A 222,500-nucleotide genomic window follows, 5' to 3' on the forward strand; every position below is an offset into this window, starting at 1 on the left:
CAACTAAATTAAAATCGGGCATGACAGGGGGTGTTACGGGGATTTCATTTTCTCCACCCATTTGCTCAATGATGGGGATGCTGCGTGGTGTGAAATCCCCCAACTCACTCAATAAACCCTCCGAGCGTATCAGGACTGAGACGATCAGCCCATTCGAGGGTAGCTGGTTGAGCCATACCCCCTGTAGATGTACTTGGTACATTAATAAAACTATCCCCTATATTCGGAGGAAGTATACTACAATTAAAATCGTACATGATAGGGGGTGGTACGGGGATTTCATGTCCTGCACTATATTTCTCAATGGTGGGGATGTTGTCTGGTGTGGAATCCCCAAACTCACTCAACAAACCCTCGCGTGTATCAGGACTGAGAAGCATACTACTACTACTACTACTACAATTATCACAAAACCAATCACATAACAAATTTGTAATCCATTCCTTTTATTCATCATGGAGATTATCTTCGAATTGTGTTGGTGGTGGGTGTTCTTTTACATTTATCTAAAAAATTAATTTGAAGTTATTTTTTCATTTACCAGAAAATGAACATTTATATTGTCTGTGTATATGTGTGTGTGTGTGTGTGTGTGTGTGTGCGAGTGTGTGTGTGTGTGTGTGTGTGTGCGTGCGTGTGTGTGTGTGTGCGTGTGTGTGTGTGTGTGTGTGTGTGTGTGTGTGTGTGTGTGTGTGTGTGTGTGTGTGTGTGTGTGTGTGTGTGTGTGTGTGTGTGTGTGTGTGTGTGTGTGTGTGTGTGTGTGTGTGTGTGTGTGTGTGTGTGTGTGTGTGTGTGTGTGTGTGTGTGTGTGTGTGTGTGTGTGTGTGTGTGTGTGTGTGTGTGTGTGTGTGTGTGTGTGTGTGTGTGTGTGTGTGTGTGTGTGTGTGTGTGTGTGTGTGTGTGTGTGTGTGTGTGTGTGTGTGTGTGTGTGTGTGTGTGTGTGTGTGTGTGTGTGTGTGTGTGTGTGTGTGTGTGTGTGTGTGTGTGTGTGTGTGTGTGTGTGTGTGTGTGTGTGTGTGTGTGTGCGTGTGTGTGTGTGTGTCCTGGTGCTCAAAAATTTCTGCTTTCAGTGTACAATCAGGCGACAAATATACCCTATGGCTACATTCTATTGGATCTTAATCAAAATAAACCCGAGGATTTGCGTGTAGTCACAGAAATTTTTGACAATGAAATTACAGCATATATTCCCGTGAACAGTAAAAAAGGTTATTAGTTGCCATCATGGCATTGAAGAAACTACATGAAAATAGAAATTTATTTTCCCTTCTAAGCACTTCAAAACCACCGCTTAGGAAAGCCATACTTAAACACTGTATTGACAGACATTTCATTCATCTAATACCTGAATTTTGTTTAAATGAGGGTAATGTTCAACTCTCAGAAGTAGTTAAGCAACTGGCAAAGTAACATCGTTCTATTGTACGTGCATTGGCTTGCAAAAAGAAAGGAAAAGATTTTAAAAGGAAACGTCTTCTCGAAGCGGGTGGTAGGTTACTTACACTTTTACTGCCAATAATTGCAGGACTTGTAAACAGTTTTCTCTATATGGCTAAACCCTACAAATCAACCCCAATAGAACTTACTCTTTCACCGATAAAATATTTTAAGGACAATCTAAGTAAATTCATTAATAATGAGAATATTGGTGACGATAAAAACTACTTTTACTTCAAGATGCGCTTCGACGAGTGGACAAACATAAACTGTATCGTGTAAGACCAGTCATTGTTAGCGTCATTGATGACAAAAAGGAAACATCTCTTCAAGATTCTAATGCTTCTGGAACAATAACACAAATCAAAGGTGGAATTGAATTCAATAGCGTCAAGTATTGGAAATCTACTGCCATACTCGTATCGTGAACAAAGTAAAAGAGTATTAATATATCTCATGGATCGTGGTCAGGATCATATTCAAATTGGTAGCAATGGGAAACGAATTGCAATCCAAGTGAAAAGTTACAATCTACTTGATTTAATTTATGATATTGTTACAAATCGTAAAGGACTTTTATCATTTGACAGTCATATATATAACCTTTTACATACATTAAACTTTCCGAAAAGCCTTATTAGCAATAAGCAAATTCTAAGGAAATTAAATGAACATAGTTCATCAACAACATTAAAACAACAAGAAGAAACAGCTGAAGATTTTAAATGAATTTTGGAAAATACTAGCACACCTAGTTGAAGCAGTGATTTGATGACGACATCGGTGGTAGTTGGACAAAAGCGAAGACGTATTGATATCAACTCAACATCATCATCATCATCCACTAGTATGCAAAAGGGTAGCGGACATTATATTACGTGTCTGCGTTCAAAATGGTTGAAGTTTTGAAATATTTTTAGGAAAATATTGGTGAAGCGGGAAGTTTAAGTTCCCCAGCCATACTTTCCAAAGTCACGGCTGTTGACAATAAAATTGCACAAGAGTATCTACAAAATGAATCAAGCTGCACTCTACATCGAAATCATAGGGTTCGTGCGAATTGTTATGATAAGAACTATTCGACTTTTAATTTCAAGATATCGTACTTTCAAAAATACGGCTGCTTTTATTTATGATTTAGATAAAATCATGCAAATTTGTAATCGACAACCTCATTAATCATTGTCCAATATTGGCCCTGAGGAAGTTCATAGAGGTAATCATAATATACTTGATAATTTTCTTAAACAATATTCCAATGAAAAGGTTGTGAAGAAAAAAATCCAGTGTTGGCAATACTGGTCGAATTAATCGAACAACTAAAACTTTTGAAAAGGGAAATTACTTATACTCCACTGAAATTTTTAAAGTGTCAAAAATCCTAAACACTAAACCCATAACTTATCGTCTACGAGACACCACAGATAAAGAGATTCCTGGTGGCTTTTACGACTATGAATTACAAAAAGTTAAAAATAGTAGTGAAATCTATCAAACTGAAAAGATATTAAAGAGTACACACAAGGGCAAGAAACATTTGCTAGTTTGTTGGCTAGGATATAACTCTGATTTTGATTCCTGTACTGGTGTTGAAGACGTACCCAATTCCCAATGATTTCTATGTAACATTCATGCCCAATGTCCATTCATGACTTCGGTGATGAAGGTGGGGTGGCAACTTTGGACTCTGATGGTTACCCTATTTCTACCGTACCCTACAGGGAACACAACAATATGCTTGAGCTGTGTCATGTTATCAAAAACAAAATTTCAAGTCGAAAAAAAGATGGTTTCACTTTCAACTATTCGACAGAACAAAGGAGAATTTATATTGCCAATCCATTAGAGAATGAAAGAATTTTCCTCAATGAGGATTTACGTGAGGCTCTGGGTTTTAAAGATCACGTTATTAAAGCAGAATATTTGAGAGGCAAGAAACATATTGTCCATGCAGACTATGCACCTAGTTTATCCACGGACAATTGTGTAGTTGATGCCTTCATCACTCCCTTTATAGGGGAGATAACTATGGCCCTAAAATAATACCCAGCGTGCCTTAGGGTATGACCTGACTAATTGGACGTACTGGCTGGGAATATTCGAGAGACTAAATTAAGATTGTAGAAAGGTTAGTTATAACACAATACTTTTATTCAGCTAACATACCACTTTACAGGTCTGATAATGTATAAGCCGCTGGGACTGGTTGTCCCAGGGATTCAACCAGTATAAGAAATGTACAATAAAGAACAATACAATAAGATAATTGAACACTTACTATAATCCAACAATATTCCAAGGTATTTCTAAATCAACGGACCAGAGGTCAGTCCGGCATAAAATTAGTATAGAACTCTCCGTTCCCATAAAATGTATCTTTTATATATTTCATCAACCACATCTTATTGGGGCCCAATGACACACATAGTTAGGAAGTGGTGATCTCTCAATTTCCTATTAAGTATACACATACCAGGATGTGTTCTTTATCTTAATAAAAAGTTGTATGTCGAAACTTTGTATTTGAGTCTTAATGTTTTTACTAAATCCCATATTTGACTTAATTAGAAAGCGTCAACACAATAATTCCCACTTTGAGAAGAGTTGCCCCAGCTCTAAATATTTTATTTTTAAAACGACCATTTTCTTTAATTTTGTACATGGTTTACTGCCATTTTTGGGTCATTCTGTGCATATACCCTCAATGGGTTCCCTTAGGGTCATGTTCTTGGCCAAATATATGCCATGTCATTTCTTCCAAGGATATCAATTTTTGGAATTTATCCTTGTTTTTCTTTTCTCTCTTTTTCTTTTTGTCTTTAAGACTATAAAATTCTTTTTTCATCCTAATTCTTATATACATCTTCTGTTTTAGTTTGACCCAAAGTGGCTTAAGCATTATATTAGTGTTTTTGCTTAAATTATATTTTAAGTTATATAAGAAACTATTTAATTATTTTGAGTTTAAATTTAATTCCCATTAATAATTTAATTTATCTGGGTGATGTGGTTGATTTACCATTTATATTCTGGGGTTAGAAGTGCCTTGGATAAATTATACATAACAACTTTGTTTTTTAAATTATCACATATTTTTCCAACCCAAAGCATTTTCACACATTCTTCCAATAATATAAAGCCATTTAGGCTACGTAGAACTTTCTTTTATATTTTCTAGGCCTAATTTAAGCTCTTATTTTATCTTACTTGATTATGAATTGGTAGAAAAGTTCTTTAATACTGCATACAGTTTCCAAAATATTAGTTGACCAGTTATGGTTTGGTTTCTGATGGTGTGCGCTGTTGGTATCTAGGTAAAATTGAACTGACTTTGAAATTTGCTACTTTCCAAAAATGCGTCAAAAAAAATATAGAAATAGATCCAAAAAGATGTTACGAAAAATTTGGTTTCCAAGAAAAACTAAGGCTGTATCTAAAATAAATATTCACATTAGAATACAAATAAAGCATAAAGGGTTACATATATAGTAAAAAAACTCAATTTTGTAAATTTAACTTCATTCTTTTTTTTTAAGCGAGAGGCTAATTACTTTTAATTACTTTGCTCTCTTTTTACTTTACACATAATATGCCGCTTAAATGGAAACATTATGCTTCTTGCCGACAATTTTTCAAATAATCCTTTAAAACTTAATTTGGAATTTTTAATCGTAAACAGATTATTACACAATAAAAATATGTATACGTTGGCGAGAAGTCACAGACCTTAGATAAAACATTAAACACTAGTTAAAACTTAAAGTTATTTCTAAAAATAAAATCACAGTATATATACGAGTATTGTGTAATACACTTCCACAAGCATTGTGAAGTCACAAAACTTAGATAGAACATTTGCCAAAAAAGTATTTGGTTAAAGTTTTAAAAGTTATTTTAAGACAGTATATAGTAACATAGCAATACACGAAGCCATTTTTTTTTTAAATAAAACACTCAAAATACCAATTCAATAGATTTTTATGGATATTTTAGGTTATATATATATATATATATATATATATATATATATATATATATATATATATATATATATATATATATATATATATATATATATATATATATATATATATATATATATATATATATATATATATGTATATATATATAAAAACATAACTTAATTGTTTAAAAACAAACAATAATTTTGTACCCTAACAATTTATGTAATCACTGCAATTTTTGTTCTTTGTACAGCTTTTAAATAAGTCCATCAAGACTTTTATCTGATAAGTTTTAAACTGCAATTAAAACATTTACAAAATAATTCAACTCTAACAAATAGATTTATACACTAAAACGGAGAACTATGATTAGCCTCTATATAAGGGCTTGGCAATAGTTCATATAACATGACTTTGCTATTAAAACATATGCATTTACAATTTTATACGATAACAATTCCACATTTATTAAAGGTTTTCAAAATACCCTTATAACTATATATTTTCTCAATAACATTTGTTACTACTATATACATTTTCCATATACGACTATATACATTTATTTTTTGCGTTTTTTGAATCTTTGTTTTACAAATTTTCTTTGGTTCTATTTTGAACAAACTTGTGTCAGTAACTGTTTTTAGCTTACTCTATGACTGTTTGTTTATTCAAACTTATGAGCTTTTTAATTCTTTTCGAATTTCAGGTAATTGAGACAGTTAAATAACGTCTTTCTCTGTAATGTCTTTTTTTCATCTTTAATGTCCTTTTTGGGGCAAGGCTCCACTTAGAGTTTAGATTTCATAGGCTCAAAATTTAGCTATTCACCTTTTTACCTGCTATGACATTATCAACGTACTTGTGCCTGCATCTACAGTTTGCTTACCACAAGTTTCTTCAGGTTGTTCAATATACATTTCCAGGTTCTCTTGTCTGACTGCTTATTCTGAAATAACTGTTATGAGCCTGCACACAACAATTAATTAGTTATAGACACACTTTTTATTTGTGGCCACAGTTTTCTTTTGGGCTATTTTCTTATCAAACAAAGTGGCCCTTCTGCAGGGAATATACCTTTCCTTCATGGCTTACGGTAATTTATTTTAAGACATATAGGCTAACATGACTATTTGCTCTTTAACTTTCCAACTTTTATTGGTCTTGCCTTAAGTTTCAACTTCAACTTAGGTCCTTTAGGCTATTAATGTGCCTTTTAGAATTGTTTATGACAGGCTAGTCATTTTTCTGAAAGCGACTCCCATCTGAAAGAACATAATTTTCCATCTTACCTGAAGCATAACTTCAGTATTTTTGTTTGATCACTGACAGGATTACACCTGTGGCTAATAAGTGTAACCTAGCAGGCGATTTCCCCCGTCAGTACAATATTTTGTTTCTAATTCAAATTTGCATGTATCCAGTTTTATTTACTAGATTTTCGAATTTATCAAATTCTCCCATTCAAAAGTGTTTCTTAGCTTTCTTGGTTCTTAAATCTCTGATGTATTTTTTTATCAAATTTGCTTTGAATACACACGAACTACTATCTTTAAAATTCAAAAGTTTTGGCAGTTCCCAGCATAATTACTACTTTCAATGGAAATCTCACGTATTTGGCAGAGGCCATGCAAGCGCTTATCTTCTTACAACGGAAATACTCCTGATAACTAACTTTGAAACCGAGGGAAGTAGGTTTCTATTCATTACTGCGTGTTTTTTGTCGTATAATTTTCTAGAGATTTTTTTAATAAAAAGTGAATGTGTTTAGTTTGTCTTAGGGTGTCAACTGTTTCAGGTTTGAGTGTTTGGGTTGGCACAGGTGACAACTAATTATTTAAACAAGGGATTGCTTGTGCCAGTTTGTTTGATCAGATCTAGTACATCGCTAGTGGTCAAATTATTACTTTTAACTACTGTGGTTTGCTTGGGACGCAAACCACATGTTTATTGTTGGCTTATTTTTAATGGATTTTGTCGTTGGCTTTTATCTGCTGGAAAGTTTTAGGTTATAATTTATTTTTATATTGCTTTTCATTTCTTTTACCTAGCACCTTTTTTGCTTTCTAAGCTTATTCTAAGTTTCGGTTTAATCTTTATAGGGCTTAATTATTGTCTTTATTTTTTTCCTTTTTATCTTTTGTAACTAATAAAAAAAATTATTTTTATAAAAAATTATTATTTTTAATTCCCGTCAAAAACCAATTTCAAATTTGACTGGATGTGCTACCTCCGAAGGTCAAAGGTCAGTAGATTCATTGCATATACTTTATAACGAGAGACCAGCAGTGATTTAGCTCCTCCAAATTTGATAGCTTCGAATGACCCTATTTCAGTAGTCTACCCTCCTTCGTTTTTTTTCCAACAACCCCCAAATTTTTTTTTAATATTCTTATCAAAAGAATTGCCTTTTAATGCTGATTCTAAATATATATTGTTTATTAAGTTTACCTTAACCCGTATGAAGTTAGTAATTTGAACATTAATTATTGTAATATAAACTGTAACGTACTGTGTTATTGTTTTCGTAATATTGTTTCTATTTAGTTCCTGGATACAATCTAATTGTAGGCTAATTGGAATGTAAGGGACTTTTGGCTTCACTGTATTTGATTTCTACTATCAGAACGTGTTTTATCTTATATACAGTCTATCTGATATTCGACTAAACTCTACTGATTTTTGTAATTAGACTAGACTTGAGGGTGGTTCGTCATTGAGTAACAGTAAGAGCGGACCAGACTTATCAATTTTAGCTATCCCAAAAGGATGCATTGCCTTATCCGTTTGTCCTAATTTGGGCTTATATTATATGTAAAAAACCATAACAGTTTTCATACACTGGTAGCTTTACATCTACATTCCTCGAAAGCAGCCATGGTTTAAAATTCAAATTTGAACTTTCTTCTGACGCATTTTGTACGGCTAATTCAGAATTTGAACTTTTTCTAACACCATTATTCAGATGAAGGTCCTCTATGAAGGGAAAGGAGGCCCTTTTAAGACCCATTTCCATTCCTTCCTTTTCTGTGATTATCGGTTTCTCACACCGAATTTCTTGCCTTATGCAGATTTCCCATCACAACTGGGTAACAATTCTTTTTTAGTCGCTTCCTTCAGCGACTTTTGCTGAGCTTCCACATTTGTTTTCTTACTTATAAGTTTTCTTTTCTCTTTTTTTATCCCTTTCCTCAAGTACTTTAATTACATATTTATATATCTTTATCTTCTCTTTGCTTGTTATGTTACACAACTAACCTAGTATTCGGGTTAGCTTTAACAAAGGTAATTCTAATGTTTGCTACATCGTAAAATGCCATATTTTCGAAGCATCTCTACTCCTAAGACACTCGGAAATGGCAGCTTCTAATCTATAACAGTTCGGACCACCATTTATGAGTTTCCTTTGCTAAATTGTAGCAGTGTTATTCTTGAACAATAAGTCTATAGCCTCTACCTGTAGTAAGGTTGAACTAGGGCCCTATTTACTACTATGATGCCTCAAATTATTCTGTTTCTACCAGCGTTTCATCGGTCCAGTTAGATTTTATTTGCGTGTTATCTTTTATTTTATTCTTTTAATTAGCGGTACAAATACTTTATTATTTAGTGATACACGGCACTACTGCATTGCATGCATTACTAACACCAATAAAACTACTAATAATACACTTACTTCTACTTGCTAAATACTGAATACTGTTTTTTTTTTCATTCTACAATTCTTGATTGAGTCTTTTTTCCATTTTTTCTACTGTATACAAATTTTTGTGGGGCACAAATCTATTTCTAATAGCCAAAGTTCGAGCAAAGCTGCTCGAAGTTTCGCTAATTCGAGCACCGCTAAAAGCGAAGTACATTTACTTTCCCCTTTTGACAAAGCCATCTCAGTTTCAATATACAACTTTTATTTTATTCCTCTCTACCCGGTTTTTCAGAAATTCTACCACCTGTGGTAAAGTGGTTTTATGGTTAATGGGAGAATTTCTGGTTGTTGCCTAGTCTCTACCTTAATAGGGGAGATAACTGTGGTCTAAAGGTAAATAAATTTTGGTAGCGTGCTTTAGGCTATGACCTGACTAATGGGCGTACCAGCTCGGATTATTTGAGGGGACTAAAATAAGATTGTAGAGAGGTTGTCTATAAAACAATACTTTAATTCAGCTAACACACAACGGCTCAGGTCTGATAACATATAAAACGCTGGGACTGATTGTCCCAGGGAGTAAAAAAAATATCAGAAATCTACAATAAAGTAAAATACAATAAGGTACTTGAACACTTACAATAATCCAACAATATTCCAATGTATTTCTAAAATCGGCAAGCCAGAGGTCAGTCCAACAATGAAATTAGTATAAGGCTCCCCGTTCCCATAAAATGTATGTTGCTATGTGCCTAACTGTGTGCCCACTGTCACACACAACTAGGAAGTCGTTATTTCTCAATTTCGTATTAAGCATACACATACCAGGATATGTTCCTTATCTTAATAAAAAGTGGTATTTCTAAACTTTGTATTTGCATATCAATATTTCTACTAAATTCCAATTTTGTCTTAATTAAAAAGGGTCACCACTGTAATTCAAATGTACCCCTTCTACGTGTTCTAGAGAGAAAAGGTATTGAAAACAATCCTCACTACTACAATGTAAGACATCTCCAGTATGTTCACCGATTGCACTTTATATTTGGAATTCTGTCTATTAACACTAAGAAGCGAACTCCGAGATCTTTTAGCTATAACAAATGGTTTGTTTGTCATTACATGTAATTTTTGAGTGGTTGCTTAAGATGAACAATAGAAGAATTCCATTTGTCTTTCCTGAAATTGATTGTTATGTTGATGCTGTGAGTCCTCGTCAAATAGGTCATGGATTAGAGCATTACAAGGGGCGTACTACAACGTCTGGCTATGGTTTTGGTAGTTGGTTTGCTAGGCTATTTAGTTCTGCACTACCCCTAGCCCAAAAATATATTGTACCTGCCGCATCAAGTTTTGCTGCATTAACATTACAGGACCAGGGCTTTGGTAAAAAATTCAACGAGAGTCTTCAAGAAAATATTAGATCTTCAGCAAGAGCCGTCAGCGAACCATTAAAATCTCAACAAAACGGGAAGAGGTTAAAAAGGGTGCGTGGTTATCATTCACTTATCAGTCTCTACCAAGGTTGGAAGTGAAAGACTTCAACAACAACTTTGAAGAAAAAAAGAACAACAACAAGCAGAAAAAAAAAGATTGTTAGATCAAAGAAGGATTTTTTCTCTAAAGATGACCTATCTCCCACACAGGGAGTCGCATCCGTAAATCACCTCGTCATTGAATCTATTCAAAACTAAAAATATTGTTGTCAGTGTCAAGTATGGCTACTATGAACAATTTCATCTTCAACAACCCCGGTCAGAAAATATACACTTTCAGATATTTTGCAATGACGATTATTACATCGTTTTATCATCCACATTTATTGATTGAAATGTTGTGGTGAATAAAAAGTCTGACAATCAAACTCCTATTGCTACCGACGGTCTATTTTACGAAAACTGTATCCTATACAACTTGTTCAAACAAATTAATGTATTCATTAATGGAGCGTTTGTGAGCACTAGTAATAATTTATCAAATCATGAAAGCTCCATATAATTTATGATGATGACTACAAAGTCATACAAGGAGTTGAGAGGACAGGCACTGAGCTATGAATATAGATCGAATGTTGATGCTGACGGTGAGTTAACTGCTGCAGTAACCCAAGTGTACCATTTAGTTGGAAAATTAAATCATGAAATATTTAATATTTCTAAATGATTGCCTCCCAATGTTAAGATTGATATTAAGTTACAACTATATCCATCGAGTATCATTTTGAGAAAAAGAATCGCCGGAGCACCTGATGCAAATTTCAATATCACTTCAGCCATTCTTCATGTTCGAAAACAACATATTATGAGCTCTTTTGCTTAGGCAGTGGAAAAAGTGAGAGCCAGTGGTAACATTATCAAACTTCTTGTCCCCCATAAAGTCACCAATCAATGTCACGTTGCCACTGGTTCTCGTAGTTACACCGATTTGTCATTTATCAATGAATAAATCTCTTCAAAATCACTTTGGCCTTTGTGAAGAGTGCTATTGCCGTTGGATCCTGTAGCGTATCCCCCCATGATTTCAATTTTTTGACTTATCTAGCCTTGTGTGCAAAGTGACTGGAATTCCTTTGTACGCTTTATCACTTGTTAAAAAATCCTGCTGAACTCGGTATCAATTGACTATGCAATCCCTAGATTATGATTCAAAACTATTTGAAAATGGAATAACCAATCGAATGCTTTCAAAAAATCATGGTGTAATTGTCTTGGACTTGTCTGGAGCTCAAGATATGAGTATCGTACGAATGGGGAATGTACTTTTAGAGTGCACATTTGACAATGCTTTTACTGAAAGTATTACGTTAATATCACAGGGTCAGTTTGAAACTTATTGGTAAATCACTTCCGATGGCAGTGTTATAATAGACCTCGCACCATGAACACAAATCAAATAATCAGCGTATATAATATGGATTCATACATGCCCATATACAAATCCTATTGTATACCATCGGACTTCCTTGACAAAGTTTCCAGTGCTAACAATACCCTAATCATTGTTAATAGCAGCCCATCGAGTGTAAAGACAGGTCATTGGCTATGTATCTTTCAAACGGCAAAGAATATAGAACTTTTCGATCCTCTTGGCCTTTCATATAAATTCTACATTCCACAAATCAGCAACTTTATTGGAAGCAGTGGTAAAACTATTATTCAAAACCAGAAGAGAGTACAGGATTTAACGACTAAGAGCTGTGGCTTTCGTGCACTACTGTATTTATTTCCACATGTCGTGGCTATACTTACAACCAGTTTCTCAACATAAACGTTGACAATTTTCGTCTGAATGACTTCTTATCGGAAAAATTCTTAGTGTACTTTCAAACATGTATAATATTGATGTTAGTACCCTACGGATAAAATGTTCTAAAAATGTATGTAAAATTCTTTATTAATAAAAATATTTTGTATACATAAAAATGACTTTTTTCTCCTCTTTAGATTTCTTCTTCTCCGGATATGTATTTGTTGAGAACAACCAATGCTTGTTGATCATCTGAATTCACTGTGTATTGATCATGGTGTGCTGCAATGTCAGGGTAACATTTTCTACAGTACAATTTAACTTTACTCTTATTATATCTCTTTGTATAGTCAATGATACAATTTTCATTCATATTGTAAAATTCTCTTGTTTCAATTTGCTTATTTGAAGCAATGCCACGTAGAAACCAAATTCTTTTGTAATTCCTGCAGTTGAATCGTTCCTCCCAAAATAATATAAAGCCACGACGATACCAGTCTCTTAGAAATAAACTAAAATCTTGTTTAGGATTCTTTTCAATCATATCAGGATATGTATTTTCCCACTGATTACACTTATCATAATGGCAATTGCATCATAGTTGTCCTCTAGGGTGAGAGTCAAAAATCCCTTTAAGACATGTATTACAACCTTTACTTTGTACTGCATAAACTCTATGCAATTTACATGGGTTGCAAATTCTACACTTTTCATTATACTCCTCAATCATAGTACAATTTTCACATGATGACAAGCTGCCCAGGGTATACATGCATAGTGGACATATATAGAACATTTTCCATGTGTTGAAACTCTCACCGCCAAAATGGAATTGGCATACGATCGGCAAATTGAGAGAGAGAGAGAGAGAGGAGGAATCGAATGATATCATAAAACCTGTTTGAACAGAATCTTCTAAATTCTTGATTTATTATTCTTTTGAAAAAAGCATGGTCTTAAATTTCTAATGCATTGTGTTCAAAATCAAGTCCCCAATACCATTTTGTTTTGCTTCGATTAATGTGTCAATAAATTGTGTAAATGTGTTTGGACCACGACGTAAAAGTTTCATACAATAGTCTAATGATGGAGAATCATTCTTCAACATGTCGTCAAGTAATATTCGAGAAAATATTTTCCTTTGAAGAGATAACTCCAGAAAATCATCATCTAGAATCAAACATTTTCCATAATCACAAGATTCTGTATAATTTTCTCTTTCTCAAATCCAGTCATTTGTTCAATCCTAACGTTCTCACAAGCAACTTCAAACTAGATAGGATTCTTTCTACTTCAAGAATATTCGGTAACCTACTATAAAATATCTAACATTTTCGATTTAGAAACATTTTTATGGTATATAGTTACAACAATGATAATCACTGATACAAATTATTCTCCTCAATATAATTCACTATTGTATTTAAAGGAGCTTGAAGTCTATTTATATGCACTGTATCAAGTTCGCTGTAAAGCATAACTGCTCCTCCAATTTAAATTTGCTCAATGATATCACATATCTTGCATACATATCATCGTATTCAAGGTTTAGTCGAGATCCTCTTGTAATTTCTACTGCTACGTATGGTACTTAGTCTTTGTATCATTGCTGCTGCCTGCTCCACCATCAACTTCTAATAGCTTAAACATAGCACTCATTTTTGCTAATAACTTGTCAAATACTAGTGTACAAAAAAACTGTTCTCTCTCTGAATTCAATTCTCTTACTAATATGAATTACAATGATAATCACTCCTTATATTGATTCTGGCTGCTATGGATTGGTTGCTCTGACCTCATAGCTATGGTATCCTACAAGTACTAATGATGAATAAATTATATGACATCATTATCTATTGAGGTGGTTTTGACCTTTAGGCTGTTTGCGCATATTGTATATCATTATATGACTAGTATAACCGGTTCTATAGGTTTCTACGATCTCCTTCAGTATTCCATATAAGTATTGGTCCTGAAACCTGTCTGGTAGGTTTTGTATAGTTGAAATCTACTGATGCCTTACTAATGACGAATACATAAAACCATCACATATTCGGATTAGCCTAGCTATGTTATTTTCTAGCTGAATTATAAATATATGCATATAATTACCCTATATTGTACCCAAATAAACATTTCTTAGCTGTCCTTGCCATCAAAATTCAGGCTATGCTAATACCCCGGTAAGGTTTCCGTCAGGGGCGTGGGAGAAGGGTTAAAGTTGGTGGCAATTTTCGAAAGCAAGTGAATATAACGTTGAAAACTAAAAAATAAGCCGTTTGGTATCATATAGGCACTATTTAGTAATTTAAGAGTACTATAAAGGATAGTACTATGTAAAGATAACTTATAGCACAATAAGGTAAATATGTACTAGAAAACTGATCTGTTTCTGTTGATGCTTGAATTATGCAGGTTCATCTTACTTTTGACAAGATAATGGAAGTAACTAAATTTCAGCTGGGGGGGCAAACTGGGTCTTGGGGAAGCAGAACAAGGACTGGGAGGATTTGTTGCCCCCCTGCCTCGTAGCAAACTGCGCCCCTGGTTTCCTTACCATCCATTTGACATTTTTTGCATATTCATGGTGTCCCAGCTAATCCCCCATTCTATTTTTCAAACATAATTATAAATCTTAGAACGATTGTCACCGTTAAACCCAGAGAAAAAACATGGTATTCAATTTGGCTTTCAACGACAATCTCTAAGTTGTTTATTTATTTATAGTGTCCAAATAGTTACCCGCTCCACCACCCAAAAAAAAAACACTTCGAATTCAACTTTCAATGATTTTTCGTAGTTCCTTATGCATTAATAGTTTTCTGACTAAAGCCCCTCCCGGATGATTCCCTCCCTAGACGGTTACCCCTCGAAAAATTATCCCTGCGTACAAAAATTTGCTAATTTGATAAAAATACCAGTTCAATGAAAATTCCTTCTATTGTACTTTTTTTTTTCTTCCGTCGATATGTGCTGCATTCGTAAAAATTAGCGTGCTTTCACTCATTCATTAGCAAATGTCAACTTTTGTCACTTGTCAACCCCCAAATTCTTGATTGATCTTGATAACTAAGCCCCCTGGAGAGGTCCTTTGATCTTTGGCCAATTTACCGACAAGAGAACATGAAAATGTAGCAACAGACAACCACATCCCCTTAAGGAAAAGCCGCATGTTTTGAAATTATCTTTTTTGTCTGGACTTTTCTTTGGAGAAAAGTCTTCTAAGGACTTACTTTTTTGAAAGTCTTGAGAAGTTTGCAAACAGGGTGTTTAATCGATGGCAAAAACAATCAAAGTGTTGCTCCTGCCGCACTTGAGTCGATAAAAACTTACAGCAAAGCTTTAGGTTTTTCAAGCAAAATGTAGTTTCTGTTCGTTTTAGGGTTTATTTCTTCATTCGTATAGTTCCTACTGCTCTAAGGTTCAACAACTTATAGGGGCTAATTTCAGCTCGTTACCCTTAACTGTTCAATGCGCTAGCCTAGACATAGTAAAGAGCAACGTGTTTCCGGTGCATTTACTTTCCAGCCACTTTGGATGGAAGTCAAGTTTTCATTCTTTTGATCGGAAACTGAAATTTTTAGTACCCAAATTTGAAAAATTTTGATCGTATCAGTTCCTGACGAAAAAAAATCCTTAGCATTTATCCTCCGATTAGCTAAAAACATAAAGAACACGTAAAAAGAGGTAAATCCACGATCATGGGTTCTGGTTAGGCTTCAAGATGGCAAAATCCGTATGAAAGACCTCAAATTGTTCACATTTTTTATCCCTGCGATTGAAATGCCCTTCTGTAAGCACCCTTGATTTTATATTAACTATAACGTTAAAACTTTTGGCCCAAAACTACGGCTGATTGAATATTTGACTAAATACAAAAATATCATAGAATCAAATTGCCAATTACAATCCAACATTTTATTTTTTAAGCAGAAGTGCTGCACAATTTTACCAATGCTCCTACAGTTTACACGTTTTTAACAGCCATATTGTTGAAAATGGTTGAAAGGTCCGAATATTTATGCATCTGGGATGACAAAATCCTTTTCAGCCCTTGGGGAGCGGGCTCTAAGTTGTGCAAGTCAGTGACCGTTCTAAGCCAGGACAGGAGAGGCAGTTGCCTCCCCCCAATTTGTGTGACATCTGAAATTAAAATCTTTTATTACATACTATCATACTGTTATGGTAAACCTTGACCCCCCGGGGGGGTCGTTTGGGGGGGTTGGGGCAGGGGAGGGGGCAGACACCCCACCCCAATAATGGGGAGAAAAAATTATTATGTATCCCATAATCCTTGACTATCTGCAAATGGACCCTTTCTGTCCCCCTTCCCGCCAACAAAATGCTTGAGAATCCCCCCTGCCCCCCTAAATTATGAGGTATAAAATTGCTACTAATCCAAGTTGTCCATTCTTTACATATAGCATAGAATTTGTTAATGGGAAAGGAGGGTTTGTTTGAACCTGCGTTTCTTTTTTTAAATTTAACTATGACCTAGTTTTTTTTATGTATTTTCATTGAATCTTTCAAATTTTACAATCTTTCAAATTTTGTATGAAGCTAAAAAAAATCCTTTCCGGCCCGTTTCTTTAAAACCTATCTCTGAGTGCATTGTTGTCGAAGTGAATAGAATATTTTAGTGAAATCTCCTTTATCGTAATGTCTACTGGGAAATTTAACCTGTTTCAGTTACATATACCATTGAAACACGGATTAATTAGAAATCAAAATTTTAAAGGGTAGCATGTTGCTGCTATTTATAAATTTCCTGCCTTTGGAATGAACATATTTGGATTTCCTGTAAAAAAGTTGTTGAAATCTCTTTTTTTCTAAGTTTGCCATCGCAGGGTTAAGAATATTCCAGAAGGGTTATTGTACAAAATACCTAGGCACAAATAATAACAGAAAACATAATCTAGTCTTTGCTCCAACTTAGACAAGAGCTAGAGCAAAAACTGGACTGTGTTTTGTAACAACCTTATGCATTATTCCCAGCACCATGATGATAAACAGAGAAAAAAAAACAGGCCTTGCAGACGTTTTTCAGGATGTCCATATATGTATTTACCTAAAAAAGAGGCGAATATAGACGTTTGAAAAATTCCACTAGCGACTAGTGTCTTCCACTGGAAACTAATATCTTGAAAAACACTAATTTCAACAAGAATTAAGAAAAAAAATTTTCTTTCTAAAATGTATACTCATAAGGATGGATAATCAAAGAATAAAACTTGACCCTGATAAAGTTTTTAGAGCTCTATCCTTCGGAAATTATTCTGCATATCTATAGTTTTGATGTTAGACCCAACAGGTGAATATGGTTACAGGTTTTTATCCTTACGACTAATGTAACAATCTTGATCGAGAAGACGAGGTAAAATTACCATAACATTTGGACATCTTTATTTCTGGATAAAATCAGTAGCGGATCCAGGATTTTTTTAGGAGGGGGCGCAAAATAGGTTGATCCGACAAACTTGCGTTAGGACGCAGATAAACCTAACTTTAAAAAAGAAACAGAGAAATAATTGCTTACTGCTAGTAGGGCGCGAAATGCGCACCCCCCTCGCCCCTCCCCTGGATCCGTCACTGGATAAAATAAGGGAAATTTTCTGTAAAAGAAAAATGTCTCCCAGGAAAAAAATATACACAAATTGATAGCAATAGACATTGAACAAGGACATCGATTGTAGAAAAAGTATTTAAATTGCATATACCTCCTAAAGGATAGTCTTCTTGCCCCTCTGGACGTCACAGCCAGATAAGCATTTTCTTTTCTTTTTAGGCTGACTAGAGCTTGATACAGCTTAGACGATAAAACACAAAACTATAGTAAATCGATTCATTCAGAAAAAAATAAGAGAGAAATATTACATCCCAATTACAAATTTTAGATATATTGGGTCCCTTGGATACTGATTTTATTTATTTAATTACGAATAGGTTTCGCGCCCTACTAGCAGTAAGCAATTATTTCTCTGTTTCTTTTTTAAAGTTAGTTTTTTTTTTTAATTGTCCACCTGATGGAAAAGATATTTGGACCCACAACGCAGACACCAATATAAATTCGTGTTAGATAATTAAGTTTTCAAAATTTTGTGATATTTGTGATCACAAAATTGTGATCAAGTTTTCAAAATTTTGTGAATGAAAATTATTCACCTACATTCAGAAAGTTATAAGCACACAAATTTCAAAGGAAATGACTAATTTGAACTATTATATCCCCTTTAATATAGCCCTTTTATATTGATCAATAAACTGGCATTGAACCCAGTAGCACAAAGTATATTAGCTATCCTTGTCTAGATATTTTTGCACACCCCCTTTATGCGTGAATGACATCCATTGTTAAGGTCCTTCCATATGCTCAAGAAAAGGGGTTAAAATTAACAAGTCGGCACGTCTCTTGGTGGAACACGCGCTAGAGGGTGACACGTTGCTGCTAATTATGGACTTCCGCCCGTCGAAATAGCTATTTTCTATTCGCAAGACAATTACCGTCTCTTTTATGCATTTGCCGATGTTGATGTAAAAACATACAGCACTTGGGAAAATCTTATTACAAAAGCAATAACTTTGGACATCATGCACCAACTTGACGTTGACGTTTTTCTTTTCTGGCTCATCACGCACCAGAGAGAAAAAAAAGCATTTACCACCTGATTTTGTCCTTTTCTGGGGTACTAATACTAAGTATGTAACAAACATATAAGCAATCTATTTGTATAAACTTTAAAACATTTGAAATGTCTCGGCACTAATATGTTGCCATGACTCACCCAGTACCACCTTGCCCAAAATCAAAGAGAACAATTCTCCTTTTTCGTAGTCCAACGGCTCGTAGTAGCGAACTGTAGGCAAATTGTAACCTGTGTTAGTAGTAACCAAAACTCTACAATCATTAAGTATCAATCAGAAATCATTAGCGCAAAAATGTTTGCGTATTATTAGAAAAAAAGAGGGGAAAGAAACCATAAAAAGGGAAAATCTTGATAAAAATTACACCCTAAATTCAGAGATTCTCCATCTCTTCATCTCTTTTTAGTTTCATTTATAAACACTTCTTACACTACCACTTGTTTTTTAACTATTTTTGTTTATATTTGCTCCTTTGTGACGGAAATTTGGTGTTTTTTTTCTTTTGAATTTGTTTTCATTATTTTTTATTCTTATGCTTAAACACGTAAATTCGGCAAGACAATGCTTCTAAGAGATTCATTTTGCTTAATATTTTCTTCATCGGTGATCGAATCAAACCAGGGGTTGTAAAATATCAGGAGAGGACTCATTCGAAAAGAAATTCATAGACGAAATCCCCCTTTTTAGTAATTAAAGTGATAGTTACACTGAGAAGTGCCAACTCTTCTGTTTTGTGTCAAAAAACAAATTTTTGGCCCGACTTGAGCCTCGGGAAAACCATTCTTAGGACTAAATTTTTGAGTTTACCGTGAGAGGCTCTTCATATCAATATAGATGGATTCAACCCCCTAAATTTTTCCCCTATTTGGAAGTACATAATCGGATTGAGACTGCAATGTTGATCCTAAGAGAATTAAATAAAAAAAACAAGTTTTTTAAACTGAAAGTAAGGAGCGACATTAAAACTTAAAACGAACAGAAATTATTCCGTATATGACAGGAGCTGTCCCCTCCTCAATGTCTCAATCTTTACTCTGAATTTGTTTATTTTTTTAAAAAATAGATTTTTGTTACAGATTCAAAATTTTTCATAAATATCGTGGCGTTGATGTAGACCCCACTTGTTTCGAAAGAGGACTAATTTAATTTCTGTTTTTTTTTTTATGTTTCTCCTTACTTTCAGTTAAAAAAACTTATTTTTTTTATTTAATTTCTGATCGTTTTTTAGTTAATGCAGCTTTTATTTGAATAAAAATTTTACTTTTCTTTTGCTAAATGGATGTCTTTACAAATTAACTTACGTAACTAACTTCTATATTCGTATATTTTTCTTCTGGCAAAAAATACAAAGTTGCAGATTTTTGCAGATATGTGCTTGAAACCTATGTAATAGGGTTTTCTCATACGCTTATTCTGACGGTGTGATTTTCATTAAAATTATTTGACTTGTAGGGGATGTTTCCTCCCTCTTTACAAAATCGAGTGAATTTTCTCAGGTTCGTAGCCTTTGATGAGTAATACTAAACTTAATAAAATTTATATATTTAGAATCAGCATTATAAACACATTCTTTTGATACATTTATTGACATCAAAATTCCGTTTTTAAAAGTTTCGATTACTAGTGAGCCGTATCGCTTGTTTTTTTATTGTTTTTTTTTTATTACGTATATGTTATTACGTAAATGAGGGGGTTCTCCCCTTAGTCAATACCACACTCTTTTCGTTAAAAGTTATAAAAAACTTTGATTCACAAACCCCTGCATCACAAAGGACGTTTAATTATAATAGATAGCTCTTTGAAAGCACTAAAAAAACTGTAGCGTAAAGAGCGAGGTATTGACTTGGGGGAGAACCTTCTCACATAAGTTATAATTTCTGTTCGTTTTAAGTTCTAATATTCCTTCTTACATTTCAGTTCAAAAAACTTGGTTTTTTTTTATTTAATTTCTGATCGTTTTTTAAATAATGCTTGGAAATCCATGCCCCCTTCATAGAAATGTCCCTTACCCCAAAGAAACATCCCCCAAGGAAATATTCTCCAGAGTAACCCTCTCCTCTAGCCCCCCCCCCCTCCAGAAAAAATTCTTCCTGAAAATGGTTGTATACTTCCCAATAACCAATAAATAATGCTGGCAAGTCCGGCGCCCCCTTCATGGCAATTTCCCTTCCCCCAAGAAAACTTCCTTCATGAACAGATCCTCCATCATAACCCCCGACCCATCCTTCCCTCCCACTACCAGAAAAAAAACCCTCATGAAAACTTCTGTATACTTCCCAATAACCAATACTATATGTTAACATTGGGTAAAGTTCATAACTTTTAGTCCTCCCTCTGGATACTTCGGGGGATTAAATCATCCTAAAAGACATATTTATCATATTTTTGACCATGCTGAACAAAATGGTTATCTCAAAATTTTGATCGGGTGACTTTGGGAAAAAAATAAGCGTGGGAGGGCCTAGTTGCCCTCCATTTTTTTTGGTCACTTAAAAATGGCACTAGAACTTTTAATTTCCGTTCAAATGAGCCCTCTCACGATATTCTAGGACCAATGGATCGATACGATCAACCCTGGGAAAAAAAAACAAAAAAAAACAAACAAATAAAAACGCATCCGTTACCATTCTTCTGGCAAAAAATGGAAAATTCCACATTTTTATAGGTAGGAGTTTGAAACCTTTACTAGACGGTTTTCTGATACGTTGAATAAGATGGTGTGTTTTTTATTAAGGTTTTATAGTTTTTGGGGGGTCTTTCTCCCTTTTTTTGAAAATCAGCCATATTTTCTAATGCGCGTTACCTGTGATGGGTAGCTCTAAAGTTGATGAAAATTATAGATTTAAAATCAGCATTGCAATCTGATTCTTTTGATATATCTATTGGTATCAAAAACCTGTTTTCTAAAGTTTCGGTTACCATTGAGCCGGGTCGCTCCTTACTTACAGTTCGTTACCACGAACTGTTTGATTAAATAAAAAAAAACAAGTTTTTTTTAACTGAAAGTAAGGAGCGACATTAAAAAGAACAGGAATTATTCCGTATATGAAAGGGGCTGTCCCCTCCTAAAATGCCTTGCTGTTTACGCTAGTTTGACTCTTTCTCACAACTCAATTTTTTAAAACAACAAAAATCTTTAGCATAAAGAGCAAGGCGTTGAGGAGGGGATGCCCCCTTTCATATACGGAATAATTTCTCTTCGTTTTAAGTTTTAATTTTGCTCCTTACTTTCAGTTAAAAACTTGTTTTTTTTATTTCATTTCTGAACGTTTTTGAATTAATGTTTTCTGAACGTTTTTGAACTTTTTTTTGGTTAAATGGCTTTCTCGAAAGTCGTTTAATTTAATTTACGAACGTTTTTATTAGTAATAAATATAGGTAACTTATGAATTACCTTACGTAACGAATTTCTATATTTGTATATTTTTATTACGTATTTTAGAGGGTTCACCCCCTAGTCTATACCTCGCTCTTTACGCTAAAGTTCGAATTTTTCTTCCAATTCCTTAAGAATGACACCTTAATCTCAAAGGCCGTTAATTAGAATAAATAGCTCTTATGAAACGACTAAAAAAACTTTAGCATAAAGAGCGAGGTATAGACTTGGGGGCTAGCCCAATCAAATACGTGATAATTTCTGTTCGTTTTAAGTTTTGATCTTGCTCCTTACTTTCAGTTGAAAAATTTGTTGTTTTTTTTTCTCATCGTTTGTTTAAATAATGCTGGGAAATCCGGTGCCCCATTCACAGCAATTTCCCTACCCCCATGAAAACTTCTTCCATGGAAAGATCCTCCCACGTAACCCCCCCCCCCCCACTACCATAAAAAATTCCCCCTGAAAACGTGTGTATGCTTCCCAATAACCAATATTATATGTAAACATTGGGCAAAATTCATAAATTGCAGCCCTTCCCCGGGGGACTGTGGGGGAATAAATCATCCTCAAAGACATTTTTATTGTATTTTCGACCAAGCTGAATATAAAGTCGATCGCAAATTTTGATCGGTTGACTTTGGGAAAAAATTGAGCGTAGGAGGGGGCCTAGTTGCTCTCCGTTTTTTGGTCACTTAAAAAAGAGCACTAGAACTTTCGTTCCAATCAGCCCTCCTGAGATATTCTAGGACCACTGGGTCGATTTGATCACCCCTGAGGAAAATAAATAAATAAATAAAAAAATAAAATAAACACGCATCCGTAATTCTTTCTTCTGGCAAAAAATACAAAATTCCACTTTTTGCAGATAGGAGCATGAAACCTCTACAGAAGGGTTTTCTGATACGCTGAATCTGATGATGGAATTTTCATTAAGGTTCTATGACTTTTAGGGGGTGTTTCCTACCTTCTTTCGAAAATAAGGCAAATTTTCTCAGGCGCGTTACTTTTAATGGGTGAGACTGAATTTGATTAAACTTATATATTTGAAATCAGCATAAAAATCGGATTGTTTTGATGTATCTATCGGTATCAAAATTGCATTTTTTAGAGTTTCGGTTACTATTGAGGACAGCTTCACCTTAAATTTCACAAACAGATTTACTGTGAAATCAAAGATCACATTTACATGCTTACCTGCGCAATAGCGGAAGGAATAGAGGGCGCTCCGCCAGGTGTGATGCTGGAAAATATACCCATGTAATAAATAAATACCAGAAACATTTCTAACATTTGAGTTCCCCCTCCCTTCCCACACAAAATTAAGAATCAGAAGAAATTTTTTATGGGTGATTTATATTTTCAAAGAGTTTTTACGTGAAAGTTAAAATTTATCATAAACACTGGAGGTTGGGGGGGGGGAGCAACTCCTATTTACTTGGGATGGTCTCAATATAATAATAAAACCAGGCAAAAAAAGGCTTATCACATTATGGAAGTGAAGAGCTACCTTAAACTAAAGAACGAAGATTACCTTGTAAATGAGGGGCTTTCACCCCTCAAAACACCCTACCCCTTGCAGGAATTTTAAGGCTCGTGATGGAAGTTTAATTGGTAATTTTGACAGAAGCTATCTGAGACCCCTAATATCAGAGTCTATGTACTAGTATTAACTGAGTAAATAGCGATTTGTCTCCCATGTATTTTTCTCCTTGGTTACTTGGTTTAGCAGGGTTTATCTTAGATATATAAAAAGTGCTTCTTCCATCAAAAATTTGAAAGTCTTATCGTCTTTTTAAGGTCCGAAAATTAATGACAGACAGACACACACACCCCTTCTGCGCCCTTTTACCCTTGACCAATCCTATAGCCACCATAGAATCATGTCACAATTTTTATACAGCCATTTTACTCAGAGTGATCAAAAAGTCCAAAAATACTGCTCCAGGACATAAGTCATCCATTTCGCCCCAAAATATCAAAACCCCAGATTATGCAATTTGCTTATTCGTGTCAGTTGCACTTAATTGAATAGGTGGGCTTGTCAAATCATCTTAAATCCTGAATTTTCGCAAAGAATTGAATTATATATGATATGAAGAACAAATTGGACCCATGACTTCCCAGGCTTCTACCGTCCTATGTGCATTTGGACGCCACTAAATACCCTCAATCATGGGCGTAGGCAGCATATTGTCTAGGGGGGCAGTCGATAGTGTGATGGAGGGCCTTTTATCAATTGCTTTTCCAACCATCTGCTTTTTCAGCCATATCTAATGTAAATTTGAAGGTCTAAGGGGGGGGGCAGCATGGAATGAAAATTTTTGAGATAGACCTTCTGCCAGAAATAGTTGAAAGATCTAGTAAATGTACTTCCTAGGGTAACAATACTCCAATGAAACCCCAAGGGGAAGGGTCATAAATAATGGAAGCTGTCCATTTTTCTCAGAAGAGTTTTAGTAGAATATTTGAGCTTAATATACCTTATTTGAAGGAAATTCACACAAGTATTTTTGATGTGGAGACGTAAACATCTCCCCTTGGCTTCCCATCTTATATGGCGACCAAAAGGACATAGATCCTTAAAAATGCGGTTTGTCATCCAAAGGCTTGGCTGTGGAGACTTCAGAGCAGTAGACCAATAGCCCAGATTAAAAGGACTTTCAGCACTGGACATACATTCGGTTAGCCCAAATCCGAAAGATACAGCAACCTTGAATTATCACAAACCAAAGCACAGAACAAAAAAAGTTACCGGAACTGGAATGTTTTCTATCGATTTAGACCAAAATGAGCCTCTGCGCTTCGAAAATTGTCAATCAGCCTAGACCAAAAGGAGTTACTGAACTTGGAATATTTCAATCAGAAAAACACAAAAGGAGTAACCGAACTTGTCACATTTGGATCAACCCAAACCATAATGAAATAGTGAAGTTTTAATATTTTCGATCAAACGTGCTCTAGTATTTTTGGTCAACCACAAGACTTATAGGAAGACACTCAAATTTCATAACATTTTTTTTTAGTTTTCGTGAAATTTCTTTAACAATGCTCTGGAATTAGCACCCCCCCCTCCACTTATTATATGCTGTTGCTTCATGGAGTGTTATCTCAGAGAATTTGGATTTGTCCAGACAAAAAGAGGTTACAGGAATTGGAGAATATCATGCAGCAAAGACCAAAAGGAGATATCAGACACTGAAGAGTTCATCTGACCACTCCAAAATGAGTTAGCAAACTTGGAATATTTTTGATCAAATATGCTGTATGCTGTAATATTTTCGGAGTATTTTCAAATAGCCCAGAGCAATAAGAGCAACCGGATTTGGAATGTTTTAGACTAAAATGGGTTACTAAAATGACACCCAGACTAAAATGGGTTAGCAGACTTAAAGTATTTTCAATAATTTAAAAGTATTTTCAATAATTTATAACTTAATGATATTATAACTTAAATAATTTATAACTTATTCATAACATAAAGTATATTATTTATAACTTATAATTATAGGCCTAATTGTAATTATTTATAACTTAAAGTTATAGTAATTTATAACTTAAAGTATAACTTATAATAACTTAAAGTATTTTCAATAATTTTTAAACACATCATGAGCTTCATGATAAAAGCCAATAGACAATCCAGGACTAAGAAAATTTTCGATGGTTTCATTTTTCCGGTTGGCTCAAAGCTTACAGGGCATATATCTTGCGTCGACAGGACCTCAAAGCACAAGGAATGTTCTTCAAAAGGGCGTAAGTACGCGATATAAGTTTTGGTATCCAATCGGCTTTAAAATCACTCAGGATCTGCAATAAGCAAATGGGACTTCTACTCATGACAAATGTTTCTCAAAAGGGTTTAATTTCATAGAAAAATACTTTGTTTCTTTAGGTTGAAACTTAAAGAATGTACTCTTGCTAAGGGGATTTAAAAACACCATACTGCTAATTTTTTTTTTTTTTTATTTATTTATTTTTTTATTTTATTTTTAATTTGGCCGTCTTTCTTAAAACCAAAGCAGATTTTAGTGCTATGAGTGAGATGTTTAGGGGGTAGCAGCCTCGTCATACATAGGATAACTGCTGTTTGTTTTAATTTCACCCATTACTTCAGTTTGAAAAAAAAAACTGTTGTTTCAATCATGTTAAGAAGAGTTCATTTTGAATTTCAGTGCATCTTTTCTGGTTAGTGTTAGCTCTGCCTTCCGAGACATCAACGGCAATCATTGGATTAAGTAAACTGCTCTATTCCTTTCTTTTCAGAAAAAAAAGAACTTCAAACAGAATATGGTTGTTCCATGTAAACAAAACAAACTTATAGAAGATAGAATAGAAGTACAATTTGAAAGACGGAGCACTGTGAACAGCGTCAAATATTCCTCCGGAGCAAAGCGCAAACGATACATGTCTCGCTCGCTGCGCTGGACAGATTTCAGAATTTCCAAATTTGCTCCTGGATTAAATAGTTGCAAATTAGCTTTAGTTGAGGAACTATAGTTGAAAGAATATTATCTCTTTACTGTGTTGAGAAACTAAATTTTTGACTTGAGCGCAGATTGTTGAAATATTGAAAAGGATTAGATGTGATATATTTCCGGACTATGGATTGTATTAAGCTTTTACTGGCTCTGGTTCTTTTCTTCCAGGGAATATTAGGTTAGTCCACTCAATTTTAACACAGGTTATATACATTTTAAAATAAAATGTTCCTAATAGGGTCCATCCGGTAAAATTCTACTTCAAAGGTCAGGACCCTCTAGAGGGAGAAGGAGTGGAGGTAGGTACTTCAAAATACCTTCCCAGGACATACTGTAGCCTGTAGATATATCCCTGAAAGTGTCATTTTCCTAACCAAACTCCTTTCCAAGATAGCCAAAAGTAGCTAAAGTAGAATTTTACCGTCCATCCTTAGGAGAGGAGGGGGAAAGGTGCACTTTGCGGTAAATTTTTCGTTATTCATATTATTGACTTGCAAATAAAGTAAACATACCATTCGATGCCTTATTGTATGCTCTTTCCAAATATAATAATCATTTTTGTCGAAAATGAATTTTACTCCCCACCCCTATATATACCAATTCAGGGTATATATTTGCACAATAGGGGGGTGGGGGAAAGTTTAAACTTACCTCTCATTTACATCAGGAATAAAATTTAACCCCCACCCCCCTAATTTGCAAATATAACCTATACCCTGAATTGATATATATAGGGGTGGGGGTAAGATTCATTTCCGACAAAAATGATTATTATATTTGGAAAGAGCATAAAAAAGGCATCGAGTGGTATGTTTACTTTATTTGTAAGGGGATACCACCAGATGGCTAATTTGACAGTGTATAGCCTATATATGCAAATCTTTAAATTAGCCAACCGGCCAACCAGTATTTTAAGCCTAGGGGTCCAGCTGGACAAAAGGAAACATATTAAGAAAACAATTCTTACTCCATAATATGCAGAATAATCCTAGTTAACACATTTTGCAGGGGGAGAGCCTTAATCTTCACTTTTCTTATTTTTCCAGTTTTTCTAAGAAACCCACGATTTTCTTTGAACCTATATATTTACAGAATATATACCCCCACCCCCCTAATGTGTAAATATATACCTAGAATTGCATCCTCAATCTAAATATAACATCCATTTGCATCACAGATGATACTTTACTCCCATATTAGCCATATGGTGGATATCCAGACTGAGATGCATGGCAAAATACATGGTAAATATGTAATTTAGTCTATGTATCTGTACGTTAGGGTGGGGGTGGGATAGGAGTAAAGTATAGTGAAAGTGTGTTAACCTCAATTTTCCCGCATATTATGAAGTAAGAATTGTTTTCTTACCATGTTTCCTTCTCAAGTGCCCCGATTCCAGGAAAAGATATAAGACAACACTCATTTTTATACACAATTAAATTTTTTTTAAACAATTGCACTTACACGAAACTTCAGCTTTCAAACAAGGCCAAAATGGAAAATAGTAGCCAATTACGACAGCACTTTGGTTTCATCCTGGAAAAAAGCCTTCGACAACTTGAGGAAGACAAACCAATGAAAATTACTAGCAAAACTCCATAAACGAACTAATTAACAGATCTAACAATATTGGACCAGTGTGGAGGAGTGGTAGACTTCCCCCTTCAATTGTGTTAGGTGCAAGCATGGTTCCTCGAATGTTCCCAAATGCTTTCCCGCTGCCAGTATTTTATCTAACTTCTGTCAGCATCAGGTTTCAATATTTTATTTGTTCTTGATATTTCTAGATTGCTAAAAAAATGAGTTCTAATAAGTTTAGTGAAGGATAGCAAAGAGCTATTTAGGTTAGAACAATACATATTATACCTAGTGAGTTCAAAAAAGGCTCGCATACGAAGTAACCCACTTGAGTACCATATAATTAAATTGAGTTTAAAGCTTCAAGGCGTTTCCCCAGTCAACTGTCTATGACTTGCAATTGTGTTAATACTTCCTGATTACCTAATCTACTTAAACACACATTTTGACATAAAAATTGTCAGGCCACTAATGGGGGAATGAAACCTCGTCATATCTTGTCAAAACTCAAAGGACTTGATAATTTGAATAAGTTCTAATGAAACTCAATAATTTCATAAAGATAGCCTATAAGGCAATTATAAATAATTACCTAACTTTTTATTTACATTTTTTTTCGGGGGGGGGGTATCTTCAAGCTGATTGACTTGATTGACTCGTAGTTTGCACTATCTTAATTCAATAAAAGGTTTTTAAAACAAATTGCTATTGGACGCTAAAGATTCTTTTTAGAAGCCATTGGCCAAGCCCGTAGTAAATTACGCTTCAAAATATTCTCCATACTCAAGCACAGGAGTAAGTACTCAAAATCACACATTTTTTTTTTCTGCTGCACGATTGCTGTAATAGATTAAAACCGTTAATTAATCTCTTTTTATCCCTGTTCGTTTGATGAATTTGGTTAAAGTGACTTCCGAGTGGTTAATGTACTGCAATTTTGCCTATTCTGCAAACTATCTGCGACACTAAACTTTCTTTGGATATGGTCAGCTGCAGCTTGATTATCACGTCTTATGTTTTCTTCGTCTTTGAGGAAGCTGGTTTTCAAGACTTTGCCCGGAGGGAAGAGGGTTCCTTGATCTGAGCCTCTCCCAGAAGCTTGAAGTCTCATGAAACACTATATTTTTTGGTTACTAAAAAGGGCCTAAAGTCCGAAACAAAATATAGTTACCACGATGCTTTGTTCAACCTCGTCCGTGCTGATCAGAATATCACAATCCTTCTACATCCGCCTAAGAGTGAAGACGCTCAGTCGTCAATTTGTGCTCACAGACCTTTCAATATCGCAGAGCCGTGTATCAACCAGGATTGCCAACCGTCACTTTTTCGTGTTTTTTTGTCGTATTATAAAAATTCACTCGAGTGACAAGGAACATCACTCTTTGCCAATTTTCAGAAAAAATAGACCCTTTTCCACTCTCTCACGAAATAAGGATATAAAAAGTTCTAACAAAATAAAGAAAAACGTAAATAAAAGTACTCAAGTTTAAGGATGCAACTGCTCACTGGTATTTTTCTCTGTAACCTCTCGTTTGTCCAGTCTTTCCAGAGTTTCCATTTAATAAAAAAAATAAAATTATTGGATGTAATAGCAACCAATCTTTTTAAAAATTGTAAGGTGAGTATGTCACATTAATACAGGAAGGTGATGCAGAAGTAGCCACCAAAGCACAACCTTTCCAATGCATGTCTTCTTGCTCTCAAACTGATAAAATTCTGCAAATCTTATGAACCAGCCAGGTTGGTGAAGAATTTGAATGGACCCCATAATATCAAAATAATAGAAAAAGGAAAACTCTGAAAATGTGGTCTTAGCCAGATTTGTATCTGACTAGTAACATACTGACAGCTTAGTATTACCAGAGATATGTATTTGGTCAATCCAAACAAGCCAAATACTTTACAGGGACCTTTGGAGGGCATAAAGGTCCTACTCGGCTTAAGTGCCTCGAACTGGACTATAGCTGAACGTTTCTTTCGTTTATTGATATGCTGTGAATATCTATTAGAGAAGGTTGATTTAAAGGCTAACACCGAAAACCAACCTTCATAATTGCTAGATTTTTAGGTGCTATTCAAACTACTATTGATAGCACAAGTAATGATTACAACACTTATACTTCTGAACTGTAGACCTCTGAAAGGGTCTGAAGGAAAACAAGAAGAAGGAAAATACTGAATAGTGAAAATGTTATGGTGTGCAGTTGAAAAAGCATGCACCCTATCTGTCTATTCTCTCGTTCTACACGTGTAGCTAAAACGTTGCCAGATGGAACTGATATTTTTATTCGAAGTTCCGTTAGCCCCAGCTCATTGCTTTGTGCTCAATTGTATAAGGTTGGGTCCAAATACACTTTTCCACGTGAAAAGCCTGCGAAACACAGCCCTATTGAGCACTCAGCAGGTTCACCATATCCAGGTGATCTGTCCTAATCTAATTGCAAACTTGTGCTCACAAATTTCCAAGCAGATGGACCACAAAGATCCGATGTTGGAAAATCATAAATACTTGAGCCTAAATGTTACCATACAGTTATCTAAATATTGCAAAGTGTTGAATCAAATGAAGATCAGTGGTGTAAGCTTCTAGCAAGGGAACAATATGATGGTTGGAAAGGAGTTTTTAAAGGAAACATCATTTTTTTGGTCATCTGTTAGAACAATTCTGGAAAAACAAAGAAACAGTGTTTAAGAGGTGCCTGAATTTATGCTTAAATTCTTTACCGCACTAAAGCGCAAGTGTCGAACGAAAATTTTCCAAGCTCACAACTAAAAACTAAGTCAAGAGCAGACTACTGACCGAAACAGCAGAGGACTGAATATACTCCAATCATTACATTCGCAGTGCAAACAGCTATCTATTTTTGTGGAATGTGTCCAGAAAGCTACTCCTGACATATAAAAATGGAAAAAATTCCAAGAAAAGAAGGAGGAAATCCTGAAGGGAATATGTAGACATCCTTTTGTGTGACTGATGTTCTGTCCCAGTTCGACCAAAATTTAAATAAAAAGTACTTTTTTTTATCATTTTTCGTTCCATGTTGCCCAAAAGTGACTGCTGCAAGAACCTAAGGAGTTGGTTTGATCTGAGCCACAGTAGTTTGAGTGACTACAGTAAAGTCAATAAAAGTTATAACTGTCGTTCAGTTAAAAGTCTAAAAGTTAACACATGTAAACGTCTTGCAAAAAATTACCTTTTAAGTATATTCAAAACTGTTATTTTTATCTTAACTTATTATTTTGGGAATATTTATTAGAGAGCCCTCTTAACTTTTATTTAAGTAGGCTACATTTAAGAAAATTTAATGGCTACAAGATAATTCAGGGTAATTCCTGAATGACGTCCAAATTTTTGATTTCACTCTTTTCGAGCAAAGATCACTCTTTTTGGGCCTCAGCTTTCACTCGCTCAAAACGACGGCACTTGCCAATCCTGGTATAAACAGATGACATCCAGCCTGCTCTTCACGGCTGAACTTGTTATTAAGTTTTGGCTAGCAAGAGAAATGTCGTTGATAGCCATTGAGAGTATTTTTAATATTCAGCAACAGAAGCGATGTTATCGCCGTTTTTGGAGAGACTATTGACAAATAGCCAGCGAAATTCCAGGCGGATTCTTCATAATGACAATGGTTAAATCATAATGAACCTCAAGTGGTCTGGCATTCCGATCCATAACAAGATTAAGAACGCATACCAAACACGGATCATCAACTATGATAAGCGCATGAATGACATAATCGTAAAAAAGAATGAATTCCTATAATTGCTGTTTGAAACCACAATATTTAAATTTAGTAATTGAAATAGTATAGGAGCCATATACTTTAGGTTGAGAGTAGTTATGGAAAAAGTTCCAAAGCAGCCAGTAGTAGAAGTCTACAGAATTCCAAAAGCTGCAAAATCTGCCAACAAATTTCACTAGGCAATGAAAACTGCCAAGTAGCATTGCTACTGTGGTACCTCACTTTTTCCACGGAGGGTGGAGGGGGGGGTCAAGACTCTGGGTTTTCTTAAAATATCAATTTGTTCTGTTTTACCCATAAATCCTTATGATGCTAATGAATTTTGTGTTTTTTATATGTCCTGCTCAGGTTGAGAAATCCAAATATCGCGTTATTGTATAGCTGCATATGCAAGTCCTCACACCCGCGACTCGTTTACTGTTCACTAATCAAATTTTTGAACAATATTGTTAAAATGTCGTACATATCGCAAGTATCAGACATGTCCCCCAGGAAAATTTTTGACCCCTCCATCTTCCATGAAGGTCTGGACTTTGATTTTCGAACGTTTCATTTGTCGATTGTCGAAAAGTCATAACACCGCTTTGCTGCGTCACGATGGGAAGGCGTCAGGACATCGACACGTCAGGACCACTACCGTCAGAACGTCGACAGTCATAACATCTAAAATTCTTTTAGATGTTATGACTGTCGACGTTCTGACGGGTAGCGATTGTGACTGTTGATGAACTGACGTATCGATGTTATGATTGTCGATGTCCTGACGGTAGTGGTCCTGACGTGTCGATGTCCTGGCGCCTTCCCATCGTGACGCAGAAAGCGGTGTTATGACTGTCGATGTTCTGACGATTAGTGGTTGTGAAGGATTTTCCTTGTCGACGAAGTGACGTTTAGTGCTTGTGACGGTTAGTCGAAATAATAGCACCCCGATTGTTTGCTTTGTTTGTGAACAGAACAAACAAACATTCGACAGAAAACATTCAGCCATGTTCCCCAGGAAAATTTTTGGACCCCTCCACCTTCCATTTGCTAAAGTGCTTTTTTTAATAGATTGAAACCAATTACACAACAAGATTAAAAGATAGATCCTTGCCTTTAGTCCAAGAAAGGTGCTGTACTTTATGAAGAAAACAAATCATTCTGTACAAATAAGTCAAATTAAATAAAGTGTGAAAATAAAGTTAAAGTACTACACATTAGTCTAGTAATTGATGATAATAGATATAAACTTTGGCTTGGATTTTTACCTTATTAGGCAATTTTTTGGAACATTCACTCAAAGATAGAAATTCTGCATGTGCTTCGCGGAAGCTCAGATATAAAAGGACCCGTACCACCAATTTTATGAACGTTTGCATTCTAATATAATCCCAAGAATCAAGTAGATCGTCCACAAGGCTGAAGTTCTTTGTAGCTTGCATAACGAAAGTTGCATGTTCACACTGAAGGAGGACATAGCATGAATTGTAGCACAAATAGACCTCAACTGGATCATAGTTCTATTTCAACAAAGATGACACTGAAACTTCTCAAGTGGACAAACGAATGTTTAGTGTATGGGCGTGTAATGATGATTTGTTAGTTTTGTGCAAATGCGCAAAGATGGGAACAGAATACAAATGTCATGGCATGAGTGGCTATTCTTTTGTCGCTTTGTAAAAGAACAAGCACGCTCTCTTTTTATGTTCTTAACGAATCATCTTGGACGCATGTTTTAGACAAATAACTTCCTTTTTTAGCCTGAAAAGTAAATTCAGGCATTCGTTTCCCGTTTTCATAAGGCATACTAAAGCTGGATAAGATTTCATTTCAAAGTAAATGTTCTCTGTAGTATTTGAGGGACTGCCCACTTTTATATACACCTGGTTGTGCATTCTACACACGGTGGAAGTGTGCTAAGCCTGGCAGAATTGTGCCAAGCATGACGGAACTGCGCCATGCGTGGCGAAACAGCAACATACGTGGGGGAAGTGTGACAAGCATGGTGAAACTCTGCCATCCGTGGTGGAAATGTAGCACGAGTGGCGGCATATGTGCTGCTCCGAGTTATGCACCAGGTGGCAAAAAGTAGACTACCCCTCGGCAGCATTTCAGTGAATATCAGTTTTTATACAAACCTCCTTCTTACTCTTTTGTGATTCCCGGATAATTTTACTACTTTTTCGTTTTCTTTTATTTATCGAATAATAATTATTATTGTTATATATTTGATAAGATGAGAAAAAACTCGGAAAGAAGAAAAAACGACAATATTTACAGCCAGTGAAAATGAAAATGCAATACAAATATGTTGGCCGAGATCTCCGCTCGATGAGCCTAAGTGCAAAAATAAAAAAAAGTGCCTAAAAAACACCACTAAAATAAGTAAAAATAAGGGACTCACCAATAATAGAATTCACCAACAGTTGGGAGAGAGGTTGTTGGAACACAAATCTTCAATCGGTAATTCTATGAAGCTACGCCAAAAGCCAGAGAATTTTGATTCCGCCTTGGCCCAACACGTTTAGGATAACCCATACCACTTTATTTTGTTTGAAAATACCTCCAATATTGCCTCTATTGAAGGTCTATTGCAAGCTTGCATATAGGTAGTCGAAATCAAGAAGCTTAAACACACAAAATTAGCCCTTGATAGATGCGGGGAAAAACTTATTTGAGCACCATTCATAATGAGATAATAAATCCAGATTTTTCTTTCCTACATCATAATATTTCGCAACCTAGCAAAATTTTAAATGACACCAGACCTGGTAAGTGATTTGCTTTTTCAAAAAACATTGGATAAAAAGGAACTCCAATTTATTTTCTTGATCTGCTCTTCATTGTTTGATTTTTTTTAAAATCAGTTTCACCGTTGCTTGGAAAGGGTCTTACTTCTATTTTAGTGGTGTTTCTTACGGCTTGGTCTTATTTATTTTAGTGGGGTATTTTTAGGTTCTTTTTTATTTTTGCACTGTCGAGTGGAGGTCCTGGCCGAAATATTTGCATCGCATTTTCAATGGTTGTAAATATCCTCGTTTTTACTCATCTTGTCATGCTTAGCCAGTGTGGTCTCAGGAACTTGATGCTTTTTCTCACCATTTCATTCTTAATGAACTTAAATTTTAATGTGTTTTCTTTTCTCTTTGTCGTGCAATTTCAGTTTATTTGCAAGTCATACGGACCATCATTTTTATTCCCACCATTGTTTTTTCATTTGTTGTTTTCTCAGTTATAAAAAGCAGCTTATTATTATCACGAAATTGATTCAATTTATTATTATTAATTTAAATTATTTTTGTTTTTATTATGTTTATGAGGAATTATTGAAAGGTCTTTCAGTTGTATTTCTTGCATTAGGTTTGTTTTTGTTTTTTCAATTTTTTCATTCCACTTGCTTGTTGAAATATGTTAGAAACACTAAATTTAGAAAACAAACAAAAGAAGCACTATATTTTAATGTATTTGGATTTGGATAACCTTATTATTGTAATCATGTTTGGGCGGATTTCGATATAAAAAAAAATCACTTGGATCTAGGCTGTTTCGTATCTTCTTTTAGAGAACTACGTTTTACAGTCCTTGGACCAATAGGTGGGCTCAAGGAATCCTAACTTGTTTAAGCTTAGAGGTTAAATTGTTTAAACTGAGACCATTAAACTTCTTGGGCCAAGTAACCGTTTTACGTTTGTAGTGGTTGTTTTTTAGTATTAATAAATGATTGATTAATTGAAATTAAACGCATATATTTCCTTAGAATAATCGATCATTGTTTCTCCATGTTTACGGAGGACTGCATGTTTCACAAATTTCAACTACATTAAAACAAACGGTTTAACATTCTTGGCAACTCGTTGTACGTTGGAAGAGTTGAATGGCACAATCTTTCAGGGTTGGAAATAACTTTCTTTTAAAATACTTAGGTTCTGAGTTATCATGTCTCCAATTAATTTATTTCTTGTGCAACTTAAAAAAATATCTGAATTATATTCAACCAATATTGTTTGAAATCAGTGCGTCGAGCCAGACATTATATGAAAAGATTAGCCCCTACAAACTTTTAACCGTGCCCAGGATATACAAAACTCTAATTCAAAACAGAGACATGGAGTTATCCAGTTTGAAATGTTCCATATGTCCCCCCTACTCAGACTACATCCACACGTCTTTACAAATTCGTGGTTGTAAATTGCCCAATTGACACTGTGAAATATTTCATGTCTACCTTCTAGGGGTATAAAAGTCACCCCACTTAATCCCATTTCTTAGAGAACTTTTCCAGAACTCTTCAAATCTCTCTTGTGTTTTAGCAGCTGTTTAAGGAAACAGCTGCGATGATCCTTCAAATGTGAAACACAGGGTTAAATCATCATTTAGCCAAATAGTAGCTTTTCTTATTTGGAAACTTTTGGTGAATGTCGGATCTTGAAAAAATATTCCCGAGATGATTTTTTACTTATACGTGTAATATGTCTGTGATATGTCTGACAAAATACGGATTTAACCATAAATCCAAACCTTTGTCTTTATCTAAAGATCATTCCAGGGTGAAACCAAGTTAGAATACTTTTTAGCTAAAAAGTAGCAGTTCTTATATCGAAAGTTTTTCAAGAATGGGTTATTAAACAATTAAAACATGTGCTTAATATCTATAATATGGCTGAAGAAACATAATGCAGTTGCTATATCCCTGCAGTTAGGTCCTAGAAGTATAAACACCTCTCTAAAGTATTGTAAATTGCAATGGTAAATTTGACGTAATCTAGCAGGATTTTTTTCTAAAGTGTAATCATGGCCGTATCCAGGGGGGGGGTTACCCGGTTTGAACCCCCCCCCCCCGAAATTTTTTGACCGACTCGAAAATAAGTCGAAAATTAGTAAAACCTAGGTAAAAATCAGTAAAATTAGTCGAAAACTGAGTAAAAAATTAGTAAACCCCCCCCCAAAAAGTCAAAAATTAGTAAAACCCCCCTGAACAAAAATCCTGGATACGGCCCTGAGTGTAATATACACTAGGCCTAATTGAAGCTGCTGAATATTCAGCATTCAATTATTGATTTTTGTATAGAACGATCTCATATAGTGAAGATAGTGTTCAAGTATTGTTCTGAAACGTGAGTGCTTCGGAAGGTCGAGGAGGATTTGATAGATGTTTTCCAGATGAAATGTCCATGTATAGTTTTGATCACTGGTTTGACTAATCTCATTTCAAACAGTAAACTGCACGGAATATGTGGTTCTTTCCCATTTTCTGTGGTTATAATGAGAGAACTGTTGAAATGGCTAGGACATGTTTTGCGTTTAAGGATAATAGATTGTCAAATATCGTCCTTTTCGGCCATCCATCTGTGGGCCGAATGAATAGCAGGTTGTCCCCGAATGGGGTGAGATGAGATCCTAAGAAAGGATTTAAAGAAAATTGGAACTTCTTAAGAGAATGTAAAAGGGGATTTTTTGAATAAATGGAGGAGGAGCCTGCGTAGCTCTGTCGGCCTCAGGCGGCTTGTTGCTGCAATGAAATGCTAGTTGTAGTAGTAGTAATGATAGAACTTTGTAAGAGTTTTTAAAATATCTTTTTGACAAAGGGAGTTCATTTCAGATCATAAAAAAAAAACAAAAAAAAAAACATGAAATTGCTTCTTTTCGTCTCGCTCTTTTTCGAGACTCTTTCTTTTGTATCCCACGGACAACTTAAAATTCTCTGTTAGGAACAGATCGATGTCCCCTAAAAGTGATCTGAAGCTTCCATGCGCGAAAAATATGCTAATGATAATTTGTTTGATATTTAAAAAAATGTTCAATGAGCTTTTGAGAACAATATATTTTCTATGCTCGCCGTGGATCTGATAATTTTTGATGATTTATCATTAGGGGTATTTAAGAAAGGCCCATATCTATAAATAGCCCTTTACACCCGAATTATCAGTAAAGAAAATGGTTCTTTTTCTCATTGCCTTGTAATGATGAATATTTGCATGTTCATGGTTGTAGCTACTATTTTTCTGGTGGTGGGTTTTTTTTAGGGCAGATGAGGGCGAGGACATACATAATTTTCTATCATTTATTAGCTTTAGATTATCATGTTGCGTGTCTCTATAGGGGCAGTAAGTTTTCTAAGAAAAATGTCCCCCTCCCCCTTGGCCAGGTAGCTGCACCCAAATTCAATCTAATGACTTAGCCAATTATATATAGCTTATAGTGGAACAATGAACAATTTCGTAGGAATATGGTCTACAATAGCCTTTTCCATTTCCTTTTATGATGTAGATACATTAAGCATATTTGACTGTTGACAATGAGGAATACATCGTTAACCTCCATACCCAACTCAAGTCGATTCTACCCTGTTTGGGTCGACATCTTGTAGGCGTAACTTACGTGATTTATTGCCATTATTAGCCCGCGCGGTGGCCACCTAGGCTTATCCCATTGTGTAGATTTTAACTAAGATTTTTATCTTCGATCGCATAATTATAACTTGTGAGCTTATACTTCTTTACTCATATAAGTTCATCAGTAATCTGGCGTCTTGCTAAGAAATCTCTCAGCATGATAGGTTATTGTTTCATGGTTCATATGGCGAAGGGAAAGAAGCCGCCGAAATGATGGCATGAGGTGCTTTATCCTTCACCCATGAAGTACTGTGATAAGACTCAACTTTATGACGTGCCGCAATGTAATGCATCGGTCTTTTCTCATGCTGTCAGAAACTTTGTTTTATGTACAAAATAATGACCAATAAACAGTTATGCGTCTAATGATAACTTTTCCTTTTTGGTTTCTTGTTCGTTGAGGCTGAAGACTGTGCCTAGATTGTTTGCAGTTCAAAAGTTAATATTTGAAAAATTAATTAAGTCTTAAAAAGATGATAGGCCTATAGAAGTAAATATCGAGGACGAATCCAAACCAAAAAATTAAATAATTCAGTACTTTTGACTTGTAGCCACTTCACTCAAGATATTGTATCGCGAACATGAGACAATAACCAGTTTTCATGGGCTTTATACTAGACAACATTAGCTTTTGCTCGGTGGGAAACTACATTGTAGCTATTATTTGACTAAATATTTAGTTAGTATTTTGGTTAGGTTACGTATTTAATATAATGCGGTCTTGGTGGCCCCTCTTCCATAATTCTGTGTTGTAGTTTTCATAATTTTGTTGATAAAGTATTATATTTTCATCATATTTTGTTTTATTTCATTAGCATTAACCAAACTTCACTTCTCGATGGAACTTGAGTGTGGTGTCTAGAAGGCACAAGTACCGATAATTTGTATAAGAAAATCATTTAGATATTGCACCTAGGTCACCCTTTTGACTTTACAGAAAAAAAATCATTCTTTATCAATAGGAACAACTGTTGCCAAACTTAAATTCCATCTCTTAGGGGCTCTTCTCTCAAATTTAAGTTTTCGGTCCAGATAGCTAGAACTTGACTCGAACTCGACTAGAACTTTACTAGCCTTATACAGCGTAATTCTACAGAAGATTAAATAAAGCACTTGAGAATTTATGTTTAACTTAATGTATTAAGTTAATTTACTATATTAATTTAAAAAAAAATAAAGAGAAATTTCATACGGATTTTGCTGGGTACCCGGCTGACTGACCGTATGTCAAACAGTAGGCTGTACGAAAAGGGTGGTTCAATTTCACTTTCTAGGGCTATAAGGAGAGAAAGGTTGAGATGGCTAAGGCACGCTCTTCGGATGAACTATGACATATTTCCAAAGATTGTCCTTTTCGGCCAGCCATTTAGGGTTAAACGGAAAGCAACTCGTCCGCGGTTGAGGTGGGAGGATGTCATAAAGAAAGATTTAAGGGAAATGGGAACTAACTGGGAGGGTGTAAAGAGCGATGCTTCGAGTAGATTGGGATAGAGTAGGAAAGTGCGTAGCTTTGTTGACCTCAAATGGCTTGGCGCTGCGGTGGGTTTTTGGCTTTTAAAAAGCCCCATTACCGCGAAACGTACCTCACCAAGGGAGCCTATTCACATGTTAGTGACCCTGTCATGGTTTATTTTGTACTCACGTTGAGGGCCAAGCAGGTTGGATACTATTTTAGTAACCCTATGCCTTGGTTACTAAGCGCAAAACCATAGTCAGAATTAAATTTTCATACTTGAAATCTGTTAGATCTTTTTATCTACGCCTCAAGAACGTAATATCAGCAACACATTGAAAACCAAACAGCTTACAAGAAATCCATTTAAATCCTACCGTTTTCTAATAATCAGCACCTCCCTCCTACCCTAATATATAAGAAAAACGGCCTTTGCGTAGAGATATATTCTGTAAACTCTGATTTGTATGACTTCGGCCAACCATCTAGGGCTAAACGGAAAGCAGGTCGTCCCCGTTTGGGGTGGGAGGACGTCATAAAGAAAGATTTAAAGGAAATGGGAACTTCGTGGGCGGGTGTAAAAAGGGAGGCTTTGAATAGATTGGGGTGGAAGAGGAGCGTGCGTAGCTGTGTTGGCCTCAGGCGGCTTGGTGCTGCGGTGAGTTGTTAGTAGTAGTAGTAGTAGTAAAATTAAGAAAACTTACATTAATCTTGGTTTTGTCAAAGCTCCGAATTTTTAATTATTTTTCTAGAGATATGCTTGAAGGAATTAAAGGATATAATTTACTGTTTTATTTAAGAAGAAAAGGTAGAGAGAATTGCCACAATGGGGCAATTGGTAATTGTTGCATATATATTGTTATCTATCTTTCCACCCTTTTCCTCCCCTTCTTTCTTTCGTCTTTTCTTTCTCTATTCGTGGAACTCACCTAGAACCCTTTTAAGATTGTTTTTATGGATCCTCAGCAGGGTGCAGAATTTGGCGCCGAGCCAGTGCTATCGTCTAACACGAAATGCATTTTGTTCTAAAAGACTCGATTTGCCGCATGCATATTATTCGTTTTACCATATGATTTTCTTTTAAGTTATTTTGCCTTATCTAGGATTACTTTGTTCATAGATTAAAATCAGCAACTGATGTGCTAAACTTCAAACGAGAAAAGCAATAAAAACGCGCTTTCACTTTGTTTGTGTTTTTAAATTCCAACCACAGTAAACATTGGAGCGTATCACATTCCCCAACTGCGGCATTTTACGTGGCTTTGCATTTGAACAGCCAGATTGGTGACATGTTTATTTTGATTTCTCTCTTTCTCGTATGTAAATAATTAATTCTTTCCTCAAAGACTTCTTTCAATAGATGGTGAGCCATTTAGGATCCCTTTCTTAGTGGTGAATGCCGCTGGCAGTAGATACGGACCTACATCACACCCTGCTGGGACTCGTTATCTGAACAACGATGTCATTACATGCCTTTCCAAAATAGAGCTTTCTAGATTTTTGTAGGTTTTGTCCATACTTCTTATATCAGAAAAACACTAAGGCATCTTCCCTTTTTGTTCTGCTTCGGCTATGATAATTAAAACCGCGACACATGCCATTTTTGTAATTTTTCAGGAGAGTGAGAAAACGGAAAAAGTTTGTCGAATGCTGTCGGTCTGATAGATGAGGCTAACGGCCAAATGGGGATAATGGGAACATATTCTAGACTAAATGTTTATGCTCTTTCCAGTGGTATAGATTAAATTCAAGCATTCCAAGCGAATTCAAGATTATTTCATTTTATGGCATATGTCTCCTTTTTACTTTACAAAAAAGGAGACAAATCTTCTCCCATTTGGAATTGCAACAAGACATGATAGAAAGAGATATGCGCCACTTAGAGGCTTATATCTTTTTTTTTATCTCCGTAACGGTACAATAACAATATATGGAGTAATTTCTGTTCATTTTGAGTTTTAGTGTTGCTACTTACCTTCAGTTCAAAAAACTGTAAAGATTCCACCAATGAATAATTTTTTTGATCAATTTTGGCTAAACTTCCATGTGATTTTGCTAAGCCTCCCTCAATTCTTTTTATCAAGTAGGTTTTGATTGTCAGTTTTTTTTTTTTTTTTTTTTTTTTAAATTCATCTTTTATTGTTGTGAGAATGCTTATATTGGTCCTACAACATTCAAAAAGTTTACTTTTTCAAAGTCTTAAACAAACTGATTTGTCGGAACAGTTTTGTTCTTGTATATTGATTAATTTCATTAAAATTTGTTGTCCATATGCTTCACTGTTCTTTATCATCCAAATAGAATATATAAACCACTTCCCAAAGAAGGCTGATTAATGAAACTAAGCTAGCTAAAGATGATAAATTAACAGTTAAATCAACCTTTTGTTTTATTCACCTTCGAAGTTCCATTTAAGAATTTGATAGCACGTCAGAAAATAATTAAGACTAGTAGGGGATTCTAAATTTCATTTAGTGCTCTTTCACCGCTGCGAAAATTGCCAGGAAAAGCCCTTAATTGACTCTTTTTAAGATAACGGTAGGTCTTTAAAATCCTCGTCACCAAATGTTCGTCAATCATGATTTACAATTAAAAAGTGTGATGTGTATGTTGAGGAGCACATACAGGAGGGTTTTTGATTCCTCGTCCCCTCCTTAAAATCCCGAGATCTTCTTGAGTTTCCGACAACCCACCTATAATCGACTCTTTCGGACTTCTGTCTATACTCCTCCATCGATACACAATCTAGTGTACCTATCCCTGTATGTACGTGGCGTCTCAAATGGTTCCGTCAGTTAGCTTATATAGAGTCCGACCTAAAAAAAACGAATATCCATATTTTTCTTTTTGTAAAGGTTCTTCTAAAAGGGTCTTAAGTACGGGAAACAATAATGATCATAATAAAGAAACAATCCCCTATGCATTGTTATTATTCATTTATTTTCAGTCCACGCAGTTCATTTCGTAATATTATTTTTTTTTAAATAACAAAAGCTTAGTCTACAGTGGTGCCAATTCACGAAACTATAGACAGAGGAGGGAGGTATATATTTTAAAGAAGATACAAAAAATGTATTGTGTTAACCGGGGATACACATCCCCCGAATCTGAACCTAACCTAATCTGCGCCCCAAATCGGTATATCGGTTAGTTCTCTTGTTAGCTTCCCTTGTTAATAAATAATTTAGACGTAATGCCAAGAAAGCAGACCGACGAGTAAAATACTTCAGGATTGTAGCTTGAAGAAGCCTAAGCGAGGCTCAAATTCAAAATTCAATAGAAACATACAACTACTACTAACACCTCTTCGCGACCAAGCTACATAAGTTCAACATAGCTACGCACGCTCCTCCACCATCCCAATATATTCAAAGCCTCCCTCCTTACACCCTCCCAGGAAGTTCCCATTTCCCTTAAATCTTCCCCTTAATAGTAGTAGTTTCCATTAATAGAAACTAGTCCTTGTTTTATTCTTTCCAGTGGAAAAGAGCACCAAAATCATACATAACCCATGGTTTTTCATGGTTATAAGGCACCTTGGGGAATATTGAGAAAAATTTTTTTAGTTCTAGAGAAAACTTGACTTCCAATAACACTATGCATTTTAAATGCAAAATATATTGTGATACATTTTGTTTGGGGGGGGGGGATATCAGGCTTAAAATTTAAACGACTGAATCTATCGATTAATTCAAAAAGGACACGGAAAAGAATCTTTTTGGAAACTAAACTATATATATATATTATATATATATATATATATATATATATATATATATATATATATATATATATATATATATATATATAACTAAAGATTATTGGCCAGATAAGGCTTCTACCAGACGTTTATATAAATCGCCCAAAACCCTGCTAAAAAAATATGTTTATGTAATTTTCTTATTTTTAAGTCAGAACCATTAAATTTATTTTTTCAGTTTCATAATATATGATTTAAAAAATAAATTTAATGGTGTCAAGTTTAGAACATAACACCAAATTCCGATGTAATAGTAAGAAAATTAGATCGACATATTTTTTTTGACATTGCATCATAAATCGAAATTTTCAGGGAGCAAAAGTGTCTATTAGTACAATACTTTATTTCTTTTGAAACAAGTTCCAGTTAGCAAATATTTTGGTGTGCGCCTTAACATGCTGCTTTAGCAAAATGAAAATAAAAACTGTCTTTAAGAATGAATGGAAATCATGTTTAATTGGCACTAATCAACAAACCCACAAACCGACCAAAACAGCCTGAGAATATTTTCTTGACTGTTGAAGAGTCTCAAAAATGGCACTTGGTGTCATTTTTAAGAAATGACATTACTAAGCTGGAACAGCTAGGGGTCAGATATCTTCACTTCCGTTTTTCAAATAAAAACAGACGTTAAATTGCTCCTCAAGTTTCTAATGAATAACCTGTCTTGTCAAAATCTTGTTCATTGGTTTTAAACAGCGGCGTCAATTTGGGGGTGGAGTTGGATGGGTCCTCTGTCCCCTAGATTCCTCTCTCCTCCTACATTTTCAAAAATTCCTCTTTGGGAGGTTTTTTTTTATTGGGAAATGCCTTTCTTTGTATTTTCATTAAACAAAAATAAAAACCAACAGTTCCCCCCGCCCATGGGCGCCCATAAGCTGAATTCCAGGGGGGAGGCAAACCTCGTCTAATTGACACTTTAATGCTACATAATAGGAATCTCAGAACAAAAAAACAGGCAGCATCATTCAGCTGCCCCCCCCTTATGGGCGCCCATGCCCCCGCCTAGATATTGCAAAAAGCAAAACATTTTTACTCCTCCCCTAAAAAAGGTGTAAATTGTGCTACTAGTTTGAAAAAGATAACAATCCCAACATCTCCGACCAAGGTGCCCACTTATTTGATTCATGCCTGATCAAGGAATTTCCCAGTACACTAATTGCCAGTAATACCTTAATTATTTGTCGGACTGTTCTTAATTATGAAACTAAATATAACTGGTACTTTGTTTCTTAAAAAGTTGGGTTGACTTGAGTTTCAAGCCTTTTTTTGTCTGATGATCAAATCCTAACAAGATTTTAATTTGAAGCGACGGTGTGAAAAATAGTCAGTACACATGGTGATAAAAGCAGGGGCTTAATTTGCTCTGGGGCAGGGGGACTGCTCTCCATGCCCCAGTTAGCCCCTTCCCCAGCTGGAATTTAGTATCTTCAGAATTCTTGTTAAAACTAAGATAAACCTACATATTTCAAATATCTAGATAAACAGATCATTTTTCTTTAGTATACCTTTGTCTTTATGGTAGACTACTATATGGCTTGTTTTTCAATTTCACGAATGTTTTCACTTGACTTGGCAAATTTGGCTCAAACTTTGCCCATCCCCCCCCCAAGATTTTGATGAAATTGCGCCACTGATTAAAAATAGTATTTGCGTAGAAAACCTGGAAACAATTCTTGAAAATAAAAAAAATTGGCTAAAAATTAGACGCAAATTGAAGCTTTCTTGAAGTGTAGTCGGACCAGAAAGAAAGATGCTATGCCTGCCCTCAAACTCGTTAGAATAAAGGAAAATTGATATTCAGTTGTCGATAAGGTTTTTTTTACCCATAAATATAGATAGAAATTTACAGCTATCGTAATGACATCTGTTCAGTGTTGATCTAAAATGACTTCTTTTTTAAGCTTTTCCTAATTGAACTAGTTTTAATATTCAGAGAATTTTGAATTAAATGTTCATGAATATTCAACCTTTTTAAGGTTTATCAACTCATCTCAAAGCCCTACCTTTAAGTGGATACGGATGCAAATTTTAATAATAACAAAAATGAAATAAAAATATCCGTAATTAAAACTGTATTGATACTGAACTAAAACGTTGTTAATAACAACAAAAACACAAGAATCATTAGATGAATAGATATGTTTTTAATTTATTACGTCACAGTAACTTCAAAATTGCTAAGAAAGTTAAACATTTATTGAGACAAAAAATTAACGGTACTTATGCATTATATGCTACACACGAAAGAAGTCAAAAGATAAAGTGAATAGCTGATAGTTGTTCAGTCTCTTGACACTAGGTCGAAAATTGTTTTTTTTTTGCCGTAGGTGCTCTACCATTAAAGGCACTATGGAAATTTTCCAGATACAAAAAATGGCGGGCGTGGTTTGCGGGGGGGGGGTAGTTTCCCCCAATAATTTAGAGACAGCCCATGCTCCTTCACTATCCGGATATGGAGCCCTCTTGCCCCCCCCCCAATAAAAATACTTGAGCCATGTCCCTGCATAAAATGGTAATATTTTTTTTTCTTGAATAGTTGTATTGTGGAATCTAAAAAAGAAGAAAAAACTGAAATCTTGCTGGTAGGTAAGACTACCTACTAGATAAATATAGAAAAATAGATAAATATAGATTGACTAGTTATTGTCTAAAGTTCGAAATGTAGTAATGTGTTAAATATGAAAACAGTGAGAATTGATGATGAAAATAATCGGTAATATAATTCGTTATTTGCTTTCCCATTTAGCCTGATACTATTAAAAGGTAATTATTTCCTTTCAAATTTTCTTTAATACAAAATGCCTCTTAGAAATCTTTGTTACTTTCTCTGCAGCTTTGCTTGTTTAGCTTCAAATATTGTCACGGAACGCATTGGAACCTATCCTCTTTGCATTGTTTTCAATATGTGGGGCTTTGTCCCACCTATATCTCCACCAAGATTTTGAAAATACCTTCCTGTGGTTGAATTTTTTATTTTTTTTTTATTTTCATTTAAAAAATTATAACAACGGTACATTCCGCCCCCCCCCCCGAGATTTTCAAAAATACATTTTAGCAAAAATACAAATACATTTTGAGCCCCTCTCCTAAATTTTAATGAATTTACACCACTGCCTCATTTTTTTTTTTTTTCAATGAAATGGCCAGTAGGCTCTTCTATCAGATGCAGATCGCAAAAGTAATGTCCCCAGGTGGATCAAGTTCTCTATGTGTTTCTTCTTTGGCTTTTTTTAGGGTCGATTTTTATCTTAGGTTCCTTCTACAGAAATTTTAGGTAGTATGTCTCAATTCCTTCTCTTCCAATTTCCAAGCCATCATAATTGCTTCATTTTGGTCTTTTGCAATACGATATATAAAGGCACTTAAGCTTTCTTTGGACCTACTGATTTAAGATGAGGTCCATGGACTCTCTGCGGAGACTTGCTGTTCGGCGGAAATAAAAATAAATTTTGCGGATTTTTACTTTTGGTTTCTAATATTCACATCCACATAACAAGACGGGGACCGATCAGAATATTGGAAAGGTTGCAAACTTGCAAGAACAATGCACCATTTGATATCTGCAGTTATTTTGGTTCGGTGTCATCCATGCCCACTTGTTAGTAATTAATTTGAATTTCAAAATAGTAAATGCAAATTTGCAATGGACCAGAAAAGTCTCCTGCTGACAGTTGTCATTTGGAACGTTTTTATACTAAAAGCAATTCTTAGAAGTTTGCTCCTAAACTTTTTTTTAATGAATTTGAATATCTAGTCATTATTTATTATACAGAATTCAATTAATCTACTTAATTAATTTAGTTTGCTATTCTATTTTTTCTATAGTTTTCATTTTATCCATATTTTCTTTTCTTCTCCTTTTGCTCTTCTGTCTTTGAGTAAGTGATCATTTTAAGTTTTGTTTTGTTTTTCATCTCTGAGTAAGTAACTCATTTGTCTTCCCCCTTCTTTACAGGCCAATAAGCCTTTGGGGGAATAATAACATGTTTCATCATATGTGTATTTAATGAAGAATAAATCTTATCTATCTTATCTATATATTATCTTATCTATAATCTTATCTAGCCTATATATTACACACTCGAGAAGTGAAGTTAGGTTAATCTTAATGCAATATACCAAAATATGATGAAATACTTTATTAACAAAATTATGGGTAACCGACTACAATGGGGAATTATGGAAAGCAGGCCGCCCAGAACACATTATATTAAATACCTAACCTAACCAAAACACCAACTCTATATATTAAATATTTGATTAAAATATATCTACAACGTAGTTTTTCCACTGAGCCTAAGCTAATTGTCTCCGAATACAGAGGCAAACCGGTTTTGTCAGATCTTACAGAGCAGATTTGTCGAGTGTGTTCTGTATAATACTTAAGTGCCGAACATCCTGCAGAGCAAAAAAAGGAATCTTAGACAGTGGCACGAAATTAGAATAAAAATAAGGATGTCCCTTTTTGGTGTAAAAACATTCGTCCTGAAGTGAAGATGAATCACCGACATACAATGAGCTAGATCCAATTTAGATAAATTTAACGATCGTTAGTCAATTCAGTCTATTAAATTCGACAGATTCTTATCCTTGGTAATCTGAAAATAAATTGAGATCACGCTTAATAGATTTTATAGTAAAGATGTTAGGGAAATTTTGGGTGGAGAGTCGAAACTTAACGAGCGGCCACAATTTCACACCCAAGCTGTTTCGAATTTCGCAAGACCTCCCAAGGAATTTCAAATCATAATATTTTATACCTTTCTAGTTTCGAATTAGATCAAAGCATTCTTTGATACAAAAGCCAGAAACACCTTGAAGTTAGGTATTTCATGAATTTCTTTTGAGAGATTGTCACCATTTTTGGGCTTCAAGCTTCCCAAAAAAAAAAAATCATCAAAAAGTTGAAAATCCTGGGGTAGTCCAAAAGATCTCGAAGTTTGCTTTTTGTGTCAGATGGGGGAAAGGGCAAAGTTCTGAAGGACCCTGCGGACATACCTGATATATATATATATATATATATATATATATATATATATATATATATATATATATATATATATATATATATATATATATATATATATATATATATATATATATATATATATTTTTTTATATATATATATATATATATATATATATATATATATATATATATATATATATATATATATATATATATATATATATATATATATATATATATATATATATATATATATATAGGCCTATATATATATATATACAGTTTCACTTCATACAGTTTCTATGTGGTAAATCTCGTTTTGATTCATTAACACGAGTTAAAATTTTCAGTTTAAACGGGAAAATAATAGCTTAATAATTCGTTAGTTTGGTTCGTTCAATAATATACTTTGGAGAGTGTTGTTTTACCTCAAGTGCTGTTTCTCGTTGAAAATATAATATTTTGGCAATACTCAAGTTTGCGAAACAAAGCCAGGGACGGTCCGGGCCTTTCTTTTGACCTGGACAAAATCTTGATTAGTGCCCCTCCCTGCCTCCCAAAAATTTTGAGGCCGAATTTCAACAGAACTTTTATTTTTTTTAAATCGTTTATAAATAAAATTTGTCATTTATTTAACTCATACTTTTTCTTACTTTATATGGAAAAGAAATTGGAAAAAGGAAAAATTTGGGATTCAATTTGCTTATGCTTACTGCCAAATGCGCCCTTCACTTTGTTTAAAAAAATCAAATTTGAGAAGTTAAAAAATGATTATAAATATTAGATTGTTTATTTGAAATTTTGCCACTCTAAAATTTCTGCGCCCGAGGCAAGGGCCCCTTCTGTCCCCCCTAAAACCGCCTCTAAATGAAGCCCCACTTTTGAAATTTCCAGTGCATCACTCGGCACACTAACTTCTGATGCAGGACAAAAATAATTTCATAAAACCAATTTCTCCAAAAAACATCAATCTCAAGTGGCTTTAAGGATGTATAATTAAATCTGAACAGTACTTTTGTCACTTAGATTAGTCCTGAAACGTCCTTTATTTTCATTATTGTTTCCTTTAGTAACAATTATTATGCCTAAGAGATAAATTGGTAGACAGTTTCGCTGATAAAGAAGATAAAAATGAGGATAGAAATGACTGGCTTATTGTGAAAGATTGTACCCATGTTGCACCTCTGTACCTCTGACCCTGCTTCTTATAATTCTTGTACATCCAACCTCTTCCGATTCTTGCACAAACTCTTCCGATTCCACTCCCCTTTCTACAGATCTGCTTTCCTACCTACAGTTTTCGGTACTAGTGCATTAGATGGTCACTTTTATATACTATGCAAGGAAACCAGTCATGCAATGACAGACAAAACCCGCCAGAGACCGGTTATTTTCAAAGAGACCGCTATTAAGAAATAGAATGCAGAGTAGTTTTCATTGTGTTTACGATATTTAAACTGTTGTATTTTGTGGTTTTGGGGGGGAGGTACCTAGGTTAGGTTTGGTTATATGCTATGCTTTACCCCCCCCCCCTAATGTGCAAATATATAGCCCAAATTTGTTTCTAAACTATTATAGGCTATATTCATCCTATTTTATTTTATTTCATTAGCATTAACCAAACTTGACTTTTAGAAGTGACCATCTATCGCATCAGTACCCAGTTTTCTTATGTATTTACGATATTCAAGTGCATAACCCGGATCTTAGAACCGATCTACGTTTTTAATCCGCTTGTAATTTAATTTTGCTAGGGACATATTATTCGCCTGCCATTGATGGGACACTAAAAGGCTTCTCTGCTTTCGCGGTTCGTTTGATATGAAAATCTGCTGATGGATTACTAAGAGAAGAGCATTTATTTTGTAATGAATCCAACGACTCCATCAAGGGAATGGATCCTAAAATAATAATATATTGTTTGCACAGTCTGCAAGTCCATGCTGTTAGGCTAATGACCTTTTTCTCTCTTACTAGAATAGGAGATTTATTTGGAATTGCCAAGAGACACTTTTAAACTTTTCTGGGCACTGGATAAGGTTTTTAGGCTATGCTATGGACGTGTTGTCATCATGTCAAAACAGTGCAATGCACGAAACTTGAACCATTCTTTTGTTCTAGCTATCAAGTTTATATTACAATGATAAACTCAGTGTTTTTTTTGCCTTAAGAATTAAAATGTCACTAATAGTTTCTGGGGTAATTATTTGAAATGCCGAGAATTAAAAAAAAAACATCAGAAATTATTAAACGACTTTGGGTACTAGGAATAAAAAACCTGATTCTACTTTTAAATATAGCATCAGAAGTTGCACTACACTGAAAAAAATTGGTAGTCCAATAAAATTTTTGGCTGGAATATAAACCGGTCCGAAAAAATATCCATTTATTTTGTTGAAATTTGAAGTCGTGTTTCCAACAAAGTCCAACAAATTATTGAAATTATTAAGATTTATATACTGTTCAGTCGAGAAATTTTAATTCTCATCGTAAATAGGTTTTATTAATCAACATGGTTTCGATTTCAACATTTAAAGCAAAATGTTTATAGAAATTCATATCAAATGTTGAAATTATGACAGAAAACCATTCTATGGAATGGTTTTTTAACCTGGATATTTTATTTTTGAAATGCTACAAAATACAAAAATTTGAAAGTAGATGTGATAAATTATTCCTTAAAACTATGGGGTGGATAAATTATGGTTGCAGTTACAGATCAGAATTCAGCAAATTCTGTTAGAATACATTTTTCAAGCGCTTGACGAAAAAAAAAACTCAATTGTATTCCCTTTGACTTCAAATTTCAGCATATATCCTACTTGGAGCCCTCTCGAAAAATAATTTAAAAACATATGCCAGTAATTTTGAAAAATCTATGACTTAACAGCCTATTCACCCCTTTTATTCCCTTAAAAAATCAATGAGTGGTAGCCGAGCAAGCATGTAAAATAGATTTACCATTCACTGAAAAGCATGAATAAAACTTTAAACCTGATACGTGTTTTGGTGTTTGATTGAAAGTTGAGAAGTTTCATCGATTACAAAAGAAGCATTTATCGGGAGGCAGAGCCGGAACGAAGGGGACTACCCCCGCAGCTGCTACGATTCTATTCAACTGTCGGGGGTGAATCAGAGGGGGGTCTTAACTTATCCTTCTATATTTATATACTTTTAGCCAATTTACGGCCTTAAAGGTTGACATCTGCTCAAACTGCGATTTTGGCCTATTCATGGTGTATATTCTGAAGTCGTTACTGTCGATTCAATTGCCTAGTCAATTGGTTTTTATGAACCATCTTCGAATCATTCGCTCTACCACAAAGAGAATTATTACCGTGTTCCTGTTATTGATTATGACGCTATTTATTCCTGTATATTTCTGTTTGCTACTGGGTTGGTTAAATCCAAATCCATGGTAGGTTTAATGTCAAATATCTATTACATAATGTTCGTTCGTTTATTGCGTTGTCAAAAGACGCTAGATTGAAACAGCGGCGTACCTCCAGCATTTATTGGGGGGTGGGGGCAAGAGGGGTCCACGTCCAGTCGACGGGCATGGGCTATATAATAGTTTTTTTTATCCATTTTTTGAAGGGGGAGAACTGCCCCCTCCAAACGATGCCACTGGGTTGAATGTATACTTTTGTATTGTTTTTTTTTATGTCGAGAAGAAAGGCCTTTTTTGGGTATTTCAGGTTTAGGTCCCTTCATTTCATAGATTAGCTACTTACATATTGCCATTTTATTCAAAATTGCTTTTATATATAAATAGGTACAATCCCATTTTGCGGGCCTCTCTATAGAAGTCAAACAAGAGATGCTACTGTCAAACGGGAGAGATGCGTTGAAAAACCCGTTTTTACAAGATGATTCAAGACACTGCTGTAGAGAAATACATTGTATAGCGTGGTTTTAAGATATTTAAAGTGTTGTTTTTTGGAGTTTAGAGGGAGGAAAAGGTACCTAGGTTAGGTTGCGTATTTAATATATGCAATGCTTTACCCCCCCACCTACCTCCCCCTCCTAATGGGAAAATATATAGCCCAAATTTATTTCTAAACTATTATATAGTCGTCCTATTTTATTTTATTTCATTAGCATCAACCGAACTTGACTTTTTTAGAGAGACCCGCAAAATGGGATAGTATATACCTATAAATATTAGTTGGTGTAACACTGGTTATTGAACGGCTTTGAAGACGAACATATTCCAATTTTTTTATTGGTATTTGAATAAGCCAAGACACTTGAGAAAACGGCCATCAACAGGGTTTACTAGCTACTATTAGTTATCAATAATCGTATTAGTAGGAGAATATTCGTTCCTTTTTACACTCTCAGCAGGCCCCTCTAAATCATGGACGTAATTTGCGATTGGGCAGGGGTAACTGCCCCCAGACCATAGTTTGCCTACCCAATTTAGCGTCTTAAAAATTTTTGTCAAAACTAAAACAAGCCTGTATAATTCAAGCATCAACAGAGACAGATCAGTTTTCGTTAGTATACCTTTGCCTTTATCATACTATGTGGCTCATTTTTCACTTGGTAATTTTCACTTGACTGAAAATTGGCTCCAGCCTTGCCCCTCTCCCCAGGAGTTTAGCGAAATTTCGCCACTGCTCTAAATATTGGCCCCTCAGCAACTGACCGGAGACAAGGACGCACCATGAGGACTCCAGAGTTTGAACCTCGCCCTTTCTACTAAATTAATTTTTTTTTTACAAAATAGACACGAAGAGCTTGAAACACCCCAGAATATGTTGCAACAATAGTTTAGATATACTTAGAATTAGATAAATACATTAATAAAGGAAATCAACAACTGACACAACATAGCTTCTTGTCGCTTTTATATTTTTGTGTTAAAAATAAAATAGCATTTCTCATATTTTTTTTTGAAAATCACTCAACGTAAATAGATTTAAAGTAAAACCTAAACTTCTCAACCTTTTTTCCTCATAAACCTAGGGAGTGGGATTGAACCGTATTGTTGGCAGGCATTCAGTAGCTTAGGCGAATACTTTAAACTGTTCTTACACATTTCCTTTTGAAAATATCTGGCATACTTTCTTAAACCTTGAAATATAAAAGGTATACGTCTTTTTAATTACAGGTGATATTGGCACTCCACCGAGAATCACCGAAAATCCTGTGGATCTGATAGTGCCAAGGAACGACCCAGCAACGCTACAGTGCTCTGCTGATGGTACACCTGAGCCTGAAATAACATGGTATAAAGATGGGGAAGTAGTTTCAGCAGCACCGGGTGACCAGATTAGGTAAACGGTTTTGATTTTGGTCTTTCTGTCTCTTCCTCAAGTTGTGGGAACCTTTGAAAATAACATTAAGTTCAGTTGTTTGCACTTTAAAACATTGTGTCGATGGATATAATTGTACCCATACATGGGTACAATAAAGTGTAAATAAGAAATGGCACTCTTCTAGTCACAGAACCCTTTTAAACACGGCAATGTATATCAGCCAGGAAATAGATGGAAACGCCTTATGAATACAGATTTACAATGCCTTCTGGGATGTAAACAAAGGCAATAACTGTATTTAAATTGTTGTTTTTTGGGGTTTGTGGGGGACCTAGGTTAGGTTTGGTATTTAATATATGTTACGCTTTGCCCCCTACCCCACCCCTAATGTGCAAATATATAGCCCAAATTTGTTTCTAAACTATTATATATTCATCCTATTTTATTTTATTTCATTAACATTAACCACACTAGCACTATATAAAATTGCCCGATTAATAGAACAGTACCGAAGAAGTTAAATAGAAATAACGAAGAATTTGAGAATAATAATCATCACGGTAGTTTATTGGATACGATATAGGATTTTAGATATAGTGTTTCAGCCTTCCTGGAGAATCAAATTTCTAGGTGCTGAAAGTAACATAAAAGGTAATGCATAATCAGATATTACTGTGAACCATTTAGAGACGTTTATTCATGACATTGATTGGGTTATTTTTATTTTTATCTCAAAAGGTTTTCGTTTAAAAATACACCTTTTACTCTCTTAGTTTCACTTAATGTTAATCCTTTCTGGAATATCTTATTATTTACTTTTACTATAAGTAAGTGTGTTTAAGTGGTTTAAACACTTAAACTTAAGTGTTTAATTAAACTTAATTGTTTGAGTGTATTATGCATTTATTCATTATATATCAATACACTTCCAGCCATCGTGTTGCTCTTCCTGGAGGTGCTCTGTTCTTCTTGCGTGTTATTGGTGGAAGACGTGATTCTGATGGTGGTACTTACTGGTGTGTGGCTCGGAACTCTTTCGGTGTTGTAAGATCAAAGAACGCTACTCTTACTGTTGCTTGTAAGTATTTTTTTTTTACAACCGGGTCTCAGCGAAGATAATACCCATATGATTGACCTGTTATTCTTTTTTTTTCGGAAAATTTTACGTCATGCCTCAAACTGGAATTTGTACAGTTTCATCTAAAAGTGTAAAGCAAATTATTTAAAACCTATTACTGATGGTAGGGCCATATCCAGGATTTTTCGGGGGGGGGGCACAAAAGTTTTTTTCTGGGGAGTGGTAAAAAAAACACATAAAAAATTGGTTTATATACATTTTTGTTACGTTTGTACGAGTTGGACCAACAGGGGAGGGGGGGGGGTCAACCCTCTTCCCCCCGAATACGGCCTTGAATGATGGTAGTACTCTTTTTAACTGCAGTGCAGAATACATTGTTTGAAAATGCATACCAGGACTGTGCATCTAGGGTTCGGAGGTGAGCGTCTTGTTCTTTGGCAGAGCTAAAATCAAGATATTCAGGGGCTGATAGAGATAATTTGGAATTGGAGGACCAATCAATAGTCAAATCAAAATAGGGTACATGAAAAATAGTAAGCAATACCGTTAACTGCCGTATAATAATTGCTGTAATCATGGTATGGTAATAAGTACATTGATACGTCTACATTTGAATCGCTAACCTCAGTCCTGGCTTCGATTATTCTGATGGACTTTTGAAGCGCAAGGGATGCAGTTGGTTTTCAATTGTCTGACAAGCAAAGGTTCTTTCAAGTGTCTTAACGCGCTAGAAAAGAAATAAATAATTTCTAGCAGGTCGAAAATGCTGTTAAATAATTAATGTAATCGATTTGATGCTTTCCGTTGCTAAAAGCTTTAATTTCAACTTTATTCATTTTACATTAACTTTATGCCTGATTAATAAAGGTAAATACATCTATTCTAAAGTCGTTTTTTAGTTTATATATTTAATATATAATAAGGATATTAATAATTAGTTATTGTGGTCTCTTGTATTTTTTCATTTTAGCCTCAAACTAATTTTACTTTTTTTTTTCTTTTCTTTCACATCTTTGGCCTTTTAATGCAGGTCTTATATAATATTTTCTTTCTTTAGGACCAAGGCCGTACCCAGGATTTTTTTCGGAGGGGGTTTTACTCACCCTTTTTTTTTGGGGGGGGGGAGGAGGGGGTTTACACAAAAAAAAACTCAAAAAACGCATACCAAAATTGTTTATGTCCATTTGTGTTACTTTTTTGAGTCAGACAAATATTGGGGGGGGTCAAACTCCTTACCCCCTCCCCCTGGATATGGCCTTGTTTGGACCCCTGCTTCTGCACCGTAATTAGCCACTGATATAATTGATATGCTGGATCGATGATAGTTATAAAACATTGTAGGCTACTCATTTCGAAAATTCTCCCGCCTTGTTAAAATCCCATTATCTAAGTTATATCCCTAATGAAAATTATTGCACTTTTTTGTTTTTGGCACCGCCACTGATCAATACTAGTTCTGAAAAGTCAAAAATTAATGGTAACAAATGATTCATACTAATCAAATATTGGTTGAATGGAAATGAATCTGAATCAGTACTAATTAGGCCGATTTTTTCCCATCAATATTTTTGTTTTGACCTGAGGTTAAACATGGTAAGGAATAACCATTTGTGTAAAGGGAAAAAAAATAAAAAATAAAATACGTGATGTAGTAGAGCTTTGGTGGCAGGCTTTAGATAGTGTCGAGGGAATCTTCTCCAAATTTTATTTTAGCATTCTCAGAAATGTTGTAGACAGAGGTGCATCCATAACTTTTGTTGGGGCGGGGGATTTCCTGGGGAGGGGGTCAAGGCCCCTTATGATTCTCCTGCCCCCTGGAAGTTCCCTTGTCTTTAGAAACTTAGTACTTAATTGTGGAGTAGTCTATTGTTATAAAGCACGTTTTTTCTAGATGTAATTAAAATTGGGGGGGGGGGGGTATTTTGCAATTGTTCTGTGGAGCCTCTTTGATTCTTGTTATCGCTGTCACATTTGTAAGTGACTAAGGTATTAAAACTTATAATGTAAATGTCTCGTGCTATAAATTATGTTTTTTTTAAAGATTTATCTATCTTTACAACAGAGTTGAATGAAAGAACATTTTAAAAGCAATTACTGCTCAAACTCCGCATTTGTAATGGCAGAGATTTATGTACTCTTTAATGCCTGGGTAATTGCCGTACCTTCTCTACGTGGTGCTAGTTACATTATGTAGCTGAATTGGCATATATATCTACCTAATGACCTACCATATACTCTATCTTGTTTCCCCTTCTTCTCTTCTATTATACATTATATCACCAGCTATATTTCTTCATGTTCTTGCTAAATTGTGAAACGTAGTAGGCCTATTATTATTCAAGAAAGCAATATACAATATCTTCACAAGTTAAGACTGTGCTTCTAAAATTAGTTACAGTTATTTCGAATCATTCGATATGCACTAAATATAGTTAATTCTAATAAAAACTAATTTTGAAGTATAATTTATATCTAAAAAGTTAAAGAAAAGTAAAACATTAGCGTAGTAGCCCGTACTGTACGAAGAAATAGGCATTTTTCAATAAAAATACCTTAAACAGAATTTTTTAAAATCTAGAGGGCACATGCCCCCCTCCAGTTGACTCCGCTGCTTAGGCTCTTATTAAAATAGCTTCCAATCTTTGGGAAACCTATCAAATTTGTTTACATGTATTTTTATTACGTTTTTATGAGCCGGACATTTTTTGGGGGGGGGGCAAACCCTGAGCCCCTCCTGAATATTGCCTCGGTCCTTCGCTATGTTTGTTCAAATGCTTGACAAATCCATTTTCACTAGGCAGGGCCGTATTCAGGATTTTGTTTTTGGGGGGGGGGTGTTTCACACAGATTTTTTTCGGGGGGGGGGGCTTACGCAAAAAAAAAAACAACTCAAAAACGCATAAGAAATATGTTTATATCCATTTTGTTACGTTTTTACGAATCAGACAAACATTTCGGGTTGGGGGGTTCAAACCCTCCCTGGATACGGCCTTGTCACTAGGTATACCTAGTGAAGGAAATAATGGCAATAAAAGATACATCGTCCTCTAGGTTTCTGCTCCTTTACAAGTTGTCAGTTCGTTATTTTTCAGCAATCCTGCGGTTTTAATGGTTCACCATAAGAGGACAGGTTTTTGGCATGCATCTTCTTTTAGATTAAAAATATGCAGAAAAAGGTTTCAGAAACATTCGAAACAAGGACAGTTTTTATTCTTTAGCAGGGTTTAATAATTCTTTAAGATAAACTCAAAGTAATATCTTAGTTTTGGCCAGATGAGTGTATGGATCTCAAATTCATAGACCCAATGATAGAAGTATCTTGGTCCTTTCGTTGTCAGTTGCAACTGCAGTCTTATTGCAAAATCGCATGGCTTGCAGAGAAAACAAATATCAATAAGCACATTTTAATGCGCGTTGACACCAAAGGTACCTAACCTTAGGCAGTAATTTGAAGCCATAATTGAAAACATAAAGTTTTAAACTGTAATAACACTATTTAGTTTCGTATTCTATGTGAATAGATCTCTCTTTAAAAAGTCTTGTTTTACGCTCCTCTAACTTTGCACCAAGTGCACTTAACAGGGGGATATTTCCGTACTAAAATCTCACGGCCTTAACTCGCTACGGCAAGCTTTGTTCTTTGTCATCGACTCCATGAAATCCTTTCTAAGATGTGTAATACTAGTCCTTGCTGTTCTTTGGAGCGGTAGCATCAAGGGAGTATCCAGGATTTTTGTTCGGGGAGGGGAGGTACAATAAACCCTTAAAAACGTATCCACAATTTGTTAATATGCATTTTTGTTACGTTTTCACGAGTCGAAAAAAATTTCGGGGGAGGGGGCTCATATCCGGTACCCCCTGGATACGGCTTTGGGTAGCATTCTCAGAAGGGCGACCAAATTTTCGAAGAAAAAAAACACGCAAGTTATTTTATGTAAAATAAAAATGTCTCTTTCGGAACACAAAGTTTTAGAAAAAAATTCTTTATACAAATATATTAAATACAATTTAATGTTTTTAACAGTTTTACAAATATAGTGTTTATAATATGTAGTATGATGTAAACACTGTAAGTAGTTTTATTTAATTTTATTGTAGGGAAAATCTTAACTACAATCCTTACATTTTCTAAATTTCTCTTGGGTCACTCAACTGTTAACATATTTACTATTTTAAACGGTGTATTTGATATAGAACATATGCCGTCCCACTTTGCCTAATAACTTCTATTATTCTCCCTTTTCCTCGCCATCATATTGTACGATGATTTTACGATTTTTGTATTTAGTTAATTTAAAAAAAAATTTTAGGCAGAAAATTTAGAAAACAAATATGAAAAACTGAATTTAGAAAATTTTTGAAAACTAGTTTCTTTTAACAAATATGAGTTATGACCTTGTTATTTGCCAGAAACAGTAAAAATTTGCTCTAAATGTTGGCAATGATTAGGGATAATGATGAAATGGGTGTAGTAATGAAATCTAATCCACTAGTATCACTGATCTCATCTAAGGTCAATTTCAAAATACTTACGAGACACCCTCCTAAGACACTACAAAAAAAGATTTCGCATTAAAAAATAGAAAATCACAATTTTTTGAAACTGTATATTTGTAATTTTGAAAGGCTTTTGTGACAGGCTTCGTAGACAGTCTATAGCTCTTCCTATAATGCCTCGTAAATCCCTGTCCAGACTGTTTCCTACTAAACTTAACAATCTAACAGATTTACATGATAAGACATTTTGATAAGCAATTGCTGGTTATATTCCTTGTTTGTGGCTGGAAAGATTTATGCAGTCCTTTATTTCTTAATGGCTGCTGGAATCTCTCTGCAGGGGGCTGCATTTGGCTGCTAAATCGTACGTGTCACTATATCGAGGGGCTTTCTGTATGCGTAAGTTGATACTTTAAGCCAATTCTTCAGAGAGACTTTGTTCCAAAAAAAGGGATGAGACAGTAAATCTCCCCAGGATGTCTCATTAGCAGGGCTTAGTATGTTTGTTTAATAGGGTAAATTCACCCATTGTCAGCTTAGAGGGGGAAATAATTAGCTGAGAATTATATTGACGAGTATTTATTATAAATGTTATACTCGCAAACAACGGATTCCGTGCGTAGCTTGGGTAGCTGTGTTGGCCTCAGGTGGCTTGATACTGAGGCGAGTTGTTAGTAGTATTAGTAGTAAACAACGGATTTAAATGTGTGGAGAAGTTTGTGCAATTTATTACCCAAAATTAGTTGTAATTGTTATGGCATTATAATTGGTTGGAAACTTGGTAGCGAAAATTACTTTTTAATCTACCCTAGCAGGACAGGAGACTAGAATTGATAGAATTAATGGAACTGCGTTTTACTAAAATACAACCAAATTATTTTACGGACTTAAAAGAATCTAGCGATTGAAAAGTAATAAATTGAATTTAGCTAATATCATGGAATTTTGTGTGTTTTAATTCAGACATACTGAATTAAAAAAACAAAGAACTTTAGATACATCGTGTTTGTACACATCTACCAAAAAGAGTATTTTTTTCCCTGAACCCGAACATGTTTATCTGGATTTCTTCTATGCCAAACTTGGATTCAACCACTTAAAATGTATAGCCTAACTGATGTTCATCCAAACAGCGCATTTTTTATTTCAGACATTTTTCTTGAGTCTTTCGGCTAATGTGCCGCTAACCTTGGTAAGCGGCACATTAGGTTGTGTGTCCATACAACAGAAAACAAGACCCTCAATATCAAACAGTTCGTGGTAACGATCTGTAAGTAAGGAGCGACCCGGCTCAATAGTAACCGAAACTCTAAAAAACGGAATTTTGATACCAGTAGATACATCAAAAGAATGGGATTTTTGTTCTGATTTTAGATATATGACTTTATCAACGTTTAGTTCTTCCCATTAAAAGTTACGAGTCTGAGAAAGTTTGCCTTATTTTCGAAAAAAGGGGAAACACTCCCCAAAAGCCCCCTAAAAGTCTTAGTGTAAAGAGCGAGGCATTGAGGAGGGGACAACCCCTTTCATATACGGAATGATTTCTGTTCGTTTTCATGTTTAATGTCGCTCTTTACTTTCAGTTAAAAAAAAATTTAGAATAAGGATCGGCAGCACTTATCCTTGCGCTTAACTTCAGTGGCGACTGTCAAAAAGGTATGTCAGCTACTAAATTTTGGTAAATTCTTCGCTCAAGCTGTGTTGGCAAGGTTACCAACCCGTTTTTAGCTCAATGAAAAAAGCCACAGTAATACCTTGGTTGACATTTAGACTACAAATAACAGTTCAAATAGGGATAAATCCTTTTATTAGACAATGAAAAACAATGGTAAAATTCTGGATATTTCGATCACATACCCAGCTGCCGTCATCAGCATATAAATTTATCCGTATTTGAACGCTTATTTAGTTATATGCACGTCATGGAATGGCAATGGGGTCTTTGAAAGTACCCATATATAGACTAATACTGAAAAACGTTACTAGAATTTATGTTTTGTAAAATTAAAGTAGCTTAACAAACTTGACCGCAAGGAAACTTGGTCATCAGAAATTAAAATGGTGATTTTTTTTTAATTGGCGACCTAATATCTTGGTTCTTCCGCACAAAAAGCCAATTATTATGGGGAAGGAGAAATTTCGGTTTCAAACAGGCCAATCCCGCATCCTGCTTTTTTCGGCTTGAGGTGGGACATTTGGGGAAATGCCTATGTTCAAGTTAATCGCTGAAATAAGTCTTTTATTTCCTATAAGACATGTATCAATCGAAAAAACACTTTATCAGTATTTCAGACGCCTATCCCTAGGGGTACTGAAAAGGGGGCGGTTTTTTAAAGAATTTGACCTGATGAATGTTCACGTTGTATTTATTTTTACCAGGGGCTTAGTAAGGGATTACTAATTTTACCAGGGGATTAGTAAAACAACTAATCTCTTGACGAATTAGGGTACGTTACATAATAAAGAAGGCTCCTCTTAAAGGCTAGTTGTTGTATTGTTTTTCATCAGTTTTTTTTATATACAAACATTAGCATGGCGTTAATATTTACCACTTATGTGTTGGTTTACCTAATGTTTTAGGATTCTTACGTAGGCTCTATGAATGAGTCTGTTTTATACTAAAGATATTTTTTACGTAATAAAGCAATACAAATTTTTTTATCTTTTTTTTCGCCACCTTTTAACGACTCTGGCCTCAGTGTTCAAATCAAAAATATTCAAATTATCATTCATAAATATATGTGGTTCACATGGTTTTTTACTTTTACCGCACAATAATAGAATAAAATGTGTTTATATTTTAAATATTTTAATGGTTATTAAATTATTCATGGTTTTGATAGGTGGTAGGAATTATTGAGATTGCTTTATTTTCTAGAATCCCAATACGAATGTTTTGTCTATTAATCAACATTTTTCCAATGCCAAGTCAATTTTTAGACGATCTTTTATTCATAACAAAAGAATAATACCGTACCTTCCCTCTTTTTCTTTTCCATAGAAAAGAGGAAATTAATGCTCTAATGAAAGAAGAGACAATAAGAAAAATTCTAATCCGGAAAGAAAAGAATTCAATATTGGAAAAATCAAGAAAACAAGATGTCAGAAACAAAACCGTTCTCTCAGTATTGTTCTCCTGGAAAAATCAATATTATCAAGTACCCCTTCTTAAATAGATTTTTTAGGGATTTTGAAAGCACGCAATGTGAAAAGGTCCCCTTCGGTATTATTGACTCTCATTGAATAAGGAGGCATCCTCATCGTAAAATTTTTGTCCCTGACAATAATATAATTCAAAGAATACATTTTGACCATAGACATACATAGTATAAATCATAGGACGATCACTGAATTTTGTAGAGAGGAATCAGTGCTCATATATATATATATATATATATATATATATATATATATATATATATATATATATATATATATATATATATATATAGGCTATATATATATATAAACATAAAATTTATAATACTGTGAATGTCCAAATCAAACAGTTCGTGGTAACAAACTGTAAGTAAGGAGCGACCCGGCTCAATAGTAACCGAAACTCTAAAAAACGGAATTGTCATACCAATAGACATATGAAAAGAATAGAATTTTTATGCTGATGTCAAATATACAAGTTTCATTAAGTTTAGTCCTACCAATCAAAAGTTACTTGCGTGAGAAAATTTCACTGATTTTCAAAAAAAGGGGGAACACCCCCTTAAAATTATAGAATCTTAATGAAAATCACACCATCAGATGCAGCATATCAGAGAACCCCACTGTAGAGGTTTCAATCTCCTATCTACAAAAATGTGGGATTTTGTATTTTTTGCCAGAAGAAAGATCACGGATGCGTGTTTATTTAATTTTTTTCCCAGGGGTGATCGTATCGACCCAGTGTTCCTAGAATATCGCGGGAGTGTTCATTCGAACGGAAATCAAAACTTCAAGTGCCCATTTTAAGTGACAAAAAAATGGAGGGCAACTAGGCCCCCTCCCACGCTCATTTTTTCCCAAAGTCACCCGATCAAAATCTTGAAATTTCCATTTTGTTCAACATGGTCGAAAACATAATAACTATGTCTTTTAGGATGACTTAATCCCCCAAAGTCTCCGGGGGGAGGGCTGAAAGTTATGAACTTTACCCAATGTTTACATATAGCCTAGTTTTGGTCATTTGGAAGTATATAGGCGTTTTCTGGGGAAATTTTTTCTGTTAGTGGTGGTGGGGGGGGGGGTTTATGTGGGAGGATCTTTCCACGGAGGAAGTTTTCAGAGGGGAAGGGACATTGCCTGATTTCACAGCATTATTAAAAAAAAACATCAGAAATTGAATTTAAAAAAAAACAACAAGTTTTCTTACTGAAAGTAAGGAGCAAGATCAAAATTTAAAACCAACAGAAATTATTACGTATATGACTGGGATCGCCCCCTAGTCAATACCTTGCTTTTTACGCTAAAGTTTTTTTTAGTACTTTCATTAGAGCTTTTTATTCTAATTAACGGCCTTTGTGATTAAGTGGTCATTTTTAAAGAATTGGAAAAAAATTTGAACTTTAGCGTAAAGAGCGAGTTATTGACTAGGGAGGCGAACCCCCTAATATACGTATTAAAAATATATGAATATAAAAGTTCGTTACGTAAGTTAATTCGTAAGTTACGTATATTTATTACTAATAAAAACGTTCGTAAATAAAATTAAACAACTTTCGAGAAATCCATTTAGCCAAAAAAAAGAGTAAAATTAATATGCAAATTTCGTTTTAATTATTCATGTACGGTGAGCCAAAATCAAAACCTGCATTAATTCAAAAACGTTCAGAAATTAAGTAAAAAAAGCAAGTTTTTTTTTAAACTGAAAGTAAGGAGCGACATTAAAACTTAAAACGAACAGAAATTATTCCGTATATGAAAGGGGCTGTCCCCTCCTCAACGCATCGCTCTTTACGCTAAAGTTTGACTCTTTCTCACAATTTCATTTTTTTAAATAATAAAAAACTTTAGCGTAAAGAGCGAGGTATTGACTAGGGGGCGAACTCCCTAATGTACGTATTAAAAATATATGTTTATAGAAGTTCGTTATGCAAGTTAATTCGTAAGTTACGTATATTTATTACTAATAAAAACGTTCGTATGTAAAATTAAACAACTTTCGAGAAAGTTTTTTTCTTACTTGATAGTATTATAGAGAGAACTTTCTCAAGTCGACCCCAAAGATTCTGTTCTATACTCTAAATTCCGTGCACCCCTCCATTGAGAGCCCCTGGTCAAGAAGACTTGATCATTTTATCTTTGGGTTCCCAAAAAACAGGTTACACCACAAATCAGGTCTATCAATAATTCTTGACTGGTCTTTCGTTATCGTAAAGTGCCCCCCCAACTCTGAAGGACATATAATGTCTTGATTTCCTTATTTCCTTTGCCAAAAAATTTCCCCATTGAAGAAGAGAGGACCATTACTCAACGAATTATGGCAGATTCAATGTGTCTTCCATATCTAGAAAGGATGTTCACACTTCGTAAAACTTGGGGGAGTTCTAAAGATTGCATTTGGGTCCAATTCGAAGATTGAAAATTTATGGGGCACTTAGGCGTGTCTGATAAATATTTTACATGACGTATCTGGGTGACATTTTAATCAAGAAAGGGTAAGATATTATTTGAAATGAATGTAAATAATGTTGATTTTTTTCTTTTTTTGAATAAGATCATGTATTTTATCCTATAAGGGAAAAGCATGTGTGATCAATTTTAACGACATCTAAAGACTTATCGCTAGTCTCAGGCAATTTGTCTTTATCCTTGGTGATATTTTGACCGTTTTTCTAGTAATTCTTCTGCAAAAATTTGTAGAACTTCGATTTAGCTGAATCTTTTAGGAATAATATTTTTCTTTTTTTTAAATACTGATAGAACGCGCACGTAATTCGTGTTCGATTTTACCTCTCCTTGTGATATACCTAGTTTCGAAAGCGCCCAAATGATAACTTTCCTGTATTTTTTGATTTCTAGTATTTTTTGGTGCATTAATTTAATCCTTTTCACTAAAATAGGAAAGATTGTACTTTTCCTTTTAATTCAAAAAAAAAAATATATATAAGTTTACGTAAGTGTCTGATATTTCCTAGTTTTACAGCTCGTTATAATTCATGAAAATAATTCTTGCGGAAAATGTTTTACAAATTGAATCAATATTGAACTAAATACCATATATAGGCTATTGATATAAAAACTTTTTCTTACAAATTTAACTTAGATTGTGACACGTATTCCTTCTCCTAGTCATTATTCACTACTGTCAACTGATTTTTTTTGTATTCTTTTATTTATTTTTGTAAGTTATTATCTCAAATAATTTTTTGCAAAAAAGTTTAAAAAGGCAATTTGGCCTAAATATAAATGCACTAACTTTTTACTTAGGTGAATTTTGTATTTGTAACCCGCCCTGCTCTTGTTATTCAGCTACCGCTAGCTTAAAGAATTTAAGGATTATATATACTCCATTAATTTTCCATTGGTCAACTCTTTTCTTCAATTTGATTTAACGGCAAACAAGCAACGGGAAATTCACGAAGTAGCCTATATATAATTTCGGCTATATACAGGGCCGTATCCTGGATTTTTTATCAGGGGGGTATTTTTTGTTGGGGTGAGGGGGCTACTCACCCCAACATTTTAGGGCGGGACTCAAACCCCCTACCTCTCCCCCCTGGATACGGCCATAACTATATATTTGCACATTTGGGTGGGGATAGAGCAAAAAAAAAGTAATTCGCTTTTAGGAATGATAAATGGAAGTATTTTTGAATATTTAAAACTAATTTTCAGAATTTTATAGTGTTTCCTTAGAAGGGGCAGACCACTATATCTATACCATTTATTTATGCTCGCTTCTTCTCAAAATATAATTCTAGTGAGCTAAGATATAAGTATTTGCTGGTCAAATTTTTGGGTGGGTATGGACTTCATCCACAGGAGCTGACTGTTTTATGTAACATTTTAAGTATACTGCTAAAAGGTCTGATTGTGATTCACCCTTCTTTGCTTATTTATTATGTCATAGTATGCGTGTTACACAATATATATTTTTTCTTCATAATTATGCTGTCGAAACCTAACACTTCATACATCCCCAAAATAGCAATAAATTGTAAAAAAAAAGATAAGCAGAGAAAAAATAAAAATAAAAGCTTGATAATCTTGCGATACTACGGGACAAATTATTACATAGATTGCAATTCTCTGCTCCAAGTCTAACACATTTAAGGCGTGTATCAGCACTATGTAAAAATTAAAGTGAATTACCATTTTAAATTAAGGCAGCTTAACTAAATTCAGAGACTAGATTCGGTCCCCTTTTTTAGCTTAAGCAACGAAAGCTTAAGGGCTATTTGAACGCCAATTGGGATATTTGAAGTCTCGTATCATCGAAAGATATGGCAGATGTTAAATTATTATGCTGCATTAGGGATTTAATGTTCATGAGTACTTAATTTGCATCTCAAAATCAATATGTAAAATTAAAGAGAATGATTAAATTTTTTGTTGAAAAAAGAATCACTTGTAAAATGGTATGATAAAATATGGTTCACCGTAATTGCTATAGGCTAGTAGTATCAATAATCATATATTAAAGTTTCATCCAAATACAGGAAGTTTGATTACTCTTGTATTTTTCCTCTCGCTTTATAAAATATTTAGGTATTCTAATTATGTTCCAAACACTATGATTTCTAATTATGTTCCAAACACTATGATTTAACAGCAACCTGCTTTAAAGTGGAAACTTTACGCAGTGGCAAAACACAGTTTAATTTCAAAACTAGAACTTTCGATTTCCAATCAAAAGAGCCTCCTCCAAAGTTTATACGACCACCCCTTCCATATAAGCCTTATATCTTAACAATGGGCAACTTACATAACTTACAACCCTTGCCCACGGGGTTTGGGGGTCTTGTCAACCCCGGAGCCATAGTTATTTGAGCTTTGGAATATTTTAAACAAAATGGCTCAAAATCTTGATCGCATACATTTGAGGAAAACAGGGCGTGGGGGAACTAGTATCCCTCCAACCATTTTTTATTCTGAAAAGAGTACTAAGACTTTTGATTTTCAATTGAATGAGCCCCTCCGAAATTTATGCTACCACCCTATCCATAAGAAGCATCAAACCGAAAAACATAAAAAAAAGAATATTGCCCAATTTTAATGTGCCAAGAGAAAATAATGTTTGTTGTTAAAGAATTGGACTACCATTTTGTTTCAAAATTTGGTTCTTTTTCCAAAATGACTAAAAAGCCTAAAAATCAAAAATTATTTTTCATTTTTCGTTATATTCCAAGTCTTTAAGGCTATAAAATATATTCAGTAGCCTAAGGTAGACTATTGTATCTTTGTTGTAGTTGTTTACGGTTATACGCGTTCAACCAATAGGTCATATGCGTTCGTATCACTTGGTTGGTACTTATGCATTATTCGGTACCCACCGCTATAGACTATACAAGCAAATACTAAAGGAAACCAGTCAAACAGGTATTTCCAAGAGATAAATTGATCGTAAAGCGTGGCTTCTCATTGAGTTTACAATATTTAAACTGTTGTTTTCTGGGGTTTAGAGAGGGGGAAGGTACCTAGGCTAGGTTACGTATTCAATATATGCTATGCTTTATCCCCACCCCCCTAATGTAGAAATATATTGCCCAAACTTGATTCTAAACTATTATATATTCAACCTATTTTATTTTATTCATCAGCGTTAACCAAACTTGACTTTTTTCGTGGGTACCGTATAATGCATAAGTAACACTTGGTTTATCTATGCCTTCTGTAGTCACTAGCTTGCTTGGGTGTCACTTCATACAATATTCACTGAACTAGATAATCCCTAAACTTTTTATTGGTAGGGGATTATTCACCTGCAGCAACTGCCTGCATTGGAAAATAGGAGTCAAAATAATGCAACTATGCTTTGTCAGGCAGCAATTAAATTACGTGAACAACAATATTATAATAAAATAATACGTTTTTACATTATAACCTATCACATACTTCCAGATATAGAAAGTTAATGAGATAAAATAAGGATAATAAAACAAATAAAATAATAAATAGGATGAGTTTAAAATAAAATGATATGGGAAGGGGCAACATGACCTGCAAGATTAAAATAATATGGAACCATCTACCACTTATCTTCCTATTTATAGGGGTTATTCACCAGCAGCAACTGCCAGCATTTATAAACAGGACCAAAATGATGCAAATTACTTTATCAAACAACAATTAAAAATGCTTATGCAACTCAATTATAATAAATAATACAAATAACTTGTAACCTGTCACCTAAATCAAAATATAAACAAATAAAACACAAATAAGACAACTCTAAAAAAAAACATGCAGGAAAAATTTAAGAGAATGAACCAAACCAGTATTTTTAACCAAATTACTTAATATTTTTGTGCTAGGTCGTCCAGGCCAAAATCAAGGAAAAACAGTGGGGAGATAACTAGTCATTTGTCCGAGAAGGGGCTAAACCTAGATCTCTGTAACCTAGTTTTAGCACCTTCTGGTCTAGGTATAGACTCCTTTCCTTTACGTTTCCTTTCTGCTGTGCCAGCTCTGCTGGTATCTGCTGACATTGTGGGAAGGCTTGAACCATCTCTCTTTAGTTTTTCAACTGAGTTATTCAGGCTACAGACTGAATTTTGAAAATGTTTTGGTGCTAACTTAAAGAGCAGTTCAGAAATAGATGCTATAGTCTGAGTTAGATCAGAGATCTGCTTTGTAACACCTTCATACATGGTCATGTACTTCATGTTCAGTTCTTCAACTGAAGGTTGATTAGGAGTCAGTGGAGTGAAATATTCTGTGTGTACCATGGGGATGTGTTCTGTATGAGTTGGAAGTCCTTTCTTCAAGACCTCAGCAGCAGTCCTCATGGGGACATTATTGGTGAATGAGTAAGTAGCAATAGCTTTCTCTGCAATCAGTATTGGGCACTCCTTGGAGTTAGCAGCATGGTTTCCATCGCAGGGCACTTGAGTACCTGATCTTGCTTTACTGTTTTGGCTGGGTACATTCATTATGGGTGTGTTGTCCACTACATAGTAGGCATCTTCTGCCTCTGCGGCAATTTGAAGCCATGTGGCCAAAACCTTGGAAATTTAAGCACTGTATTGCCCGGGGGATAAACTGCTTAAATGTATACCTTGCACCTCAAACAAGAGATTTTCAAAAGATTTTTGCACCCAAAGCAGAGGAAGCTGAACATCCTGATAGAAGGTGCAAACTAAAGGGATAACTGATGGGTTTGGGTGGGTTTTTAAAGGCTTATGTAACTTGTTGTATTCTATTGTCAACTGGGACCTCTTCGACAAAAACATCCAGATGGGTGACCTCCTCAGTTGGGATAAATACAATGCCTTTTCTGTTTCGGATTACAGCAGGGTTGGAGCTAGGACCAAGCACAAACTTCACCTTACAGCCATTTACTGCTACATCTGAAATAGAAAGTATAGCAGCAGCTACTGACTAGTTTGCAGCTATTATGATAATAGAGCCATCTGGTCCAAGTCTTTCTAGCATTGAGCCATAATGGCCCCTACACTCATATTTTTGGAGGTGTTCAAACAGTCTTTTTGCAATAACTGTTCCACTCCCAAAAGTCAATGGTTTATTGGTATCATTTGTACCTTCTACGCCTAGGGCCAGAATCCTTACACTAAGATTGGTAACAGGACCACTAACTGTCCTGTCAGTCAGGACAAATAAAACACCACTAAATTAAAAATAAAAAGACAAAATAGCAAAGTCAAACAAATAATACAAATACAAGCAGAGAGGGGTGGCTTCTGTCAATAGTTGGCTACCCTGTATTAAGCATGCGCATATATCAGAAGCAGGCACTGCAATGAATGGCCAAGCAAGGTTGAAATGGGCTGATAAGCACTCTCAAGCAAGCACAGTTAAAACAAATGAAGCCAAAATTGAACTGCACACCAAGTGTACAGGCATCAGAGACCCCAAGGGAAGAGCCCCTTATAATCTAATCAACAAACCATGTCACAGAGCTAACCCAACTAAGGTAATAGCAATATTAAATATATTTGGTGTATTTGAAATTCAGTTCATCTTTTCCCCTTTGGCATTGTATCTTTAGATTTGATTGCCCAATTACTACTTCTTCTTCTTGTAGATTTGCATTCGGAATTCCGCGCACTTCCTCAGCCTGTCAGAGCCATTCAAGGTGAAACTGTTTTACTGGACTGTGAACCACCAAAGGGTCAACCTGAGCCACAGGTTCGTTGGAAGAAGGATGGACACATACTTGATATTGTGAGCATGACACCTCGGTGAGTTCAAAAAGTCGAAAATCCATTGCCCCTAGGACCGTACCCAGGATTTTTTTGGAGCGCGGGAGGGGGGGGTTACAAATAACGCATCAAAAACTTGTTTATATGGATCTTTGTTACGTTTCTACGAGCCAGAAAAAAAATTTCGGGGGCGGGGTGGGTGGGTAATACAGCCTTGATTGCCCTTATCAAGACTATGGATTGCTAATATAATTGCTGTTTAATATAATTGCTAATAGGTGGAATAAGGACTATATCTCCTCCCCCTCTGTGCTAAAAATGATGACAAGTAAAACAAAAATAATAGACAGGTAGTTTCTTAGAAAGGGTCCAAACCCAGACTACGTGTTAAAATGTACAGAAATTTGAAATTTTGGTATCTAAATCTCGGAAGAATTTCTAAAGCCACCTAAAATTATCTGTGTGTTTTTAAATGATTTCTAGGTTTTACTGATTTACGATAAAAGTTTTCTAACTAAACATTAGAATAATAAGATGTTTTTTATCAAAGTTCAAACATTATCAGAGGCAACGCTATAGCGTTCTGAATCCCTCTTTAAAACTGTGGAGGGTTGTGTCATCCCCATAGACATCGTTATTTGAGCTTTTGACTATTTTTAACATGATAGTCAAAATTAGATCTGTTAAAGAGAACAAAAGTCACGCCAATCAAGAATTTGGTTACTGTCCCCTTCCCCCTCTCCTAACTGTAGAAGTCTTAAGCCTACTGCGTCATTTGCGTTTTACTGAAAACGAATTAGATTACAAATATTTTCTTTCGTACTTAAAATACTGAAAATAAAAATCATAGTGAAATAAAATCTTGAATTTCTGAGCTTTAAGCAATTAATATAATTATATATTAAATATTCAGTTTAATTTTATTAGTTCCTTCCAAGGACTGTTCAAGAGACATTTAGTTTTCAATACGGTAAAACGTAAATGCCTCAGTTGGGTTTAGACTTTTACAGTTAGGGAAGGGGACAGTAGCCAAACTCTTGTTTGTAGTGATTTTTATTCGGTTTAAGTTTGATTTGAATGTTTGATTTAGTTTTACTAGTTTTAAGATTTATTTATTTGTTTATATTAGTGCCCATTGTATGTTTGTTTGCTATGATTGTTTATTTGATTTCTGCTCGTTTTGAGTTTCATTTATTCTTTAATAGTGATTTTAGATAGTTTTAAACTTTAATTATCACATGACTCAATTTCAGATGGTCTAGAGTTGAACAATACTCTTTACTTTTCTTTGAAACACTTCTTTTTCGGAAAATATTTTTTTGATTAATCAATCTATAGGGCTACATCCTCTCCTTGACTGATGTTTTAACATTTGAATAGTTTACTAATGACATTAAATCTTGAAATAAATTGACTTTATAATTCAGTGAATCTCGCAAAAAACAGCCCTTTGGGTCCCTACTAACAAGTTTTCTGTATATTCCTAGTTTTCTATGTCCCCCTTGTTTTCAAGCAGAAAATTTTTGGTAAAATGTTCAAGCTAAGTTGACGTATTTCCAATTAATTTCCCCGATATAGCCCTATAAATAGTTGTAACCTTACAATGTTGTATGAAGGTATCTCTACATTTCAAATTAAACTTGGCATGCAATAGAACCAACGGCGTATCCATGATTTTTATTCGAGAGGTATTTATATTTTTTTTGGGGGGGGGGGACAAAAACTAAAAAAAAATGCATCAAAAATTTGTTATATGAATTATTGTTACGTTTTTACGATTCGGGTGAAAATTTCGGGTTGTAGAGGGGGGTCAAACCTTTTAACCCAACCTGTAACCAAACCCCTTCCAATCTGTAGACCAAATCTAAAAATAGTCGTAACGCTACAATACTACATAAAGGTGTCTCCACATCCAAATTAAAATATGCTTGCAATAGAACACATTGTAATTGAAAGGAACATTGTTTAAATTTATTCTATAGTCTCCCACTGTTTATACTGAAAACAAGAAACAACAATAATTAATACCTTTCTTTCCTGAAGTTTTGAAGTTGTTATTCTTACATTTCATTTTCAGACATGCTTCAAAATTTTAATCTCATCTTTATGTCGAGAAACCAATTTCTCCGGCGTTTAATTAATATCTTTTATTACGACTGCTGACGCTAAAAGGAACTAACTATGTAGCATAGCTCAACTGCAATAAAAGTTAATTTTTTGGAGATTAAAATTCTGAACATAAAATGTAGAGATACAGGAATTAAATGTTTTTATTGGTTCAAGCCAGTTTTGTATGAGGTTGCGAATGAAATAAGAGTACCAATCTTGTAGTACAATGTTTTCTAAATTTAAACGAAAAGTCAACTGTTCAAAACCTATAATATTATTCTGTTAATTTGACCAAAATATATTTTTGAACGATTATCTATTTACGGTTATCTATTTTCTGATGATATATCTATTTTTTAATTATATGTTTTTGGATAATAAATCTAGTCTCCCAGTCTGCTAAAATTGGTTTAGTCAATGAAAATCATTACTGTTAACCGTTTTTTTTTTCAAAAGAGAAAAAGAGGCCACCTGATCATTTTCTCCTACCTTTGCCTTCATCTAGGCCATCCTTCTATGACATCCATTGCATTGTATTATTCATAGCATTCTGATTTCAAATAATTCATCAGTGTAGCATGAAAACCATAAGTTTTTTTCGGCCAAAAGTCTTCCCTGAGTACCTGGGTAGACGGTAATGACTGTAGGCTAGATAGGTAATGAAAATTCAGTTTCTTCTTGTGATTTTTAGGTACCTTTTAGAATGACAGGAATAAAATACCGAACATTTCTAATGTAGAAACCAATCTAATTCAAATATTCCATAATTATTGTGTGAAAATACCCCGTTTTCCTTGACAGTTTGACAACCCGTTCTAGCAGCTTGTCTAGATTTACCACTGAAAGCACATAGTTTATCACAGAGACTCTTTTTCCGTTAACTGTTTTAATGTTTAAAAAAAAACTATTCTCAGTTATGCTTGGTTAAATTTATCGGTAACTAGACAAAAAACCTCGTCTTCAAGTCTAAAAAAAGAAGAAGAATTATATCTCCTTCTGCTAGCCCTAATTCTTACTTCTATTTACACACGCATTATAGGAATCAGGAGGATCTAGTCACTAATGAATGAGGCTCACTGTGTGCAGCCAAAGGATCTTGGTTGCAGCAATAGCAGCAACCTAGTAAAGAACGAACCTCGGCCCATAGTTACCAAAAATGAAATGCGCGTTAAATAAAACTGGCTTCTGAGAAAAAATTATCATTTGTAGCTGATTCAGGAATGGTAACTACTATCTTAATTAGTCTGAGTAGTAAAATATTGTTTCAAAATCACAAAAAGGTTCAGCTCATGTTGCTAATACATTCAAGTCCACGTTAAATCAACTGTTTGGCATTTACAGACGTAAATCCAAGAGTTTAGTGAGAGTAGTTTGCTTACTCTAGCTAAATCTGGCCCTGTGTCGTAGGTACATAGAAGAAATATGAATTTTTGAATCAAATAAGCAATGATGTGGTACAAATATAATATTAGGCCCATTCTTTTGCACTAAGATCTTACATCTAAGGTCTCACATCTTTCTACAAAGATTTCTGTTCTTTTAACTCATCTTTGTTCTAAGATCTTACAGCTCACTGATGTTAGCAAAAAGTGTGAAAGACGCCATCTTTCTGCCATATAGAACAATGATGAGAGAACTTTGATGATACACTCATCATTGTTCTTAGACCGCTGACCAGAGCAGAATAATGAAATACGTTTGCAAAAGAACGCTAATAAGATGTAAGATCTTACTGCTAAGATTTCACTTTTAAGCGTTATTTCTCGAAACATGCAAGATCTTAGCACAAAGATTAGTGAAAGAACGGCCCTATTGTTATTCTTGTTTAAAGTTCTCGATTTTAGCATAAAACAAGCAACAATTCGTATTGAGAAAAAACGCATTTTGCGAAAAGTATTTCAGTGACCTGCAGATAACAGCCAACCATTTTCAATTTAGATTTGGTAACGTCAGCATTAACTTCAGCGGAAATTTGAGATGGTTGTTTTCAGGGAACGGAAAAATAAATTTCGCTGTTTTCCTGTTAGAGGAAACATTTTTTTGAATTTGGTATCTGTTTTCTTTAGGGTCCGTTTAGAAACAACGGGAAGCCTATTGATTACAGAAGTTACCTCAGCAGATAACGGAAGATATCAATGTGTTGCAGCCAATGTTGCAGGAAATCGCGAGTCACCTACAGCTCTACTTTCAGTTCATGGTAAGCTCTTTTTTCAGTAAGCTCATGGTAAGCTCTTAACATGGAGATGTAGGGGTGGCATTTGTATAAAATTTTGTGGAAGATCTCAGTAAAACCAAATCTCCTCAGTAAACTCTTCATCCTCAGTAAAACTGCTAAAACATCCTAATATTCTATACATGCAAAAATTCAGATATTTTCGACAACCGCTCCATTTCTGAGCAGATCTCTCCTTAGAATCTTACTTGATTGATCTGATCTTCCTTCACTAGACACCTTGGAGTAATTCTTTGCTGCAAAAGTTTCTTTTCATCCAGATTGATTAAATTTCTATAAAATCCCTGCTTTAGACTATCCACCCCACGGTATACTGGGGCTCCCAAATGGCAGCACTTCAGAGAAGCTAGAATAGAGCTATCATGGCAGGCTTTAATACCGCCAAAGATCTTCTGGCATCTGTAAGGGCAAGGTTTAACGCGCTGTTACTGAACCTCTTTAAAAACATCCTCTAGCCTTCTTCTAAGAAGTTTTCTCTCCATATGCGATGTAGACAGAGCTAGCTTTGGTAATTTTGAGAGTTTCCTAATTAAAGGCATTTAGTTTATATGAGGTTCAACGGATGCATCAAACCTAAAGATTGAAATGATAACCTGAATAGAGGGAGGTCGGTCAGTCCAGTTGTAGGAGGCCCCGTGACTTATACTCCAAGAAATTTAACTGTTGTTATTGATAAAAGTAAATTGGTAAAAAAAACGAAGAACTTTAGAAGAGGCTCTATAAATCTCTCGCAAACAGTTTGTGTTATGTAAGTAAGGAGCAATGTGGCTCAATAATAACCTAACTTTAAGAAACAAGGTTACGATAACAATAGAACAATAGATACATCAAAAGAATCGAATTTTAATGCTTATTCAAAATTTATAAAATTCATCTAAATTCATGTCCGAGAAAATTTACCCAATTTTTGAAAAAAAGGAGGAAACACCCCAAAACATCAAGTGATCTTAATAAATAGCACTCGTCAGATTCAGCATATTAAAGACCTCTACTTTAGAGGTTTCAAGCTCGTATATACAAAAATGTGGAATTTTTCATTTTTTGCAAGAAGAAAGATCACGAATGCGTGTTTATTTATTTTTTTATGTTTTTTCCCAGGGATGATTTTATCCAACCAGTGATCCTAGAAGATCAAGAGAGGGCTCGTTTGATCAGAAGTCAAAAATTCTAGTGCCCTTTTTAAGTAACCAAAAATATTGGCGGGCAGCTAGCCCCCTTGCAATGCCCCTTTTTGCCCCAAAGTCGTCCGATAAAAATTTTGAGATAACCATTTTGCTCAGCATAGTTGAAAGATCTAATAACTATGTTTATGAGGATGACTTGATCCCCCCACAGCCCCCTAGGGAAGGGCTACAAGCTGTGAACTTTACCCATTGTTTATATATAGTATTGGTTATTGGAAGTATACAAACATTTTTCTTCTGGGAGAATTTTTCTGGTAGTGGGGTTTACGGGAGAGGATCTTTCCATGGAGGGATTTCCGTGCGGGAAGGGCATTTTCCATGGAGGGGGAGCCAGATTTCTCTGCACCACTTAAAAAATGATCAGAAATTAAATAAAAAAATAGTTTTTTTTCCACTGAAAGTAACATTAAACCTTAAAACGAACAGAAATTATTAAGTATATGAGGGGGTTGTCCTCTTCTCAATTCAACGCTCTTTACGCCAAAGATATTTTCGAACTTTTAAAAAATCTTTTTATTCTATTCAAACGGCCCATGTGTTTTAGGAGTCGTTCTTAAAGAATTGAGACAAGTAGTCAAACTTTACCGTAAGGTGTGACGTATTGAGGATGGGGCAACCCACCTCACATACTTAATAATTTTCGTTCGTTGTAAGTTTTAATGTTGCTCCTTACTTACAGTTGAAAAAACTCGTTTTTTATTTAATCGTCGTACAAAACAAGAGATGCTAATACATTGCTTGTGGAAAATGGTATCAAACGCTGTTTCAACACGATAAGTATAAAAGAAAAAAGATAATATTTATTTTCGCAGACGTCAGAAATTGAAACACCGTGGAGGATTTTGTAGCAGTTATGTTTAGTTTAATTGATTTAGGAAAGGGCAAATTTTGGGACAAACTGAAAAAATTGAAAAAAAAACAAAATGTGAGCAATTAATATTATATGCATATATATATATATATATATATATATATATATATATATATATATATATATATATATATATATATATATATATATATACATACATGCCATATAATATATATATATATATATATATATATATATATATATATATATATATTATTATATGGCAGATGTTACAGAAATATTCTATTACAGAAGGTTCTGAGGGGCGTGAACCGAAAGTTTATCCCTCCACTGCGAACAAACTTGCCATAGTTAGTTCATTTAATTACACCAGCTTTAGAACCGATTTTATGGGGGGTTTTGGATGAGCTAGTAACTAATGCTCAAATAGCTTCACCAGTTTATATTAATGTTTTGTCAAATTTTGTAGCAGCTGCACCAGAAATATAGCCAACGCACCTGCGAATTTGTGTTTATGCGAAAGTACACGAAAAAGCAATATAAAAGCTAATCAAAAGCTATAGAATGGGGCACTGATATGGCAAACATAAGTGCGAAAGTAAACATGACAAATCTGGTTTCGTCGTGGTAGGCTCTATGTATTTTGCCGCAGATAGGGCACGACACAGCCATGGGCCATGGCAGATATTTTTAATTTCATAGGTCTGGCCAAGACATGATGTGTAGAACACAAGCAAAAAAGTAACAAAAACAAAAATGAAAAAAGGTCAAAATCTGAAAACAAGGGAATGTTGATACTAATATTTTTTTCATTGTTAATATCACCATGTCACCAACTGATGATATATATATATATATATATATATATATATATAGAATAGAATTTATTGACACAAAAGCCCAAAGGGCCGTGGTCACAAAAACAAAGACACTTTCATACAAGCATAAATTCGCACAAACCTATAATCTAAGCTAGTGGAATAAGCTAGTATATATATATATATATATATATATATATATATATATATATATATATATATATATATATATATATATATATATATATATATATATATATATATATATATATATATATATATATATATATATATATTGTGACAATGTTCATCATTACAAAAGACGTAAACAGTCGCAGTACCTTTTATTTTTATGGCCCCCGATTATTGTTGATAGTCTAGGGCTCTTCCAGAGAATGCTACACATGGTGTTGGTGAGATAATGCCACCTGGGCATTATTAATTACAAAAATCAAACAGTTCGTGATAACGAACTGTAAGTAAGGAGCGACCCGGCTCAATGGTAACCGAAACTGTAGAAAACGGAATTATGATACCAATAGATACATCAATAGAATCAGATTTTAATGCTAATTTCAAATATATACGTTTCATGAAGTTTAGTCCTACTTATCAAAAGTTACGCGAGACAATTTGGCTGATTTTCGAAAAAAGGGGGAAAGACCTCCTAAAAGTTATAGAACCTTAATGAAAATCACACAATCATATTCAGCGTATCAGAGAACCCTACTGCGGAGGTTTCAAGCTTCTATCTACAAAAATGGGGAATTTTGCATTTCTTGCCAGAAGAAAGATCACTGATGTGTGTTTATTTGTTTGTTTGTTTGTTTGTTTTTTTCCCCAGGGGTGATCGTATCACCCAGTGGTCCTAGAATATCGTGGGAGGGCTCATTCAAACGGAAATTAAAAGTTTTAGTGTTCTTTTTAAGTGACTAAAAAAATGGAGGGCAACTGGGCCCCCTCCCACGCTCATTGTTTTCCCAAAGTCTCCTGATCAAAATTTTGAGATAGCCATTTTATTCAGCATGGTCCAAAATAAGATAACTATGTCTTTTAGAAGGAATTAATCCTCCAAAGTCCCCGGGGGGAGGGCTGAAATTTATGAACTTTACCCAGTGTTAACATATAGGCTAGTATTGGTTATTGGGAACTATACAGACGTTTTCAGAGGGGATTTTTTCTGGTAGTGGGGGGGGGGTCGGGGTTATGTGGGAGGATCTTACCATGAAGGAAGTTTTCATGGTGGAAGGGACATTGCTATGGAGGGGGCGCCGCATTTCCCAGCATTATTTAAATAAAGATCATAAATTATATATAAAAAAAAACAAGTTTTTTAACTGAAAGTAAGGAGCAACATCAAAACTTAAAACGACAGAAAACATTACGTATATGATCCGGTTAATCCCATAGTCAATACCTCGCTCTTTAAGCCAAAGATCATTTAGTACTTTCATAAGAGCTATTTATTCTAATTAACGGCATTTGTGATTAAGGGGTCATTTTTAAAGAATTTGAACACAATTTGAACTTTAGCTTAAAGAGCAAGGTATTGACTAGGGGGCGAACCCTCTTATATACGTATTAAAAATATAAGAATATAGAGGTTCGTTACGTAAGTTAATTCGTAAGTTACGTATATTTATTACTAATAAAAACGTTCGTAAATAAAATTAAACAGGTTTCGAGAAAGCCATTTAACCAAATAAAAGTAAAATTAATATTCAATTTTTAATTATTATTCATGTACAATGAGCCAAAATCAAAACCTGCATTAATTCAAAAACGTTCAAAAATTAAATAAAAAAAACAAGTCTTTTAACTGAAAGTAAGGAGCGACGTTAAAACTTAAAACGAACCGAAATTATTCCGTATATGAAAGGAGCTGTCCCCTCCTCAACGTCTGGCTCTTTACGCTAAAGTTTGATCTTTCTCACAACTCTATTTCTTTTAAACAATAACAAACTTTAGCGTAAAGAGCGAGGCGTTGAGGAGGGGACAGCCCCTTTCATATACGGAATAATTTCTGTTAGTTTTAAGTTTTAACGTCGTTCCTTACTTTCAGTTAAAAAACTTGTTTTTTTTTATTTAATTTATATTAAAGACGTGGCAGTTGTGTATATTGGATCTTTAGATTTTCTTATCAAAATGCGGTAATTTTTTCCAGTCATTTTCATCCTGTTCCTTTCTAGTAAATCTGAATTACCAGTTTTTTGGAAATACCGCTAATTTTTCTAGCAAAATTTCAAATAATTTGCTAAATCAAATTAGGCTACCACTTTTGTAGAAGTGAAAATGCCTACTAGTTTTGCTTACACAATAACAATCCGTATGGCCACCCCCCCCCCCTCCCAATTCAAATAGTTTCCTGAGTCTGCCTCTTTTTGAAATAACCTTACAGTATGTCACTGAAGGTACAGATGAAAGATGTTCCAACTTTGGCACTATAAGTAATTAGAAAAAGAAAAAAAAATCCACATTTAATTTTTGTTGTTGCCCCGGTGTTTCCTGTCTCAAAGTTTGTCTTTCACCACCTATATCTAGCCAACTGTTTAGAAACATTAGCTAATGACCCAAGACGTCGTGCTAATAATCATCTACTCTCGACCTTAGAAATTGTTTTTGTAGGAGGGTGGGAAATTCGATTTCCGGATTGTCTAATTTTGTACCCTAGTCTCGAGTATCACATTTCCATTGGATTAATAGTAACCATAACATTTGGATTATTTGGGATCAGTCCAAATCCTCTTTACATGAGTGGGGATTTCGTTAATTTCTGGCGAATGAAAACTGTTCAATTGTTTCCCACAAGTTTGCAAGCTTGTGGGACATTACTCAAAGGAAGAAACTGTAGGCATGAATAAAGATAAACAATATTACCGACAAATTTACTGATTATCTATAAAATTTTCATTATGGGGGTTAACTGGGGTCTGGAGGGGGCAGTTGCCCCCTCCGCCCCATAGCAAATTATGTTCCTGGTATCTACCTTATTAAGAAACTTTTGGCGAAATTAAGGGTTAATGTCCTTGACCACATCATGGCAAAAAAAGATATTTTTGAATTCTAGCGAGTACTGGTGGTCCTTTTTATTTTACGCATAATATACAAAATATATAGTTTTGCAAATCACTAATTGGACCACCTTAGAGTTAATGGAACTCTGGAAACGGGTAAAAAAACATCAGATATTTTTTTTTAACCTTCAGGTATAACTTCAATAGTTTTTAAGACTTGTATTCCATTTATCATAGAAAAGGGAATGGGCGTTAACTTTGATCTCTGCTATTTTATAGTTCAATTTTATGTTATAGCTCAATTGATTATGACTATAAAAACTGATCTCTATCTTTTTCTTCAGTTTTACCTACACGGCTTTAGTTGGCTTTCTTTTTTTCCCTTTTTGATAACCGTAGTACTCCGTGTACGAACTGCAGGATGCAATTTTTTAGATTTTATCAGCTATCCCATAAAAGTACTTTTAAATACATACACTGCACAAGTGGTTGGGCCATAAGTTTACACAGCTTTTAGAATTAAACATTTGAATAAGAACTCACCCTCCATTCTAAAATTGTAACTAAAGCTAAGTTCTGACACTGCACAACAAAAACTTGCTTGTGAAAAAGTTAGGTCGTGGGGCGAAACGAAAATCGCTTTGCAATTCGCACTGAAGTTTTTTTTTTTTTTTTTTTTTTTTTTTTTTTTTTTTTTTTGCTTTAATTATTTCAGCTTTAATTGAAGAATCTGTATTACATTGTGAATATTCTATTGGCCAGACGTAGTCCTAAAATATATACTAATGTAAACAGAGGGAACAGGGATTTTCTGCCACCACCTCCTTCCATGCATTTTCCTTTAATAATAATAATAATTTATTATAAGCCAAAAAACAGGCCATACAGAACAGTATTCTTAAATACAATCCACAAGAAAAGTAACATGGATATCAAGTTTCACTCATAGATGACAACGCTTCATTTACATAACTGCCTGATTGACATTTTCGCAGTCGTGTTCAGGCTAACCGGTAACTCCCAATTACAACCCTCAACAATATTTCATCATAATATAAAAAGTTGCTGGCATTCGTTAAGAAAATGGGCGACATCCTCAATATTTTCACGTCCTTGTATTCTTTGCAGCGTATATCACACAATACAGGATATGACCTAATGTTTATTATTAACGTTTCAACATCCATTCCGTGTTTCTTATTGATTTGCTAGCTGAAAGACAACATACTACTCGATTCAGCAGAAAAGCCATTTCCAAGTCTAATAATGTTCCTTTAACAATTGTCTCCCACTTCCCCCTCTAATGGATATAGCCTCAGGCTTTTTACGAAACTTTGCTGTTTTTTTTTGTGTTTTTTTTTTTTTATTTTTTTTTTTTCATTTAGAATCAACTTTTAATAAGAAGTAACACCAAAAATGGTTAAAACCCAGAAAATGTGCAAAATTGTGTATATAGCCTTGGGTATGTCCAGGCATTAGGGGGGAGGGGGCTGGGATGCAATGCGACTGTATGGGTTATGATGTTGGGAAAGAATCAAAGAACATGTAATGGCAAATCAAATCGTATTTTAATTTATCAACTGGTGAATTAATCTAACAATAAAAAAAGTCTACCTTAATTTAGTTTTTTTATTCAATCTTAGATTCTATAATCTTTTTTTTGCCGTTGTGCCGGTGACGCACAATGGGAAGTGGGAACCAAATGTAGTCAATATTAATTTCTAATATAATTTTGCTTGGAATCAAGGGAATTGTGTTTCACAGTTTGGTTGTACTGTAGTGGTTAAATTAAAAAACTAGTTGTCATTTTGTTGTTTGTCAAATAGTTTTTTTTACCACAAACTGTGTGACAAAGTAAAGAACGACCCGTGCCAATTGCAGTTCAAACTCAAAAATAAATTTTGGTTACAATGTTTATATCTGAAGAATCTTGTTTTTATGTTGATTCCAAAAGAGGGAGCATCCCAAAAAGGGGATGGATCTGGAAGAAAATTCACCATCAAAGTCAGCGTCTCCAAGAATTAGTTTTCAAGTTCCCATATGTGAAAAAGCCAAATTTTGGATTTTCTTCATTTTTTTCTAAAACAGTCAATGGATTCTTTTTTTATGGGGGGTGGCTGAAACATCAAAAATTAATGTTTAGGGCAAAATTTTGATTTGATTTTTAAAATTTATCCCATAGCATCACCTCACTGCAAAGAATATTTTTGACTAAGCTTGCATTTTGGATTCTGAGTGGGTGATAGCTTCCCGCTGGTCACCGAAATATTTTTAGTATGACATAAAACATTGAGATGCTAATCAGCACTAGGGCGTAAGGGTTGGGGCACCTCTCAGGAGCAATATTTGTTCAATGAACCTCCCTTCCTCCTTAAGGAATTTAGATAAACCAGCAGAAAAAAAGATCAATCATGGATAATCAGGACCCCCCCCCTTCAAAAAAAATTTCGGTCAAGTTTCAGTTTCGAGATATTTATGTCCAAAAGTAAATATTAGTGTCAAGAACGACGGGTTGAAGGGGGATGAAGCTCTCGTCATATTTAGGATAACCCTGAGAGGGATATTAGAAACAGACCCAAAACCAAATGTATAAACATTTTATTTTTATGAGAGCAATAAGCAACTTTGGACACAAATAGAGCTTTGCAAACAGAGTTTAGCTCTTGCTTTTGGTGCATTATAGTTCAGATTTATTTTTGTTTGGATTTTGAAGCCACTCTTTACTTTCATTTGGTAAAACGATTTTTGTTTGTAACTGATTACTTGAAAACTGGTGACAACTGACAAGCAACATCATAGCAAGTCTTATCTCTATAAGATACTATTACTATTGTAAATCTTATATTGAAATCAGTTATCTGATTTTCAGGAAAGAAAATGAAGACATGGTTTTCTGCCAATTTTACAATGGAGTATGGGTTCCAAGCCCCCCCCCCCCTCGAATTTAGAGAACTAAATTACTTTTCCTAGGATTTTACCTAGCATTTCAAAAATCTTATAGAGTCGATTAGGTTAGGTATTTAATGCGTTCTCGACGGCCTGCTTACCATAATTCTCTGTTGTAGTTTACATAATTTTGGTACTCAAGTATTATATTTTCGTATTTCTTGGATATTTCATTAGGATTAACCTAACTTCATTTTTGGGTGTGGTTGGTATAATGCGTAAGTACCACCATTTATTACGTTCAACTGCTCTATATGTTGCTAAGCGGTCGGTTTCCACTTTTGCAATAAATTCATAAAATGTTGAGGAAAGTCTGAATATATTTTATTTGGCGACAGAATTCGGTCTCCGGGGTTTTAAGTGATAAATTGAACCGTAACTTTGCTAACAGAGAACAAAAGAAGGCTTAGAAATAGGTTTCCAAATTTGTGTCTGGTTAGGCATAAGAAAATTATTAGCGTCAGCTGGTGGCCAGGTCTCGAAAATTAACCATGAAATTAAGTCGTAAAATTGATCTATGGAAAAACAGTCGTAAAAACCCTTCAGAAACCCCATGCAGGTTTTGTGTATATTTGTTTATATTGCTCTAAATGGTCTTAAAACCTGTAGTTTGTGACATGTGTGCAACGCTAAAGGATACGGGGCGAACTACTGGATTTTAATCACTTCCCCGACTCTGTATTAGCTTTGCTCAACTGTCTTATCTTTTTTAAATTATTTTCATTGTATAATTGTTACTTTAAGTCTTGTCATTGAAATAAAACCATATTTTGACACTGAAAGTTTTTCTTCTTCTTTTATGCTCTCGCTAGGGCCTTCCTTCAAGGTCCAAAATGGACAAGGATAGTGGCCAGATAAGTGCCTAGTTCAACGTTCACAATTATAGTACGATGTATTTTTCAAGGAGATCATATATTCCTAGTGCATTTTAGGCCCACCTGCTTCTCCTGGTTCTGCCAATTTTCGATTCTCTGCTCTATCTTATCTCTTCTTTGTCTTTTTCTCTATTTGCGACGAATTATGTATGCCATTAATCAAAAACTATTTTCTATTCCTCATTTTTGCCAGTCTTATCGACAGGTTGCAATATTTTTTGTTTGTGATAAAAATGAAAACAAAATAATACAACGTTGCAAAATTCTATAGTAACCAGGAAATGTTCAGACTGTTTGTGAATTATGGCGCCGGGCAGGCAAGCCTATGCATAAACGCAGGTTTGAGAGACATAAATCATTCCTTTCTTTTATTAAATAAATAAAGAAGTTTTTGTCATTAAAAAAACATTAAAACTTAACCTAACCTGAAATTATTCTGTATATGAGGGGATTTGCCCCCTCCTTGACCCCTCGATCGTTACGCTAGTTGTTTCACAGCCCTTGTGTTTCAGCAGTCATTGATAAAGAATTGGGACACAAAGTCAAACTTTAACGTAAAGAACAAGGAGCTGAGGAAGGGCAATACCCCGTCAAATACGGAATAATATCTGTTTGTTTTAAATTTTAATATTGCTCTTCACTTTCGTTTGAAAAAAACTTTTTTTTCTATTAGTTTCTGATCGTTTTTCTAATCATATCCAGGCCTAACTAAGATATGTCTTGGGTATAAGCCCCTGATTTATTGATGTTAAATTATATATTGCTTGTCAATAATTATAAATTGATTGGTGGCGTCCCGCATTTGAGTTTTTCTGCTTAAAAATTAATATGCTGAATTGCAATTAAAATCTGGACAAAATTTGATGGCGAATTTTCTCAGACTCGTTGCTTTTGGTGTGTATATATTTTGAATCAGCATAAAAAAAACGACTCCTTTGGTGTATTATCCGTTATCAAAATTCCTTTTTTTAAGAGTTCGGTTACTATTGCCTCGAGTCTCTCCTTACTTATAGTTTGTTACCATGAACTGTTTGATATAACTAAAATAACTTATATAGGATGTTGGCCTGTGTTGCCGCAGCCCCAACGGAAAATGACTTTTCAGAAAAACTCACGCAAGGAGGTATCCAGGATTTTTGTTCGGGGGAGAGTTTAAAGTCAGATAAAATTTTTGCCGGGAATGTTCAAACACTGTACCCCCCCCCCCCTGGATACGGCCTTGACGTCGAGGCATATTCTATGGCCTGAATTCGTTCTAGTCTGGTCTTTCCTAATGCAACCCTTTTAAATGATAAAAGCTCTATTTGTTGAATATTTGCCAAGATTCAGTGCCACCCCCTCAGATCATTGACTCGATTATCATATTCGATGATAATTATCTAATTATTAATGTGGACATTGATTAATATGAGTTACTTGGGTACTTTTTTATAATTTTTCTAGCATTCTAAACAGAAACTCATCTTTATGGCTGAGCAGAATAGGTAATTTTAAAAAATGTTAATTTCGATCTACATTTAAAAAAAATCTTGTTTCGACATCTTGATGAAAAGGGGGCCGTTCGTCTTGATAATTGGAAGCAAGGGTCATTTCACAACGTTTAGGTAAATCGAGAAAGAAACAAAGCCTAAGTATTATCGGAGTTTTCTTTTGGTTTCGAATCCCTATTCCTATACCATTTTGTACCTGCATTAAAGAAACATGTATGTTCTTGGGGAGGGACCTTCTGTCTTGCATCCCTCCCCTTTTGCAAAGTTTTGCCATTTCTCCTACAGTCTTCTCCATGTTTCCCGGAATACAGATTTGTATGCATTGTTGTTTTACATTTGTATTTTAAATTTGGCTCTATCTCCTGCGACGTTGCCCCTCCGCTTTCATGAAATAAATTCGTATGCGTTGTTAAGGAAATCTAGAGAAAAACAACCAATAAAAGAAAAGAATCGTAATTTTAGATTTTAAACGAGTCATTTCGTTAATTTTCAACATATTGCTGCATTAGAATAAAACTATCCTATCGTCAAATGTGCTCACACTGAAGTTACTCCGTCATAAGATAAGCTTCAGCTAAAACTGCATTTCGTCAAAAAATGGTAAAAATGACTTTAAAGGATCTGGTGCAAATTTTTAGCTGGAATTTTGCAGTCAAATTTGATACTTTGACGCTAGCTTTATCAGTTTTTTTTCAGATCCTACTTGTTTCCATGATTTATTATTTTTCTTTCCAGACCTCCAATGAGTTTTCTGAAAAAAAATGTAGTTTTAGAAGCAGGATAGTTTTAACCAGAGATCATTTGGAATTAAGATTCTAATTTTACTGAATTGAACTTAAGACCGAATGCAAGACAAACATGTTTTTATCCCTCTTTTATGTACATTTTTCAATTTTTATTTTAATTATACACAAATTTGAATTAAAGATGCATGAAAAAAAGAAATAAAACTGTTGGCCAGATATTAATACATCCATCATTTATGTAGATCTGTCTCCTTATATATTTTCATCATTTCAATAGGATACTTCCGACGCTGGGACTACTGCGGTGTTTAACATTCTGTTAGGTGCTGATTGATTTCAATCTGGGATTATTGCTGACATGGTGGGGTTTTTTGACAGGAAGTCAAAAACGTTCCTCGCCAGTGGCTCCAATGTTTTTCCACTTAAAGAGAACGCCATTTAGCTTTTTTATGGCATATCTTGCCGTCCCATCTTTTTAATTTTCCTCTAGCCGCTTTCTGTGTTGTTGTTTTTTTCCTGTAAGGGTTCTTTTAGAAACGACGATGGCTTGCGTTTAGTAGATTTGAATGACGATAATGATTAGGTTTAGAAGTTCGTATAAACCTAAATACCGTTTCAAAGCCCGTTAATACCGTTAACAAAAGAAAAGTCAAACAATACATTTATCTTATATATATATATATATATATATATATATATATATATATATATATATATAAACATGTTTAAAGTGTAGAAAAGGGAAAAGAATATTGTCATATACTACCAATTCCCTCCTCCTAATTCTGCTTTTGGGTGAGTAACGTGAAAGAGTTTTTTATTTGTAAAGCAAATATTTGGAAGATGAAAACAATGAAAAATATTGACCATGTTCTTTATGTTATAGTAAAGCCTGAGATTGTGAGAACCCCCCAAAATCTGTCTGTATTATCTGGCGAGGATGCCTACTTCGAATGTATAGCAACCGGAGATCCTATGCCCTTAATTGTATGGAAGAAAGGAAATACCCAAGTTGCAGAAGGAAGAAGCTTGCGACTTGAATCAGTTACGCCGTCAGAGCAAGGTCGATATATTTGCCTGGTTGAAAATATTGTTGGGTCTGACATGGCTAGTGCAGTTCTCACTGTTTACGGTAGGTGTGTCTTTTCATATTTATCGAAACTATGTTCAGCTTCCTTTTTTTTTCTGCCCAGTCAACATCGTCAACCTATGGAGCCACTAGAAAGTTTTTAAGGAGTTGATTTTGTGTTCGAGCTACCAATGCTAGAAACATTGTCGCTGAGCTGCCTTATGCCAGAATATTGACATGTATTTCATAAGTTCCTCTTGTATCCCACATCGAATAATTTCAACTTCGGCTACCACTCGAGAAATGCTCAAATATTTGGTTATCTTTTACAATACCGTCCCTCCCTATTCTAGGGTGTGGAGTGCTTCTGCCCCAGAATTCTAAAAATACTGTAGAAGCAGACATCTCAACAGACTCCTTGTTGAAGGCTAAGGTTCGCATGATTCTTGGCCTTTCACCGACCGGTTCATAGAGATTTTCATGGATTAGCAGGTCAATTTTGTCGCAGCAGTTTCAAACATTTCGTGGTAACGAACTGTTAGTAAGGAGCGATGCGGCTCAGTAGTAACCAAAACTCTAAGAAACAGAGCATTGATAACAATCGATATATTAAAGAAATCGAATTTTGAAGCGTATTTAAAATATGTAAAATTCGTAAAATTTAATCTTAATCATCAAAAGGTACGAGCCTGAAAAAAATTACCCCGTTTTTGAAAAGGGGGGTAAAGACCCCCAAAACATCAAGTGTTCTTAATGAAAATCACACCGTCAGATCCAGCATACCAAAAAACCCTACTATTGAGGTTTCAACCTCTTATCTGCAAATATGTGGAATTTTGCATTTCTTGCCAGAAGAAAGATCACGGATGCGTGTGTATTGTTTTTTTTTTTTTTCTCGGGAGTGATCGTATTGAACCAATAATGGTAGAAGATCTCGAGAGGGCTCATTTGATTTGAAATCAAAAGCTCCCCTCCCACGATCAAAATTTCGAGATATCCATTTTGTTCAGCATAGTCGAAAAATCTAATAACTATGTCTTTGAGGATGACTTGTCCCCCCACAGTCCCCGGGGGAAGAGCTGCAAGCTTTGAACTTTGCCTGTTGTTTACATAGGCTATAATGTTGGTTTTTGGGAAGCATACATACGTTTTCAGGGGGGATTTTTTCTGGTGGTGAGGACGGGGGGACAGCGTTTACGTGGGAGGATTTTTCCATGGACGGATTTTTCATGGGGGAAGAGAATTTTCCATGAATGGGGTCCGGATTTCCCAGTATAATTTAAAAACGATCAGAAATTAAATATAAAAAAACTAGTTTTTTTTCACTGAAAGTGAGTAGCAACATTAAACTTAAGACGAACAGAAATTATTACGTATATGAGGCTGGTTTCCCCCTCCTCAATACCTCGCTCTTTACGCTATAAGTTTTTTTTAGAACTCTTAAAAGAGCTTTTTGTCATAATTAAATGGCATTTGTGATTCAGGAGTCATTCTTAAATAATTATAACAAAAAGTCAAACTTTAGCGTAAAAAGCGAGATATTGAGGAGGGGACAACTTCCCTCATGTATGTAATTATTTGTGTTCGTTCCAAGTTTTAATGTTGCTCCTAAACTTTTAGTGGAAAAAACTTATTTTTTTATTTAATAATAACTAAACGATGTTTAAACAATGTAGATGTGTACTTCTTTCCGACCTTATGGTTGACCCGGAAAAATGTTTCTTATTTTCACCAGTTTACAGCTGCAAAAAGAGTAAAGGACGTCGTACTAAATAACTACAGGCCTTAACTCGTCCTTTAGTAGACTTATAGCCATTTTTTTATGCCTATTTAGCTCGAATAAAAGTTAACCAGCCGTTGGCTGAAAAAAACATTTTTTTTTTGTCTCTAACTGGTGTGCAACGGCTTTCAGTTTAAAGGCATGGAAGAGACATTTCTATATGTGATCTCTAGACCGAAAAATCTATATTGTTTACGTAATTGATACTGAAATTGTATAGCAGGTTGACACAGCATGAGAACTCATAGCAGTTGAACGTCCTCAGTTTGCGAGTAATTTAATTCAGTGTTCAATCTTAAATGTTTCTACGAAATCCATTTTTTAATTAATTGTCTTATTAAATTGATTAATTTAATTCTACTTTTTAATTGCCTGATAGTTTTGATCCTCCTGATCTGCTAAAAATATATACAAATAACTGGCCCCTCGTTCAAGGGAAGGGGGATAAAGAGAAACATCCCCAGACTGCGTTCTAAAAATAACTTCCTAAAAAAACATTTTTATGGGTTTCTGCTTTCTTTCCCCGTCGGGAATTATCCCCTTACACAAATCCCAAGCCTGTGTATGTCTGCACCCCACCCATGTATGCAAAAATATAAACAAAAGTTGGAGTACATCAAGGACCAAAGGAGCTTAGTGACTTACTACAAAAATTAAATTGAAAATTGAAAAAAAAATTGAACTAAGGCATATGATTCCTTATCGGACAACACTTTTTTTTAATAGTTTATCAAACTCATGTAGTAAGTCGAAGAAAGAGAAAGTGGAAAGTATTTATATATCCATCAGTACTATAGCCTCGAATATCCACTAAAATGGCCCAATTTTCACCTTTAAAACTTTGAACAAATTGAGTCCCTGTTCAACCTAACAATGCTTAACAAACAATTTAGTGCCTGCTTAATTGTCTTAAATTGCATCTCTGTTGTCGTCTTTTTCACCAGTGCTGTCCTACAACGCAGCCGAATATTGGCACACTCGGGTCTGGAACGCAGTCTCATCTGAGATGTGATTATTTTACCCTAAATAATATTACCCTCTCAAAATCTTCTTAGTTACATTTTTCTTTTTTTTTTGTGGAATTTTTTGTCGAAACTATTTTTAGACAGATAAGATGTCGGAAAGAAGGTTGAGTGGCATTTTTATCTCCATATTTGCTATGTCCAAGAAAGGGTTCTGCCAGAAATTAAAAATATATTTACGGAGATATAGATCGGCAATAAAAGCAATACTAATATAAATTATGAGAAACCAAAATATTTTTGTGTCGTTTTATTTTATTTTATTAAAGGTTTTTATCTTTTAGCTAACAGGAAAATATTCTTGTGGGTGCCAAGGGGTCGCCCATATCCCACCATCTAATATACATATCGAAGTGCCACGCTTGCAGGACAGTTTTGAAGAGTGTGGCACAACCCCCGAAACACTTGGTACAGTTCTGCCAGGCTTGAAACGCGCCAACTGGAGTACGTGATTTCTGAAAATCGATGTCCTTTCGGCGGGTAACATTTCTATCCACTGGGTACAATATTTAATTGATTTTTAAAGTGCAGAGGAGCCCAAGTAAGATCAAGACGAAAAGTGGATTTAGTGCCAGTTGAAAGACTGACAAGAATGAAAAGGATACTATATTAATCTACATTGCAGTGGCAGATCCAGGGGGCGAGGGGGGCTCGCGCCCTACTAGCGTAGTCTAAAGTAGTGTAATTTACTTAATTAACTCAAGTTTGCGTTAATTAAACTGGCTCCTAACGCAAGTTTATTGGATCAACCTATTTTGCGCCCCCCTAAAAATTCATCGGATCACATGATCCGCCTTATGATCCCCTCCAGCCCTTGAAACCTAGTAAAGGCCGCAATGTCGCAATGATCAAGTTTAACATGCTTTAAAAAATCAGTGAGCAAAATTTCCGTTTGAAACTGATTCAGAAATGTACATAACTGGAAAAGCTTATAGGAATTGCAAAGAACTAGCATGAAATCCCTCAAAAATTGCTTTACTTTGAGGGGTCGCGACTGTCTCTTCTTCCTTGTCTTTGGTTCAACGCAATCACAGACTGTTTTCGGGTAAAATTTGGAGTTGATTCAAAAGTACTATAATTAAAATTTTATATCTTCTTTGCTCTTCACTTTCAAGCTCGTGAAAATACCGTTTTTCCACTCATGCAAATATTTTAATAGTTAATTATTTTGAGTTTTATAGAATTTAGCCAAACGAAATTTAAATTCAAAATGTTAGGTTGAACAACTACTGAGAAATGTTCAGAGAGAAATCAATATGATCCTGATGTTTTAGTTGGTCGTTGTTTTTCACCAACTGAAAACCGCAACAATGTGTTCAGTTTGAAATTATAAAGCACTTTATGTTTATATTTTATCTAAGATTTAACCATGCCTCCAGCATACATTCTTAATAAATAAACAGCTTCTTTTTTGTTTTCATAAAAAGCCATTTGTTTAAGAAAAAGAAGGGCCAGAAGTTCGAAAGATAGTTTGAATTAGTAAGTTTGACCGAGTGGAGATAAATTATTGGAACACATAGTTTTTCTTGAAGTACATTGTTTCGCCTGGAATGGAAAAAAAAATGAAAATTCGAGTTAGAGCAGGTCAAAGCAATTACAAGTTAAGAATTTGAAGTTAAAGTATTTTTTACGGTTGAAACACATGAAATGTGTTTGAATACTTTTGAACTACATATTGCAAAAAAGTCATAATGCTTTCAGATGGATACCTTAAACTTCAAAAATGAGTGAGAAATGGCCCTGACTTAGAAAAAAAGATCAGCCACAGCTAAAGCAATTTCAACCTATCCTGATAACCAGCCCCAAGGAGAACAAAATAAAATCGCACAGAAACTAGCAATTTCTAAACAAAATTTTTAAATGTACTAAAGATCTGATGCCTCCGTGCCACTTTAGGAAAAATGTTCAAAATTAGACTCGCAGTAGGAGGATTAGAATTTGACCTTGTGAACGGGGTAAAACTTTGGTTCTCTAGGTTTGATAGACCGCTAGTCCTTTACCTAAGCTTTGTTGGGCCTCCTCTAAAGGGAATGAACTTATGGCTATATACCCTGTATTTTGAGGGTATAATATACTCTGCCACAGGCAGTTGCAAATGGATATACAGTATTAAACAAAGCATTGGCGAATTAAGAGGGATGACCCCCTAACGTAGTCTAAAGTAGTGTAATTTACTTAATTAACCCAAGTTTGCGTTAAATAAACTTCCTCCTGACGCAAGTTTATCGGATCAACCTATTTTTTGCCCCCCCCCCCTAAAAAATATCCTGGACCCACCCCTGAAACAAAGCCATTTTTAAACAATAAGTTCTAGATATTTCCTCATTTATGCATTAACACCAGGTTGGATTGAATCCCATAGTTTCTGCTTGCACATTCCTGATTCGCCGACTAAAACTTTTGTAAAAACTGGCCAAAACTAAACCCACGTCTACATTTGCTTTTTTGAGGTGAATTTTGGAAATGACGTCATGTCATATTCCACATAAACAATCGCTGTTTAAGCGCGCCCTGGTTGGTTTCCTGCTTTGAAGTAAGTGTTTGGCAACTTGACTCGAAAATGTCAAGCAAGTATAAAATAATGCTCGATAATATATTTTAAATAGTTGGATACCAAATTTCAACTTTATAGACAGTTATGGAAAATATCACAGGGTGCCATCAATGCTTGATGTTAATCAGAGTGAAAAGTGTTTGGATTTTGTTAGCAACTCCACTGGACATTTATTTGTAGTTCCGCCGTGTCCCAGGATAACTCTATTATTTGTTTGTGTCTCTCTTATTTCTTTTCTTTTAGACATGCATAGCATGTTACGTGATGGATGGATTTTGTTTTAGCCTTTTTTATGCTTCAAAGACTTAGTTACGAAAAAACATAAAAATTCTTCCATGTCAGAAGATGAAATATCTTGTTTTTTGGGGGAGATGAAGATATCTGTCAATGGCAACCATTTTTGCCAAGAACATTTCCCGGTTTGGTTCCTGATGTGTAATAAATATTCTTGTTGCTTGCTCTGAATTGAAAGACATCTTTATAGTTTAATGTCGAAGTATTCCCACTTGTATTTGCACTCATTTGTATAAAGAGGTAGGTGTATACTTCCAAACTTTTTTTTGGATTTCGTCAAGAACTTTTAGGTGTGGAACTTCACAATAAGTGCTTAACCCCCCAATTGATAGAGAGAACTTCTTCAAGTGGGTATTCGGGCCAATATCATGAGTGTTCCCCCAACCTTTCATTTGTTTCGGTACTATTTATAGAGTATATATTTTATGAAAGACTTTATTGATGTGAAAGGCCGTAATTGATCCTAATTTTGGCCGGAGAAATTGGCCGTAATTTTAGTCCCTCTGTTCTTACCATCATCACTAGTTGCCTTGGAGACGAAAAATTTATTACGGAAGCAAAACTAACTTTTCATTTTATAGACTTATATTTCTAATGTTTTTATTTCAATCTTTTTGTCTGTCATCAAACACGATTATAAAATAAACTATTCAACTAATAACAAGATGGCCATTTATGTTTTGGAATAGTGTTGAGCAACATTCGATATTGATAATGTAGCATGTTTTATGACTGGCTGCATGTTAAACAGTAAGCTCTACGAGAAAGAGGGTTTGATCTGACTTTCTACGGTTATACTGAAAGGAAGGTTAAGATGGCTAGGCCACGTTTTACAGATAACAGGTTGCCAAATTTTGTACTTTTTGGTTATCCATCTTGGTAAACAAAAAATCGCGAAGAAAGGAAACGAGGACAATTGGGCCAATCCATCTTGGGCCAAACAAAAAGTAGTTACTCGAGGATGGGGGGGGATCATAAAGCATTTGAAAGAAATTTTAATTTTATGGGAGGAGCTAAAGAGTGAAGCTTTCAGTATATTGGGGTGTTTAGGAGGAGCGTCGAGAGCTGTGTTGGCCTCAGGTGAGCGGGTGCGTCAGTGACAAGGCCGTATCCAGGGGGTTTAAGGGGTTTGAACCCCCCCCCCCCCGAAATGTTTGTGTCACTCGTAAAAACGTAACAAAAATGGGCATAAACAAATTCTGTATGCTTTTTTTAGTTTTTTTTTTTGTGTAAAATCCCTCAATTTTTTTTTTTAGTAAAACCTCCTCCGAAAAAAAAATCCTGGGTACGGCCTTGGTTAGTGAGTTGTTAGTAGTAGTAATAATCGTAGATAATCGAAAAATTGAGATCAGATGGATTTTTGCCTTTCAGCACAATTGAAAAGCAATATAAGTTGATTAAATTAAGCCAATATATGGCTACTTCGTGTACCTTCATTTAAGGAAATTGGTGCTCCCGTACAATGCAGAACACACTCGAGAAGTAAAGCTAGGTTAATCATAACGAAATATATCAAAACATGATTAAAATAGAATACTTTAGTTTGTATAATAATATAATTTTAGCTATATATTTGCACGTTAGGGGGGGGGCGGGTGGTATGGGTAAAGTAACCTAACGTAACCTTACAACATCCCCCACCCTTAATGTGCAAATATATAGCCCAAATTATACTAGTTCAATGCATTCTGTCACCCGTCATTTGTCCTTGTGGCTATAAAACCAGTTATCTTCGATCTTACAGTTAGCAAATTTCTCGAGTATGTTCTCGATTGCAAGGGAGGACCAAGAAAATTTTCCCCAAGACCCCAAGACCAAGAAAATGAGGTAGTATATTTTCCCCCACAAATAAAAGATAGACTACACGTTTTCCGACTGAGGTTAACTGTTGTGTGCAATTAGTCTAATTTTTCGTGTAATAAAGTGACTTGAGTTGTAGACAGGAGGAAGGCGTATTAACTCCACTCGCACTGAGATCTTTGGCGTTTTTTATTTCTTTCCAATGTTTTGTATAGTTTTTATTTAATTTGCCTTTTTTGCTGTTTTACCTTATCCCCCTATCGAAAACCAATAAAAGAATACGAACGTGCCTGACAGTATTCTTGACGGTGAGAAGGCATGGGAACAACTTTCAGAGGATTAGAAAAAAGACAGCTATAGAATATCAGTTTGGATATAATTTTATTGAGAATCATATAGTTTATTGAGAATCAGACATTGCCAATTAGGCCTACTATCCCGAAAATGTCTATTTTAACATCATAAGGTCCTTTTTCGAACTATTTAGTGAACAATAATAAACAGTAGATTTTGGAAACCGAAATTCACTGAATTTTTTCAATAAAATGACATGTTTCTTTTAGTTTGAAGCTTCAGCCTTTTCAGTTTTTGTTTTTTGTGGCCCCTTTGCTTCCTTCTAATTTAGGCTGTTTTTTGTAATATATTCTTTTCTCTACGTTTTTCTTTTATTTCACATTGTTCATTGTTTTTTTCATTATCAATGTTAGTGTACATAGGGACTGGGGGGGGGGACAGTTTAAATCTCGTTTTAATCAAAAACCCAACGCAATTTGGACTTGTACAGCTATGAAAATAGGGACCCGTATTAAAATATAAGTTTTACTACGTAAAGCTAGAATGGTACGTATCAGAGAGGGGTATAGGGGGGGCAGAGAGAGCGCTTGCCACGGGCGCAAACACTTATGGGCGCAAAATTTCAAATAAATTATTTAATGGTTACAGTCATTTTCTAATTTTGAAAGTTTATTTTTATTAATATAACGTAGAGGGCGCAGTTAATAAATGAGTGATTAACAAATTATTTATTAATTATTTAAATGAAACTAAATTAAAAATGATAATAATATATAAAAAATCATTAGATAGTTAAATAATAATAATTAAAATAATCAGATTAATAATAATTGAATGATTAAATAATAAATTAAAAAATACTTTAAAAATAAATTAAATTATATTTTATAAATTGAAAATAATTTTATTAATAAATAAAATTCTCGTAAAATTTGGTCTGAAAATTTTGTAGTAGACGGGGCAAAATCTTGATTTTACCCCGGGCTCAAGAGAGACCAGAACCGCCATGGGTATTCATCTGAAAATAATTATCTATTCATTGTCGTTTAAATATTAATTAGAATGACATAAATCTTTTTTTTTTTCCTGAGTTGGTTAATGTCGTAATTGACGACATTTTGGCCATTGAAAATCAGGCCCGGTAAAATATTTCCAAACTTGAGATATTGTAGTTGATGTTATTAAGCTTAATGGAAAATAATAGGGCACTGACATGCAAGGCCTTATCAGGGGGGGGTGGGGGGTTTCCCCTCCCCCCCCCCATCAATGTTTGTCTGGCTCGTAAAAACTTAACAAAGATGGATATAAACAATTTTTTATACGTTTTTTGAGGTTTCTTTGTGCAACCCTACCCCCCTAAAAAAAACACAAAAATCTTGTGTAAAACACCCCCCTCCCCTCAAAAAAAAAATCCTGGATACGGCCCTGCTAACATGCCATGCCTTGAAGTAAGTAACTGCTCTGGAACTCGCAGCCAATAAAATTCTGCTGATAACTATATGCATTGTTTATGCAACTCCAAAAATTATGAAAAGTGTACAGATTGTGCTTTCATTTTTTTTTTTGTTGCACTGATCTTAACAAAGTTTTTCTTCCGTGTGCAATAAAATATGGCAAGAGTTAATAATCAATTTGCTGACTACTCACATAATGTTTCTTTTGCAGTGCCACCAACGGTAACATTTATTGAGCGATTCATTCGGGTAGAAACAGGATCAACAGCATCCCTCCCTTGTGCTGCTGAGGGATTACCTTCACCCGATTTATTTTGGACAAAAGAAGGATTAAATAACTGGGAAACTCTCCGTGTCGGCATGTCACTTGACGGCGACAGAGTTTCTGTGACGGACGACGGAACATTGACAATCAAGGTAATTTAGAAAATTGATGCATATTTTTTACAACATCTGTCTTGGAGTATTCCGCGTTTGATTTGTTATTCGCCACCTTCAGCTAAGCATAAACATTCGAACGGGATTATAGCTGTGTTGGGGGGAATTGGCGACACGCTATCGTTCACTCTTTTATCGGGATTGGTTTTATTCAACTTTTCTCTGTGGCATCACTCTGTGGCAATTGCTAGTTTGTATTATAACATACTAAAGACAGAACTTCGACATAGCAAACAGACATCGCACAAGGCCCGTATATAGGAAGTAATTTCTGGGGGGCAACATTTTCAAAGCAGCAATGGGTTGAATTGCATGAAAAAATATGTCACGAGATTCTGGAGTTCTTCAAACCGAAGGCAATCTTTCTTCCTGTGTACATCGTTGCCTTGTGACAATGATGTTGAAATAATATAATATAACAAAAATGTGGATTTTTTTTGGGGGGAAAGGGGTAAGATGCCTAAATTTTCCTTCAGCTTGCGTGTCTCGGTGCATCTTATGTGCTATTCCTCAGAATGGATTTTATAATCAGAAAGATATCTTCAGCGTATTCACCTGAGGCAGAACAGACCTGCCGTGTAGGACAAGACATGTTTCAGTATCTTTAACTTAGATACTACCTATCGTAACTTCATGTATTATAGCTATGCACATACATTTTAATCAGCTATGATGAACTGATTAGATGATTAATCAGCAAATTAATCGGGCAAATTAATCAGCTGTGCACATAGATTTTTACAGATTTACTCACTCTAAAAGACTCAGAAAACTCATTCTGAGTTTTCACTCACACCTACATACGAGTTGTGCGGTTTTTGGTATTAACTTTGAAAAAGAGTTTTTAAGAAAAAGAAACCAGGACATAACTCAGCAAAAAAAAAAAAAAAAAAAAAAAAAAAAAAAAAACTCCAAAAGATCAGAAAGCTCATTCCTATGAAAATATTTCATAGGAGTAAAATTTTTTACTCCTATGAAAATATTTCGCCTACTCGCTCTTTCGATTATTTCGCTCTAAACTTGTGAAAATGTGGTACAACAAGGAAAATCTTTTAGACAGAAAAATGTATTTGGGACAGGAATAAACAAAAAAAAAGATATAAAAAATCTCAGGAACATTCGTTTTTATTCTAATGAGAACATCTAACTTTTTTTCACATTTTAGTTTAGGTAACAAACGTAACATTACATGGCATTTTTGTCATCCTAGAAATAAAGCCATTTGTACAGAATATTCAAGCTTTTTTCGTCAAAAGAAATAAGACGTTGAATTTGTTCAACAATCTATTCAAAGTGATTTATTTTTCGACTCTTAAGGACAAAGCCGCTTACAAATCCCTTCTTTAGTATATAAATGTATAAATATTCTAACGTGACTTTTTTCTTACATCCTCCTTAAGATACCGCCAAAAGGGGACGCGATCTTATCAGGGATTAAGTCAGACAGATTAATGAACTGTGATAGATAAGGGGATACATAATTGGTGCGTGTGTGTATACATCAGGGTAGGCACGGCCGGGGAGCCGTGTAAGACATAATACGTTCGTGAAAGCAGATTAGCATTAATCTATTGAGACCTGGGGGAGCCTTTGGGGCTGGTCCTTACCCTGGAAGCGCGTAATTTTATTATTTTTCCCATGATTTGGTACGTTTTCCGTTTAATTCACTTATGTTTGTTTTGTTTTTGAAACCCCTCCTTTGAAACAAAATCCTGAGTATATATCTGCTGAGGTGGCAGAGGCGGCTCTAGGGGAGGGACAGAGGGATGCAGGATTCATCCTCCCGGATGCAGGAACTTTAGGGGCGTAAAACTTCAAATAAATAATCTCACGGTTATAATCATTTTGTAATTTTTGAAATTTAATTTTTATAAAAATAAAGTAGAGGCGTAATTAATAAATGAAAATAATTAATAAACTATTAATTAATTGATAAAATAAAATAATAACAGTATAATCATAATTAAAATATTTAAATTAATCATTAAAATAATAAATACAAAATAATCAAACAATAAATTATAAATTGATTAATAAATGGAAGAATGTTTTTGTTCACAAATGAAAATTCTGTTAAAATTTCGCCTGAAAATTTTGTGTGAGACAGGGGGAGGGAAATATTTTGCCCCGGGCGCAAGCGAGGCTAGAACCACCACAGTTCAGAGGCTTGGATATAGGGCCAGCGGCCATGTAGAGACAAAAAACTGTACACACCTAATGCATGCAGTATAGAATCCCTTAGTAATCGCCGTGGAAATTTTTTTCTGTCGGAGTCTTTTGTGTTGTCCTTCTTCTGTGATTGTTCGTTTAAATCTTTTTGTCACGCTCATATTAATTGAATTTATGTTTCTGTTCGTTGTCACTTGGTCGAAGCGGACAAAATTAATTCGAATAAATTTAGTTTCATAGAATGATAACTTTCATTAGCCATGGGAAACATTAGTTCCCGTTTAATCAAGTGTTAAATAAAGTCAATATTTCTATAATTTGAACCTCAATGTCCAAATTCATTCATGCCTTCTTTGTCAGAAGTTCAAATTACATCTTTCGAATGCAATTGTGTCACGCAAGAGACATTGTGACATGATGTTGCTGCTTCATATGCCTTGTGATTTAGTATTTAGAAATGATAAATAAAGTTTATCCTCGAAAACAAGAATGATAGGGAGAGGTTATTCTCCAACAGAATGTTACAAGCCTCTTGGAAAAGTTCACTGAGCTTCATTCATAAGTAGTTCCAAATGACATATCTCATCCGTTTTTCTTCTCTTCAGGAATCTAAAAGGTATCACACCCCATCGACCACCACCACACCTTGCGCTAGAGTTTAAGCAGTGCTTTTTAGAAAGTATTTTAGGTCCAAAAAATATAGCCATATGATAATTGGAAGCAGGGACGTACGCAGGGGGGGCCTCCGGGCCCGCCCCCCTCCCGAAATCTCACGATTTTTTTCATTTTCCCATAATTTTCTGATTTTTCTCACAGAATAATGGGTTTGAATGATTTGGCCCCCCCCGAAACAAATTCCTGCGTACGTGCCTGATTGGAAGTGTCATTCATCTGAACTGAAAAGTTTACTGTTAGAAGAAAATGTGAATAAAAAGCCATCTCAGTATTGAGAAACAGTGAACAAACAACAACCTCTTACCTCAATCGTCTTTTGTTAGAGCATTCGCTTTTGAAGCATTAGAGGAAAAGTCTAACTTCAGTGTAAAGTGTGGGGGAGGGTGATTCAGTGATGCGACAACCCTCTCATTTTTGGATAAACTCTTTGGTCTGATATCTAATATTGCCCTTTAGTTTCTATTTTGAATGACGCAATATCCCCCCCCCCCCCAAATTCGGCTAATTCGGCCTACTCTAAAAAAATACCAACAATTAACAATTGTTATACCAACAATTAAAGCACTGAGTGGTTTTTGATTCTTTTACTTAAAAAATCTGCTAAAATAAGAGACGAACTTTTTCTTGTTGAAAATACTTAATTAAAAAAAAAACACTCTGAATCTTAATCTCTGTTTTGGGTCTGTGCCTCACTTTGGAAGTTCGTGATTTTATTTTACCATGATTTGGTACGTTTTCTGTTTAATTCACCCATTTTTGTTTTGTTTTTGCAACCCGTCATTTGAGACAAAATCCTGCTTATATACCTGCTTAGGAGGAAGGTTCTAAGTACTGGTGGTTTCAGGGGAGGGACAGAGGGGGCACTTGCCCTGGGCGCAGGGGCGCAAAATTTCAAATAAATGATCTAAGGGTTGTAATCATTTTCTAATTTGAATCTTCTCGGTACATTTGACCTTAAGATCATCACTTAAGATATGTACAATTCAAATAAAAAAAAATTAATTTAAAAAAAAAACTTACTCTGAATCTTACTCTCTGTTTAAACATAAAAAAGTTTTTGTGAAATTTTTCTGTCTGCGTTTCAGTCTCAAGTACAAGATCTGCATCAGTTGACATGTATATGGAAGGAAGTTAGTCATGTTTCTATTTATCAAATGTCCCTATAATCAAATACGTCCTTCCAGATTTGGCTATCTGTTGACCCCCTCCTAGCAAATTATCATTGAGTGAATGACAACGTTTGAACCGACAAAAGACCTGCTTGCTTGATGTTTACATTTTATCCGCCGAATATTTTGCATTCTAGCAAGAAAACTCAAAAATTTATTTTCCAGCATTAATCTCCCGTAGAAGAATCCGGAGAGCTTCGTTTAGCCTAATTAAGAAGGTGACATATCCAGTTTCTACGCCACATGCTCGACAAGGGAACAAAAAATTGTTGAATAGTTTCTCACGTCAAAACAAGCAGCTTGATTAAGATGAAGCAATCCATTTCATGTCCAAGTTTTATGAACACTGTGAATAATAGCTGCTTTTAAAGAATTGGAGGGAAATTCCTAACCGTAAACAAAGCCACTTTCCCCCAGCACCTAATTAGCGTGTTTCCCTTAAATTTAATTAAAAGGATTAAACAAAAAGTTTATTAAAATTGTTGACAATATTTTGAGTGATTAAATAAACTGGCGATGACTGAGATGATTATTATTGTTAACAATATCTTCTTAGCCCTATATAGTTTTGTCAACATTGGCTATTTGTTTTAAGAATGGCTAATTGGCTAATATGTTTAAGAAACTATATCTTCGTTTATAGTCGTTGTATAGGAGCTTGCCAACAAGCCTGTTGGACGACAGGCAAATAAAAAATAAAAATAAAACCCGCAGCGCACGCTGTAGACTCTTTTCTGAGGACCAAAAGAAATATAATTGCCCCTTTCTCTGATCTCAGAATTACAAGTTCACGTATCCTCCCCTCCTGCAAAAAAAGATAAAAAAAAAACTTTGAGAAAGTTTTGACCCGCCTCCCCCAATCGTTATGCAGCAGAGAGTATATCGACCTAACAACGTATAAGATTCGTCCCCTTTAGTGAAAGCTACTGACCACACAATCTCAATATCGGCGACCGGCTTAAAAAAGTATACTCTCTTGTGAGGATCGAAAATGTTGTTAGTCTACTGATTATATAATAGGGAAATCATACACTTCATACCCTTGCTGTATACACAACGTGATGCTTTTCAGATTAGTGATTGGTTTGGAGTTGCGAGCCTTACCAATTCTATAAAGCAAGGTTATAAAAAAAAGATATTTATGGCCATACGAAGTGGAAACAAATAATTAAGAAAAAATCCAAGTAATGACTGCTTTAAGCGAGTTGGGGTGAAAATTGTATCTAAGCAAAGATATCATAGGCAGCGCGCTAGCGCTGCCTAAGTAAAGAACGATGTGGGCACAATGTGTTATTTTTTTGGTTCTCCATACCCGGGACTTCATATCGAAGGAGTTGTCGTAGAAACTTCGAAAAGGGCTCATTTGATTGGAAATTGGAGTGGCTAGTGCCCTTTTTAATAGTCGAAAGTGATTGGAGGGCAACTAGCCCCCCAACGCCCATCATCCCACCAAACACATCAAATCAAAATTTTGACATAGCCATTTTGTTCAGCGTAGTTGATTTCCACATAGAAAATATGTTTTTGAGGAGGAAACTCCCCCACAAACCTCAGGGCAAGGGTTTTAAGTTATGTCCTGTGGACATATAAGGTTTTTATAGAAGGCGTTGTCGTAGAAACTTCAAAAGAAGCTTATTCGATTGGAAATTCGAAGGGCTAGTACCCCTTTTAATAGTCGAAAGTGACTAGAGGGCAACTAGCCCCCCACGCCTATTATTCCCCCAAACACTTAGAATAAAAATTTTGAGAGAACAATTTCGTTTAGCGTGGTTTACTTTCAGAAATAATGTATGTTTTTGAGGAGCAAACTCCCCAACATCCCTCCGGGCAAGGATTTGAAGTTAGGCCCTTGGGGCATATAAGGTTTTTCATTGAAATCTTTGTCGTAGAAACTTGAAAAAAGGGCTCATTCGATTTGAAATTCATTGGGCTAGTGCCCTTTTTAATTATCAAAAGGGATTGGTCGGAAACTAACCCCCCTCTCACGCCCACCTTTTCCCCAAACATATACAATCAATATTTTAAGATAACCATTTTATTTAACGTAGTTGGAAAATTTGGAAATTATGTCTTTAAGGATGACAAACCCTCCCCCCACAGCCCTCAGGGCAAGGTTTGTAAGTTATGCCCTGGGGGTATATAAAGTTTTTATTGAAAGCGTTGTCATAGAAACTTCAAAAGGGCTCATTCAATTGGAAATTGAAAAGGCTAGTGCCTTTTTTAATAGTTGTTAGTGATTGGACAGCGACTAACGCCCCTCTCACGCCCACCATTTTCCCAAACACATCCAATCAAAATTTTGAGATATCCATTTTGTTCAACATAGTTGAAAGATTCTGGAAATAAGGTCTTTTAGGATGATAACCCCCTCAGAGCCCTCAGTGCAAGGGTTGTAAGTTATGCTCTGGGGCATGTAAAGTTTTTATTGAAAGTGTTGTCGTAGAAACTTCAAAAGAGCTCATTCAATTGGAAACTGAAAAGGCTAGTGCCTTTTTTAATAGTTTAAAGTGATTGGATAGTGACTAACGCCCCTCTCACGGCCACCATTTTCCAAAACACATCCAATCAAAATTTTGAGATATCCATTTTGTTCAGCGTAGTTGAACGTTCTGGAAATTAGGTCTTTTAGGATCATAACACCCCTCAGAGCCCTCAGTGCAAGGGTTGTAAGTTAAGCCCTAGGGGCATATAAGGTTTATATAGAAAGTTGTTGCATAAATCATAGGCAGCGCGATCGCGCTGCCTAAGTAAAGAACGGGGACACTCGAGAACGAGACAAGAAACAGGGACTAAGTAAAGAGGAGGACACAACACTCCCCCACAGTCCTCAGGACAAGGGTTTTAAGTTATTCCCTGGGGGCATATAAGAACGATGTTCGCACAATATATTATTTTTTAATTTTGTTCTTTAGACTTGGGAACGTCGTATGAAAAATGTTGATACAGAAACTTCAGAAGGGACTCAATCAATTGGACATTAGAGTGGCTTGTGGCTTTTTAAATAGTCAATAGTGATTGAAAGTTGACTATTACCCCTTCCACGCCCACCATTGTCCAAAACACATCCAATCAAAATTTTGAGATAGCCATTTTGTTCAGCGTAGTTGATTTCCAGATAGAAATTATGTTTTTGAGGACTATTATGTTAGACCAGGGCACTTCGTATCGAAGGAGTTGTCGCGGGAACTTCGAAAAGGACTCATTCGATTGAAAACAGAAAGGGCTGATGCCCTTTTTAATAGCCGGAAGTGATTGGAGGACAACTAATCCCCCCTCCACTATCACCCTCCCACGCCCACCCATTTGCCCATTATTTTTAAAAACTAAATGTTGCCTTAAGATTAAATCAAAATGGACTGTGTTAATGCTAATTCCCATATAAGGCATCTCAATAGTATCCCAAAAACGACTGAGGGTATTATGTTCAAAGTTTCGGGGCTACTTCTGCTCTTAAGTTTTAACTAAATCAAAATAGCGTAAGTGTATCCAAGCTATCAAAGAAAGTAAACAGATTTTTTTAGCGAATGGTATCAAGTTTTCCATTTCTGGTCAAGTAGAGGAGGTATTAAACTAAATTAAACAGTACTATTTGTTTCCAGATTTATAAAAGGGTGTATGTTGTTAAAAATTGCTGAAAATTTTTCTCTACCAGATAAATAGTAGGCCAAACTATAAAGTCTTAAAAAACGAAATGATTTAAAGTATTATTTTCTTTTTCCCTGAAAAGACTATGTCAATATAAAACGAACAGAAGTTAATTACAAAAAAACTTTTTCCACAAAATAAGTTTTTCTAAGAAAAGTAAAGAACTCCATTAAACAAAAAATGAGCAAAAATAGAATCAAATAATCTACCAAGCGTGAAACTATCATAAATCAGCATCGATAAATAAATGAAACCCAAAACGAACAGAAATTACAATAAATAACCGAGTCAAACTCAAAACGAGCAGAAATTAACATAAGTTGGGCGCAAAACCCCTACGCCTTCCCAAGGCCAGAACAAAATTTACACTTTACTGAAAAAAATATAAGTGTTTTTACTTTTATAACTTTAATAAATAAAATAATATTAACATTTTGATTACTAAATATCAGTATATGTATATTAAACTGACAATGCACATTCATTTGTATTTTTTCAGTAAAGTGCAAATTATGTTTTGGCCTTGGGAAGGCATAGGGGTTTTGAGCCCAACTTATGTTAATTTCTGTTCGTTTTTGGTTTCATTTATTTATCGATGCTGATTTGGGGTAGTTTCGCGCTTGGTAGATTATTTTATTTTAATTTTGCTCATTTTTTGTTTGATGGAGTTCTTTACTTTTCTTTGAAAAACTTATCTTGTGGAACATTTTTTTAAATTAATTTCCTGGAAATATCTATCGTGCATTTAAATGTCTCTCAAACAAGTGTAAGGGTCGATGTAAAATTAAGTAAACCAAAAATATTCCTATTTATGGTTATTATGTAAAATTATTGAAAATGTTCAATGTAAATGATCGCAGTTCAACAAACATAAATAACACTGCGAATAATGGCAGCGATTATGAGAATTGTAGTGAAGTTTTCGACCATGAAAAATAAGTGTCTATAATAACTTAATTAATATGTCTTCGTTAAAAATTAATTAAAATTTTTATAGATAAATCAGCTGATGAGTGGGAATTAGGTTTCTAAATATACTATTCGCTCTTTTTGCATAGGTGTATGGAAAATAAAGGTTTATTTTAAATGATGCTGAAGAAAGTACATCTTCATTTGTATTTGTCATTGAGATTGAGAATTGCCGACAAAACACAACCAAGGTCATTCCAGTTAAAAGAATTCGTCGTTTCTGCGTTAACTTTTTCAGTATTTTCGTATTATATCGGCCTCTAATCAGCATTTTCTGTTCTAATCGCATCCAGTTTATTTATTAAGTAAAACAACATGTGTTTTTTCAGATGAAAGTAAATAGTAACGTTGAATTTTAATGTAAACATAATTTGTTCCGTACATGGATGGGGGGGGGCAGGCTTCTACTCTTCACAATTTTCCGCTCTTTGCGTTAAGATCTTATTGAGCTATAACTGAAAATCTTCATGAATAGATACGCAAATGTAGTTAATGAGTAATCCCATGTTTTTTATTGACCGATTGTCTTTTTAAGCTTTTGAGCTGAAAATAGCTTTGAACTGAAACAGCTTATATATATATATATATATATATATATATATATATATATATATATATATATATATATATATATATATATATATATATATATATATATATATATATATATATATATATATATATATATATATATATATATATATATATATATATATATATATATTTTTATATATATATATATATATATATATGTATATATTTATGCGTGACGGCAGACAATTTTCCAGGGGGGGGGGGGCAGAAGCCAAAATAACAGTAGATGTCGGGTGACAGGGCTTATATTTCAGGATATTTTTTTGTAGCAATAAGTTTATTTTTAAATACTTTTCGGAGAAAAACTCAAATAAAAAGAGCAATTGAATTGCATGCAAAACGAAACAAAATACAAAATTTTGAACGACAAGGATTCCTGGAAAAGGGATCAATTTATTTAATCAATAATACATTTAGTTATTATGTATTTAATCTTAAAAGAAAAGTAAACTGAAACCAAAACTACAAAAAGCTTTATTGATTCCCTAGACTATGACAAGACGGTGTAGACTTGTCTTTATGCAATATCCTACGCCTTAGAATGTTTACAGAAGGAGTAGAGATGCTCAAAAATCATCCTGCCTGCATAGATACCACGTTTTGATTTTATAATGGCCACGTAAACTGTACTTCTTTCATAACAGGACAAAAGTCTCCCCCTCGAACTTAAATCCCTTATATATTGAAACATTAAAAAAAATTATAGAATTGTGAAAGAAAAACAAAAATTTAAACTTACTATCCAGCTGTCAAATTGACCCTTTTTCTTTTTATTAGCCTATTCAACTGAATAAAATGAACAGGTCCAAAATAATTTTCGTCACACGAGAATCTTACCAAATAGTTTGTGCTAACAAACTGAAAGTAAAAACTAAAAATGGGATGCCTGTGACAATTGCTACACCGGCAGTATTGGCTTTTTATTCTGATTCTGAATATATAAAAATCTTTCAGTTTGTTGTTACCCACCCAAAACCAAAAATCTGAGAAAATTTGCCAGATTTTTGAAAAAAAAGCAAATTTGGAGCAAGTTTTTTTTTTCAGAAGAAACATCGTCGATGCATGTTTATTTGTTTTTTTGTTGTTTTTTTTTCAGGGCTGATTGTATCAAACCGAAGCTCCTTGATCTCCTAGATAATTGGGAGAAAGCTCAATCAAACGTAAATTTAAGCTATTTTTTAAGTGACAGATTGGGCCAGGGGAAAGTCTTGTTTTCTGCTACTTTAATGCGCCAAACTACGACTTTACCCCAAAGAGGACGAATTTGCAATCAATTTAAAATTCTGAGAAGCTAATTGATTCAAAAGTATCAATTAACTATATTTTAGGCTTCCCAGTTGCAAAAGAAGTAATGCCACATGGTGGCAGTACTGGATTCAACCAAGTTGATTCACTTTATTCGTAATGAAATTACGTTTGGTGATCTGTAATTGCGTATCAGCTATAATGAGGGGATGAGTCATTGTTTAGGAGGGGTTGGGGTAGATGCTTAAAAGAATATATTTTAATGCCCAAACTGCTTACTCTTCATGATCCTTCATATAAATATTGAAAGAGGTAAGGGGGAGTAGGTATTAATTAGTGTTTCTCTATACAGCTAAAATGTTAGATTTCTATATCTACCAGTACAGAGGTGGAAAAGGCAAGGCAGGCCATCATTAGCCCCGCCGGGAAATTTCTTTGGGGTGACAAATACTGCTAGGAACTTGGTTTTCAGCAATTTTAAATGGTAAAAAAATTTTTCTAATTATATGAAGCACTTCAATGATTTCAAACAAATGTATGCAATGTATTGATCGATAAGAAAATCATATTGTAAAGGTTGTGATGGCTTCAATTATGTAGAAGAACTCTTCTTCATCCAACCAAAATTCTTTATTAGTAATATTAACAAGTACTTTTTACCAAAAACACTATTCATCGCCAATTTCTTAAGTATATCCAAATTATGTCCAAAAGTGAAATTTAAACGTAGGGCGGTAGTAATCAACGTACAATTATTTATATACACATTTTAACAGCAATTAACCAGGTTTTTAAAGGACCGGTACCTCAAATTATATCTTGGTTAGGCCTAAGTATGATTTGGAAAACAATCATAAATAAAAAAAAAGCTTTTCAACTGAAAGCAAGGAACAGATTTGAAACCTATTTGAACAGATTATTCTTTATATGAAGGGGGCTGTCTCCTCCTTAGCTCCTTACTCTTTACTGGGAAGTTTGGGTTTTGTCCAAATTTTTAAAGAAAATTTGCAATTGAAAAAAAACGATTTTTCAAAGCAGCAAAAAACTTCTGTTTAATGAGCAAGGTGTTAAGAAGGGGGCAGTCCCCCTTATATACAGAGTAATTTCAATTTGTTTTAAGTTTTAAACTTGCTCCTTATTTTGGTTGAAAATCTTTTTTTATATTTGTTTAATTATATTTGATGAAACTGTAAAGTTTAATGAATCCAGTACTTTTGGTAACGCAGAAAAAACGATCAATATTTCAATGATCTCTGTTTGATTTTTCGTGGGTAATGAAGCTTAGAGACAAACATTTGCCTAAAGGCAATATAAAAAAGTACGCCAATTAAATTAAAAGTATATAAAAATGAAAACAGTAAGTAATTACAAAAAATACACAAAACTACAGCCTACATACGAAAACTAAGATATAAACTCCCAGCCTTCAGTTCTGTTGAGCAATGCCTAAGGGCTGGACGGATATTTTTTTAATAATATCGGTAGTTACGAACTTGGTTATCAAACACCAAAATATTTAATGCCTTTAGACTCAGTGTTCTTATAAACACTTAAACACAGTGTTTAAGTAACCCATTTTCAAAGTAGTTTGTTAAAAGTAAAACATTCAAACTAAGATTAAAGAAATCAAATAAAAATTATAATTCAATATTTTAATTTTGAATACCAAAAACCAATATATTTGGCACCTTCATATTTCATAAATGTAAAATATTCAATCTTTTTCAAAGTGACAACTAGATCAATACAATCACTCCTGGTAAAAAAAAAAGTAAATGATAATAAAATACAAAAAACGTATCCGTTCAGGGGGAAATACAGAAATTCCCTCCATTCCGTTGAGGGGAAACATTTGTGATTATAGTGGCTTCAAATATCAGTTCATAGGTACTCTTGCAATGCAAGCAAAAGTTGACGGATTATTTTTTTACTGAAATTGCTCCTCATTAACTTGTTTTCCATTCGTTGTGTTTTCTATAATTATACCAACTTTCTTGTCTACTAATAACTGTACTACTTACTAAAAAGCAAATAAATATTTAGGATAACTGTAATTAGCTGATTCTTTGATTTAATGTTGTCAATAGTTAGGCTCATATACTTTCGTTTTTGACAAGTATCGTTATTTACTTACTACTCATTCCCATGAAGATTTTTTTTTTTACTCTAACCAAATCATACAGAAAAAATGTTTGTTGAAAACTGGATAGGAGTCACTCAGTCACAAATTAGAACTTATATTTTCCTTATTAAGGGTCAAAACCTATTGGCAGGTAGCCAACAATGGGGTAACGCACATTTATCCATGGTTTTTCCCTACTCGGTTCTCTTTCCTTTCGTTTCCTCACAGTTACTTTTTAGTCCCAAATTTCCAGGGGACCATGGCCCCCCTGCCGGCACCCACGTATTTATATATATATATATATATATATATATATATATATATATATATATATATATATATATATATATATATGCCAGCTTCATCTCTGAGACTGGAAGGGTATATAAATATCTTTTCAACAGTTCTTCGACTGTGTGCTACATAACATTTCGGCCCGACACGGGCCAGGCTTTTATTTTACGGACCAAAATCGTGGAATTGGACACGTTTATGTATTGCGATCTCTTTTGCGACTTAAAAGTGGCGCTATATCTTTGTATTTTATTCGAACGAACCCTCTTTCAATAATCTAGGACTTGATGTCTTATAGAATCCCCCAAACAAACAAAAATGGGCATAAAAAAACTTATGAATTTTAATATGTTAACACCTTTTGATAAGCTAATACCTTATTTGAAATAAGTAAGTTCTGCATATTAAGAATCGGTATAAATAATAGACTTTGTTTTTGCAAATAACTAAAACTCAGATTGTTAGGATTTTGGTTTCTATTGACAAGGGTTGTTATGTACACTTTTTTTTTTTTTTTTTTTTTTTTTTTTTTTCCTTTTTTTTTTTTTTTTTACTACAAACCCTTTGAACCAAGGACCTCTTAAATGTAACTTATATTTTACGCTATTTAAGGAAGGCTACAATTCCTTCCTTCAACCCCCGTTTTTCACATTCCAGTTTTATACTCTTGTACCAATGCATCCAGGATGGTAGTTGGAATTAAAAAATTCAGTTTTTCAAGTATTTTAAGGGGGGTGATGCCTGAAATATCCAAAATTTATTTTTATGCACGCATTTTCACTGATTTTCAAGGGTGTCGTAGGAACAGATATGTTGTATAGGGATGTCCCCAATGAACACTGACAAGAACCCTTCCGAGAAACAAAAAGACTTTAAAAAATGTATAAGAAACTTTTTGGCTCGGTTTTCACCTGGAAGTGTTCACCATGTCTTTTCCTTTGTCTTAGAACTTTCAGTGAGTCTTTTGCGCTTGCTTCAGACTACCGATCCATTGATTCTAATCTTGGAAGAAAAATTAAAGAAGGCTTAGCTTTAGTCCCTGAGGACTTAACTCGAGACAGTAACCTTATCTTCAGAAAACAGTGTTTTATATAACCAATAAAGGGGGACTTACTTTCTCGATTTCCTTGTATTGGTCGTTAGTGGAAATGAGATTTCTTTCAAAGGGAAATTGCTTCTCTGTCTTCTTAACATAGAAATCCCTATCTTTGAAGACATGTTTTTGCAGAAATTTAATTTTTTTTTAAATCTCCGCGTTTGTTAATAAGTGAATTTAAAATTGAATGAATATTAAATTAAAAAAACAAGATTTTTTAACTGAAAGTAAGGAGCGACATTAAAACTTAAAACGAACAGAAATTATTTCGTATATGAAAGGGGCTGTCCCCTCCTCAACGCCTCGCTAGTTTGACTCCGTCTCACAACTTTGTTTTTTTTAAACAATAAAAAACTTTAGCGTGAAGCCCTTCCCCCGGGAACTGTGGGGGATTAAGTCATCCTCAAAGACATATTTATTAGATTTTCGATTATGCTGAACAAAATGGCTATCTCAAAATTGTTATTGGGTGACTTTGGGGAAAAAATGAGCATTGGAGGGGCCTAGTTGCCCTCCAATTTTTTTGGTCACTTTAAAAGGGCACTAGAACTTTTAATTTCCGTTCAAATGAGCTCTCTTAGGATATTCTAGGACTACTGGATCGATACGACCACCCCAGGGAAAATCACAAAAATAATTAAAATAAACACGCATCCGTGATATTTCTTCTGACAAAAAATACAAAATTCCACATTTTTGCAGATAGGAGCTTGAAATCCGACTGTGGGATTTTCATTAAAGTTCTATGACTTTAAGGGGGTGTTTCTTTCTTTTTTTCAAAATCAGGCAAAATGTTTCAGGCGCGCAACTTTTGATAGGTAAAACTAAACTTAATGAAACTTATATATTTGAAATCAGCATAAAAATCTGATTCTACTGATGTATCTATGGGTATCAAAATTCCGGTTTTTAGAGTTTCGGTTACTTTTGAGCCGGATCGCTCCTTACTTACAGCTTGTTACCACGAACTGTTTGATAAACAAGCTTATATAAGATATCAGCTTGTTAACGGTTAGAGACGGCGAGGAAAGAACCGAAATAAAATAAAAAGTTTCAATAGTAACCGAAGCGTTGTTAACGATATATGCACCAGCAGAATTTACTTTTAACGCTGATCCCAAATGTTTAAAATTCATTAATTAAACGTTATCGATTACAAGGCATTAATACAAATAAATAGGTGGAATTTAGAATACAGAGAAGAACGTATTTAAAAAAAGGTATGTTGTTGATCAAACTGAATCAACAAATTCAACATGTCTAAGAACTCTAGAGTGGAAGTTTAAAGCCCTTTCTTACAAAAATAAGAAATATTCCCATTTTTGCACACGGAGTGTGTTTTTTCTCGGGGGATTAAAAATGAGGGATTTTTAGGTTCATAGCCACTGAGGCCAAAATTCTTAAATAGCCTACATACCTTTGTAACAAATAAAATACGATTTTTAAAATGTGCACGTATTATTTATTTATTTAATTTTTTTTTACTTTGATTTCAATGCATGGTCATATCCAGAGGGCTATGGGGCTTAAACCCCCTTCCCCCGAAATTGCTGCTTGACTCGTAATCAAAAAGGCACATAAAAAGATTTTCGATGCGTTTTTTAAAGTTCTTTACTGTAACCCCCCCACCCCCCACCCCGAACAAAAAGCCTTGATTTCTACATTAATCTCTTTCTTACAGACAAATAGCTCAGAAACTCAGAAAATAGCTACAAAATTTATGAACATCAAACGTTATTTGTGGAATATGTGCCTCTACTGTGGTTTGATTTTTCACTCCCATGCTGCAATTTTAACCAGCAAGTTATAAACAGCAAGCTAAGAAACTCTTGAATACAGTCCTTGGTTGGAACCGGAAGACATTAGTGAAACATGTTAATATTGCATACTGGGCTTTTCAAAACGCTCAAAATACAATTCCAAGTTTAATATTTTCAAAAAATTATTTTGAAAACTCTTAAATATTAGCTTCATAAACACGAGAACCTCTTTGTCAAGTATGTAATTACTGTTTTTAAAGCTTTTGGAGTGCTCATTTCTGAAAAATTGCAAAAAAACTAGTAACTACACTAAACTTTAGGTATTTTACTATAATTACTCCAATTTAGAAGTTCGCACTTGTACCACCAGTTAGTAAAAATAATTGCAAATTTTACTGTTCAGTTTGGAAGCAGTACATAAATAGGAATGTCAACATAGCCTTTTTAACATTTTTCGAGCTGCTATGATGAGCTAAAACTTTATTATTGTTAGAAACCATACTGCCTACTCCACGTTTAATAAGCTGCTTGAAATTGGGTTTTGTAATTTTTGACGTTCATTAGGCAATTGCAATTGCCGAATTGCGTTCAAAATTGTTTATTGGAAACCTTTTAAATTGATTATTTGCTTATTTTGCTAAAGTCTTGTGGCTCTTTAAATTTACTTCTGGTTGAAAATCAACATTCCTTGTATTTGAGTAGTCGAAGAATCAGGACAAAAAAAAAATTCAGCGTAAAGAGCGAGGGTTAAGGAAAGGGCAGCCCCCCTTACATACCGAAAAATTTCTGTTTTTTTTAACTTTTAATGCTGCTCCTTACTTTCAGTTGAAAAAAAACTGTTTTTTATAGTTAATTTCTGGCCATATTTCAGATCATGTCAGGAATTCCCCCCCCCTTGTAAAATTTCCCCAGGAAACTTTCACCAACATGGAAAATTCTCCACGCGGAGAATCTTCCTTTCCCTGCAAAAATAAACTACACAAAAAAAATATATATTTCCAAATAACAAATACTATACGTGAACAATATGGGCAAATTGTGTAACTTACAACCCTTTCCCCAGGGACTATGGAGGGTCATGTCATCACAAAAAGTATAGTTATTGGACCTTTCAACTATGCTGAATGAAATGGCTATCTTAGGATCTTGATTGGATGTCTTTGAGGAAAAATTGGACGTGGGAGGGGGGCTAGTTGCCAACCAATCTTTTTGGTCACTGAAAAAGGACACTAGAACTTTTAATTTCAGCTCGAATACGCTCTCTCCTGATATTTTAGGACCTTTGGTTGGATATGATCAGCTCTGGGAAAAAAAAAACTAAACACACATCCGTGATATTTCTTCTGGCAAAAAATACAAAATTCCACATTTCTGCAGATATGACCTGGAAAATTCTACAGTAGGGTTCTATAATATGCTGAATCTGATGATGTGAGTTTCATCAAGATTGCTTCGATTTTTTTGGGGGGGGGGATGTTCACCCCCCTTTTTCCAAATACGGAAAATATTCTCAGGCGCGTAGCTTTTTATGGTTAACATTAAACGTAAAAAATTTATTATATATTTGGAATCAACAAAAAAAGCCAATCCTTTTGATATGTCCATTGTTATCCAATTTTTTTTTTTAGAATCTTGGTTATTATTTGGCTATGTCGCTCCTTACTTACTTGTTATCACGAGCTGTTTGATTGGTTTTAGGGGTTTTAGCAACCCCCCCCCCCCCGAAAACTACCACCCCAAGGAAAATACTCCATCCGGAAAATACCCCCAGTGGAAAATACATCCCTGCTGAAAGGAAAGTATTAAAAACAATTTTCTCCGCGCTGAAAATTCCCCCAGACAATCCCGCCTGCAGAAAACTCCCCCGCAAAAAATGTCCGTATGTTTTCCAGTAACAAATACTATCTGTAAGCAGTAAAAAAATTACAAAACTTAAAAAGGCGCATAAACTTCTACAATCGGGTTCTCTGATTGTTTTGTATTTAGTAAGGGAGGGAGATACCCCAAAGGGTGCATTTTAATGCTAAAACATCCCAGCTCTCATTGAGCCACCAGATAAATACAGAATTAGTTCTAAGGGAGAGACAAGCGGAGATGGAGGTAGAATTTTTTCTGGGGGTGGGGGTATTTTTTCGGGGGGGGGGGGCAAAAGAAACTTTAAAAATACATCAAAAATGTGAAATTGGCATCCGCTCCCTTATGATTTCTGGGAATATCACTGGTCTACGCTGTTATTACGAAAACAAATAGTAACATTAAACCCCAAAATGAGCAGAATTTATTCCGCATAGGAGGGGGGCTGCCCCCTCCTCATCCACACCTCACCAGTCCTTTTTTTTATAAGACAAAAGTGATTGGAGACCAACCAGCCGAGGGGGAGGGGGGTATTTTCCGATGGGGATTTTCTGCGGGGGTAAACGCCGGCCACCGTTTTATCATATTCCGTAACGAGTTTCTTTTTCCATAAAAGCGAAAAATATTTTGTCATAATCCATGATTAAGAATATTATTTTACATTTATCTCTCAATTCTAGGAGGTAACACCAGAAGATGCTGGTACGTACATATGTGTTGCTGTCAATCCTGGCGGTGCAGATGTTTCACCGACTCGTCTTCTCCTTGTAAGTCGCCGGCTGGCCAAAATTCCTCCAGTTATTTCTATTGGCCCTGCCAACCAAACGTTACCTTTAAGATCCCTTGGAACACTTCAGTGTGAGGCGGAAGCAGCAACTACTACATGGATAAAAGATGGAAGAGTTATTATTCCAGAAGGAAGATTTGGGATTACAGAAAGTGGTGCACTTCGAATTGAAGGTAATTGTATTTTAATATAGCTGCAATACGAATGCATACTTTATTTTTTGTGTCTTTGTTTTGTTTCAACCGCAACATCGACCCAAATGAGGCCCCATCCTTAGCCCTGGACAGGGCTGCTTGGAGAAGACTGACAGCGCTGACAGCGCTGTCAACCAGTTCCCTCTACGCTGGCGACCCTGCTGAGCAAGAGCGTTAAGTCAAGTAAGTCAAGCAACTATAGTTGGCAGCAGGGCCGTATCCAGGATTTTTTTTCGGATAGGGTTTTACTCAATTTTTTTTTGGGGGGAGGGGAGTTTGTACAAAAAAAAACTAAAAAAAATGTATACAAAATTTGTTTATGTCTATTTTTGTTACGTTTTTACGAGTCAGACAAACATTTCGGGTGGGAGGGGGGTTCTAACCCCCCCCCCCTCGCTGGATACGGCCATGGTTGGCAGTTGACCTACTTTATCGGTGATGGGTCTTATATCCTTCTTCCTCTCCGAAATAAAAATCTTCCCAAAGACTTTAAGGGAAAATCTCATTAAATTTTACCCCTTCTATGCTTAAAGTGAATTTCTGCTTAGTCTCTTGTCAAAATATTGTATTTTTATTTGTGTTAAGTTTGAGGTCAGAATGGGTCTACGGGGCTCTTCTGACAAGAATGAGAACAAAAGTCAAGGGAAATTCTCAGGTTGTATCCCCTCCTTCAGAAAAAAGCACTGCTGGTATTCTTGCCGAAGGTGTTCAAAAATTTCTCTATTCCACCCATCAAATAAAAAAAGAGATCGTTTTTCCTGTTTCTTGTTTCGTTTTTCTGTTTCTTTTGATAATTGAAGATATGCCTATTTGTTGTAATTTTCGTTTTTTTTTGTTTTTTTTGTGTTTTTTTTTTTTTAACCGAAGTTGCTATAGACACAATTTAAGTTGGAAAGCCGCCCTTAAGGGCTGGGCACACACAGCTGATTTCGGGAACCAATTTAAGCATCAGTGGACAAACGATAGCAGTAAGAAAAATTGGTAGAAAAAAAATTTTATGGCACGAGATTTTCAAAACAAAAAATCATGGACACAATTAATCAACTGGAGTTTATTAATAGTTGCAAGATTGATCTCAGCTTAGTTCGCAGCTCAGTAGCGGGGTCTTTCACACATATATCTTTGGCTGACTTTTTATTTGTATCCCTATTTTTTTGTGATGATCATGGTGAAAATCGGCGCTGATTTTGTAAATCGGTGCTGAAAACTAGAAAATTTTCAACCTCAAATCGACGCTGATTTCTTTTAAAATCGGCGCTGATTTGGAAATCAGTTCCCGAAATCAGCTACGTGTGCCCAGCCCTTTAGACAGAATAAAGCCGCAAAGTTACAAAGCCCAACTCTTTCAGTCACTATTTACATCACAAAACAGTCGCCCAAAACGCAGAATAGTGTATTGTTTTCCTGAAATGTGGGAAAACCTTGCAAAGAATTCTCTAATAAACGGTGATTATTTATTGTCATTAAATGTTGAGAATGAGACTTTAATATGATAAGGAAATTAAATGAGTCCTCTTGTAAAAGCGAATAACCGACCGGTATACTATTAGCACTTTTATTGAATGGCGTAATTACAGCTATCACAGCATTGTGCGGCATAGGATGCATATATAGATAGGAGAATGTTGTTTCTTTGCTCGGGCATGGCAAAATTATTTGTTTACTTTCGAGTCGCAATGGGCAATTATAGGCTTTTATAATTGCTAGTATTAATGGATTTGTTTTCTATTGAAATCACTGTCATCAGCACTGATATTATCTCTAATAGTTTTATTGTTCTTGTCTTTAGTGTTTTTTTTGTACTTTCCCATTATATGGGCATTTGCAAGGAAATCAGTCACGAAAAACCCGTTTTTTACGGGTAAATTCAAGAAACTGCTTCAGAGTAATGCAATCCATAGCGCGGTTTTCATTGCGTATACGATATTTGAACTATGGTTTTTTGAGGTTTAGGGGGGGGATACCTAGGTTAGGTTAAGTTACGTGTTTAATATATGCAATGCTTTACCCACCACTCCCCCCCACCCTATTGTGCAAATATATAGCCCAAATTTGTTTATAAACTATCATATACTCATCCTATTTTATTTTATTTCATTAGCATTAACCTAACGTGACTTTTTAGAAGTGCCCATATAATGGGAAAGTACCTTTTTTTGTTTATTTTATTGATGTTCTCTTTATTCACTACTTTACCTACGGTTCTTTTACATTTATTGTTTCACATCACTTATATTGTTGATGTATTATCTTTACATTGATTTTTATTTTACTGTTTGTTATTATAGTTGTTTTAGGGGTTTTCCTGTTTGTTATTATAGTATTTTTAGGAGTTTGCAGCTCTTTTAAGTTTCATGGAAAAATCAAGGTAGCGAACATCGTTCACATATATCGCACTCATTTCAGAAATATACACCTCAGTACCGCAATTTTGGACCATTGTGCTTGCATACTGTCAATGCATATGCGTTGTAAGGCAAATATTAAAAACTGCACCATATGTCTCAAATTTAACCCAACAGTAACGTGGAATTAGCTTTGACTGGATGAAATCGGTTGTATGAGATCACTTTCAACTAATCAACGGAAGTGGTATTTTATACCTTTATTCAAGGCATCACTGACAGCCAATGAATGCTACTATTTTATGAGCTAAATCATTGTTCCATGCTACTTTTGGTCCAAATTTGAAACATAGTCTCATATTTGATACAAATGATTCCAGTTCGAAGTAGATTAACAAAACAGTGACACTGGTCGTTAAGCAAATGAGAATGCTGGACCATGTTCGCCATCCTGAACATGTTTTTACTGTTCCCGGATCTTTGCAAATGTATTTTCTCGTCTAATCTCACACCGGGAAAGGAGCTAAATGGATACGGACTGGTCGAAAAAACAGCCGCATTAGTAAAATCTATAAAATCTGGCCTGAAAAGATGTCATATTAATATCTGACCCATCCCTACTCTTCACATAAAACCATATTGATAGATGTATCCAAGGCCGTATCCAGGATTTCTTCGGAGGTGGTTTTACTAAAAAATTTTTTTTTTTTTTTTTTTGGGGGGGGGGTACACAAAAAACTCAAAAAACGCATACCAAATTTGTTACATCCATTTTTGTTACGTTTTTACGAGTCAGACAAACATTTCGGGGGGGGGGGGATCAAACCCCCCACCCCCCCCCCCCCTCTGGGTACGGCCTTGGATGTATCCCCTGAAATGCTTGAAGTAAATATAGGCTGTATGTTTTTCATTGCGTTCCTACTTTAGTTTAATAGAGGATCACTTTTAAAAGGATAATAAAATGACAGTGAACCACTAAAACCTCATTGCTGAATTTTGAGACTTTTCAACTTTATTAACGATATTAGCTAACGGTAAACGGCTTTCCTTTTCTCGAAATCCATTTTTGCAGTTGTTCTCGGAAATTTAAGAACTCAACAAAATTCAGTTCAACCAAGTGAACTTTTTTTTCCTGACAAGTTCTTTTTATAACATACTGAAGTTCTTAAATCCGGACTTGGAATTTTATTTATCCAGGAACAAATTGTCTCATTAAAAAAAAGAAAAAATCTGTTCTGGCAACCATGCCCTATGCTTAACCATTGCCAAACGGACTTTTATTTATGTGTCAAATTGGAAGAAAAAAATTAAGGTTGAATCAGCATTCTGCTTTTTTTTTATTTGAAACATGAAGGTTTATCACAGTAAAGAAATTTGACACAGTTATGACAACGAAACTAAAATATACCCTGGGTAGAAAGGCTAGGGAATAGACCTTGAGGCCAAATGTTGTTTTTGCAACAAAATTAAGCAAATTAAATTCACAGTTCTGGGATAATGACCATACCTTAGACAGGAGAGGCTAATGAAATAAACTTTGACGCATAAGAAATCATTACGATATTCTAGTGTGTATGCTAGGTAAAGTAAGATACCCGTGCATTGTCAATCCATTGACATTTGGGCATTTCCGTTGCCGAGAATTATTAGACGTAGGCTTAGTATTATCAAGCATAGGGAAAAACTCCAAACCAAAAATTACCTGGCTGTTTGCAGTGACGTCAATTCTCGAAAATGTAGGGGAGGGTGAAATTATTTCTCAGTCTAGTGGGTTGGTAATTTTGTAGTTTTTTTTCTTTTTTAGGGAAATACCAAAAAGCTCTTTTTCAAAATCCTGGGTGAGGTTGAGGGCAAAAAAATATTGGTAGCAAATGCCACTGTACCCCCCAACTCATGCCACAGTCTTTAGTTGCAGAGCTTAATTAGAAATAAGTATTTTATTTAAATTCGAAGTGTTCACACCAATCTGCTTCTTGACTATCTTCATGGTCTTGAATATTTTCAATCTTCAGGATATATCTGGCCTTAGGTCCTTTTTATTGATTAGCGTTTTTTTTATCTTTATATCTCTGCTGGATCGAGAGTTCTTTTTTAATGATATTTACTTATTTGATATATGGGTCACAATAAAGGTTCGGATTGTAGAAATATTGTAGCACGTCAGTACGTTGATAAATCTCTTTTCCACACTATCCCATTTGTGTTCTTTTTAATTTACAGTAATGAGATTTACTCAATACTGGTTTAGATATTGGTTTAGTTTTATTCTAAATAAAATAATAATGAACTAGATATTTTTTTCAATCTTTTTATCTATTGTTTGCTTCAAGAATAGATTTGTTTTTCCTTATACAAAACTTATTCTTCCAAAACTGCCCTTGTATCTGAACGTGTAATATTGTTACCGAAGATTGTCTTCATTTACTTTCTTGTTCAGTTTCTCGATGAAGTGATGAAAGTGAATCACAACAAAGACCTAGTCAAAATTTTCAAAGCAATTTTTCCAGTCCCGTTAATAAATATAATTAATTCATTTTTTTTCCCAAAAGGTCGCTACGAATCGTTAAAGCAACACTTCTTATAATTAGGTAGGTGTCGACAAGGGATATAAATTTCTTACCATGAATAATTTTTAATCTAGTAGAAGCATTATAGAGTAAGAAGCCAAGTATGTTCAGTCACATGGCTTCGTTATTTTGTATGCGGGCTTTCTTGTAGCGTTTCACTTATCATGCAATTCGGAGGGAATATGATCTCTCTGGTAACGCATTCTTTGTCTTACAATCGGAGAACAAAAATCCACAATCACTCTGCAACAACTGCGTAAATCTGTGTAGTTGTTACCGTAATGTCCAAAATATGGTTAATGTCGACATTCACCAGTGAATGTCCGAAATTCCCTTTTCTCTGCTTGGATTCAATTAGCTTTGCGAATCAGCCTTTTTAGTCTTATGCAAGCTTTGATGGTAAAAGTTAGGTTGGGTTAGATTGAATTAGATTAGGTTAACATGGGTTATAAATGTCAGAAATTGGTTAAAAACCTTAGGAGCCAAACCCTAGCCTGTCATCATCAGACCTTGCATTAAATGACGCATTGCACAAACTACAAGAAAAGAAAATGTTGACTGGCAAACGCTAACTAAATCCAAGGAGAAAAAAAGCGTATTTCGGATATTCACCAGTGAATGTCGACATTCACCAATTCCGGACATTCACGGTAACATAGGTAGCGTAATCTATGTAAATAAGTGAAGCAATCTCTCAACATAAGACTTTAATAGATATATCTTTTTCTGCTTCAATTGACTTTTCGATGGTTTATCTACAATTTCGTCAAAATAGGCATCATAGACTAATCGAAGAAGTAGCACGTGTCTTCCAATTCCAGGGTTATAAAACGCAATTTACGCAAATCTCTGTAGAGGCCATCAGCGTAGGGTACAGCTGTGTTATAAGCTTAAGGTGCTAATAAATCTAAATAAAGTTAATTTTTAAATTTCAGACTTACGACAAAATGATGCTGGTACATACATGTGTATTGCTCGAAACAGCGGAGGGGAAACATCATGGAGCTCCACTCTTTCCATTGAGTCACCAACAAACCCAAATGTCGTTTTCTTCAGAAGCACAAATGATCCTCTAGCGCTTCCTGGTTCACCTTCCCAGCCTCGTCTTCTTAGTCGAGGTTCGTCGACACTAACTGTCACCTGGAGGAGTGGTTCACGAACCGGTGCTTCACCTCTTCTTGGTTATATGATAGAAGTACTTAGCACTGATGGACCAGTAGAAACGAAAGGTATTTTTTATGCCACATCGTACAAGTCTTCTTTGTGTATTTTTTTAGTAAGGCTGAAGTTGATTGACTAGAGTCTTATATAATATATTGACTTTGTGAAACTTGCTTAGATTTGCTGCCTGTTTTTCCGAAGCCTCCTCCCTCTCCTTCAACCTATAGGCATAAATGTGGATACTTTTGGTCTAACTTAGTCAGAATTAAAATTTTATGTGCTATTTCCTCTTTTTAAAGTCAAAGATCGGTTCAACATCTATGTGAAAGGAGAAAGAGCAGTCCTAATTTTGGAGAGGGAGTCCCTATATTCTTGTCATTATGGCATCGCCTGAACGGATTTTCAGATATAAATATAATAGAATGGGGAGCAAGAGTTAGCGTCCTGCTTGTTTTTTTTTTCGAATTACAGATCTGATCCTATCTCTCTGGCTAATAGAGGAGGGGGAGGAGCACATTCTTATGATCCTGACATCTACCATCTCATTTGCACGTGGGACTTTGGGGTCAGGACATGGTCCGACCCCATTAGGGGGAGGGAATCCAAAAAAAATTTCATCAGGAAATATACCAGAAGAGGTTGTTCGATATCAGTCTAAGCTGATAAGATCGAACCGTTAATGTCCTAGTTTGTCTCTTTCATGGTCCAAGATCCATCTAACCTCTGAGGGGTGGGGGTGATGAAATTGGGCATCTCTGAATTATGGTCCTCAGGATATATACGAAAAAGGGTTGTTGGATGTCAACTATCGATCCAGGATCGATCCAACTTCTGTTGTGAAGGAAAAAGGAGGGTGACTAAATTGTTGTCATAAGAACACTTGTCAGAATGTGGCGTCAGATCTTAATACAGCTTGGTGGGGAATAAGAGCTTGGCTCTTAGGTTGGTCTTTTTACAAAATGCAACTGATCCAGTCTTTGTAGAAGAAGGGGGTATTAAGGTATTCAATTTTTTTTATCAGTATAGTTACTTGACACACTGACGACTGTCATTCAGCAAAACCTTGTTTTGGTACCGGATGACTGGGCTCCAGGGTCGTATCCAAGATTTTTTTTTCGGGAGGGTAACTTTAAAAAACCCATCAAAACATTTTTTATTACGTTTCTACGAGTCGGATAAACATTTCGGGAGGTCCAAATTCCCTTACCCCTCCCCTAAATACGGCCTTGCTGGGCTCGATTTGACCTTCAGGAGCTGCGAATTACGTTGCGCCGTTAGACGGTTCGAATCCAACCATATATATTGTCTCTTGTATCGTCCTGCAACTCTCATCCATGAGTTAGAGGTGCTGCAACACTTCGTGGATTGGCAGGGGCAGTCTAGTTGGGATTGACGGTAGGGTTCAAACGACCGATTAGTTCTTTACCCTATCTTCCAATGTGAAATCCATTTTGGCTATTTGGCTATTCTTGAATTAGTCCTATTTCAGGTTGAGTGCAATTTGGTAATGTTTTTTTAGCACGCAAATTAGCTATTCATTATTTTGTAATTAACTCTAAATTATACACTTGCATTGAACAAAAAACAGATTGAGAGCGTGCCTTCGTTCATTTGAATCCTGGTTTTTCAGGCTAAACGGCTTTAATAGTAATACGTAGTTTTAACTTAATGAAACATCTAAAGAAGACGGGCTACTTGTAAATTATCCTGTTCTAAAATTTATAGGCGACTTGAAATTCATGTCAACAATCGTGAAATTCATTGCTCAAATTGTAATGGTTTAGAAGGCGCCACGTCGCAATTGTGGTTTAATAAATAAGCGAGTCAAAGAGCTATTGCTATGGAAATCTGTTTTTTTCAATTTACAGCAGTATGATTTTACTATATGTCTTAGAATTTATCTGTTCTAGCTCCTCCAAGCACAAAATTTTTAGTGTTAGATTTTTTAGAAGGTTTAGATGGCTCGAAAATTTGTATCTTTTAGCATGAATGTGTAAATTTTTTTTTTTTTTTTTTATTCATATTTTCTTCTTGCGAAACTCTTTTGTAAGATGAGGGGTGCTCTAAAACATATCCTATACGATAGAACTGTTTCAGTGCCCTTCCCACTGTCACTAAACATAGATATATATCTAGGAGAGACTTCATCCATGTAATCCCATTAAAACCTTAATGTAATTGTAATTTTAAAAGCTGAAGACGCATAAATTAAGTCATAGAATAATCAAATAGTTCGTGGTAACAAAAGGTACGAGCCTCAGGAAATTTGTCTGGTTTTCTAAAAAAAAGAGAAACACCCTATAAAAGTAAATAAAAATTCGAATCATTTTTGAAAAAAAGTAAAAAAAACATTAGATTCAGTATATCAGTAGGGTCCTCTCTACTGCAGTAGCCGTTTTAGTCCTCATAATCTGGGTGGTGAAAGTATACCACAGGGTTCCTTTTATATATAATGAAAGGAATTTGATGTCAGATATCAGAAAAACTTGGGAGAGGGAGCTGCCCCCCTGCTCAGGCCTAGAACTGCCACTGTCTTACTGGAGTGGTTTCAAGTTCCTATCTATAAAAATATGCAATTTTGAATTTTTGCCAGAAGAAATATCACGGATGCATTTTTTTTGTCAGGGGTGTTCGTATTGAACCAACTATCCTAGGAGATTGGGAGAGGATTCATTCGAATGGAAATTGAAAATTTTAGTGCCCTTTTTGAGTGACCAAAAAGATTGGATGGCAACTACGTCCCTCCCACGCCCCTTCTTCTCCCAAAGACGCCCGATCAAAATTTTGAATTAGCCATTTAGTTCAGCATAGTTGAAAGGTCAAATAACCATGCCTCTTGGGATGAGATGACCCCCACAGCCACTGAAAAAAGGGCTGTAAGTTATGCAGTTTGCCCATTGCTACATATAGTAATTGTTACTGGGAAATATACGGAAATTTTTCGAGGGGATTTATCTGTAGGAGGTGGGATTTTCCTCAAGGAAAACTTTCTAGAGGGATTTTTCCAGGGAAATTTTACACGGAGGGGATTTTCTGGCATGATTCCAAAAATGGTTAAAAATTCAATAAAAAAACGAAGTTTGACAACTGAAAGTATGGAACAACACTAAAACTTAAAAACGAACGCAAAATATCCCGTATATGAGGCGGTTGACCCTTCCTCGTCCCTTGCTCTTTATGCTAAAGTTTGCTTTTTTGTCCCTACTCTTTAAGAACGACTCCTGAAACAAAAGGACCGAACTTCAAGACTTTAGTATTAAGAGCTAGGGGCTGAGGAAGGGGTAGTCCCCCTCATTTATAGAATAACTTATTTTCGTTTTAATGTTGTTCCTTATTTTCAGTTGAAAAAAAACAGTTTTTTATATATTTAATTCAAGCTTAAAACGAACACAATTCATTAATGAAAGCCAAGGTTATGGAAACTACACAAAAGTAAGTGACAAGCTCTCCTCAATCCAGATTTTAGTTTTCACCCCTTGCCCCCTTACTAAATTTATAGGTACATTCATTGTTCATCTATAACGACTTACTCTACTAGCCTACTTCGAGTAATTGTGTACTGCTATTATATATTTATCTCTAAAAAGAATTAAACAGATTTGCCAAATTTTTACAAGCTCTCTTTTTCACAAGTCAAATCGAACAAGTCCATTTTTTTTACTCATTTTGGCGGGTGTTTCCAGCTCTACTGTTTTGTTGTTGATAGATGGTTTTTAAGTCTTATCAGGGGTAACAAAATTCTTTGGTTTTCATTATTAATTAATACTGTATTGTTTCAGATATCCTCTCCAGACATTTCGCAAGTATTCTATGGCAATCATCTGAAACTAAAAAAAAAACAACTGAATATGATAATTTTAACATCGAATCCAAGGGCGCCAATGGGGGGGGAAGTTGTGAGGAAAAAAATTACCCCATTTCCAGATCCTTGGTATTTCCGTTGACAAATAACTTTTTGTTTTTTTTATTAAAATAAATGAAAAAAGAACAAAAATTGCCGCTCACTAGGTTTTGAAAACATAAGATCCTTCTTAGTTTTGTTTGTTAAATAGGAATTTTGTTTGTTGAAGTCTAAAATGGCAGGAAATGTGCTTTGGCAGATAGTAAGTTTGGTGCAGAGTTTTATCTGATAGCCAAATAGTTAAGTTTGGCAGATGAAATGAGACAAAGCTTGTATACAAAGCTGGCAAAGTTGGAAGAAGGTTTTGACCAAATAAATAGGGAAGTGAACAAAAAGACTGCAGCTAAAAGTCTTGAGGTGCTTTTTGCGTTGGATCAAAGCTAAAATATTCTGAAAAATAGGCAGATTTGCTTTGTCACAAATTAATTCCTGAATGATTAAAGCCGCGTTCACATTTGAGTCCAACAAGACTTCTATGTCTTAACATATATGTATGCCCAGACACTTTCTTTATCATGGTAGTTCGTCCAGACAAACATGTGGACGCCACTGTTAAGCGCAAATGATAAATATAGTGCACAATATGCTTCCTGATTGGTAAAGTTCTAGACAGAGAGTCCGTACTAAATTTTACAATGTAAACATTACAACTGCCTCGTTATTGATGTCTGGACAGATACATGGCTTAACATGCAAGTCTAACTGGTCATGCATCTGAACGCCGTTTAAATTGTTACTGGATGATATTGGCGTCTGGAGAAAAATTAACACAGTACTTGCTGAACCCCCTTGACGCCAGGAGGTCTTTTATCGTCGACCTTGTGCGCAGCAAAACAAAAAATATGGACAAGAAGACTCGATTTGAGGTTTTGTAATTGTAGTTTGGCTGGGTAACGCTCAAGAGTTTGCGCAAGATGGTAGGGGAAGAGGCGTTAGGGTCCTATCCTCCCCATAAACTTTACTATGTTTCTTATACAACTTCTCAAAACTTTTGAAAGAAGTCCCCCTCCCCCGAAGTAAATTCCTCCTTACGTGTCGGGTAATGATTGACGGCATCGTTTGCTTTCCCTCGGAAATGAACGGAGACTAGTTTCCTTTTATTAGACTTTCCCATGCTGTTTCGTCTAGATATCTAGATGCTTCTACTACCATTTTGAATTAAATCTTCTTGCTGTGAGGATGGTCAACTCACAACTTCGAAAATGTGGCGCCAAACTCCTGTGGGGTTCACATTCAATCTGTCAACCATTAAGCAAAACTCTTCAACGATTCTAGCGTATTAACTTCCGGAGTTGAGGTCAGAACAACCCTGCCGCCTTGAATCACTGTTTACCTAGCTCTGTTGCACCCTGCGAAGCATGTACTTATGATTGATTAGGACAGTCAATTGTCTGTTCGGATATGAGGCGTTAAACAAAATCTTATGTTATTTGAGAGACGGGTGTCCGACTGGGAAATGATCGTTTTGTAAATGCTCCTTACTTGGCCAACCTCAACTCCTGCTGTTCTCATTGGTTCACCCACAGAAAGTGTGATAGACGACGAGCCGAAAAAGGGTGCTTGACAAATGTGTCTGTCGGAGTGTTGACAGCCTACTTAGTCTTGATATGTGATTTTTATTCGTTCACCCTGATCAAAATTACTAACCTAATTATTTTTTCGCAACTGACATCTTTGCAACATAAGGCACCAAGACATAGTTTGCGTCAACGAAGAAAAATATCTGATAGTTTGATTTATATTCTCATTGAATAATTTGGGATTTGAAATTATTTATAATTTATAAAGCTTCTTTTTCAAAGGCAGTTATTTTTTTTTGGCTGATTTAACGTGAATTTTAAAAAAAATGATTTGATAATTTAATAAGAAGTGCGATAAACTCGGTATTTTTGGGGGTATTTAGTCCCTGGCCTCGATCCCCTCCCCTCCCTGCCATAATGTTATATTTCGGTCTTCAGCCATTGCCAGCGTATTATTGCAGAAGCATGGTACATTGAAATGTTTTGTTTTTTTTTCAAGGTAAATGTGACAGAATTATCTCAATTAGCCCAGTTTACTCATTATACAATTTAATTGTGGAAATCTTGAATTTGTGGAGCAGTGCCCGACCCTGGATTCGCTATTTCCCCTGATAGCTTAAAATATTGCATTTAAAAATCTCCTGGTGTCTACCCCAAACCAAGGGTTTGTTTTTATATGTCTCCGCCCATGCTGTCATCTAAAAAAGTTTGTTGCTGTTCATACAGTCATCCTTAGTTTGTACTTACGAATCAATGAAAGATCGTGTGATACTGGTGCGTTATATGGTCACTTTTATATATTGTACAAGGAAACCAGTCACGAAAAACCCGCCAGACGGGTTAATTGCAAGAGACCGCTATAGAGAAATGCAATGCAAAGCGTGGTTTTCATTGCGTTTACGATATTTAAACTATTGTTTTTTGGGGTTTAGGGGGGGAAAGGTACCTAGGTTAGGTTAAGTTACATATTTAATATATGCTATGCTTTTCCCCCCAATGTGCAAATATATAGCCCAAATTTGCTTATAAACTATTATATATTCGTCCTATTTTATTTTATTTCATTAGCATTAACCAAACTTGACTTTTTAGAAGTGACCATATAATGCACCAGTACCGATCGTGTTATAATCGGTACGCTCAGCCATGTTCAGGGGCTGCACAAGACAAAACGGTTAGGACTGGCTCTTTTCCTCAACCCTGTCAGAAATTGATTATGCCTTCTCTCAGTCTAACAAACTATTCTCCACATCTGCCTAAGCCGACTGCGTTGGTTGTGATCAGTTTTAACTCTGCTTTTGTATCCGTTATTTACTACAAATTGCATCTTTGTCACGGGAAAGTCCAGATGACTAGGTGTCACGTGAAGCGTAAACTATTTACCACACACCGCATTAAAACGTTAATTTTTCAACACCGCAATTTTCCACTAATTCCGCCTTTTTATGTCATGCGAACGCTACTATGCATCTGTTCAATAGTATTTATATCAAATAAATTTAAATATTTTGCTTTTTCTAACAGCGAATTTTAAAATTGATTTTCAAACAGATTTGAAATATAATCGGAAAAGAACACATGAAAAACAATTGATAACTCCAATTCAGAAGGAATAAAGCAGCATTTTTAGAGTATATATGTCACTATACATTCATACGGTACAATCATTCCCTATCTCAACCATTATGCAAAGCCGGACAAAGATGCAAGTGCTCCGGAGAACGTAGAAACATAAGCGACATTAGATTTTTTCACGGGTAGACAAGTCAGATTTCTCTTGAACGCGAAATTTGGCTTCACCTTTTTTGCACTAAATTTTAAATAATCTAATTTTAAATTAATTTATTCTAATACATGTATAATAGTCGGTAATTAGTAGTGCAATGTTATTAATATATGTTTTTTAAAAATCACAAGTAGGTTTCAAAGTCTCGTGTTGGTTTCAAAGGCATTTTGAGAAAGTTTCTGCCAAGATACGTGTTTCAGGGTAATATACACTGAATTGTTGATGGGTGAGGATATGGGAGGGGCTTTTATACGCGCCAAGACTGTAGTAGGCAAATATTACTGAGTCGTGATTACACTGTATATAATTTATATACAGTGATATATGTATGCCGGCAGATACTAGATAGATCCGTAAAAATATGTCAGTCAGATCCATTCTCGGGTGGCCTTGGCCATCATGAAAAACTTAGAAATGTCACCATAATATGCTTTGTTTTGCATGCAATATAAATTTTTTATACCCTGCTTTAATGAATGAATCTTCAGAAATGAGTGCCCCTTCCTTAAAACAGTTCCTCTATTTTCAATATTTTTCCTCCTGGTTTTGAGTTGTATGCTCAAAAACGTGTGCCTCTTTGCTGTAACGACTCCTCTATAGTGAATGTTATTTATTTGTTTTTACTCTTTGGAGTAAAAGGGCTAATTTTGCTCCTGCTTTAAGCTTTGGTGAAACCTGACAAAGTCACGTCCAAGATTACTGAGAGATAAATTGATGAAAGGAAAAAATGTCAGTTTCAAGTTTTTGCTTATCTCGTGCTGTTATTATGGCATACGAAACTCAAAAGCTTTTTGTAGTTTTTTTTTAATGTTAGATAAAGATTCTCCTTCTTTTTACATTCTTACATTTGTTTTTTTAATTATTTGTGCTTTTTTGCTCAAATAAATAAAAAAAAACAATTCATTTTCTAGGAAAATGGCGGACAGTTGCACAACGGCTTCAAACTGACATGTTTACTCTCACCAACCTTCGGCCTGGCTCGTCTCATTTAGTTATTATACGAGCAGAAAATTCCCATGGCTTAAGTCTTCCTAGTCCCCCATCAGAATGGCTTGAGATTTCTGATTCAGTTGAAGCATCTGATGAAGGGGAGTTGGAACAAGTAAGAGAAGCACTGTCTCCTCGAGTTGTTAAGCTCGAAAAAGTAGTTCCTGTGAACTCAACTGCTGTAAGGATTACATGGGAGGTGCGTAATTACTTGATTTCTTTTAATGCTGTTCTTATATGAAGTTGCCAAGCAACTTACATGAACAAGCAAATGGAACATAAGAAAGCTTTTTTACTATTGATTATTGGGGCAAGTAATGGTAGCCAGTATTTAAGATTAAAAATCGAAGAAGATACTACAAAAACATTCACTCTCGTTCCAAGTCTGAATATTTAGCTTCTGTCAATAATAGATTTATCCTTAAAAAATAAATTGTACAAGATAATGGTTGCACAAAAAGTGGAAATACACCCCAGAAATTAGATTTCGACAAAAATCCATGGAGCCACAGCACCAATTTTTATTTTAAATAAAATATACATTTTTCCGAATTTCAGATTTTTTCTTATGAATATTTTTTCTGATAGTACATTTATTTTTTAATTTTTTTTTAGAGAGTAAAGCAAACGAATTAAACTTCGTATTTATGTGGAAATAGAATTTGTCAATCCATTTTTTTTACATCAAAACCGGGTCCATATCCAGGATTTTTTGGGGGGGGGGGGGCGGGTTCGCGAAAACTAGAAAAATGCACCAAAAATTTGTTTATGTATTTTGTTACGTTATGAGTCGGAAAAACATTTCGGAGGGGAGAGGGTTCAAACCCCCTAATCCCCCTGGATAAGGCTTGATCAAAACATCTTTTTATAGCTTATGTCATATTCTATCATATTTGTGATGCTTGTATGAGAAGATTTATACTAAAGGAGGTTCCTTTATACAAATCCTTCCAGTTCGTACAAATACAGTTGCAAAATTCTTCTTCTCATCTATCTTGTATTTGAAAGTCTAAATCATTTGAGGTATATGCTATATTTTTTTTATGTCATTTGGGAAGAAGGGCTGCTAAATTAAAGAATATCTTGTAGTCTGATTAAAAAAAAGTTTTATATCAAATCCAGCATTTCCATATAAACTCATTTATGTAAGAAAAATGTTAACTCATATGTTTGTTTTATTTGAAGGAGACCCAAATTGAAGTTGTTTTATATTTACTGAATGAAAACTTGGGGTAAAAAATATACAAACCGGGGCAGGGAAAATTCGAGGATAGAAAGCAAGGTCGATACTATGTATCGAAGAGAAGAAACAGATTATTATTGAAAATTATATATATATATATATATATATATATATATATATATATATATATATATATATATATATATATATATATATATATATATATATATATATATATATATTTATATATTTCTGTTGGGGCGACGTATATTTATTATCTTATATATTTTATCCTATCTATTTCTGTTGGGGCAACGGATCTTCTTTTTTTATTTGAAGGCACGAGTCCCAATGGTTGAATTCCTTTTATACACCAGTTAAATAAATTTAAACGTAAATTGAACGGAAATAAAGCCGTCATAGCAAAGTCGTCATTTTTTTTTCTTCGTAGATGCCGTAAGGTTATATAAATCACCTGACAAATTCTATCATGGAGTTATAAACATGGCCTCATAAAACCATCAAACTCCTGTCAAAGTAACTTAAAGACCTTGACAAGCAGTCGTCACTCCAACTGGCAACTTTATTTGTCTGTCAGTGTTTGTAAGCTTGTCTTATATTAGTGCTCGCCTTCGGGTCAAAGGCTCTTAGACCTTTAAACAAGAGCTTGTTAATTTTATGCTGCTTTGTTTTTGTCTTTTTCATTGCACTTTTTATCGGATATGAAAAACTAATCTCCTTCGACAGAACCTAAAAATAGACATATTTTTAACACAGAGATACTATTTATTACAAAACTGTGTTTTAAAGAGCTTTTACTTTAAACGATGTTATTTCAAGAATTCAGTTTGGGACCCTTCAGAGAAAATCTGGAGTAACTATGTCTCAGGGAATGTTTTTTCCCAAGCAGTGTTATAGCTGAGTGTTCAAAATTATAGTTAAAACAAGGGCTTGTGAACTGTATGTGCTGCCCCATAAAATAAAGATTTTTTATGGTTCTTAGGAGCAAAAGTTCTGCTATAAGGGCTTAAGGATTTTCAAAGTTCAAGGTCTTCTTTTGTCAATGGTAATATGTTTTAGCGTTAACAGTAATGAAGCCAGTGACGAAGGTAGGGGAAAACGGCAATGATAGGAATAAATCTGCTGACACTACTGACCTGGAATGTGGTCAATGAACTGTGGCTGGTACATAGAGCCGTTTCTGCGGTTTTTGGTGCCCAGAGAAAAATTAATTATAGTGCTTCCTCCCAAGTCAAATATAAACAAAAAAATGCCGAATTAAAGTCAAAAATCTGGTACCTGTATGATATAACCGCTAACCCCTACCTAATATGTTTCTCTGACGCTCAATCCTAATGAAATATACCTAAGTGTGATAAAAATATAACACTTTCGAAACAAATTTGGGCTATATATTTGCACGTCAGGGGGGGGGGGGGTAAAGTATAGTGGGTATGCATGCCTAATGTGTTAGGTGCAATTATTCTGCATATTATGAAGTAAAAATTGTTTTCCAACTTCCCACTGTCCAAATACTTTACGAAAACCCATCCATCCCCCTAATGTGCAAGTATATAGCCCAAATTATATATTCTCCATCTATTCTGTCACTTCTCTTTTGTGTTGTCTCATGCTAAGCTGAAAGAAACTAACGAAAAAAAACGGTTCTACAATGCGTCAATGAATGAATAACTTCAGCTCTAGGGGCTATCATAGCTATCATAGAAGTACAAAAAAATTGATCAAAGTGGGAAATCCCCCAGCCGCATCCCCCTCCCAGTTGTGGTGCCCAGGGCTGCGGACGCCCCCCCCCTCCGTCCCCGTCAGGACGGCTGTGCTGGTATATGACTTATGATTGACTTTATCGTTTATGAAGTGTGTTCTAGTAATTTTATGTGTTCTACTTCTTGTGAAAACTAGAGTTTCGAGCCACTTAATTTGTTTTTACGCTTAATTTGTTGCACACGATCACATTTATATTAATTAATTCTCTGAAGTCTTGAGTCTCCCAATTTCGACTGATTTGGCCTATTTCGACTTTCCGTATGAAAGATATGACGCCTATTATAAAGAAAGACTTTCTGGGGAGTTCTCCTTCATCTAGAATGTCATGTTCCCGTACAAAAAAAAGCAAGAGAGAAAGGAATATCATAAATAATAAATTTTACCAACAGAAATAAATATCTGTGCTGAACCTGACCTTATCTACTTTTTATTTGAAACTCTTCAACCTATCTGCACAATTTACTCTTTGGTTTCTGTTGAAGGTAAACTCATTTTTTCTTACTGGTAAGCGAAATCATCAGAATGTAATCTTAATAAGAAAGTTGAGATCATTTTGACAGGTTGTAGACTTCCTAAAAATTTTAGGCACTTTTTCCTAACGGATTGGAGAAATTCCAGGATGAAACTACTGAAAATCATATTACACCAAAACGAAAACTTAAACATAATTCTTACGTCCAATCTTGTCGACTAAGGATTTTTCGTCACAACTTGTTAATTAAAAAAAGAATGTGAATGTCAATTTGTTTTACTGTAATTAACAATACATAGAAATATCGGTGATTATGTCGGTCTGGTACTCAAGTATCTGGCTCGTGTTCAAATATCTAATTAGATTAAGGAGAAAGTCATTACTCAGCCAGAAGTTTAATCAGGATTTCAATGGTACTTCCAAGCATTTTGGCTGATATCAGATTACTAAAACCTGAATGTGTAGAATAGCCGAAGATGTAATGGAAAAATAGATTCCTGTATTGGCCTAGATATCAACTTTTTCAAATTGATCTTTTTATTATCGGCTTTAGAATGATTGTTTTATTATTCGCCTTTGTTAATTCTTAATTTCTTCCTCGTGTTGAATTTATTTGTCTGTTTGTTCCATTTTTTCATTTTTTTCCTTCTTATTTATTGCGAGCAGTGCGTATGTATAAAACCATTCCTGTGGGCAGTAGCGTAGGAAAATGCGTGCGCGGGGGGGATGGACCGCCCCGGGTGCCAGCCTTGGAGGGGTGACAAAAATTGGTCTAAAAGGACTTATGATTGATTAGGGTCCGCCGTGCAAAAAGTGGGGTAGCAAAGTAGCAATACTACTTGGCAGTTTTCAAATTTGTTGGCAGATTTTGTCTAAAAATACCATTTTTATATAAAAATAAATTTTGCTAAAAGAAAAGCTTATGTTTAGTTGAGAATTACGAAGAACTATCTTCAGGAGACGTGTTAAATGAAATCCCACGCCTGAGGAGGTTTGTACAAGCGACAAACGTTCCTGAAGAATGGCTCTGAAGTGGAGTTCTTTGAGACTGCTCCAGTTTAAAGTTGAACTAAATAAAAAAAAAAAACAATTTTTTTTTAACTGAAAGTAAGGAGTGACATTAAAACTTAAAACTAACGGAAATTATTCCGTATATAAAGAAAGAAAAACGTGCAAAAATGGGGTTTTTAAAGGCCAAATGAAAATACTGACAAAACAAAACAAAGCGAATATTTCGAGGGGGCAAACGCCTCTCTTCTTCAGCGCGAAACGAAAAAATATATTCAATGAGAGTGCCGAAGAAAAAACAAACAAAACAAAACGTGGAAAGTCAATGTGAATGTGAAAAAACCAATGAAAGAAAAAAAACTAACAAGATGAATAAAATTGAATAAAAGCCAAAAATTATGAGAATTAAAACCAAACACCTAATATATAATATATATATATATATATATATATATATATATATATATATATATATATATACATATATATATACTAATAAAAATGTATAATTTCTTTTCAATAAACACAAAAGAAATTCTTAAGAATTATAATATTACCTATTTAAAAGTACACTTTAATTTTTCTAGAATTTCTTCGTCAGAAAGAATAGTTGTTTTTATTCCATAATTTTTTGAAGTTTCAGTAATAAATCAGAAGAAGTTTTTGGCGATTTGCCCATAAGAAGAAAATTTTTTAACTGGAACTTCTCGAAGAAGCTCAGAAAGCCTGTTCAAAACCTTGAATTCGATATATGTGATTGTGACTAAAATATAGGCTATGTAGTCTGGAATTATCTTTATAGAAACGCCAAAATCAATCAGAAAATGTTGAAGTAATCATTACTGAAACTGTTATTTCCCACAGTTGCAATAGTAAAAATTGGTGTATGCAATGTTGATATTCAGACATATTTCAATATCGAAAACTAATTTTAGAACATTTCAAATAGAATGTGAAATAAATCGTTTTTGTTGCCTAGCTTCAAAACAAGGTTTCACCAATTTCGTGTTGATCTCTCAATAATCACCAAAAACATACTGAATATGCAAATCTAAGATTGCACCGATTCGGCGTAATGATTTCCTATCCAATTTGTTTGTCAATGAAGGTTGGATGATTATTGAAAACAAATAATCAAAAAAAGGATACAGACAACAAAACCAACATAAAAAAACAACAAAAAACATAAAAACGAAGGATATGACGGGAGTGTTTTCAGGTCCAGTCTTCTTTATTTTTGTTGGAAGCTCAAGTATGTTCATTTCCCAAAAAACAAATAGAGTATTGTATGGACATTGAAGGTTAGATAACAAATGATATTCAGAAGAGCTGCAAACTTTTATAAATAAAACCAAATCCATAAAAAAGAATCCTGTATTTTTATATGTAATTGACTATTCGGTGAGCTCATCCCCCCCCCCCCCGTTGATGCTTCTCATCTAGTCTAATAATTATTGTTTTGCCTAGAATTTTACTGAAAAACAAATGGTTTCCGTAGAATCCATAATCTAGCACCATTTTAGATTGTTTTAATGCATCTAGAAATCGGAAAGCGGAATTATCAAAAACAACTGAAAATACCATCAAGTTGTTTATAATAGTTCTTCATTTCTTATACATTCTGCAATAAGATGACAAAAACCATTTAAATGAAAAGCGTCGCACACATACAGTTTCGATGGGTAAAATAAAATCACCGGACAGTACATATTGGAACCCAGCATGAAAAATCATTATTTTTATTTAGACTAGATCTATTTTTGGTTGCATTAGCATTCCTGAAAGTTTCATTCATTTAGCATTACATCTTCCACGATTTGAAAAAAACTAAATATTTGATCAAATAAATGATCGAGTCTTCTTTCCTGCAGGAAATCCTTTTAGAGTTATTTTCGGCATGTCTGGTATTGGCCTTGCTATATCGATTGGTTGAGTCAGCAAAATCCTTAAAAGTCACCTTCGAATTACCCATGTTTAACACATAATATTTGCTATTAGTTTTAAAGTACCCAAGTTACATCAAACCGTAAACACGCCAAAACTTATTTGTTGCAGAAAATGCGCCATGGTTTTGTGGGTGTAGTCTACGCACCTTGAACAAATCCGTATTGTTAGATACAAAAACTTTGGTTATAGTCATAGCAATATAATGTATTACAGGTAATTACTTGGTAAAAAAAAAAAAAAAAAAAAAAAAAAAAAAAAAAAACTGTCTTCCTAATTTAGTAACTGAGATAAATAAGCACTTGAACAAGGTCTAGACCTTACTTATCCATCTAATCACCTAGGACAAAACAGTATATCCAACCCGATAACCCAATATGTGAGCAATTGATCGTTAAAGAGGGTTTTTTTTACACACGAAACTTAACTTGATAAGTAGAAATGGTCTTAACGCCATAATCTTCGACAGCAGGACACTATTTTCAGTGATGAACCTGCCTTAACACATTTTTCTGGTGTTATTCGTAAGTATGGAATATGTTCGTCCAATTTTGTTGCAACTCGATGATTGCACTGAACTTTAATATTTTTGCTAGTACAGTATTAAGTATTTATCAAAACTGCCTGGCTTTAAATAGGGTAACATATTTGCCTCGAAGCTAAAACACGTCTTGTCGCTGAATGGACGATTTAAAAGTATTTTTTCCTCCTTTTCAAGCAGGTTGAACCTTATTCTAGTTAATCTTTCTTAAAGCTGTTCTTTGAAACTTAACTATAACAGTATATTTTATATCATTATTTACAAAAAATGCAAGAATCCTTGTCCCCGCCCCCCCCCCTGTGTATTGGTTCCACTGTTGACACGATCGGTAAAAAACTAACAAGCGCGGCAAAATGATTGAAAGCAAGTTAAAACCAGCAGAATTAAAAAAAAAATGTTTTCATTATATTTCGTTTTAGTGTATAAATAATGTTGAAATAATGGCTACAATATCTTATAGGCTGTGTTTTAGTATGCAAACCAGTATTGTTGGTTTGTTTCACCTCAAGTATAAACGAGATACTTCAAAGCAAATTCTGAGACAAGCTATTTGTAAATGATAGATATGATGAAGAGGACAGTTAAGGTTGATCAGAAATGAAACGTTTAAGACAGCTGTGAGATCCCTCAATGGATAAAATAGAGCCCTTTTAAATCGACATATCTTTAAAGTGATGAGCGAGTGACCATGTTTGTTGTTCTGTTGTTATTCCTATGTTGTCTGCGGGCACCGCGAAGAAGCCAAGTTTGGTTAATGCTAATGAAATAAAATAGGATGAATATATAATAGTTTAGAAACAAATTTGGGCTATATATTTGCACATTGGGGGGGGGGGGCGGTAAAGAAAAGCATATATAAAATACGTAACCTAACCTAACCTAGGTACCTTTCCCTCCCCCCTAAACTCTAAAAAACAATCGTTTAAATATTGTAACTCATTGTGAAACCACGGCTTTGCAATCATTTATCTATAGCAGTCTGTTGAAAATAGCCCGTTTGACGGGTTTCGTGACTGGTTTCCTTAATACAGTATATATCGGTGGGCCCGCATAATGCACCAGTATTGTAAAACCAGTCATTTATGCCTGAAGTCCCCCTCGTATGCCGGGAAATGAGTGTTCAGTTACCCTCCCCCTTCCAAAAAAAATATCATTAAGTTCCTGTCTGAAACACACTGCAGTGTCTGTAACGCACTTCAAGTTTATGTCAGCAACGCTCCAGACTATAAGAAAGAATATTTTTACTTTTTTAATAATTCAGAATATCAAACTTTGTACCTTTTCTCTCTTATACCGTATTTAATAGTTACTATTATGCGTGCCATTTCATGTCTGTTATTTAAACTGAAACATATTAAAGTAGAAACTCGCAAGGCACGCTCTCCCTATTTACTTGATTTATTGAAAGGAATTTTAGATCATAAAGCTCATTGCTATAATTTAACACTTCAACTCCAACAGCGCTAATCTTAATTATGATTATGATACAGATTGAGTTTTTATTAGTATTTGTCACCGACTTGGTTACCGAGACAAGATAGGATTGCCAAAGCGAAGAAAGAGATCTATTACAAAATAGTTACGAACATGGGATGATAACCTTCTTTAGACTTGAAAAGATTGCCTGGAATTTATTATCATAGAAGTACTTTAAATATGGATGGTGGGGTCTTAGTTCGGTCATGTCGAAATAACGGATCCTGATCGTCACAAACATTTTTTTTCACATACGAATGGACTCTAATCGCAAGATAGGTCTCACAAGCTCACAAGATATGTGTACTTAACTTTGCGGACAATGCACCGTAGAAGCAGGATTGCCACCCGGTGAGAAAAAAGTCACTAGATTGTAGGGATTTCTTGGTTGATTTAGGGATTTTCGGTACTTGGGCATTATATGGGCCTTTCTAAAAAGTCAAGTTTGGTTAATTCTAATTAAATAAAATAAAATATAATGAATATATAATATTTTAGACAAAAATTTGGGCAATGTATTTGCACATTAGGGGGGGGGGGGTAAAGCAGATAATATATTAGACACGTAACCTAGCCTAACAAAGGTACCTTCGCCCCACCGTAAACCCCAAAAAACAACAGGTTAGATATTGTTAAAGCAATAAAAACCACGCTGTGCATTCCATTTCTCCATAGCGGTGTCTTGAATTAACCCGTCAAAAACGGGTTTTTCGTGACTGGTTTCCTTGTAAAGGTCCATATAATGACCAAGTACCGGATTTTCTTCAATAATCTAGTGGTTTTTGTGCTGATTTAGTGATTGTTTGTTTAGGCAATATAAAAAATCACTAGAAATACTGATAAATCACTTGGGGTGGCAACCCTGCGTACAAGGTGTGTAAGAGACAGTTTTGTCCAGATCTGTTTCATACGCTGTCAAAACGAATCGCCCCAAGGTGCCCCTTGAGCACAGCAGCCATACCGTATCGCAGGCTCGTTTTAAAAATGAAGTAGTTACTAGCGGCGTGAAGGTCATCCCTGTCACGCAGTACATTTTCGTACACAGACAAAAGGTTAAAAAAGTTTTTTCTTGTTGTTTGGAGAGCGCACAGACGAGCCCAAAAACGACCGTACGTGCGTGTCCAAATTGTTAGAAGTTTGTGATACTGTGTATATATTTGCCTGTACTCATGAGTATGGATCGGACATAAGTAACAGATGAGTGGATGTTAAAAACAATATTATGGGCACTAAACAGCGATGTGCTTATTGTGATTGGGTATAGAGATTGACCAACTTGGTACGAATTGTTGTTTTCATAACTTTCAAAAGACACACAAAACCTGATTGCATGCATTTTGGTGTAATTGTCCTGCTATTTTTGTTTTTTCGGAAGGACCTCTTCCTTCTTCTACATTACTTCCTTGTATAGATGCTATAAAACGGGAGCTGACGTTCCACCCCCCCCCCCCCGAAAATATCCCCTGGAAAAAAAAACTCGGGAAATATCCCCCCGCAGAAAATAGCCTCCTACCACAGCTGGTTGGTTTCCAATAACTTTCGACTTATAAAAAAAAGGACTAGAACTCTTAATTTATGACATAGTGAGCGCCCTCCGAAGTTTCTGGGACCATAAGATGAAGGTGGGGATGAGGAAGGGGAAGTCTCCCTTCTATATAGAATAAATTCTGTTCATTTTGAGGTTTAATGTTAGTCTTTACTTTCATAATAACAGCGTAGACCAAATATTTTCCCTGAAATCAAGAGGGATTAAATATCAATTTCACATTTTTGATTAATTTTTTAAAGTTTGTTTGTACCCTCCCCCGAAAAAAATAACTCTCCTCCCAAACAAAACTCCTGGATACGGCCCTGGGGACTATACATTGATTCCTACCTCCACTCTCCCCTCGTCTTTCCCTTAGAACTAATTATGTATTTATCTGGAGGATCAACGAGAGTTGGGAATTTATGGTATTAAAATACACCCTTTGAGGCATCTCCCTTCCTCTCTAACTACAAAATAATCAGAGAACCCAATTGCAGAGGTTTAAAACCCTTATATGCAAATGGTTGGAATTATAAAACAACAGGGAATTTACCTAAGACAGGGAAATTTGCTTAGACCTTAAAAATATTTCAGCTAGCTAGGGAGGAAGGGAAATACCTCAAAGGGTGCATTTGAATGCCAAAACATCCCAACTCTCATGAAGCCTTCAGATAAATACAGAATTAATACAGGAAGAGATGAGGGGAGGGTGTAGAAATTTAGGCTTAATCTGCCGGGCCGTATCCAGGACTTTTTTTGGGGGGGGGGACTTTAAAAACGCATCAAAAATGTAAAATTGATATTTAATCCCTATTGGTTTCTGGGAATATTTACAAGGCTGTTATTATGAAAGCAAATAAACCCCAAAATGAGCAGTATGTATCTTGTATAGGAGGGGGACTGTTCCTTCCTCATTCCCACCTCCGCATCGTGGTCGCAGAAACTTCGGAGGATGCTCACTATATCAGAAGTCGAAAGTGATCGGAGACCAAACAGCCCCGGGGAAGGGGTATTTTCTGGGGGTGATATTTTCCGCTCGGGGTATTTTCCGTGGGGGGGTCTAAAACCCGACAAGATTTCCTGGTGCCCTATATATCAGCTCTCAATTTTCAAACGCATTCTACTGAAACGTCCATATTACATTTTAAATATACGGTAAACCCAAATCATTGCTTAACTTAAACCCTAAAGTAATTTTCTTGATAAAACTTTAGTTAGTCTTTTATAGATATTTTTAATCTTTGTTGCATATTGTCTTTAATATGATGTTAGGTCTATGTCTAAATTCAAGCTAAGCGATTTTCATTATTGTTCAAGCCAAGATACTGTAGGTTTCCTGTGCAGGGTGTTCGGCCAAGGGGATTCCAATAGTGTACTTTTATTTCAATCCGACGCCATTTTAGGGGGGTCTTAGGCAGGGCCATATCCAGGATTTTGTTTCTTTTGGGTTGGGGGATACCAAAGATAATTTTAAAAACGCGTCAAAAATTTGTTTATATGCGTTTTCGTTACGTTTTCATGAATTAGACAATCATTTCGAGGGTAGGCTCAAGCCTCCTGGATATGACCTTGGTTTCAGGCTATTTTTTGTTACTATGGACCGTGTTCGTCCTTTACTAGGTTGCAGCTACTGCTGCAACCACGATCATTGTTCATTACTTGTTTCAAGTATAGCCTAGGTGTCATGATATCGCGGGTATAAGTTAATTTGATGTTTGTGTGTCAGTGAACAAAGTAATTACGTGGATATAATCACTGCTTCTTTCCTTAAATAACTAGAAGCTTCCGACTTTTTGTTCCTTTCTCATGGTATCAACAAAATATCATGGTTATTGATCAGGTGTTTCCGTTGACTCGGCAAAACTTTTACTTGAAGATAAAATGAAACAGGCAGTGCGAATCAATACGTTTTTTTTTTTACCAAAAGCTATGAACGCAATGCTCATTTTTCCTTAAAATCAAAACGTTTATCAATTTTTTTTGAAGGTTTATTTAGGTGTTGGACAATATGGCGTGTGACATTAAAGCCTCGAGTACAAAGCGAGTTAACAAACTAAACAGCCAGCTTTTAGTCAGGTGGCGTGTGGAAACCAAGTGTTGTCGTCTACTGTTAAGGCTAATACCCCTAAATCTACTACTACTAGTAGCCTATGTTCAAGCTAATCTGAGCAGCTGACATGTGGCTAGTTTACAAACTAGCTCACCAAATGGTGAATAAATTGACCGGAACTTTTTCTAAGCCATTTTTACCAGCAGTTCACAGAGCGAATGCATTGAGTAAAGTGCGCCAGTTTATGAGCTGCTTGTGAAAAAGCCGGCTTTTACATTGTAAACTTGCATCGTGCACGTGAGCCTTAAGATATAAATTAGTTTGCTCATCTTTATATTTTCCTCGACACAAATAATACATTTCTTATTCCAGGCTTTCTCATTCTTCCTAATAAAGGTGGTTTTCCTGGGGGGAGAAAAACAACCGACCAGCAAGGGGCGAGCAAGTGCGTTGTCTAAAGAACTTAGCATTACGCTTGCTTTTGAATATCTGTTTATAGGGTAATGAGTTTTATACGGGCTCTCTCGCTGTGCTTTCCTTTGCTACACTCCTCAAGAAAGAAGCTAGAATTTCATTTTGGATTGAATCAGATTCTATTATAGGCTACTAACAGTAAAAATTGATAGGGTCTGTTTAGTGCTGTAAATTTTTTGGTGGGGGCGAGGTTAATCTCCCCTTTGGGTATCGTTACTGAATGGTCTATTCAAGGCCGTATCCAGGATTTTTGTTCCTGGGGGGGGGCATAGATTTGGTTAGATAGGTTAGGATGTGTATTTAATATAATGTGTTCTGGGCGGCCTGTTTTTCATAATTCTCTGTTATAGTTTCCATAATTTTGTTTCTAACGTATTATATTTTCATCATATTTTGGTATATGTCTTGGTATATGGTATATGATTACTTCACTTCTTTAGTGGGGTCGGGATACTGACAAGTAACCAAATTGTTTTAACAAACGGTTTTTTTAGTTTATTTCATCCCGCACAACCAAATTTGGCAATTTCGCTCCCAGTAACCTTTGACTTGACCTTTCAGCTTTAGTGTTTTTACATTTTACTGAATACTGACGGCTTGATCTTTTTCTTTTCGTAAAGTTATACAGGCTGTACTGAATAAATTTTTTATCATTCTTCTATTTAACAAACCAAGATAGGAAGACATAAAGTCATTTCAGTAGTATTAGTATTCCAGTCTCGTGAGAGCTGCATTAATAACCTTAAAAGCTTTTGGCTCTCTAAAACTTTCTGTTTTGCTTTTTATGGTCTTTATTACAATTACTTCTTTCTAGATATTGGACAGTGAGAGCTACATGGATAGACTGGACATATGTTTTTTTATGGACAAATCCGGATCAAAATTACAACAAATATCTATTGAGGAGCTTGGAGCTCTGTCAATGGTCTTGACAGAATTTGAGCCGAATACAGATTATTCATTTTTCTTCATTCCCAGGGGTAAAGGCGTTGTAGGAAGGCCTTCAAACATGAAAAATGTTAGAACTCTCGAAGATGGTAAGTTTTTTTTTGTTTTTTTTTATTTCAAAGAAGGAAAAACGTTTCGTAATTTTTGAATCAGACCGCAGGGCAAAAATTTTCGCGACACCCCGACAATAACAAAACTGCATGCACCTGGCTTTCCTTAGGGCCTAAGCTCTTTTTTATGGCTTGTTGAAGATCCGACCCCGTGTTCATCTGTAGGTTTTATAGCCACATCCTCTATTAATTTGTTCCTAGCGCAAAGAAATTGGATGTGTGCAAGTTTGGACTGAGGACGTCAGATAGTTCTATCGGATTGATTTCAGTAATCTCTACATTTGACTTGTGGTCGCTTGAGTTTTTTATCCATATCTTGTGGAGCTCAAAAGGACATCAATTTGACTTTCTTAGCCTCCCAGTGGCGGATCAGGGATTTTTTTAGGGGGATGGCGCAAAACAGGTCGATCTGATAAACTTGTGTTAGGGGCAAGGTTAATTAACGCAATCTTGCGTCAATTAAGTAAATTACATTACTTTAGACTATGTTAGGGGGCGTGCGCCCTCCTCGCCCCTCCCCTGGATCCGCCACTACTCTCATCGTTTTTTATTGCACTCTACGAGAAATTACGGTTCTTTTCAAATTCATGGTAGGCTACTTACGTGTCATAGTGACCGCAACAAAGAAATTAAGTTAGGTAGGTTCATCCTAATGAAAAATATGATGTAAAAATAATACTTTAGCAACAAAATTATGGAAACTGCAACAGAGAATTGTGCAAAGCAGGCCGTCCAGAACGCATTATGTTAAATGTCTAACCTAATCTAACCTAACCAACTCTACATATTAAATATTTAATTGAAATATACCTGTATAGTAGTTTATATTACTGAGACTTAGCTAATTATCTTTGAATGCAGACAAAGAAACCGGTTTTATTCAGATCAAGAACTTGAGTGTGGTCGCTATAGCACGTAAGTACCAAATTTGCTGATGACTTACCCTCCCACGAATGACAATTTCTCGTGATCATCATTTAGCCTCCGTACTTTCATTATTAAAATTACTTCGATGATTTCAAGCTCTCCTTAAATTTAACTAAAACTACTTTGATGCACTTTTGCTTTCTTAAGAAACCACCTTGTGATGGACGAGTCTTGGGAGCCAAGAAATAAACTAAAGTCCTGGGTGTGTGATTCGACGGCGATCCGAAGTGGAAATCCCATATTTAGTCTTAGTCTGCCTTAAGCAGATATCTTACTATCTACCAGTTTTTCACAGCTCAAAAAATCGGGCTATCGGTTGATAAATTAGAACTAATCTATTCTTGTTATTTTTAGCCTTGTCTTGAGTAAAATTGCCTTTTATGGCACCCTAGATTAACAATAAATCAATACAATATGCTTAAAATCACTAAAAGAGAGCCATTAGAATTGTCCCGGACATCACTAGGAATAGCTGAATCAAATAAACAAGGAATAGCTGAATCAAAATTATCCTACCATAGGGATGACATATGTCTGAGTAAACAGCCTGAGATGATTGAGGAACCAAACGAAAAACTGAAACTCAGTTTTTAGCATAGTTCAAGAAGACTTAAATATTTCTATTAATAAAGATTTATTTTGCTTATGCTAGCTGTCATTAGTCATTTTTGTCAATCTGTCATACTGTTGAAGTAACTGTGTTTATTCATATAGAAGACAATTGAAGATGTGAAAAGGTAGTTGAAACCATCGTTCCACTAGCCGTACCGAAAAAATGTTATATCTGAATGCCATAAGCTAGTCAATTTTTTTTATTTCCCGTAGTTATATTTGCAACTAAATTTATTCAGCTTGTACTGCCTCACTCAATACTGTTTTGAACACATTTCGGGTTCAAAAGGTAATTGGCATTCAACAAAGGACATGACAAACGTATCTATTCCAAAAGTAGCCAATAATTTGTACAAGATTAACAAGAATGATCATATAATCGAACTGTAGTTTTAATTCTTTTATTCAGTTTTGACCAATTGTTTTAATTTTTCACTGTGAACTAACGAGCTTTCAGAGGTCACGGCCTCATGGTACAAGTTACAACAAAGGCCCCTTGATCTTGTCCAGTATTCTAGTAGGTCTATCGTAGGTATGTGTAAATCTAATGTTCTCCAAATCTATTGGATATCCCAAGATATGTATGTGCATTCAACCAATTATTATCTACAGTATTTTTGTTTATGAAATAGATTTTTTGGTAATATTTAGATATGTATGTGCATTCAACCAATTAGTATCTACACTATTTTTGTTTCTGATATTATATTTTTCTTAAATTTCTTGGTAACATTTAGTTAAAACAAGGAAATTGATTTGGCGAATAGTAAGAAGTGATTAGAAAAGTTTAAACGAGCAGAAATTAGCTCTGATTAGAAATAAAACTCAAAATGAACAGAAATTTGCAGAAATTCCAATGAATGAAGAAATTTTGGCTATAAAGAACATAAACTATATGGCAGTGAATAAGAAAGTCAAACTTAAAATGATTGCTACAAATAAGACTTGGGCTGCTGTCCCCTTCAAACCTTCCTTAAGGAAAAAGTATAATTGCATTTTTGCTCAACCAAACCTCAAGTGTTGTTTTCCGTCTGCATATACATTTCATAATAGCTATCCCTACGGCTTATCACCGAAGTTCAAGGGGCTATCTTGGTTCTCACACACCAGTTTCTAGGGACACAATGTTAAGTAAATAATGTTCCCATTCCCCTATTTGTCCTAGGCTATTAGTCTTGCGAACCATGCAAACTACCGATAAGAAGTCCCTAGATACGTCTTTTGTGTTACCATTTCCTTTCCCCTCAAGGGGTCTTATAAAACTATTGAAATCAATAACGTCATTGTCAAATGGAATATTAATACTTCAGTAACTGTTGTTTATAATGGCTTGTTGCATTTGATTTGATTTATTTAATTGACTTGGTTTTATTCATCGTTCATTATGAGCAGAATTAATTATACGATTCCCCAGATCAAATTTGGTATTCTGGGAAGAAATAAACGCTTAAAAAATTCTAACGTCCTAGATTTCGGATGTTTCATTTTTGATGCATTTTTGATGGACCGTTCCTCTTGGAATGTCAAAATTGTTGTGGTCCCAATGAGTTTCACTGGTCTTCTTACATGAAACGCCTAATATGTTGATTTTTTTTGCCACTCCCCCCGCCCCTCTCTTTAAATAAAAGAAAGCGAATGGGTCAGTCTCAGTCATTTCTTTGTAACACCTATTCACGTTTACTTTTAAACGTTTATTTGAATACTTTTGTGATTCTGACCCATTCCTCGAGTCTTTGAATAAAATAAAAAATATTTGTGACAGGTATACCAGTTATTCTGGGAAAAAATGCATCATAATTGTCTTATAGCCGACAAAGAAATTTTAATAAAAAATATTTCAAGATTCTTAGCAGCAGTAGCCTTTTTATTGACAAAAGCAAGATGAGTAGAAGGATCAAGTCATTTAGTTCATATAAATTCTAGCTCGAGAAACTAAGAACCATTGATGGAATAATTCCATACCTGATGATAACCTCGGGTTGAAGGTTTAACACTCGAAAACTTAATAATCTCGATCATGTTTCGGCAAAATGCCCTAAGTTGACACAGAGCGGTTTGGCATAAATGAGTTGATTTAACACTAGAGCTCCCGCTTTAAAGGGCTCGGCACACGTAGCTGATTTCGGGAACCGATTTCAGCATCAGTGGACAAACGATAGCGGTAAGAAAAAATTGTTGAAAGAAAAATTTATTGCGTGAAATTTTCAAAACAAAGAATCATGGACACAAATATTCAACTGGAATTTATGAATAGTTTCATGATTGATCTCAGCTTAGTTCTCAGTTTAGTTCTCAGCTCAGTAGTGGGGTCTTTCACCATAGACATCTTTGGCTGACTATTTATTTGTATCCCTATTTGAATCGGTGCTAATTTTGTAAATCGGCGCCGAAAACTAGAAAATTTTTCAAGCTCAAATCGACGCCGATTTCTTTTAAAATCGGCGCTGATTTGGAAATCAGTTCCCGAAATCAGCTACGTGTGCCCAGCCCTTAAATGACAAAAAATGTAGTGTGACAGAACCCCACTAATTCATCAAAAAAATTAGTGTTCAATGCAAGACGCCCTATCTAGCCTTATATCAACTTGACTCACCCTACTCAGCGAATGTTGGGTGGCCCAAGTTAAGACAAAGCGTTTTGCCGTGAATTTGGAGGCTTAGGACTGTACAGTATTCAAGACAAAACATACCATCTCAACTTCGGTCACTTTACTCATCTGCGAAGTAATTTTTCTCAAAATTACGATTTTCTAGATACGACGTTTCCCTAGATTGTTTCTTTCTTTCTTTTTTGCCACACCCGTGTTCTTCTTGTGCACACTGTTTTGGCTATCTTGTAACCGTTTGACAAGAGTTTGTTTACGAAATATTCCCTTCATAATTTGGCGGGCACTATTTTGCACATTTAGCCCAACTTAAGAACATCGAGATAGAACGCTTTACAGCTGGATAATAAAACTGTGGGTGTTTGATTCTTAATTTTACGACCGGAAAATTCGGCATGTCGATTTTATGAAGGCAATAAAAATCAAAGGAATATGAAAACCTAACTCGGTGGATTTTATGACAACTTGAAATTTTAACGATATAGATAAAATCATTTAAACCTAATAACTTATACTTTCAAAGCGACTTATGTAGCCACAAATATACAAGTCTAGATATTAATTGTCGAAATTGCCATCCAAGTCAAAATTTCATTTTTATCTGTAGCTGCTAAAATGGGATTGGAATTGGAATTTTTGTCCAAAGGCAAGTTGCAGCTCAGACATTTCTGAAGTTGACAAACAAAGACTAATAGCTTTTAAAGTCCAAAACTGAAAAAAGAGTTTGTAGAAAAAAGAAAAATAATCCAATGAAAAACTGTTTTGGTTTACAACCAAAAGAACTACAAAAATATCAATTTAATCAAAATGTTAGTCATATAAAGGTAGGCTACTAGCTTAATAAATATACAAATGCGCTTGTCCAACATTTAGCTTAGAAAAATCTCCCTTCAATGACGATTGAATAAACCAATGTTGCGTCTTAAAACCCCCCTCCCCCTAATAAAATCCGATGTACGTGCTTCTTTTTTGTGTGGCTCAGCTTGTTTTTCAGTCTAATCAAATTCTACAGAAACACATAATATGCTCATTATGTATGACTACTGGAAATGCCGTATCCAGGGGGTAGGCCCCCCCCACGAAATGTTTGTCCGACTCGTAAAAACGTGAAAAAAATGAATATAAACATTTTTTTGCCCCCCCCCCCTCGAAAAAAAGTTCTGGTACGGCCCTGACTACTGCATTATCCATGTTCAATGCACCACAGGGGACAAAGGGATACCTCTAAAATTGTAAGTGATATCATCGTAAATTTGAAAGCTAAAGGGGAAAAGGATATATATATTTTTTTTTATATCAAAGTAATGTTTTACTGTGTTATGAAGTGCAATGTTATTTAGTTCTGTGTAGTTGACGGAACACTGGAGAAAAAAAAAGTTATTTAGCGCTAATGTCAACATGTATTTAAAGTAACAGTTCTAAATATTTCTTACAGATATGGTATATTTAATATATCTGATGAAAATAAAGGTCCTCAGATAGTAAAGTTTTTATTGGATATCTAGGAATTTGATTAAAACAGAACATTCGACATGGTAAGCAATGTGTATTTAATGTAAAAAAAAAAATTATTTATAGTTTAATATGAAATATTTTCCAGGTTTGATATATGAGTTTTAAACGAATCGTAGGAATCTTAATTATGTACGTTATTGCATTTGGTCTGCAAAGATAAAGCTTTGACCTCAAAATAACTCAATAGTAAAAATTGTTGAACAGGCATTATTGTCAGAGAGATTTAAGAAAACAATAAACACAAGTCAAAACACTAAAATCCCTGTGAAAAAACTGCAAGATATACAACAAACTCGATAACACATGAGTTCGCGGCAAATGTCAAATATTTTAAAGGCATTTTATAAAGCGATAATACACAATACTTGTCAAAAAATAAAATTGATGTATAAATAAAAGAGTACAAGCGGTTAAAGTAATTTAAATTAATGTTAAACAGCTTAGAATGGATTTAAACGTTAACAATAGAGTATTGAAGTCCCCTTGACCTTTCCGTTTTGCAATGAATTTGAGTGACAATGGGGGCCTTTTGGAATTTCTGCCTGGGAAGGTGACTCTTTATTGGGTTGTGTGTCACCTGCTGGCTTATTAATGAAACTCAACTCAATAATTGCACTGGCTGCCATTTGCTGACAGTTTAATCGTATGCATATATATATATATATATATATATATATATATATATATATATATATATATATATATATATATATATATATATATTTATATATATATATATGCAAAAAAGCTGTTACTTCGTGATCATATGATATTCTTCTACAGCTAACAATAAGAATTTTTTCACCAGTACAAGTAGCTAAAGTATTTTAAGTTGAAGTTTGAACAGATTTGAACGTTAAAAATAGACAGTAGAAAGGCGATATTAAAATCCCCTTAGCCTAACCTTTTGCAATGAATTAGGTTTGAGAAACTTTTAGTATTTCTTCTTTGGAAGGTGCTCCTGATTGGATTGTGTGTCACACATCGGCTTATTGATAAGATTCAATTTCATACTTGCAATAGCTGACAAACTAATGATATGTGGAATACAAAACAAAACTTTTAGTTCTTGATCATATGATATTTTTTACAGTTAAAAATGGGAATCGTCTTCACTTCCCTACATATCGAGGGAATTTTGTTTATGATTCCCATTGACTTTGGGGAAAATATGTTTATTATCTATTAAAGTAACACTTTTCTTTTTATTTTGCTGTAGGAAACTGTTTCTAATAGAAATTAAGGGTCACCGACTATTTCATTACGACTTAACCTGGAAAGGGTGTCAGCCAAGGACGTATCCAGGGGGACTACTGGGTTTGAACCCCCTTGAAATTTTTTCCTTTTTTTTGTAATCTTCCCCCTCCCCCAACAAAAATCCTAGATATACACTAGGTGTCAGCTAATACCGAATATATACTTTTAAGCAACTGAATTACTTTAAAAAAGAGGGAAACCGAATCCAGGGGTATATACCAGCTATACTTAAAAAAGTGTCATAGCTTACTCATAGTTACGTCATCGAAGGACAGGGGATGGCACTTCCTGGACCTTTGCCCTTCCCTACATGGTGAAAATTACCTTTGGGGGTATTTTCATTGGAAAAGCCTTTATGGTGTTATATTGAATAAGCTTAAACCCCCTCTCCCTAGATTTTGAAAATATATTTTGCTTCCCCCCCCCCTCCAATTTTTTTTGAATTGACGACAATGCTTACTAAGCAAGCTAATCGTGTTTGTGTTTACTGTAGGACACTGCTTCTACAAATAGCTAAACCATGTCAATTGTCTTTAGTCAAAATATAGGAAAATATTAGTTAAAAGGTTATTATCGTGACCTATTGGAAATTTGATTGCCTTGACCAAATCCAAAGGGTGCATCCTATTTAAAGGGTGCTAAAAACTATTTGAGAACGGAAATCAACTTTAATGCTTTCGATTGGATAGTTTTTCAAGGAACGAAGTAGAAAAGTCTTGTTTTCTAGCAGGATTTCACAGCAGGAATTGGGAAAAAGTTGGCTAATGTAGATCTATCTAATTCTCTTCAAGCTAAATGTTTTACCGGATTATTGTTCCAGTATTAAGGATAGAAGCGATTTTTTGTGTTTCCAAATTTGAATTTTCATCATTTTGAATGTTCTGGTTTCTAGCCTTTCTTCTTGTTCCAATTTCTTGGTTTTCATCCATGCCGAAAACACCTTTACTTTATAAAGGTTAAATATTTCTTTCTTTTCTCTTGTCTTTGTCATTAGCTTTAGACCATTTTCTCCCTTTTTGCCAGAAATATTTCTTTGTTCTTTGCAATATTTGTTGAGTTCCCCCTTTCCCCCTGAAAGCGAGATAAGACTTATAATTTGCACCAATGAACAAAGCTCCTTCAAAAACTCTTGGAAGCAGTGGTGTCAATTGGGGTCGAGGGGGAGTGCATCCTCTTAGATTCACGTTTAGATTTAAAAAAATAGCTTATTTGGTATCTTCATTGAAAATGGATTTTTTTTAATTGCAAAAATTGAAAACAAAACAAATTCCCCACCGCCTAGGTTTTGAAAAGTAGACTTTGTCCTCCCCCTAATTTTCGTGGATTGACGCCGCCGCTTGAAGCACAATAACCCATGCGGCTGTGGAAATACGAAAGGCGTTATGTGACATATAATTCAAAAATAAGTTATATATCGATTCTACTAAAATCAGGAACACCCGACCGATTTGTTATATTGGAGATATATGGAAGCAAATTTTCCAAAACAGGTTTTTGCTTCTCCTGAATATTTTGGGAAATGTCACTTAACGCCTTTCGTATTTCATCAGCCGTATGGTTAAACAAAAGTTTATGCATGTCTTTTTGTTATGGGGTCAACAAATAATTTTTCCGCTTAATAGTTTGTTTCGCTGAATAATTTATTCAGTGAAATGCCATTTAAAAGTAAATAGTAAACATTGATTCTTATATATTTTTTTTAATAAGCAATAAAATATTTTGAACACTAATTATGTTAATTCACGAATTTAATATTGAAATATGTTTTTTTAAATGCCAATAAAACTACTAAACCACAATATTATTTTAATAGCTTGTTGCTGATTCATTCCAACCGAAAATTAATACCCAATTGTCTGAAATTACACTTTACTTCGCTTACAAACCCAAGAACTGTTGTTAAAGGGCGTTTTCTGCAGACGGTTTATCTAAAGCATGAATTTTGCATTAATAATGTACCGATTCACATAATCCCATTTCAACTTTAGTTCCATCAACTCCACCCAGTTCCATTACTGTTCAAGTTCTGAATACAACAAGCGTTCTTCTACACTGGGATGAACCACGCCAAACCACTGGGCATATTGTTGGGTATCAAATTTTTATTCAAGATTCCGACAAAATTCAAATTTTCAATTTGACAGTATTTTCACAAGTGACTACAGCAGTTGTGAACAGTCTTACACCCGGACTTGTTTACAATGTTCGACTGTTGGCACTGTCGAAAGCCGGATCAGGACCTCTTTCAGCACCGGTAGAGTTCGCTTTAGAAAGAGATGAAGTTGTTGGCAGGAAATATCCAAGAGGAGGAATAACAGCGGATTTGTCGGAGGTAAGGAGAATATAATATAAATTCAACGTTTCTAGAAAAAATATTCTTATCTTCCGTAGAAAATACCGTGTGAAATAACCAGAATTCTAGAGTGCTAATAATTTTTCTGACAATTAAAAGGGTAATTTCGCATTATCAGGGCCCCTCTAAAGAAGTCCAACATGAGATGCTACAGTCAAACGGGAAAGACGCAATGAAAAACCCGTTTTTACAAGATGATTCAATACACCGCAGTAGAGAAATACATTATATAGCGTGGTTTTAAGGTATTTAAAGTGTTGTTCTTTGGTATTTTTTTGGGGGGGGGGGTAACTAGGTTACGTATTTAATATATGCTATGCTTTGCCCCCCCACTCCCCCTAATGTGCAAATATATAGCCTAAATTTGTTTCTAAACTATTATATAGTCATCCTATTTTATTTTATTTCATTAGCGTTAACCAAACTTGACTTTTTAGAGAGGCCCTGATTTTCCGAAAGTACCACTAAAAGGAATGAAAGCTGAAGGATACGTTAGGGAATCAGTTTGAATTGGATTTTTTTGTTTAATCTTTGGATTTCTTTATAATCATAAGCTAATTTCGTAGACCGTTTTATAGTATATAGCAAGAATTTTCTTGAAGTATTATTTCTTTTTTTTCGTTTAAAGTACACCTCTTTAGACGTGGCCACCTCATGTAAAAAAAAAAAAAAATTATCGTGGCAATCCAGATAAACCCTTTGTTTGCTATAAACCCACCAAATCATAACCCTAGTCATTATCTAAAAAGAAATATTAGATAATATATTTAAAGTTCTAAATTGACCATAAGATATTTCTTAGTAATGTAGGTGAACAGTTTCATAAATAGTTGAAACAGCCAGTAAAATTGCTTGTGATAAAACTTCAAATATTTGCTCAACAGAAACTTTACTTTATGGATGATGTGAGCGCAATTTAATCTTCAAATGTGAAGAAATAATATGAAACCGACGATTTTTTCAACCTCGCCCTCTTGCACAGGCTAAATAATTTTTTTTTTAAAGCGTGGGCTTTAATGGACATATCCAGTTTTTGAGTCACTACTGTACCGCCTCTATATTCCATTGCCTAGCGAGTTTGTATGCTTATTTGGTTTCACTTAGTCACCGTTGAACATCCGTCAGATTTTAGTCCGCCGATTTCAATAAACAAAATAGTTCAAAAAATTTACGTCATGTGAAGTCACGTTATGAGTCTAGTCACGTCATGTAAACAAGTCGATTCATGCGTTTTGAAACTCTTCCTACTTGCATTCAAGGCTTTCAGCCTCCAGGGGTATCTAATTTCAGTCAGCGGACGATTTGTGAAAAATATTAAGGGAGATGGGATGGGTAGTATATGAGACTGGGCATTTTGACGTTGTATTATTGCTCTGTCATCAAAAGTGCACATAATAATTAAATTTGTAAGTAATTGAACATTTGGAAGAGATCGAAAATTGCTCATAAATCTAACAAATTTATGTATCTAAAGTAAAAACAAGGAAACCCTGCTCATATATATATCATAAAATATAGTAGAAAGACCACTCTTTATCCCATACACTTGTAAAAACTTGACGAATGTTCAGTAGTGACTAAGGAAAACCAACTAAGCATACAAACTCGCCAGGCAATGGAATTTAGGGGCGGTCCAAATATAAGGAGCCAAGGCCGTATCCAGGGGGTTGTTAGTGGGCTTGAACATCCCCCCTCGAAATGTTTTCCGACTCGTAAAAACGTAACAAAAATGAATATAAACAAATTTTGGATGCGTTTTATAATGTTTGTAAGCCCCCTTCCCCCCCCCCCCAAAAAAAAAACAATCTGGATACAGTCTTGTAAGGACCAGCGACCTTCATTAAGATAACTGTGTTGATATCAAATAAGAAGCTATTCACAATTCTGAAATTATAGCTTGATGAAAAAGAATTCCTCGTCCAGGAGTAAAGTTAAGAATATCTTTCTTATTTTAGAGTAGGGCTAGAAGTAACTGCAGAACCTTTAGCACTCTTCAACCCTTTTCTTTTAAACAGGTAACGGTTTCAAATCAGTCACTTTGTAACTTGTGACTTCCTTTCAGAAGAAAACTATTGGCAGATAAAGCCCGCTCAAAAGAATTCCACTCGGTGAAGGCGGTCTTTTTTTGGAGGGGGAGATGATCTTTTAGACAAAGTGGAAAAGCAAAAGCTGCAGTTCGAGACCCATATGAAGTATCCTCCGCCTCTGTACGCTCCTGTAGTACATCTTGGCCTTATAGTTAATTTCAGTCAAGGTTTGCTTTTAGAAGTATCTAAAGCAAGGGTATGATTAAAAGCAATTGGTCTGGGTTTTAGCCTAGAATCTAGATTTCAAATGGAAGGGAGGTGGGGGGGGGGCTTGTTGTCTTATAAAGGTAAAACATAAAAACTAAATTATGTCTAAAAGCATTTGGACTCCTTGTTGGTTATATATATTTTTTTTTACATTCCAATAATAAAATGTTCCCTCCCCCTCCCCTCCAAAAAAAGTAGATTGCTGGAAACACCTTTAATGTAGTTTTATCAGTCGTGACTAAGAAGCATTAAAATTATTCATAAACATGTTTACTCCTATTAACAGAAGTCATGTTAAAGCTAGACTATCCTGAACAACTCCCAAGAAAATTAGTGGCTCAGCATTAACTGGAAAATTGTTTTTGGGCACGTGTCCTAAGCTGGCTTAGACTAAAGATTAGTTTTACTCAATAATCAAGGCATGTACGCAAGCACTTGTTTTAGAAGAAAAATTGTGAGAATTCGGGAGGGACCAGCCAATATGAATTTCTGCCCTGTATACGGGTTCCAGTTGTCCCGTTGAACTTCACCTAAACGATATTTCTATTTTCTTCCTCTCTTAGGTTATACGAGAGACATGGTTCGCTGTTCTAATTGGTAGCCTACTTGTGATAGCTGTTTTGATACTGGCTGCAGCCATTTTGGCCAAAAAAAGAATTACACAGAAAAAGGCGTTGGAGCATCTTTACCGTAAGTAAAAACATTAAAAACTATTCATGATTGTATAAACTTTGTCTATCAAATAATTTTATGCAGACCTGGTGGTGTAAATTGGGGGAGGCATTGGCCCTCGATATTTTTTGCCCCCTCCCTTTTCGATTTTGAAAGGTACCTTTTTTGATATTTTCATTGGAAATATTGAAAAATCTACCCCGCCTCCCCCCGCCCGGACTTTCGCAAATCGATACCACTTCAGAAATATTATCGACATGGCTCTGATTTTGAAGACCCCTCCCCTCTTCTCCGCGTACCTACCTAAAGTGGATATATTTTTAGTATCCAATTTGCAAGATATGGCTGTAAAATGAATGATTTTTTTTTTATTTTAACCTGCCTAATCGACAACAATGACCTGTTTTAAATTCATAAGCCAGGCATAGGCAGCATATTATAAGCAAAACAGTAATCTTGTACGGACTTATCAACCAAATACAGGCGATAATAACACCCCTATTAATCATCGTATGTTCCGTCTACGGTTTTTGATTTTATATGCCTTCTCCTGGGTATTATTTAATATATAAATGCTTGGGATGGAATAAAATTATAGGTCAGCCATTGATCTATAGCTTTTTAGCTAAAAGTTTAGGAGTATAACTATATAGTTTTGGTTAGTATTAATTATAATGACGTGACGCAAGGAATTCCCAATTTTGGATCTTATCCGCTTAGTTAGTTTTACCCAGCTATTAGAGATTGATTGGTTGAATCTGTTAGTCATGAATTTTCAGATAGTGGCAAATACAGGCAGAGGTGCCAATTGGGGGGCAGGGGGTCAATTGCCCCCCCCCCTAGACTTTGAAAATTACCGTGAAGTTGCCGCTACTCCCTGTTCTAGGTATGTTTGCTCAATGTTTTTTTTTGGAATCTTCATTTTAAAATAATCCTTGCCCCCCCCCCTGTACATTTTCGAGAAACAACACACTTGCTCATAAACCTCTTCCTAATGTTAATTATTTCCAATATTATTTTGGGGATCTGATTGTTTTATTTTGCAGTTCAAAGATGACCGCAGAAGCAATGAGGCCTATTGGCAATTATCCATTTAGTACTTTTATTTTTGTCAGGAAATATTCTCTTTCTCTCTGAATGAATTTAAAATTGGAGAAGATTCCTCTTCTTTCCTCATTCATTGGTAGTGAACTCTTTTCTAACCATCAGATCATAACTTTATCCTCTCTCCTCCAAAATTCCTATGAATCCCTTCTTGTACATACCAATACATACCAGACATACGTGGATGAAAATTTGAGAGACCTTATGTCAAGGGAGCATCCAGGATTTTATTCAGGGGGGAGGGGTAAAATAAAAAAAGTAAAAAACGCATTACAAATTTGTTTATATGCATTTTGGTACGGTTTTACGGGTCGGACAAAGGGGGTTTTATGAGTCGGACAAGACAGAAAGGGTTCAAACCTTGTTACCCACCCTGGATACAGTCTTGCCTTACGCGTATGAATGTCCTTCCAAAACACCTTCAAATGGGTATGTAGATATCTCTTAGAGGGTAAGTACAACATTTTCGAAAGGGGGTGAAACTCCAAAAACTACTACTACTAACAACTCGACGCAGCACCAAGTCGCCTGAGGCCAACACAGCTGTGCACGCTCCTCCTCCATCTCAATCTATTTAAGATGTAACAGTTACTTTAGAACATGGAGATTGTCTGCTCTAGATTTCGAAAACTGCCCTTTTTTTGTATCTTCATTAAAAAGGGAATAGGAAACGACCCCATAGGTTTAAAAAATACTTTTTCTTTATCTTCATTTTTTTTTATCTTGGTTATGAAAAAAAAAATAAAAAAAAAACTCCACCTCACCCCATATATTTTCATCTGCATCTCCTTGGTCCGCATGCTTGCCGTACTCTGATTTGTAAACGAGACAGAACTTTTATTATTCAAATCAAAACTAGGATAAGAATTTTAATTTTCTGAATATCACTCCTCTCTTTTTCCTGCACATCTCAAGACTCTTACTATTTTCTATGAGTTCTTTTTTTTTCAATTAAAATCCATCCAAATACCGCACATTTTAGCTCCTGATCTAAAAAAGTATATCGCTGGTGCTTTGCATTATTAAAATAAAAGTGTGCGCTCTCCTGTAAAAAAAAAAAAAAAAAAAAATTGTGCACTCGGTACTTATGTATTAGCTTAATAAAAATATACCTACAACGTAGATTTAAGCTGAGCCTGAGCTAATTGTCTCCGAATACTGACATCTATAAACTGGTTATTGTCTGAAATGCAGATCCAAATTCTCGGATGTACCGACTAATACACAAGTACCGTGCACTCTACTGCACAATTAGTTTAAAAATCAATTGGGCACTCTCCTGTAAATAATAGGAGCAAAATTAATTTTTATTGTATACATATTTTTATTAATTTTATTAATTTTTATTAATTAATTTTTATTTTATATATACAATCCAGTTTTGGGGGATTTATAGATCGAAATTTGTTCTTGTTACGCGTTTAATCATGTAATGTAACTAATGATTATGGTGAGGAAGACGACAGTAGGGAGGAGGTAATGGGAACCGGTCTGCGTCACAAAGCTGAACTGGCAAGAGAATGGTTGATTTTGACATAATTTATTTTGGCTATAACAATTAGCTGCTAAAGATGGTACTGTTAATCCTGTTATCCGTTAATAAATACTGAACTTATTGGAACTTGTTATGGTGAGGGTATTAATATCCCTTAAGTTTAAGGTTTATTTATCATAACTATCTTCTGTACAAATAATGGCTATGTCACCAAAGCACCATGTTTAACGCAGCATTTTTCTTTTTTTCGTTTTTATTGCAAATGCCAAATAGCAATGTCAGCTTACATCGGCTATTTTTAAAGGCTTGACTTTGGGAACTTTTATGAATCACGGGTTAGAATTCCAGGTACTTGTGTCTTATAGCCATCACACTTAAGTTCTTGGTCTGAGGAGAACCAGTTTCTTTCTGTATCTCAGTATGTACTTGGTGATAATCAGCTTAGCGTGAGAGATATGACTGTAGGTATATTTTAATTAAATATTTTATATATAGAGATGGTATTTTCGTTAGGTTAGAAACCATTCAAATAGCATTCAATATAATGCGCCCTGTGCGATCTGAATTCCATAATTCTATGTTGTAGTTTCCATAATTTCGTTACTAACATATTTTATTTTCATCATATATTGATATATTTCATTAGGATTAACCTAAAATCGCTAAACTCAGGATTAACCTGAGCGTGGTGGCTATAAGACTCAGGTAGCGAATTCCATCTTGTATTCTCATCTACTTTGAACTATCTGATTAGAAATAATTAAGCCTTTATGGCTTTGAAACATAAAAATAAATTTTGGTAGTTCATTTAATACGATGTTTTTATATCAAGAACTTTCTATGTTTACTATAATTATTTGGATGTTAACATTCCCATCAGAGCCGGTTTTAGGGGTGGTACAGAGGGGACAGTTGCCCGGGGTGTGAAAATTTTAGGGGCGCAAAATTTCAAATAAATAATCTAACAATTGTAATCGTTTTGTAGGTTTTGAAATTTCATTTTTATTAAAATAAAGTAAAGGGCGCGGTTAACAAATAGAAATAATTAATACATTATTAATCAATTAATAAAATAAATAAAAATAAAATATTTAAATAAGCCTAATTAAAATAATTAAATTAAAACAATCAATAATAATTAAGCAATTGAAACAATAAATGGAAATTAATTTTTTTAACAAATGAAAATTTTGTTAAAATTATGCCTAACAATTTTGTGGGCGACAAGGGGGGTGCAAATTAAGATTTTACTTCGGGCGCAAGAGAGGCCAGAATTGCCACTGACCTTTTGATGAAAGTTTTAATTCGAATTTAAAATTTTCGACCATGGACGAATCTGATTATCTTTGTAAACTGAAATTAAAAGCGTTTACGGATGACAAGACTTCTGTTAATTTTGGACATTTTCGAGTTTTTCTTTGTAACACTTGCAAAAATTAATGTCGCTACTCCTTTACCAACCGAAAAGCTTTTTAAGTGATTGTTATTGGAACAGAAAAATGTCCTACCTTTCAAGATCAACTCCTCTGATACTGGGAAATAAAGACGCACTTCAATTCTGTCTTAGGCGGAGTATAAGATGACACGACCCAAAGATTTTTCTATGGCGATGAACATTGTAAAAAAAGACCATCTAAAAGAATTTTTACCTAAATGGCATACATTTTATTGGTTTTGCTTTTGGGGAAAATTATGCTGACAAGCCCAATGTGATTCAAAACATAATGTCTCCCTCTGGCGAATTTCCCATCAACCGACACTGCACATTATGCCATGCAAACGACGAGACCCTGTTCAGGTGCATCAGTCCTGGAATTGAATGTCGTAAAAGGCATCAAAAAGTAACCCAGCTTTTCCACGAAGTAATCCCCAAACTTTGACAGCATCGCTAAAATCCTCGTAAAACTTAGGGAAACAAATACAGATTTTCAGACACATCTCGTCAACAGCATCGATGTCCATCACGTTACATGAGTTCGGATACCATGAGACACAGCCCCACAAGGCTCTCATAGGGTCGTTCTCGGGACCCCATTGAAATGGCGAAGGAGAATGGAATTGCGTGGTGTGCGTATTGTCAATCAAAAATTCTTTGACTGACCGTTAAGAATACCACGCAGTACCATGACCACCATCATCAGACTGATATGTTCGTTGCCACAGCTGAAACCCTTCGTTTGTTACTTAGGAAAACTTCTGACTCGTCGGCTTCGCCAAGTAATTTTAACGTAAAAAACATTTTATATCTAAATCTATTTTTCTTCATCGAATAATAGGTCACGATTACTGAAGAAGTTGTGTATTGCTGTTGTTATACTTTTCGTCTGTTTTCTTTCGGCCTTTGCTCTTCAACTCATAAACGTCTTTTTACATGCCTTTTGCATGAAGTTCGTATTTTTGTTCTTCTTTAAATATTAGATTAAATTTTTAAAGAAGTCAATTGACAGCTTTTATGTTATAGTTTTCTGTTCTTTTCGTAGCAAATATTCAAAAATCCAACGATATTGGTCAGATAGATAACCGTGACGGCTACTGGGCGAGGGGTTGGCAACCAAAAGATTGTGATTCTTCTCTATCTGCTGCGAAACTTCTCCCTCACGGCCATGAAAGTGATCCCCTTTATGCTGAACTATCCTCAGGACCTATTTTGACATCATTTAATCACCGACAGAATTTCTCAACACCTTCTGCATACGCCACGACAACCCTCGTTGGAGCTTCGTATAAAAGTGGACTCACACCAAGAATTCTTTCTGTAAGTACTATTTATTGCTTATACAAAATTTAGTCCAATTTGCTTTGTCTAGAATATATCTTAGAATATAATCTATAAAGATTTCACATCATTTTTTCTACTAATTGATCCGTAAAGTTTATATAGTATATTTTAACCAAACAAGTGCATTCCATAGGCAATTAATAATTAATGATGATTACAAATTTCCTGTTCCATAAGACTGAATAGTGAGACATTTCATCCATATTAAAAGTACAGAAGAAATTAAAGTATTATCCCCTTTTTACATGTTATGAGTATATAAGGGACTGAGTCTGTCGTCGTTTGCCAATTTAGAATACAGGTCATAGCAGAAAATTAATTATCATTAATGATTTTTTTTTTTTGGACGCGCCCGAAGTCTTGTCTTAAAATATATAAAAGTTTGGGTTCAAACTTTGCATGATATAAAAAAGTAAATCTTTTTTTACTTGCTTGACACATGTCATGCGTAATAGTTTTATGTGTGATTTTTTTCTTTATTGGTGATCCAAGTATTTCCTTTCAGCCAAGTATTTCTAGTGCAAGTATTTCACGTATTTCTAAGCTTTTTTCTGGTGGCTTTCGAGTTCTTAAATTACCGTGGGAAAAAGAAACCAGAAAAAGGGAAACTATGTGTTAGGGCATGCTGAAAAATTAACAATGGCGCCCATAAACTGAATTTTAGGAAGGGGGTTTACCTCTTTCAATTGGCACTTCTAATTCTGTATGATATAAATCTCAAAATAAAAATATAAAAACATGAGGCAGCGTCATTCAGCCAGGGGAGGGGGCTGGTGCCCTCCCATCCCGCACCCCTTATGGACGCCCATTTATGCATATTAATAGTTCTAGGCTAATTCGGGCTTTGATATTCGTCAAAGTTAGGTTTCAGTCACAGTTTATAGAATTATCCAGTAAGTTTATCGCAGATCATTTCTGGTCTTCAGTCTCGCCGCGAACAAAAAGCTCCTCCCACTTGTTTGTGCAGTTATGTATCAGTGTGTTTGCGTCAATCAATGAGAAATCGTTACAAGATGCATTATTCGTAATAGCGGGTTTCCACTTATTTCCGATTGTTTCGCGTCCAAGAAAAAATCTGACTTGTCTACCCGTGAAAAGATCTAATGCCGCTTATGTTTCTACGTTCTTCGGAGCACTTGCACCTCGGTCCGGGTTTTTATAATGGGTGAGATAGGGAATGATCTTACTGGTTAATTCTATAAACTGTGGTTTCAGTAATCTATTTCAGCAGTTTTAAACTAATTAAGAAATAGGCCTATTATTAGCCTATATGGAACATTAAACACTTTGTGAATTGATTAGTAAGTGAATTGATTAGTAAAAGGTATCTGCAATCAAATTATCGGTGCAAAAAGTGCAAAAATATTTTTTATTTTATTATTTTTTCATGTGTTTGTCAGTTAAAGAAAACAAATCAAAATTGCAACATCACATACCCTGAAATCAAGGATTTTGCGGAGAAGCTGTATAACCTGGAAATTAATGCAATGGTCGTGTTTATCTTTTCTGCATTGAAGTAAGACAATGCCACTTTAGTCCTATGCTTATCAGAGTCGACGAAATAAAGCGTAACCACTCCGTAACGCAGTTCCGAGCAGCGTCGATACGGAAATTTTGACAAATTTGCTGTTTTTCTTCTCTATTTCGCCCCATCCGTACGATAAGTAGACAACAAAAATTAAAGTTCTGGAGGAGAGAAAAAACTGTTTTAACATTTCAATTTTCCGTTTCATTTCATTTCAATATGCTGTAAAAAAGATAGGTATCAAATACGAAGATGTTGTCAAAAGAGATGTAAAATTTGAGGATATCTCCATCGTCATTTTTTTAATAAAAGAAATATAAATATACTTTGTATATTATATTCATTAAAAGATATGTAAAATTTGAGGATATCTCCATCGTCCTTTTTTTAATAAAAGAAATGTAAATATACTTTGTATTTTATATTCATTAAAAGATTCTCTACTTGTTTATTTTATCGTTTTTATAAGATATTTGCGTGGTATTTTTTTTATAAGTTTTATAAATGCCAAATATGTATTATAAGTTCTTAAAACATATGATCAGATGAAATATATATTCCATTCGCATAAAACTATTGTTATAATTTCCTAGATTTTACAATTTATTGTAATTCTAGACAAGCCTCTAGAAGCCTGAACGTTCATGTTTCACCAAAAACATCATATATTGGTGTTTGATGGGCTGAAAGAAATAAATTCTATTTTCATGATCAATCATCGCATAAAACTTTTGTTGGGAGCCCTTTTTATTAACAGTGTATTAACTCGAAGTCCTTTTAAAGGCTATGTCCTTTTAAGGTGCTATTCAAGTGAAAGATAAAAACCATGTTACACTTTGTTGAAATGTTGAAATTGATTACGATGGCACAGTAGAGGCGCACTCTACAACCTTTTATGTAGAATTCGGGTTGAGGGATGATCGTAGTTTTTTTTGGAGGATCAAAGTATATTTGTGTAAATCTTATCGAGGAAAAAAAAGAAGTGAAAACATGTCAACGAGTACTTAAATATGCATATTATATCAAATGTATTCAAATAATATCACAATTTATTATTATAATTATTAGAATACCCAGCTTATCCGTAGTATTCACGGTATGTAGAAGTTGCATAGGAAGGGCGTATAATGTATAATAATAATATTTCGTATTCACGTCATCCCCAAAGACATGGTTATTGGACCTTTCAACTATGCCGACTCAAATGGCTACATCAAAATTTTGATCGATGCTGATTTGTGGTAGTTTCACGCTTGGTAGAATAGGTATTAGAATATGTTGCTAAGTCTATGTTACATCAAAATAGCTGGGCTAAAGAATTATAGAATGTTTGAGAAAATAAATTACTGAAATTACGAAAATTCAATGACCGCTCTGTGTTTGATATTAAGTTAACGTGAGGAATTAAGTAAGGGCTTAACATTGACATTAACAAATGGGAAATAACATAACAATAACGTTGGTTAATTAATATTCACGTCACCCCCAATAATAATAATATTACGTATTCACGTCATCGCCAAAGGCATGGTTATTGGACCTTTCAACTATGCCGACTCAAATGGCTACATCAAAATTTTGATCGATGCTGATTTGTGGCAGTTTCACGCTTGGTAGATTATTTGATTTTATTTTTGCTCAATTTTTGTTTAATGGAGTTCTTTACTTTTCTTTGAAAAACTTATTTTGTGGAAAAAGTTTTTTTAAAATTAATTATTAGAATACCCAGCTTATCCGTAGTGTTCACGGTATGTAGGAGTTGCATGGGAAGGGTGTATATTGTGAAGCTCTGAACAGACTGGTGTGGAAATGGAGCGTGCATACTTAGTTTTTTGTCTCAGGTAGCTATGTCCTATGACGAGTTGTCTGCAGTTTTGATAGCATTTCGCAGCACCATTTCTATAGAAGAGGCGGAGGTGGGGACTATGATATTTTCTATAAATTATTGCTACGTATTTGACTATGTAATATTTATATTTTTTATGTTTAGGGTTTCTTGTTTTCTTTATACTTACGGTTTCTCCTTTTCCTTTTTGCCTGTGTCATTTTGTCATCATCGAAGTTTTTCTTTATTAGTTTTTTATTATATTAACAAAGGATTATTGCCCAATCATCTTGGTAGTTTTCTTTTTCATTAATTCCAATCTGGTTCTTATTTAGTTTCTGTTCTGTAATTGATAAGTAAACTTCGAAAGGTTTGATTTTCGTTGTTTTTTTTTTCTTTTCTTTTTTTTGTTTAGCACTGAGGACGACTCGGCGGAGGTCCTTGTCGAAATATTTGCTTATTTCTTCTTCTTCAGGTTTCACCACTGGCTGACAAAATCCTCGTTTTTTCACCTTTTTTTAATTTATTTTTCATTTTGTTATTTTCTTTCCTCTCTGAGTTTCATTTGTCATGTATAGCCAGTGTGGTCTACGAATATATATTTTATTATATTGTAATATGTAAGTGTATTATATTGCTAATATTAATTATCTGCTTGTACTGACTATTGCATTACTCGTAAATCTTATAACCGTTCTAATGCCCCATTAAAGAAAGGAGTTTAAACGCACAATTAAAATTTTCTAAACATTATACATCATTTTCCTCTTTTAAAAATATTAACGCTTAATATGGACTTACATTGACATTAAAAGTATGTGGAACACCCATAAAGGAGGTAGGGGGGGGGGGAGAATAATACCCCCTTCATGACAATTGCATAATGAATTATTTAATTATTTAGTGGATAAACCCAGCTGGAATTCTGCTATAAAAACTGCTTCATCAAGTGTCTTATATTCTTTTATAATTATTATTGTTTCTCCTTCTTTTCTTTTTTCGTTTCATTTTCTTCTTTAATTAATCTCATTTATACTTTTAATCATATTTCTTATGATTAAATCTAAAAAATATACGTTTTTAGATTAGCCTAGCCTTTGAATATGCTACATTTTGACACAAAGTTTTGAAATAAAATTAACATGTGAATTTTCTGAAAACAAAAGAAAATGTTGTGCTTTTATACAGTTTTCCTGTTCTCACTTCACTTCCTATGTCCCTTTCAAGACAGAATGCGCCTAATTTTAAGGGGAAAAGCCCAAGTACTATAAAAGAATAGTCAAAAGCATATGATATGATAGGAGTTTAGAACCTAGAAACCCGGATGTAACTTTTTCACGATATTTTAAAGGAATTTATTAAAGATTTACATGATTACCCATTTTAAATTGAGCTCAATTGAAATCAACAAAAAGAACATACTGAAATACATTGTTACTTTTTAAGTAAATATCAACTCCAATGAATCTATGAATCAGAGGATTGAGCTCAATTAATAGTTTCTTATGACCATCGAGTTTATTATTTTTCACGTATACCATCTCTTGGCATGGAAATGCAAAAGATACACTTTATTTCGTCATATCTAATATCTCCATTTGACACGACTTGAAAACACTTGAAAAAATTTAAGTCCAGTACTCATGTAAATTCAGCTAACAAATGAAAAGGTAATATGAAAAGGCGAAGTGCCGGCCAAACACTGTCTGATAAAGATTTTGAAATGGAAACTTATTTTGTCAAACTCTTGGTGATCTATGGTCCTCGGGTATTTAATTTCCGGTCATATGTTCAAATTCATTCAGAAGTGAAATACTAGTTTCATTCTTAAGAAGTACTCTATAACCTTATTTTGAGAAGGGAAACCTCTTTTACTTATGTATTATACCAAACACAGTCGAGCAGTTTGCTGAATGTAAGACCTGAGAAAACCAGTTTCATAGCCACAAAAAAAAATGACGGGTAACAGAATGTACTGGAATTGTATAATTTGGGCTACATCTTTGCACATTAGGGGGGAGGTAAGGTTAGGTTTCTTTACCCCCATGCCCCCTAATGTGTAAATATATAGCCCAAAATATATTATTATATAAACTAAAGTGTGATATAACCCACTTTCTAGGGCTATAATGAAAGAAAGGTTGAGATGGCTTGGACACGTTCTGCGGATGAAGGATGGCAGATTGCCGAAAATTTGTCCTTTTCGGCAAAGCATCTAGGACTAAACAGAAAGCAGGTCATCCTCATCTGGGGTGATAGTATTTCCTAAAGAAAGATTTAAGTGAAACCGTGGTTCCCTGGGAGAGTTTGAAGAAGAAGGCTTTGAATAGATTGGGATGGAGGAGCAGCATGGGTAGCTGTGTTGGTGTCAAGTGGCTTGGTGCTGCGGCGAGTTGTTAGTAGTATTAGTAGTAGTAATTGTTGTAAAGTATGATGTTTTCATCATGTTTTGGTGTATTTCATTATGATTAGCCTACCTTCACTTCTTGAGTGTGTTTGGTACAATACGTAAGTGCCGAAACCTCTAAGGGTAGAAGGGTATTTAATTGAATAGCCCAAATTATATAGGATGCCAACAGCCGTTCTGATATTGTTCTAATTTTTGGCTTCGCACCAATTATCATTCGATCAAACAATCGTTTTCACGGAAGAAGAGTTTAGAGCTTTTGCATCGTTCATATTTTTGGAAGTTCTGGTCTGGAAAGACAACTTTTCAAGCAGCTGAAGGAACTGTTTGGACGACAATAATATTTCGCATCACCCCAAATATGTCTTTGACGTTTTATTAATTGATAGTTTTTTGGTTTTACCCTTTAAGAGGAACACAAGAGCTTTGAAATTGCTAAAGATGCATCATTTGACAGTGGTTTAAAAACTACATAATGGATAACTTTTATGTCGTATTTCCGCAAGAATTCGCTGCAGGCGAGATGTACCTGCGATATCTTTTCGCAGGTACATGTTCTTGCTCTGTTCTAGTTTCTAGGTATTTGAAAGAAAGTATATATGACCTAGATTCTGCCAGAAAGACTGAAATATATTCAGAAGACACAATAAAGTCACTTTTGGTATCTTTCTTCATACAAATGGTAAATCTTTATAACTCCTAGCCTATCACAAGGGTTATACAACGGTTATCTGAAGCCAATATTTCTCCGTACTAGTTTTATAATCATTGTCCAGTTGATTTTCGATATATTTAATGAAAAGAGGGGAAATATTTGTCTCCGTGCCCCCAAAAAAGAACGCTGCGTAGTTTTTTCTTTTCTTTTGCCTTTCGTCCGACAGGCTCCTTGGCTAGTTAAAAAATAATTAAACCTTTCTTATGGAATTTCAGGAACAACCTCCTCCGGACGTATTAGCTGATAGCAGAGGTTATATTCATACAAATCCCCTGCATGATTTTGAAGGGGCTATGCTGAGCCCATCCTCAGATTCAAGTAGCTGTGCAACAGGTAAAATCATTTTTGAGTTTTTTTTGTATTTAATTGCTTTTTTTATATTTGACTCCGATAACGGTGTATCGAAACTTATGCTGATATATATATATATATATATATATATATATATATATATATATATATATATATATATATATATATATATATATATATATATATATATATATATATATATATATGTGTGTATATATATATATGTGTATATATATATACATATATGATATATATATATATATATATATATATATATATATATATATATATATATATATATATATATATATATATATATATATATATATATATATATATATATATATATATATATATATATATATATTATAGGTGTGTGTACGTGTGTATATCCCTACACAAAAAACTCAAAGAAATGAAAAATCGTATTGTGTATGTAAACAAGTTTTTCAAATTTCATTTCAGATTACTTAATATGGGAAGGACTTATATTTCTCATAGTGGTTATTTTCATTGACATTTTGAGGTTTGTCAGCTTTTGGTGAAGTCTGTAAAAACACGCAATTTTATTTTGTTTCAGATCTGACAGTGGTGTCAGTACACAAAATGTATGTGGGGTGGGATGGGGGGTGGTGGTGATGCCCCCCCCCCATTAACGCCACTGAGATCAAGGCTGTCAATCTTTGACAGCACAAAAATGATTAAATTTTATCCACTAATTTTATCAAAATGTCAAATGAGAATTGATAGTTAAACCTAAACGGGAAACCTCTAAGAATTGTTATCGTTCCTTCGGCTTTGGATCTCATGTATGAATGGCAGGCTTTCCCGCTTTGAAAGTAGGACCCATACTCTAAAATAAATTTATTGGTATGTCTCGAAACGGAACGGCTGTGTTACTATTAATGAATATGTCTAAACATAGGCTTAAAAAAAATCATCAGAAATCGGAAGGCTTTGTGAGAAATCAAAAAGTTGGCTTTGCTGAAGAGTTACAGTCTGCATAGCCTGCAGCTTCTTACCGCCGGTTCGACTGAAAGACGCTTCAGAATATTTTCTTCAGCAATAAATCCTGAGGCGCCACTCATTCTTCACCCCCTATTGTTAACCCCTAAGCGCCAAATTTCTTACACATTGCTTTGGTTTCTGTCATGCTCTGCTCTGTTCCTCTACATCACTGCTAAGTTATGCCATGACCAGCCACGTTTCACAGCCCCACATCTCCCACACTGCGTCACTACCATTTTCCAAAGCAGGCGAACCCTTGTTAAAATCTTTTGGTCTTTTACGGTGACAAATACGGCACCCAAATGATGAAGGATATTATAGTATGCTGTCACCCATGGCAAATCACCTTCCAAACTTTATACTAAGTAAATACCGACGTCGTTTATTGGACAAGTATAATCAACCAAAGACTTTTTACGAGTCAATATGTCATGGAGGAGTTGTACTTTTTTCAAAGTCATTTAAAATATATGCAAAATAATGTGTCAATTAGTCGCAGAAAATTTTGCGGCGTCAAAAAAGCATTCTTCGTTTTTTTACAATAGTAAAACCGTGACTTCATAGAATCATAATTTCTTTTATCAACCTCTTGAGATATGAAGGTAACAAATAAGCTTGTAATTTATTTCCAATGACGGAATATGTAACGGTCCCTGAAGTTCTTAATGTGGCTTTTATAATAATTTATCTTCCTAAAAAAATACTTGTATCGTTTATGCTAAGTGTCCATTTACTATTTGTCAAGTTTCATAAGTGGAAAACTATATCTTTATGCAAAAGAGTTCATTCGTGAAAATTGATTCATAGTTGGATAAAATGAATTCGATTTTTCGATGGGTTGACAGTCTTTTCAGGAATCGGGACAAATCATGATCGAACAAGTCGATTGCAGGTAGTATAGCATTGAAAATCGACTATGAACACAGGTCAGGAGATTAATGGAGGGGGATTTGGAATGTGCCCTCCTGGAAGAATGCTTAGGATTATGTTCAAATATTAATTTCTCCATGATTTCGTATTTGTATAATTTTTTCCAAGTCGTACCCCCCCCCCTAAAAATAACGTCAGCCAGAGGAAAACAAAGTCCATTTTGTCTCTATTCTTTTTGTCAGTGTTCATCCACAAGCATGCACCATAGCTGTGTTTTCTGTTAAAGGATGGTGGGCGAAAAGTATTGGAAGAAGAAAAAAGAAGAAAATTCATATTGTATGAATACTAGTTTTTCCAACAGTTCGTGGTAACGAACTGTAAGTAAGGAGCGACCCCGCTCAATAGTAACCGAAACTCTGAAAAATGAAATTTTGATACCAATAGATACATCAAAAGAAACAGATTTGAATGCTGATTTCAAATATGTAAATTTGATTATAAGCGCCTGAGAAAATTTGTGTGATTTTTGAAAAAAGGGGGAAAGAACCCCTAAAATTTATACAAACTTAATGAAAATCACATCATCAGATTCAGCGTATCAGAGAACCCTACTATAGAGGTTTCAAGCTTCCATCTGCAAAAATGTGGAATTTTGTATTTTTCGGCAGAAGAAAGATCACGGAAGCGTGTTAATTCGTAAGTTACGTATATTTATTACTAATAAAAACGTTCGTAAGTAAAATTAAACAACTTTTGAGAAAGCCATTTACCCAACAAAAGTAAAATTAGTATGCAAATTTTGTTTTAATTATTCATGGACGGTGAGCCAAAATCAAAACCTGCATTAATTCAAAAACCTTCAAAAATTAAATTAAAAAAAACAATTTTTTAACTGAAAGTAAAAAACGACATTGAAACTTAAAACAAACAGTAGTTATTCCGTGTCTGAAAGGGGCTGTCCCCTCCTCAACGCCTTGCCCTTTACGCTAAAGTTTGACTCTTTCTCAGAACTCTATTTTTTAAAACAATAAAAAACTTTAGCGTAAAGAGAAAGGCATTGAGGAGGGGACAGCCCCTTTCATATACGAAATAATTTCTGTTCGTTTTAAGTTTTAATGTTGCTCTTTACTTTCAGTTAAAAAACTTGTTTTTTTATTTAATTTTAATGTAGAAACCATTCATTCAAGTTGTATTTTGACCGTGAAACCCGCCCAGGGGTGTATCTAGGGAATGGGAGATCCCCCCCCCCAAGATTTTTGTTGGCACCCTGATTCCGTTTTTACTCTTCTTTTTAAATAAACTTGTCAATTTGGTCGATTATTTGCCCTCTTGTCACATTAGCCCCCTCTCCCCCAACATTTTGCTCTAGATTTGCTTTCGAACCAACTTCATCATTTTAAAACATAGAACAATCCGGGGAGTAATCATAAATATCTGGATACTCCTGGAGTTCGGTCCCAAAGGCCCCTCTGTGTGTACGTACCTTCTGCTGGTCATTGCTAGCATAAAAGTGTTTCTTTTGCATTTAAATTCAATTAGGCTTTTTTAGTTGTTGAAACTCTGGGTCTAAGATATAAAATTTGATCGTTCATTTCTGGCTCGCCTAGTTTCTTTCCCATAACTTGTTGACATAGTTTACCGGGTATGAAAACCATCTATGTGGTAGAAATAATTATACCCTTTAGTTTCTTGCAGTCATTTTGTTAAGCTCTGTTCGAATCGTGAATGAATTTAATTAACATTGTTTCATTTCGCTTGAACTTTTTTCGACATTCCTCTCGGTGCACTAGAAAAGAAATCCAAAAGGTTATGCGTCAGATCCCAAGTTACATATAAATACCAATTCTGGGTCAGAGGTCTATCTTTATTGAAATTCTTCGTGTATGCCTAAATGTTTACTTGTCCTCTGATCCGAAACAATTCCAATATTTAACAGTGACATTTGACCTACTGCCGTTGTTTTTATTGGAACTCGTATGGATTAGAATTGGTGACAGATATATGCTGTGTTCTGGTCACAGACACAGACAAATTCGTTAAGTTTGTCGTAATTAAGCCAGCCATACCTTTTTTTTTAAGAATGCGGTGTTGTCAGTGATGGCAGTGAAAAATATAAAGGAAAAAGCTCATAGTTTTATATCCATTTATAAAAATGGCAAAGAAAGGAGGTACTATAGCGACCCCATTCAAGAAGCGAAGTTAGGTTAATCCTAGTGAAATATGCCTAAATGTGATGAAAATATAGTGCCTAAATGTGATGAAAATATAGTACTTCATTAACAAAGTTATGGAAACTACGGCGAAGAATTATGAAAAGCAGGCCGCTCAGAACGCATTATATTAAATCTAACATAACCAAACCAAAAAAAAACAGCTCTATATATTAAATATGTAATTGAAATATATATAGAACGCAATTTCTCCACTGAGCTTAAGCAGAATACAGACAGCTAAACCGTTTTTTCTCAGATCTACTCAGATCAAGAACTTGGGTGGTGTCGCTATAATAGATAAGTACCAAAAAAGATAAATAGGGACGTTGAAAACAATTTGAAATATACCTAAAATCACCCTTTTTTATTTATTTAGAAATAGTTTTGTTCCTTCTGTGCAGGAGGTGTAAGTTTGAGTCGCAATGATGGGAGATGTTTCGTAGAAAAATGTATTTGGCGTTGTTTTGTTTAGTAAGAAAAAAAAACAAGTTACGTGGAATGAGGAATTTTCTACAGGCGGGGTAAAATACAAAACCTAAACGAATATTTCAGGTATATGACTAAAAACTGTCTTTAACGAAATTTATGGCAAAAACTAAAACAAAAGAAATAAAAAAGTTTATCTACTAAAAAATAAACTTGAAAAAAATTGGCAGGGTCATACCATCTCATGAAAATACTTTATTTTTTTGGAATCTTTTGTTTTTGTCTTACTTTTGCTGAAGACGGTTATTAGTCATATAGCCAAATGTCTTGTTTTAATCTATCTCTTCAGGAAATTTCTCATTCCGCAAAACTTCTTGTTTTTAGTATTTAGAAAAAGCATGATGGTCTTTGTTGCTACTTAGTACAGAGGTTTAAGCTAAGTTCTAGGAGAAAGCTGAAAAAATTTGTCAAGCAACGACTGTCAAATAGCGTCACTGCTGTGATTCCGGCTTGAATATTAATTGAAGAAATCGCTGGTGCACAAATCGGAATTTCAAAATTTGCCAAAAACGGAAAAAGAACAGTCATCCGTGGTTTAGTATTCTTTTTGGAACTCTGATTGAGCCTTTCATTTTGTTTTTTCTCGTATTAAGCTACACTTAAACGTTTTTTTGTTGTTGTTTGGTTAAAGCAAATGTTTGTTTTTTGCTGTTATATTGTTGGTTGTTTTTCCCGGCACATTTCTATGTCCTTTTTTGCAGTATTAGGGACCGGTTTTCAAATAAATGAAAGGGATGAGTAAAAGGACATATTTGTTTATTTTATATAAATAAGCATAATTTTCTGGTCACATAATCGATTTTTTTTATTCTGATAAAATTTGAGCCGAATTTCCCAACACGAAGACATTCTTCTGTCAGGTGGTGGTGCGAAATCTGGTGTCCAAATTAAAATTTGGCGCCTCACAGAACTTATTTGGAAAATCATATTTTAGATACCGAGCAAGCGAAAATCTACAAAAACCGACAAAAGGGTGCACCAAACTGGTCAGATTTACTACCACCTCCCCCTTCATACCCACCTTATCAGGAAAATATTGGAATGACCTTCTCAGGAAATCAGGTAGTCATTTTTGCTATTCTTTTTTAAGCTATGAAAAGAAGCAGTGATGCGATGAAAAGTTGTTTATTTGAATATTAGTTAATTTGTGAAAAGCTATTACTTAGTAAAATACTTTTGTGACTATTTTGCAAGCTACCATATTTTCATTAATGGGAATGTTCTCTCGCATAGGGTGCTGTGTCATTTTATGGGTTTGGTTATTTTATAGATAATGTGTCAGATTTTGGCACCTTTTCCTTGGTCTTGTGAAATAATTTAAGGGTTCACCGTCACTCCAGCCCTTTTTTTCTTTTTTATCCACATCAATAAAAAAAATCAACTCTTTCCCTATCGGATTTCTTCCTATATTGAAGTTGTTTAACTGATACTTGTAAACAGTCTGTTATTTTTATATTCTACTATATACGCTTTTTTTGTCAAATATTGACAATGACCTTCTAATTGGAATATATCAAATAGAAAAGATTGCTTTATTTCAGGTTTCAGCTACTGAGAATATGGTTTTGGTATATCGTGAATTTGAAAGTTTAGAATTTTTGTTTTGCTATTCTTTTAGACCTCTGACAATTTTTCTTTTGTATACTTTTAGAGTATCATTGGAATTATGTCCAAACCTGGAAGTGTCCAAAGCACACCGGCTGTAACTAAACGTAATGGAATAATATTTACTTCAAGTGACGGACTAAACCCTATGACACCCGCTCCGAGACGTCATCTATTAGCTTCACAGCACTCTGATACCAGAAGCTCAAGCAGCTCCCGATCTAGTAACAGAAGGAAAGAAGAACTGAAAAATCCAGAGTCGGAGAGAATGCTGAGTCGTTCTGCAGAAAGAGGGGTACAATCCTCGCTGCCCAGTCTAAATTGCGACAGTTTTAAGCCAGGAGAAAGATGTTGTGGTGAGGAAACATTCAAAGATCTATTCTAAGATAAGGAGAGACTAGGAAGAAAAATTGTTTCATAAAGAGATCCTAGTAGACCAAATTAAAGGTTAATCCAACAGGGATGAGCCTAAGTAAAGAAAAGATGAATCCATCAGCAGTGCGTTTTCGGATTTTGGGATAAGAAGAAAGACTGTAGGGCGGCAAAGGCTACAAAACGATCTTAGCTTTAGAATTCGAATGTGTGTGTGGGGGGGCGGGGTTTAAAAATTCATCTTTTGCGTCCTTTTTCGTCATTGCACTGGTTTTTGTGATCCTAGGAATAAAATATTTTGGTGAGCTAGTGGCGGAAGGGAGGGGGCCATAAAAATATAGAGGTTATCACCATGGTGATATTGGACATAGGGGTAAGCAAGTTCAAATTAGTGTGCGACATAGAAGACAATTATCCTAATTCATAGTTAGATGTTGTTGCTTTACTCCTAGCGTTTTCATCAAGATTTATCATAATTTGTGTTTGTTTCTGTGTATCCTTTCCTGAAAGTTTTTTTTGTAGGTATTTATGTTTTAGTAACAATTTTTGCGAACCAAAGTCCATGGGGCTTTAAGCTTTTATTTATGCTATACTATTAGAATAATTATGAATGGTTTGGTATTGAAAGTTCCTTTTGGACACATCCTATGGGATAAATTGGTTTATCCAATCTGACAGTATTTAATCTATAAATATTGAGCACATCTAGTATGACATTATGACATCAATAATATGAAATTAATAATAATGATATTTTGATGTTAATAGTATGACATTATTGTTGGAATTACCAAACTGAGTCGAAGCTTGAGCCACAAAAACCCATTGCCTCCAGCAGTGTAGTATATTTGAAACACCAAAAGATAATTGGGAATATGCATCGTATGCATGCAAGTGATTTTATTTCAGATGATAGTGACACTGTAGGGGGAAGGGAAACTATTAAGACCTTGTAGAATCATACAGATAATAAAAACTTGTTTAGTGCATACCTAAAGCATAGCATTATCTAAAACTATTTGTATTAATTGCATTTCTAGTTTTCATATCTCTTGATTTGTAGGGATTTTGTCGCAACTTGAAGTAAAATAAAGATAGGAAGTTCAGTTTAATCAAGATAGAGAGAACAAAAAAATAGGTGGCTATTCAATTTTGCACTATAATTAGTTTTGCAGACATCCCGACTTGTTATTATATTGATCACACTTTTCATATCTGATTTTCAATAAATATCATGTTTTCAGAAATCCACTTTTAAAATGTCATTTATTGCATCTAGAGGTAAAGAATACGGCGTTGGACTTTCAGTTCCCTCCGACGTTGCTGATGGCCCTTCAGTCAGGAAATGAAAAAACTAGAAAAATTAGGACCGTACTAATCAATCTACAATTATTGAACTGTACATTTTAATAGCAATAAAACAGGCGTTCAAAGAGTATAAAGAGGGGAAAAAATTTTATCAAGTTATTTTGGAAGAGCATTCCTTGCGACAAGCGGGATTGAACCTCAGTCCTTATACTTTCGAGGCTCAGCTTTCTCCATTGCGTCGTCACAAGGTGCTGGTACTTTGGTAATTTGGAAATATTGGTGATTTTTGTGCATCTAAAAATGAATTCAGTGGCACATCAATCACAAACCCCTATAAGTGGTATGGGGACATCGTTATGCAGTAGTCACAGCTGTTAGCTATTGTAGTAGGCTACAAAATACTGAAAAATTATAATTGGAGAAAAGAAAACAGAAAAAATTGACGCCATATAAGGATCAAATGACTAAGCAGCCAAGTCAGGCAGAGGAAAGCCAGAATGTCAGAAACTCTTTTCTGGGGGGCTGGGGTTATTCCTTCAGGCAACAAAAATACAGTTTAACGTTAATAAGAAAATGCCCCTCCCCCAGAAAAAAAAACAAAGCTAAAAATTACACTGAAAAATAGAAATAAGCTTGAAATGAACAGGAATTACCACATATAATTGCGTTGTTGTCCCCTTCCCCCTCTTTTCTATTTGCACTTACTAAATACTACTAAAAAGTTAGCTAAAGTTAAAATTTAATAAGATTTTTTTCAGCTACCTTTTAATTTGTATTTAGTAAGTTATTTATTAAGTTGAATTACCTTCCATACGATAAAATCTTAAGGAATCGATATATAAGAACATACTTGGGGCAATTATTGCCTTTATATTTTAGAAATTTCGAGGATTTACTCACTTAGGACTCACGGATTTACGTTGTTTAACTGACAATAAATGATTAACAGCTATTTTTATGAACTTTTCGGGGAGACGGCCGATTTTTGGACTAAGCCTCCTGATTGAGTGGTTCACGTGTGAATCACAGAGACGTACTATACAAAGAAATGTGTTCCATTCAATGAGGGAGTCCTTGTCTGATGATTTTACACTTAAAACTTATTATTGTGCCTAAGAATAAAATACATTTGGTATGAGGGTTCTCTTTTATATGAAAAAAACTTCCAACTTTAACAAGATAATCTGAATATATTCTCTCTGTCGCTTTTCTTCTAAACGCAGACAATTTTGGCCTCTTCTTGATGTCATGACGTCCAAATGGACCTTAAGTTAGAAGTGGTGTCTTTGTAAAAAAAAAAAAAATTTTATTGGACCTTTAACTTTTGCTTCGGCTTGTCTTTTGTCATTATGAAAGATATATCGCCGAACATTTGTTTGTTTCAATTGTTCAGGTGGAGGGACAAGAACTTCTTTTTCTTTCAATGATTTATCTAGTCCAGGTTTTGATTTTACAGAGTATGGAAGGCATTGCCGACCACCTTTGTTTCTTTAGCTTGTTCAGGAGGTTGACCAGAATTGTCTTCTGTTATCTTGGCTTACCTTTTGTCATTAGGTACGTCATAACGTTGAACCTTTATTTGTTTAAATCGTTCACGTAGTGGAGCAAAAACTTCTTTTTCTTCCAACGATTTATCCAGTTCAAATTTTTTATTTTCAAAAGTATGCTAGGTGTTGATGACCTTATCCATGTCGAAATCCAAAACCCAATCATCATCGCTATCATTTTCAATTTGTTTGTCTCGTTACACCTCGGCTTATCTTTCGTCATTATGAAATATGTATAGCTGAACCTTTTTTCTTTTAACAATGGTGTGGGGCCCGCGGCAGGCTTCTATATATAGATTCTCACTGTCGCTTGTCTTCTAAACGCAGACAATTTGAGCCTTTTTTTGATGTTATGACGTTCAAATAGACTTTAAATTAGAAGTGTTGCTTTTGTAAAATTACATTTTTTTTTATTGGACCTTTAACATTTGCCTCGGCTTGTCTTTTGTCATTATGAAAGACATGTCGCCGAACCATTGTTTCTTTTAATTGTTCGCGTGGTGGGACAAAAACTTCTTTTTCTTCCAACGACTTATCTAGTCCAGGTTTTTGATTTTACAAGGTGTGAAAGGCATTGACGACACATTTGTTTCTTTTAATTGTTCAGGCGGTGGGACAAAAACTTCTTCCTTTGCCTTGGCTTGTCTTTTGTCATTATAAAAGACATTTCGCCGAACCTTTGTTTCTTTTAATTGTTCAGGTGGTGGGATAAAAACTTCTTTTTCTTCTAAGGATTTATCGAGCCCATATTTTTGATCTTCAAAAGTATGGTAGGTATTGATGAACTTATCGATTTCAAAATCCAAAACCCAATCATCATTGCTGTCATTATCAATTCGTTTGCTTCGTCACACCTCGGCTTATCTTTTGTCGTTATGAAATACATATCGCCGAACCTTTGTTTTTTAACCAAAGGTATGGTAGGCATTGATGGCCTTATCCATGTCAAAATCCAAAACTCAATCATCATCGCTATCATTTTCATTTTTGACACGTTTTGATTCTCGCTGTCCAGGTTGATCTTCATTGACTCACTGCTCTTTATTTTAATTTTTGACTCCCTCACTTGTTCGTTGTCGTTTGTCTTCTAACCACATGTGTCTTTGCTCTTCATTTTCATTTTAACACGCTCTAATTGTCGTTTTTGCATACCTTCTAACCGCCCGGGTCTTTGCTCTTCATTTTCGACACCTTTTTGACTTGGACGAAAAAGAACAACGCTTTTAGTGCAGCTAAATCTAAATCCCTTTGGCATGTACTCAAGATAAAAGAATAGCACCTATTGTATAACACTCTTAAAACTAGAGAGTGTTCTATTATTTGTAACTAAAAGAATCTAAAAAAAAGAAGATCCAGATTTAAAAAAAAAAAATAAAAAAAAAAAAAAAATCTTAGACATCCTGTGGGGATGAGAGTCAATTCTAGTGTGTGTTGGAAACACATACGGATTGATAATATATTGGAGTTTGAATACTTTATTCAGATATTGCCCTCTTTGTTAAAGCTTAGACACGTTCTGCGATGCTTTGTTGGAAAGACAAACACCTACTTTGCTGCAGGGAACGAAAATGTGAAGACGGGATTGATTTCGTCAGATTTGCTTTGCATGTAAAAATTTAGTTTTTGTCCAACCCCACAAAAACACCCACGCTTCTTGGGATTTTTCCAGGTTTTCTTTTAATCCAGTTTCTTTTTTATAACACCCCCTCCCTATAAATTCCAACGTGTTCCTCTTTGCTCTGTTATGTTTTCGAATTTATTTCCCGTGTCTCACATGCGAATCTAGTCAACGTAAGTGCACGTTGGTTTGCCACTTGGGAGAAAAGGAGTGTCTGGATTTTCCCGGAAAACTCTATCGTCAGGGCACAGATTTTCCCCTTCTCCAAACAGAGTCCTGGTGATCACTGCAGCATGAAGAAGAGTTTTAAGAGGTTTAATAAATTTTGTCTTGCTCCATATTTTTCTCTTCAGTATAATTATGAAGACAAGAGGTACGCTCAATTCCATCTTAAAACTGCATTTATATTCTAATAACTATTTTGTTTTACAGATGAATCGATGAAATACACGTATAAAGACGATGATGTTATGGAGTTTAATTCAGCCTTGTATGCCGAAACGGATTTAATCAATAAGTTCTGGATTACTAACTCCTCAGTCCATAAATGAGGTCCCAATATTGAAGCATAATTTTTTTTCTATAATTCTTGCCATCAAAATGTTGACGTAATCGAATGAAGAAAGTCAGTACACGCGGAAAATACCCCACTGGTGACGAAATAAAAAGAGCTATCTATTTTGAATCATCTGTTAACAAGTTGAATGTGATGTTCATAACATTTTACGGCATGTTTGCCAAGACCTCTTCGATATACCAATTGTTTGCAGATTTTGTATTTTTCATTAAGCGACTAGACTCATGAATAGCAACATAGAGATTTGTTTGAAGTAAACAATCTCTTTAATAAATACTTCTGGTCAGAAAAGTCTATCTAGCAATATATGTTAGGACGAGCAATGCAGCGAGAGTCAATATTTGAGGTGGAGATTTTAAAAACTAAGTGACCGGTAAATTTTTGGTGTCGTTACTCAATCAGTTCCTGTCAGCAGCGAAATTCTTCAGTTTTGATTTTTCTAGTAGGATACTCTTGCACTAAATTCCTAGTAGGAATTCCTATTTAAAATAATATTTAATGTATGGAATAATTAATTTAATTAATTTACCAGAGCTTTTATTTTGTTATTTAATTAATTGATTTAATTTTAAGTAAATCAAATTAATTAAAATAAGCGAAGAACGAAATAAGTCCAATTTAATTCTAATAGAAATTTATTGTAAATCAACTTAATATAATCGCACATTCAATTAAAATAACTTATATAAGCGCTATACAAGGATTCTGGTGTTTCTGACAGTACCAGATTTACGGATTCTGCATTTAACTATTGAAAATTGCATATGCACTGGTGTAATTACAAACAGCAAAATCTTAAGTGGGGGTATTATGGAACTTTTCGAGTTCAACGGCAGAGTCTGCATATCCCTGTTCATTGACAGCTTTAGAATATCTCACTGGGGTCATTACGTGCTGCTGATAGAACCACCCTAGCTAAAGAAGTCCTTCAAAGAACTTATCTTAAATAAAACAGTTGTAGTTCATTTCTGGCAAGAAACAAAATAATGTGCACCTACACCTAAGGAGAGGAATTTCTTCATTTTTCTGTGTTTTCTGTCGAGTTCTCTGGAGAGGGTGCCCCTCATATCCTAAGACTGACACCTGTATCCAGCTGCGTCTATTAAGCACTCCTCAATGTAGATGCATTATCACTGACGTGGTAGAAATGAAAATTTACAAGCATAGCTTTAATTTTAAATTTTACCATTTTTTTCTGAAGAAGTAGAATATTTGTAATGAGATGTTTTGTGCAGTCTTTAGAATTCTTATTCAAGCCCAAATGTAATTATTTCGAAACTAAATTTGGATATGTTAGTGTAATAGAACTCTTTCGTACTCTGGTTTCGGCTATGTGATATACAGTGTACAGTTTTTACTTTTATAATTAGGGCATATCATGAGTTAGCTCTCTAATACATATGGCATTTAATGTCACTATCTAGTCTGCGTATTTTCTGTTTCTTTTTTAATTTATTTTTATAATAAAGTATCAAAATATATTTGGACTATGGTTTAAAGGATATTTTAGGGACACATCATTGTTCATCAGGGCTAACGACACCGACACAAACTTGCAGGGAGACATTGTACAGAATTCTAGTTGATACATTTTTCTGAAACTATTCAGTTAATTATAGAAAAAGGAAGTGAAATGACTAAATGAATCTTGTTAAAGTTCATATCTGTGAAACGCGAAAATTAGAAAAAAGCTAGAAAGAAACCTGAATTTTGATGACAAATTTGGTGCACTATTAATTTTTTTTTCTTATTTTTTTAAGCCAACGGCTCAAAACTGCCACTGCCCGCAGAAAATGAATGCAAGGATTTACCAGGTCGTTACCACTTCTTGCCACTACCTTGTTATTGCTGATTACACACTGATCAAATTAAAATATAACCATTGTTTTCTTCCTTCGTGTAAAGTAGTCTTGAAAAGATATATTAAAGTAAGCATATAAAAAACATATCACGCTCAGGGAAAGGCCTACGGCATTTTCGTAGCTGAAACCTAGCAAAGAGGGAACCGCTTTTCGGAAGTTACCTTTCTTTACTAGGATCCAGTAAGAAACTTGAAATGTTTGTGGAATAGCTTTTGAGATAATCGGCAATATCGTTGGTTATGGAAACCGCAAAATAATTTGAATGACACCATTGCATCATTCTTTGAAAATGTCGTACCTATTGCATACCTTGGACGCACCTCTTCTTCCAATGGACTCTTTTCAAGACAATTATACAATTTCAGAATTTGAAGTTACACACTGTTTTGACTTTTTGTACCCAACTTATGTTATATCATCTTTTATCTGAACAAGATAAAGTCTTGGTAAAAATTGCATCTTATTTTAGTGCTATCAAGAGCCATTCATGAAAGGCACGTAGATATGGCAGTAGCTTATAAATGAGCCATTGGACGTCTCTCTACGACCTTGCATTTGCCTGCTAGTCTTAGCAGTAAAATGGAAACAGATCAATGCTACCCATGCAAAATAACCGAGGGGTTAGCCTGCTAGACTTGAAATCCTTTGTCGGTCGGGACAGGGGTTCGAATCCTGGTGTCGGTGGTTAATTGGTTTGGAACGGGGATCATTGGCGTGACTCTGTAAACTTAATCAGAGTCAGCCCAGTTCTAAATGGGAACCTGAGGAGATTTGGGAAAGGTAAAGAGGAAGGATGTGTGAAAGCACAGGATAGCTGGCCCCAACCTCCCGCTGCGCTTCCTGGCTGAAGGGCCATAAAATGGAGATCAGCACCCCAGGTTTGGACTTTAGTCTTGCCCCATCTTTTTTTCATGCAAAAAGTGTTTTTCTTTATTTTTTAAGACAGGGGGATCAAAACCTTCAGTTGATGGTTTCTGATCCAATGGTGCGCTTTTCATTTGGAACCGTTGCTATTTTCAAAGATTTTCAAGCTCTTTTAATTTCTTTTTTGTGATAAACTTTTGCTATTGAAGTAAACCTATGTAATAGTTATCATTCCTGAATTTCACCTTTAAATGAAATATTTTTCTCCTTCTATGTTTTTTTTCAAAACTCATCTTTCCAGAACACGTTTTATCGCTAAAGAAAGAATGGTTCTGTAAGCTGAAGTTGTACGATTTGTTTTTGGCTATTTAAATTAATTTTTAAACTGTGTTACTAGTGAAGATAATGAGAAAATGGATTCCAAAAAGAATTTATTTCATTTTAGAGTGACGTTTAAACAAATCTTCCATTTTCAAGAATTTACTTTTTATCCTTTTTTAACCGATTCCTATCATATTTAGAAAGCGAACTTTCGTCCTCATTTTCATAACTAGATCCAATTATATTCTCGACAATGAATCTAGAAGGTTCTGTCAGCGACGCGAATTTTCTGTCAAATTTGTTTTCAATAGAATGTGTTCGAGGACCCATAGTAGTTTCATTTTTATTATATATAAAAAAACTCCACAAGCCGTCTCATTTCCGATTCCTAGTCTACTGTTCGTCTCTTTAGAAACAGTCTCTGAAGTAAAACTAACATCTTTATTTAAATGGAATCGCAGTAACTGCAACCACAGTATTATTTTGGAATTCAGTAAGTTTAACTTGCCTAGATGTGTTGTTTTCTGCGCTAGGCTGTCATTGATATTAGATGACATGGATGTTGTTTATCGTATTATTTGTAAAAGAAGGAGTATTTTTATATTGACCGCGAACACAGTAGTTGCGCTCGACAACATGTTTTTTATTTATATATATATATATATATATATATATATATATATATATATATATATATATATATATATATATATATATATATATATATATATATATATATATAGAAAATTTGGTTTTATACGAAATTAAATAAAAAAAAAGCAAGCTTTTTTAACTGAAAGTAAGGAGCGATATTAAAACTTAAAACGAACAGAAGTTATTCCGTATATGAAAGGGGCTGTCCCCTCCTCAACGCCGCGCTCTTTACGCTAAAGTTTGACTCTGTCTCACAACTTTTTTTTTTTTTTTTAATAAAAAACTTTAGCGTAAAGAGCGCGGCGTTGAGGAGGGGGCAGCCCTTTTCAGGTACGGACTAATTTCTGTTCGTTTTAAGTTTTAATGTCGCTCCTTACTTTCAGTTAAAAAACTTTTTTTTTATTTAATTTCTGATCGTTTTTTAGTTAATGTAGCTTTTATTTTGGCTCACCGTCATTGAATAAGTAAACAAAATTTGCATAAAATTTTTACTTTTCTTTTGCTAAATGGCTGTCTCTAAATTGGGTTTTGACGTGATTTACAAATTAACTTACGTAATGAACTTGTATATTCGTATATTTTTCTTGTGGCAAAAAATACAAAGTTGCAGTTATTTGCATATATGAGCTTCAAACCTATGTAATAGGGTTTTCTGATACGCTGAATCTGACGGTGGGATTTTCATTAAAATTCTTTCACTTGTAGGAGATGTTTCCCCCCTCTTTAAAAAATTAGGTAAATTTTTTCTGGCTTGTAGCCTCTGATGAGCAATGACACACGTGATAAAATTAATATATTTATAATCAGTATAATACGTCTATTGTTTTTACACATTTATTGACATAAAAATTCCGTTTTTAAAAGTTTTTATAACTCTTGGACTGTCAAGCTTGTTTTTTCTTTATTGTTTTTTTATTACGTATATATTATTACGTATATGAAGGGGGTTCTCCCCTTAGTCAATACCACACTCTCTACGTTAAAAGTTAAAAAAAAATTAATTCACAAACCCCTGAATCATAAAGGCCGTTTAATTAGAATAGATAGATCTTTTGAAAGCACTAAAAAAACTGTAGCGTAAAGAGTGACGTATTGACTTGGGGGAGAACCCCCTTATATGCGTAATAATTTCTGTTCGTTTCAAGTTCTAATGTTGCTTCTTACTTTCAGTTGAAAGAACTTGTTTTTTTTTTAATTTAATTTCTGATCGTTTTTTAAATAATGCTTGGAAATCCGGCGCCCCCTTCATAGAAATGTCCCTTGCCCCAAAGAAACATCCTCCACGGAAAGATTCTCCCGAGTAAAACGACATAAAAATTGCACCAATGAAAACGCCATCGTCATCACGTCCTCATCACGTCATCATGTTGTCTAGAAGTACTCCCCTTCGAAAGAAAAATAATGGTAATCGTATTTTTGCATGGATTAGATTAATGTCATCATCTTTTCTCCAACACTAGAAGGCTAATGAAAATTGCAAAGAGATAGCCCAATTCTTTTTTTGGTGCTCAATTCTTTTTTTGGTTTCTTACAAATTGACTATTTTGCAGCGACTGCTGCAACCAAAATACCTTCGGAGATAAGCTAGGTGATTAGACCATGATTCACTTTTTTCTGTTGTTTTTTTCCCTTTGTTTCGTGCCCGATTAAGACGGCTCTGAGAAATATTAGCTAGTATTTTTATTTCCTCAGGCTGGCAGATAAAATGGGTTTCCAAAAAACTAGTGTCCTTGGATTAATTCTTGGAGCTATGTTTTCTTAACCACTTTTAATTTTAAGTTGAGATATTACAGTTTATTACCCAATTTGTATATGAAAAAATAACATACGAGTTACACGAATTACCGTGTAACTCGAGTTACCGTATAATATACGAGTTACCCAGCTCAAGTTGGGTTTTTTACAACTGGCTTGTAATTTATCTTAACTCTATTTTTGACCATGTCTGTATCTAGATATTCTGTCAAATTCTGTTGGTGGGTGGTGGTGGCAAAGGCTTGCATATAAAAATAGGCTGGTAGTTTTTACAGCTTAGACACTTTTTATTTTCCGAAAATGAAGACTATACGAGTTTACTGCTACAGTGGTCCTACTACTTTCGGTAATACTGATGCAAGATCCCTTTTCAAACTAAAAACTGTAATGACAAATGATTACTTACAAAAAAAAAGAATTTTTATAGGACTGTGGAAGTCTTCTCCAATATAGCTGCATTTTGACCCTTCTTCCTGATCCTTAGATATATCACCAGGCTATATCCAAAACTTCACTGATTTCGTTTTTATCTTCTTTTTTTATATATTTATCCCTAGGAAATGATTCATTGTTGGAGAAAATATTTGAAGAATTTGAAGCGCAATGGTATATATATATATATATATATATATATCATTAAGAAATTCTTACTATATTTAGCCTTTACTAGGTTGCAATCACAGTAGAGAGAGTATAATACAGTGGTTGCAACTGGCGCTGCAACCATGAATGCTGGAAGAGAAACCCTGCTTGCGTGTCCTCGTAGTGACGTTGGGATGGAACCTTCCACGAGTTTTCCTAGCCTTAACCGTGTTACGAAACAGCGCTCGAGGTTGATTTCGAGGAGTTGTGCCCCTTAAGGAAATTACAGCATTGCAAACGACACAGCGTTCCGCTGGATTTCTTATTAATTGATATTTCTAGGTTTTGTGTGTCTTAATGGGCTTTTTAGGCTGAATAACCTCTTCTATGTTAGCTATTTTATCTGTTTTGGGTTGCCTATCCATTATAAAACAGCATTTGAAGACGCGAATATGTAACAGTTAAGAGGTAATATGCTTGAGATTAATTGTGCAGGATATTTTTGCAATGTATTTGAAATGCAGCATATTTTCTTCAAACAAACTGGCGCGTGATATTTCCCTATATTATAGCGCTTTACTAAAGCACAAAACCGACATAACAAAACAGTTGAAAATGAGTAAACTCTTAAGTGGCCTGCAGAAAATAAAAGAATAATTTATGAGGCTCCCAATGGTTTTTTTACCAACCTTAAAATCAATAACTTTTACGACACGATTTTAACTCTCCAAAAGTAACTCATTTTTACATGCAGTAATTCAAAGAAAATATGCTGCATTTCAATGATTTTTACAAGTATAGGGGAATATCACGAGCCTGTTTGTTTGAAATAGTTTTTCACAAATATGTTGCATAAACCGCGAAGCAGTAATTTTTCTCGTTTCCAAGTTTCAATTTTGCTCTTTATTTTCATAGGAAAAACTTAATTTTTTCTAACTAATTTTTGTAAGTTTTTTAGATTCTTAAAATAGTTACAATAAGCCTTAAATGTTTTTCCCAACTGAGGCATAGAAACCAACGAAAATAAAATGAATTTTTGCTAAAATAGGGCATCAAATATATGTTTGACATCACATCTCTCTAATATATGTTTGACATCACATCTCTCTAATACTTATACTCTGCCTTAAAAAATCTTGGATGTGTCATAAAAAAAAGTCTATGGGGCATTTATCCTTGGTATCTTTGAGGAGTTGCAAACGAAAGTTCAATTATCTGTGAATTTATTAAAAGAATTTAAGATGTGTAGTTAAAATAATTTACAAAAATTAGTGTTTTAATTATTTTTGTTACTTTGACTTTAATATTTTAGGAGAAATGACCATTAGAAATGATTCGGCGCTTGAATGAGAATTTGCATTTTGGAAAATAAAATGCTCTATCCTTGATTCAAAACTCCGTTACCAAAGCTACATGGCAGAGCTGTTACCACTGCTCTAAAGCGTCTTTTAAATACTTTCTTTATACCGTTTGGTTTTTCAAGTGACACCTTTATTACATGCTAGAATTTTAAGACCATAAGATAACATAGGCGTCGAAATTGTATCAATACTCGATACGGCTTTTTAATACTCTTTTCCACTATAAATCTATGAAAAGCACGCTTAAATGATCAATGGATTTTAATTGAGCCTTTAAACATCTCTCTGCAATGCTCCTACCAGCTAGTTCTATTGGTTATAGTTGATGAGAGGGGGGTCCCTTTCCTCCCTAGTTTTGTCCAAGCCTAGATTTTGAAAAAAACCTTTTTTGGGGTCTTTTCTTTGAAATGGCCCTGTTTAGGTATTTTCATTTTAGAAAAATGCGAAAAAACCCAAGTGCACTTGGAAATTGTTTGGATATCAAAATTAGCTTTTAAATGTGCCCTTAAGCAGCTATTTATCATGTTGCATTAGCTTTCTAGCTCTGCTTGTCAGTAAACGATTTGTTAGGGGGGGGGGGATTTTAAATAGACGGGATTGTAAACCTTAGAATTACGGTTTTAAACCATGGAGATTATCACAATATCCAACCTTTCCATTCTGTAAATGGCACCCAACTCGCATTTTTAGGGTGCCATACGGTGCTTTACGATGGCATTATCAAGTCGAATTTATGAAACTCAATTAGATATAAAAATTGATTTTAAATGACCTCTTAAACAGCTTACTTTGATGTTCCAGTACACTATTAGCGACGAAGAAAAAGAAAACAGTTGAAAAAAGATATCAGTGCTACCATGATGCAAAAAAATGATTTTCCCAGTTGTTCGAAGTGGGGGCCTGGGGGGATGTTAGTTTGCTGTAGAAAGTTTTCGACAACGACAGTTCCAATTGAGTGCTTTTCATTTTGCTCTGACGCCATTTTCGAGGGCATTCAGGCTCTTTTTTTTAAATCCCTCCGCAAGGGTTTTCGATATAATATTTTGCCATTATAATTAATCGAAATAATAGCTATCGTTACTGGTTTAATTACAAATGGAAAGTTTTTTTTTCACTAGACTGTTTTTTAATGCATCTTAAACTTTATTAAACTTGCTATAGGCCGTGGCTTTCTTTACTAGGTTGCAGTTATCGCCGCAACCAGGATAATTTTAAAATGTTTAAACAATGATAAATTTGTGGGGAATGGAAATAAGTTTGTAACCCCTTTGTTTAATATTAATTAAAAGAAATTTTTCCATAAAATAAGTTCTTCAAATAAAAGTAAAGAACTCTATTAAACCAAAAATGAACAAAAATAAAATCAAATAATCTACCAAGCTCGAAACTACCACAAATCAGCATCGATAAATAAATGAAACCCAAAACGAACAGAAATTACTATAAATAACCGAGTCAAACTCAAAACAAGCAGAAATTAACATAAGTTGGGCGCAAAACCCTTATGCCTTCCCAAGGCCAGAACAAAATTTGGACTTCACTGAAAAAAATACAAATGAATGTACACTGTCAGTTTAATATACATATACTGAGATTTAGTAAAAAAATGTTAAAATTATTTTATTTATTGAAGTTATAAAAGTAAAAACATTTATATTTTTTTCAGTAAAGTGCAAATTTTGTTCTGGCATTGGGAAGGCATGGGAGGTTTTGCTTTGGAAGGCATAGGGTAAATCTTTTTCGTTTTTTAAGATTTTATAGTTTAGCCTACTATGTGTATGCTGGTGAAAATTTTTAAGCAATTTTTAGTAACATACGCCCTTTTAAAAATCCAGACGCAAATAGTACTGATTAACTTAGTTTCATACCTCCCCCAGTTGGTCTACCGTAGGAAACGGGACACCAGTTGCAAAAAAATCCGTCATCCCTCCCAGTTAAATTGGGCGCCAACAAGCTATTCTTACACTTACACTACTTTTGATTTAGTTAAATTTTAAGAGCAGAAGTAGCCTCGAAAGTTTGAACATAATACCCTCAGGCGTTCTTGGGATACTGCTGAAATGCCTCATTGTGAATTAGTATTATCACGGTGCATTTTTATTTAATCTTAAGGCAAATTTTTGGTTTTAATCATAATGAGCCAATAGGAAGGTGGGAGTGGAAGGGGGATTAGTTGCCCTCCAATCACTTTCGACAATTAAAAAAGGCATCAACCCTTTCTATTTTCAATGGAATGAGCCCCTTTCGAAGTTCTCAAGATAACTCCTTCGATACGAAGTGCCCTGATCTAAACAACAACAACAACAAAAAATATTACTTATCCCTTTCGATTATTAAACAGGGCACTAGCCCTTTGAATTTCAAATCACATGAGCCCTTTTCTGAAGTTTCTATGACAATACTTTCTATAAAAACATTAAATGTCCCCAAGAAATAACTTAAACCCCTTGCCCTGAGGGGTTTGGTGGAATGTCCTCCACAAAAACATAGTTCCTATATGTAAATTAACTACGCTGAACAAAATGGCTATCTCAAAATTTTTATTGGATGTGTTTGGGGGAATGATAGGCGTGGGGGGCTAGTTGCCCTCCAATTATTTTCGACTATTAAAAAGGGCCCTAGCCCGTTGAATTTCCAATCGAATGAGCTCATTTTTAAGTTTTTACAACAACGCCTTCTATAAAAACCCTATATGCCACCTGGGCATAACTTAAAACCCTTGAGTGTCCTCCTCAAAAACATATTTTCTATTTGGAAATCAACCGCGCTGAACGAAATGGCTATCTCAAAATTTTGATTGGATGTGTTGGGGTGACTGATGGACGTGGGGGGGGGCGAGTTGCCCTCCAATCACTTTCAACTATTAAAAAAGGCACTAGCCCTTTGCAATTCCAATCAAATGAGCCCCTTTTGAAGTTTCTATGGGAACGCCTTCTATAAAAACCTTTAAAAGGGATATAACTTAAAACCCTTGCCCTGAGGGTTGTTGGGGAGTGTCCTCCTCAAAAAGGTATTTTCTATCAAGAAATCAACTACGCTGAACAAAATGGCTATCTCAAAATTTTAATTGGATGCGTTCGGGTGAATGATGGGCATCGGGGAGGGGCTAGTTCCCTCCAATCACTTTCGACTATTAATAATGGAACTAGCCATTTGAATTTCTAATCGAATGACCTGTTTTGAAGTTTTTACGACAACGCCTTCTGTAAAAACCTTATATGCCCAAGGGCAAAACTTAAAATCCTTACCCTGAGGGCTGTGGCGGAGTGACCTCCCTAAAAACATATTTTCCATAGTGAAATCAACTACGATGAACAAAATGGATATCTAAAAATTTTGATTGGATGTATTTGGTGGAATGATGGGCATGGGGGGGGGACTAGGTGCCCTCCAATCACTTTCGACTATTAAAAGGGTACTAACCCTTTGAATTTCCAATCGAATGAGCCTGTTTTGAAGTTTCTACGACAACGCCTTCTATCAAAACCTTATATGCACCCAGGGCATATCTTAAAACCCTTGCCCTGAGGGTTGTGGGGAAGTGTCCTCCTCAACAACATATTTTCTATTTGTAAATCAACTACGCTGAACAAAATGGCTATCTCAAAATTTTGATTGAATGTGTTTGGGGGAATGATGGGCGTGGGGGGGGGGGGGGGCTAGTTGCACTCCAATCACTTTCGACTGTTAAAAGGGGCACTAGACCGTTGAATTTCCAATCGAATGAGCTGTTTTTGAAGTTTCTACAACAACGCCTTCTATCAAAACCTTATATGCCCCCAGGGCATATCTTAAAACCCTTGTCCTGAGGGTTGTGGGGAAGTGTCCTCCTCAAAACATATTTTCTATCTGTAAATCAACTACGCTGAACAAAATGGCCATCTCAAAATTTTGATTGAATGTGTTTGGGGGAATGGTGGGCGTGGGAGGGGGGCTAGTTGCCCTCCAATCACTTTCGACTATTAAAAAGGGTACTAGGCCGTTGAATTTCCAATCGAATGAGCTTTTTTTGAAGTTTCTCCGACATCGCCTTCTATAAAAACATTATATGCCCCCTGGGCATTACTTAAAACCCTGGTAAACCCTAGTAAAAAACTAGCCCTTTGAATTTCCAATCGAATGACCTGTTTTGAAGTTTTTACGAGCACGCCTTCTATAAAAACCTTATATGCCCAAAGGGTATAACTTAAAACCCTTGTCCTGAGGGTTGTGGGGGAGTGTCCTCCTCAAAAACATATTTCTATCTGGAAATCAACTACGCTGAACAAAATGGCTATCTCTAAATTTGGATTGGATGTATTTGGGGGAATGATGGGCGTGGCAGGGGGGCTAGTTGCCCTCCAATCACATTCAACCATTGAAAAGGGTACTAGCCCTTTTAATTTCCAATCGAATGAGCCTGTTTTGAAGTTTCTACGACAACGCCTTCTATAAAAAACCTTATATGCCCCCAGGGCATAACTTAAAGCCCTTGCCCTGAGAGTTTTGGGGGAGTGTCCTCCTCAAAAACATATTTTCTATCTGGAAATCAACTACGCTGAACAAAATGGCTATCTCAAAATTTTTATTGGACGTGTTTGGGGGAATGATGGGCGTGGGGGGGGATAGTTGCCCTCCAATTACTTTCGACTATTTAAAAGGGCACTAGCCACTCCAATTTCCAATCGAGTGAGTCTATTTCGAAGTTTCTACGACGACTCCTTCGATACGAAGTGCCCGTGTATGGAGAAAAAACAAAACAAAAAACAACACATTGTGTCCACATAGTTCTTACTTAGGCAGCGCTAGCACGCTGCTTATGAAAAGGTGGGCGTGAGAGGGGGGTTAGTTACCGTCCAATCACTTTCAACTATTAAAAAGGGCACTAGCCTTTTGAATTTCCAATCAGATGAGCCTTTTTTTAAGTTTCTATGAAAACGCCTTCTATAAAAACCTTATATGCCCCCAGGCCATAACTTAAAACCCTTGCCCCGAGGGTTGTGGGGGAGTGTCCTCCTCAAAAATATATTTTCTATCTGGAAAACAACTACGCTGAACAAAATCGCTATATCAAATTTTTGCTTGTATGTGTTGGGGGGAATGTGGGGGGTGGGGGGGGGGGGCTAGTTGCCCTCCAATGACTTTCGACTATTAAAAAGGGCACTAGCCTTTTGAATTTCCGATCGAATGAGCCTTTTTTGAAGTTTCTATGACAACGCCTTCTATAAAAACCTTATATGCCCCCAGGGCATAAGTTAAATCCCTTCCTCGGAGGGTTGTGGGGGAGTGTCCTCCTCAAAAAGATATTTTCTATGTGAAAATAAACTACACTGAATAAAATGGCTCTCTCCCAATTTTTAGTGGCTGTATTGGGGGGATTTATGGGCGTGGGGGGGGGGGGCTAGTTGCCTGCCAATGACTTTTAATCATTAAAAAGGGTACTATTCCTTTGAGTTTATTATGGAATAAGCTTGTTTTGAAGTTTCTACGACAATACTTTCTATAAAGAACCTTACATGCCCCCAGGGCATAACTTAAAACCCTTGCCCCGAGGGTTGTGTCCTTCTCAAAAAGATATTTTCTATCTGGAAATCAACTACGCTGAACAAAATGGCTATCTCAAAATTTTGATTGGATGTGTTTGGGGGAATGATGGGCGTGGGGGGGGGGGGCTATTGTCCCTCCAATCACTTTCGACTATTAAAAAGGGCACTAGCCACTTCAATTAGCAATCGAATAAGCCCTTTTCGAACTTTCTACGACAACTCCTTCGATACGAAGTGCCTGGGTATGGAGAAAAAAAACAAAAAACAACACATTGTGCCCACATCGTTCTTTACTTAGGCAGCGCTAGCGCGCTGCCTATGATTGTGTAGGATCTATTTTCTAGTCTTGACAAAAGTTAATTCAGCAAGCATATTCTCTAACTAAGAGATCGCTATCAGCAAATCTTAGGGTTTACCAAGTAAGTTAACCCTTTGAAAAATTGTTTAGAAACACATTTACGGGATCGTGAATTCTTCAATTAACTGGGTTTCCGGAGCTGTATATATCAGATTTTAACAAACTAAATAGTAAAACTGCGATTCGACTAAAATACAAAATTTTCATCTATAAAATTCAAATTAATGGTTTAAAATTAATTGCCATATATTCGAAATTATTTTTCACAGTAAAATATCTTGGAGCTAGAAACAAATCAGTCTAAATAGGACTTTAAAACTCAAAAACGATTAAAAATTTTGCCATTACATTTTGCCTTTCTATCTTCCCATTTTAAACAATTCAAGATCGAAGTTTTATAAGATTTTCAGTCTCTGTCTGTGGGAACTATTTTAATTATGCACTTAATTGGCATTGATGTTGAGGGAAAAGGGTTTATATTATCGAGGATCCAAGAATAAAATAAACATTCATTCATTGATACCATTAAATAAAAAAAAATAGTTTTCCAAATTAAAGTATAAAGCAACACTATTATTTTAAAAATCCCAAGGATGTTTCTCTACCAGATATGATAAAGCAACGTTAATCGAAATACAAACAAGAATTAATTTGAAACTATTCGGGAAAACTCCATAAATACCAAAAACTCCTAAAACCACCTCCAAAAATACCTAACCACCCTTGAAAACCCTTTGAATTTTAAAGATTCGTGTTTACAATTCTTGTTGTTTGATAATTTATAAATTTAGAGTCAAAATGAAACAAATTACAAAAGCTGTTAAAACTTTTGATTAAGACAATGATGAAGTTGAGAATTTTTTATTTACGAAGTTCCGAATGTTTTGGCTTCTCTGCCGTAAGGCTTTATCAACACGACAAAAGAGAAAAAAAATGAAATTAGAATAAACATTTTAACAAATGCTAGAAAACAATATCTTATTTTGTTATTATATCAGACGCAACGCTGTAGCGTTGCCTATAGTAAAGGCCATACGGCTCCAATGTTTTATTATTATTTTTTTATTTTTTTTCCCCCAGAGGCACTTCATATGGAAGGGGTCGTCGTAAAAGCTTCAAAGGGGGCTCATTCGATTGGAAATCAGGAGTTTTAGTGCCCTTTTTAATAGTCGAAATTGATTGGAGGGCAACTAGGCCCCCCCGCCACCCCCATCATTACCCCAAACACAACCAAACCAAATTTGAGATAGCCATTTTGTTCAGCGTAGTTGATTTCCAGATAGAAAATATATTTTTGAGGAGGATACTCCCCCACAACCCTCAGGGCAAGGGTTTTAAGTTATGCCCTGGGGGCATATAAGGTTTTATAGAAAGGGTTGTTGTAGAAACTTCAAAACAGGCTCATTCGATTGGAAATTAAAGAGCTAGTGGCATTTTTAATAGTCGAAAGTGATTGGAGTGTAACTAGCCCTCCTCCCCTCTCACGCCCATCATTTCCCCAAATACATACACTCGAAATTTTCAGATAACCATTTTGTTCTGCATAGTTGATTTCTAGATAGCAAATATATTTTTGGGGAGGCAACTCCCCCAACTACATCAAATAAAGTCGGTAGATTTATGCACTGGGGGCAAATAAGTTATTTATAGAAAGTGTCGTCGTAGAAACTTCAAAACAGGCTCATTCGATTGGAAATTAAAGAGCTATTGCCCTTTTTAATAGTTAACAGTGATTGGAGTGTAACTAGCCCTCCTCCCCCCCCCCACCCCCCTCATTTCCCCTAACACATCCCAACAAAATTTTCAGATAACCATTTTGTTCAGCATAGTTAATTTCAAGATAGAAACTTGTTTTTGAGGAGGACACTCCCCCACAGCCATCAGGGTAAGGGTTGTAATTTATGTCCTGAGGTCATATAAGGTTTATATAGAAGGTGTTGTCGTAGAAACTTCAAAACAGGCTCATTCGATTTAAAATTAAAGGGCTAGTGCCCTTTTTAATAGTCGAAAGTGATTGGAGTGCAGATAGCCCCCCCCCACGCCCATCGTTTCCCCAAACACATCCAATCAAAATTTTGAGATAGCTATTTTGTGATAGAAAATATGTTTTCGAGGAGGACAATCCCCTACAACCCTCAGGGCAAGGGTTTTAAGTTATGCCCTGGGGGCATATAAGGTTTTTATAGAAGGGGGTGTCGTAGAAACTTCAAAAAAGGTTCATTCGACTGAAAATTCCGAGGGCTAGTGCCCTTTGTAATAGTCGAAAGTGATTTGAGGGCAACTAACCTCCCTCTCACGCCCACCTTTTTCCCAAACACATCCAATCAAAATTTTAAGACAGCCATTTTATTAAACGTAGTTTTAAGTTATGGAAATTTGGTCTTTTAGGATTACAACTCCCCCACAGCCCTCAGGGCAAGGGTTGTAATTTAAGGTTTCTCCGAATCATTCATATTATTTCTTATTGAAGGATGCTCGTATAGACTTTAGAGAGGGCTCATTTGATTGAAAATTGAAAGTTCTTGTTCACTTTTTAAGAGTCAAAAGAGATTGAAGTGCAACTAACCCCTCTCCCTCCTCCACGCCTTAAATGCATCAGATAAAAATTTTGAGATAGAAATTTTGTTAAAATAATTCAAAGTTCTGATAACAAAAACTCCGGTGTCGACACAGCCCACCTCTAAGGGAAGGGGTTTTGTATGGGAAGAACACATAGGAAATCTATTATAATTATCCAGTTATAAGGTTAAAATACATACTCTGTGACAGATGCAAAATTGCTTTGGCACACAAATTCCTATTAAGGTTAATTCCAAACAGTCGTGATCCCTTTGTGTCAGCAAGTGAAATGGTCTAAACCCTCTTACTGGTGCTATTTTTTCAATCCATTCATTGTTGTCAATTGCTGGCCACATGTTGTTTAATCTATCTATTTTTCATATATTATGTTTTTATTCAGTAGTTTGTCATATAGAATTTGATAATCGCCTCAATTAATATGCATCGTAAGTTCTTGTTTCATTTTTTAAATTTCATAATGACCGTAAATTAAGCAACCCCCCCATGCAAAAAGAAATTGAGACTTTTTGCAATCAAAAATGAACAAAAATTAATTAAAAAAAAATTTCCGAAAAATAAGTTTTTCAAGGAAAAGAAAAGAAAAAGCCATTTTAAACTTAAGCTCAGGAGATACAAATACCTGTTAAAATTCAAACTCAAAACGACCAGAAATTACTATTAAAGAACAAATGAGACCCAAGACGAACAAAAATTAAATAAACAATCATAGCAAAAAACATACAACAAGTAATAATATAAATGAATAAATAGATCTTAAAGCGAGTAATACTTAGATTGAATATGAAAATCAAGCTTAAAACTAAGAAAAATAGTTTCCTATTAAAGTATAAACGAAACTTAAAACAAACAGAAATTAAATAAACAATCAATGCGAACAAACATACAGTATATATTAATGTAAATGAATAAATAAATCTTAAAACGAGTGAAACTTAAATTGAATATGCAAATCAAGTTTGAATCGAATAACAATAACTACAAACAAGAGTTTGGGTATCGCTTCACTGCAGAAGCCTAAAACCTACTGCGTCATTATTGCTATATACCAAATGTCTAGGTTGTCCTGTATCCTACCTTAAACAGAACTAGGTAAAATAAGATATTTATTTCAAGAAATCACTACCACAAGCTCCGAAGGGGCGAATTCGTATTTAAGTGTAAAAAAAAAAAAATAAGCACGATAAAAACATCAAAAAAGGATAATAGATTGATTGATGAATAGGTGTGTGCGTTAGTAGTTTAGATAAACAGAACAAAGCATGCAAGGGGCAGAATATCCTAAGCCTCACAGTCAAAGTATATCAAATAAGAACCTACAAGCCAATCAAAGTATATTTAATTGTTTGGATGTAAAAACTATTTTGACAGAAGAGATACAGAATTTCAAATCTCTAAGAAGAAAAGGTTGGCTAGAATTGGAACAACTTGAAATTTACGATTTATCTGAAGAATAATTAGAAACGTAAATCCAACAAAAGAAAAGCTCCAGAGTGTTTTGCCTAAAACTTTTACAGTCAAACCCATTTCTAGATCAGGGGTGGATCCAGGATTTTTTTAGGGGGGGGGGAGATGGGGGCGCAAAATAGGTTGATCCGATAAATGTGCGTTAGGAGCAAGTTTAATTAACGCAAACTTTTGTTAATTAAGTAAATTACACTACTTTAGACTACGTTAGGGGGTGCCCCCCTCGTCTTCTGGATCCGCCACTGTTCTAGATTGCTAACTGTTTCTTTCTGATTAACAGATAATATTAGAAAGAGGATAATAGTTTAATTTTTAATTTCAACTTTCCTTTTAACGTAAATCATGTTTAATATTCTATTGTGACAAACTTGGAAACATTAATTAATTCTTTTTTTTTGCTTGTTTTTTTTTAACTGAAAGTAAGGAACGACGTTAAAACTTAAAACGAACAGAAATTATTTCGTATATGAAAGGGGCTGTCCCCTCCTCAACGCCTCGCTCTTTATGCTAAGGTTTTTTATTGTTTAAAAAAATAGGGTTGTGAGAAAGTCAAACTTTAGCGTAAAGAGCGAGGCGTTGAGGAGGGGACAACCCCTTTCATATACGGAATAATTTCTGTTCGTTTAAGTTTTAACGTCGTTCCATACTTTCAGTTAAAAAAAACTTGTTTTTTGTATTTAATTTTTGAACGTTTTTGAATTAATGCAGGTTTTGATTTTGGCTCGCCGTACATGAATAATCAAAGCAAACTTTGTATATTAATTTTACTTTTATTTGGTTAAATGGCTTTCTCGAAACTTGTTTAATTTTATTTACGAACGTTTTTATTAGTAATAAATATACGTAATTTACGAATTAACTTACGTAACGAACTTCTATATTCATATATTTTTAATACGTATATTTGGGGGTTCGCCCCCTAGTCAATACCTTGCTATTTCAGCTAAAATTCGAATTTTGTTCCAATTCTTTAAAAATTACCGCTTAATCACAAAGGCTAATTAGAATAATTAGAATAAATTAGAAAGTTAATTAGAATAAATAGCTCTTATGAAAGTATTAAAAAATCTTTGGCTTAAAGAGCGAGGTATTGACTAGGGGGTGAACCCAATCATATACGTAATATTTCTGTTCTTTTTAAGTTTTGATGTTGCTGCTTACTTTCAGTTGAAAAACTTTTTTTTTATTTAATTTCTGATCTTTTTTTTAAATAATGCTGGGAAATCCGGCGTCCCCTTCATAGCAATGTCCCGTCCCCCATGAAAACTTCCTTCATGGAAAGATCCTCCCATATAACCCCCGACCCACCCCCACTACCAAAAAAATCACCCCTGAAAACGTCTGTATACTTCCCAAAAACCAATACTACATGTTAAAGGTGGGTGAAGTTCTTAACTTTCCGTCCTCCCCCCGGGGACTTGGGGAGATTAAGTCATACTAAAAGACATAGTTATCATATTTTGGACCATGATGAACAAAATGGCTATCTTAAAAATTTTGATCGGGTGACTTTGGGAAATAAATGAGCGTGGAAGGGGGCCTAGTTACCCTCCATTTTTTTGGTCACTTAAAAAGGGAACTAGAACTTTTAATTTCCGTTCCAATGAGCCCTCTCACGATATTCTAGGACCACTGGGTCGATACGATCTTCCCTGGGAAAAAAAAACAAAAACTTGACTAAACTTGATGAAACTTATATATTTGAAATCAGCATTAAAATATAATTCTTTTGATGTATCTATTGATATCAAAATCCCGTTTTCTCGAGTTTCGGTTACCATTGAGCCGGGTCGCTCTTTACTTACAGTTCGTTACCACGAACTGTTTGATTAAGGTATAAAGTATTTATGTGTGTCAGTTTTAGCCAAATAAAGATGATAAAATAAAGAAAATAATCTCTAGTTAAATATAAAAGACGGTTTAATGTTACTTAGCGTCTTCAGCTTCCAGACTAATTTTCTCTTCACCTTTTAAAATTTCTGAAACCACACCGGCTAATCATGAAAAAATCGTAGAGAAGGAAGGATGATAATAACAGCCAGTGAAAAATCGAAGAAAACAATACAAGTATTTCGGTCGAAACCTCCGCTTGACCGTCTTCAGTGCAAAATAATAGAAAAACAAAAAAGTCCAAAGAAAAATAGGTACTTGGGCATTATATGGGCATTTCTAAAAAGTCAAGTTTGATTAATGCAAATGAAATAAAATAGGATGAATATACTCGTATAATAATTTATAAACAAAATTGGGCTCTATATTTGCACATTGAGGGGGGGGGGGGTAAAGCATTGCATATATTAAATACGTAACCTAACGTAACCCAGACACCTCCCCCCCCTAAACCCCAAACCACGCTATGCATTCTGTTACTTTACAGCGGTGTCTTGAATTAACCCGTCAAAAACGGATTTTTCGTGACTGGTTTCCTTGTAAGTGCCCATATAATTTCCAAGTACCGGAAAATATAAAATCCAAACCTTAAAAGAAACACTAAAACTAAAATAGGAAAGACCAAGCACTGATGAAAGGGGTAACTGAATAAAAAATACAATACTGAACGGCATTTCAAGCTTTCATTTTATGCAAAGTGTTTTTAAAGGCTAATCGCTTAACAGGTATGGTATTATCAGAGATTGTATTAAGTTGCGAAATTCCTACTTTAGTTTCAGTGTTTGTTTTAAGGTTCTGCTTTTACATCATCCTTTGGAATTTTGTCTGTACTTTTTATTATTCTGCACTGAAGACGGTCAAGCATAGGTCTCGACCGAAATATTTGCATAGTTATCTTCTATTTTTCTCTGGATATTATTATCCTCCTTTCTCTCCCTTTTACGGTTTCGTTTTTTCCACTTTTATCGGTGCTTTTTTTTATTATTGTTTCACAAGAATTTGGTTACCATAACAAGATTCGATTCAACCCCAGGCTCATGCAGATTTATTTTCTGGGGGGCGCATCGTAAATTTTCTGAGCCGTATCTGTCCCACTCATTGAATTACTAGTTTTGTTCAGTCTGTAAAAGTAATATTCGTCTGAAACAAACATAAAATCTCCCTGCTTTTAATTTAGTCTAGTTGTTCCTCCAACTGGATTATTCAGAGTCGTAAATAGAACACTACTAATGAAATATAGGTCTGTTACTTCAGATTTTGTAATTAACTCTAAAATTCAGTAGTTATTTGTCTCTACCCAAGAACTACAATTTATCAGGTGTCAAGAATTTGGAGATTAATGAAGGAAGAGTAAATAATGAAGTTAGCTTGTGTGGTTGACAGTTGTGTATAAGCAACCACTGTTGTAATTTCCTCCTCTTCTGTCTCTTGATTAAGGGGAGTCTTTGATTGTTGTGTCAACCTAGGTCATCCATCACTTCATACCATTTGTTAAATAGGAGGCTTGATCCAGCTGCAGGAAAGGTGTTTGGAATGATAAACATAAGATAGAAAGACATTTCAACGACTGTTATGAGTGATAATAAGGTTTTTGTGCGTAACATGTCCCATTTTCATATTATAAGGAAAAAAAGCTTTAAAATTATTATTGTACGAAAATGAACCCTTTGTCAAATATATCATGTCCTTGTTGCTTTTTGTAAAGGTATACTAGAAGGCTACTAGAACTTTATCGAATTTTATTTATTTGCATAGCTATAACCCTCTTAAGAGTATTTTTGCATTTTCAAACCTAATGACAGTCAAGGCCGTATCCAGGGGGGGGGGGATACTGGGTGTGAAAACCTCAAAAATTTGTCCTCAAAGCTCGTGAAAACTGTGCAAAATGCAAATAAGCAAATTATTAATGCGTTTTTAAAAGTTTTTTGTAAAAAGACCCAACAAATCACCCCCTCTCCCCGAAAAAATTCCTGGATACGCCCTAGCTGAAAATAGGAGTTGACCTATTAAATAAAAAAGAATTGCATATTTTCCTGCTATAAACTAAATAATATACATTTCAGCCCGGGACCATTCAAAAGAAAACTGAACACCATGAAACGCTTCCCACAGTGTCGTGAGTAGGTGAGGGGACCGCCTCAGAGAAATTTTAAAGGCGATTGTATTAGTCATTGGATAGCTCACATAAAAATTTTAGGGGATCTTTTATGTGCTTATTAAATAAAATAAAAGTTTTTTTCAAATGAAAGTAAAGAGCTATATTATAGCTTAAAATGAACAAAAATCATACTGGATATGAAGGGGCTGTCCCTGCTCAATCCTCCTTCTCTCCTCTTTGAATTAAAGTTTCATGGGTCAAGGCTGAAAGTATTTATAAGTACAATAGACCTGAAACCAAATAACTTTGCAAACATTTGAAATGGAAAATGTATTGAAATGAAAGCTCCTCCATTCTTTAGATTGTGTCTAAAATACTTTTTATTGCATTTCAATTGCCCTTGTGCTTGAGCGGTCGTTTCTAAAGCATGGGGTAAAATAGTTAAACTTCAATGTAAAGAGCAGTGGTCAACCCCTCTAATATACAAAATGATTTCTGTGCAATTTGTTTTTTAATGTCACTTCTTACTTTTATTTGAAAAAGAAGACTGTTCTTTGAATTCTTTTCGTTTTAATACTATGACCAGGGTTCTCAGAGTTGAATCATCTCGGAATTTTAAATTTTTTCTCCCTTTTTGAGGCAAAACACTTGTTTTGTGCCACAAAACGGCAGAAAATTCCACTCTGATGTGGCACAATCTTTTTGGGTGCTTATAAAGTCCATTAGAGGTTTAAATTTCCGTTTAAACGAGCTGTCTATCGGTTTTCTTGGACCATTTGTTTGATAGGATCCCCACTAAAGAAAGAAAAAAAAAAAAAAAAAAAAAAAAAAAAAAAAAAACGGCATCAATCTTCTCTGATATCGGATCTCCAGTTTCAGTGTGCAGTCATGATCGTAGTGATAGACATAACCTAGTAAAGATCAAACCTCGGCCCGTACTAACCAAACGTTAATAAATGTGTTTTTTAAACTGTCTGGTGAGAAAAAAAATGCAGTTTGCAGCTGATCCAGGAATAGTAGCTATTCTTTCGATTGATCTTGATATCATATGTTTTTTTGAAAACAAATTTGCACAATTTTTTAAAGAGAGCCAGAAACATGACCCTCGCTGCTATTGAGCTGCTATTTTAGCTGCTATCTGTATCATCAATCACACATAAAAATTGTTGTAAAGTGGTTATATTTTCAAGTATGTGGTGAAAATCACGATATTTTAGTCTTGATGGCAACTGATGTTTTGAGCTTCAGTTCAAAACAAAATCTTGGTTGACGATACGTCCTAATAAATGCAAACATACCTGAAAGTTGTGTTTTTTCAGTCTTGCAGTACCACCCCCCCTCCATCACAGAATAATTAAGGGGTTTAGGCCTGATTGAGGTACCTAATTTCTGACTGGCTTATATTTTTTTAATATCGAAAGTACTAGAACCAACTTTGGTCGGCTCTCTGTGTCTACTCTGCTAAAAAATTATTCAAACTCCCCATTAGTGACAATATGAAGTTCGTAAATCTTGGTGGAACATGAAAAACCACATAGTTTTTTTCATACGGTGTTTGATTCTGCATTTTTTTTTCTGAGTGACTGAGGGGTTTTTTATATACCTAAATCAATCAAATTTCTTCCGAATTTAACAAAAACTCATCGTTAGATTGCACTAACGTATTTATTACCTTATAGGTGGGGGGGGGGGGGGTTAAGATCTCCCTCATATCCCCCATGGTGCCTAGCATACAAGTACATTTGCTTGTCCCACCAACTGTTCTCTCACCTCTCCTGAAATTGCCTACTTTCCTCCTTTGAACTAGCATCATCTGATTTCGCCTTATTTTCGTCAAAATTCTACAATTAAGAACAATTCCAGCGTTCAAAATTTAACTTAGTGCACTTGAGCGATTGAGACTTGATTGCATTCACCCTTCACTGAAACAACTGAATGCAGCAGTAGAAGTAGCTTGTATGCATAGAATTAGGTCTGGAAGACAATAAGTAAAACCAAATGCAGGATTTGAGTCAGAAGAGGTAGGCTCAGAAGCAACAAATTGTGTACATCTGTGAAATACAGCGCAAACCCCTTTGGCTTCACGATTGAGGAGAGGTAACAATCATTGACAGCTTTTCCACGAAATATTTGTGATCCGAATAAACGTCAGTTCAATTAATAGATGTGGATTACCACGTGTCACATACCATCAGACAAGACAGAACCTGACATCCCATTCAGAATAAAATGAAGAATCGCTCCTACAAATAAAACGACGAGACCGAGGATTTCCGTGGAAGTTTCGGATGATATGCTAATAGAGATCTGTCATTTTGCAAATATTCTCCAAAATCTTCATGGATGTCTGATAGTTTTTGATTGATGACAATGAACTAAGACTTCATGTTGAGGGTGATAAGCAAGCATTTATTGGATCATTTGATCATTCTACTTTATAAAGTATTGAGGCATGCGATAAATCACTGCACAGACCAAATCAAACAGTTCGTGGTAACGAATGTAAGTAAGGAGTTACCCCGCTCAACAGTAAAAACCGAAGTTTTGATGCCAATAGATGCATCAAAAGAATTAGATTTTTATGCTGATTTTAAATGTATAAGTTTCATCAAGTTTATTTCTACCCATCAAAAGTTACAAGCCTGAGAAAATTTGCCTTATTTTCAAAAAAGGGGGAAACCCTCCCTAAAAATTGAGGAATCTTAATGAAAATCACACCATCAGATTTAGCGTATCAGAGAACGCTACTGTAGAGGTTTCAAGCTCCTGTCTGCAAAATGTGGAATTTTGTATTTTTTGCCAGAAGAAAGAGCACGGATGCGTGTTAATTTGTTTTTTTGTTGTTTTTTCCCAAGGGTTGATTGTATCGACCCAGTGGTCCTAGAATGTCGCGAGAGGGCTCATTGGAAAGAAAAAATAAAAGTTTTAGTGCCCTTTTAAAGTGACCAACAAACTGGAGGGCAACTAGGCCCCCTCCCACGCTCATTTTTACCAAAGTCACCAGATCAAATTTTGAGATAGTCATTTTGTCCAGGATAGTCGAAAAATCTAATAACTATGTCTTTGAGGACGACTTAATCCCCCACAGTCCCCGGGGGAAGGGCTGCAAGTTGTGAACTTTGCCCATTGTTTATATGTAGTATTGGTTATCCGGAAGTCTACAGATGTTTTCAGGGGGGATTTTTTCTGGTGGGGAGTCGGGGGGAGAGGGCTACGTGGGAGGATCTTTCCATGGAGGAATTTTTCATGGAGGAAGAGAATTTCCATGAAGGGGATGCTGGATTTCCCAGCATTTTTTAAAAAACAATTAGATATTAGATAAAAAAAAACTATTTTTTCAAGTGAAAGTAAGGAGCAACATTAAACCTTAAAACGAACAGAAATTATGACGTATATGAGCGGTTTCGCCCCTTCGTCAATACCTTGCTCTTTACGCTAAAGCATTTTTAGTAATTTCAAAAGAGCTATTTATTCTAACTAAACGGCTTTTGTGATTTAGGGAGCATTCTTAAAGAATTGTAACAAAATTCGAACTTTAGCGTGAAGAGCCAGGCATTGACGAGGGTGCGAACCGCCTCATATACGTAATAATTTCTGTTCGTTTTAAGTTGTAATGTTGCACCTTACGTCCATTGAAGAACTTTATTTTATTTAATTTTCTTAAAACTCGTTGAAGTAAAGAAAGTGCATATTAAATCGCTTATATTTTTAATTTTGTGCAAACAAAATTTGTTGGCCTAAGTTTTTATTTTCGACTCGCAAATAAGGAAAAGTACCTAACTAAAAAATAGCTGAGAGTGACTTTGACCTGTAATTTTTTTAAATGTTGTCACTGATTTCTGCTTAAATTTCCCAAACTCTTATAAAATCTTGAAGATAATTTTTTCGCTGGGCTTCCCTCAGAATTTCCAGACATTTATGACCTTCCCCAAACTTTTCCTACAGTTATCCTTTTTAGGAGGGTGGCAGAGTAAACTTGGATCCTACCTTGAGAGCAAGTCCCCACCCGCGAATTTATTCTTGTTATTTATTCCTCCCCGCAGCCCTTCTTTATATCAAGACTATTGACGGCTTCTCAAGAAATAAACACTTTATTGACGCCATAAAAATTTAGATTTCAGGGATTGACCTACAATTACTGACTTTGACAAAGAGTTGAATTAATCCAAACACAATTTAATGGTTGATATACTTAATAATAATAATAAAAAAAAAATACCGCCCTGATTTAACAGTTGATGTGCCTAAAAGGAATTTGCATAGGAACTTTTATGAGCATAGTTTCTTATTAAAAGTGTAATCCCTTAAGAATGCATCCATAGTAGTTGGATGGAGGAGGGATAGATCGGGAGGGTAGGGATCAGCTTGAAGACATAGTATTTGAATCCAACTTTGGTTGCAGAACGAAAAGTGCTATTGTTACTATCATGGCCTCCAAGACGCCTGACTGAGCTATGGTACTATATTATCCTGGGTACCTACCCAACGCAATTTTCTATTTTGAAAGCATCCTGATTCTACTTACTGTTCCATTTTTGATTATAAAGGCTTTATTTTGAACTTTATATAGCTTCTTTATTAGAAATAAGGAAAAATATATCAAAGGGTCAGCATTCTAGGATCTGGAAAGCCTTGAACCCAGGTACCCCCTCTCTCTATTTGATATACATGTCTAGCCCAACTTCAAGTGGAATATTCTTAGTAGCAACACTTAGTCATATTGGAGCACTAGAATTTTTCTCCATGTAAAATCTCCAGAGGCCTCTACAGGATACCTAAATGCCCATTTTCAGCGTACTGGAATCGGGTTAAAGGTCAATATAATGATCCCCTAGGCCTTTCAAAAAAAATAAAAAAATGAAGCTTTGCACCTTTGCCTGTGAATCGTTTTTACATCAATTCTTTTAAATATTTGCCTAGAAATATGCCTCTCAGCATTTTATTTATTTTTTTTTTTTTTATTCACGCGTAATATCAACCAGCTGCAAAAGAGAACCTTGATTTTAGGTGTTCTCCTATGCCAACGATTACCGAACAGACAAGTCCCAGCCCAGCGCAATATGTGTTTACAATTAATGCGCAAGTTCGGGGGGTCCATCCTTTCCTCCGAAAAGCATCATTTACTGCTCTCTCCACCCGCACCGGTCGGTGCTAAGACCCATCATAAGAATTGACTGGTGCCATTCAAATGCAGGACAAGCCGCCATACGAATTCCCTTATTAATTGCTATTATAAAGACAATAACTTATTTAATTTTTATTCTTTATATTTGTTTTAAAACTAATACCCGTTCTACGCATAGAGGCTCTGAACTGATAAAAAAAAGAAAAAGAAAACAACTGAGAATAGCCTATTGGTAAGAAAAAGAAGGAATAAAAAAGAATTAGATGATAGCACTTTTTCAAAAAATTATCTTAAAGAAGTATTTTCAAAGTAATTAATAAAAGGGGTAAATAATACGGGATTAGACCTTACAGTCTCAACCGGCGGTGCTGATCTCCGTTTCTCGGCCCTTCAGCCAGGAAGTGCAATGGGGGGTTGGGGGCCAACCATCCTGTGCTTTCGCACACCCTTACTGTTTACTTTCCCCAGATTTCTCCAGATACCCATTCAGAGATGGGTTGATTCTGGCTGAGCTTATAGTCTCACAACTGACCCTTGTCCGAAAAAAAATAATTGGGTGTAATAGGATTCGAACCCTCACCCTCTCGCATAAAGAATCCTAAATCCAGCGCACCAATCCACTCGGCTAGAACAACTCCAATAACAAGAGTAATTAATAAAAAGAGTAATATTTTAAATAAAAATGATTTACCTAACATTAAAACAATATTGTTCAGAAAGAAAATAGTTTTAGGAATCATGTCTTCTTTCCTAAGCCCTGTTTCTGACGCTTACTGTCCACAGTTTTCCCTACGGAACAATAAACACGGAACAAAATCACATCTAGTGTTGTTTCATTGAATATATTGTAAAATGATCAATCCACATGTCGTCGAAGCTAAAAGATACATTAAACAGGAAGCGAATAACTGAAATATTTCGAGACAGATGCAAATTTTTTCTAAATGCTTTTACTCAGGATTTGGAGTTAATGTCACAGGGTCACCTGGCTCATATAGGTTTAAATAGTGATTAAAAGTCATAGTAAGATGTCAATCTGTGTTTTTATGGTTTTTAGTACCGAAGAAAATCGTCAAATTGTAAGGAACTTTCAAGGAAAATGTTCACCTTTTTAGTGAGTTCTAAGGGATTGCCTACTTATTTGTTGTTGTGTGATTATCATAAAGCGGTACTGGTGCGTAATACGGACACTTTTATATATTGTACAAGGAAACCAGTCACGAAAAACCTATCAAACAAGCTATTCTCAAGAGACCGCTATACATAAATGACTGCAAAGCCGTTGCTCCTCAACGAGCTACAATATTGAAACGATTGTTTTGTGGTGTTTAAGGGGGGGAGGAGGTACCTAGGTTAGCTTAGGATAGGTTAGGTTACGTATTTAATATATGCTATGCTTTACCCCCCCCCTCCTAATTTGCAAATATATAGCTCAAATTTGTTTATAAACTATTATATATTCATCCTGTTTTATTTTATTTCATTAGCATTACCCAAACTTGACTTTTTAGAAGTGTCCGTCTAATATACCAGTACAGTACCCATAAAGCTGTACGCTGTCTCTCTATGCATAAACGACTATACAACAGCTATCCTACCTTTGAGCTTGTGCATACACGGAGGAGTAAAACTCTTGGTATCTGCCCCTCCCACCCTGGGAGATTAGAATTACATAAAACATTTAGTATTTGTAATATTTTGATTCTCTGCCCAGATAGTCCTTTCTCGAACCTTTAACCTTAGACCTTAGTTCCTCCTGAGCCATTAGCGGCACGTCAATTCTCTGGCCAGATAGTCCTATCTCGAACATTTAACCTTAGACCTTAGTTCCTCCTGAAGCCATTAGTGACTTGTCAATTCTCTGGCCAGATAGTCCTTTCTTGAACCTTTAACCTTAGACCCTAGTTACTCCGGAGCCATTAGTGGCATTTCGGGTCTCTGGCCAGATAGTCCTTTCTCGAACCTTTGACCTTAGCTCCTCCGAAGCCATTAGTGGCATGTCGATTCTCTGGCCAGATAGTCCTTCTTCGAACATTTAACCTTAGATCTTAGTTCCTCCGGAGCCATTAGTTTCATGTCAATTCTCTGGCCAGATAGTCCTTTCTCGAACCTTTAACCTTAGATCTTAGTTCCTCCGGAGCCATTAGTGGCTTGTCGATTCTCTGGCTAGATAGTCCTCTCTCGAACCTTAGACCTTAGTTCCTCCGGAGCCATTAGTGGCATATCGATACCCTGGCCAGATAGTCCTTTCTCGAACCTTTAACTTTAGACCTTAGTTCCCCCGGAGCCATTAGTGGCATATCGATTCTCTGGACAGATAGTCGTTTCTCGACCCTACAACCTTAGACCTTAGATCCTCCGGAGCCATTAGTGGCATGTCGATACTCTGGCCAGATAGTCCTTTCTTGAACCTTTAACCTTAGACCTTAGTTCCTACGGAGCCATTAGTGGCATATCGATTCTCTGGCTAGATAGTTCTTTCTCGAACCTTTAACCTTAGAACTTAGTTCCTCTGGAACCATTAGTGGCATGTCGATACCCTGGCCATATAGTCCTTTCTCGAACCTTTAAATTTAGACCTTAGTTCCTAAGGAGCCATTAGTGGCATATCGATTCTCTGGACAGATAGTCGTTTCTCGACCCTAGAACCTTAGACCTTGAGATCCTCCGGAGCCATTAGTGGCATGTCGATACTCTGGCCAGATAGTCCTTCCTTGAACCTTTAACTTTAGACCTTAGTTCCTACGGAGCCATTAGTGGCATATCGATTCTCTGGCCAGATAGTTCTTTCTCGAACCTTTAACCTTAGACCTTAGTTCCTCTGGAGCCACTAGTGGCGCATAGGGCGTCGACGAAGCCTCTCCACTTGTTCCAAAGTGATGCTGCAGCGGTGACAACTTCCTATCAAACAGTTCGTGGAACTGTAAGTAAGGAGCGACCCGGCTCAATAGTAACCAAAACTCTACAAACCAGAATTTTGATACCAATAGATACATCAATAGAATCAGACTTTTATGCTGATTTCAAATATATAAGTTTCATTAAGTTTAGTCTTACCCATCAAAAGTTAAGCGCCTGAGAAAATTTGCCTTGTTTTCAAAAAAAGGGAAAAACAACCCCTAAAAGTCATAGAACTTTAATGAAAATCACACCATCAGATTCAGCGTATCAGAGAACCCAACCATAGATGTTTCAAGCACCTATCTGCAAAAATGTAGAGTTTTGTATTTTTTGCGAAAAGAAAGATCATGGATACGTGTTTATGTGTTTTTTTTTATATATTTCCCCAGGGGTAATCGTATCTATCCAGTAGTCCTAAAATATCGTTAGAGGGCTCACCTGAACGGAAATTAAAAATTCTAGATGACCTTTTTAAGTGACCAAATAAATTGGAGGGCAACTTGGCCTCCTCCCACGCTCTTTTTTCCCGAAGTCACCTTATCAAAATTTTGAGATAGCCATTTTGTTCAGCATAGTCGAAAATCTAATAAATACGTCTTTGAGGATGACTTAATCCCCCACAGTTCCCGGGGGAAGGGCTGCAAGTTATGAACTTTGCCCATTGGTTAATGGGAAGTATACAGACGTTTCAGGAGGGATTTTTTTCTGGTTGGGGGAGGGGGGTAGGAGGCAGGGTTACCGCGGTAGGATCTTTCCAAGGAGGATGTTTCCTTGGGGGAAGGGAAATTTTTATGAAGGGGGCACCGGATTTCCCAGCATTATTTAAAAAACGGTCAGAAATTAAATAAAAAAACAAGTCTTTTCAACTGAAGGTAAGGAACAACATTAAAACTTAAAACAAACGGAAATTATTACGTATATGAGGGGGTTCACCCCCTAGTCAAAACTTCGCCCTTTACGCTAGTTTTTTTTTTAGTTTTTTAAGTTGTTTTAGTACTTTCAAAAGAGTTAACTATTCTAATTAACCAGCCATTGTGATTCAGGGGTTTATGATTCGAACAAAATTCGAAATTTAGCGGAAAGAGTGAGGTATTGACTAGAAATAAACTCCCTAATATACATAATAAAAACATACAAATATAGAAGTTCGTTACAAAAGTTAATTCCTAAGTTACGTCAGAACAAAATTTCGAGAAAGCCATAAAATTAATATACAAATTTCATTCTAATTATTCATGTACGGTGAGCCAAAATCAAAGCTGCATTAATTCAAAAACGTTCAGAAATTAAATTAAAAAAAAGTTTTTTTTTAACTGAAAGTAAGGAGCAACACTAAAACTTAAAACGAACATAAATTACTCCGTATATGAAAGGGGCTCTCCCCTCCTCAACGCCTCGCTCTTTAAGCCAAAGTTTTTTTGTTGTTTTAAAAAGTAGAGTTGTGAGAAAGAGTTTAACTTTAACGTAAAGAGCGAGGCGTTGAGTAGGGGATAGCCCCTTTCATATACGGAATAATTTCTGTTCGTTTTAAGTTTTAATGTCGCTCCTTACTTTCAGCTAAATTTTTTTTTTTTTTTAATTTAGGTAGTATCGAGGTTTCAACTGTATTCAGATCTCGGTCAAAAGTTCACTGCCCAGTGTTCTCTGGACGACCTCGTCTTCTTCTGTCTCCTGGTTTCCAGTTGTACGCTGTCCGGGGAAGACAGCCTTCCTTCTTGCGGAGTTCATGTCCTAAATATGCTCACCTATTCTTTCTTATAACAGCAGTAATGAATATAGTGACCTTAATAAAGTTACAAGTTACCAAGCACTCTAATTAATTATAAATCGTTGCAACAATTGAGAGTTCAAAAACTTCTTTCTTTCCGGCTGATTTTGCAAACATAGGCAAAATCCTTTATGAAAGGAAACACTTTGTTTGTTTTTTAAGTCAAATGTCTAACGATCAGTTAATGTTTTAATGAAAACGAATAATTTAATAAAGGAAAGAAAAACTGTTGCGCAGGAGCTTCAACCATTTCGAGAACTCTAAAAAGACATTAATGATCCTTCAGGAAACAAATTTGATCCTAAAAAATTAATTGTGATCGCTAGAGCAGACAAATCCGTAAAAAAATTATTTCAGAGGAGGTTCGAAATTTCAGACCAAAACCAGCAAAATACAACCACATTCTACCCAAACTATAGAAGGATATGGAGCGAGTTTAAACAAGTTTGGGTGGCCTCGGTCCATAGCCTCCCTTTTTAATGCTAATAACGTTCACAGACGTTCTGATTTTCTATGCTAATTTGGATTCCCTGTCTTACGCATTGATACGTTAAAAAAGAAATCAAAATTACTGACGACAACATTGACCGTCAGATCACATAAAAATAGAAAAAAAAGCGCAACATGACCAAAAAACGAGGAGAATTTATTAAAATAAAAATAAACTAAAGTTCTTCTGATATTTAAGTTGTCACCCTTCTTCCTCCCCCCCCCCTAGGAAAAACTCTTGAATGCCCATTTTTCGGGCCTATTCCTTTCAATCGAAAAGAATAGAATTCGGTCGAATAAATTTTTCCCTAAAAAAATAGCTTATTATTGAAAAACTTGGTATTAAAAAGAAGAAATGTGTTTCGCATTTTTGTTGTTGCTAAGCAGCAATACTCCCTCACCAAAGTTGTTATCAACAATTTAATTTCTGATTTTTTTTATTCATGAATATAATGCTTTCCCCACTGAATTGGTTTGCAAGCAAAATCTTAATGCTATGGTGTCTTTGACACATACTTTTTTTACACCTGTAGATTTTTTTACACTTGGCTTTTTTTCATCTGTTTCTGTGCATTGATATAGAATCAGTAATGCTTAGGTATTTTTTACTCTTATATCTAAATTATAATTTCAACTGATTATTGGTGTTCACTTTATATACTAATAATTATATACTCATTATTTACGCTTAACGAGATTTAAAGTTTTGAACATTAATTCCCTCCATTTCTCTCATAATAGAGGTTTCTGACATCAAAATAACGTACGGTAAACTTTGAATTTGACGTTATTTTTGCAAATGGCGGGAAATTAGTATTGGAGAGAAATTGAAAGGGCGTGAAATATGTTATTTCACGGTATTATTTAACATAACCAGGTTTGTCGACTACTAGAAACTACCATTTTGCCATAACAGGTAAGATTCGTCTATTCTTTTAATCATTGTCCCTTATCTTATGTGAGATAAGATATGTGGTCTTTGTGTCTTCACAAACGTAAGTTAAAGCCATAATATTATTCATTTTAGTAAAATAGGGCTTCAAACAGTTTCATTGTCTTTGAGGCTAATATATACAGGGAAAGCCTAAAAAACTAAAGGCATGTACATTTTCCATGTTGGCCCACCTTGAAACCCATTATCAATATACCCAAACAATTTGTTGTATTCGAGTCAGGTATGACTGGAATAATTTCAAGTTTCATTTATTTATTTCCTTGTGAACAACAAATACGTCAAGACATTACAAAATTGCATTCAAAGTTGTGTGGTCTTTAAGTGCAATAGACGGTAATTAATGTCACATTTTTGGCAATGATCATGAATTGATGTACATTTAAACTACCCAAGTTGATTGTGATTCATCATTAATCTTACCCTTACTTTGATGGCAGAATAGGCAGGGTAATGATTATTGTCAAGGAATTACAAATCTAAAACTAAATTATAAACAGGCGAGACTGTTGTATTTCAGATAGGTGAAAATTTCGGAATTAATAATTCTGATAAGCATTTAAATTAGATTAATCTCAATGGATACCCTTGAGATATCACACAAGTTGAAAATAAATTTAAAGGAACCAAAATTACCAACACGGCTTCTTCTAGTTGTGCCAAAATTATAAAGTTTTCTTCTGAGTTGCTTTTAATCACAATATTAATCACAGTACTTAATTAAGTTTTGCTCGCATGTGGGCAAGATGACATCAGACGAGGTCCAGCATATTCCCTCTCGGAAAGTTACCCACGGAAAATCCCCGTGGAAATCCCCCAAAATCCCCCCCTGGATAATTATCGCCACCAGGGGCGTAGCTTCGGAATTTTTATTGGGGGGGGGGGAGGGGGCAAGAGGGGTTCCCAATCCGGATAGTCAATGGGCATAGATTATCCTTCAAGGGAAAGCAGTGGCGTTTCTGGCCTCTCCAATTTGCTTATACTTACAGTAAGTAAGTATATCATTATAGAAGTATTGCAGTAAGTAAGTAACTTGCTGTCAACAAGAACTACAAAATGATTATAAATGTTAGATTATCTATTTTAAATTTGCGCCCCTAAAGTTTCTGTGCCCGGGTCAAGTGCCCCCTCCTCCTCAACCACCTGTGGGGGAAAGGGTGTTGGAAAATTTGTGAAAAACACAAGTCTAAATGTGTTTTAAAGATGTCTGAAAATTCTGACGATTCTGTTCAGAATTTTCTCCCGTTAGTCTAAGGGAAAATCATGTCTCTTTGTTAAAGGGGCCATCATAAATATTAGCCAAAGCTAAGGTTGGACCATTAATTAGATCACATTTACTAATTAATTTGGTCAAAGTTGAGCTGCTTTCACTGTTAAGACTGTCTTCACTTTCAGTTATTGTGTTACTGTAACAAAACATAGATGGCAATCAAATCTCTATTGAATACCTTCTTCTTCTTGTTCCTCCTTACGTAGCTTTTTTAAAATTGGTTCTCAGCCGAAAAAAGAAAGTAATGAGCCCTGCCTTTAATTGGTTTTAATAGCCTGTTATAACCGAATAAGTTTATACAAATTCTAGTTTACATAACGTTATAAAACACGTCAAAGCTGAAAGTTGGACAAAGCTGGTATTTACGGAACTAATTGACGAACCAAAAGTTTGGCCACCTTACATTGCTGAGCCAATGGATGGGCTTATTCTGAATTAATGATTTACTAAATACATAGCAGCCCAGCTCTCCCGATCCTGGGACTACATACGCATGCACGCTTCCACCTGGGGGGGATTTACCAAGTGGTTAAAAAGTAAAGATAGCCTGTTCCTTCCCTAAGTTTTCAGTAGGACATTTTTCTTCAAGCGATAAAGAAGAAAAATTGATTACTTAGCAAAGACGTTACTTGGATTAATTCAAAACACTCCAGAATACACAAACAAACAATTTACGCGCATCAAACAAACATATATTAAATAGTGGACTCAGCTTTTACTGAGGCTGTCAGCATTAAGGATGCTGCAGACAACAGCAGTGTACAGTAAACAAGCTTTTGAGAATGTGATGATGAGTTTAATAAGCTTGTTTTTTGCCAGCTTTGCTGTTAATATCAAAGTACATATCCACCATCCATTTCCTTTAACTCCCGCACGCATCATAGAAGATTAAATCTTGCAGTTGAACTACGTCCCATTCCAACAGCCCCATGCATTGCGTCATTCAGTTGCATGTGATTTGAAAATGACGTTTCAGGAAATGAACAGTACACCCTTTAAATTACAATTGTTGAAATCTTATACAGGAAAATTACAAATCCCTCATTGACCAACAAGAAAAATCACTTTTTTACATGGGCAGCAGTGATATGTCCTCTTATTTTTCTTCGTTGCTATTGAGGAACTGGAAAATCATAGAGAGCTGTTTAAGGACTCACAACAGTTATTTCGTATATCTTACCGTCTTTTTCATTTATATTAGATTCGATAAGGTACGCGATAAGGTGTCAAATGGTACCTTAAAAGCGCAGTTTCGGTGACATTTTTGAAATGTAAAGACTGGGACATCATAGAGAGCTAATTAGGGGCTCATTTATTAACTAATTTATAAAATTGATTGTTTTTTTATAAATTTGACTTAATAAGTAAATCCTAAAGTGCCACATTGTACCCAAAAAGTGTATTTTTTTTCGTTTCTCTTTTATAAAATAAAAAATAATAAAAAAAGTTGTTGTCCAATGAAAAAACTCGGCAGACAAATTTTTTCCCACACATGCGGAAATTCTCCTTCGTGGATATTCCCCGATGGAAATTTTTCTTACATTTGAAACAGCGAAGGTATTTTTTGTTTAAAGTATTCGAAAAAAAAGTGTGAATTTAACTCACTGGTTCGGCATTGTTTGATTAAGAATATCCATAAAACCTGAACAATTCTTTGCAGCATTGCGGTAGAAATATTAAATTAATTAAAACTTGCCAGGGATACCAATCGGATGGGAAAAATTGACACCTAGAGTTTGAAAATTACCCTCCTTTTTGTATCTTTGTTAATAAACAACATCTAGAAAAATTATACAAAAGTTGTTTTTTTTTAATCAGGGTATGGGTTGTATACATTTGTGGAAGGGGCACTGAATGTTTTCTCATGTCTAAAATTCTCTTTGCCAAGCGAAGCTCGGTCTCCTTGTGCTGCACGGTAAAATTGATAGCAATAGACAGAGTATTGGTTGGTACCGCTTATATCTGAGCAAAAAAATTCTAAATTGTGAGGAAAATATACATATATTTTTCGGATTCACTTTAATCTACTTGCAGCAGAGATTTCGTACAGCATACTGATGCAGAGATAAACGTCACACAAGAAGCACTGGTGTTATGTGAAATGCGACTAATAACAGTAATAATAAATCCTAATGTCAATTCTTTTTTTTGGAGCTGGTTGGAAGAGATATTTAGAATAGCGAAAATAGCGAGAAGTCAACATGGTATTGTACGTAAAGGCAGTTCTACATTTATGGGTTAGTATGTGGATCCAAAACGCAAGGTATAGAACGTTATCTCAGCACTTATTAGATGTTTAAATTACAAATAAGAGAGTTTGGAGCTATAATGGGGTTTTGATTTAAATATTGCAAGTAAGAAATTAAAACAATTAAATGATTCCTGGAGATGATCCCCCTGACTAAACTACAACTGATTTGACCTATCTGTTATAAAAAGTTTTTATGGTATAAAAAGCATTAAGTCTTATTTTCTTTTTCGATGATCTCTTTTTCATGTTTTCAATGAAAGAAATATTCTTGTTTTTAACGATTTCTTGTTTTTCAGTGATTCCATTTCTGTCCTATTTGCAGATGTAGAGGATATCTTCATATCTATTTTTGAAAGTTATAAAACAAGAAAATCTTATGTTGACCTGGCAGATTTTAGAAAATAAAAGACCCTTAACTGTATGAGCAAAACCTGAGCAAATGTGGCGAAACAGGAAGTATAGTTCATTTTTGCAATTTTGCCCTTAACTAGGCTAACCTATTAACTTGTTGATAGGGTTTCGGAACTGGTATATTTGTATAACTGTTAATGTGGAGCATATTAGAGAGGGTAATAGACCCTTGTTTTTCGTTTTACTTTATATTAAAAACGAGGATGGATTGATTAAAAAAAATTATCTGCTCAAAGTAAAAAACGAAGTTGAAACTTAAAACGAGCAACAGTTTTAAAGTCACTTAGCCTGATAATATTCTCTCCAAATTATTGGGGGGAAGCAACTGTCCCCCTTGACCCCCCTCCCCCAACGACGCCACTGCTTGCCACATGTAATTTTCAGCAGCCGCAGGGAAATTAAGAAGAATAAAGAATGAAAAAAAGAAAGGATTCTGCAATATTCTACCTATATTTCAGAACACATGTGGAATATATGGTGTAGAATCAAACAGTTAATGGTAACAAACAGTTAATAAAGATTTGCTCAGGCCAATAGTAAATGAGACTTTAAAAATAAATTTTAATAGAAGTTAATACATAAAAATAATTGGCTTTTTATGCTGATTCCACATATGTAAAGTTCCATATCATACATCAAACGCTACAAGCTGGAGAGAATTTGCCTGATTTTTGAAAAATGGGGGAAATACCCCCAAGAAGGCAAGTGAACTTGATGAAATTTACACTGTTAGATTCAGAACGCTAGTGAACCCTACTGTGGAGGTTTCAAGCTCCTATCTGCAAAAACGTGGAGTTTTGCATGTATTCTCCGAAGTAATATCACAGATGCGTGTTTATTTGTTTGTTGTTGTTGTCTGTTTTCCCTAGGGTGATCGTATCGAACCTATGGTCCTTTAAGATCGTTAGAGGGCTATTTTGAAAGTAAATTTTTAGTGTCTAAGAAGATTCTGCCATAGGAAAATGGCATTTTCTGGCACTAAACTAAGATTTTACCCCATAGAGGACCAAGCTACTATGGATTAAAAATTTTAAGATAATCAATCGATTTGGAGTGCCAAAAAACTATATACTGAGCTGTCAAGTTGCATAGAAAGTAGTGTTGCACAATTGTGCATTTCTTCCAGAAAATGCACACAGTCCATACAAGAGAAACGTTTAGTATGGACATCTGTGTTAATGATTTATCTTATTAAGCTAATTCACTTCATTCTCAATGAAATTATGTTTAGCGATCGATAATTATTCACTAGCTATTATGAAGGAGGGGCGGTGGGTCATTGTTCGGGCAGGGAGCGGGTTGGCTTCCGAATGCCTAAAAGAGCAGATTTCAATCCTCATATTGTCCAACTCTCCACGAACATCCAGGGAAATATAGGATGGGGTTCTAAATGGGGAGGGGTAGGAATCGACATATCATCTCCCTTTATTTAGACTAACCCTGAATAAGGGTGCTAAGGGGTGATACATTCCTACTTATTGCAGAAATATGTTTCTTATATCATAGGCGGCGTAATCGCACTACCTAAGTAAAGAACGATGTTGGTACAATGTATTATTATTTTATTTTTTTCCATACCAGGACACTTCGTATTGAAGGAGTTGTCGTAGAAACTTCGCAAAGGGCTCATTCGATTCGAAATTGTAGTTGCTAGTGTCCTTTTAATAGTCGAAAGTGATTGTAGGGCAACTAGCCCCCTTCCCCCACGCCCATCATCTCCCCAAACACATCCAATAAAAATTTTAAGATAGCTATTTTGTTCAGCGTAGTTGATTTCCAGATAGAAAATTATATTTTTGAGGAGGACACTCCCCCACAACCCTCAGAGCAAGGGTTTTAAGTTATGCCCTGGGGGCATATAAGATCGATTTTGGCACAATATATTATTTATTATTTTTTCCTTTAGAGCAGGACACTTTGTATCGAAGAAGTTGTCATAGAAACTTCAAAAATGGCGCATTCAATTGTAAATTGGAGTGGCTTGTGCCCTTTTGAATAGTCGAAAGTGATTGGAAGGCAACAACACCCCTTCCACGCCCACCATTTCCCCAAACACCTCCAATCAAAATTTTGAGATAGTAATTTTGTTCAACGTAGTTTTAAGTTCTGGAAATTAGGTCTTTCAGGATGACAGCCCCCCACAGCCCTCAGGGCAAGGGTTTTAAGTTATGCCCTGGGGGCATATAAGGGTTTTTATAGAACGTGTTGTCGTAGAAACTTCAAAAAGGGCTCATTCGGTTCGAAATTTAAATGGCTATTGCCATTCACATCCAATCAAAATTTTTAGATAGCCATTTTGTTCCAGACAGTTTAAAGTTCAGGAAATTATACATTTGAGCAGGACACTCCCACCAGAGTCTTCAGGGCAAGGGTTATAAGTTATGCCCTGGGGGCATATAAGGTTTTTATTGATATTTACCGGAGAAACTTGAAAAAGGCTCATTCGATTGGAAATTCAAAGGGCTAGTGCCGTTTTTAAAAGTCGAAAGTGATTTGAGGGCAACTAACCCCCTCTCACGCCCTCCTTTTCCCCAAACACATCTAATCAAAATTTTTAGATAGCCATTTTATTCAATTCAGTTGAAAGTTTTGGAAATTAGGTCTTTAAGTAAGACAACCCCTCCTCCCCCCAAAGCCTTCAGGGTAAGGGTTGTAAGTTATGCCCTGGGGGCATATAAGGTTTTTATTAAAAGCGTTGTCGTAAAAACTTCAAAAGGGTTCATTCAATTGAAAATTGAAAGGGCTAGTGACTTTTTTATAGTTGAAAGTGATTGGAGAGCGACTAACGCCCTTCTCACGCCCATCATTTTTCCAAACATATCCAATAAAAATTTTGAGATATCTGTTTTGTTCAGCATAGTTGAAAGTTCAGGAAATTATGTCTTTTAGGAAGATAACACCCTTAGAGGCCTCAGTGCAAGGGTTGTAAGTTATGCCCTGGCGGCATATAAGGTTTATTTAGAAATTGTTGTAGGAATTTCAAAAAGGGTTCATTTGATTGGAGTTGCCCTTTTTAATAGTCGAAAGTGAGTGAAGAGTAATTAACCTCCGTCTCACACCCACCATTTCCCAAAAACATTCAATCAAAGTTTAGAGATAGCCTCTTTATTCAACGTAGTTGAAAGTTCTGGAAATTATGTATTTAAGGATAAAAAAAAACCCAGAGCCCCCGGGGCAAAGGTTGTAAGTTATGCCCTGGGGGCATATAAGCTTTTTATAGATAGAGTTGTCATAAAACTTCAAAAGGGGCTCATTCATTCGGAAATTGGGAGGGCTAGTGCCCTTTTTAATATTCGAAAGTGATTGGAGAGTAACTAACCCCCCTCTCACGCCCACCATTTCCCCAAACATATCCAATCCAAATTTTAAGATAGCCATTTTGTTCAACGTAGTAGAAAGTTCTGGAAATTAGGTCTTTGAGAATGACAACTCCCTCCCCCCAGCCCGCAGGGCAAGGGTTGTAAGTTATGGCCAGGGGGCATATAAGGTTTTTATGTTTTTGTATAAGGTTATATAAGGTTTTCTAAGGTTTTTAGGGCATATAAGGTTTTTATTGAAAGTGTTGTCGTAGAAACTCCAAAAGAGGTCATTTGATTGGAAATTGAAAGGGCTAGTGATATTTTTAATAGTTGACAGTGATTGGAGAGCGACTAACGCCCCTCTCACGCCCATTATTCCCCCAAACACATCGAATCAAAATTTTGAGATAGCCATTTTGTTTAACGTAGTTGAAAGTCCTGGAAATTAGGTCTTAGAGGATGACAACCACCCTAACAGCCCTTAGGGTAAGGGTTGTAATTTATGCCCGGGGGGCATATAAGGTGTTTATAGAAAGCGTTGTCGTTTCAAAAAGGGCTCATTCCATTGGAAATCGAAAGGCCTAGTGCCCTTTCAGTAGAAGTGACCCTAAAGCCCCGGTACGAACACATGTGCTGCCTTCTACAATTTAGTTTAATGCTGACGGGACATAATTTATTCAAGGATTATCGATCGAGTCTAATGGTGGTCAAGGTCAATCGATCTGTTGTTGTTGTTGTTTGGCCACGTGTAATGGCATGAGGAGTGATTTACATAATTGATGGTGGAATTATTGATTCACGAGCGTGGGGAATTAATAAACAATATGGGCATAGAATCCCTAGGGAGAACACGTGGTTAATGGGGTCAATGACCTAAATTGATTGCGTAATCAAAGTGTGTCAACAACAACAACATCGACCTTGACATTCACTGAGAGCGTGCACTTACAACACCGGTACGAACCACGTGGTTTATGGTCCATATATGGGCATAGAATACTGACGGGGCTCCAAATATGGGCATGGACTCATTAGGGGGAACACGTGGTTAATGGGGTCAATGACCTAAATTTCACAACAACAACATCGACCTTGACATTCGCTGAGAGCGTGCACTTACAACAACAAAAACCCGGAATTTGGAACACCTGTGCTGTCGACCTCAATTCACCTATCGTGAATCAATAAGTCCCCTTAGAAACAACAAATTAATTCCCCCTTTCTTGACAGATCAATCAATCAATGACATCATCTGTCAGACTTTAAAAATTTTCGCCTAGAAACATTTCTCCAGGAATAGATTCAAATCATTAATGTCTTTGCCTCGGGAACAGTTCTACTGGTCGAACTCCAAAGGATATTAATAACCAAAGGCCATGGAAACAATTAGGCAAGAAACATCTTAGCGATGAATTGTTTTAGCGCGCGAAAAGGTTTCCTATTAATTTGAAATGCGTTAGCGCAGAGATGCCAATAACAAAGGAACACGCTGAATTTGCGTTTAGTGATTATTTGGGTGAAACTGTTTTAGACAGGATATGGAACTATTTCGGCGAAACAGATAGAGACATTTTAAAAGAAGATTTTTGAAGAGATTTTAGAAGAGAATTTGAGTGTGATCGTTATAATACACAAGTTTCATTTGAACAGTGTTGTGAGGTCCTCTAACCCAACCCCAAAGGGTTCCAATCCTCCTACCCCAACCCCGAAGGAAGCCCCCGGTCCTCAAAAGCCCCCCAAGCTCCCAAAGGCCCTCCACCGGTCCCCAAATGTCCCCCAGGCCCCCAACTGCCCCCCGGACCCTCAAAGGCCCCCCAAGCTCCCAAAGGGCCACCGGCGCCCCCAAAGGCCCACCCAGACCCCCAAAGGCCATCCCCGGGCCCCCCAACGGCCCATCGAGCTCCCAAAGGACCAACGGGGTCCCAACGGCCCTCCACCGGTCCCCAACTGTCCCCCCGGCACCCAACCGCCCTCCCTGTGCCCCCTCCCCAAAGGCCCATCGAGCTCTCAAAGGACCAACGGGGTCCCAAAGGCCCTCCACCGGTCCCCAAATGTCCCTCTGGACCCCCAAAGGCCCTCCCTGTGCCCCAAAGGCCCACCGGTCCCCAAATGTCCCTCCGGACCCTCCAAGGCCCTCCCTGTGCCCCAAAGGCCCTCCATGTGCCCCCATTCAATTATCAGAAAGTATTGTGACACAATGGATAGAACATATGAAATTATTGATGAACTTGAAGCCTTGGCAGCCACAATTAGCAATTTATTTTATTTTTTAATTTTTTTTTTTCAAAATTAATTTTTTTTCGGTGGTAACCCTCTACTATTTTGGGTTAAACCCCCCCCCCCTATACAAACGCCACTATATGATGTTTATACTCGATAAAAAGTGTAAAATACGCTCTTTTTTCGTTACGTAAACCCCATCCCTCCTTCCCCCTCTGTTTACGACCTTAATTCTAGCAAAAAGAAATAATTTTCTTTCGTTAAATTTATGCGATTTTAAGTGTCTATATCCTAGCTAAAAGCGATCATTGACTTCCGTCACTGTTGTTATTAACCGAACCTGGTTTTGACACAAGGCTCTCCG

The 222,500-nt window shown here is 35.1% G+C and overlaps 1 protein-coding gene across 1 annotated transcript; it reads left to right on the top strand.

Annotated features, from left to right (window-relative positions):
- Positions 1-7,200: 7,200 nt before the first annotated feature.
- LOC148954037 (protein sax-3-like) lies at positions 7,201-181,607 on the top strand. The gene is made up of 19 exons (XM_089085753.1): positions 7,201-7,407; positions 26,573-26,965; positions 53,784-53,949; positions 54,864-55,009; positions 70,707-70,863; positions 75,000-75,130; positions 87,958-88,203; positions 97,550-97,755; positions 116,049-116,328; positions 122,197-122,490; positions 130,541-130,815; positions 143,892-144,114; positions 153,040-153,383; positions 156,262-156,388; positions 161,450-161,724; positions 168,436-168,553; positions 174,044-174,171; positions 174,761-175,070; positions 179,992-181,607. Exons 2-19 carry the CDS (start codon positions 26,911-26,913, stop codon positions 180,108-180,110), a joined length of 3,600 nt encoding a protein of 1,199 aa, XP_088941879.1. The 5' UTR covers positions 7,201-7,407; positions 26,573-26,910; the 3' UTR covers positions 180,111-181,607.
- Positions 181,608-222,500: the final 40,893 nt, after the last annotated feature.

Source organism: Artemia sp. Qi Xiang Cuo, chromosome 3 (assembly GCF_049724085.1).
Source record: "Artemia sp. Qi Xiang Cuo chromosome 3, ASM4972408v1, whole genome shotgun sequence".
Taxonomy (NCBI): Eukaryota; Metazoa; Arthropoda; class Branchiopoda; order Anostraca; family Artemiidae; genus Artemia; species Artemia sp. Qi Xiang Cuo.

Excerpts from the sequence above, each read along its gene's own strand:
- LOC148954037 (XM_089085753.1), top strand. The coding sequence starts at position 26,911 with ATGGATTGTATTAAGCTTTTACTGGCTCTGGTTCTTTTCTTCCAGGGA. Across the intron at positions 26,966-53,783 it reads TTTCTTCCAGGGAATATTAG|GTGATATTGGCACTCCACCG; the intron begins GTTAGTCCACTC and ends TTTTAATTACAG. Across the intron at positions 70,864-74,999 it reads ATTGTGAGCATGACACCTCG|GGTCCGTTTAGAAACAACGG; the intron begins GTGAGTTCAAAA and ends TGTTTTCTTTAG.